Below are 288,358 nucleotides of genomic sequence, written 5' to 3' on the forward strand. Positions count from 1 at the left end.
GCAATTTAAACAGTTGCCCATCTAAGGCATGCTGCTTGGGGTTACTGAAGCCTGAACTTCCCTAAATATATTAAAAAGCAGGACTGGGCTTCAAATGGTAGCCTATGCAGAATATAAACCTATGCAGGACTGGTTTCCACAATGAGCACATTTGCTGTGCAGCATTAGTCGTGAACAGTCCATCCTTAAAACTTAACTTGGCTTTGGCTTCTAGAAAAATGAGCTGGAATTCGGAACTGTTTTAGTGTTCAGTAAGAATTTACTTTGATTTTCTCATGTTTTCAAAGCATATTTTTAAAAGTTGCATGCCCAGGATGAATGGCAGAGACAGGCAAATAGGGAATGAGGGAAAAAAGGATCAGAAGCAAAAAGAAAGAGGGGTTGGAGAGCTGCAGGGTGAAAATTGCAGGAGTGGGATTATGAAAGATTACTGTGCAGGAGCAGGAGCAGGATGTGGGGGAGCCAGAGAGAGTTGGCTTTCATCTGGTCACACAAGACAAAGGAGCTGCCAGTGACGAGCCCGGCTCCCCCTGCAGCCACGCTGGATGGTGGATTGGGTGTTTGGGGAATGACAGTGTGTGTGTGTGTGTGTGTGTGTGTGTGTGTGTGTGTGTGTGTGTGTGTGTGTGTGTGTGTGTGTGTGTGTGTGTGTGGGTAGGTAGCATGGGTTAAAAAAAGTGACAGGAGAAAGACACTAACTTTACAAAGATCAGACTTTTAATTTTTAAATTTGGCTTATTATAAAAGCTGATTTCCATCTGCTCCTGCAAAATAAATAAATAAATGAAAGCAGAAGTTTCTCAGCCTGAATGATGTGTGTAAACACAAAATGTCAGTGTTGTGTACTCTCACACGCATACAGACATAATGATGGAGTGAGAGGGGAGGTCTCCAGATGAGTGTTTGTAGTCTAACAGAAGTCTCTGTGCAGGCAGACAGTCTAATTACACCTCTGCACCACACCACGCTACTGTCTTACTGTAGGTTTAGCACAGATGAAGGCTTTCTTTGTGTGTGTGTGTGTGTGTGTGTGTGTGTGTGTGTGTGTGTGTAAGGAAAGAGTGACAAAGAGCACATCTTTTGTGCAACTGAACTTGTGTATATACGCTTTTGCACATGTGTGGGGTACGTGCCACTTCTCAGGTTCCAGCTCTTTCCTTTCAGGCGTGAACTGAAAGTATTACATGAGTTTGTGTGTGTGTGTGTGTGTGTGTGTGTGTGTGTGTGTGTGTGTGTGTGTGTGTGTGTGTGTGTGTGTGTGTGTGTGTGTGTGTGTGTGTGTGTGTGTGTGTGTGGGATTTACATACATGTTTATATATCAGTCACCAGCCTATCTGCCTTTGCCATCTCGCCCTCTCCCTCACACTCATTCACTCATTCAACCAGGTCTGAGAAAGAGACAGAGCGCTCCGCTGTCATCTGTCTATGTCTGCTGCTCAGCCATATCTAATGACCACTAACGGGCCATCTGGACTACCTCAACATACAGACCTTTACTCCCCTTTCAGCAGGCACACTGTTTACACACTCATACATTCACATACACATATGTACACACATCATTCTCTGTTTTACTCTCCACCTTTTGTTTATGTGCATATACACGCATGTACATATTCACTGCACGCACTTATACACAGGAACCACATACAAATTGGTTCAAATACAGAGTACAACACAACAAAATCATGCAAAGTTTGCTATACAAACAAACCCTACTGCATTCAGCCTGCCCTTTTATGCACATACTGCATGCCAGCTGTTAACAGCTTGTGTCATTATATCCAGAAAGATTTGTTGCTAATGACATCTCCAAAAGGTTTATGAAGAAAAAAAATACATGTTGGTTCAGCCACTCTCTTTCATCCACTGTCCACTCTGTGCTACCCCAGTCTCAGCCCTTTCGCTCAAGCCTGGAAGCTGCCTGATTAAGCTATTTTCGATCAGGATTCCGATCTTTACTTGCGCGTCTGTTACGCTCCTCTCTCTGCTCTGCCCAGGTAGCAACCTGGACATTCTTCCCGCACCCAGTCATGTACTCTGCCCTGCTCTTTCACGGCTCTGTATCCCATCCCACACACACCAGCCCACTTGTACATCAGTTACAGACCAAGGGCCTGTACTACAAAGCAAGTTAGTTATCAACTCAATACGTTAACCCAGGGATTCTCAATCTAGCTATGAGAGTGTTCATATGACAGAGATGGCATTTTCAGCATATAAAGAATCACAGAATTGGACAAAATCAGTCACAAATGCTGAGTGTGTAAGTTAACAGACATATCAATATCACAGCTCTATATATTGCACAGTATCATAAAAACACTGATAATCTGATGGATTTGAATTGTTTTTGCATTACATTCCTGTTTAGAGTTTGCGTAAGACAGTTTTTATTCTTTCAGCTGCAGGCCTGGTGGTGTTTAAAAGGTCTGAGAGCAAGAAAAGAACTGCAGACTATAAAAGCAGAAATGTAGGCTTGGTTTATGTGCAAATTTTACCTGAGGTCAACAAATAATAATAGGTGCCCCATTTTAGGATCATAATGCTTACAGAACAATTAGATTGTTGTAAAAAAAAAAAAAAAATGTTGGCAGCCACCTGGTAACCTGCTCCAGAGCAGGAGAACATATTAACTTAAAGTGAAAAGTACCCACCCACCCACCATCTGTACTGTGATGGCTTCTCTGTCTTGGGAGTGCTTATAGCTGTCTCTCAGGTATCCCTGAGTTAAGACTTTAATCTCAGTCAGAAACTAGAGCCACATACAGCGCTAATGGCCCATAATGGCTGACAAAAACGCATGGAACAACCTGCAGGGGCTCTCTGGCTTTTCACAATCTGCTAATTCCACCATCTCAGTGTCTCTCACCCTGGACCCATTCACCCTCCATTATTTCTCCCCGCCTTCCTTCCTTTGAGCCTCCCCCCTCGTTTCTTCTGCTTAGTGACATTCTCTCATTCCTCTTATCATATTCTCTCTCTGTTACTACAGTAGCTGATTCTTCTAACATACACAGGTGTGAGAATGTGTGTAAGAAAGCAACTCTGTGGGTGTATGTCAGTATATAATATAATGTGTCTATATACACAAATATGTTACCACAGGCGTATGTGTCCACAGTGAGTCAGTCAGTCACACTGAGCAGAGTGGCAGCAGCTCCACAGCCAAAGGCTTTTTGACAGCAACTCCCTTTGTTGGCCTTTCTCTTGACTTAAGAGCTTTTCACCTTCAGTAACCTGAACAGTTTATTATCCACAGCGGCCTTTCAGTGGCACAATGCAGGCGCGGCGAGTGCTGCGCAAGTAGCAAGAGGAGGAGAAGGCTTTGTGAGCCATGTTTGTTTGTTGCTGCTGTTAAATCAGCTTGACCTCCCTCGAAGAATGTCACGCTTGAGTCACAGTCACCCAGGAGGGTGTTGTCGTGGTCATCGGGATTTGTATGTTTGTGTGTTTTAGCCAGTCTCTAATCTCGCTATTGCGATGCAGGCTCGCATACAAATGTATAAACTTAAACCTACATAATGTAGTGTAGCCAAAAATGCCCCTTAACCCAGTTTGTAGTGCTTATTTCTCTTAGCGTTCAGTGTAAAACTATATTCAAGATTCAGTCAGCTTGATCCTTCCTATTTTGAATCTATTTTGGTGAAAGTCTTTTCTTAGTCAGCATGAGAAACCCTTACAGTTTTTGGCCTTAAAGAAATATTGTAGATATTTTGGGGAACGTGCACTTCTGTTAGACAAGCATAAATATTGAAGCTACCACCAAACTGGCAACTTCCAGTTGGCAACATCTCTAAAATTCACCAGTTAACTTATCATTTCTTATTAATTAACCAATTAACTGATGTTAGTCATTTAAAAAAAAAATAATAATCAACTATGCTGAAGATGATAGGTGTAACTATTAGATTTGCTGTAATTGGTTGGTGCATCTTGCTGTATAATTAGGAGTTACCGGCTGGTTACAGGTCGGTTTGCTAACCGCTCAAACAGGCTGCAAAAACTATAAAAGAAGCAGTCTGCACTGCTATCTAATGAAGAAAAATATCACAGCTTCTCTTAACCGTGGCTGTCATGCTGATAAACACATAAAGCTGTAAAAAGTTACTTAAATTATTGTGTAGCAGGAGTCTTGCTTAGCTAGCTACCTGCAGTTCATGCTAATAATGCTGAAAAGCCACCTGACCTGAAGAGTTAATGCAGGCTGGAGCTAAGCTATGCTCCTAAGTTCAAGACCAACAGAGCAATAATGCCACAAGAGATTAAAGCTAAAGTATTAAACTGTAGTTTTAAGTTTAGCTTTTAGCTTTATTCTTTCTTAGGACCCTGAACAAAAACAGTGACTGAAGAGAAAATGTCTGACCACAAGCTATTATTTCTATCTGCAGTCCCTGGGCAGGTACACACAATATAAGCTGACGGATACAAAATCCACATCCAAGATACAAGATATAAGTACAAAAATGTAATCAAATATACATTATACATATACAGCCTCTGTTTCAGAAACAAGCTATCCCACTATTAGCTTTGCTTGGATTTTTAAATATTGATGGTTACAATAAACCGTGACAGCTTTTCCTGGACTGATGATGTTCATTTGACAGCATTTGTTCACATCTGTTCCTGTTTGTTCCAGCTGCTGGAATTACCTTGACAAAACAGATTTACATTGTGCAGCTGACACATATTTTTTATATATTCCCATGTTGACCTAAATTAAGTATAAATAGTTCCAAAACACCTCAGCCTATGGAAAATTGTCCACTGCATTTATTACATTTGCAATTATTGCTTTTTAATAATTGTGGTTTAACTTTTCATATCCTGTTATTATAGCTGATTAAATCTGTAGCAAAACTAAAGTGTTTTTTGAGAAGATTTATGTGATGGATTAGTTTTCAGAGTTTCAGGAAGTGACTGCATCAGACTCTGTTTTAGAATAAAGAATAATGAGATTCTTTAAAATCTCCTTATCATTGTCCACACTGATACATTTTACACTTAATAACCTTAATAATAATAATAATTAATGCTTTTGGTAAATTCTGCCCTCCTCTTTCGGTAAATTAATCAGCTGGTCAAATTAGAAGTTCACAAACTGGTATTTGAATCAATTTTCTCACAGTTGTTTTTTAGTCAATTGATAGAAACCAGGTGAAAACATTTTTGAAAATAAATTATGTGCAAAAAAATAAAAAATAAAGCAGAGCCAATCTAATTAACATGCTATAAAGTTTATATAAAAACAGTAAAATACATTTCCAATACATTTCATGTCTTCAGAGTTTGACAGTTTGGGTGGTTTGCAGCCTTTGGTGCATCTTATGATTCATTGTTAACCATTTAATCAGCTACTGTTGTACCTGATATACTGACACATCATGTATCAAGTCTACATGACTCACTCCCACTTCCATGTAATTTTCCCAGTGTAATATTATCATGAAGGTATTGACTGAGTCATCTCACCACAGAAGCCACCAGTAACCAAACAAATGAGAGGCTCAAGGAGCCGAGCGACATGGGAGTTAGAGTGGCAGCCCTGGGCGAAATGTTAGGCACCATTGTGCTGGAAGAGACGTCGATTTGGAGAAAACAATGTGGGCAGTGCTTCCATAGACAAACAGGCGTCAAACTGTCACTCAGATATGGTGTCATCCAGATGCCTACCGGCTTCTACTGCTGAGTGATGCAATGTTGTGTGTGTGTGTGTGTATTTAAGTCAAAGATCATGCTGAAACTTTAGAACTTTCTAAAGTATCATGAGACAACAGAAACGTCAGCAGACTTTTGCACTAGCTGGAAGGAAGTGTCAATATTTCTACATTTTAGACTCTCCAGGTCAGTTGCACCATCTGCAATTGAGCCTCAACTTAACAAATTAACCATTTGAAAAACATTCATACATGCAAAGTAATATTTCTGTGTTATTCAGAATACAGTATGACAGCATTCCAAATTTTAGATGGGTCTTATAAACATTTGTATATTTCCTGTTAGGCCTTTTTCTGGATGTAGCATATTTTGCAGTGGGATTTATGTATATCCTCATTTGGGGTTTTTATAGCAGTTTGTAACACATGACCTCATCTGTCAGATCTCTGCATTGTGCACAAGCCAACTAGCCAAGAGAGACTGACCATGCTCCACCATAATTGGATTGTGGATGGTTGCATGTAAAAGTAACATCAGTGAAATTTTGGTTTATAAAACAGCTCTAAAAGAATACCATCTTTTTTAGAATAAAGGTGAAAAAGCACAATCCTCTGTACATGTGAAAGTTGTCACTGTCAAAGACTCCTACCATTGACAACAAATGAAAAAGAAGCCCTTACTGACTGAAGTTACACATTTATATTCATTTGTGTGTCAGTCTTTATCCCAATGGAGCTTTTGCTTAACAGCTGTCACCAGCACAGGCTATCTGAGGATGATCTTCTTGAAGCTACTCTAACATTTATCAAGACTTCAGCCTGCTGGTACATGCCCTCCCTGGAATCTTTCCGCTGCATTTGACCACTCGATAAGTTCAATTAGTCACTGTCTTCCAGCAAAACCAAGCCTAAACAGCGCCAGACCCCTCAGAGACAAGTGGCCTCCCTGGATTCCATCAAAGTCACCGACAATCTCCCATTTTTCTCCCCTTTGCAGGAAACTCTAGTAAGTCAGGGAAACGAGGTTCTAGGGTTTCATAAATTATGTTGGCTGTCCTGAAAGGGGAGTGTGGGATGTGTGAGTGCCTGTATCCATTCCCTGTGTGGAGCTGCACTCATTAGGAGGCCATATCAGAAGGTAGCAATCCCCCCCTTGACCAAAACGCCATGCTCTCCACCCGACCAATCACAGCATGACCCTGAGGAGAACTGGTTTTAATCAACATGGGTGTGTGTGTTTGTCTGCATGTGTGTGGGTGTGTAGGTTGTATTTTGAGTGTATTTATAGCCCAACTGTGTCCGCATCTTTCCCTTGCCTTCATTCATTCAACATATTTCTTTCTAATTGATGTAACATAGCTGTAAGTAACAGAGCATAATTTTAGAACAGGAATGTGCAGATAGAAAGACAGAGTGCCCTAACAGGCTAACATCCATCCAACTTTCCCTAACAGCTCTGGCTTGGCACAATATACCATTTCATTTCAATTCGAGATGGAAAAAACATTTGCGTGGGAAGCCATTCTCATGCCACAGCTTCACGTGCTGCTCTTTTTAAACTATTTATGACTAGATTCATGGACACAGACACACAAAAAAAAAGCTCCCTGTGTCTGGGCCTCCCATCCTGGTTTCTGTGTGGTAAAATCATGACAGGTCCCCACTCACTAAATACAGGAAGAAGGCGGAGAACTGAGGAAGGCACACTTACACGTGTTTCAGATCATCAAACAGATTTTAATAGACAGATAGACAAAGATAACTGAGTAAATAGAAAGTGCAGTTTTTAAATGATGATTTCCTTTATTAAAGGAAAAAGTTATCCAAGCCTACCTAGCCCTGTGTGAAAAAGTCATTGTCTCCTAAACCTAATAACTGGTTGTGCCACTCTTGGCAGCAAGACTGCAATCAGCTGTTTGTGATGCTGGCTATGAGTCTTTCACATCGCTGTGCAGGAATTTTGGCTCACTCATCTTTGCAGAATTCTTTTAATTCAGCCATATTGGAGGTTTTTGAACATAAACAGCCTGTTTAAGGTCATGTCAAAGCATCTCAATCAGATTTAAGTCCAAGCTTTGACTTGGCCACAAAAAAAACCCCTTCATACTCTGAAATCGCTCTATTTACTATATTTGATATTTACTGAGAACTAATTAAATATGTCAGATTTTCAAAAATGTTACTTATATCCTATTTACTTCATAATTAGAATTTGTATTCCAAAATACTATAGAACATGTTACAGAACCAAGTAATTTTCACAGATCTCAATCTCTGCTGATCTCAGTAAGTGTAACAAAGCTGCCTCCTTCCCTGTACAGAGGCTTGCACACATGGGTTTTCTGCTTTCTGCTGCAGTCTGCCATTAAAGCAAACTGATACATGGGAATCTACTGTAGCAAAAAAATTATTTAGTTTTTTTTTAATTGACAGCACATTGTGCTGTTGAAAACAGATTATTTCATATTGAATATTGAAGTTAAATAGCCCAGCAGGTCAGCTAGCACTAAGTGGAAGCTGGATCAGTTTCATTTAAAATGATATGTTGCAATATTCTTGTAAATTCTGTTCTGAACTTGTTTTGCTGATGTTCATGTTGTTTGGAGGGTTTTGCTGAGATTTTAGCAAACATACATTTATCGCTGATAGTGTCATGTTTCTGGCATGTGAGATTTATAGTTTTGCACTGGCATCTGTTTGTGTGGAAATTCAACCACTACAGAGGCTACTGCGATGATGTGATGTGTAGGTTGAATATAGTTTAATTTGATCTTTCTTTAATACTAGCTTTGATATTAGAATTCTCAGTGTGCTGCTAGAATTAAGACATTGTTCTCACAATTCTAAATATGATCTTTGAATACTGGCTTTGGGTTTAGAATTCTTAATGTATTGGTAGAATTCTGACTTTGTTCTCACAGTTCTATATCTTTGTCATTTTAGAAAACTGGTTGTGTCATCACAATTCTGATTTTAACCTCTGAATTCTTAGTTTAATTTTAGAACTCTAACTTTATGCTCAAAATGTTGACTGTCTCATTAGAATTTTCAATGTGTTGGTAGAATTCTTACTTTGTTCTGACAATTCTTAAAAGATTGGCTTGAAGAGGAAGGGGAAAGACAGTGGTGTTCACCACAAAGAGGAAGAAAGGCAAAAGAAGCACACACATAATGGCTAAAGTGGACAATTTTCATCATTTTTAACACACAGATTCACTTCACTATAAACAGGTTCTTTGTCTAATTTGACTTCTGTCTTCTCTGCAGCAAAGGCTAAGAAAAAAGACCAATAACAGCACAAACATAAAGCAGAGCATGCCACATCACCAGTTCTCCTGCATTTTTTTGACATTGCCCCAAATGACACAGTTACACGTTTTATGGAATTTATGATGAGACCACATTTGCCCCAGTGCAGAAATAATTCTTCAGCGGATGCAGATGAGCAGTATACAATCTACTACTACTAAGACTACTATCACTTATCTAAAAGAACACACATGTTGCAGCAGGAACGGGCGTCCATTTCTAAAGTTCTAATCTAACAAGCATTTTCATACGCCGCCTTCAAAATCAGCACTTCAGATAATGAAAGACATTGTGTCCATGCACTGTCTATAACTATTTAGTGCTGTCCTTGTTGCCCAGCACTACATAAATAGTGCTTCAGCAGAGATCATGATTTCAAACACTCCTGGAAAAAAAACGGACAACCAATGCACCATCATGTCATGACTTTTACTCTAGATTTTAAATTCTTTCTCATCTTTACTTATTTTAATCCATTGTTCCTCCCTCCTCTGCTCCCTTTTTCTGTCCTTCTTTCAATCTCTTTTTACCAAGCAGACTATATTCTTGGTTTGGGCTCCAGCATCTCCTCCTACCCTTCAATCTCGCACAGCCATAATTATGGCCACACCAAGCAGAGAGGCTTCTAAATCATTCAGGGATGGTTTGGCTCCCTGACTCCTTTATTTTTTCCCTTCTCTTTTTCTTAAATAAAGTGGGAGTGAGGACCCATTTGGTCTTGTCCTGAAGGCTAAATTATAACAGTGAAGATCGGCGTTCCTCGTTCGCTGCGTGGCCTTTTGATATTTTATCTTGCACTATTTCAAGCAGCTTATAAAAAAGCTGGGTCAAAAATGTCATGGGGGCAAAATGTGGGTTCCAGTTCTTAAACTCACTTTTCCAAGTTTCTGCCACTCAGTTTGAACTTCTAAATGTGTCTAAAAGGGAGAAGAAGGAAAAAAAAACTCTACTTTTTGACTTTTAAGACTTCACATTTTAACAATGAATCCTCAAGCATTCTGTGATGAGTGCTGGCTATAGTGCCCAGCTTGTGAAATCCTTAACCCTTTGAGTCCTCGGCTGTTTTTGCTTCAAGTTCAGTCGCTTCACAGACTCATGGCAGAGTCATTACTCTCTAATGTCTTTGCTATGTCAAATTTTTAAGTATAAATGTATTTTTAGTTTTTACCACCAGGGTTCCCATCATGTACTGGGGGTTGTAAGTAAAAAAATGTCATGTTGCAGTTAGTGTCTGGCCAACAGTGAGTCATTTCAAATACACCACAGAAAGTCATGATACATTTGCTATACTGATCATTACTTTGAACTTGAAGCAAGACAAGCTTTTTTTAATAGACCATTTTCACTGGAAAGAAAGCCGTGCTCGATCAAAGCAGGTTTGTATATGTACCTTTTTTTTATGATCTGTCTTTTTGACAAAACTGCATCCATGTCCTGTGTGGCCTTCAGTTCACTTTGACCTGATAACCACCAGAGAAGAAAGGCAGAGAGAAGGAGGAGGACCAGCAAAGCAAGAAAAGATAAAGAAAGGCAGGAGTGTGGTTGCAGAATAAAAACTAACATGAAAGACAGAGGAAAGACAAAGGTGGTGGTGGTGGGTGTGTGACATGAAACAAATCTTCCTTGTTTTCTGTCTGCTGTCCATCAGTTTGTGATCTTCAGTAAATACATATCACATAAGTTTATTTTCAAGAGAAAATCCCCCTGAAGGGGAAGGAAAACAAAGTTCAAACACTACTAATGTGATTATGGTGAGATCAGAGCGCAGATCCTTTCACTCCCTGTGCTTCAAAAACACAGAATCGCACCATGAACTCCACAAGCCGACCCTCACATATGACAGCCAAGCGGTAGACGCCGGGCTGTGTGAAATCCTAAAAGCACAGAACAGCTGGGGCAGCATGTGCTTTTCTGGATGAAGAACAAGATTCTTTGTACTAACAAAGGATATGGAACTCTTTTCAGACATAACTGCAACTTCTGTTAGACTTTGGACTTTAAACAACAATCTCTGCTATGTTCTAGAATCCACTGATTCCCAGCCACGGGTGCTCATGGGTGCTTTTGCTGTTGCCAAAGGGAAAAGATGAAAAGATTAGCTCAGGCAATTTGAATATAACAATAAAAAGTAGTATAAAATTATGAATAAAACTGCAGAAAATTGCATCCAAAAAGGAGTTGCAATAAAATAGAAAAATGATGGTTAAAAAGTGAATAAATCTAATACAAGTATGGAGTTAAAAAACAATTTAACATATCTTTAAACAATGACTCCACTATAAAATGCTTGCTGTAAACTTTACAGTACAGTATTATAACTATATTGTCATTATGATATTAATTTAATGAACATCTGTCCCTGAAATATGCTGCAGCAATTACCAATTACAGATGTGCTCATATATTCTCTTAACTTGGTCTAAATGCTAATAATCATTACTGCAGAGGTCCCCAACCCCCGGGCCCCGGACTGATACCGGGCCGCTGCAGCACTTTCACACGCCCGTGAGTGACTCTCTGCTCGCGGAGCAAAATTCTACATGCGGAACAAATTTCTACGGGAGTGAAGAAACAGACTTTTGACCATCCGGGGCGGAGCCCAAAGGATTCACAAGCCCTCACATGAATGGTCACTTTTAAGTCGATCACGCCCACAAGGCAAGAGCCTTAACTTTGATTGACAGTGAAATAAAAATATTTGCACAGATTGTGTTTTTGCACGCGCGTGACTTTTAACCTAAATATAATTCCATATTATGCTCTCTCTCCGTCGCTCGACAGCGCGGCTCTGCAGCCACTCTCCTGTGAAATCAAAGCTTGTATTGGTGCGACCGATCCCAGCCAACCAACAAGCTAGCAAAAATGAGTAGCAGAGAAAATCTTTTGAGGTGTATCTTATTTTGAAGGCATGTTTAAACGTTAACATGACGAACAGAGAGCATTGTAGCGTATTTATCCGCTACACCTTGAAGGCCGGTCCGTGGAAATATTTTCTAACAATAAACCGGTCCGTGGTTAAAAAAAGGTTGGGGACCACTGCATTACTGTATAAGAAATGTCCACCTTTCTCTATTTCTTCTACAGTGATCCAGCTATTCCATCATTAACCACATTAACGGCATTAACACAAAATATTCATTTGATAATGGCACCGGATGCAAAGTCAGTGGATTAACCAAAATGAACACAATTCATTGTGCGTAGAACAAAAATATATGGACCAAAGTCATCACAATTCATCCAACAACTGTGATTCCACATCAGTGAAGAAGTAATTAAAAGGATAAATTCATCCTTTGCTACTTTTGGCTGCTTCCTTATTTGCAAAGGGTCGCCACAGCGGCAGCTTTGCATGTACACCAGATCCCCGTTGATGCAACCCCAAAGGGATTTGTGTCTCCTCCAGGAACCAAACGGGATCTTTCATTTGTCAGGCAAATGTGTAAACCATTACATTATGGACCCATGGGGTAGTAATTAGATAGATGAATGGTTTAAATAGTAAACTAAATAGATAATGGATTGAACCTGTAATCATAAATGACAAATATTTAGCTGATTATGATCAATAAGAGAGTAAAGGAGAAGGAAAAGTTGCCAGTTTTAGTAAAATGCCTAAAAGAAGTTCAAGTAATGAATAAATTGCTGAAAATGTTCAACTCTATAGCTTACATTAATGAAATAAAAGCTCAGACAAAACTGACCTGATACTTTGATTACATGAAAAATATTAGTAACAATATCCAAATTTATGTAAGTGTAACATAAGTAAAATTTAGAAAGAAAGAAAGAAAGAGAAAGAAAAGGCTTACAGAGGTACTTCAAATGAAAAAGGCTGTAAAACATTACAGTATTAGCCCTTTCATTCATTCAATCATTCATTGTATAAAATATAGTGTATAAGTTTGTTCCATATCTAAGCCAACAACAAGAATAAGAATGGGGTTGTGACTCATGTTAAAGTTGAACAGGGTAAAAAATATTTAGTCAATACTATGAAATGAACCCAGTGGGTCATTGACATCAGGACAGATGTTTCTTGTTTCGTAAGTGTTTCAGAATATTACAGAAATATGAACATCAGAAAAACTGAGATTCCAAATGTTTTCAGTGGAGACGTCAGAAAATAGCAGCTGAAAAATGTCAATAATTGGCTTGTTTCTGATAAATAAATAAAAAACATGATGGCTGCTGACAATGAAGCCTCAAGACCATGCTTCACAGACTAACAGGTGATGTTGCGTGACCATGTCCATCTTTCATATACAGTCTATGGAAGGCATTGTAATTGTATAATTATGAATTGGAAGATTTGTAGTAAGGTTACTGTCTGAATTTTACTGAAAAGCAGCTTATTCAGAGATGGGACCTTGTCACTGCATTTCCATAATATGCTGACTGTAGATTTCATATAAAAAGCACAATGTCTCCATCCACACTCTTTCCTCATGTTTCTAATATTTGGCCTCCCAGCAGTATACGTAATATGTCTAGAATTTCCCCACCAGTGTTTTATGACAGTATATCATTTAATCTTGCATGTTAACCACAGGGACATGCTGCTGATCATATACCTCCTTTCTGCATTACACCACACACAGGCCAAAGCAACCCTGTACAATGACTCCCTTTTACGGCATCTGCCGGCTGCGCTCAGAGCATTAACATTGAAACGCCATCAAAGCTTCAGAGGGGTCTCTGAGGAGACGGGAGCTTTATGGTCCCTCTCCAGCTGCCGGCTCCTGCTTAGCTCCCTCACACCTCTGCGTGTCAAACAGGCTCCAGAGTCAACCCTGCAGCAAAAGATGGTGGTAGGTGGGAGCAATGGGAGGGGCGTTACATAGTTTCTATATTATATTAGTGTTCATTCATGACTTGGAATGGAGTAATTTGCCAAGAGCTGGCAAAAAACAGGTTAGCTAGCTTCCACTGACTCCCCTCACTCTCTGGATAGGAGGCAGGCTGTGTTTATGGCCTCTGTTAGTGATTTAACAGGATACATGACCTAGGGGAAACTGGAGTTTGGAAACAATGTGGGGCAACATGGGAAAAATCAAAATACAGCACAGTATGTTAGGTAAACACATCCTGCCCATGCTGTAGGTGGAATTTATTGACAGTCGTGTAATGGATATGCCTTTTAGGGGAGCACATGACAGGACTGTGGCAGGTACTCTGTGTAGTGTTCACTATGTTCATTATTGTGTGTAATTTCAACAGTAGTAGGCTGCATGTCAAAATTATAGGCTATGAATATTTTTAAGCATTATAATATAGGATCAAATCTCTTGAAAACTGACAAATATATATATGTATCAATTTTTTCTCCACAGGGAACCCCAAACAGCTGCTTCCCCATCAAATCACATCTGGACTCAGTCGTTGAAACATGCTCAATAGTCTTACTGTTCAAGCAGCACACTTTAACTACCCTGTCTGAGATAAATCAGAGCTTTATGAATGAACAAGTAAAAGCAAGTGTGTGTCTGTTTTGGGGTTTATTCTCAGTAGCACAGGTGCGCTGAAGGTTAAAGGCAGAGGAGAGGAAGATGCTGTCTGGATCAGCCCATTGTTGGTGATGATAGAAAGAGCAATGTAAGAGCTGAGTGTGCACAGCTGATGCACCACCTGCAGCCTGGAAACACTTATCATCTCCAATCTTGTCCCTGGAGGACAGACAGAGGAGGCACCTGACTCACCCAGACAGCCCAGCAAGAGGAGCCTCTCATCGAGGTTTACTGACCAAAAGGTGGTGATAGTGGGGGTGCTGGAAAATAATGGCTGATCCTGGACAGATGGAGCCACTTTGCCTCGGTAAAAGCTAGTGTCATGTCTGCTGCATGTCTACCTTGTCATTATCTGTCCCTGCATGCCCTAATTTCAGCCCCCATGACTCTCTGGGACACTTATATTGGCAACACAGAGAGGAGGGCTGGTGCCAATGAAACAGGCCCTGGGACCAACAGTGGTGGTGGTGACTCACACTGTAACAAGGAGGGATGAGCATGTAACCTAGCTGGACTTTCACATGCAAAGACGCAACTGGGAAATGTAAGCTTGCACGTAGCCAACATGCACGAGTAACCACCGCCTTCACTTCCAGTCCCACCAGCTGCCAGTCTGTAGATCCATAATTGCTGAGGATCACGCACCTAGTCTGGGGACCCGTGGGCCACTCAGGGCCTCTCTGGGACTGAAGCCTGCGTAACTGCTGTATCGAGGACAAATCCAAAGCTCAGCTGAGCCCAGCGCCCCACCAGGCACTTTACTTTTATGTCAAAGGGGCATGGACGGAGCCTACGGTGCGCTGTGCAATTATCAAGCATGATGGGACACGGAGAGCGGAGAACATCTGGCACTGGTGGACGGGGGCGGGATGCACCTCCAAGCCCTCCCCCTTCTTCTGCACAGGAGAGGCTTTCCTTTGATCTCCAGCTGGAGCCGTCTGCTGTGCCTCTTCAGATCAATCACACCGATGAGGGATTATCTTAGCCGTCACTATCGTCATACTGTACTGTACTGTCAGCCACGTTGTAGAGTAAAATGCGCATTAACGGCCTTCTGGGCCAGAGGTAAAAGCGGGCTGTGTGTTCACCTATTAACCCTGCTCCTGCTGTACACAGCTCAGCAGGTCCCCTTTCTACTCAGACCCATTTTCTCCTGCTGCAGTCAGCAGTCCTGCTGTCTGTCTCTATTTATCACTTTTCCCACTAGCAGACAGACAGGCGGACTCCCAGATACTGAGAACAGGGTTATAGTTTAACTTCAAAGTGCTCTGCACTGTAACCAATATTGAACATTTCTTACTGGGAGGATAATTCACTGTCCAAATGAAAACAAACCACTCTGTCATTACAACAAAGGGCATTTATGCTTTATAGGCTCTTACCATAATTAATTCAGATATAATAACACAACACACGGCGTGAGGTGTGTCAACGAGAGCATAACATTTACACAACACTTCACTGTCTGTTTACATGGCTGAACTCTAATGTCTTCAAATGATTAGAGCCGTGAAAGCGGGCCAAAAACATAACAAATGAAGGAGTTCTTTGCAGACATGTGTTCGCCAGTGAAAAACGCCATCTTGTCATGTTTAGGATGTTATGGAGCAGTGTGACATCATATTCCTGACTTGCGGGCACTCTGTCCTTTGTCCAATTAGGGATGTTGTGGAATAAGGTAATGGAAAACGGATGTGTCCTCTGCTAAAAAAAAAATTACAAAAAAAATAACAAAAAGGAAAGGCTTAATTGGAAAGTAAATCTTTGTGGCCTCTTTGAAAAGGGAGGTTTAAATTTCAGAACGCTATTGAATGAAACAAAACCATGACAAAACAAAAGGGAAATATTATGATGTCTAGCAAAGCTAGGAGAGCTAACATCACGAGTAGTGATGTCAGTCATGTCATATTGATGGAAAAGGGTTTTTTTTATATATATATTTTTTTTTTCTTTATTGTAACAAAAAAATTGATTTATGGCTATGTTGTGTGCAAATCAGCTAGTATTTTCCATATTCTGTCCTTCATTGCCCAATGCCCAAAATTAACAGTATTACAAACAGATGTTCCACAAAGATGTTTTAGAGCACTTGTTCACATGAACCCCTCTGGTTAAAGAATGGAGAAGGAAATAATATGCCTTTTATCTGCCACTGTTGGTGAAGGCAGACATTTTGGTTAACATGCAAGAGTGTTACTCTAAATTATCCTGTAGACAGTGGATTTGTGATAAATCGGTCAGTTTCCGTGTGATTATTTGGCACAGTGCATCATGGGGAAGTCACATCTCAAGACAAGCCATTTATATTTAGATACCAGTTCTTCCCAGTGCTACTGAGGTTTAGCAAATCTAAAAGGACAAGGCAACAAGTAGTAGACTAATTTTTTTTTTAATTAGGCTACACATTTTTACAGTTTGAGTATGTAAAGAATGCCCTCCAACAATTCTAAATAAAAAAATACCATTGTTCACTTTCATATTTTTTGTCAAAGCCACAGTGGGCCACTGGAGATGGAGAAAAGAGCTATCTGTGGCTCCAAAGCCATGCGTGAGCTACCACGGACAGCATGAAAGATGGACCCTGACATTACCTGTTGGTCACATTCTGAAGCCTCTAGATTAGCATTTTCACCATCGCCATCTTGGTTTCAGTAACCCAGATGTGACCAGGAGGATCAAGTCTTACTGCAAAACTGCTTCCTCATTGGCTAACAACTTGTCGATCACAAGGCATTAGCCAATAAGCTTACCACAGACAGTCATAGTTTGACCAAGATAGACTTATTTTATTATTCAATATGACCGTAAATGAGTGACTGAGTCCATAAACAGCAAAATCTTTACAGAAGTCAAGTCAGAAAGCTGTTTTCCTGGAGACTTCGACACATACTAATAACAGCTCTATGTACATAGGCTAAACATGATAAAGGCTGGTTGAGTTTATAAATGACTCAAATCAAATAGAGTCTGTATAGCACTGTTAACTGGTTCCTGTTAGCTATATGACCACAGAGAAACAGGCTTTGTGTGTTCACAGAGTTCTGCATCTTTTTTCTGAGGAGCATCTTTAGCATGAAAACACTACCCAAGTAACAGACTCACAAACACTAGTTTGTCAGTTTGACGTGGAACGTTAACCAAAGCACATGAATTTTAAAAAATTTAGATGCACCTCATGTTTTTCCATAATCATCAGCATGTTCAGAATCCTACAAGTGACAATGTTCCCAAGATTACAGATCGTGCACATGTTGTCATGTTGCGGTATTGCAGGGCTTCCATGAAACATGTAAATCAGGTCATTACACTGTTTGAACAGAAGAGGTTCATCCTAATAACACGTCTGCGGGGCTGCTGAAAGCACCAAGGTGAGCTTCAAGCCTGTATAACAGAGGAGAATGAGGAATGGCAAATGACCTGCAACAGGCCGACAGAAGCAGTTAAGCATCAGTTAGGAGAGATCCCCAGTTGCATCAAACCTTGTGGAGCTTGCTTTCAGTCCGACTTTGTATGTTCTTTAAACAGCTAAGAATCAACGTGCTTCTGCAGAGTTTGGAGACTATCATATCACGTTCTCCCTCCATATCTTGACATTGGCCTTATGTGCAATGAATACAGAATGCGGCCACATTTGTGTGATTTGAGTTTTAACATACTTCAACTTCTAATCTAAACCTTATGTAAATAAAGCCCTAAAGCCTGGGCCTCTTCAAAAAATACTTGTACAGCCTTTGATCAAGAGTCCCTTCACTGTAGCAATTGTCCAATAATGTTTCATTTTATGTTTTTTCTTCCAGTTTTCTTTTCTCAGGACAGACCTGAGACCTGGTGGCCTTCCAGAATCCTTACAAGGTTACACAGACATATTCTCAGTGATAGTGGCAGTGGCACCAGACCAAGAGATATCCTCAACATACTTCTGTTTTTCTCCCAAGGTTTTCTTAGTGAACAACTGCAAGCTTCCAGCAGATAACAGAGCCTCTGACTATGGAACATTTGTCCTCAGGCACTATCATGCAGACAGATAGAGAGACGGAGAAATATGGCTGGTGGTTGGATGTTATTTTTTCTACAAGGGAGTCTGGGGGGTCAGACATCCTTACACAGAAATGATGTATTTTTCACTGCTAGAAAGTCAGCAGTACTGTGCAGAGTCAGACTACAGAGATCAGCTGTACACTTGAATAATTTCATGTTTTCTTGAATTTTTTTTTTTAAATAAAGGAGATTTCTTCATATTTGCAGTTTTCAGAATCTTTAACTTTTTTTTTTTTCATTTCTTTGACAAATGTGCAGTTAGTTTTTAATTCAGAGGCAATGTAATCAACATTTCTCACACCTTTCCTGTGGATAACTGCTAAAAGCATATCACTATTTAATTTTTCTGTAACACTGTATACTGAAGACTTGTTTACTTTGTTGCAGAAAAATAAAAGCTTTCCAGTGTTACTGAATAATAAAGATGATGGGAAAGTCTGATAAATTTGTGTCTTTCCAAAAAATTACTCAGCTTGATAGCGTTTTTTTTGTCCAGGAGTTTGTGGCAGCCCCTCCACATTGGCTCAGCTTCCCCACACTCACCAGACCTCTGTCCATGCACATACTCCTACCAGACTTAGCTCAGCTCGCACAGCCTTGTCCCTCTGAACCCGAGAGGACTCAGCGCACACACAAAGAATTCATTGAAAAGCAAAAAGCGAGAGAAGACAGTTTCTCAGGAGAAGGACAATGGGCGTTCTCCTCCATTTAGCTCACCCTTTCATCCTTGGTTGTCCACAAGGGACGTAATTGTTTGGACACAATGCGATATGGGGCAAAGCTTTAGAAGACGCATCGCTTTTAATTAACTGTTGGTAATGATCTCATTATTAGGGAGAGTGTGTTCCCTCGGCCCAGCATTGCGCACAGAGGTGAGTCTGGGGTCACCGTTCTGAAGGTCCTCACACTAACTGACAAAACATGGAGGAATTTGTTATGCCGCCATAGTGCATCAACTCAGACACTGTCAAACTGGACTGGTGCACAGAAGCCAGGGGGAGCTGTGTTGCATCAGTTAAACAAACAGTCGCGGTTTGAGCTTTGAACTTATTTTATCCAGAAAGTTTCTTAAACTCATGAAAAGTTGAATGCAAGCTATACTATATATATCTGTTCTCTAAAGTCTGCATACAGATGAAGGATCAGTAGAGCCGTATTAGGACTGCACTCATGCAACGAATGCTTTTAACAAATAACTGATTGAAAATGCATTTTTTTTTGCGAAGAAATTCAATTTCACAATTTTGTTGTACTTTAGGTTTTTTGTTTGTCCACATGGCAAAATGTTCAGAATCTATGGAGCAAGGAAGGTGAGAAAGGAACAGATAGTGGGGAACATATATAAACAAAGAGCATCAAACGGGAGCAGGAGAAGTACTGAGATGCTTGAGCTTAAAGAGATGGCCATGAAAATTGCTAAAGCTGGTGACTGCCATGACTGTGCAATGCAAACAGGAAGCTTCCTGTCTGCAAGTCTGGAGGGTTTGAAGCAATGAGGCGATAAGAAACTAAAAAGAATTTGAGCTACATGTAACAAACAGGGAGGAACATTGTTTTGTATATGTTGCAGGTTTTACACTGACAGCAGTGAGGTGAAAAAATATCCTGTAGGTGAAAAATGCCAGTCCACTGCATACGTTTACAGTTAAATAAAAAAAAAGAAAGTAAAAAAAAAAAGAGCCAGTAGTTTGTAGAACCACCTTTAGCATCAATGACTTGAAGTAATCATTTTCTGTATGACTTTATCAGTGTCTCACGTCAGAATGAAGGAATTTTGGTCCACTCTTCTTCACAATGTTGTTTCAGTTCATTGAGGTTTGCAGGCATTCATTTGTGCACAGCTTTTCTTAAGGTTCTGCTGCAGTGGACTGGGCCATTCTTTTCTTTTTCAGCCAATCTTTTGTAGATTTTCTAATGTGCTTAGCATTATTTTCCTGTTGCATGACCCAGTTTCATCCAAGCTTTAGTTGTCAGACAGATGGTCTCATATTTGACTGTAGAATATTTTGGTATACAGTGAAGTTCATGGTCAACTCAGTGACTCAATGCCCAGGTCCTGTGGGATTAGCTGAAAACATCAGCCCTTAACATCCGTGCTTGACAGTTGGTATTAGGTGTTTGTACTGATGCTGTTTGTGGTTTTCACCAAACGTGGTGCTGTGCATTATGGACAAACAGCTCCACTTTGGTCTCATGTCCAAAAGACATTGTTCCAGAAGTCTTGTGGTTTTTTTCACATGCAACTTTGCAAACTTAAGCCATGCTGTCAAGTTCTTTTCAGAGAGAAGAGGTTTTCTTCTGGCAACCTTTCTAAACAAGTGATATTTGTTCAGTCTTTTTCTAATTGTACTGTTATGAACTTTAGCATTTTACATGCTAACTGAGGCCTGCAGAGTCTGAGCTGTAGCTCTTGTTTTTTTTTGTTTGTTTTTTTTTTTTAGTTTCTCTGAGAATTACACAAGCGAACCTTGAGGTGACTTTGAGGATATCCACTCCTGAGCAGACAGTGGCATTGTGTTAACATCCACCTGAATGGTCCAGACCAGCAAGACTGCCTTCTGCTTTTATAGAGGTGCTCCTAGCTGCTACTTACCCTCTTAATTCCTATGGAAGCAGTACGAATGCTTTTTACAGGACTGCAAAGAGGCCTGTGAAAACTTTCTTTTTCACATGAATGTTTCTATTAGTTGTTTTTTCCAAATATGCATTGAACTCTCTAGTGTGCTATTGTGATGTATGTGGCACATTCTAATGTCAAACAAGTACTGAGGAATTAAAGAAAGAAACATAAAGGTTGCAATTTCTTTCTTCTGCCACCCGACCACCTGGCAGTGCTAAGTAGAGGAGGTAAAGGGAGCAAGGACAAAGAGAGACAGATAGGAATTTTTTTAAAAAGTAGACTGCAGACGGAGGAGAAATGGGGGGATTTTTTTTTTCAAGGTCTTATCGCCAGACAGGAATGATCCTTAACCCTTCCTATCTGCCTGCTTCACACACGCTGACCTACCAGCATTGATGTGTGTGTTTGCACTCACATGACTGCCTGCATCCATGAACTTTGAAGAGAGAGAAGAAAAAAAGGGGATTTTTGTTGTGTATGTGTTTTGTGCTTATCTGATGATGAAATGCATGCTGTCCTCTGGTTTATTTTTGGGTGTCTTCCTCCAGGGTTTGTCCTTTTTCTGATATCTCTGCCTGTTTCACTGCAGGAAGCCTTATCTGCCATCACAGAGATCACACTGGTGGCTCTGTATGCTCCCAGCATATCATAATCCGAGCTTGGCTGCACAGAAGTGTTTGAGTTATGGGAACAGACCCCATTCAAGGGCGCTTGTTTCAGTTTCTAGAAGAGGAGCCACGCATAGACAAAAAAACCCAAAAAACTTAATGATAACATGCTTGATAAAGACCCAGCACAACATAAATGAAGGTTTGATGGGTGTGGTGAAGACACTGAATCAATGGGTGTGGTTGCTTTTTGCAGCAGCTCTAATTATGGGATAATAACATGTAACATTTGCCTGTTTGCATCTCTGCTTTGAAAATAAAGCTGACAAAGTGAGAATCTGCCATATTGTTACGTTGCACATTATACCAGGGTATGGCATGGGGCACAGTCACATGAAAAATGTAAGTTCCCCGCAGCTCTTGAAAGTTTAATGGAAGACCAAGCAAGCTTACTCTCACTGTTACTATTAATAACATTACTACTGTGTGGTGTAACATTCAAACTGATATGTTTAAATATCTCAATGTCTGTCTTCTCACTTAGTCAGTGACAGTGCATTTATACACTGCATGTTAACTATATGTTGTATATACAGTACTGTGCAATAGTCTTGAGCCACCCCTCATTTCTTTATATTTTGCTATGTTTAAACAGATGCAGTGATTTATTGAAACATGTCCAAACAAAATGAGTTTGTACAATCCTATTGAGCTTGACAGTCAATATTTGGTATGATCACCTTTATTCTTCAACACAGTCTGAACTCTCTTGGGAGCTTTCTTGTCATTTTTTTAAGCAGTCTTCGGGAACAGTTCTCCCAGGTTCTTGAATGTCATTTAAATTTCTTCTTTGGATGTTGGCTCCCTTTTGGTTCCTTCTCTGTCTAGATGATCCCACATGATTTCAGTAGTGTTCAGGTCTGGGCTCTGGGGAAGCCAATCCATGGCTGATAATGTTCTATTAAGTGTTTTTCTATCCAGCTAGGCTTTTAGTGCATCAGCAGAGCATTTGGGATCATTCTCATGTTGAAAAATAAAGATGGTATTGCATGGTGGATTTTCTCTATTCATAATTCCATCAGTTTTGACAAGAACACCACTCCCTGAATTGCAGCCACAGACCATGACAGGACCTTCACTGTGTTTTACAGATGGCTGCTGAACCTCTCTCCTGACCTCCTCCATACAGTATATACATACGACAATTTGAACCAGAATTTCATCCCTCCATCAGACCTGTTGCCACTGATTTTCAGTAATGTGGCATACATCAGCCTTTTCTCCCTGTTTCTTTTCTTTCAAGTTTTCAGCTATTAGCTCTTTGGAAATAACCTTGTGGTGCAAAAATACTATTTATGCCTGTCCAAAAAACAACTTTGAAAGACCTTCAGAAAGCTGGAGAATTCAATTCAATTCAATTTTATTGTATAGCCCCAAATCACAACAGTCACCTCAAGGCACTTTGTATTGTAGGTAAAGACCCTACAACAGTCAAAATGACCCCCTATGAGCAAGCACTTGGCAACAGTGGGAAGGAAAAAGCTTTTAGGACAGCCTGATAATAACAAATTGCAATAATCCAGCCCAGAAGTATTAAATGCATGAATTAGCTTTTCAGCATCACTCTGTTTCTAATTTTAGAAACATTGTGCAAACGCAAAAAAGCGGTCCTACATATTTGTTTAAAACTGTTGCTCGAGCCCACTTTAAAAAAATACATGACAATCTTGCTGAATGCCTCAAGACTTTGCACAGTACTCTACATGTGACTATGTAGATATAGTGTGGATTGGTGAAAGCTTGGTAGTTCCTGGGTCATCAGAAAGTGGAGCAGTATTTTTCTGGGGAATAGGGAACTATGCCCAGGAAATGCAAACGCTTGTTTACCAAGTGGCTTGATGGTTAAGGAACACACCACAAAACTGTAAACACTCATTTCCGTCTGAGGACCTTTATTTCTTTTATGGTTGCATATTAGTACAAAACAGACACTAAAAAGTTTCTAAAAAAAGAAAAAAAAGAATCCTTGGTTCTTATGCACACTGATTTTTATCATTTATTGTTAGATAATTAAAACTACTGAAGTAAAATCTTTACAGTCAGAAGTCAAACTGTGTTACATCCCACTCAAATGTGTAGTTATCATCATTTCACACACACCTATCTGTGTCACTAAGCTGTCTGGGGTGTTTAAAAGCACTTGTCAAAGCAGAATATATCTTTCATCCAGTGAATCTAGCAGCAGAGCAGTAAAGGGTACTGTAACAGATTTTAAATGTCTTGTTAAAGAAAGAACACCACTCGTGTATTCTCCTGAAATCCAGGGAGAAAAGTGGCCGGAGGAACTTGAGCAGTCCCTGCGGCAAATGCATTTGACAAATCTCATGTTTTATGTGTTCTTTCTGCGCTTCTTGGAGCTACAGAGCTAATTCAATTCAAGACTGAATTTTTCTTTAAGCCACTTTTATCGCCCATGTCTCGGTGTTCCTCGGTTACCCCATTTAGTCGAGCTGGTTGTGACGGGGGATGAATGCGTGCACTGTTTATTTTAATTCATTATTTGGAGGTTTGCCAAGGAGCCTATTAGAGCTAATAGACCATTCTGTGGTGCATTATAATATAAACAGAATGTTTTACACGCCCATAAAGACAAAATATGAACACTCTTATACTGAGGCTATAACTGAATCCATATACGCTACAGCAGCTCTAGACCCAGAGCAGGGGAGATGCTGGAAGGCACGCTCGGGCTTCTTACAAGCATCAAAGGAGGGGCGTTCCCTGGACTTTTTAAGACTAAACACAGGGAGAGCACGCAATATGGCATGTGTGTGTTTAGAGTACCTGAGGGCTGCAGACTGCACACTTGGACATTGTTTGTATGTCTGTGCTGTATGAGTAAATCAGTCTGTGGTCTGATGAGTCAGTCACTTCACTTCTAAGACCCCAGTACTTAACATAGTGTGGTGGGTATCCTTTGTCAAGCGGTGCACTACAGGAAGGAAAGAGAAAGACTTCCTGATAAGAGTGAGACAAACACTTCCAGTGACCACAGACCTCAACTGTCCTTCAGGCTTTACTTAATCCAGGCAATAACAGAAACCACAGCTGGAGGGACAGAGCAGGGCATTCCTGTTGACATCCCTTCAGCCAATTACATCTCATCACTTCAATCACTTTCCACTCCCATCCTGTCCAGTTTGCCTCCCTTCTGCAGGTGCTGCGTCTGAGTCACACTGCAGTCAATTCATGCAAACGGCTTGTGTGCATGTGGTTACTGACACAACACGCAAACCTGCTGCCATGTCCAAAACTTCCATCCTGGCGCATCTGTAAAGCCCATCCACACTGCTGAGGAGCAAAGCTCATGTCCTGTGTGTGGTTGAATTTGATTTTTTTTTAAAAATCATTTTCACGGCAAGAAATGGACCTCGTGCAAGGGATAGTTTTTTGTTTTTTTTTCACTTGTGCACACAAGCACACCCAAGCTGAGTTTATGCTAAGTTATAGCTGATAAACAAAGCTACAGTATATTTTAAAGTTTTTTATTTTCACCAAAACAGTCTAACAACCTGTGAGATTCATGAATGATGACACTATAACAGCCTGAGTCATATTTTAATCTTTTTGGATATATACCTACATATATCCATCCTCCTACATTTGTGTTTTCTTGCTGCATTGGTTGAAAAGATCAAAGATAAAAACTAGCTAGCAAACAGACTCAAAACCACATATTTTAGTGATCACAAGGAAGTTGCCATCCTATCCATCTGCCGCGACCAGTTGGGGCTGAGAGGAGAGACAGGACAAAAGACATGCTGTGGAAGAGAAACAGAGATTAATAATAGCTAATGATTAAATACAGAGTGAAGTATAAACAGAGTAAGAAATGTGAATAAAAAGAAACAGTGCATTATGGGAACCTCCCCAGCAGCCTAGGCCTATAGCAGCATAACTAAGGGGTGGTTCAGGGTCACCTGATCCAGCCCTAACTATAAGCTTTATCAAAAAGGAAAGTTTTAAGCCTAATCTTAAAAATAGAGAGGGTGTCTGTCACCACAAACAACGCTGAGAGGTCCAGTTTAGTGACACAGTAGCTCACATCGACACATTTGTCAAGCAAGATGGCACGCTTCTATCCTTAAGCCTTCATAAAATCCAGACAGATTAGTTATAAATAATTAAACCCCCATAGAGTTATTATGAATTGAAAATATCTACAGACACCAAAACACTTTTTCATAAACATGTTCAAGTCATAGCTGACAGTGGGCATTTTTTTAAAGATATTTTTTGGCTTTATTTGACAGTATTAGCAGCGGAGAGAGACAGGAAAGTGGGGAGGACACACTGCAAATGGCGACAGGTTGGGACTCAAACCTGTGCCGGCTGCACTGCCATGCAGTATATGTGATTGCCCACTCACGCCCTGAGCCACCCTGGTGCCAACACTGGGCATTTTAACAAAGGAATCTATATGGGGGCAGAGGGTTGACTCACCTCAATCTCAAGTGGCTAATAGAGGAATCGAAACTTGGAATTCAGTTTTTGGCACTTCTTTGCTGGCTTTGCTTTTGGCTTGGGAATTTGCCACTTGCCAATTGACTCACTTTTGGAGTCAGCCTCAAATGGCCAGTTTAGGAACAGCATTCCCATGGGCGTGATTTTTCAGCCATAGAACTAAACTTTTCCCTCTTTTTTTAACATTTCTCCCCATTGTTAAAATGGAATTTCAGGTTCACCACAAACGATAACCGACAGAACATGACAAAGACGAGGACACACAGAATAAACAAACAATGAGATATAAAATACATAATCCTGCAAACATTAAAATTAGATTAAATCCAAAGAGAAAGGCTGGATCAAAGTATGCTTTCGAGCTATGTGCTCGGCGACATGAGCAACCACAGCTAAACATATAACAGTTACAAAATAAACAGGAGAACAAAAAGAAGAAAACCATCCTCTGATGTCTGAACACACCCTCGGGTGATTACGTGTCTCCTCCAATCTCTTTATTCTTATTTTTCACAAACGTTGGCTTTGTGCTCTCTCATTTGCTGCCAGTTCTAATTAGCCATCAGTGCACCCGGAGCATTTGTCTGACTGCGCAAACCATACATACAGTACATGCCGTGTGCTTTGCGTGTTGTGATGCTTATATGGAGGCATTTGTACTTCTATGATTTTGATTAAATTTAAGGAACAGAGAGCTGGATGCAGTGATACGGACATAAAGTGAATGGTATTGTTTTTGTTGGATGGAAACCACATGGCACTGTGGGTACATTTTTTAAAGTTTTATTTTTTTTTTTTTTTTAGAAATGCAATGAAGTTCTGTTGTTCTTCATCTCACTCACACATGCAGATATGAGCATTATCTTGAAATGTGTGGCAGAGTGTGGTTTTGTTTGTGTGTGGGTCCTTCTTCTCCCCTAAACAGCAAGACAGAAAGATAAAGAATGGAGATTGTGTGTGTGTGTGTGTGTGTGGGTGTGGGTGTGTGTGCGCGCATGCGTGCCTTTGGTGCTAATGGCTTTGGCGTTAGTTGATGAAGGCCTCAGCCTAAACATCCCTCTGGGGGTTCTTAGTGGACAACATAAACACTGTTTACCTAATGAGGAGCTGGAAAGACCTTAACACCCCCCCACACACGCACACACACACACACACACACACACACACTATGCTGCACCTAAACAAGCACAGCCCCACCCCAAAAACACCACTCCCAGGTTCCAAATGAAGAAACGTGTAAGATTATTTAACCCACAATCACACACCTACGTTCACATTTCAGCCACCACCTCAGTAGCAGACTGTTTGTGCATAAACTGCTGTCTGTAGCTAATTGACCGGGTGCACTCTCCTCTAAACAGCCCTCCTCTTTCATTAAGCAAGCCTCCTGCAGGGAAGTCCACTGGACAGCGAGGTAAATATTTGCCTTCTATCTGTCAGTACTCCTCTGCTGACAAATGCATTTGTGCCTTATCCCGCTCTCCTCCTAGGTCCATTTTCTGTCATCCCTTTCTTCCTCTTCTTCTTTTTCTTCCCTTCTTCTGCAAACAGAGACTGAGAGCAAGGACCTGGGCAGCGCAAACAAAACACTGCAGGTCAACTTTAAAAGAGCTGCTTGTTAAGCTTTAACATATGTCACCCACACTGATCAACTGTCAGTGACACACACACACACTGGATGTTGTGAATGAATCAGCTGCACTATAAGGCATGTTATACTTGTCATGATGAAGACGTTGATGCTCACCACTTTCTCATTCCTGGGGTGCTGCTCTGTCAGAGTCTCTATTATAGCTCAACACTGCCAAGTTATCTTTTTTTAAATATGTAGAGTTACTGTTGTAGAGGGCTTTTTTTTTTTTTTACCCCAAACCTTGCCCTTTTGCTAAACCTAACCAAAAAAACAAAACAAAACAAAACAAAACATGAAACATAAAGGTCACAGTCCTCAAACACATGGCCACACCACCTTTCTGACTTCTTCCACAGCCTTTGTGGATCTCTAATGTGGAGTCATTATCTTTCTGCAGCCTGTATTTGCACAGCCAGCATCAAGGCACAAGATTCCTTGTGATAAACAGAAAGATGCAGGTGGCCTCTGAAAAAAAGAACTTTGATTATATCCCTGGATGAGAAGGCATGGAGATCCTTGGTCAAGACCCCTTAGAATCACATTTAGGCCCCGTTTACACAACACCAGTTTTGATGCGTTTCAGCCTTCCGTTTACACGGTAGCGTTTCAGAAACGATCTGCGTTTACACGGTGACACGTGAAACGATGAAAATGATCTAGTTCCCATGCCAGGCGTTGGTTTTTTTCTTTGCAAAGCTTGTTTATGCAAGGCGCGCATGCGTGGAGGGACACAGTAGGAAGCGCGGCAAATTGTTCATTACTTACAAAACGGCCAATGTGAGAGGTTTTGTGTGGACTGACGATGAGGTTAGATCGCTGCTGCACACAACGCTGAATTACAAAACAGTAAAAACACAAGAAAAACACAAGAAGCACTCGTGAATCCGCGAGTACTATTTATCAATTTGCACATGCGCGGAAAAATGTGGCCGTCGCAACCATAGTGCGCATGTGCGAGTCACCCGTTTTCAAATCACCCCAGTTTCAAGCGTTTACACAAGAACGCAAGCCGGTGCGTTTCTGAAAACACATCGTCTTCACTCCGTTGTCGTGTAGACGGAAGGGCGAAACGCATCAAAACGACGTTGTGTAACCGGGGCCTTAAGTACACTGGTAGCCGCTTAGCGCCTTTTTTAAAATGGGGTAAGCTGAACTATGATCTTTTCCTGAAGATATCCAAGTAGTTTTGGTTCCTTAATCCTAACTAAGTAGTGAGGGAAAACAAAACTAAGAGAATAAATTAGCTCCCACGTGATGCATGAATCATGGCCTCCCACATGGCGGTCTTGTCATTTATGCCAGTGTGACAACAAGTTGCCTCTTTATGCAGACTTAGTTCATCAAATAGGGATGTTTGCTCTCGGTGCCTGATGTTGCCTGACGTCGTTGCATCACAGCCAAAAAGCAGCCTCCAGGGCTGAAAAATTAAACTTATGTGAAAGTGTAAATAACCGCAGTTCCTCTAGTGGCCACTTTAGCCTGGCTCTAAAAATTAGTCCACCCAAGCAACTTTACAGGCTTGTATGAAAAACGTTTTTGACACCAGTTGGTGCCACTGAACTGGACCGTGTTGGTGCTGTTGGTGCTCTTCGGAGTATTCTAATGGAATTATGTCTACAGTTTATGAATACAGTGTAACTTGCTAGTCACCCCTCCTCCTCGCCCAAATATGGTAAGAGTCCAAAAAACAACATGGCAGTAGCCAGAACACGCCAGCTGTAGCATTTTCAAAACGGCGACTACTTCAGATGCCAAAAGACCCCAGAGAAACCAGTAAATATGGCAAAGTATTTCTTGTATTTGGAACAGACTAGGTTGGCTAAGCAGTCACCTCATTGTTTAAATGCACTTCAGCATGTGAAATAGTAAGTGAAAGCATCATCATTCAAAGGAACCTGTCTTCACTTCAGAAGTGCGTCCAGTTTGTTGCTAGTCCAGACTTCCAAGTCAGCACATGCTCATGGGCTTTTAGTATTTTGTTTTAAAGAGGAGATAACACAGTGAATGATATCTGAGCAGCGAGTGGAGTTGCCAGTAACCAGACAGGTCACATTCTCAGATTTCTCAAAGTGCAGAGTTATCAGAGTTATCTCTCAGAGTTATCAACTTAACGGCAAAAGTTACCGGCTGCAGGAGGCAAAATGCAACGCTAAAAAAAAAAAAAGACTGAATATTGGACAATATGATAATAAACACATATGCTCGTTGTCATTAACATATGCAAATGCTGCTCTGTGACTGCTTCAGTCACAACTGATAGTAGTATCAGCCTAATACAGTTACAATCAGTGAATGAGGCCAGAAAAGGATGTTATCACTGCTTTAAGTATTTTCACCTGTGTCATCTTCAATCCGTGTGGCTGGCCGTACAGAGAGAACCCATTGCTATTAATCCATGTTACACAGTTGTTAGTTTTCATTTAGTCATGAGGCGCTTGACTCTCTTTTAAAGTCACTGCATGTTAAAGCTTTTGAGCTGAGAGCAGCTTTAGACTATAATAGACTTAAACCCTATAACCATCGTGTTTGGCACCTTGGACTTTGACATCACCCTGTTCTGTTGGAATGGAAACAGTGAGCTTATGAGCACCAACGTCACTAAAGCTTCCTATGGGCTGAACAACTGCCATGCACAAGTCTGTCATTATTTAAATGCTATTAATGCTCTGACACATTACATGCCAGTGTGGCCTGGTAGGTGGGTTAATAGCAAAAACTGACATGTGATCAAACTAAAAGAGTGGGAGCTGCCAACTCTCTCAATGCACATAAGATTCCTCTCCGTTGATTCGGGCCAAGAAAGAGTTTCAAATCTCATAATATAAGTAATGACACTTCTTAAATCTTAAATGTGGCCACAACAAATTATAAAGTCCACAGTTTTTTTTTCTCCTTTAATGTTGTTCAAGCAGGGCAGGTTACCCTCAAGCTTGTGCTCATTTTACCATCTGCACTACATGCAAAGGTTCACCTCTGTCTCTATTTATGTAAACATCAGGGATCTATGTTTAGTGGCACGGCCATTATGAGCTGGCGCTGAAACAGAGCTCTAAGGATTAAATGAATGCAGAAACCAAGGGAAGATGAGAGGCTTCTGGAGGCTGGCACAGCTCAAATGACAGGGTGATAGGACTCACAAAAGCTGTCCCAGACACTCAGGAAGCTGGTGAGGGGTGGCAGTGGATAGACGTTTGTCCATAGTTGGTGTCTAATGATGTAAAAAACTGTCAGGTTTTTAATTCTCTCTCTGAAAAATTGTTGTGGGCCCTGTGTTTGGAAGACACACAAAAGGTGGACGCCTATGTAAAAAGGACCATGACTTCCTGTGTTGGAACTTTGTGATTCTTAGATATCGAGAAGAATTTCAGGCTGACTTTATATGCTTTATGTCAACTCTGCTATTAGTCTAAGTGCAAAATTGAGGTATATATGAATGTCTCTTAAAGTTACAGTGTGTAAAATATCACCACTAGATGTCAGTATAGTGCAGATTGCAGTCAAGTGAATTTTGTTTTTTTTAACCCTCCCAGTTCAATGTGCATAATCCTAGCTATGGTGGCTGCTGTTGGACAAACAACTGTCTATTTACTGTGAAGGAGGTAAAACTGAAAAACTTCATGAAAGGAGTCCGATAACGAGTTGATGAATCAGTGAAGCTCAGTTCTGACTGATGACAGTGATACTGAGCTGAGTTGTTGAGGATAACCTGAACTTTTCTGTCAGTAAGCGCCACTGTTTGTGCCGCTGTTGGCTGCTGTTAGCTGGCATTAGTGAAACTGTCCTCTAAGTGGATCTAACATTGTTGGACTCGAACACTTATGAAGTGAGAATGTAATCAAACTGTTTATCAGAGAGGACTGTAATTTTGAGGACACTCGAGCCTAACAGCTGGCATAATGTTAGCTAGCTGTTGTTGTCGTCATCTCATTGTCAGCTGTTTGGAGGGATGGGAGGGTCGCATGTCTAATCTACAGAAATACATAATTGCGACAATAAATAAAGAAGTTTATGCAGGTTTTTGTGCATCAGAGCCACGACTTCAGTTCAGGAGGTGAACCTTGAGGTGAATAGGAAGAGGATGAGGTTTTATGCAGTTGCCAGTCTCATTGTCTCTTTCCTTCATGTTTCACCTTCTCAGATGATGAAACATAGGTATGATCCTTCATATCCTGAGTTTGAAGGTGCAGGCATGAATTCAAATTTGCCACTATATTCAAGACTGTGGGGCAACATGGCAGTTTCCCCAAACCAGCGCTCTCTCCTATGTATTTTTAATGGATTAATTATAAGTTTATGAGAATGCATCAATTTGTTGGAAGATGTACTCACATACTAGTGACTGTATATTTATGAGTACAACATTCTTTTTTGTTCTATTAAATAAATTCACAAAATGACAGACTGCACCTTTAACAACAAGTCTCATTCAACCCAGAAACCACAACTGAACTGTAAAGACCCTCTGCGTTAAGTCGGCATGTCTCCATTGTCTCTCAGAGACGTCAGAAAGTCCCGATGAGCAGGGTGAAACTAGCTTTGGGGGTTAAATGACAGGTCTGGAGATGCTGGAATTACACAGTGTGTTACACAGTTTCTGGTCCAGGACAATTATTGCAGAAATTAACTGTCATTGTTCAAATCCCTTTATGTTTTCTAAGGTGTGGCAGGTGTGTAGAGCAAGCACTTCTTCTGGTATTTCTCAGTTCTATTTACAGTTATTCCTGACATGCCAATGATCACCATGTGCATTGCGTTCTCACAGCTGTGGGTTTGTGAGAAGGACAAATGCAGCCAAAACTTGAAACTAAGCACTGAAAACCAGCTGTTGCTCCCTCGGCTTCCCAGGTGTGTGTGTCTACTGAGAGTGTGTGTGAATGCAGGCCCGTCACCAGGTGCCTCTTCTTATGTCTTCAGTGCTGCTTACAAACACTAATTACCAAGATAAACCATTCCCAGGCCTGTGAGAAGTACGCATTATCAGGCAAGTGCCTTTGGCTGCCAGCATGGAAAACAATGCCAGCGAGAGAAATGTGTCGAAACAGAGGTGTCAGAAACTACAGCATGTTTGACTGGGCCTTTTACAAGCTCATAACAGAGAAGCACATACTGCAATGTTTCATGACAGTCAAAGGAGAAAGATGTCAGAGTAATGACATAAAGGAAACAGAAGGCAGGGTGAAAATCAGGTCTCAAACATTCACTCTATGCTGTCCATACAATACTTAAAGGATACTAATCCAGAGTTGATCCTACCATGACATTATCCATATTGTTGCAATAAATAATTGGATAGCTAGTGTGCTTGCAGCTTGTTTCAACGTCAGGAACTTTGTCAGTAGCCTGGGAACCATTTTCAGAAGTTTAGACATTGCAGTTATCTAGAAGAACCAGGATCCTCGTATAGCTCATGCTACTTTAAATTCTAACTTGTTCACTTTGCTGGAGTTTTTTTTTTTTAATGCTGAGTCTCATTCACCTCTCAGCCTCCAGTAGATAGATCTATGTGCATGTAAAGTGTATTCTGCATTCTCTGCTTACAGACCAGTGTTGCTGCTGAAATGTGGGACAAACTTGATGTTGGGACCAAAAAAAGTATTTTTTATAAAGGACGTTTTTTTTTTTTTTTTTTGGTATGAGATTTGTTTGGGCAGCAGTATCATGACAACTTTCCAACTTATATCGACAGCTTGTGAATGTATTGTGTCATTCCTCTTTTGGCTGATGCTAGCTGACATACTAGGTTATACACGGCTGCACCTTAAAAATTATGAATGAGGTATTTATGAATCCATTTTTTGGGAGGGATTGCTGACTCCACCCTGATTGACTTCATGCTGCAGTGTAGTGCTGAGAGAAAACTACACTGCAGACCAGTGCATCCCTTCCAGCATTCTCTATCAAGCTGAGCTCATGCAAAGAGCATATAGTTACACTCACTGGAAACTTTATTAGGTACACCTGGCTAGTACCAGGTCTGAGCCTTTTTGCCTTCAAAACTGCCCTAAGTCTTCATTGCATTGATTCAATGAGGTGCTGGAAACATGCCTCAAAGATTTTGCTCCATATTCACATGATATCATCACACAGTTGCTGCAGAATTATCAGGTGCACATCCATGATGTGAATCTCCTGTTTCACCACATACCAGTGGTAGAATCTTGTGACTGTGGAGGACATTTAAGTACAGTGAACTCACTGACCTGTTCAAGAAACCAGTTTAAGATTATTTGAGCTTTGGGACATGATGCGTTATCCTGCTAGAAGCAGCCATCAGAAGATGGGTACGCTGTGGTCATAAACGGATGGACATGGTCAGCAACAATACTCAGATTAGCTGTGGTGTTTAAACAATACTCAACTGGTACTAAAGAGTCCAAATGCGTCCATATTCCACAACAGAAACTGAGACTAATCAGACCAGATAATGGGTGACCTGGAGCCTCACTTTCCCATTCTTAGCTAACAAGAATGGCATTTACATGAGCAGGTTTTATAACTCCACAAACTCAATCCATAAGCTGCTTGGTTAGCTTGTGGACTGTTCCTCCTGTTCTCCCCCTCCTGACTGCTGGATGCCATTGAAACCTAACTAATGACTTGATTTAATTAAATCCTGTAATTTGGTGATAAATGAGGGGAAACACAGACGGGGCAGGCAAAATCTTGTGCCGCTCTGACGCCTCCCAAGTGACCTTTACAGCATTACCACAGAAAACTACAGACAATGTACGCCTTTCATTTAATGCCTGCATGTCAGTGCGGGTGTGTATCCCACAGACACACAGAATCTCTATACCATACCCACGCTTGCACTCATTGCGCTGAATCACCCACTATGCCAAATAGATCTCATAAAGTTGTGTGCAATTACACTTCGGTTTGGCGTCTGTGGTAACAAATCGGGTCGTGGAATTTCTTCAAATTTACCTAATGCACACAGAAGCACATACATGCTTCCCCCAGCATCTCGCTGTGTGGTGCGTCCTCTCCTGAAAACTCGTAAAGTTGCGGCTTTGTCGAAAAAACTCGTTATATTTTTGAGCCTCTCAGCACCTCTGCTAATGGTTGACATAAAATCACAACTGTTTCTGGCAGGGCAGAGGTAGAAGCTAGTAATATTAATGAGGCAAAGATGAAGAAAGGAGTGATGCTTTTTCATGGAGTTCCAGTTATATCATATCCAACTGTAACCCAAAGTGGATCCTTTTTTTGTTGGGCTGTTTTTAACATGTGTCTCTGTGTCAACAAGCCAGTGTTCACCGCACTACAAGACTTTTACTGGATTCTTTGAAGAGTCATTTTGGAGATGCGCGTCATGTCTGGAAAACACTGGCTTTTATCATTTGGAGAAGAAGAAGGAAAAAAAACATCCCTTCAGCTTTTTCAAGGCTCTCTTTCTCAGCAACAGGAAGTCTAGCAGCGTTTGAAACTCAAACCAAAACCAGTCCACCTCCCACCCCCCCATCTTTGATGAGCATAATTGGGAGTTGGTTCTGTGGAAATGAAAAGGTAGGGCCGGCTCAATGATGTATAATCATTGTGGGTAATAAAAATGGAGAAGCAAAAAAAAAGGCAGGAAGGGGGTGGGGGCGCATTAAAACAAAGAAAAGGAGCTTACAGGTGCTGGAAAAGACAAAAAGAAAACACAAAAGAGATGCATCTCTCCTAACAGGTTGGACTTGTGTATGTCTTTACTCTTTTTTTTGTTGTTGTTACTGCAAGAGCAGACGCGGGCAGAGGGAAGGCGAGGGCAAGCGGGTCTGTAACATCTACTAAACTGTAGCTGGTAGGCTGCTCGGGCTGTAATAGGATATCATAATGAGCCGGCCCTCCCGCTGGGCATTTCTTCCTGTCTCTGCCTGAGACAGTCTACCTGAAGTAAGCAGCTATCCCTCCTCTGCCTTCTTTTTTCTTTAAATGGGCTTCTTTCTTTTTTTTTTTTTTTTTTTTGGTTGCTTCTTCACCCACAGCAAATGACCAGCAGTGAATTATGAAAGACTGGTAATTATTTCTAATGGTTTTTGTTCTTGTGATCATGAAGTAATTACGGTGTCAAAATCGCACACAGATTACAGTACGATATTGACATAACAAGCCTAATTTTACAGTCATTATGACATAATTACTTTGATAATGATATCCACTTGAATTATGTTGTGTGTATTCAGCGATCAAAAAAAAAAGTGCAGCAGCTCTGACAAAGAGTTTTATTGTGATCATGAATTCATAGCTGTGTTTAGGGTGGGGTAGATGTTAACTGTTTTTGTTTTTGGTGTTGTTTTTGTTGTTTCGCTGCTTTTCGGAAACACTGGGGCTCAGAAGACTGTCCAACCTGTCATGGATGACACCTCCTTTCTGTAGAGAGGCGTTCAGGGGCGTGTTTGACTAGAGAGAATGTAATAAGGACTGCTTTATGAGAAGCAGGTACAGTTGTAGGAGCTGATTGGAGCTGGGATGTGTGCTGTAGCCTGCAGCAGTTAGGAGCTGGTTTGGTGGGGTTGTAAAGCTACCATGGAGACAGACATGCAGGGGAATGAGTTTCATTAGCGGAGCGCTCAGCGGGGGACTGTCAGTCACTCTGCTACTGGAGCAGAACTACAATGAATTACTAAATGTGATCGTGTCTAATGAACAGCATGCAACACAAGTCATCAAAATCTAATCAACAGTCATGGGGGGAAAAAAAAGCTCCAAAGAAAGTAACTAAATGTAGGAAATCACAAAATAGGATCATTTATATTGTATACTGTGTTTAGAGCTAATGTGAAGTTTGAAAGGCCCCTGAGACACTTAGACAAATAAAAAACTACTCAAGTGCATCAAAGAATACCAGATGGTCATGACAGATTTGCAGAAAAGGCTCCACCTGATGATGGAGCTCTCAAAGAAACTGAAAACAGTCCTCCCCAAGCACACACATACAAACACTACATATGCACGTGCAGCAGTATTATTTGTCATAGGTCAGTATTGCTGTCCCAGGTCTTTGCCCCAATCATCCCAGGACTGGACTGCTCATCGTCATCGTTCCCGGGTGCCTGTGGCCCTCACTTGGCTTGTGCGGGGATGACTGGCCTCTGGTGGGGTCAGCTGCCCGTCCTCGCTCGTTCTCTCGGACTCTTGCCCTTCAGCTGTGGAAACCCCAGCTGGGATTGGGCACACGGTTGTCATCAGGATGTGTGGTCTCAGGCCTTCAGTGCTCATGGGGGGGTTCGGGCGGTCTGGGTTTCCTGAGTCTATCTCTGGCTCCAGGGGTCGTTGTTGTAGCTTCTCAGCCTCTTTACTAAGTATGTTTCATGACAAACGCGCACACACGCACAAGCATGCACACACACAAAGAACAGAACAAGAGTATGTGTTTGTTGTATTCTGCTGTTTGTTATGGGTTTTTGTTTTGTTTTTGTTTTCTTTTTTGTGTGTGTGTTTTTGTATTTTTTTCCAGATGCAGAAATTAGTGACACACACACACACACACACAAACCTCTGTTTTCCACCTGTCTGCTCCGGTGTTGTTGGGCCATGCCATTTAAACTTGTAAATAAAGAAACAAATAAAGAAAATAAAATTTTAAAAAAACTAACAAGAGGAGAATACAATACAGCTCCTCTTGGCACAGCGATGGTGTTTGGCACAACAGAGCATGCAGACAATAATTTTGCTTGCTTTAGTTGCCGGACAAGACAGGTTTAGAAAGAAAGAAAGAAAGAAAGAAAGAAAGAAAGAAAGAAAGAAAGAAAGAAAGAAAGAAAGAAAGAAAGAAAGAAAGAAAGAAAGAAAGAAAGAAAGAAAGAAAGAAAGAAAGAAAGAAGAAAGAAAGAAAGAAAGAAAGAAAGAAAGAAAGAAAGAAAGAAAGAAAGAAAGAAAGAAAGAAAGAAAGAAAGAAAGAAACTGAACAAGCATGGCTTATTTGGAAGGGTTGCCAGAAGAATGCCTCTTCTTTCTGCAAAGAACATCGCAGTAAGATTTTAGGTTTGCAAAGTTGTATCTGAATGAAGCACAAGGCTTCTGAACAGTGACCAAAGTGGAGATGATTACTCATACTTCACAGAGCCAAACACAGCATATCAGCACAAACACCTTATACCAACTGTCAAGCACGGTGGTGGAGGGGTGATGATTTTGGCTTGTTTTGCAGCCACAGGCCCTGGACACCTTGTTGTCATTAAGTCGACCATAAACTCCTCTGTGTACCAAGGCCATCTGTACTACAGCTTAAACTGGGTTAAAACTGGGTTATGCAACAGAACAATGATCTCAGACGCAGCAGAATCTACAACAAAATGGCTGAAAAAGAAAAGAATGAAGGTGGTCCAATGGCCGAGGCAGAAGTGCTGCGGTGGAACATTACAAGAGCTGTACATAAACAAATGTCTGCAAACTTCAACAAACTGAAGTAACATAAAGAGGAGTGGGCCCCAATTCCTCCACAACGAGACAGACTGACAGAGTCATACAGAAAACAATTACTTCAGGTTATTGCTGCTAAAAGTGGTTCTACACACTGAAGAATTATGGAGTGTACTTAGTTTTCAACAGGACTGGTGCATAAAGGCCTGTAAAAAACAAGTTGAAAAGATATTACTGTCAAAGTGATAGATAAACATTGCCATCCCTGGCATCCTGTCAGTAGTGTGACTAGAAGCTTCATTTCACTGCCTAGAAAAACAGAAGACATACATATAAAATCCCATTATAAACTCTATTGGGCAGTAAAAATATTCCAACCAAAATACTTTTTTTCCAGTAATCATCTATAATCCTGTTGTATTTGGGAGTAAAAACGCAGTGTAGCTCACTCATGCCAGTCACATCCTCTACTCTTGAAGGGGTAATAACATCCCAAATGTGATTACACACTCACATATCATGTCGCTGAGGAGCTCCCCACAGGTCGTGAGAACTGTCCAATCCTGTCATGTCGGCATCTGACTCTCAATCTAATTATTTAAAGAGTGGCTGTGAGGGAGTTCATGCTGTCGATCCAGCCCAGACTCCCAGCTTCTTGGACCTCACTGGACTTCTCTTCATTGTGCAACTGCTGCACCGTTCAGAAGGAGAGTTCAGAAACCTCACCACAGCTAGGCCATGGGAACTGAGAGAAAATTGGAAATTGATCCAGAATGTGGTTATGAATTCATGTTTCATTTTAGGCAGCTTGAGGCTCTTATCCAGCATGAATGAATGCAGCAGGAGGAAAAACTCTTGGAGTAAGAGTGATGCGGCAGATGCTTATGAATGAGTGACAAATTGGTTCTGTAACCCATAATCCAACTGGGATTCAACAGCCTGGCGTTGAATTGTTACCTCTTTTAGACATATGCAACCGTTTTCATTACATCCTGACTTATGCAGAATGTGATAACAAGATTACTATTTTTGCAAAGCTGATCTAGTGTAACTGAACCTCAATATCAAGCAGATTTTCTGAATATGATCATCACTGGGGAGATCTTACTAGGTTATCTTGCCAGGATAGTTTGGGGTCTGTGGTCAGACCAAACAGTGCTTCACTCCTCAGCAGCGCAGAGGAGGAAGCCTGCCCATCAGCCTGTCAGCGCTAATCGCGCCTCATCTGGTTCCTGTTTGCAGATTTACAGGGCTGCCGCCATGTCCCAGTCAGCATGCTCATGCTTTTAACTCTCAGCTTGCATATTTATTTGCCCTGCACAAACACTTGCAGTTGTTAACTCAGGTTTTACTCCAGGACACTATGACAGACTGCAGTTAGTTTCTGCTTATACAACACCCCCTATGGCACTGTGGTATTCGCTGAGTTTAGATGAGATTAGTTGAAAGTTTAATGATGCTTGCGGTGTAGCCGGATTATTGCAGCTGCACATAATTTGAAACAGTCTGGATAAAGTAAGATATAAACAAGTGCAAAGCGCGGACAGAAGTCGGTATAATTTTAGCTTCATCCTGAAAAAAGCAGCAAATGTGCAGATTATGTCCGGCCAGTTTATCTGCAAAAAGCAAATCAGAAGAACAAGCGTCATAGTGTTTGAAATTCATGTAGCTGACATCACACACACCCTTGGTCATGAAAACAGGGAAACGGATGATGAAAAATTCCTGGACTCGGCTGTGAGAACGGAAAGCTCCTGCCAACAGCGGATACATCACACACACACACACAAAGACACTAATCTACTCATAAGGGCACACATACGCAGCAGACCTACCCAGAGAATGACTAAGTCTCTGAAAACACACAAGCACTACTCACTATTCTGACATGATCTAAGTATAACAAAGGAACTGGAAGTGTGGAGTTGCATTCAGCTGACATGAGGTGATGTTTACGTGTTTTTGCATTGAAATATACAGTAGACCGATCATCATTAAAAACCACCTGCCTAATATTGGTAACTCCCCCTGTTCTTTGACCCATTTGCACATGGACACGAAGCCCCTGGGGGTGTCTTGTGGTGTCTGGCATTAGGACTTTGGCAGCAGATCCTTCGGGTTCTGTGGGTTGCAGGGTGGAGCCCCCATGGTTCAGGCTTGTTCCGACGCATCTGGTCGATGCTTGATTGGATTCAGATCTGGAGAGTCTGGAGCCCAAGTTAAAGCCTTGGGCTGTACTTCACATGCCTTGAGCCATTCCTGCACAGTTTTGGAGGTGTGATGGGGCATATTATCCTCCTGGTTGAAGGCTGCTGTTTTCAGACATTCCTGCTGCTATTGGTGGTGATGTGCTTGGTCTCTAAGGATGCAATGATGTTCATATGTAGGATGTTGTCACTATTAAACTGATTTGTATCTTATGTCTTATTAATTAACATAAATTAGGGAGGTCAACTTTGACTGAGTGATCACCCGTTGATATAGTGAGATTATGGGTTCCTCTTGTCTTAGCTGGGCACAAAAGACCCACGTGGGTCAGTTTGTCTGTGATTTGGGGATGTTTTTAACCAGTCAAGTTCCTGTCCTCCTTTCGAAGGCAGGGATTGTGTTAATAAGGTTTAACATTATATTCCTAACTGGCTTTTATGTGACAATGTATCTTAGGCAATTTTTGCACAAAAATAATGCTGTCAGTAGTGGAACAGGCCGTTTATTATAAACTTAATGCATTACTTAAAGAAAAAAGGGCTTAATATGTAATACGTTTATTTATTTATTTATTTTGAGCAGACTGCTCACAAAGCTCTGCCTATACTCACTAATTTAATTTTACTCCTGTGTCACCGAAGCTGCCAGACTGTAGCTTCTCTCAACCCAACACATTGAAGTGTAGTTTTTATTTTTGTTTTTTCATTTAATATGGGCAGATTCTCCTATAACGCCATATTAAAAGCAGAAGCCGTTAACCAGGCTTCATGTTTTTTCCACTGTGCCAGACAGAGGCTCTAACACGGCACCCGCCTGTTAGTCAGCCAGCTCACAGTGTTTATAGACTTATTAACAAGAACATCAGTGATGGTGTCAGTCACTCACAGTTTCATAGAGAGGCAGTGACTGGCTCTGAGCAAGATGTGGGTTTGATGGGGTTTTTTTTGTTGTTGTTGTTGTTGTTGTTGTTGTTGATGTTGTTGTTGTTATTGCTCTTGTTTTACAGATGGAGTACTCTTGGTGGGACGGGTGGAAATTTGGCTTCAATCAGGTTTTGAGGAATATGCTTCCATGTAGCTCGTGTAATGTGCCATGTCACAAAACTCAAATCAGCTGAAACTGATTTTTGGAACGTGGCCTCCACACTCACCAGATCTCTGTCCAATAGATCACCTTTGGAACAAGAGATTCACATCATGGATGTGCAGCTGACAAATCTCCATTTTTTTAAACAGAATTTGGTTTTCCAATTTTCCAATAATGAATTATCTGGAAAATAAGTAGAACTCACATGGTATAGTGTGTATTAAATGCTTAAAGCAGCAGTATATACACATTAAACCTTAAAATATCAGATTTAGAATCATTTTGATGTTACACAAACTTGTGTTAGCTTTAGTGGCTCTTTGCTTCCCTTGCAATGTCCCTAACATGTCTTCTCACAGCCAAAAAGTTATTAACCAAGTATAAGAATTACTTTGGTAGTGTCATTATGCACATCATGCCAGAGATGAAAGGCCAAAGGAGTATACTGCCGGTGGAAGTTAAGAAGATTTTTTAAAAAAAGAAAAAAAAAAGCAACTACCACGAGTAAGAGTCAGATTAGGTCGGCGTGATTGACTTTTCAGAATAAAGGCTGCCGGACTGCACTGAGGTATCCTCCTTGTGGCTAACTTGCTGTACCTCGTGCTGACGCACCTGCTTGATGTTTCAGCAAAGCTGTCAACTTGATCTATGTTTAAACTGAGTCAGCCCATTTCAGAAGTCTAGCTGCTACCTACAGATATCTCAATAAAAATCAATTTGGTGTGGCAGGTATATTTTTTTCATTGTTTGTGACCAGGATTCAATACCATAAAGTTGGGAAGTTGAATTTTACAAGGTAAAATATTGTGTAAACTGACAAGTGTTTTTTGTTTGGTTTTTTTAGCACACAAGCTGAGCTTTAGCATTAGAGAGAGCAGTAAAAGAGTTGTTTTGTATTTAGATGATGATCTTTTGTGCTTGATTTATGAGCTGCTGGGACATAATGCTCAGAAGAATTCATGCACCAGAATCCTATAATTACTACTAGCAAGCACAAAGCATGCCGTTGATGCTGCGCTGGAAAAACTTAGTGTTTCATTAATAACTGGTACTGCTTGAAGTAAAGCAAGTAACTTTGGTTCTTGTTTTAAATTTGTCACTACCAAATCTCAGGTTCACACTCTCATTCTCTAATTCTGATATGAGAAAATGAGTTAAGTTGAGATGTTAAAGTTTCCATTAGAATTTCTTTTCTTTTTCCACAGAAATAGGAAGCACAAATGGATTGCCTGGACAGTGTGGTTGACTCTGAGCTGAGGCTAACCCACATCCCATCAAAGCCAACCTATACCAGGCCAGACTGGGCCTCCTGTCATCTAAATGGGACACGAGTTAAGCCAGTGCTTCCTGTTAGACTGAAGGGCTCTCAGGTTCCACCTCTGGTCTAAATTATGTCTGTCTGTCCCAGACTGCCATCCAAACTCCGTATTCTCCTCCTCCCACACCGCCATCATGCCCATGGCCACATCTTCCCCTCCACATCCTGTCACTGCTCCCCTGAAGGAAGCACTGGAAAGATTACCCTGCTCAAGCAGAGATGGGACACTACTGGCAATTCAGCTCAGTGGAAGTAAAATTACAGGAGTTCAAAATAGGCCTGTCCACTTCTATCCTAATATGATACTCGTATGCCTTATTAATACTGGAGCCATACCTTTGAACAATTTGAGAAAAAGAATGCAAAAACCATGCTCTCTTCACCCAAAGCTAATGGGTGAGCGCGTGAGGCAAATTTTCTGCTCTTTGTGTGATTTCAGCCATTGGACTAGTCTGTGCTCAGCTTCAAACCGCTACTAGATCAGCTGTAAGATGGCGACCTTGTATATTATCTTCACCTGGATTTTGCCCATTTGTTGGTTTCTGGTGGTAACTGAACCAACAAATTCTGTATACTGCGCAGTATCCTAAAGACATAGATGGATTATAGTTTTTATTCCATTAATTTAATGTTCAGATGTTTTTTGTTTTGTTTTTTTTTTCTTTTGGTCTGAGAGTAAAGAGTATATAGAAAACCACAGAACAATAAAATTGTTGTAAAATTTGAGTTTAAGAATCTATATTTACTGGGGAGACCCTGAACCATCGGTTAGTTATTCGTCATAGTGTCAGGCTGCTGGAGGCTTCCCATGATGCACTGAGCATTTCTTTTCCACTCATCTCTTTTCTACCTCCTTGTTTTCATACGCCACCGTTGCATTTAATATTTAATAATTACTAAACTTTGCCTCTCTCTCCTGCAGTGTATCTTTTGCTCTCTTTTCTTCCTCAAATGTGCACATTTTTCCTCAAATCTGCACTTTTTATCCATCTAAATGTTTTGGCATGAGTTGCACAGTTTAATCTGTCAAACATAAGCCTCAGTGTTCTGCGGATGGGTCAGTGTAACTAAGCTGCTTTAAAGAAACATGGAATATTAGCTTTTAATTAAAAATTTCCTTTCATTTTTTTGTAGCTTTCTGCTACAAAGAGCCTGCTGTAAAACCTGCAGAGAGTCTTCTGTATTTTCCAATGCGTCGTTTTTAAAAAAAAAAAATTGGCACACATGATGCAAAATGACAAACCTTTACATTCAAAGCAACATGTGTGGACAGCAAACAACCTCCGCCGTTGTAAAGGTTTGTAAAAGTCGTGTTTTACTTTGACTCTGGCCTCTAACTCTGGCTTCAGACTGCAGAGGTCTGCCCAGTGTTGAGGAGACAACCTTAATCTGCTTCTCACTCTTAACACTCCACAGATGAGGAACACCATTGTTGCCTTAACCACACAGGACACTGCAGACTCCTGGACTGAGCTGGGCTATTAGGAACATTTTGGTGCTGCTGGGCTGGAGCAGAGCAGAGCAGAGCTAAAAAGCAAAAAAAAAAAAAATTTCCTGTGCACCCCACAGGGGAATGAAAAGAGCAAAGAGGGGAAAGGAGCGGATTATCGCAAAGATCTTTAATGTTAAAAAGGTTAGAGTGGTCACACAACCTCCCACACTGAAAAAAGTGAGCAAATGAAAGCCAGAGCTCCTGCTTCCAGCTCACAGGTTATGGAATTACAGGGAGCTTCCATGGAAATATAATGTTATATTTAATTCAGCATGTCTCGGGGCAAATCAGAGGGCAAATAACATGAAATTTACATTAGCATGCAGGTATAAAAACAGTCCATAAGGAAAACAGTCGCAGTCGCATTTTTTTTTCAATACCCTAAAACTCTAAATAGCTTATATGTTCTTATGTGGCCTGAACTTATGAAACTGGTTAAAATTTGCTTCATTTGCCTCCGGGGCCGAGGGGCCCTGTTAGATATGATCTTCAGTGTGGCCATTCCGTGCACGGGGTGCATTTTAACAACAATGGCTCTTCTGAGAAAGCCTGTAAACATGTGCCTGGGACCTTGACCCCGGCAGTAAACAGTCTTTCCACCTGATGATGAATAGCAGAGCTGGGCAGGGCACAGAGGACAGGCCTGGTGCTCTTTTTCTTTCTCCCAGCTTCTGCTCCTACACTCCAACACACACACAGGCAGACTGTGAGGGAGCAAACTCAAGCTTACAGCTTTGGCCTTGTGGTTTACTGTTAAAAAGACTCCAAAGATTAATGATTCGATCCCATTAACAAGTGTTTATCAAGAGCTGACATCTCTGTGCCTTAGAGCTCCATTGTTTTCCAAAAATATGAAATAAAAAAATCCACAGTGCCCTTTAAAGAATCACTCCCAAGCAGATCGTGCTGTGGATGTGACTGAGAAACAGAGTTACGGTGCATACTCGTGTACTGACTTGTCAATCATAAGATAGGCCCAGCCTAAAGCATACCCTGCTTTATTCTCCATTTTGACTCCATGGGGGACAATACTTTACAAAATGATCATGTTGTATTCAGTTAAGTCTTGAACCTGTTGATTAACTCTTCAGGAAAATGTTTACAGAGGTCACTGATCACAGAGGAACTGTGGGTTATTTTCTTATAGACTTATGTGCAACCTGCTAAAACAAATGCATTTGTAAATCACTCCAGCACGGGCTTCACTTTTCACGCCCAGGAGCTACATTCATCTTTTATTTATACTCTGTGTGAGAAAAACATTGTTGCCTTAGGTGTTTTCATCAGCTTTAGCACATTCTTACTTCCAACCCGTCACATATGGATGGTTGGTCGGGATCCCCCTCGCTTCACCTTTTAAAGCAATAACTACACCTTTTATCAGAATGTTTCAATGTGCAGGGCAGCTGCTCACGTATTAGATTAGCATCTTGGTGGATGAGGAAGTATAAAATCCAACAAAGATCTCATACAGAAGCATAAGCCAGACTTTGCACTTTCACCCAGGAGACTGGAGATTATATCGTTTGTGCAACCATCAATTTCTAACATAGCTGATTTATTATTCTCTTTTTTGTTTTATTATTGTTGTTGCTCTTCCTCAGGAGTTGTGAGCAATCATCTGCATGTGACCTTTTTGTCTTATCTGTGTTGTTTTATTTATCTGTAACTCATTAGTGATGCTTAAAAAATTGATTTTTCTGTGTCGTCTGTGTAGATGGGTAGTCTGATCTCATAAAACCACACACATACACTCTTATTGGCTAGTGGAGTTTAGTGTTGTTGAGGCGCTGCTGACTGCAGGGAACCTCCTGATTCCCAGTTCGGTGGGGGATGGACAGAGGAAGCCCCCTGTTTGCTTAGCCTGACCTGTTCAGTGGCAATCTCCAGAGACAAGCCTACATCTAGACATATTTATGTTTAGAAATCAACTTTCCCTTCTGTCCTGAAGACAAGGAGGCACTCTGGGGTTCTTAGTAAAGAGCTGTCTGCATTTATTTAGGAAAGTTCTCTTTTGTTGCAAGCTTGCAAGTTCTGGTGAGATATCAGGTATCTCACAGGAGCTTAGTAAAATGGTTGCAGTAGCAGGGACGAGTGGCCTACGGGCAAAAACTGGAAACCGTCTTCAGCTGCAGAGGTGGACACTTTTCAGGGGCATCATGCTGGGAGCCTCAAACACTGAGGTTGGAATGAGGTCACTTAACACTAAAACCACTGGCCACACCAAACTTGCCTAGAAAAACAGCCACAGCACCACAGAGTAAAGAAACAACCTGTCCTGCCTCACCAGCCTCCCCTCTGGATGCCAGTCTGACCCTGGAGAGCTTTAGGTAGCTGCCTCGTGGCAGACACAGGGACAGACGGGCCAGATAAGCTGTTTATTTCCGCACGCTCAGGTTTCCAAACAGGACATAGATGTGTCCAATGGACTTGGTAAACTCTGTGGGTTGATGAGGGGCTCTTACTGTAGCAGTGACATGGGAACAATTAAAAGAGTGACATGCATTTATTCAGGTAGGTGCAGACTATTGATCATTTGTTATTTTTTTTAACTATTTTTTTTTTCTAAAACTGAAGCCTTTACACTTTCTTAGGGTACAAAGTACAACTCAAGCGAGTGAAATATTTTTATGTGAATTACAGTAAACTAACCCTCCTACCTCCTCCTCTCCCTCTCCTCCTGTTTAGGTACTTTCACTGCATTTGGATGGTTAAACTTGTATACCTGTAGGCTACTGAGAGTGTGATTATTATTAAACTTTTAAGAAAATACTTGTTTCACCAGTTATTCACAATAATGAGTGCCGACCCTTTTTTAAAAGTCCTGGAAAGGCCCCTGAGTGCACTGATGTCTAAAGTCGCCATCTTACATGATAAAAGTTCCAAATCAGAAGTCAATGTAAAAACATATATAAAATACACAAAGGTGCTGAGATGAGGGATTTTTTTTTTTTTTTTACCCAGAATAAAATTACAAATCTGGAAATATGTATGATTCGCTCCTTTAAAGGATTGCCTTTAAAATTTCAAAGCCCAAACCACTTCATCCTTGTTTATGCCAAAAATGTTACATTTCTACATCATATTTGGATACAAATTTTTTCAACACTGTAAATTTGTGTAACCCTTGGTTTGACTTATAGTGGAGATAAAAACAGTATCTTCCAGTTGAAACCAGATGAGTTTACATTCTGAGGTCCAAAACTTTCCAAAAAAGGAGAAACTTACAAACCAAGTGAAACAGAGCTTCTTGGATGAGTACATTATGGGGGAAGAAGACGAGGACATAAAACACATAATGTATGCGCTATAGAGTGCAGGTTACGGGCCTCATGTGCTGGATCACTGGCTAATAAGTATCCAGTTATTCCCTAAAGGAAGAAGGCTGGTCCGGATGGAGAGGTGGTGGTGATGTTTGTGTCTGTCACTTTGTAATTTACCACTGCAGTTTTCATGTGTTTATTTCCCATACATTTGGCTGCACTGATGTCTCATTCAGCTCTGCAGTATTAACTGAGCTGTCCTGATTTCTCATGCCTTATGTACACATTTTCCCAAAAAAACAAACATTCCCAAGAAAATGTCACAAAAGCGCGCCCGGAAGAGAACGATTACCAAGTGTTCCCCGCATACAGCAGCTCCTAAATGTCATATTTTACATGCCCCAACAGCCCCACACTCAACATGTGGTATTGTGTCAGTTTGCAAGCACTTAGACATAAACAAATAGATAAATTCATGTCATCGGGCTGATGGGATTTTAGCGCTCCACTGGCTTTTATCACTCACACACTCCTTTGGTGGTTTGAAGTGGTGGGTCTTCTCTGTCAAAATACACGCCAGAGAATTTTCTGCTCAACATGTTGGACAACTCAGCCCGACAACGCCAGAATAAACACTAGATGAAGCGGGAGTGGTAAAATATGTTTAGATACACAGTCAGCCTACAGTATTTTGGTCTGAAGGAGAATGACATTTATCAAACTGAGCTACAGTAGATCAGCTTCCCTGCGTGCCTTTAAAGGTGGTTAAAAGTGATTTAGGTGTTAAAGAAAAACAGCATGTGAACATGTTTCTGTTTAAAGCTGCACCTTTACAGGTAACAGAGCAGATAGGTGTGAAACCTACACCACTATCTTTGTCTAAACAAGGTACCTGCTTAGAAAAAATCCTTAAGAGGAACAAGGCCAAATGTTTGGGTTTTTTTTGTTTGTTTTTTTTGTTTTACTATTGAATATATGTCAGAGGTGAAATTAAACAAAATTAACGTCCTTTTGTTTTTCTCACAGGGAGGCCAACTGTGTCCATAAAACACAAGCTAATTGATTAAAGATCAATCGATGGCGCCTGCTTCCAAACAATATCTACAGATATTTTGGACCATAGTTAATCAGAACAGAACTTTATGGGTGTACTGGAAGCTGTACGTTCTAAACTGCTGCTAGAAATTTCCTGATGCTGCTTGTTTGATGTGTGAAAACTAAATGGCAGAATGGCAGAAATGCATGGTTTCATTTATAATCACAAAGCTAGTTTACCACACTAAAAAAAAAAATTAGGACACTGTTTATTGTCTTGGACTCTATCAAAAACTTTATTAAACTTCCTTGTATGTTACCATTTGGGGGTTACAGCGGCATGGGGCCACATTCATTCTAGACTATCTCACCAGCGCCCCTTGAAAAAAACAGGCAGTTCCAAGAGTGGGAGTTCTTCCCAATATTAGAAAATTAGCTTAGCTTAGCTTTGCTTAGCTTATACTAGCTAAAGGAAGGGAACAAAGGGAAACCATTTAACTAAAAGTCCAAAAGTAAGAACATCTGCTTACCACCATAAACTGAACTACTTAACAACTGTATCTTGTGTAGTTGCTGCTGATTGCCTATGTCAACAAGAAAGTCGCTGCACCCTGCCAGAAAATAGTCCAACATAAAGCCACTGATTCCTTAAAGGATTAAAGGTTTTGGCCTCGTGGAAATATGCAGAATGTACTCTATGAAAACTATCAAAGTAAATAATCAAAGTCAATTAAAGTCAGTCAAACAGTGACTGTTGGGTTAAACTTAAAAAAAAACAGCAGAATGCTTTTACCTAAAGATCTGACAGTCCTTTCTTTTTTGACACTTTTTCCATTGTGAACACAGGTACATATTTGCTGATACATGGAAGAAATAAATATTTGAATATAACTTCCTGTAGTCGGTATGGGATTAGAGTTTAATCTTTTATCTGTAGCACCAGCTTTAATGTACAAACTCTGGAAGAATCTATGTCACCAACCGCATGTTATTTTAGACCACTTCCTAAACTCTGATATTGGTTTTTAGCCCTGCTCACACAGAGTTGTTGTCAAAGAGACACAAGCTTCTCTGCTTTCAGGCCAGTAATCCCTGGGATCTACACTCACAATGAACACACATCACAGCCAGTCAGCTAGCATCAAATCCCAAGGCTATATGCTGCCAGCTCAAGGTGCACATCTCTGTTAGGCAGAGAAAGCTGGCCCGATGCCAAACCAGAAGGCTTTATGGGAGCCATTATTGTCGGTCCTCAGCATGCACGCAAGCTTTAGGAGGTCGCCACACCTCTGGCTGCCCTTCCTGCACCTGATTCCTGTTACCATGCTAGGTTTGTACTAGGTATTTCTCTAATACTCAAACCCACAAAGGTTTTAAAAATTTCCTCCCTGAGCAGCAAATCTCTAGTTGTATTTGAGCAGCCATATTTTGGAACATTTGCCTATCAAGCTATATTATTCTAAACATCATATTACAAGTTTGGACAGTACTTTCTTTTTCTTATGCATTCCAGAATCACAAGAACAAGATGAAAAGACAAATGAAACAGTGGCTTTCTGTGTCCTACGTTGTCATACATGCTAGTAAATGGTAGCTTTTTCATTTTACTTCACCATTGAAGTTTAGACTGGTACCATTTCACGAAGCTGCCGGCTGACCGGTGAGGCATTTGTGTCTCAAACTAGATACTCTGCTGCTCCTGTGTCTCTGACTTTTCTGTTCTTGTTATATTAAGGTTGTACTCTGAAGGGAGTAGCACACAGCTTTAATATCTACAGTACAGGTTTAATTTCATAAAACACTGATGACTTTCAGAAGAATGAGTTTTTGGCAAGTTCTTTTAAAATAATCACATCCATGGGGGCTGATGCTCCAAGCACCCACCTAGCCAAATTTATTGCTTCTTTAATCAGCACACAATTATTCCCATGTGCAAATGTGCTTTCCTTTCAAAACCAAGGACATTTCTGAGTGACTGGTATACATAAATGATGCTGTGTCTTTCGCAGTGAAAGAAGCGTTGTATTGTTCAGCCATCTGTCTTCAGGGGCCCTCAGCTGGCAGACAGGGGCCTGTGAGAGACCTCAGCTGAGCAAGAAAACAAGAAGGCACATTAAGTTTCTAAAAGAGCAGGCCGGCAACTGACTGATCGAGGACCAGTGTTTGCAGATATTCCTTTAAGTGTGTGCTCATTAGCCATTTTGTTTGTGATTTCTTCTTAGTCTTTGCTGGAAAACCCTCTTTTAGGAACATAAACCCTTGTTTTTTGTTGGTTTTCTCTTTTTTTTTTTTTTTTTGCTATTTGCAGACTGCGACATTTAACTTCAAGAAGCCCGCTCCATCCTATAAACATTCCCAACATTATTATTTTTCTTTTGGGGCAGATTTAAATCTAAATGTTAACAACACACTGGGGTAAATGTTTAGATGGGGTGGAGGAGGTAAATGAAGACATGCACTGAAGCTGTAGCTTTAACCACTGGAAGGAAATGAATTGGCTAAATATTTAGATCACATCTTATTCCAGCGGATGTCTGTCACCATGGAGGATGATTTGTCTCTGCGGTCATGCACATTTTTCAATTAAAATTTCCAATTTTTTTTATCTTATGGAATTGCAAGTTGTGTTTATTTTTTTTTTGGAATGTCTCTATTTGTTTGTGGTGGGGAAATGGTAAACAGCCTTCAAGTATCAGTGATATGATTTAGACCACAGCTACTTTGCACTGGAGCCTTTACAGAGTCTGCTTTAGTATTTTATAGAAACTTTACTGTTGCTTCTCTTAAGTATGAAGAACCTATTGTATGATGGTGTGTAAGGGGCGCAACTTCTGCTTGTTTTCATGTCAGATGTTTAGGTCATCATTAATCAACTGTTTTAAGCCAAATCAAAGAAAAAAACTGGAGCTGGATTTATCATGAATGCAGGGTTTTAGTGTATATAAACATTTTATGGGAACAATTTTGGGAAATCTTTAAAATTGTCTCCAAGCAGCCAATGATGCTTGAAGGCAATCCTGTGCTGAGGCAAAAAAAAAAAAATCGCCTATCAGTCATAACAACCATCTTCAAATATGTAACCCTGTCACTCCCCAAAAACACACAAAGTCATGTAATGAGTAATAGGGCATCAAGGAACATTGAGATAGAGAGAAAACGATAAATGCTTTATACAATAAAAGTCCACACACCCCTGTGCAATGTCAAATTTCAAATGGTTCAAAATTCTATAATCTCTGAGTAGTTACATGACGTCTGAGTTGGTATGCAGAGTATTTCCTCTTGTGAATAATCAATAACAAATGCATTACAAAGATTATTTTGAAAATATGAGCCAGTTTAGTAAACCTAAAAGGCAAGTCAACCCATGACTCAGCCAGATGGCCTGTCCAGCCATGCACTGAAGAATAATGATGGTTTGTTCCAACATGGCGCGTTTCTCATTAATGTGGATATTGTGGCTATAAAGACTCAACATTGCACTCTCCACCTCAACAAGTGCCCAGGCAGCTTTAAAAAACTGTACATGAATCATCTTACAAGTTTGTTTTTGAGTCTGAGTGAAAGTAAACAGAGAAATGAGTGTTTTTGAAGCAAATAAATCAGAATTATCCATAGACTGTATAAAAAGCTGCTGTCCTGGACTGGGGATATTGTTTGGCAGTGGAAAGAGCCCTTTGAGGAACTCCTAAACCTGGCCAATGCATCTTTTGTGAAGGATGCACAGCGAAGCACATTTTCAGAGGGTGCTGGACTCTGCCAGTGTTGCGACTTGTCTTCAGTCCTGTTCTCTATTTTCAATGATAGAATCTCAAGGCATAGCCAGGGTGAGGAGGGCATCTGCACTGGTAACCTCACAATAGCATCTCTCCTTTTTGCAGATAAGATGGGAAGCTCAGACATCCAGAGGGATCTCGGAGTAGAGCTGCTGCTCCTGCATGTTGAAAGGAGCCAGTCGAGGTGGTTTGGGCATCTGGTTAGGATGCCTCCTGGGCGCCTCCCCTTGGAGGTGTTCAAGGCACGTCCAACTGGAAAGAGACCCAGGGGTAGACCCAAAACCTGCTGGAAAGCTTATATTTCTCATCTGGCCTGATAACTCCTCAGGATCTCCCAGGAGGATGTGACTGGGGAGAAGGCTGTCTGGAACACCATGTTTTAGCCTACTGCCACTGCGACCCAGCTTTGGATAAGTAGAAGATAATGGAAGGATAATGGCTGAATAAAAAGCATCCATAGCCACCATGAGTCCACCCATCCTCTTGTTAAATTAGATGTCATTTCCATATCCAAATATTCTTTTTGTTACCAAAAGCAAACAACTGAGGCACAACTGAGAGTTAAAAACATTCCAGATTCTTTCATCTCCAATGAAATGATCAATGTGCCTGTTCCCGCAGGTGTTACAACCTGTCTAGCTTTATGTCCAGCATGCAGCACTCTGAAAAGACAAGAGCCTCATCCAGCGAGTCGTTGCATCATCACTTGGTTTGCCGACTCATTGTTTTAAAGCCTCAGCTTGAGCCCTGTGGCTGCTGCCTGCTTGGTGGACGTCGTGAGCAAAGGGCTGCGTCTTACTAAGAAACCAAAGACAGTGCATGCTCATATGACATCCCGAATAGTCAAACCTTAAAGTATACTCTGCTTTATCTTCTGCTTTACTCTATATGGGACTGATACTTAAAAAAAATGAACATAATGCTTGATAAAAGATGACTTAAACCTTGTCACCAAGGTCGTAAATTAAATGAACAGTAGGGTTATTTGCTGATACGCTTCATAAGAATTCAACTTTATTTATTTATTATTTTATTATTTTATTATTATTATTTTTGCAACTTTGTATTCACCCCCGCTACCCACTAGGAGAATGTAAGTTTAAGGCACCTTCATGATGGTTTCACTTTTACAGAGAAGGCACTACATCTATTTTAAATGCAGTCTAGGAATTTATCCTTTAAGGATATCAATGCACAGGTTGCCTGAGGGGTTAATGTTGGTACTACAGATTAAAATGCCATTAACAAAATTTGACACCTGTTTTTCTGAAAAATGTTCCTTAGATTACCGCAGCTGCTGTTGAATATATGACATCAACTAAGCAACCAATTGTGTGTGTTCCACCAGGGAATCAGGCAAGTAGCGGAACACAGTGACTGTGAGGACACGGAGCCAAGAAAACCAAGAAAAACACACAAGGGTTTGAAATGGGGCCTGTTACAACCCTGGGAGGCGTGCATCCATTGCCATGCTCAGGTGTTAACAGGTTCCATGTGTGTTTACACTTCATATATTGTTCCACATGCTGCTGCTGCCACAGTAGGCGCAAGGCTTTCCTGGACGTAGAGGCAGTGGTTCACAGATTTCAGATTGTTAACCCTGCAGCAGGAATGCTGCCCACATGAGGACAGAGAACATTCAAGAGTTGGGATTTGTCTTAACAAGGAAGGACGGTGAGTTTTTCCACTGGAAATCAGCAACAATGAAAATCCACCAGTGTAGTGGTGGTGGTGGCTGTCCTGGCGGTGGCGTTGGAGGCCAGCTTGAAGTCGTTTCAAGACAAATTGGGACTCTTTTGATGCAGGCCAGTCGGCCACCTCATTAAATTTGCATGTGAATACAAACAGCTTGACCACCTAGTGCTGCATAAAAAGGCTGATGCTAATGACCATGCCTGTGCCGCTCATATTGTGGAGGCCGGAGCTGCGTGTGTGGATGCTGGTTTGGTGTGCGTGCGTATAATTAATGCACAGTGCTGCCAGATGCACAAAAGGGGAGTCTACACGCTTACACGTTTTAAGACTTACTTGTGGTGATTTCCTCATCCTCCTGTAAGCCACCTGACACCCATGGGTGAGGCAGCAAAGTGGGATCACGCTAAAGAAAACAGCAGTCACATTAGGCAGGCCAGGCAGAGGACACTGTTATTATTACAAGGGTAATAGTCCTGGGGGAGGCCCTGAGCATGGGCTGAGCCTCGCTAATGCAAGCTGCTGTTAAGTGGTTAGCTGCTAATAGTGTTTTCCTGTCCTCCTAATGGAAAGAAACAAGGGTCAATGCTCAACACAGAGACACACACACTCTTCAGCCATGCGGCCCTCCACTCTCAAAATACTTACAGGATGTCTTAATTGCCATTGCCACGGTAACAGGGGGAAACCACAAGGGTGTGAACTTTTCAACCCGAGCGTCTCCTGTCATTCTCTGTGTGACGCACGTGGTCCACAATACGCAGGCTGTTGCAGCTCCTGTCCCGATCACTGCCACATTTGGACTTCTAGAAATGTAAATATTCAGCAAGAGTTTAGAAAGTCCTGACGAGCGAGCACGACAGAAACCTGACCTCAGACTCCAAACAAGCTGTCAGAATCGAGCTTTTACCATTTTTGCTCGTTTCAGTTTGCATCCACATTTTGCAAGAGTTCAGCAGAAAAGCAGCGCCCTTCTATAGCAGCTCAAATGCTTTGTGAAAGTGCTGCGGCACATGTGGGATCGTAGACCCTTCAGCAGACCTTTGACTCTGAAAGGGGAGGAGCGGAAAGTAATTAAATATACTCAACTGTTATAAATGACTGAATTTCCATTTTATGCTACTCAATGCTTCTGCTCCTCTGGATTTCAGAAAGAAATATTGCGCTCCTGCACAGGGATGTGCTCAACTAGTCAACTAGACGCTAACCTACAAGGCAACAAGGCCGCTCGCAGTCACGCTAGCCTCACTCAGCAAGTTTATATGTATGTGTGCGCAAAGTGCTACACATTTCAGTGACATTTGAAACATCTTTTGATTATTGAAGGATGTTAATCTTAAATACACATGGAATATTTGTACGGCCAGTGTTTACGGCCAGTCTATTATTTAGTATGTAGTCCATCTAAAATCCCTTTTCCTCAACTAGTATAAAGGCAGGTCACTTAAATTTTAAAAAGGGGAAAAATATTCTCATCCAGTTGTAACTGTAACACACTGTCACAGTTTTAGCTGAACTGGAATTTTTAGATGTTTTGTTTTGGGATGCTAAGTAGAGACCTCACACCTGGACAGGATCAAGCCTCTCTACTTGGCACTAATACTTGGTGCCTATTGGAACTTATTTAAAAAGCCATTTTAACTTCAATTTGAATTTCAGTGGGTATCAGGACACAAAAATAGTCAAATCTACCAACCACTTGAGAAGTCTGATGACTTTGATGAGGGTTCTTTGAGAGCTGCGTCTCGCTCTTAAAATGTTTCTGTTCCAAACTAAGAGCATAACTGAACAGCGTTTTGTAACTTGAGTGAACCAACCTTTTAACAGCAAAGAATAACTATTATTGTTAAAAAATAAATACAGTAGAAAAAAATCTCACAAAGCCAAAGATGAGCGTGCGTGAGTATATTTCTTTGTATTTTCTCATTTTCCATCCACTGCTTCTCTGCTGTTTCCTACTAAAGACACACAACTTGGCATTTTATAACAGCTGGATGTTGTAGTTTCAATGAAACATCGCAGAGAAAATAAAATTGGATTTTTATTAGGAACCACTTTCAGCTGCGAATTGATCCACCTTTGGTGCTCTGGTGTATCCTGCAGCAGGACAGAACATGTAGCACTGAGGCAGTGTTTTAATATTGCAATCACTCCTCACTGACACCCTAGTGAACACAGGAGAAACGTAGGTGAGGTTTTACTGGCATTAAATCGAGTATTAAAAAAATAACTTTACTGCTTCCTGTGTGACGTGCCGCTTGTGAGGGGGAGGTTATTTGAAGCCTGACCTCTGCTGAGGGTTCACGAATGACTGCGATAGATGTAGCAGCTCTACTGTAAAATAAGGCTAGCACATTCTCTCTCCCACACACGCACACACCTCTACATCCCGTATTTTAACAATATCTGGCATTTTGCATGTTATAGACAGTAGCCACAGCAGTGTGTCTGCAAAGTTCATGGATGGTACACTTTGAGGCTGAATAAACAGTAAAGACACGAGTGAATCGTCAAATAAATAAAAAGTCACTTTTAATGGAAGCTCTTCTTTCACACTCAGTCAAGCTTATAGTCTGATCACAGAGAGAGATGTTGGACATTCACCCAGAATAAGACGCACACTGGTCAGTTTTATCAGACAAAAATATATATATTTAGAATCTTTACATTAAGCTTGAATCATAAAACGTACACAGAGGAGTGCACACACCTACAGTCAAACACTGATTTTTTTTTAACTCCTCACACAAAGTCTTTTTTTGTACCCTGGTGTCAGTGTAGAATTGTTGTTAATCGATGATTTTTTTTTTTGTTTCTTTTTTTTTTACAAATGTGCAAATAAGACAGATTTGGAATCCTTCAGCGCTCAGTGTAAAGATAAAAAAAAAAAAGTCCAGGATCCTCAGGAGCAGTGACAGAGCTCTCACTCCACCTCAGCCCTGCCCTCTCAAGTTTAAATACAGCTCCTCGTTGCGTCGCCTTTCATTTTCAAGTAAAGTGCTCCTCTAGCAGAAACCACAAGGCATGAGATCAGTCTCGTATTTTTTCGCCACTGGTTTAAAAAAAAAACCCCAAACAAACAAACAAACAAAAAAAAAAACAAACACAAACCCAACAGTCCAATGGATGAAAAACATGGGAATGTCTTTTTAAAGTACAAAAGAGCTAAAGCCAACGATTGAGAGGAAGTCCTGGCTGCTTGTTGGAGAAGTGACAGTCATACAGTTCCCAGCAGGAAGTCATACAAACTCCAGCTTGCCGTGGCCGCTGTACATCCCCCAGTGCACCAGAGACAGGATCTTGTCGTTGCCTAGGTCGGCCTGCCTCATTTTGTCGCAGGTTAGGCAGCAGTTCTCATGGCCCGTCACCGGCACCATGCACTCCAGGTCCAGCTTGGCCACGTGTCCCTTCTTGGTGTGGTGGCCGTGGAAGCTGTAATGGAGCCGCGACAGCATCTGTTGCCGCTGGTCCTGCAGCCGCTTGTTCTCGCTGCGAAGCATTCGTAACGCCAGCATGATGAGCAGCACCAGGATGAGGCCGCCGGCGATTGGCACGGCGATCACGGCCGCCCGGAACCACACTTCTTTGGCTGAGGTCAGCTCCTGAACCCGGGTCACCAGGTTCCTGTTATTGCTGTCTGGCTGGTAGCGGCCATCTGCACACACGCACGGAAAAAAAAAAAGATCTGTTAAATGCATGCTCATATGGTTTCCACTGCTCCATAGAGCCTGGTCTTAAAGCAAGTGATTATGTTTGAACTGCTGTTTGGAGCTTAATGAGAAGGAGCTGCTCTGCTCGCCAGTCATGCCAGTAAAGTAACCGCAAAGAGGGAAAATAAGACTGACAGACAGACGCAAACGAAGAAGTGAGAAAGGCCAGCAGGGGCAAAAACAAATGAGTCACCTTGTCCTGAACCGAGAGCCAGAAATTAATTTGAGCTAATAAACTTTAGTCTGTTGTGCTCGGGTTCACGGAGGAGAGCTGCCTTCCTTCCTCTCTGTCTCTCCATGCACCTTTTCACAACTCTGTAAGCTGATGTTTCTGCCCAACATGCATATTCATTCTATGAGCCACATTCCTGCTCAGTGGGAAAATTACATGGTGCGCGCATTAAAAAAAAGAATATATCTGATCTCTTTCCAAGTGCTTAAAGGTAAACGGGCTGCTCCTTGCCTTCCCAGGCACAGAGCTGGAACCCATTACAAGTCAAACTAAAGTTCTATTAAGCTGAGGGTGAGGCAGGAGGGGCCGAGGGTGGTCTGAATGTCCATAAACATCAAGTGTTTGAAGAACCTTAGACTCAATGTATTGCTTCTGGAACTGGAAAGAGGAAAACATGGAGTATTTGCTGAAGAGGTATCATAAAATCCCTCCACAGAGAGCGACCATTTCTTAAAAAGCAGCTAGAGAGAAATTCAGATTTCAGTTTAAGTGTAAAAGCAAACACCCTGACAGCCAGGAGTTCAACTCCACTAGCCTGTCTCTGTTACCTGTCGAGTCCCTGGTGTGCGCCAGGTCGTGCAGGCCTCTGTAGTTGCACATGTCGTCATGGCAGCACTCCAGCATCGCGCCCCCGCTGAGGGCGTCCGCGGCCCGATGGCTGCTGCAGATGTCCGCGGCATTGGCGACGGGGTCTAAACACCCGTGGGTGAGGGGAGAGTTTGGGTTGAGCGGGTCCAGCACCTTCGTGAAGCAGGCGTTCAGTTCTGATTTGCACATGTATCCAGTGGCCACGCAGTGCGGGGCATCACAGTAACACCTGATCTCTCCTAGAAGTGAGAAAAGGGCAGCATTAGAGGAAACCTGTGCTGTATCAAACTGATACATTTTGCATTTTATTTTCTCACCTATTTTTTTTTTTTTTATTAAACCCATGTCTGCTTGCACGAAAGACTATTTTACACCAGCTGTGGTTCTACGTTTTCCTGTGGTGCGTACCCCCCCTTTACTTTGAAACCTTGCTCTGAAAGAATCTGCTAAGCCCTGCATTAAACAGCCAGGTAACTTTAAAGACCTCAAAGTACATTCCAGTTTAGTTTTTTGTTTTTTAGTTTTCTGTAGCTATCCACCAATCACACATTCATTTATGCACTTCCCTCTCAGCATTCTAAAACAGGAACCATGTAGCTTATAATTAGTGGTTTGTTCGCTAAAGTCAATTTTTGCAGCCTAAATGGAAGCTAGTAAAGAGAGGAAGAGGAGAGAAAGTTTTTTTTCTTTTTCTTTTTTTTTTTTGCCAAAGTTTGCATGCAAAGCTTCACTTGTGGTCAGGACTGCCTGGGGGTAGGGGTGTGGTGGGAGTAGGGGAGGTGGGGGTGAGGCAGGGTGCTCTGAGGTCCCATCTAAAGGAGCTTCCAGCAACCTTATCATTATGGCAACCTGCTCTTACGCAGGCCCACTCATTACTTCATCCAGGGCTCCTTCTTCAAAACAGAAATCTGGGCCAAGGATCTGCCCCAACAACAGAGAACTTTCAAACTTATATTTATGAACTTAGTCTGCCTTCATGCCCTTTGTTATTGTTATTATGACAAGTATAACAGCTATTACAGGACAACAAATGTGAAATGTCACTTCACATACTGTAGGATCACTTTATTTTTCATTTGGTGGGTGACTACTGCGCATGAAAATGATCAGTCAAAGCTCCACATATCAAGTCTCCCCCTTATATTTCCACGTGCTGGATTCAAAAACGAGCCTGAAACATAGAACCGAAGCCTGAACCTCTGTGACTGCACCAACCAGCAGCGCAGGAGCACATTCATCAGATCAGTGTTTTCCCTGTGAATGATTGGAGCGGTGGGGCCCGGGCAGGTCATTTGGAGAATATTTCATTAGAAAGGAGAGGCCCCTTTGTGGGCTGAAGGAGGAGGGAGGACTGAGGCTTTTCTAGCCCCGCTAAGTCTTGTATGAATGGCAGCTTCAACATTAGCCGAGTTATTCCAAGTGTAACCCAGCTGCTAAGAAGTTTATTGCATACCGAAGGATTAATAACAGTGTATCTAAGAGGCTGGGTGTTGTTAAAGACGGGGATTTAAGTGGGGGAAAGAAACAGCTATGAGACTACTACAGGGAAAAAGAGAAAATGCGGTGAGGGTAGTTTTTGTTGTTGCTCTTATTAGAGAGTTTGAAAGAAGGAAAGTATGTCTGAATAAAATCAAACTTTAAATTTAACATCCCCTCGTTGGTAAAATACAGCTTTTCTAACTGAGTTTTGTTTTTTTTGTTTTTTTGCAAACACTGGCGCCGTCGATTGAGCCTCGTTTTTATCGCTTCCAAACACTGTTCATCATCTTCTGAAGAAGCCAACAAAAACGGTCTGTCCACACAGCAAAGTCCTCACGTACCTTTGGTCAGAAGAACGGCCATGGCACAGAGTTCCAGTTGTAGCCAAATGGAAATGAAACTGGACTGGCGATCCATTTACACCAAATTACTGCACAGGAAGAGTCCTCATATATCCAGGAGCAGCAGCAGAGTCCGTTGGGCAGAGAGCGCCGGGACCGAAGAGATTTACGCGGAGCTACGGCGAGAGAAAAAGCATTCCTGCGCCAGAGCGCGACAGCTCAGGAGCCTGGCTGGAGCACCAAGGAACAAAAAAAATAAATAAATAAAGTAAGAGAGAAAAAAAATCACCCCAAAATGTCTCCTCTCCCGCATGGAGCCACGGAGACGCTCGCGAATACGTTTTAAACGCGGTCCGACATTACCGGAGCGCACAAAATACAGCAGCTTCTTCTTCAAGCGCAGGAAAGGAAGCCAGAAAAGAAATATACTCCGCTGAACAGAGTGAAGTTAACGCTGTCACCGTTGGTCTTCCTCTGCCTCTCTATTGCGGCCGGTCACACTGAAGCGTCTCTTTTGTATTCCGGGACCGAAACGGACACTAAACACCGACTTGCTCGCGGTAGCAAACACTGTAAGCGGCAGGCACGGCCGAGCAGCACAAATAGCTGTGGTCGGTCGGAGCTCCGCCCCCTCTGAGCTCATTGGCCAAGCTGCCGAGAACAAAGTTTATCATAGGACGTGGCAACGAAGCATCCGGTCGTTCTTTTAAAAATAAGGCAAGGAAAGGCATTAAGACTTCAAAGGATTTTAAAAAGGAAGATGGCAAAAGAGAAATTAAGGTAACATGAATAAATAATTATATGAAAACATAAAGCATGTTTTAGCATCTAGCTGTCTATTTAAAACTAATGGGCTTTCCTATTTATTACTACATTACTGAATAAATCAGTCGGTATAGTTATACACCGGTTAATGGTAGGATAATATTAATGTAAAATATTAATGTAACTGATGGTGACATTAATATTTTAAACCTTCAACAGTATGCATTTTCTAATGCAACCAACTTTTATAATGGAAAATGCAAAACGTGCGCAGCCTTTGCACAGACCGTTTCAGGAATTATATTTATACAATTTATTTGCTCGGTTTGTTCCAATCAGGTAGCGGCCAACTTCAGGGTTTTATTTTCTAGGCCACATCATCTTGATTCCGGTCTGACACTGCTTGTCACTCTCGAGATTGATCACTCCGAAGCTTTAATTCATCGTTCTCTATTTCTATAATATAATGGACGCCACTGGTCCGGGCAGCAGTCCCTCCAGCAGGTTAACAGCTGTCTCGCAGACAGTCACACTGTTGCCTGACAGCAATGCAGGTCTTGGATTATGATATGTCTTTTCAGCGGCATGGGTACAGCAGATGTATGATTTAATCCTCCTTTTTTTTTATTCTGCATGACATAAATTATCCAAAGTTATATAAAGAGAACTAAAAGAACCTACCTGAGCGCAGGTAAGTGCATTATAAAACCCAGCTGTCTGTGTGATGCGTGGACAGCAGCTACCTGCGGTGGCAGCCAGGTTGACGCCGCGCTGAGCCGCTCCCCTTCAGGCTATCGCACTTCTGCTGCTGCAGGAAGGAGCGGACAGTCACTCAGAGAAATTAGCAATCCAAAAAAGCACATGGCGCCACCGAGACGACACGCACACACACAATGCACGCACGCACGCACGCACACACATACACACGCAATTACCCTTTAACAACTGCCAATGCAAAACATAGGTGTGTGCGTAAGCTCTTGCATCCCCAGATGCCCTCTACAGTTAAGAGAGAGAAAAAAAGCCCAGAATATAATAATAATAACAACACGCATGTTTTAATTTATGTAATGAATCATTGAGAGCTCCGAGAGCGCAGAAATAAAACATCCGCAGGCTGTTTGCGGCCAACAGACAGCAGGAGGATCCCGCTTCAGGGAACACAGGAGAATACACACACACTGCTATTAAAGTAATTATCTGCAATTCCACAGAGGCGCCAGTCCACGGCTGGCGTTACATCATTTATCTGTACTGTGAAGTGTGTGAAATGAGTACAATGGGTCAAAGATAGTAGTTCAAAAAATTCTGGAGGCTTTATTCACATGAAGTTCTCATAAAGTTTCTGATGTTGTGCAGAAATGCAAGGGGACACCACCACCGTGTCTCTGACCACCTACTGTTAATATGAAAAATCTCTGGCTTACCATATTTTCATTTTCAGTTTAATATGGTCAGAAATGTTCCTTTAATAATAACCCGGCTGCTGGATTTTCCCCGCACAAAGCCTGTCTGTAGTTGTGGTTGACGGTTAAATATCACCCCCTGGTGGTCAAAGCTGCTAAGGACAATTTTATTTTACGAGCTCACGCTGCCCTGAAACACTGCGGCTCCATCATTGAGCACAGGGGCCACTGATTTACCAGTGAGTGCTGGATGTTTTTGGATGTGTGCTGCTGTTCTTTTAACTATTTCCTGTTGAGGCGGTCTACAAATCAATCCCTTAGACTCCCATGCTAAAGCACCCAGCTTAACAGCAGAAATAAACATGTTTAAGAAGAAGAAGAAGAAACAGCCTTTATTGTCCCACAGAGGGGAAATTTGGGTGTAACAGCAGCCGCAGTTATTATAAATATAAATAAAAATATAATAATTTACACTATTAAGAAAAGAATATATATATATATAAAATCAACAAACAAGATTAACCCTAATACTACTAATAATAACACTATATACAATGTACATGATGTGCCTGTGTGTTGAACCTTAACAGGCCGGACTATTTACAGTATATTATATATTATCCTACATTGTGTAGGTTATTGTGGTTTTTGTTGGGAGCAGTGATGGTTATAAAGTCTTACAGCTGCTGGGAGGAAGGATCTACGGTAACGCTCCTTTGTGCATTTAGGATGCAGCAGTCTGTCACTGAAGGAGCTCTCCAGCCCAGCAACAGTTTCATGCATGGGGTGGGAGACCTTGTCCATCAGTGATGTTATTTTGGTCAGAGTCCTTCTGTCTCCCACCACCTGCACTGAGTCGAGAGGACATCCTAGGACAGAGCTGGCTTTCCTGATGAGCTTGTCTATCCTCTTCCTCTCAGCTGTAGACAAGCTGCTGCTCCAACATACTGCTGCATAGAAGATGGCTGATGCCACCACAGAGTCATAGAAGGTCTTCAGGAGTGTCCCCTGCACTCCAAAAGACCTCAGCCTTCTCAGCAGGTAGAGTCTGCTCTGACCCTTCCTGTAGAGCGCATCAGTGTTATGAGTCCAGTCCAGTTTATTGTTTAGGTGAACACCCAGGTACTTATAAGAGTCCACTATCTCAATGTCCACTCCCTGGATGTTCACCGGTGTCCGTGTGGTGGGTCTGCGCCTGCGGAAATCCACCACCAGCTCCTTGGTTTTAGCGGCGTTGATCAGGAGGTGGTTCCGCTGGCACCAGTCCACAAAGTCCTGAGTCCACTGTCTGTACTCTGAGTCATCCTCACCTGTGATGAGGCCAACTATGGCAGAGTCGTCAGAGAACTTCTGCAGATGGCAGCGTGGGGAGTTGATGGAGAAGTCTGCAGTGTAGAGGGTGAAGAGGAACGGTGCCAGCACAGTTCCCTGTGGGGCCCCCGTACTGCAGACCAGCCTGTCAGAGACACAGCCCTGTGTCCTCACGTACTGTGGGCGGTCAGTGAGGTAGTCCAGTATCCACTCGGAGATGTGGTGGTCCACTCCTGACAGTTCCAGCTTGTCTCTCAGAAGTCCTGGCTGGATGGTGTTAAAAGCACTGGAGAAATCAAAGAACATGATCCTCACAGTGCTTTACAGTGCTTTACACAGTGCTTTACATGTTTACAGCTTGGTACAATAGTTCATTCTCCCCCTTTGTGACAACTGTATAGTGGGTGAATTTTTATATAACACACCCATTCTAAATTTTGTTAACACCAAATATTAAATATAAATAGTGTGGCAGCTTTTATTCACAGATAGGTCCTCTAGCTCTCTGCTTGACATCATCTCATCTACTTCAAGTTACTTTAATTGACCTCTTGACCATGCTTCTGGCATTAATGTCTTTTTTTCATGCAGTTAACCAACAAATAACACACAATGCTGTGCAGCATCCAAGGTGTTTGGGTTCCAGTTATGGTGAGTGGAGTTTTTGTGTTTTTGTATATTTTTTAGCAGTAATTAGCAGGTGTCTGTATTGCGTGACAGACCCATACCATCTATGGATGAATCTTGTTAATCAGTGACAGTGAGCCTAGCACTAGCACTCCACCTACTTGTTCAAATATTGCCATATTTGGCAGTAGGAAACCAATATGATGGTGATGGATAGAACGCCAAACTTCAAAACCAGGCTTCAAAACAATGAATGGGTTCTTTCTAGCTACATACATTTTTTTATATCCCTCATAATCCCAAATATATGAGGTCATCTGTGAAACACGGTGGAGGTAATGTCATGGCTTGGGCTCGCATGGCTTCCTCTGGGACGGGCTCATTAATCTTCATTGATGATGGCAGCAGTACAATGAACTCAGAAGTCTACACAAACATTGTGTCTGTCAATTTAAAGAAAGATCCAACCAAACTGATGGGGAGATCCTTCATCATGCAGCAAGAAAATGACCCAAAACACACACTGCCAACACTACAAAGGAGTGAATCAGGGGCAGGAAGGGGAAGGTTTTAGACCATCCTAGTGAGTCTCAAGACTTAAACCCTATAGAGCATTTTACCTGCTAAACAGGAGACTGAAGTGAGTACCCCCCCCCCCCCCCCCACACACACACACACACACACACACACACACTTTCAAGTGAAAGTGTGTGTGGTGAAAGCCTGGGAAAGAGGAATGCAAAAAGTTTTGTGATGTCAGTGGGTCACTGGCTTGATGCAGTTTTTGCAAGCAAAGGATTTGTAACGAAATATTAAGTCTTATTTACTTTAATCTATTTAAGTTTATCTGTTCCAATACTTTTGCTCACAAGAAAAATGGGTGGGTTCAGAGAAGACGTGCTATCTTCTGAACCGATTCAGATGTAAATGCCTGGAAATAACAGCTGAGATGTTGATCTTTTGTCTCATATTAATCTTTTAATACCAAACCCAACTGTTTTCAGTCTACAGCAGAAATAAAGGCATTAGTCTCACTGTTCCAATAGTTTTGGAGGGGAGTGTGTTTATGCATGTTCTTGGCTGGTCTTGTATTTTGCACCTGATATGCTTTTATTTTGTTAAAATAAATAAACAGAAGATAGATGGATGGATGGATGTTATATTGTGTCTCCATCACAAACTAAATTGAACTTGATGCGTGAGTGTAGATGTGGAGGTGTCAGAGGTGTCAGAGGTGAGCTGTGAGCGGTGTTGAAGTGAACCTGCCCCCAGTCACCACAGAGCAGCAGTAAGAAAACAAAACAGTGTGTCTTCTCCTGCAGAGAAGATGAGGTCAAAGAGATTTCAACACAGAAGGGAGAGGGGTGTTTCCCGTAAGTGGCCTTTTAAGGGTGTGATTGTGCCCCACAGGTCGCGTCTGCTTTCACACATTAGGAGAGACTTGTAGGTGTGACCTACTACAGACAGGAGGTGCTTTGGTTAATAAAAGCCCCACAGACAGAGGCAGGGGAGGACAATGGCTAACTGGAATCTAATTTGATTCTTAAAAAGTCTCACATTTAAACCGAGCTCCTAAAGCAATGACATTTGAGATTTTACTCAAATATCACTGCCTGAACCAACTGTTAAGGTCAGTGAAGACTTCCATCAGGACAGACAGCCCTCCTCTGACACCTCCTCAGGTGCTTCCTCTTCTCTCTTTGAAGTGAGCCATATCAATGTCTGTGAGGGATCACAGACAGACAGACTGTCTCCTTCCTCCATGATCTAGTTTACTCTGCTCAACATAATATTCTCTGCATCTGAGAGCCTCCTGAAAATACACACAGTGGAGAGAGATGCAGGGAAACTGCTCACAGAAACTCAGAGGATCTTCAGAGAAGGTCAGAGGATCTTCACTCAAAAGCACCCCGGGTGGGTTTGCAAGTTGATAATTTAATTTTGACCTGTTTAATCACATCATCCGTGCTTTAGCGTCCTGCAACATGGGGGAATTGGGGTACAATTTATATGCTCCCCTTCTTAATTTATGTGTAATAATAAGCAGTAGGTAATTAATGCAGGTGTGCAGAGCTGAATTGGTTTGCTTTATTAAAACAAGTTTAAAATACAGGCAGAATTTCATGTTAGTTAAAAACATCTACAGGGTGAGGCCAGAGAGGCCATGGGATAAAATTGCATTTAGAAGCATAAAAGTAGCATATGTAAATTAAAAAAAAAAAAAAAGTTCAGTGTAATTTGTTATCTTAGGCATGTGGCCTGAAATAAATAAATATATATATATATATATATATTATTTTTTTTCCTGTAAATCTGATTTATCATCTTTTGACCAAACAAGACTGAAATTAAAAGAAAAATGCCCCCCCATTTTTTTAAACAGTTCAAGGATGATAAATTATTTTAGATTTTATGCAAACACATATGAAATAAGATGTAGAAGATGAAACTCCATGTGAGTGTAATATATGTGAAGTGATGCTGTGTGTATGTGAATCACTGAAAATAATCTTAATGTTGATTTCTTTTTGACGCAGAAACAATGTTCCTATAAATAACACAAGCATTAGAAACTTCAAAGTATCTGATCAGTGTCAGAGTCATGGGTTAAGAAATAATATATATTTTTCTACACAAACTTTAGATGTTTAACAAAAATGCATCAGAAATTACAGAACAGGGCGGCATGGTGGTTAGCACTGCTGCCTCACAGCTAGAATGACATCTAGAAGGTCTGGGTTCAATTCCACCTTGGCCCAGGCCTCTCCTTGTGTCTGCGTGGGTTTCCTCCCACAGTCCAAGGACATGCAGTTACTGGGGTTAAGTTAATTGGTCATTCTAATTTGCCCATAGATGTGAATGGTTATCTGTCTTTCTGTGACAGGCTGGTGACCCGTACAGGGTATTGCCCTATGCCAGCTGGGATAGACTCCAGTGACCCTGAACAGGATAAGAGGATGAATTACAAAATAAGAGCTCAGAGCATTCATTTGTGCTTTTAACAGTGTGAGATGCTGGTTTTAACCTTTAAAGATGGGAAATGATAAAGCAGCTGCTGCCCTCTACAGGCAGCTTAGAGCATCACCACGAATGTCATCCTACGAAAGGCAAACTTTTCAGAGCTACGCAACACATTTGATTTAACATACATGGAAATATAGTTTATTAGGCAACCCCCCCCCCCCCCCCCCCCAAAAAAAAAAAGAAAAAAAAAAAAACAAATATTTGTACAATTCTGAAAACTTGAAGCACTGAAAATCAGCATGTGCTATGACCACATTTATTCATCCACACAGCCAGAACGCTCTGAGGCAACTTTCTTGTAATTTCTTTAAGTAGTCTTCAGGAATAATTCTCCAGTTACCTTGTAGGACATTCACAGCTCTTTTGTGTTTGTTGGCTCCCTTTTGGTTCCTTTCTCTGTCAAGATGATCCCACACTGCTGCAGTAATGTCCAGGCTCTGGGGAAACAATCCATGATTGATGGTGTTCCATTGTGTGTTTTTCTATCCAGGTATGATTTTACTGCATTGCCAGTGTGTTTGGGATCATTGTCATGCTAAAAAATGAAGCTGTTCCCAATTAGACCCTTTAAATGCATGTGGAATCAAAATCTGACAGTATTTTTCTGTGTTCATAATTTCATCAAATTTGACAAGATCCCAACACCACTGGCAGCCACAAATCATGAGAGCCTCCATTGTGTTTTACAGGTGGCTGCAGACACCTGTTGTACCTCTCTCCTGACCTCCTCCATACTGATTTGAACCAAAATTTAAAATTTGCAATCATCTCTCCATCAGACTGTTGCCACTGATTTTCAGTAATGTGGCATACCTCAGCCTTAAGGCCTGACACTTCTTGTCTTCCACTTGTCCGGTTTCCTCACATTTTTTTGTAGGAAACGCTGGACACCAAGAGAAAGTTTGGCTCCTTGCAAAGAAAATATAAAGAAACGAGGGGTGAGACTTATGCACAGTACTGTACGTTTTGTTCCAGCATTTCTTCCTGTATTTCGAAGCTGAATTCTAAAGCAGTATCTTAACATACTCAGAAATACAGTTTAGAAATATAGACTTAAATGAAATACAGAATAAACATGTTGGCAATAAAGAAAAGTTGAAATACATAAAAGTCTGAACAGAAATTGACTTACTGAACTATAGAAATAAATCAATTTTTAACTTCTGGATTATTATTAGCATGTCCAATTCAAACTCATTTGCTGAAGAGTTAAAATCCTGCTCCTGGACCGTCCAAGTTACATTTTCAAATTGTACAGCAGTAATTTCTGCTGTGTTTCAGACTAGCCTTCAACTTTTTACACGTGGTTACAACAGAATTAACAACAAAAAAACCTCACTGAAATTGGCCCGAGTCAGAGTAGAAACCATAACAGGAGATTCAGCTTTTAGCTGGATTGAAGCATCCTGCAGCCTCGCAGGACTGAGTTTATCATGCCTCCATCATGTTACACATTTGATCTGCTAACTGATCTTTCAGAGGGATGCTCTGCAAGAAAGCATGTCCACACATTTGATTGTGAATTTTTCCTTCTTACAATGAGAGAAAATCTTATTGCTGAGCTTCGGGTTGCAATCGACTGGTAGACTTGATCACGGACGCACTTCTAAGCGTCTGAGCTGCAGCACCAGGAGATTAACTTGCTCAGTCACTGACCAGTTGGACAAAGGCACAGCTTGTCCCAGTTCATGTAATGTTTGCTTAATGTTTCCAAACCAAACACATTCAAGTTAAATGACAAAAGTGAAGCTTGAGGGACCATCAAAAACCCAAGAACAACATGGCCCTGGAGAGGCATATTTTATTTCATTTGTCAATATACTTCAGGAAACAATATACAAAGCAATGATGTGGTCACCTTTACTGAATGTGTGGTGCAGTTCACTTATCAATAGATAGTTATGGTGGGAGAAATAAACAGGCCTTTGCAGCTCAGGACCCTGCTCTTCAACAGTAAGAAGCAAACAAACGACAGGGGAGGGGGGTGGGGGGGTGGGTGGGAACGTGCCAGAAAAACGAGTGTGTGCATGACATGCTTGTTGAAGATCATCTTCTTGTTGGGATCAAAGAAAACGGAGGGCTCAGCAGGTGAATGAGGCTTAAGACTTTCAACAAGGCACTAGCAAATGAACCAAACCTAACACTCCAAGAAAATAACCAGTGCTCACTTTAGTTTAACATGTTTATTACAATACATACATTTCACATTTGACCTCTTGTTACCCTGCGCTGACTCAAGAGGTGCTCCACATACACACCCACCTGCCTCTGACCCACTTGCAGCTGTAATACAACTCCTAAACTGGGTGCTGGTGAAAAAAAAAAGGTGTGGATATCATTGTGATTGTTGCTCTCATCCCTACAATTCTTTATAAATAAACCCTTTTTCCTCTGTTTTCTCAAAACGCCACTGCTATGTTAGCAACTGTACAAAGGAATGAACCAGTGATAACACCTGAACATGAGAAGATGGGGGAGGGGGAGGGGAGGGGGGGGGGGGGGGGGCAGGAAGGGAAACAGCTGAAACACAATGGGGAGGGTGGGAAAAAAAAAAAAAAAGATAACATGGAGGGTGTGATGTCTCAAGAGAAGGTGTGGCAGGGCCGAGGCCAGGGGAGGGGAGAGGGAATGGTCCAAAGCAGCATGCCATCATGTCTTTTTTTTTTTCTTTTTAAATCACTCACTCCATCACACCACCAGGCACTGTTTATTTTCAGACTGGGAAATGCAGGGCCACCAGAAAGCTGCAAAAAGAATCACTGAACCACTGAAAGCACAGATCTGCACAGAGGGGATGTTTGCCACGCCTGAGTACATGTTACAGTTCACCACGAGCGGGTGGAAGGAAGAGAATCTAGACAGAGTAGATTTGAAGAAAAAAACCCAAACTACATCAACGACAGCGTGTTATGTTTTATGCTAGGCTTCTGTGTAAATAAATGGCTTCAAACATCCTCCTCTGTTTCCATGCAGGTCACACACGCTCAGTGGTTCAGTGACCTACGAACTGACAAAATGAAGCTGTAAAGTCTGCAGACGAGTTAACATGAAGGAAAAGGCTAGCTAATGAACGTAGCCGCCTAGGCGTTGATTAGTCTGGATGTCAAAAGCTTTGATAGGCATGGCTTTCCATGGCTTCAATCTACAAAACATATTTACAACATAGATAATAACATCTACAAGAAATCTACATTCCCCCCACCCACCCACCCACCCAACCGCCACGCGTTTTTACAAAACAAAGTCTTGTAAAGTGCCCCCCTTCCCCTCATCCACCCACAACAGCTCTTCATCTCTCCCTCTTGGTTCTCCCAGCCCAACGGTCCAAAGCAAACCCAATTACAACTCCTGTGTGTGTATGTGGGTGTGTGTGTCTGTGTGTGTGTTAAGACTGGGCTCAAGAGGAACTGAACAACCCGCTCTCCCTCCAGCTTCTGACTATGTGCAATGGGTCCCCCCCCATCCCCCCAACACCTGCTCCCACTTGCAAACCAGAAGTTCTCAAACCATAAAAGAATTCTGATTCTTCAGCTTTTCAAGTTCTTTGATTTGCTGTCTCAGAAACAGTATCCTGTGGAGGGGGAAAGGTAGAGAATAAAGAATGAGTTGTCTGCAGGCTTAATTTACATCATCAACAGGTGCAAACTGCCTTATGTAAAACATGTATTCTCACCTCTGCTCACGCAATGTCGCTTGTATTTCACAGACTCTGACCAAAGACCGCAGGTTTTTGAGCTCGGTGCAGTTCTCAGACATGCAGATGCTGCCCATGGTGTGAGCTTCTTCACGTAGTCTTGATGCCTTTGAGATTATTTGTTACAGACAATTCATTTTAATGATGATTCCATGAAGATGCAGCCAAAACCTGTTGAAATGTGTGTGGCACAGACCTGCTTCTCTGCATGTTCGGCGGGCCATCCCTGCACGTGTTTGATAAGATTCTCATTAAAGTGGGCAGCCAAGGTGGGGGTGAAGGAGCAGGAGGGTCTGGTTGCTGAGGCGGCGGGTGGACCAGAAGCTGAGTTGGAGGCGTTGCTGCTGCTGGAGGCGACATGGTTGGGACCAGGGGAGGGACTCCTCTGACTGCTGCAATGAGCACAATGTCAGGGGAAAATGTAAGCACTGCTTATGAAGAAACTGAACCTTTTTCAGCAGAAATGTTAAGAAGCTGCCTCACTGGGACCCTCTGAGGTAAACTGTAGAATATGATAACAGAAAAGTCTATTAATAAGCAACTGCAGTGTCACAAAACATCATCATGTTTCCATTGTCTGGGCTATTGTTACAATCAATATCAACGTGGTAAGACGATGTAGAAGCTGGCATGATGCCGTATGTGAGCAGTGTGATATTTTCAAGACTCTGACACTTGAGATACACTTGTGAGCAGCATGCAGACAGCTGACTGGTGTCTGGCCAGATGCGTCTGTTTCTGTGCTGATTTGCTGCAGCCTGACAGTCAACTGTCCTGGAATGAGATTGTGTCCAGGCACATTGTTCTGCTTCATCAAAAGGTGCAAACACAATATAAACACAGCACTTTGACTAGAACAAGAAAACAGTCAACAGCCTGTAATTTGAACCTCATAATGCTAACACTAGTCCATTAATTAATCATCTTTTGGTGCAACCATCTGGTGTTTCCTTTCTGTGTACAGACTTAAACCATTTTCAGTGTTGCAGGATTTTCAATTACCGTATTTTCCGGAGTATAAGTCGCACTTTTTTTTCATAGTTTGGCTGGGGGTGCGACCTATACTCCGGAGCGACGTATATGTGACATTTATAACACATGAACCAAAATACTCCAGCCACTTGACATCTCCGTGAACCGGAGCTTTAAGGCAGTCTTGCGTAACCTGTGGGCGCAGTGGATGATGGATGGAGAGCACAGCTTAACGGCAACTGGGAGAATGCGCCACCCAACTTTCCTGGAAGTCATTGGATGGATCAAGAAAACATGGGCTTCAGTGACAACCAAACCATCCTGTTGGGATTCAGAAAGGCTGGAATTGGAACTGCAGCTGACGATGAGTCTGACTAACGCGACACAGAAGAGGAAGCGGCGCTTCGTCTACGGAGTGTACGGAATTGTTTAGAAGTGACACCGAGGATGAAGAATTCAATGGATTGATGGTTTGGTTAACTTGTTAGTATGTTCTTTATGCTATGGTTATCTGAATAACTTAATGTTACGTTAACATACCAAACACGTGTTCGTTGTGCGTCATGTAGCTGAATGTGTTACGTTAGCATAACGTAGGCGTAACCGTGTTCGCCCTGTTCTTTAATCCATTATTTTAAATTGCCGTTCAAGATGGAATTTCTGCTCTGGGTCTCGGATTCTATGGTTAGGGAAAAATCAAACCCCCTCTCTCACAAAATCACAGGTAATATCAGATGGAAACAGTGTAACAAGCTGACAGTCAAAATCAGAAGGTCCTGTAAACCAGGAGGTTTTGGAGGAAACCACTTATTTAATGGTCTGCCTTAATGAACATAAATGTTATTTTCTTTTAAAGAAAAGCAAAATAATTGTGTAAGCTACCAATTAAAGTTTTCTTAAAAAAGAAAACTGAAATCGCAGATCAGGCTTCACGTCTCCAGCTGAATGTGTGCTGCCTCAAAATGCATCTGATTTTAGCAAGATTAAGTTTGGAAATAAAATGGAAGGAAATCACACAACCTTCACTACAGGTGCTTATCTTCAGTTCTCATTTCTTCACTGAAACCTCTGATCAAATGACTGGAGTTTACACTAAATCCACAGCTCTAAAAGATTCTGACTTTTGTGATTAGAGTTTTTAAAATATCTATGCGAGTCTGCAACTACAAGAGATGAGCGCAGCAGAACAATCACATTTAAACTTGTTCACACCAACACCAAATAAATCTTCACAGCAGTAATGACCACCTCTACTCAAATTAACCACACACTGGTTCCCCTCTTGGGAACTGTTGCACAAAATAAATTAAGACAGCCGAGTGAATCAAGGAGCAACTCACTGTATCATCAACGACCAGCAGATGGCGTAACAACACTAACAATGTTCAGCTTTTGTGAATGGACATACTTTGGTTGATAAAGTATTTCTACTGTCTGGTAGCAGCTGTAGATCAGTGCCCATAGACTGACTTAAATATTTTAACCAATTCTGCAGTCAAGAAACAACAAACCAAGCTTTATATTCACACACTCACATCCAGACCCACAAAAAGCACACTTCTTTCTGTCAAATTTCACCTGCTCATCATTCCCCTTATAATTATACTTAATCCAAAAAATAAATAAAACAAGTTCTTGTTCTGACACTAACCCTTGGCGCTGCAGAGTGCGTGGGGAAGCTGTGGTAGCATCAAAACTGTGCTGCTTATCGCTGGAGAGGGGCTGCTGGGATGTGGGCTGGGAGTGAGATGCCTGCTTTGCTGATGGCGTGCTCACCTAAAACACAATAAGTAAGACAGAATGTGTCAAGGCAGCTCCTATTATTTCACTGGAACTACTGCTACACAAAGTGCCAAGTCTGTCTCATACGAGATGTATGAAATAGACTGACAATGTGAATCATCACTGTAGATGAATATTTTAATAAATTCAACAGACATTCCCCTGAAAGCACTTCATGTTCATGACTGCAAACTTTTATTTTGAGAATATCTAATATTCACTTAGACAAACGTTTTTGCTACCTACCTAATCTATATGTATTTTGTATCTTACTTTTGGCTGTGGGATGACAGGCTGCGTGCTGAGGAGGGGCTTTAGAGGACCAGCGTTGGTCTGTGGTGTGCTGATCCTCGGAGAGACATAGGACCTTGGTGATGAGGCGTCTGATGTTAATGACATTGGTGACTGGTTTGATTGCTGAGCTGCTAGATATAAACAAAAGATAGACAGTTTCAGGGATCAAAACAACTTCAAATACAACTTCTACGTAACTCACAGGAAACACACAGGAAGCTGATTTGAGTCATTACACAACACACATAAGAGACATAAGCACACAGTGGTGGTACAGAACTATGTACGGGTTTCATTTACCTTGGCTGGAGAGTTGAGCAGCTTGAGAGAGGATAGTAGTGATATTGAAAGCTGACGGTCCAGCAGTAAGGATCTTATGGAGCATCGACTGTAATGAAGCTTGTGTGACAGCAGCTGTGAGAACTACAGAGAAAAGCAAATGGACACATGGTTAGTAGAGTCCTACTACAAGTATAGCTGCTGCACTGCAATCACTTAAACTCATAAGTGTCTCCTATGAATGTGACTTTGCTTTAACATGATACAGTGACACAAGCTAAAAATAGAACTGCACGATGGTTTGGGTAATAACAGTTAACAATTTAAGACAGAACAGCTGATCATTTTTCTTTTCAGGGAACTAAACTGGTATAGAAATTAGAATCCAAAGCAGAGTCCATCAGTTGTGCATTTACAGGAATGTTTTGGGTGGAGGAGAGAATAGAACTGTGGTGACAGCAACGATCAGTTATTCAGCACAAGTGATCCTGTTTATTAACTGAGAGCAATTCTATGCTCTGCAATATGACATATTTAATGAGTGAAACCCACATGTGAGGTGATAAATCCAAGGAATTATGGACAGTTGGCCCTTCTCATTCATTAATTTTTTGTGTCTTAAAATATATATACACCTCTCAAAAAAATGTAAAGGAACACTTTTAATCTGAGTATACCATCAAGTCAATTAAACTTCTGTGATATTGATCTGGTCAGTTAAGCAGCAGAGGGGGTTGTTAATCAGTTTCAGCTGCTTTGGTGTTAATGAAATTAACAACAGGCACATTAGAGTTGCAACAATGAGACAACCCCCAAAATAGGACTGGTTTTTACAGGTGGAGGACACTGACATTTTCCCCCCTCCTCATTTTTTGACTGTTTTTTCACTAGTTTTGCATTTGGCTAAGGTCATTGTCACTACTGGTAGCATGAGGTGATACCTGGACCCTACAGAGTCCAACTCCTCCAGGATGGCACATCAATATATGCACATCATTAATATCTCTACATGACCTTTATTTACCTTTGTAAATATGAAAATACATATGAGTGCCCAATTGCCTCTATATACATATCTGATATACAAAACATCTCTACCTCTCTATTTTGTAAAGCACTTTAAGTGGCTGTTTAAAAAACAGCTCAGTTGCAGAGGTACTGTACTGCTGCTCTGATGGGCTGGATCACATATTCAAAAACCAGTAAGGAAGCTTGATGTTCCCATTACTATGTCAGGGTTTACACCATGAGCTGGTACCACAAGAACTCTCATTCATAAGGCTGCTGAGGAAGGCTTGTGTCAGCATACTCCCAACATAAGGATGGAAAACCTTTCCATTACCGTCAACCTCAATTGGATGTGTCTATCAAATTCAAGCAGGATGACTTCTAGTGGCCTCTAGCAGCCATCCAGTACATTGCAACACCTTACAGAAAAATCTGTGCGGTCATTCCCATTTTTACAATTACTGCATCTCATCCCACTATGACAGCTGAATTTTTCCTTTGTGTGAGACTTGATCAGATGACATGTTCTTTTCTAGCATACCCTGGCTGTGAGGCATTCTTCATCAAGACAGCAGCTATGCAAACAGCATAGCACTATGACAATGTCAAGTTAGTACTCTACTCAGACTAACAAGACAGATTATGTCAAAGCCTCTGACACAAAGCTGTCAGACCAGAAGGTGATAACAGTACAGTTTATAATTTCAGTGTCTCCCTGTAGCCATCAATCACTGTCTCTGCTGCTAGCTTGTCATCAAGACAAGTTGAATGTGTCATGTGGATCTTAAATCTCTGTTTTCTCTTACCTTCATTGATTTTTGCCATGTCCACACTGGCATTGTTTAGCTGCAGGGCAGTCTGAAGTGCTGGCAGAAGCTGCCGAAGCAGATTGGGGTCCTGGAGGAGTGGAGGAGCTGGGGATTGAAGGACTGGGGACACGGGCACCGTAGATGCCGACGATCCAGGGGGGCCCGATGAGGGATTCAAGCTCCCAGAGCCTGATGATGACTGAGACTGGGTGGCAAGTGCTGCTGCAGGCTTCTCCACCTGGGCTGACTCTGTAGAGAAAAATGATAAAGATGCTGTCTCAAAAAAGAAGTCATAATTTCAAGTTCATGGTCCGAGTTAAAATGTGAAATCTTGTGCTAAAAACACAGCATTCATTTGAAATAGGCCTGCCCAGCAACATTCATTCAGTTTCTAGTACAGGGTGATCTGCACAGGGTGAATGCAAGTAAGCCTCTACTATTGCTTCCTTTCAACGTTTATAACATTTGAGCAAGTGAGATGCCTGGTCAAATAGTGTGCATGTAAATGCTGCATGTATATCTTGTGCTTCTGTTTGTGATCTAAGAGTACTTTAAACCACCATGTTGTGGCATTTGATTAGGCTTTATATTTTCTGCTAACAGATTGTCTTTTACTGGAACCCTGAGCCCTAAGCCTACAACTCAGAGCCCTGTACATGACTTTCACAGTAAGACTGTCCATTAAGGGGAGCAATAATATGAACAAAATGAAACCCTTTTGATCCACATATATACACTGCTCAAAAAAATAAAGGGAACACTTAACACAATATAACTCCAAGTAAATCAAACTTCTGTGAATTCAAACTGTCCACTTAGGAAGCAACACTGATTGACAATCAATTTCACATGCTGTTGTGCAATTGGAATAGACAACAGGTGGAAATTATTGGCAATTAGCAAGACGCACTCAATAAAGGAGTGATTCTGCAGGTGGGGACCACAGACCACTTCTCAGTACATATGCTTTCTGGCTGATGTTTTGGTCACTTTTGAATGTTGGTGGTGCTTTCACACTCGTGGTAGCATGAGACGGACTCTATAACCCACACAAGTGGCTCAGGTAGTGCAGCTCATCCAGGGTGGCACATCAATGCGAGCTGTGGCAAGAAGGTTTGCTGTGTCTGTCAGCATAGTGTCCAGAGGCGCTACCAGGAGACAGGCCAGTACACCAGGAGACGTGGAGGAGGCCGTAGGAGGGCAACAACCAAGCTACCTCTGACCTTGTGCAAGGAGGAACAGGAGGAGCACTGCCAGAGCCCTGCAAAATGACCTCCAGCAGGCCACAAATGTGCATGTGTCTGCACAAACGGTTAGAAACCGACTCCATGAGGATGGTATGAGGGCCCGACGTCCACAGATGGGGGTTGTGCTCACAGCCCAACACCGTGCAGGATGCTTGGCATTTGCCAGAGAACACCAGGATTGGCAAATTCGCCACTGGTGCCCTGTGCTCTTCACAGATGAAAGCAGGTTCACACTGAGCACGTGACAGACTGGAGATACCGTGGAGAGTAATCTGCTGCCTGCAACATCCTTCAGCATGACCAGTTTGGCAGTGGGTCAGTAATAGTGTGGGGTGGCATTTCTTTGGAGGGCCGCACAGCCCTCCATGTGCTCGCCAGAGGTAGCATGACTGCCATTAGGTACCGAGATGAGATCCTCAAACCCCTTGTGAGACCACATGCTGGTGCGGTTGGCCCTGGGTTCCTCCTAATGCAGGACAATGCTAGACCTCATGTGGCTGGAGTGTGTCAGCAGTTCCTGCAAGATGAAGGCATTGAAGCTATGGACTGGCCCGCCCGTTCCCCAGACCTGAATCTGATTGAGCACATCTGGGACATCATGTCTCGCTCCATCCACCACAGACTGTCCAAGAGTTGGCAGATGCTTTAGTCCAGGTCTGGCAGGAGATCCCTCAGGAGACCATCCGCCACCTCATCAGGAGCATGCCCAGGCATTGTAGGGAGGTCATACAGGCACGTGGAGGCCACACACAATACTGAGCCTCATTTTGACTTGTTTTAAAGACATTACATCAAAATTGGATCAGCCTGTAGTGTGTTTTTCCACTTTAATTTTGTGTGTGACTCCAAATCCAGGCCTCCATTGGTTAATAAATTCGATTTCCATTGATGATTTTTTTATGTGATTTTGTTGTCACCACATTCAACTTTGTACAGAACAAAGTATTCAATGAGATTATTTCATTAATTCAGATCTAGGATGTGTTATTTGAGTGTTCCCTTTATTTTTTTGAGCAGTGTATATTTATTTTGCTCTTGCAGGAAGAATTCAGAATTGATTTTTTTGTTGATTTAGTTGTTAATATTAAACATGGCACAAAAAAAGTGAAAAGTTAACGTTTAATGGCTGCAAATGTAGAAAAATTATCTTTTTTTTTTAAGAGTCACCTCGTAACTGTTAAATGTTTTTGAAAGTAGAATACTGTGGAGACTAACACCAGCTTTTGTTTTATTTTAATAAATCCTAAGACGAGTGCAGAAATGTCAACCTTGACTGATAAATGTGATTGTGAAAGCTCCAATTTTTGCATTATTGGTAGCGTATACAGCTGAAGACATCTGACACATTTGTTACAGGCAGTAGCTAGAAGCACCATAATTACTGCCTTAGTTACTTGCTTAAGTTCGAGGCTTGTCAACCACACAAAAAAGTGTACACCTGCCTTCATATTAAAATGTACCACTATGCAACAACTGCAAGCAGAAAAAAGAAAAAGGAATGATGATTTTACGGACACAGGGATTTATGTGGTCATGTTATGTCAATTCAATGCATAATCATGCATGACAGTATTTGATGATTTTGTGTCTTCACATTAGGGCTTTTGTGGAAGATAATTTTTGATATTTTATTTTGCCAACTTAGTCTGCATCCTTGATAAAGAAGTTCAATATGTTAACTTTAATTACCTTGTAAAGCTAAACTACTGAAAAGCACTAAAAGGTGGTTTCTCTTTCATGTTTTGTTTTAAGAAAGAGTCAAGAGTGGCACACAGACATCCACAGACTGGAGACTTATGTATGACTAGTGAGCATAGTGGAGCCCGTTTCTGTGTCTGACAAATATCAGAGCTTACAACCTATCCTGAAGCAATGTTAGGTAAGCTTAATGCCACATGTTCTTCACCCTGATGATTTAATAGTGTATGTTATGGCTGCCCGTTTGTTCATTTAGAAGCTGCAAAGCATCTTTCACGTGCTTTATTTAGGTCCCACAACTTAACAATTTTGTCCAGTTTAAGACAAAAATTCCCAACAGATAATTTTGTGTAATGAGCAAGTGCATGCTCACAGCGCTTTAAATATATTGGCAATTACTGTCTGCTGGAATGACTGTGGACGGTTGGAAAATGTTAACATATTGCGCAACCCAAAGTGTATGTTGTGCTTCTGTGAATCAGAAGGATTTAATGAAGACATCTGTCAGGTATGTCACGTATTCATCAACAGTCTGTTAAAGAGGAAGCGGCATAAGGAGTGGTTAATAGATATTCAGAAATGGGTTATTTATGATAAATGACATTATTCAGCAGCAGCACACATCTGCTTCACTAAAATGCTCATTTACTCATCAGAAGATTACTACTAACAAAAGTTCACCGTTTTGCCTGGAACTACCTTATCGCAGCCTTGCTTGAATTCCTATTACAATAATACAAGAGATCTACCCAAGGAAATCTTTTATCATTACTCAAAACATACAGTATCAAGATCAGTCCACCCAAACAACTATTTCCATCTACACACAGACATGTTTTGTTGTGTCATTGAGAAAGCAGTCAATATTGAACAACAGCAAACACAGGGACAATAGGCAGACTCAGTAACAGATTGTGGGGATTTTTAAAGAATATAAAATCTCACATGTTGAATAAGTGTGTAAAACACCTCTTTAAAACTTTATACTACGTTTTATTCATATCGGCATTTCACATTTAAAGTTAGCAAAGGACAACACAGTGATGCAGTGAGTAGGACTGTGGCCTCACAGGAAGGAGGTCCTGGGTTTGAATTCACTGGCTGGCTAGGGCCTCTCTGTGTGGAGTTTGGATGTTCTCCCTGTGACTGCGTGGGTTTTCTCCAATTGGTGTTAACTGTTGATTCTAAATTGGCTGCAGGTGTGAATGTGAGCAATAATGGTTCTCTCTCTCCCTCTGTGTTAACCCTGTAAGAGACTGGTGACCTGTCTTGCACCCTTCCTCTCTCTTAAGGACAGTGTTGATAGGCTCCAGCCTGTCCATGACCCTGAACTGAATAAGCGGTTAAGAAATGGAATGGATGATTAGTGTGCAAAAGTGACATTTTTTGGGGGGCTCAATAGTGACTCCCAAAACACAACCTCAGACAAAAATAAAACTTCAATGTTGTTAGGTTTGGGTCTCTCTGTGACTCAGCAAAAGTGTTTATAAGATGCATAACTCTCTAACACCACTGTAGTCTACAGATGTGACTGTAGTTGCAGCATCTCAGGAGTGAGTTCCCTTCTCACTCCCTGTTCTTTCAGTGCTCAAATACATAGTCATCAGGAATGTCAGAGACTAGCTGACTACTTGTTTTAGTACTGTCCCTAGTACTTCAGTATTGCCCTTGCTATTCGGCAACAGAAATTATAGTCTGTTAAACTAAACATATTTTATTAATGTCCAACACTTGTTTTCTGGGTCTAACATGTTATACAGCCACTAACTGTGGCTGCAGTCCCAGCAGATGGCAGCACCAGTTTATCTATGATGAGAAGTTGTGAACATAGAAGTTGTAAAGTCAGATGGATTACAGCTGCATTAACCAGTGTGATTCTGCAGTGGGAAATAAACAGTTTGATGCACATTGTGTCAGAATGAACTGGAATACAACCACTCGAACAATGCAATGTATCACATTCAGCACAAGCGAGTGAACGCCAACCCGCAACAAAAGAAGGCTGCTGGTGATAGCACAGTTAGCGACACTGAAACTATGCTATTCCCAGTACTGTGTGTGCACGGCATAAAATGCATTTACAATAGCATTTAAAATATGTATCAATTATTGAAGAATGTGATTATTAGAATGTAGTTCTAATGAACAATGTTTAACCTCTCATTGTGATTTCATTCCAAACTAACTGACTGTAACAAAGTCAACCCAACTTGGCTGAACAGATGTCAAAAATAATAACTAATTGGATAAACTGAGATATGTCCCCCCAACTTAACTTCACAACAATTATTAATGGACTTGAACTTAATTAGTTTTAGATCACTACCATAGTACACAGCTTAAAACCACAGCAGCACTGTTTAGTCATTTGCAGTCTCAGTTTGGTAAAAATTCCTTAGCACTGATCTGCCAAAGATGGACTCATCACTACTCATCACTGATGAACCAGTAACAATCTTTAAATGCATTTTATTTAGATTTGTTGAAGGACCGTTATGGAACTGGATAAATCTCTCCCAATCCAAGCAAAAGAAACACAACATAAAAAAAATATGTACACAAAGCAGTTGTGCTGTAGCATGATCATACATAGCAGACCGATTAAAAAAATGTGTTTTGATAGTGTATGGAGTACTTACTAGGGCCAGTAAAGCCTGGGGCTGCCGATGCTTGCATCGCCTCCCTTCTGTAGTCCCTGTCCTTGGGGAAACTGTTGACAACAGCAGTCTTTGTTGCCTCTTTTTGCCTCTGTTCTCTATAAAACACAACACCGACTAATTGCTGCAATCTTTATGTGACAATATTGTGACAAAGTTCCAGCCTTTAAAATGAAATACTTTTAGCTACAGGGATCTTAGCTACCTCTCCAGCCATTCTTTGGGCTTCTCCCACTGGGACACTTCTGTCCTGCAGTTGTAATAGTATTTCTTTCCAGAGGAACTGATGTGCTCTGACCAGTCGTCACCAGGTTCATAAGGCTGAGAAAAGAAATATTCAGGAACACAAGGCCAACGAGACAGAATGCAATTTTGCGTGCATGTGTGTCTGTGCTGGGAGGGTCTGATGCAAGAGCTTGTAATGCAATCTGAAATGTACAAGAGATTTTGGGATGAAAGCAGAAAGCCTAGGAAGGCTGTTTGCAGAGAAGCTTTGTAAGTGGGAGGGAAGGCTTATTCTAGAGACAGCTTTGATTGTTATGGCATCAGACTGAAACTGTTCGCTTTTTAAAACATTGCTGTATTGTCACAAAGTTTTGCGCTTCATTTCCAGTATTTAGAAATAACTTTACAATGTAATCCTGCATTTCCATCATGCGTTATTATGCCACTGTTAGCATCAATACTGTGAGGTAAATGTACACAGAAGAACACAAACCTAAAACTTATACTGTTTTTATTTAAAGTTATTTCCGCTCTTTTTGTAATAAGTGTAAGTGAATTGTGCTTTAAGAATGTCAGAGTGGAACTTGCATTAAATGCAAATACAACAAACTTACTTTCAAACCCGTGAAACTACAAATTAGCAGGTACTACTGCCAGGAAACAATTACATCTATTGCACAGGATAAACAGTGTTTAGTCCATTACAGCCTCCTGTGCTAAGGAAGAGCAGTACTTACTGTGTCTGAAGTCTTGCTGGGGTTAGAATGTGAGTTGGAGCTATGAAGGGAACTGTGGTTGTGAGAATTTTCCTGTGGAGAATAACTGGTCCCTGCAGTGAAACACAAGCAGAGGGAGAGATCCATGAGTAACAAAAAACAATCAATCAATCAAAACAATAAAATGCCTAGCTCACTGACATAACTGTGAATGCCTGGATGAAGCTGGTGTCCTGAAGCAGAGCATTGTGGTAAGCACCAACATTCTCTCAACTAACTTGACTTTCAGTTTGTACTATTTAAATTCCATTAATATAATAGTGTTTTAATGGTTTTATTTATTGCACCTACCTGGTCTAGCAAATAATCCTAAATTTAAAAATCTCAGTATTAAACTGCCTACTTAACAAATCTACCAACATTATAACAGGTAACAAAACAAGTATCGCACAGACTGTAACAGTGTACATATTTTCATTTCTACCCAGCTATTATTAGATGTTACAAGAGTGTGCATTTTGGGATAATGTGCCCTAACATTTTTAAACTGCTTTGTATGTTAGTGAGGCAGACCACAGCGTGTGTGACAGACAGGCTTCTGGTGATTACTGTTTTTTGCACATACAGCACAAGGAGTGAAGGACTCAGTGAGCATCACTCTGCACAGACTACGGTCTTTAGCAGTCTGTGCACATACAGGTACTGCCACAATGTGCTATGTCCAGTAATGCAAAATAAATGTTTCAGCTTGTAAACGTCACCAGATTCTAAACCGTCTCATTTAATAAAGCATTTTACTATAAAATCATAGGAGCATCAGGGTTCTAGCCAGTGGTTGATCGCCTGGCACTACGCCATGCTGATGTCGATTTGCGCCAGGCTGAGAATTTCATCAATTCGCAACCTATCAAGCAGGTGCGCACCCCGCATACCACCCTGTTGCCTGAGTGCCAGCAAGCTGGCACCGCATTTAGCGTTAGCGAGCTACTCATTAGCAAGCCAACGCTAAATCGCAAAAAAACAAAACAAAAACAAAACACACACACACACACACACACACACACACACACACACACACACACACACACACACACACACACACACACACACACACACACACACACACACACACACACGTGTGCCAGACTGAAATTTTTTCTAGCTAGAACACTGAACATCTTAGGTTTCCCACTCAAGAAATAATTTGAGCATATTTCCAGGATATGGTCTGAGACAAGGATGGTCAAACAGATTAGACCCAGATTAATAAGATTGTGCAGGTGTCTTCCTCATATAGGATATATGAGGAAGTCGCCTGCACAATCTCCAGTACTGAAGATAATGTATATAATTAGAATCATCACAGAATACCACCAGGGAAGTGTGTTTGATCCCTCAAAAATCTATTCTGCCTCAGGACTATGATTCCACACTTGGGATGCGTATCTTCAGGATTTTTTTCAATTGTTTTTTTTGGGGTTTTTTTTTTTTTTTTGCAATTTTGCCTCTGTAAACAACAATGGATTTTAAATCAAAGAATCAAGATGTGACTGAAGTACAGACTTTCAAGCTTTAAGAGGTTTAACAAAAGTATTGCTTTAACTGTTTAGGAATCATACCGATACTTCCTCAATTTCACAGTCTCAAAAGTACTGACTGACAAGCAGTTGGTATCTTTTCACTGAACCCCTCAGTATGAGGTCCAAAGAGATGTGGATGCAAGTGAACAAGTCCATCGTTAGCAGGGTTCTAGCAAGAAAAAATTCACAGGCAGGTGCTAATGGACCAGGGGGGTGTTGGGTTGTGTTCCCTACCAAATGACCACTTGCTAGAGCTAACGGCTGCACTGCTAGCCGGTTGCAATCCATTCTGGTAGCTAACAGCGGAAATTCTCAGCCCAGTGCAACAGTACCTCAGCAAGACGCAGTGCCGGGCGATCAGGTGTTACCTAGAAACCTGAATTAGGCTGAAAAACCAAAATAAACCTATTAAATAGCAGGACCCTGAGATGCTGCCTCCTTGTTGGCCACTCCATAAGCTCTCCTTCCACTGAAGCACCCCAATTTTAAACTTAAATCGTCTAATGGTGCGGTGCTAAAACCCAAAGCTAAAGGTGTCCAGAGCTGTTAAAGACAGACTCATTTTAACAAGACCCATCACTAGTGGGGATATCCTCTGTGATTAATGAAAATATTAAATAAATATAGAAATCAGGATAAATTATGCAGGGTTTTAGCCTCATATATTATCATAGCATTAGCAGCCTGAAATCCTCCATGTCGTTTACTCTCCACTTCAGCTAACTACAGCCAAAGTGTACAAAGGGTACTAAACATCCAGGAATATGAATATTGTGTTGCATATATTTGAAGTGTAAAGAACACATGGCTCTACTCCTTGTGGTTTTGGAGTCTATTCAATTCAATTACAATTCAATTCCATTTTATTTATATAGCACCAAATCACAACAAATAGTTGCCTCAAGGCACATGTGTGAGGTTTTGCCTTTCCCGTTTTTAGACCAGAAAGGCAAAACCTCACAGATGGATGGATGGATGGATGGATGGATGGCATGACAATAACCTCCTGCCTTATTTTGCATGAGAGCATGAAAACTTAACTTGAGCCACAAGGAATCTTGCAATAAATGGTATGGCACCCAGAGAACCTGGATTTAAACATCATGGTCTCAGCCACAGTGAGCCACAGTCTCTTCATGATTACACGAAGAGAGTGAGAACATTCAGACAGCCTAAATATTCACCCAAGAACTGAGGCAGATTCAAAGACTCACCTGGCAAGTACCTTGAAAAACTGCAAAATTTTACTGAGAAGTGGAGCTGTTTACAAGCAGTGTGTGTGTGTGTTAGGTTTCTTTGGTTTGCTGCACATGAATGAAGTTTGGTGATAAAATAAAATTCATGGAATTATTTCTTAAGTTTACTTTTTAACTGCACCATATTCACACAGTATGTGCTAATTTGTGGCCAGTTGGAAACTACAAATACCTTTTTCTTTTGAATTGCACTGACCATCAAGAACTATGTAGCCTGATCTCTGAGTCAGTCAAAGTCAAATGTTAGAAATGGAAATTCTAACACTATGGTGTGCGATTCTATTTTTGGATCCACTTAACGTTGTAAAGGTGGGTTAACGTATCCCAGTTAACGCTGCTCAAAAACCCACCTTGCTTTGCGAAATTATCAAACTTTCCATGAAAATGTTTTCTCCAGCATTTATACTTCCGAATTCTGGATCTGATAAAGATGCAGACTGTTACCTCCTTAAAACACAGTTTGAAATAATTTGGCAATGAGAACAAAAAAGGGCATTTTTCTGCCCCTTTCCACATCCAGCATATATCATTTCAGGGCTATATGTATTTCAAGAAAACCTTACATAGAGCTTTCAAGTTTGTACAAACATGAAGAGTTTAAAGGTTGTTCAAACTCAATCTACTGATAACTAGATGTAATCTACTGTTGTGGGAGCACTTCTTTTGCTCTCGTGAATTAAAAAAAAACAAGAGAAACCTTTTCACTTGTGTGAAAATGGGTTTCAAACAGGGTTAAAAATTCAACAGGGAAATCTCAACAACAACAAGCTTTCACAACAAATTTCCCACTACATCCCCCAAATAATCACCAAATTCTGAATGCTATTCATTCTCACACATTATGTATGTGCCTTGGGCTCCCTCCGGATGAGCTGGAGGATGTAGCTGGGGAGAGGGAAGCCTGGGCTTCTCTGCTTAGGCTCCTGCCCCCGCGACCCGGCCCCAAATAAGCGGAAGAGAATGGACAGATGGATGGACATTATGTATTACTGTAGATTAGGCTGCAATTATTTTTAAAAAGACTAATTGTACTAATACTTCTACACACAGATACAGTTTCAATTTATTATATGTTATATGTAATACGTGCACACATTTCACTAAACTGACACAGGTGCAGGAAAAACAAGTCAACAAGCAGATAATCGACGCAAACACTAATGCTAGCTGTGAAAACAAAAAACCTTCAGGTAACAAGGGGTTAAACATTAACCAACTAATGCTGCCATGTAGATGAGTCTTCACCAACATGAAATGATTCAGGATAAACTTAAAATTCCTAAATTCATGTAGTGTTTAGAGTGTTTCAGCATGTAACTGTGGGCCTGCCAGTCTAAACTGGCAACAATTTACTTAAATGGATTGAAAGCAATCATGAAGCTTTCGTGGCCCTTACAGTCACTAATCTTCTCCTTACCCATCTATTCTCCACTCCTCTCCAACCACCACCACCACACACACTGTCTTTCATCCAAACTGCATTCAATCACTCACAGACCAGAAGGATAAACTCGTGTTTGCAAATACTTAATTTAAATTAGGGCTGGACGACAAAACGATAAAAATAAGTATCGCGAAATAAGTTTCCTCCATATAAATATCAGACATGGTCAAAATAAAGTCAATTAAACTCATTCTGTCCATGTTTTGACAGATACCACACAAGGCCAATGACAACAGCACCGAGCCGAACCAATCACTGCTGGAACAGTTAGTGCCATGCTAGGTCAGGTTGACATGCACAGCACAGAGCGTAGGAGGAGCAGCCAGCAGCAGTACATGTATGTTTGGTCTACTGCAGCTGTTTACACCAGTATGTTAGGAGTGTGAATGAGAAAGATATAAAAGACAAAATAACAAATTAACAAAAACTCGAGTGATGTTACTGAACACGACACGGCCCAAGACTCAAACTCTTGAAAAGAAGGGTCCGAGGAATTCGATAGTGTGCAGATATTTAGGCTATTTAAAGTTCAACGAAGCAGAAAGACTGCAAACTGTGTCGAAAGCATGTTTCTGCAAAACCAGGTGACACCACACATTGTTTTTTAACCATATGAAGCAGTGCCATTCTTGCACAGTGCACCGTTGACCTGCACAATGCCAAACATTTTCTCCTGTACCATACCTTACAACAGAAAATGAGGAGACAGTGATATCACAAATGCAACAGTCTACTTTATTGCAGAAGACATTATGCCAGTAAGCACAGTTCAAAATGTTGGATAAAATGTTGGATGTAAACTGACCCTCGTTACCAAATCCTGTGCCACAAACTTTTCTCTCACACGGCACTTCCCCAGCTACACAGAGTGCAGAGAGATGGTTAAACAGCAAACAGCAACAACATTAACATGAACCTTATATTCACCTTGATTACTGTTCCAATAATTTTCAAGATAGAGTCCTTAAAGGTCCTAAATCCCTGCTACAAGTGTGTTGGGCCGAAACACTTTGCATTCTGGTGCATCTTTAAGCCATAATTTGAACCTTTCTGCATCAGTTTATTCTGAAACTGTCTTCATGCTCGCAAGCATGCATCTTTATTTTGCAATTATAATCAGAAACATCTGAACTATGTTACTGAGGCTGACTGAGAACAAGGAAAGTTAAGATTAATAGAAAACTAAACTCAGAAAACAGCAGTTCACAACTTGCTTGATTTTCAGAATTTTTAAGGAAAAAAATGTCCTAAATTTAGATCATTCTCTCTCTCTCTTTTTTTTTAAACTTCTGGCTCAGATTCGGGGGTTGCATGGGCTAGGGTTGGGTAACGAACTCAGTACTTGTAAGGGTATTGACTGAATTACATTGATACTATTGAGTCCCGATTCACACTAAATCAATCGGTGCCAAATTTCAATATCAAAGCACATCTGGTTTAGAGGAAGAACGAGAGTGAGACCATGTAATATCACTCCCACCAAGACCAACAAACACATAGGGCACCTCCACGCACACAATGCTTTCTGCCACATTTAAAGCACAAAACGTAAAGCTGGCCATGCCAACACATCTAATCTGATGAAACACCTCGTCAAACATAAACAGCCTGAAAGCTAAAGTCTCCACAGGACTTGCAGCTAAAGTCTGTCACTATGATGAAACTTTTAGTGGGACACTGTCAGCTTGTTCGACATCTTCTGCAGATAATTACGTAGTTGGATAAGTTGTTGTCATAGAAACAGGGCTTTTTCACTGTGTTGGCTGATTTTTTTAACTTTGCATTTTTAAACTGGCTGCATTTTAAGTTCTTATCGTGCTATTTACGAGAACCAAACACATTATGTAACCATGACTTATAGAAGTCTAAGGCTACATTCATACTGCAGGACTTAATGCTCAATTCCAATTTTTTGTGAAATTCGATGTTTTGGTTTTTTTTTGCATGGTCTTTCACATTTCCAAATATATGTGACTTGTATGTGATCTCCTGTGTGAACTGAAAACGAACCTAAAAGTGTCCCGCATGCGCAGTCGAGGACACAATAACGTCAAAAGCAGTGAGCGTGCTCAGTATTTGCGGAAGTAAGTTTGTTTTTTCTTCCCACTTTCATGTAGCAGGATGCAGAATGGTGACCTTTGTCGAGTATCAATAACGTGCAGGTCAGATGAATGTGACCTGGCCGTACAGACACAGTTCACATTTGAAAAGATCAGATACGCATCAGATTTAGGACCACATATCCAAGTGGCCTGGGTCGCATTTGTAAAAATCATATCTGTGTTGTTCATACGGTCATGAAAAGATCAGATACAGGTCGCATAAGGGCAAAAAAAACAAAAAAAAAACCAAACAAATCAGATTTGGGTCACTTCAGGCTGCAGTGTGAACGTGGCCTAACATCATTTTTTCAATACTGTAGTTTCCATATACAGTGACACCAACATCACAGACATCCGACAGTAAACCAAGGCAGCTAGTGTGGTGTGTAAAGTGTAAAGGAATAACAAAATATTTCAATTGAGAACTATGGACTGATTTTGTAAGAGAAATTTTGAAATTTATTATTTTTTTAAAAAGTACAGCAATGAAAGAAGGTACCACTGCGTGCCTGTTTTTTATTGAGGGGACAAATGCATGTGTTCTAAATACTGTGGCAGGGGCTGGAGTGACCACCTGCAAAACTGCCCAGCTGAATATAGTGAACATCTGTTGCAAACTGATTGTATTGTTAGTTCAGCACAACAAAAAGTGCTAAATCAGTATCTTAAAATTGTGCTTAAAAATATTGGAAATCACAGATGAGCAATCCTCCCAAACACTACTTTAAAACAGCCAGCATCTTTCCTCTGCTTAAAAAACTCCTCCTTAGACTGCACTGTTTTAGATAATTACAGGCCAGTTTCTAAAACTGCTGTTTATTTCTAAAATCCTGGAGAAAGCTGTTGATCATCAGCTCCTTGAGCTAGTTGAAGGAAACAATATCTTTGATAAATTCCAATCTGGCTATTGACAAAACCATAGCACTGAAACAGTTTTATTAAAATTGACTAATGATATTCTTATGCACTCGGATAAAGGTGAGGGTTCCATTTTAGTCCTCTTAGACTTATCCGCAGCCTTTTAAACCAGAGGCGATCATACTTTTGACACCCAAACTTTGGAACAGCCTTCCTCGCCCTATAAGGTCAGCTGATTCTCTGATTTGTTTTAAAAGATGGCTGAAAACACATTTTTATAGGTCAGATTTCCCTTGCTCTTTTCCCCTTTAATTTGGGCCATAGTTTGAAGCTATTTGCATATATGGAAGTGTGTCTGCTGGAATGAATGTCTGACCATATAGTTGATTCCAATCTCATTGTACATTCTGTATAATGACAAGAACCAAACACATTATGACACAGAATAGAACAGAATGCCTTTGTATTCTATTCTGTGTCCTTATGTTCATAACATGTATACTTATGTGTGACTTTTATTCAAATAGCTAAGCACTTTGTAACTGTGCTCTATACAACTAAAGTTATTATAAAAATGTAACTATGATACTGTTGCACACCAAGGAGTTTATTTCCTAAAAAGACAAAACAAAACAAACAAAAACCAAAGAAAAAAATCAAATCACCAACAACAACCAGACCAATGCCTTCCTTCTGTTTGATGATGATGAACCAATGCCTGTACACACAGTCATTTCGGCACTTCTGTTTGTGCCGATCCCTACATGAAACTATAGGTAAGCAATCTATATTTAATATGAATCTAATGATTGTGTTAATATAGTTTTATTGAATTTATTGAAAAGAAAAAAAAATAAAAAAATCACTGAAGATCCCTGAGATCATCCTTCAACACCAGAACCTATTAGCCGTCTCTGCTCAGGTTGGAAAGTCCAAAGTTGTGAAAATGCGTGAGCGTTACCAACACGACACAACAACATAGAAATCAATGCCAGCCAAAAGTTACTTGTGTGATGGTCACACAAGTAACTGACAAAGCTGCTCTCCTTAAAGGAAAGGGCCTGGGCTATAACAAGAAAATCTTTTCTCCTCAGATTTGAGCTTCTCACATTACTTACTTAACTGTGAACGCTGTCAATCAAATACACGAGAAAAAAAATAGTAATAAAATGTTTTACAAACTAACCAGGAACCAAAATAAAAATAGCTTTAAATACCCTACACTGTCAAAGCAATTATGACAGAACAGGTGGCATTTTCTGTGTACTTGTTTATCTGTAAGCTTGACTCACAGATTCACTTCTCAGAGGAAAAAAAAAAGTAATTGCTTCAAAGTAATAGCAAACAAATGTAACAGCATTACGCTTTAGAATTCCACCTAAAAAAAAACATGGACTTAAGGGAGGTATAATAATTCCATAACAAACAGCAATAAAACCCTGCAAGATATTTAAATTGCTTTGCTGAGGAATATTCTCAACAAACAGCAGGTATGAGACACCACTTGGACATGAAGCGCACAAGGACATCGTTAGTTAGTAATTAGTTACACTGGCCTGAGGAAACTGTAAAAATTGAGTATTGCTTAAGCATAAATGTATATAAAAGAGAAAAAGAAAGCAATTCAAATATGGAATATAAACATTTCTAATTCTGTCACCGCAAAAGGCTAAACAATTTAACTATTAAATAAGTCAAAATAAATACAGAAAGTCCAGTCACCCCTTCACAGCCCTCTGTGGCACAACTTCACAACGAACACTGGTCGGGAGAGTCACATTTCTTTCAGTTTACTTAAAAGGTATTATTAAGCATCCTGATTTTAAAATAGAGTCTCTCAGTGGACAGCTCCCAACAATGTAGCAAGCTCTCCAAGAAACCAAAGGAATATGAAAAAAGTATTTTTGTTTGGGTTTTTTTTTTGCCTATTTAATTGACGTTGTTTAATTTCATTGTGTTGTCATTTATGATCACACTAGTTTCTCCCCTTTCCTCTTTGTTTCACCGTGTGTCTTTTTCACTATGTTTTCAGAATGTTTTTTCACTTCAGACCAGAACAGTGGGAAACAAGGATGAGGACAAGCATTTTCTCCAATTGACAACACCTCTTAATCTATATAAAACCACAGGGAAGGATCACTGTCTAATTTATTTTAGAAACCTTTGGGGAAAGAAGAGAGTAAGAGCAAAGCTGGCAGAGAAAAGCCAGAGAGAAAACAAAGGCTCTCTGATGTTGTACTTGTTAAACAAATGCATGTGTACTTGCAGGAAAAAAGATGTCCAGAGCTGATCTTAAGGGTTCTCATCAGGACTCATCCAGGTAGTTTGTATGATTGTACAAGCTGAAGTGAAGCCACTCAATCTGATCCTTTATTTACAGGTCTTTAACTACATGAACTGCTCAGTTACAGCACTGCTTTTCTTCTCATACCAATTGTCTATTTACTTTATTACCAAATATATGTGCCATCACTCACTTCAGAGCAGTGTGATAGTGTCTACCTCATTCTGCAGACATTTACTGTCATGCTAGTTTATCTCATCATTTTTCTCTTCTGTTACCAAACTTTTGTCAGTTACTAAAGCTGATGACAAGCTGTTACCCTGCAAGGAAAACTTCCCCACAAATGTTAGTTTGCCCAACAACAGGTACCAGACATATGCTAACCATCCATTCTCTTCCGCTTATTCTTTTCAGGGTCGCAGGGGGGCCGAAGCCTAACCCAGCTATACAGGTCACCAGCCTGTTGCAGGGTTAACACAGAGAGACAGACAACCATTCATGCTCACATCCACACCTATGGGCAATTTAGGATCACAATTAACTGTTCATGAATCTAACTCCATGATCAAGTTTGCTGATGACATCACAGCGATCGGCCTCTTCAGCAACAATGATGAGACATCCTACAGGGAGGAAGTGGAGCATCTGGCCATGTGGTGTGCTAACAATAACCTGCTCCTTAATACCAGTAAAACAAAGGAACTTATTGTAGATTTCAGGAGGGAGAAAAGTGACAAACCTGACCCCATCTATATCACGGGGACGGCTGTTGAACCTGTCGCCAGTTTCAAGTTCCTGGGAATACACATAACAGAAAATCTGTCCTGGACCACAAACACTTCTAGCCTGGTCAAGAAGGCTCACCAGCGCCTCTTTTTCTTGAGGACATTAAGGAGACAACATCTGTCTTCTACCATCCTTATGAACTTTTATCGCTGTGCAATAGAAAGTATCCTGACCAGCTGTATTACAATCTGGTATGGAAACTGCACTGTCGCAGACCGTAAGACTCTACAGCGAGTAGTGAAAACGGCCCAGAAGATCACGTCCTGAACTTCCATCAGTGGAGGACGTCCAGACGAAGTGTTGTCTGCGGAGTGCTCGCAGTATTCTTAAAGACCCCCATCACCCTGCTCATAGACTTTTTGTCACTCTGCCCTCTGGCAGGTGCTTTAGGAGCCTACGGACCAGGACAACCAGACTGAGGAACAGCTTTTTCCCCAGAGCTGTCTCCCTACTGAACTCTGTCCACCATTAACACTCACTTATGTCCTGGACATTGACTGCACTACATTCATTTACATCACTTGTTACATGGTACATCACTGTATAATTGTATATTATCATAGTTTTACTCATTCAGCACATCTTGTATATATATGCACACATAAATACATCTATCTCATATTGAGATTTAAATGATAAATTATTCCATACATATGTATAGCACCTTATCTTTTATATTTCAACAGTATATTATGTCCATAATAATTCTATCTGTATAGTATGTCTATAATACCTCTAATATATTCACATTAATATACTCACGTGCATATTCACTATATTCTATTACTGTTTAACTACTGTTTATTGCACTACTGGTTAGATGCTAAACTACATTTTGTTGCCTTGTACTGTACATGTGTAATGACAATAAAGTTGAATCTAATCTAATCTAATCTAACCTAACCCCAGTAATTGCATGTCTTTGGACTGTGGGAGGAAACCGGAGAACCAGGAGAAAACCCACGCAGACACGGGGAGAACATGCAAAGTCCACACAGAAAGGCCCAGGCCAAGGTGGATTCGAAGCCAGGACCTCGTTCCTGTGAGGCCACAGTCCTAATCGCTGCATCACTGTGTTGTTCTTCGCTAACTTTAAATTTGAAATGCAACAGTGCTAACCACTGTGACGCCGTGCTATCCATATGCTAACATACCCTAAATATTCCTGATGGCAAGGAAGCTAGGCCTGACTACAATACTATTCCATCTTTTCTACAGTTCAGCTTGACTCAACTTTGTTTAGTTTATTATCCATAACAATTGAGTGCTGCCTCAGCAAGGTGACTCAAAAGTCCTGCGACGTCATTTGTATGCGACACCAACAAACAGTTGCTCCATCTAGCTTCCCCTGGATTCTGTCTTCAGCCACAAGCACAAAAACATCTGTGTTGGTTGGTGTGTAGCCATTTCCCTCATTGCAGAGTTTCAAAAACAGCAGGTTTGATTCTTGTGAAGGAATTGCTCTCATGACTCATATATTGACCTTACTGACCTTATTTACTTTGTTTCTACTCCACTCTGCATTTAATCATTAATTATTATTAATCTCTGTCTCTCTTCCACAGCATGTCTTTCTCTCCTCTCAGCCCAACCGGTGGCGGCAGATGACTGCCCCTCCCTGAGCCTGGTTCTGCTGGAGGTTTCTTCCTGTTAAAAGGGAGTTTTTCCTTCTCACTGTCACCAAGTGCTGCTCATAGGGGGTCATTTTGACTGTTGGGCTTTCTTTGTATTATTGTAGGGTCTTTACCCACAATACAAAGCGCAATGAGGCAACTGTTTGTTGTGATTTGGCGCTATATAACTAAAATTGAACTGAATTGAGCGCCTGGCCAATCAATGGCATGCATTCTGTGGATGCTCAACTCAGCTCTCCTGGAGCCAGGGCTGAGTAGGTACTAAAAGTACCTAGTACCAGGTACTACCACCTAATGGAAAATAGGGCTGGGTCATATCATATCATTCACGATAATACCGGTAAAAAATTCTTGCCCGGGAAAATAAATTATATCATGATATGCTAATTTCATGGCGTAAGTACGTCACTCCACCACGCAGCAGATTACGCTCATGTGGGTCAGGTAGTGTTGCACACTTAGTGACTTTTTTTTTTTAAATTATACAACAGTACAACAGAAAGAACAGCAATTGCAAAAAATGCAAAATGTGAAAAACTACAGAATCAGTCTTCTGTTTTTTTGGGCAAACTTTGTGACAAATTCATTCGGGAAGCAGAAACATGCGTCCCGAGCCAGAGTATTCCAGCCAAGGTCTAGTGTGTTCCGCTCATTCAACCGGGCGTGGTTAAATGAGCGGAACGTATTGGCGAAGGCACGTTTGTGGATAGTTAGCTAGCACTGGCTGTGTGGGCACAGTGCTATTCAGGTCCGCAACGGTAGGGCCTGGCGCTGAAACGGCCAGAGGAAGGACCTGCTTTGGGTCTGGGGATGTGGCTAGAGTGGGACTAGCATCAGGGGTCAGCAGTCTGTCTGCTGATCGGACAGAAGAGGAGACGGAGCAGGTAACCCACTCAGGGGGAGATATTTCAGCATGGGCAGCAGCGGGAGCTGTTGGGGATACTCCAGGGCTAGACTTACTGATAGACGCGATACATGCTCATGGTAAAAAGAAGTAAAAATAATAACATGGAAACTAGAGTGTGACCCAGATTAAGGAAAAGCACGAAACGAGAGGGTTCAGCCCTGAATCAGAGTGTGAGAAAGTCAAAGAGTGGAAAATAAAAACTATTGTAGGCGTAGCTTGATGGGAGGACCTTTCGCTGCCCGCAGGTGGTATGGGAGGTTTTGATTGGGTGAGCAAGATTCAGATTTGGGTGGGCTGAGCCCACCCTTGTCCTATGCTACTGCCGGCCCCGGTGACGTCGGAGAGCTTTGAAACCTGAAATCCTTCGCTGTTGCCGTGTTTTGTGTACATACAGCCTTCGTACTGTAACTGTTCCTACGCTTTGGCGTCGCCCGGACCCCCAAAAGTACCTGGCTGTTGGGTTATACCGTAAGTCACGTGACCTTAATAATGGAAGCGAGTCTTTTTCATGTGTTCGTGATGCAGCCGGCGGATATGTAGACCCTGCATTGAGCAGGTGGGCTCATTGCTGTGATATGTCAGTGCATATGTCTATTGATTTACTGAGCTAGCTACAACCCTGCTGACTGAAGGATGGAATTTTATTCATTCAGTCTGTTTACACGTTTTGTTTTTTGAGTACTAGATGTACAGGAGTACACACAGGAGGAAGCACTTTGGTGAAGTCTACTTTTTAAAGAATAAGTCAGCCTTTTGCTATTTTTCTGTTTACATTTTAATAGAGCTGTGAGTGTTCTGTTATGGAGGAAAAAGGCATTAACTTATTTGAGGAGCATTATTATTTAAATATGCCAATAGTTTATTTTTGAGCAATTTCTCATGTACATCTACAGCTGAATGTTTTTTTTTAAAAAAATTGCCAATGTGACATTTGGGACATGTAGCTTTGACTCAGAAGTGCCTTTTTGTTTATAATTTTTGGGAAGGAAAAAATATATCGTATATAAATCGTTATCGCCATTCAGCTTGAAAATATCATATTATTTTTGGTATATATCGCCCAGCCCTAATGGAAAACCCTAAAAACCAAGTCGAGTTGACCTGAGTAGATACTAGTGGAAAAGTGGCATAACATATCTGCTTCTGAGCTACAGTTAAACCACCCAACAAACACAGGATAGGCTTCAAAGGCAAGTGGAGTAACGCTTGAACAAGTGTCCAAATTTTTCTCTAAAGAATACAACAAAACTAAAAAACAGAAACTATGCTAAACACAATGCAAAAAAAAAGCTGTACTTGAACAATCCTTAACATTATTCTGCCAAAATACACAGATGCTAATGTGTGATAGTAAGAAGCTGTTCCCTCTCTCTCTAGTAAGCAAAGCCTTACAGCGTTGTCTGGGTCACTCTGATCTGTTAAAAATGATAAAAGTCACTGGTGGTAGACAATGAACACCAAAGATTAAACATTGCTAATTGACTTTAAACAACAATGAGTGACTTAACATGACAAAGTTCAACTTGCCTACTGTCAGCACAACATAACCGTGAAAAACTGAGGTGTCCTTGACTCACTGCAGTCTTTTCTTAAACATCTAAAAAAAAAAAAAACAATCACTTCTTGAAATATGACTGAAATGCAACTAGAAGGCAGAAAAACGGAAACAACACGACTGGAGACGTTTTTTAAAATGTTTTTGTATTTTCCAAATGTTGCCGCTATTTAACAGCCATCTGGAAATCCCGGTGACACTGCATCGTATTGTAGGAATACCGGAACATGTCAAACAGTTTGCTTACCAATGCCTCCAATCGGTCTGGGTTTGGGTTATAAAGCTGGGAGGCACTTGACAAGCCCGAGTGATCTCAGAGCACATCGCACGCTGGTATTTGTGATGCCACTTTTGGTGTGCGCTGACATTTCAAGGACGACAACAGCAAACATTAATATTTGCCACCCTCTCTCTGATCCATGGCTTCCAGTTTTTGTCAGAAGGACTTTTTGATTTATGACCCCTGTAAATGCTTAAAACATAAATATATTTTAACAAATGTAAACACTTTTAATAAGAATGAAGAAGCTTTTTATTCACGTCCCATCTATCTCATCCCTGTTAGGCTGAGGCACAGTTTCTTCATATAACAGGGGGCTGTCATACGTTGGCAATGCAACCTAGAAATTAATCTGCTGTATATTTTACAGTGCACTGTAAAGAGCATAGATTAATTTGATTATTTATTCATTAAACATATGTATATAGAAAATGCAGTGCTTTTCATAGATGTTGGAGTTTTGTGACACAGACCATCTAATAAGGACTTTTGTTTAATCAATGCAATCCTTATTATGTTTTGTCACTGATTGTGGGGGGAAAAATAAAAATATCACAAACCTGCAATGTTTACACTGACATTTGCCTTTTCTTAAGAAGTTATTAACACCACAGTTTCATTATAACTACATGATGGCAGCAGGAATGTAATAAGAACTGATACTTTATTACCAAGTTAAGGAGGAAATTTCGACCATACTTTTCCATGGTACTGCATACAGTAGACAAGTAAATCTGGAATGGCAGCAACAGGTCTGCTGTGACTTAAGCTGTGCAAAGAAATAATTTGTGTTGGAATTGCACAGTCAGCGACAAGCCAGTATGGAAATGGATTCATACCACATATCAAATAAAAGGAAAAAACTAAGACACACAGTACAAGGTAAACTAGCTGTTAATTTTATATCAACATGTCAAAGTGTTCCAATGCTGAAATGTTGCAATTGTTGTGGAAGTATGTGATCAGTGTCTGTGAGCAAGATTAGAGCCTATCCCAGCACAGAGTGGGAGAAAAGTGAACACACCCTGCACAGGCTGCAAGTCCATCCCAGATGACCCTTCACACTCACATCTGCACCAACAGTTCGTTTGGAATCACCAAATCAATCAATCAAACATGCATGACTCTGCAGTGGGAGGAAACTGAGTACCCACATTTGAAATAAATTAATTTCACTGATTGATTGATTGATTGATATATATATCTATATCTATCTATATATATATATCTATATAGATATATATATCTATATATAGATATATATATATATATATAGATATATCTATATATAGATATATATATATATATATATATATATATAGATATATATATAGATCTATATATATATATATATCTATATATATAGATATATATATAGATATATATATGGTCAGCGGTAGTTGTAGAGACTATTAGATTTCAGCTACAAAGACATTACTTGTCTGTAGACAGACAGAGGTGACTTCTTCAGGTCAAGGGTAGCCTGACGTGTTTCATCAATTTGTTACTGTGGAAGAACTAACAGCCATAGATAACAGTGAAAATGGAAACACAAAGTTCACTGATGTCCAGCTAAGATCAAGCCTTAACTCAATTTCGAAACACCTTTTCAGACATGAGATATGTAGGGCTGCAATGATTCCTCGAGTAACTCAAATAATTCGATTATAAAAAATCCTCAAAGCAAATTTGTTGCTTCAATACTTTGTTTAAACTCTGCAGCGCTCAGGTGTCTCGTTTCACCCACATTAACAGCATTAAAGTTCTCCATCGGCGGTGTCGTTGTCTTCTTCTTGTGGGTTTAATGGAGGTGGGCAAACCAGCTTAGAGCTACATTACCACCACCTACTGGAGTGTGGATCAGGAATTAGAAAAAAAACAAAACAAAACCTCCGATTCTAAAAAGTTCTCCGTCACTGCAACGGATTCCCTTTTCCACACCCCCACCGCTCTCTGTCGTGTTTGTGTGTTGTGCTTGCTGTGCTGAGAATTTCAGCTGTTATTTTTTTCTCTAACTCAGCTCCCAGAATGGATCACTATAACCATAGACATATTACTAGCGAGTGCCGCTTTTAGCATTAGCGATTGTTCATTACCGGAAGGACCCCTTCCCTGTCAAAATATTTTTTATACTTTAATCCCTGGTTAGTGACTAAAAACAGACCTGCAGCAGAAACATATTTAAGAGAATGCTTGTGAATACAAAGAATTACAACATTAAGCTCTTGCAGCCCCCAGTTTTTCAACAAAAGCACTGATAACACAACAGCAGCAGGCAACTCTTTTACGTGCAGTCTGTCTACGCAAATGCAAAGAGTCGGAGCCATTATAGAGACAGTGACAGTGAGGTGGAACAAAAGTAAACGTTTTTTCTAGTGTCCAAAAGAAGCTTTTTTTCCCCCTGTAACCACCATTCAACCTTTACTGATACACAGCTGGAGGTCCTTCATCAACCACCTGATCAGCAAGTGAAGAAAAGAGAACTTTGTAGCTGCTCCATCCACCGCTGTTTGTTTCACACAGCGAAAAACTGCAGTACAGAAGTACGATTGCTCGAATAATCGATAGAATACTCTATTACTAAAATAATCGATAGTTGCCGCCCTAGAGATATGTAATATCAGTCTGTTAAAATTATGGCACTCTGTCATTCAGACATGTTCACTTTTACACTGATGTTGCCACTTCTTCATACATTTCCATCACACTGACAGAACAACTAATGCTTATTTTATGCTTGAGTGGGGGAAGCACAAAGGCAGTCCAAGAGTGTTTGTTGCTGATGGGAGGCAGTGTGCAAAATATGTGGTACAATCGATCTGTGGGCTAATCTTGCTCCACTCTTGCTTATGGTGGTGTTGCGTCGTCAGCCAGCCGCGAAGAGCAGAGTTATAACTGAAGTGAAATTGGGTGTTAAAAACAATGAAAAGTGTCCACTGTTGCCAATGTCTGTACTGTTTATGCTGTATTTTTGATCTTTGATGATTTTTTTTTTTTTGCATTTCTCCTGTCTCTGGTGAACTCCACAGTTGCTCCCTTCCCTATTACAGCCCACCTGTCAAACCAATCAGCGTGTCTGACTGATGCATAGATCATCCACATCCAATGATGTGCAGTTGGGATTTTGGAAGCCTGCACAGGAGCATGTTTGCAGCAGGTGAAAACCCCTCAGTTCACTTTCCAAACAGAAACGTGCACACAGGCAGCCACATTTGCAGGACCATAAATTATACTTAAAAGTACTTGTGAAGAGAACAAAACATTACGCAGGCTACTATGAGTGATATGACAGTACATCAAATTATATCTAAAGCATGATGTTTTCTTGATAAGCGGGACTGCATTTTAATCGTTGTCTATTTTATTAGTTACGGGGTCATGTCGTGAATGTAGTTATAATATACTATTTCCAACAAATACTAAACTATAGTTTCTAAAATGTTGTGTTTCTCAGGCCCCGTTAGCTACAGCACTGCAGCTTTCAATCTACAGCTCTAACACAGCCACTTGTCTGAAGTGCAGATCACAGTGTAAGATCCTGATTGATCCCGTCTCCATGTCAGAGTTATTAGAAGTAATTAATGTGGGCAACAGTAATTTTGGAGAAGCTTGTCCGATTATGAAAGCATGTAAATAACTCAGAAGAAAAACTTCTATAAACAGCTGGAAGCAACAAAATAATTTCAGCTCCTGTTAACATTCTGTTATAACTCAAAAATATAATCCAGTGCCTGACATTCATATTTCAAAAATGCTTCCTACCAGGATATTTAAACAATCTGGTGGAGACTAGAGCAGCCAACTAGTAAGCAACTAGTAAGGTTGATGGTTTGAGTCCCTGTTTAGACACAGACATCTCTCAAACAACTGTTTTTGGACCTGATTTCTGACATGAGCAAAATAAACAAAACCCTGAATAAACTTATATTTAGAAGATTAACGTTTTCTGACCCATATGTAGTTGCATTAGGATGTTTTTTACAGGCTGAAGAGCAGAATTAACTACACATTTAGTCTCTGTAAGAGGAACACAAGGCACAGTCACATTCTCTCTAAAGCCCCAGAACAAAAGCTGTCTTGCTTGTTCTGTGCACAAAAATACAAATACTGCTATAAATCAATGCCATCATGAAGTAGCAGTAAGAGCAAGATGAAAATAATTCATGTATAAAGTTATTATCTACTAGAACAAATTGTTTTAAGTAAATACTACACAATACAATATCTAATTTACATATAAATATAGGTTTCTCTTCAGGGGAAAAATAAAAGTGCTTATTAGATATGAAGATTGTTAAGATTTTTAAGCTGGTCATTCAACATACATCAATGTACTCAAGAATATTGTAAGAATTCACCATATTGCACATCTGCCTTAAAAGTTAATACTCCCTGTCAGTTCCCCTCAGCAGGTCAGAAAAACTGCAAATGAGGGAAAATCATACAGAAGTAATGACCGTTTCTATTCCCCAACTGAAACCTCAAACACATCAGTAAGATCTATCGGCACATTAAATGTGTCAGCTCAACCATGCAACGTAGAGAGGATCACATCTAACCAAACACAAAAGCTGCTACAACACAAAAACAGGAACCACAACCAAAATTATGACTTTACAGCACAGAATTATAAAAAACAACAAAAAAAACAACAACATACTGTCCATCTTCATGAGTCAGAACACGTTATACGTATCCATCTTTTTCAAAAAAAAAAAAAAAGAACCAAAAAAACAAAAAAACCTGCAGCTGGACCATGTGTTGTCGGCTTGTTATCTTGCTTTGAGTTAACTAAACACCTCATGTTGCTTCTTTGGTCTGCTGCTTTCCCTTAGTAATGTTAGCGTTATCCCATTGAGGAGCCCAAGGATTCAAGTTGTTAACATCAACTTCACTGGGAAAGCATTTTGTCCTCCAGGTGTCAACTTTCCCTTTTCTGAGTGGGTTCCTTCCCAGGTGCAGATTTAAATGTTTTAGCTAGCAGTCCTTGTCTGCATGCCTTCAATTTCACATCTTTGAAGCCTGTGATTGCTAGTGACTTTCTGAAGACAGGGAGCCTGTAGTCTTACAGAGAGAAAAAGAGAACGCACACCAGGTGTTGTTCAGGTTGGATGTCGGTCCAGCTCTGCAGTGCTCCTGGCTAGTCATTCTGCACCGGTGCAAACACTGGATTGAACATTATTAGACTGCTGTATTTGTGTATTTTCTCACATCAAAAGTGCTGGATATGCAGGAATCCAATAAATTATGTGCAGCACCTGCAATGCTGCACTGAAATTTAGGCTTTGTAGTCACTAACAGTGAACCTTGTTAATCTAATCTGTCACTAATTTTGTCTTCATCACAGTAGACTTTTTGATGAAACTGCATTTTATAAACATTTTAAATATATACAATTGTTGTGCGAAGTGAATGATGGAAAAACTCAACACACATGACAGGTGTCTGATGAGTCTGGAGGGGCATCGATGCACCTCCTACACCTAAAGACATGCAAAATAGACCTTTTACACTGTATGAAATGTGGCCAATGCCTGAAGTTCAGACTAGTCTGAAAGAGACGAGCACAATACTCATCTCGTGAGAGTCTATCCATCACATGACTGCATCCATCTGAACTTGTGGTGTATTGAAAGTGATACAGAATGTTACTAGTGTTTAAGCATTAGTAGGACTTAATAGAAAAGTGGCCAGGGTGCCATTCACATGAAGCTGACACTCAGATTCAGAGAGGACAGCATGTCTGAAAGGGGCTCAAAACATCACAATATCAATCTGTGCACAGATCCAACTGCTTGGCTGCCAGTTACTCAAAATTTAAATAAAAAATGTGAGGAACATTTAGGTTTTCTGTGTTTACGTGCCCTTGGAAATAATTTTTCCCCTATACCTTAAAGTCCACTTTGAGAAAATTGCACTGACATAATCTTGTTAAAATTAGCAACTGACCCAGGCTAGGTCAAAGCAACTAAAGCACTTACTCCCTTCACAAGATGCATCCTTCAGGATTTGAATGTTTGTGCAGTGTATGGTCTTATGTTTTGTTCCACCACACTGGATTGCAACTGTACTTGCAGAACATCTACCTTTGTGGTTGGAAATCAAAATAACCATTCAATCAAATGCAAACTTACACTATCCGGTTAAAAATAAATACACTGTGATTGCTACCTGTGGACTTATTTTATACCTGTTTGTTCAAAAACTACACAGCCAAATTGCCCACTGCTTCATAATATAGATAAGCATAAGACTTGACAGCAGCACAGTTTCAATATTGAAGCTGTAGAAACAGTACCTTACTAGAAGAAAGAGCAGCACCCCCACTTCTTCTGGCTTATATAAAATTACTTGCTGCAGTAATTAAAAGCGAGCAGTTTTATTCCTTTCTAAACTAATTTCATCCCCCAAAAACCGCTCTCACCTCCGTCCCTGTCTCTGGCCCGGTGTGTGTGGACAGCCTTTGCTCTGCTGTGCCCTGTAGTGTCGATGTGCTTGTTTTCAGGGCTGTCAGACCTCCTGAGCATCTTGCAAGGAGGGGTGACGTCTGAAGAGTCTCGCATCTTCTCGTGCCGGTGGTCCCCTCCTGGATGGCTCTTGGATGAGTATTTGAGAGTCTGTAAACAGAAATCAAACACCTCACTGTAAAGCTTATGCATAAAATTATTTTATGCTTTCATTGTCATCAGAAGGGCTCTAAACACAGTGCTCAGCTCTTTAAAGCTCTATAAAGTCCAAGTACTCATAGTTTCAATGTTTCAGAATTTAATTAGCGCGGGCAAATACATATTTATGAACTGAGAGCAGCTATTATTTAATAGCCATATTAATTCTGCTTGAATTTGTGTTTATAACGACGTATTCATGTATACTAATACATGTTCAATGACGAAGTAAACAACATTTTATCTGACAGCCGACTATTAGCCTGCGTTCCTACTTGGTTATTATAATTTCAAATTAAGTATTGAATACACTGGTTTGCTGTTTAAATATCAAATACTTTGATGTTTAAAGAGCTTATCTGGCTATATCCTTAAAATGACAGATTGCGGTCAGGCCCTAATCGGACTGGCTAGCAAGCGAGCTAACAGTAACAAGCTATCATTAGCTTTCAGTTGTAATAAAACTCGCCTGTATCTTTTCCCAAACCGCAGACTTCGACGAATACATTTACTCTGTCGTGTCTTTACTTGAAATGTTTACGTTAAGAGACATTTACAGGGCTTAAACTGGGGCTTCAAGCAAGCCCGTCTACTTTTTGTGTTATTTTCCGCACTGGCTGGGGCCTGTGTGCTCTCCAGAAGCCTGCACCAGAGTGTCCATTTTAATCTTATTTGCTGCTAGCAAGCTAGCAGGCTACGCTCGGCTAACAAGTACCTGATAGGGCTGAGAATCTCTTCGGTCGCACCTGCAAAGAAAAAGAAAACAGCTGTGAATTTGAAGCTTCACATGTCAACGCTCAGAAATGCGCGAAAAGCCTCGCAACGGGTGGACGACATAAGTTTCCAGACAGTTATTTTGGTTTCAGTAAAAATGGCGGATTGTCAAAGCGTAGCTATGAGGAAAAGGAAAAAAATCTGAATAAGTAAGGTTAAAAGGAGGTGTTTACCCATCGCCGAGTCTCGGTTGTTTCCTTGCATACATTACCATCAATGCCGTGTTAGTGTGATTGGAGTGGGATGTGAAAGACTGATAACTGCACTGTGTTTTCTTGTTGATTCAGCCGACCTAAAATCGCCAATTACTTCAGCCTAGCTTCTGGGTATTGCAATGCTATCGGCTGCACGGGTGTAAAGAGCGCCCTCACTCAGTCCATCTCCCACTCAGGCTCACAGCCGCGTCTGTGTCAGCCGAGGAGACGCAGCAGACAGGCTGAGCTGCGCGTAGGGTTGCCAGATAGGACACATCCACCACCACCAGCACGCCTTCATGAAGTCCGAAAATGTTCGCCTAATCATGCTAATAACATTATGAACACGAGTTTTGTTGCTTTTTGGCATGTTTTAAGCTGCTACTATTACTTTTATTTTCATATTAGCGAATTTGGGTGTTTAAAACTTACACAAAAATGCATCAATGGAGCATCAAAACCCTCTTAGGTGCCGGCGTGACTAGTATTTGGAAAATGACGCGTATGTAGAAAATATACATTAACGACTACTTGTGCAGACCTGGCAACCCGACTGTAATCGTTGCAACTACACACACCCCTTTCTATGGCAATATTCTGGACACAAAGCGACTGGAGACCCCCTCACCCCAAAACATGTCAAGACGTTCATTGTTATTGTTGTATTAAATAAATTATTATTTTCTACCCACATTTTTAAAAACATTTTGAATAAACGATAGTAAATAAGCGCTATGGCTATGACGTTTACAGAGCCAAGATAGAGTGATTTGTTCTCTCCTGACATCTAGTGGTTGTACTTTGACATCGCAGGCAATATTTGTCAACATATCAGCTCTGCGCTACCTATCATGCCTATAACACCTGTGTTACGGTATAACACAAAAAGATGACGAGATTTTGAAGGACAGACATTACACTGTCAGATTGACAAATGAAATAAAGACCATTTTTTTTAGTATTAAACTGTACTATTCTGTTTTTAGTCGAATTTTTTATAAGGTCTGCCCATGCCATAAACGTATGACGGGGTAAAGTAATTAAAAAAAATACATAAAATCCAAAAGGAATCGTTAAGAAGTGTTACGCGAAGCCGTTTACTAACACAGTGAGGCTTTGAACAGGCTGTACCAATGTTTCAGAGTGAGTGACCGTCACAAGGGGGCTGCAGGACTCTATTGTTCCCAGACAATGCAGCCCACATCATATCCCCGGCCCGAGGACAAAAGAAGCTGCAGTTAAGCATTTTGGCACACAGCGCAATTTAATGTGGGGACAAGAGGCCGCAAACAGGGCGTGCTTCTGTTGTTGGCACGTTTCTGGAACCTGTTCACACACACGTATACGTATGCCCGGTATTACATAAGATTATGTTTCTATCTCAGAGTATCAGCTATTTTAAAAGGACATTTATTTATTTATGCTAAGAATAAGGCGGAATCAGATCACATCCGATCACTCCTTCACCGGACAACTTGTTGCTTTATATCTTAAAATGACCGGTAGGGGGAGCGATCACACCATTTTTATGGCGCTGGTGTGGAAGGTACAAAACTCACCTGAATAACAGGATAAAATGCTTTCTGTTTGTAATTTTATAGCTCGAGTTTTCTTTATTCCAAATATTAAACAATAACATCTGAATAAAATACTGTTTCACTGAGGTCCAGGAAAAAAAAACTGACAAAAAAGAAAAAGCAAGACAAAGCAGCGAAATAAAAAAGTTCAAGGCAAAAAACCCGGAAAAGTGTGGCATGTGCTACTTGTTGATTAGGTGGTGTGGGTAATACAAAGTGACTCACTCCTAATGATTAAACTGACACAAATTATTATGTTTTTTTGGACACACTTTTGAAAATTGCAGTTTCATATGAATGTGTGCCTCCTTTCTACTGAGAGGTAAATTTACAACCGAGGCGTTTGCACATGATGGACAACGAAAATAAGCCAATTAAAATAGAGAAATGAACCACTGAGCACGCCTCTATAAGACATTAACCAATGAGCGATCAGATCGGACCGCCCGGGCGGTGAAAGCCCCCGCGCGGTTACAGATCTCAGAGCAGCTTTGTGTTGTCACGCGTCGTACCGCTAACGCTGTGTCTAAATATACAAACCGCCTTCAAGTCAGCGCCTTGACAGAGCACTTTACGAGTCTTGGAGAGTGGCACCGTCAGCCGAGGCGTAACGTTTTGAAAGCTCAGCACGCACAGTGGAGAGCGGGGATGAGTTAAGGGGATTATAAAGGAATGAAAATACGGTTTTGAAAGCGGAAAACAGAACGAGTGAAAAGTTTTGCTTCCGAAAGAACCGGTGGAGTAGCTACACTGTGGCCATTCAACTCCGACCTCCGAGTGAGTAGAACCCTCACGTTATTTATCCTCACAGTTGTCAGAACAATGAAAACAAACTAACACATTCTCTGGGATTTAAAATAATGATAATATTTGTTAAAAATGCTACCGAAAATATTGCAGTGGTTTGAAAGGAAATACTCAAGTATTAAGACTGTAGGTAAAGAGGGCTCGGCTTGTAACAGTGTAATAGAAGAGGAGTCGGTGTGTCTGCGAATACCTACAGCGAACTTCAGCTAAATAAAAGTAGCCTTCTGGGACTCGAACCGCATTTTTACATAGTGAAACTGATTTATTCAATAGGAATGCTAACCGAGACCCCCGACCTCTACCCCCGCCTTTCAGTGCTAAATGAAATTTCACCTGACGGCTTTTCTTGCTTCCGCGGGGAAGTGAATGCAGCTTTATTGCGGGGCCCACAAAGTGTTTAGAAATTACAACAATAAGCTGCAGTTAGTGACAGGAACGTGCACACCTATGGCGGAACCTATCGTCACGACACAACAAAAGTAGTTAAGCCTTGTAAACTACACTCAAACGAAGCATAATAACAGCATTTCATAGTGGCACAACTCTCAACTTACACACACACACACGCACACACACACACACACATTGTAAAGCACAGCTCTGCCCCCCCTCCAGGAAATACAGTGTGCCTTGTAGCGTGGACAGAGGGAATACAGGGCCCTTGTGCCCTGCAAAGTCAAGTACGGTGACTCGGAGCTTGACACTGGCTGACAGCGCCAAGCCTCTGACTGGGCAACTCAGCACTGGACAAGCTGCCTCCCAGCCGGGCCACTGGTTTTGCATACTTTGAATGTGCATGTCATGATCAGGCAGGTGCGTGTGAGTGTGTGTGTCTTTATCTCACACGATTCCTTCATAACCTTATTGCTCTGCCTTGATATGAAATAGCGCACACCCTTGTGTATCTTTAATCCTGGAAGCAGATATGGGTATCATGTAGAAGAGGAAGTGCAGCAATGTTTAAAAAAGCTGCATTTCAGTGGCAAACATGGAATTCCATTTAAGGTTTTTCCTAGTTTTAATTATTTAATTATTAATAAACTGCTTGCTGCCAGGCAAAGTGTCTGCACCATGCCCTGTCATTCATTAGTGATTTTGTCGGTATCCTTAACACATTTTTTTGGTGCTTTGGCTGTGAGTGAAAAGGAAAAAGTAAGAGGATGACCTTCTTTTCCTCATGGTTCACTGCCACCAAGGGGACTTTCTGAGGAGCTGACATTCCTCTGTGTGGTTTTATCTACAGTTTTGGTCACCTATTGTGCTCTCACTGGGAATAACCCAGTTCTTTTTTTCTTTTTTTTAAAAAAAAAAAATTTTTGCCTAGAACAAGGTAGGAGGCCTTTAGTCTGCATTCCAGAATGGGCAGGGAGAGTCACTTAGGAGACTCTGATTTTAAGTATTTTAGTGAATTTCATTACTCCAGCCTGTACAACAGCCGAGCATCATGACAAGGGGTTTCAAGGGGTGCAAATGTGTCCCACCTGGAAAATGTTTTGACTGGGGTGGCCTGTCTGAATGCCTGTTGACAGATAATTTTTCTTTTTTTTTTTGTGCACACGGTTCTGGAGTGTGGTGTGTGTGGGAGCAGCAGAGGTCAGGGTGGGGTCGAAGGCTGCGACTCAGACGAGGCTCAGTGTAGGAGAGTTTGCCCCTTGTTGGTTGTCTGAACAGGTGTCTCCGAGCTGCAGCTCTGCATAGCTCACATTCCCAGGGTTTTGTTCCTGGCGTGGATGGACACTGAACTGGGGGAGGGAGGTGTGGGAACTAAGAATGCTATGCGTATAAGGCTCAACTCCCAGAATTCACCCTGGCAACCTGCTGCCAGAGACAAACGCTTCCTGTCACTGCCACAGCCTGGTCTGTGTTGATGAGAAACCTGTCAGTGGCCCAATGCGCTGCCCACAGCCAGAGACAAAGCTGAAATTTGGTTCGGAGCAGCTTGTCAGCAGGGAGGCTATTTTCTTGGGGCTTAAGGGTGGATGGGATACAGTGGTTTAAGACTCTTAATCCAAGTATTAGTTTGGATTACTATCAGCGCACTCAGAGTCTTGAGAAATTGCCTTGTCTGAAGACAGTGCGTTGGACCGCTTTACATGTGTTATGAAGGATGACCCTCTAGGCCTCCTGTAAGGGATGCTTCAGGAGAATGGGGTATTGGGTTTGCTGTTAAAGCTGCAGGTTTTAAGTATCTTGGGGTCTTGTTCATGAGTGAGGAAAGAGTGGAGCAGAAGACTGACAGATTGGTTTGGCTTCTCTATCATCAAGTCTGATGTTGTGTTGAGAAAGCTGAGTCTAGAGGCAAAGCTGTCAACTTGACTAGTTAGTTTAAAAGCCCAGCTTTATCTATGGCCATGAGTTGAGGGTGGCAACTGAACATTTTTCTCTGTTGCAATATCTCCCTCTGTATAATCTGTGAATCCCTGAGCTTCTGTACTCATGCATCATTAAAATGAGGGTAAAAACTGCAGAAATTGAGAGGTGCACAACCAGCTAAAGACATCAAAATGCAGCATGCACCAGCAGATGTGACATCACTGAGTATATATATATATAAATATATATGTTTATTAATTGCTGTTTTCTTGTCACCCATATTCTTAATTTGAGAACTGATTCAAGGTATATGGAGAAGCAGTAGGCAGGGTTCTTCTAATTGTGACTGTTTTGGATATAGCATACAGTTCTTCTGGTACTGAAGTAAAGCAAAGGACTAAAGAATCCAGAGAATGATAAGATAGCCTGTTGTGTTGTTGTGGACTCTTTTCAAAGTGATTCTGTTTCAGCAGTACTAGCTTGCTGTGAGTTTGCTGCCTCTTCATCAAGCGTTGTGTTCTCCCTGCTCAGGTCTCTGAACGCTGCCTCCTGACATATTGAGGTGAACCTACTTTACAGCCAGCCATTGCTAAACTTGGCATCATATGAAATATGAATACAAGCATGTTGTTGCACTAGCTTAATCCATTTATACAGTGCAAAGCCAGACTGATCAAAATATTTTTACATTGCTCATGTAGATTTGTCAAGGGTCTTAAATATCATATTTTCCATGATCGCACATGTTGCAACCCCTGTTGTAAAATTGACATCTGTGAAGTGATAAGATTATTAAAGCGAGCTTCCGGGAACTAGATGAACAATTCTGACATCAGTAGAAGCGATCCTCGCTGACTCAGTGTGTCCTGGTTTTTTACTACATCACTGCAAGCAGCGCATATACTGAGAACAGGCTATCCAATGACACATCAATCTCTCCATCCATTCACCCCATCTACTCTTTCATTACATCATTCATCCATTCATCTATTTGTCCCTCAGTCCCGCTGTCTATCTGTAATGGCCATCTTTCTCTAATCTCTGAGTCTGCAGTGGACTTGCGTGCTTTCTGCTGCTCTGCTGATCCCAGATGGACACATTAAAGTGATGTGCTCTGCAGGGTCCCTGGCAGAGGTCACAGTTGATGAGCATTAGTGATGCTGTGTTCTTATTCGCCTGCCTACCCTGCAGAGGTGTAGGGTTTCTCTCAGTACCACCTAAGCCTCCGCTGTGCTGCGGTGGAATGAGCGCACCTAGCAGATGCCAGCTATCAGACACCGACGGTCAACTGCGTCACATTCCAGCTTGCGTACATGAAACGCTGCACTCACTGTGCAGGCATACTGCCCTCCTGAATCACTGTGGACCATTTTTTGATGGAGAAAGTAGAGAGACTGAATTAATGACAGCAGCCAGTGAAACAAGTCAGACCCTGAACCCTCAGGGAGAAGGTCAAGACATGTATTATTGTACAAAGGTCTAAACATAACTGGTGGGGAAGTGGTTCTTTGTTATGGGATGCTGTTTTCTTCTAGTTTTGGAGCATGCACAATTAAGAGAAGCAGTACACTAGTTACATTACTTCCTGGCTTCATCTGTTTGCTAATTTGATTTGCATTTAAGGTCTTTGAGCTAACAGGTATGTGTACTATAAGGCATTACTGCAGAAATTCTACATGCATCCAGTGCTTTATCATATTCTTGTAGATTAGATGGTTGTAGGTGTTGTTTAAAAGTTAATTTCAAATAGCTCACGTGAAGGCATACTGTATGTCTGTAAGAGCTTGTAACCAATTTGTCTACAGTCAGTGAAGGCTATAGCCTTACATAGAGAGGAAGAGGGTACACTTGATTGACGTCAGGCTTATTTGTCAAACAGTGTTTTATTGATGAGGGTTTTCCATGCATGGCCCTGCCTAGTGTTACTATGCCTGTTCCGCTTATGGCAGCCCTGTGAATAATTCAGTATACTCAGAGCAAATAGAACTAAAACAGCCTAAACTGTGCACTTGTTTGGGGCTTAGCACAACAAATGCGGAGGATTTCTGTAAATTTAGTTGTGTTTGTATTCTCTTTGCATGTGAACCTAATGACTTTTCTGGATCCAAATATGAAAACAGATGCAATCAGTTTTAAGTAATGACTGTTAGTGTCTTTTTTTTTTTGCTATTTGACCTTAAGTCTTCAAGTTTACACCATTGGCATCACAGGATCTTTTTCAGCTGTCAGTGATGAGTATCCACTGCTGTATTAATGGCCCACGTGGCTGCAGTATTCATGTAGCCTGTGTTGATATTTAAGAGTGTTTTGAGAGCCTAGTTACCAAACACTCACTCTGTGACCCATGATTTCCTTCCTTGCCTTTATCTCTGACAGCAATGGTAACTTGTCGGGAACTTGAGCATTTGATATAATTTCTGTAAGGATAATGAAAAGCCATTTATGATGAAACACACACAACATGCTGATGCTGTAAGAGCCTAAAATAACAGAAGTAAGCACAACTTGTTCTCCAACAAACTGCCATTTTTTTTTTAGATGTTCCATGGTCAAGGGTCCTATAGCGCAAGGTCACAAAACAACTCCTAAGTGAAGTCAGTGTATTTCTTTTCTTCTGCTAATTTTGCTTTCTGGTAAGGGATCCAACTTTCACCACAACTCCTCCTGTTTTCTTAGCTGCTGTTGATTTAGATCAAACAGTGTAAGGTGAGATGGGTTGCAGAGCAGCTTGCAGACTTGCAGCAGTTGTGGGCAGGCTAAAATAACAGTTTAAACAGTGTGCCATATATAGGTTTACCAGTTGGCTGTTTAGAAGAGCATGCGCTAATGCTATTGTTGATGTAGTGGATGCATTTAATTAAAACATGTTTCATTTCCAGGTGTCACTTAAGATGTCGTTCCCCTCCTTGACCTTGCTGCATTGTAAGCATTGATATGATGAGTGGCAGGAGGCTTAGTAATTTGGTATGCTGGCTCTCTGTGACTGTGGGTGGCATCTTGCACAGACCTCCAGAATGGTGCTGATTAGGCTAAGGGTTTTTTTCTCTCCTGCTGCCTGTTTTCTGTCAGTTGGTAGGGACTCTTTCCAGAAAGCCATGCTGGTTTTCACGGGTAAATCCCCCCTTTGTGTGTGGGGTGTCTCGAGTAGTGTCAGCTGCAGTGCTCCACACTTGTTGCTGTAGTCTCCTGCCACCTCCTTCTGGCCACAGAGGTGGCAATCTCAACCACACTCCATTACATGTAAATCTTTGGAGGCCTGTGCGTGTGTGTGTGAATGTATGCTTTTGTCTCTGAACTGGCAAGCATGTTCTCAGGCTTCTGTGTGTGTGTTTGTGTGTGCATGTACTGACAGGCACTCATTCATTCATCTTTAGCCCACTAGGCCCATTCTGTGGCTACTCCCTTGTTGCTCATTGAGTGCAATTTGGGCAATTTAACTGTGAATACCCCTTCACAGCCATCTAATAGGACCATTAACTATGCAATCTTCACTCTTTGATGGCCCACATGATAAAGGCTATTCAATCTAGATGATGGCAGACAAAGGGATTGGATTATAAGCTATTTAAACCAACAGGGAAGTACTCTCGGCTCTGTTAGTCACTTTTTGTTTGCCCATTATGCTGGATGAGACAAGGTTTGGTGAGTCCTGGAGGGGAAAAATAAACCAAATTCTTTCTTCAAATAAGGATTACACAAGAGAAATAGAAAATAGGAAAACACTGCATCTTATACACAGCACAGCAGAACTACAGAAATGATCAAAGTAATGTATTTAGTACTGAACTTTTGTGACTACAACTGTTACTGCTATAGTGTTGTAATGAGCATGATGGTCTGGTATGAACTGCAGCTTTCTGCTTGTGCAGCATGTTTCTGTTGTTTTCTACAGTGTTGTTTGGTAAATTCTGCACATGTCCGGTCATATCTAAGAACCTTTATTTGCTAATATATTGTTGTTTCATATTGTCGTTTGCTAGGTGCCTGCTTATGTAAATTAGTTTTGCCACATTGCACCTAAACTGCCTTCACATGGCACGGATGATTCAAACCAAGCACGAATGGCTGCAATAGTCTGAACCCAACATTGCCACGGTTGAAATGAGGTATTTGCCTTTTTTTTGGAGAACCATCCTAAAATTTAAACAGCTGTAAGCACTCTGCCGCCTGTCACACAGAACCCTCATATCAAAGCACTTCTCTGCTAACTTAGCTCACCACTAATTGCTAAGTAACCTTTGGGCTGAGTTTTTTCTTTTGGCTTTGGTGAAATTAAAGTGTGATATTTATAGTTTGCCTTGGATTGTCAGTTGATAACAGAAGGCATGAGGTGTGGTGTTCATGGGGCACCATTTGTAGGAGCAGTTTGCTTTCTCTGCAGAGATGCAGGCTGCACCGTAATGCAGTTGGTAGTCTATTTAGATTTGAATAGAGTTTGAATAAATCTGCAAGGGTTTGGGTCACAGTGTTTCTTTATGATAATACAACTTGTTCAAAGAGCTTTTCTGACTGATATTATACTACATAACCTGAGGCCTCTTCAGCTTGTTTTAAGTGTTTCTTTCTGTTCAGTAGTGCACTGTAGAAGTACTGTATTGTCAGATGAAGGTAGCTAGCATGACACATGCGTTCATTCCCTTTGCCTCCATTGCCTTTTCAGACACTATACAATAAATAGTCTTGGCATCTTCTTCAGCTTGTTGGCGCCATGTTAGCATTAGTGAACTTTTCTACCTGAAGGCATACAAAGTCTCAGTGTTTTAGCTTTTGCTTTAGTTTCTAGGCACAGTTTTGTTTAGTTTTTTCATCCTAGTAGTTAGCTACCATTTCTCACTCATAAATGTTCTTGTCCTTCCTGTTATTAATTACAGGCTTTAATAATTTCCTCCATTCGATGACTGTCCACAGGGTGTCCTTTGTCATGGACTTTTTAGAAAATATTTTTAAGATATAGAATTTGTCTCTGTGATGAGAAATGAGTGCAAACAAAGTATTGATATAATAAATTCATACTGTGTTCATTACTATCTGGGCAGTTATTAATTGTAATAATATATGACTAATGCAAAATCCCATCGCACAGCTGGACTAACATGTGGTGCACCAGTGTGCCTTGATGTGCCATTTGTGAGCTTCTGGTACAACACATGAAACACAAATTACTATTAAAGGCATGTGATAAATACATGTGATTCTTTAAAAAAAAAATTAAAAAATTGAAGGTGTCTTACTGACACAGGACAGAATAACTACCCAGGTACTGCCAGTTTCTCCTTCAAACCCAACCTTTTAACAGTTGATCATTATAATGGCTCTTTCTCTGTCAATCCAGTTTCCTCTCTTATTTCCGGGGTCGTTGGCACCAGACAAACACAAAGCAGCTCTTTATTTGTCTGTTTTCAAGTTGCCTCTTCAGCTAATCTGACTGACCATCAGCAGCAGCTTCTGTCACAGACAAGGAAAGACAGAGAAAAAAATCCTGAGAGACAGCGAAAAAGGGGTTGGGGTAGAGTGTGGAGGGGTGGCATGAAGGGTGATGACTGGACCAGTGAACAGAGAAGTATTGTGTGCCAGTGAGCCACTGTAGAACAGCTTACTTTTATTTATCATAGGGAAACCTATACCAACAGAGGGATAATAACCCATATATATCTAAAGAGCTGCATTGGTTTCCAGTTAGATTTACTGTGTACTAGCCATTACAGGGGAATAAATGGATTTACAGTAGATATTTTGGTCTCTTGTTAAAGTGTCATCAAATTCAAGGGCAGTGTGGAGGAAAAGATTTTTCCTTCAGAAAGTGAATTTTGTAATGCAGTTTTTCTTTTAGGTTTTGAAAAGTAAATATGAAGCTGTAACTTAGTGTGTGCTGAATTTCCTTAACTGGATCATTTCCTATGAGCTCCTGACAGTGCTGGAGTGAAAACTGTATTAAGGGAATAGAAAACAACAGCTGTATAGTGAACTTCATTAAGTATCTAATTTAGAAAACTGATTTTTTCCCAAACTTTAGATAGGGCTGATTTTTCAAAGCTTCAACAGGGCTGCTGGCATTTAGACTGCAGAGCAAAGTCAGTAAACACTAAGGAGTGTCTAAGCAACTGTGACAGTAATGCTTTGTTGCTTATGTGCAACTGTGTGTATGCATCTCTGAGTGTATTGTGCACACTTGGGTATATTTGCTCATGTGTCAAAGGTCACTCATCAGTTTGCTCTTTTCTTGTCAGTCACATCTGTGACAGCAGTGTGTACTCTGTTTATTGCACTCTTGTCTTGAACAAGAATTGCTCAATAAAACATGAGAAATTCAAGCTGCAGACACCATGGAGGCCCTTTGCCACCAACATTAAGCTTTTGACTTTCACTATTGGTTCACACACATCCCTAACAGTTGTTTTAAAGCTGGTAAAACCTTGGGAAATGTGATTTGGACACATGCCAGCGTGAATAAACACAGAACACAGAAAATAAGGATTATCACTGGTGGCATTCAGCATCCCACTTCCTCACTGAAAGTGTCAGTTTTCTTATACTTTTAAATTAAAAAAACTACAGTTTCAACTAGATACAGTGAAGGTTTTGCATTGTTCACCATCTAGACAACTTCTCTCAGCACTGAGAGAACAGTAAAGATAGTGGCCAGGTACTCCTCCACTAATCCACTATCTGGAGTTTTTCAGCCAAAGGATGAGGTTATTTCCAAGAAAAACTTTATCTAGACACATTCATCACATGTCAGAGTTTTGCAGTGATTGGTACTCCCATTCGCACTTGGAGATTGGAAATATGTGGTCAAGTGGTTTGAATATGCTGGATCCAATGTAAAGTTTCAAGGTTTTTCTTTCTTTTGTCTGTGCCAGCTGATACCAACTTTAGTTAGAAAATGGTTTTATTTTTTGTTCAACATCTGCAGAGTTCATGAACCGGGTAGTTTCCCTCCCGATTTGTGCAGTGACTTGTTTCCCAGTAAGGATCAAAATGTGGTTTTACTAATTTAAGGTTTGTGTGTCAAATGAGGTCAGGAAAAGCAGTGATACAGCAGCACAGTTCAACAAGTTTTACTTGCATTTATGAACAGAGTAACCACTGATATCTAACAAGTTGGTGGTACAGTCGTGTTTGTTGACGTTCACAAGAAGAATCAACATGCAGATAGAACATACAATGGGGGAAACAGTTATTTGATCCCCTGCTGAATTTGTAAGTTTGCTCACTTACAAAGAAATTAACAGTTTCTAATTATTATAGTATTTTCATTTTAATGGAGAGACAGAATATCAGCAAAAAAATCCAGAAAAAAAACTTTACATAAAAGTCATAAATTGATTTGCACACCATTGAGTGAATCAAGTATTTGATCACCAAGCAAAACATGACTTAGTACTTGGTGGAGAAACCCTTTTTGGCAAGCACAGCAGTAAGACAATTCTTGTAGTTGGTCATCGGGTTTGACACATGGGATTTTGTCTCACCCCTCTTTACAAAAACTCTCTATATCCTTTAGGTTCTTGGCTGCCACTTGGCAACCCAAAGTGTCATCTCCCTGAGGTCTGGAGACCGGCTAGACCACTCCACGACCTTAATTTGCTTCTTCTTTAGCCACTCCTTTGTTGCCTTGGCGGTATGTTTTTGGGTCATTGACATGCTGGAAGACCCATCCACGACCCATTTTTAGTGTTGTGTCTGAGGAAAGGAGGTTTTATGGTACATGGCCCCATCCATTAATGTTTCCACCTCCGTACTTGACTGTGTGGATGGTGTTCTTTGGGTCACACTCAGCATTATTGTTCCTTCAAACTCGGCAGGTCAAGTTGATGCCAAGAATTTGATTTTTGGTTTCATTTGACCACAGCACTTTCCCTCAAGCCTTTTCTGAATCATTTAGATGTCCACAGGCAAACTTTAGATGGGCCTGTACATGTGCCTTCTTGAGCAGTGGGACCTTGCGGGCACTGCATGATTTTGGTTTTGCCCATGGCGGCGGGGAGCTTGGAATGGAAGAAATTGACTCCCATATCAACTTTGATGTCCAGACTATTTTTTTTTTGAGCCACAGTGAGTGTCTCAGGTTAAACAATATTCAGAACATCCATTGTCTCGGCCTGAGCTTTGCTTTTGCTATTATTTATTTGAAACTATTGTTATTCCTGTGGGAACACTTTGGAAAGCTGTGCCTTTTCTGGCTTCCTCCTCTATTTTTTAAATTTCTTCAGTTGGTCTTTCTCCTGCTTTCTTGCTTTATCTGTGCAGGCTTCTCTCTTACAGCATCATAATCGCTTTCTCCACTTCATCTTTTGGTAAATGTGTTTTCCTATACAGAGAAATGGTATGCAGATTGAACAAGCCTGTTGGTTTTTAATGATTCTGATGTACTCATGTAAGTATGGTGGTAAGTTTGCCCAGTGAGCTTGTTTTATGAATCTTGTGGTAACTTAATTTTTAAATAGGGTAAAAACATTTCTATGCGGGGAAACATGCAACCTTAATACGCACACCAGTGAGGGGGGATGATAAGTCACAGGTAAACTCAGCCAAGACAATAACAAGCGCAGAAAAAGAACAGAGGGAAATGAAAACACATAGGAACACAGCCCTTCAAAATAAAACAAGAAGTAGCTAATTGAGGGACCAATTAAGTAACTAAATTACAGTTTTCCTTTTTAATGAAAAAATAAAACACTCAGAAATGATAAGTAAAACAAGAACTAAGGAGTACACCAAAAATACAAGAACTAACTTACAAAAACACAAAGGAAGACAAAAACTAAGGATTATAACAGAGACCATGTTTAATTACTAAGGCCAAGACAAGCTGAGCTTCCTCAACAGGCGGGATAAATGTTTACACGTTCAGTTCTCCTTAACCCCCTAACCTTGTAACTTAATCTGACAGCTAGAAATTACCTACAGCTAAAATAATTCTTTCTAAGCTCATGCCGAAACAGGCTTATAACAAGCTGAAACCTTGTATAAACCTTTTTAAATGTTTCAGAAACCTTTTTTATTTAAAAATTCTCGACTAAGGAACCGCACAGCTCCAATTTCAGTAATCATAGCAGCAGGACGATGAGAGCCAGGCTGCAATAGAAACTGATACCATTTTGCTAGAGTGGAGGAGGAAGTGCCGGCTGTACGTCATTGTGTGTGTGGAATGTGTAGGAGTGTGGGGATGAGAGCACTTCAGAGAGTGGGATGAAGAGGGTGGGGAGGCAGGGGAAATTAATGGAGATGTGTGTGTTGAATTCTCTGTGTAGGTGATTATCAGGGTGCTGACAGGTGCTGCTTAGCCACTTAGAAAGGCTGTCATAGACAAAAGAGATCATTATTGTCTCAGCTCAGACAGCTCACTACTGTCTGATAGATGTGACAGAACAATGAAGGAAGCTGCAACTGATTACATCTTACAGGAACACTGAATATACGGTCTGAATCTTTAATTAAAGCACATTAAAGATGTGCTGTAACTAAGTTTAAGGATCTAATTCTTTCATTATTATGCTCTTCAGTGTCATGTGCCAACACAGTGCAGAGCAGCTACCAAAACTCTGCTCCCAGTGAGGTAGATTATCTCATCAATAGTTTTACATCCTCACTGCGTATGACTTTGGATACTGTGGCTCCTCAGAAGTGCCTGACTCCATGGTATAATTCACAAATGTGCAGCTTAAATCAGAGGGAATGGCATCTCACTAAATTAGAAGATGCTCATTTAGCCTGGAAAAAGAGTTTGTTGCTCTATTTAAAAAAAGCCCTCCGTAAAGCTAGGACATCTTACTATTCATGATTAATTGAAGAAAATAAGAACAACCCCAGGTTTCTTTTCAGCACTGTAGCCAGGCTGCTAAAGAGTCAGAGCTCTGTAGAGCCGAGTATTCCTTTCGCTTTAACTAGCAGTGACTTAATGGATTTCTTTACAAATAAAATTTAGATATTAGAGAAAAAATTATTCATAACCATCTCAAATTAATTAATGATGAATAGTAATATGTCCTAGTAGCATGTTTGGCTGCTTTCAGCACAGCTGGTATTTGTTTAGCCTCTCCCTCTCTCTGTGTGGAGTTTGCATGTTCTCCCCTTGCTTGCATGGGTTTCCTCCGAGTACCCCGGTTTCCTCCCACAGTCCAAAGACATGCACTTACTGGGCTTAGATCAATTGACTATGCTAAATTGCCCATAGGTGTGAATGAAAGCGTGAATGTGAGTGTGAAAGGTTGTTAGTCTCTCTGTGTTAGCCCTGCGACAGGCTGGCGACCTGTACAGGGTGTACCCTACCTCTCGCCCTATGTCAGCTGGGATAGGCTCCAGCCCCCCCCACCCGCGACCCTGAATAGGATAAGCGGGAGTGAATGGATGGATGTACCACAGGCCTTCAAGGTGGCTGTAATTAAACCATTACTTAAAAAGCCATCACTGACCCAGCTGCCTTAGCTAATTATAGGCCAATCTCCAACCTTCCTTTTCTCTCAAAGATTCTTGAAAGAGTAGTTGTAAAACAGCTAACTGATCATCTGCAGAGGAACGGTTTATTTGAAGAGTTTCAGTCAGGTTTCAGAATTCATCACAGTACAGAAACAGCATTAGTGAAGGTTACAAATGATCTTCTTACAGTGGACTCATCTCTGTTCTTGTCCTGTTGGACCTCAGTGCAGCTTTTGATACTGTTGACCATAGCAATTTATTACAGAGATTAGCACATGCTATGGGTATTAAAGGTACTGCAGTGCAGTGGTTTGAATCATATTTATCTAATAGACTCCAATTTGTTCATGTAAATGGGGAGTCTTCTTCACACACTAAGGTTAATTATGGAGTTCCACAGGGTTCTGTGCTAGGACCAATTCTATTTACATTGTACATGCTTCCCTTAGGCAGTATTATTAGAAAACATTGCATAAATTTTCATTGTTATGCAGATGATACTCAACTTTATCTATCCATGAAGCCAGATGATGCACATCAATTAGTTAAACCGCAGGAATGTCTTAAAGACATAAACACCTGGATGACGTCTAATTTCCTGCTTCTAAATTCAGATAAAACTGAAGTTCTTGTGCTTGGCACAAATCTTAGAAACATGGTGTCGACCCAGATACTTACTCTGGATGGCATTACTTTGGCCTCCAGTAACACTGTGAGAAATCTTGGAGTCATTTTTGACCAGGATATGTCCTTCAATGCACATAAACAAATATGTTGGGCTGCCTTTTTGCATTTGCGCAATATTTCTAAAATTAGAAACATCCTTTCTCAGACTGATGCTGAAAAGCTAATTCATGCATTTATTATTTCTAGGGTGGACTATTGTAATTCATTATTATCAGGCTGTCCTAGCTCCATGAAAGGCCTTCAGCTGATCCATAATGCTGCAGCTAGAGTACTGACAGGGACTAGAATGAGAGAGCAGATTTCTCCCATATTGGCTTTTCTTCATTGGCTCCCTGTTAAATCTAGAATAGAATTTAAAATCCTTCTCCTCACATACAAGGTCTTGAATAATCAGACCCCATCTTATTTTAAAGACCTCATAGTACCATATCACCCCAGTGGAGCACTTCACTGTCAGACTGCTGGCCTACTTGTGGTTCCTAGGATACTTAAGAGTAGAATGGGAGGCAGAGCCTTCAGCTTTCAGGCGCCTCTTCTGTGGAACCAGCTTCCAGCTTGGATTCGGGAGACAGACACCCTCTCTATTTTAAGATTAGGCTTAAAACTTTCCTTTATGATATAGTTTATAGTTAGGGCTGGATCAGGTGACTCTGAACCATCCCTTAGTTATGCTGCTCTAGGCCTGGGGTGGTGGTGGTGGTTGATAGGTTCAGATCATTTTAATAACTCAGAGAACAAACACACAACTCTTTTGAACTTGCGCAAGGAGGAGAGATCCGTTCCTTGAACTCAGCTCGCGGCTGAGCGGAAGTTATCTGTCCCGGGGAACTGCTTCCTGCGCAGCGCTTTTATTCGGATTTTCACAATAAGATCACGTGGGTTGCATCAAACACAGTTTACAGCATGTAATAAACAACATTCTTGGCTTTTTCCTTACATGGTCGTAAGCATACTGTGACATGTGCGCATGTAACATGGCGTATACGAGACACGTATCCTATATGTGTTCTCTGCAGGCTGAGAGCAGCCTGCAGGTAACTACAACTTCCTTTGTAAGAAATACCACCACGTGTTCCCATTTCAAACATAAAAACAACAGTATCATATGTACATAGAACAACTTATAGAAAATATACAAAGAGAAGATATGATAATTTATAATAAACAGAATGGAATTTATACCATAACTCCAACAGTGGTGGTGTTGTGTGTGTGTGTGTGGGGGGGGTTCCCATAATGCACTGTTTCTTTTCATTCACGTTATTTACTCCGTTTATACTTCACTCTGTATTTAATCATTAATTATTATTAATCTCTGGCTCTCTTCCACAGCATGTTTTTGTCCTGTCTCTCTCCCCTCAGCCCAACCGGTCGTAGCAGATGACTGCCCCTCCCTGAGCCTGGTTCTGCTGGAGGTTTCTTCCCGTTAAAAGGGCATTTTTCCTTCCCACTCTTGCCAAATGCTTGCTCATAGGGGGTAGTTTTGACTGTTAAGTTTTTTCTGTATTATTGCTGGGTCTTTACCTACAATACAAAGCGCCTTGAAAGCGACTGTTTGTTGTGATTTGGCGCTATATAAATAAAATTGAATTGAATTGAATTGAATCAGTGAGACAAAGTGTCCTGAACACCCTTTTCAGCATGATGTTAGAGTTTACTCTGAATTATTGTTTTAAATGAGGTGAGTCATGTTTGGAGTTGGGGGCACCGCTCTGATAATCAATTGAGGCATTGTTCTTAATCACCCACTCCCTGCTTCATGCCTCTGCTTTCCTTTTCAGCAACCAAAGCCAAAATGATATGCTTGCCAGGAAAAAAAAAAGAGAGGCCATACGCGCCACTGTTTTCATTTATCAGTCTAATATTTTTCACGTACTGCATAGTGGGAATGTCAAGGAATGTGTTAATTGGTGGAGACCTTCTGACTCTCTTCCCTGGCTTCAGTTCCTGCATTGTCCTGGTCCGTTTCCCCCGTGAAATACCCCTGTTTATCTTTTTACTTAATCCTCACAATGACTTTGAGTCTAACTCTTAATTGCATGTAAGAACTTGCATGATGTTGGTTTTGTTCTCATTTTTAGGAGTTCTGAAGTACCAGCAGCAAGCCGTTCATTGCAATCCGTGGCTTAGGTTGAAATATACAGCAGTGTCTGGTTTCCATTCCACAGATTAAAAGCTCTTGGTTATCTGGAGTGATGCAAAAAAAGAGGACATAGTTTCTAAAAATATGTTTTATTTGGCACTCCTCAGCCCCCTTTAACTATCTTATTGCTTCCAAAAAAAGTTTATTCTAAATCTGCACTGGCAAATGTATTAAGGTGATTCAATATCAACTGATGCATCATGTCTCATCTTGAGTCAAATTGATCAAATGTGTATTGGAGCCAAATAGTTGTTGAGATCATGCCCTGGCAGGCTCTGGCGGGCCCCCCAAGCAGCTTGTGCTGATGTTTATCTAATCAAGAATCACAATTGCAGAAATATGTGCGTAGATTTGGACACATACATACAAAGTCACTACCATTATTGCTTTAACCAGTAAACCTAAAGTTTACTGGTTAAAGTTTCTAAAGTTCCAAAGGAGCAAGGACTTACTGCAGAGATATGCTCATCAATTGCTTTAACTGGATGGAGATTTACCTGAAAGTGCTGTTCTTCATCATAGGACACATTTGCATTTCACATCACTTTATACATGAACTGCAAATTAATTTATGAAAACAGTGTTTTCCAACACATTGATTGAACTTGGATGGGCCTGCCAAGTAAAATGACAAAGCATTTTAGTTGGGCATTTTTTTTTCTCCATCTGAGAGAACATTGCATCTGCGAGCAGTTTACTGCTAGATACGCTTATTTTGGCAGCTAGTCTCATTCCATAACTACCGACTAGCTTGCAGACCATGACGTTATACTGTCTGCGCTCATTTATCTGCAAAAAGCATCTTGTCTCATTGTAAGATGTATCTCAACTCCACCCTCTTGGACTAAAGCTGGTAGTCCAAGGATGGTAGTGCTTCGTCTGTTCTGAAGAACCGCTGTCGCCAGCTACAGTCTAAGACGTCTCTACAAGCAAAATGTAAATCTGTAGAAAACTCCAACAAAGCATGTGTGATCACAGCAAAAATCTGTAATGGTCTCTATCAAGCTGAGAGATCAGAGTAAAGAAGATGTAGTGAGCCAGAAAGGTTGACACCCCCAAGCACTCACCCCCATATGCCCCATGCACACATGCTGTATTAAACTGCAGGTTGACCTGTGTGTGTTGGAAGGTCCTGATTGCTGACACTCCATTATGGCTGCTGTCACTCTGCCAAGGGATGGCTATGATGACACTTCCATTCTAACAGCCTGTGTTTGTGTATGTGGGACACCGCCTTGCAGTGGAAAAAGCTGCATTTGCAGTCTCCAAGGTTAGGCTGTCTGCCTGTAGATATTTTATGACACTGCACAATTGATTCTATAGATCCGTCCCATCTGCTCATATCTGACATCTTAGTGATTTATGATATTAGCTTGAAAACATGATTTGCTGAAAGGATTGGGCTCACCCCATGACACACAGAGTACAGTCCCTTTTTTCTTTTTCCTGGTTATACTAAGCCCGAGATGCTTGTTGCTCTGGTGGTACTACCCTGATCGTGGCAGCCTGGCTGACAGTTGCTTTGCTGCCCCCAGAGGAGCAGCTTTGGTTTAATATAGAATTTTCTGCCAGCAAAGCTTTCCACGCATCATCTCACCACCTGTGTCTATCTGCTCCATCAGACTTTTTCCGTCTGGTGTGAAATAAAGCAGAGATAACCACAGCAGGGTTACTACCATTTTTGATATGTCATGTTTTTTGGCATGATACTTATGTTGACATGGCTGTTTATCCACTGTTTAGTGACAACCTGATAAAATCTTAATGGACTGAAATTGTAGGCTTTGTTGTCTCTAGGATAACTACATCTGTCACAGACTCTGGATTGTGCTACACCTGTGAGCCTTTTCAATTTAAATGAATTACAAATGGACATAAAAGGCTAGGATTTGCAGTATATTAAACCATTTTAATCTTGTTAAAACAAACTTGTTGTTGTTGGGATGAGAGAAGAGATTTTACATCCAGCTCACTCGGGGTGTACTCGCTACTGTGCCTGGATGCTAACATTCTTATGAAACCATTAGAGGAAACATTTTAACAAAATCCACCCACACCAGCAACTTCTCCTGTCACATGTCACACTGATTGAGTGATGTCCCATTCTTAATCCATAGAGTTTAATATGATGGCAGCCCACCCTTTGCAGCTATAATAGCTTCAACTCTTCTGGGAAGGCTTTCTACAAGGTTTAGGAGTGTTTATGGGAATTTTTGACCATTCTTCTAGAATCACATTTGTGAGGTCAGAAACTGATGTTGGACGAGAAGTCCTGGTTCACAGTTTCTGCTGTAATTCATTCCAGAAGTGTTCTGTTGGGTTGAGGTCAGGACTCTGTGCAGGGCAGTCAAGTTCTTCCACACTAAAAATGTCTATGTCTTTATGGACCTGGCTTTGTGCACTGGTGTGCAGGCATGTTGGAACAGAAGGGGCCATCCCCAAACTGTTCCCACAAAGTTGGGAGTGTGAAATTGTCCAAAATATCTTGGTATGCTGAAGCATTAAGAGTTCCTTTCACTGGAACTAAGAGGCTGAGCCTAACTGCTGGGAAACAACCCCACACCATAATCCCCCCTTCAACAAACTTTACACTTGACAGTGCAGTCAGACAAGTACCGTTCTCCTGGCAACTGCCAAACCCAGACTCATCCATCAGATGGGGGATTTGTGACTCCTGAGAACACATCTCCACTGCTCTAGTGTCCCATGGAGGTTTGCTTTACACCACTATATCTGACGCTTTGCATTGTGCTTCATGATGTAAAGCATGCAGCTGCTCAGCCATGGAAAGCCATTCCATGAAGCTCTCTACATGCTGTTCTTGAGCTAATCTGAGTGCCAAGTTTGGAGGTCTGTAGTGATTGACTCTGCAGAAAGTTGGCGACCTCTACACTCTATGCATCTCAGCATCTGCTGACCCCGCTCTGTGATTTTATGTGGCCAACCACTTTAAGGCTGAGTTGCTGTTGTTCCCAATCGCTTTTACTTATTTTATAATACCACTATCAATTGACTGTGGAATATTTAGTAGCGAGGAAATTTCACAACTGGACTTGTTGCACAGGTGCCATCCTATCACGGTGCCACGCTGGAATTCACTGAGCTCCTGAGAGCGACCCATTCTTTCACAAATGTTTGTAGAAGCAGTCTGCATGCCTAGGTGCTTGATTTTATACACCTGTGGCCATTGGAAGGGACTGGAACACCTGAATTCAATGATTTGGACACATGAGTGAATATGTTTGGCAATATAGTCTATTTTATTCCAACTACACCAATGGCTTTTATTCATCTGTCTGCAGTAGTTTTTAATTTTAGCATAAACTGTGTCTAGTGAGTTGATACAACCAAGAAGCTCAGATGGAGACCATGCTTTCTCATTCTCTCTGTCTCTCTCTCTCTCCCTCTCACATTCACTCACTTTTACTCTCAGTTGGCTTGGTGTGACACTTGTTTGGAAGCTTTCACTGCACTTACATTACTAACTCCATTAATAGTATTTCACTTCACCTTGTCAGCTCTCCTCCACACGCAATGTGCATTTGCAGTAAAAAGAGGAGGTGCACTCAGAGCAAAGCAAGACCAGAGAGGAGGAAAGGGGAAACCCTATGATCCTCATATAAATACCAATTCAGTAGATTTAGCAAATTTAGCTTATTGGATGCATTTATTTGCTACATTTGACTTTGTAAAGTTTTGAAAATAAACGTTTAAGTTGATGCTGAACAACCTCAAACACTAAGGGATGATTCTTGTTCTTTTCCTCATAGTGAAGATTACAGTTTATTCATTTAATCGCGGTTTGGGACCGGTCCTTAACAATCAACCCTGAGACTGCAGCCTTAACTAGGTTTTGAGTCATCATGACTAAGCGGCAACATTTTTGCTAATATAAGATTAAACGGTTTAACTTCACGCATTATTAGAGGAAAACATTTGATAGGTGAGGCACTCAAACATGATTCACGTTTCAGGAGTGTTTAGTCTGCACAGGGTCTGCACAGTGGTGCTTGTGTGAGCTGGAACATGACCTTGCCGCATCCGGTGCGTATTGTAGAGGCTCTACTTTACAATGTAAAGCACCTTGAGGTGATTGTTGTTCTGAATTGGCACTATATAAATAAAAATGACACCACCTGAAATGAATTTTCTGGCTTCTATGCTGCTGGTTTCACTTAGACCTAAACAGCACTTTCTGTGCCATTGCTGTGAATTGATTAAGTACAGCATTACCCCCCCAACCCTGAAGACTCAGTTAAATAGTGAAAGTAACTAGATAGTAAGTATGGTTACCCAATCATTTAAATTGATGAATATAGCAGATTTTTTTTTAATCACCATACTTTATTTGTTGTTGTATCATTCAGCTTTGAGAGCCTTGGTCTACCAAGTGTAGGAAGTGTCCAGATTGTGGGATACCCTGTTAGAAAGGCACTGGTATGCACTTTTTGTTAAATGGTCAACGTGAGGGCAAAGTGTTTCAGTATGCAGCCTGCACATCTAAATGAATCAACAGCTCTTCTTGCTTACCAGCGATGCTCCGGTTCTCTCAGTAGACTGGTTTTCCCAGGTTGTCTTTCATCATGCATTCTCATGGTGAATTGATAATGATGTTGTTAGACACAGGTGCACACACGCTTAACAGATGTTCTCGTGTGCCACTGTTCACTGTGGGAACAGTGTAGGGTTTCACCTGATGAGGCAATGAAACACACAGCAGAGCTTAGCTGATCAAGCCATGCTTCATTGCAAACAGTCACCATATTCAATCTTGCTGTATTCTCAAAGTCGGATAGTAGGATTTTATAGTACTTTGTATAATATGGTGTCCTTGATTATTGCCAGATTACTTCACTGAAAGTTGAATGTGCTGTACATTCCTGCCAGCGGTTTTCTTGAAAGAGATGTCAGGTTTTTCCAGTTTTCCTCTTTTAAGATGGAACAGCATCTGCCAAGTGATTGTCTTTGCTGTGAATGGTTCTGTACACTGCATGTGCTGTAGCCTCCTATGCATTATTAGGCTTAGTGTGGGCTCAGCTGTTTCTTCATGATCAGGATTAGGTCTGGGTCATCTTGAGGCCTTGCTTCATTACTCTGAAAGGGCTCATAGAGGGGGTGAGCAGACAAGTGAGAAACAGGAGGCACTGGTGGTAACAACTACATCTCAGGGTGACAGAGAAGAGAAAGGTGTGTTTTCTGACTTTTAACCCTGTGTTTGTGAGAAAACGCATTGGGATAACTCAAGGCTGGTTTCGATTGAGGCCGGATTTATTTGTCTCCTTGCAATTCCAGTGGCATTTAAAAATTAGGTTATTATTTCACTGTTGCCAGGAAGCAAAACGTTTGACTATTTTGATGTATGCAGGATAATAAGATATCGAGAACAACAAGCATAATTGAAAAAGTGCTTGCTTCCTAATGCAGGGACTTTCCCTGTACTTTCTCATAAACAATGTAAGGATAGCACAAATGATGTGCTGACATACAAACATGAAATTCTGTTTTTTAGAAGTGTAGAAAGGGGTCAGATTACATACTGTTATCTGACTGGAACTGAATTCTGGTGGACTCAGTTATGGTGGGTGTGCACCAGCAAGACACAGAAACATTCATGTTAATATACATTTAGTTTAGTGCTTGTCACACTCCTGATGCATTATGTGGGGAAAATAAAAAGAGTTTGATAATGCAGTGATTGATATAAACTGTATCATGTGGATGTGAGCTTTCTTCTTCTGAAGTGGAGCATGGCAGAAAAAGGTTTAAGAGTCACTGGTTTATTTGGTCTAAACTAGGTGTGAATGTGACCTCACCGCCCAACCAGAAAGTTAACAAAATTAACCCATTACAAAATCTGTTTACAAGTGGCAAGTGAGTTCATATAACTGTTGACGAAATTACTATGGTTTATGGTTGCACACTATTACATTTAAATGAATGGCTGCAAAGGGCACGCTAACTCTCTCTCTCTCTCTCTACAGGGGTTTTCCTAAGCTCTTGAGTTGTAAACATTGTTGAAGTTGTAATTAAGAGGGAGAAATCAGTCTGGGAACTTTCTCTGGAAGCTCAGGTACACCCTACCTTTTCAAATGAATTCCCAGAAGCTGTTAATGTTGAATGAATGAGGCATTGGTTGCAGTACTTTTGAAGTTCATGTTTCAAATTTGTGCAGTTTTAGAACAAATCCACTACTTTTGGTCACACCATTAAAATTTTAACCGTGCAGCTTTAAATGTTAATGTGACCTGGCCTTAGTCATCTGGTCTTATGAGGCCTTTGCTTTCAGTTACAACACTGACTCATACTTCTGACTAAAATGCAACAGAATTGTTAAAACATCAGTTCACAGTTCCTGCCTCCTCTGGACAGCTAAGCTGCTGCAAACAGTGTATTTTTATCTGCTCTGAGAAACATTCCTCACCAAATGCTTCACAGTGGCAGTGCTGGCCCTGTTTTGTCTCCCTGAGCCAGTGCTGGCGTTTAAGAAAACTTTCTTACTGCTTTTTATTACTACTGACCTGACATCCTTTAAACCTCGAATAACTTCTGTGTGACACGGAGGAGTGGAATTTAGGCTTTGGCAGCATTGAGGTTTCTCAGTGGTTTGGACTTCCCTTGGCAGTTAGGAACTGTGTGGATAGTAGGGCTGTCACCCCGGCTGATTTACACCTGTGTTTGTGTCATGGAGCAGGCAAGACCATAACCAAACGATGGAGGCTCATCGGAGGACGTGGCTCCAGTGGGTGGCATGGTGCCCCCCTACATAGATTTTTTTAAAAAGTTGAGATAATAACAGCTTTTAGTAAAAATTGCTGTTAGCGTGTGATTAAAATGCATTTCTTCCTGTTTTAAGGATTCTGTTCATTGTTTTTGTTTTGTGACTGTAAGCCAGTAATGTGGTCACATGGTTACATTCTTTCCCATCCCCTCTGATGTATTTTGATTATTTTTTCTTGAATAGCTTTGTTTGCTTGCAGTAAAGCAGTGCTCTGATTACACTTCGTAATTCAAACACTTCTCTTTCCTAATCAAGCGAGAAGGAATCAAGTCTCTGTCCTGATGTGAGTGGACATTAGGTCATGTGCTTTTCACTCTGGGGCCCAGTTTATGACCAAAATCTTGCTACAGCACCAGCTGGGTGGCATCTAGTAATGTTTGTTTTCTATCATAAGCAGCTTAGCCTCCAGATTATCAGTCGCTACAAGTGATGCTTCGCAGGAAGGATTGCTTCAGTTGTATATCTTCTGAGCCAAAACATGAAAGTCCAGTTAGTTTTTCCCTTGGCATGCCAGCTTCTATTCTTGCCTTCAACTTCACAGCACCTGTGATAATGTGAGAGGTGGGCGTGGCTCCTTTGGCCGTATTAATGAGGTAGATAACTAGTGAAAGCACAACAGGATAAGAGAAAGTCTCAGTGGTGTTTAAACATGGCAGCTGATCAACATTATGCTGGTGAATCACAAGATCAGAGCCATCAAAAAAGTTGGTTTTAGTGTAATCATGTTTTATAAAAGAATGAAATGTTTGTTAACACTTTAATAAGGAATCGCTTCACACAAACATTTAGCATCAGGACAGCATATGCTATATTGCTGCATCTTCAAGAGAATGACACCAGAGTCTCATGACAAACTGGAGTTACTAAACCAGCCCAAAATGGAAAAATGATCCTGTTACAGTTGCATTTTGAGTCTGCAAAGCTCAGGATATTTTTGTACTCTCAAGTTAAAAGGCAGCATTTCCAAAAATCCCCCTCTCTGGGGATTAATGAAGAAAAAGCCCTATTTTTAGATTGAGCTTTCACAGTTTCATGGGAGTTTTGTAATCTACAAGCAGAAGCAGGTAAATGTCTACCTGCGCAGAGGGACTCATGGTTTATGACTTTCACCTTGAGTTGCCAGTGTTAAGAGCTCATCTCTCAAACCATCACTTAAGTGTTTATCTTTCATCTCAGGATGGCAGTAGTATTTGTTACTGCAGTGACATAACCTTACCAGCACTGGCTCTGGCTGCCATCAGCTGCAGTTTTAATCCATCCATCTGTCTACTAAGATCACAAACTGTCTTGGATTTTACTCCAGCCATACACGCTTAAACATTGCATACAGTTTTTAGACTTCAGACTCATTCCTTCTGTTTTTTCCTGCTGGAACTACTGAGTGTGTTGAGCTCTCAGTGCTTCTAAAATTTGGTTGACATACAATTTAATACAGCGCATGAACTCCTCACATGAGAACATTAGTGCTCGTTGCCAAACTGCATGTATGTTTATCTATATATCTGAATTTTTTACAAAAGCTATATGTAAGATGTCACAAATACAGAATGTATAAAAATGTTTACAGATAATTTAAATGTAGGCCACTTGGCATGCAATGTAGTTTCTCAGTCAGAAGTAGCAGCTTTTGGTTTGCAAAACTGTTTTGATCAAACATCAAAAATCTGTATTGGTTTAGGTGTACGCTATATTTAAAACTATATTTTCATCACTTTACCTGCTGTCAGAGACCTCTTTTTGATAAGGAAGTAAAGTAGCTGCCCTCCACCAGACTACATTGATTAAAAACAGTAATTTTATCTCAGAAACAATGAGGCTGGGCAGTCCTGATCCCCGAGTATCCCCATAAGGGACCAGTCCAATCCAACTGCTGACCAAAAACCTGCCTCAGCACGGCTTGGAAACTCCTGTCATAGCAGCTAAGATGAGCAGGCACAATTGGCAGAGATACCAGAGGAACAAAATACCAGTTACTGGTAGACACTGGTAGGACCCTAAGAGCCTTCATCAGGAACTCAGTGAGAATGTGGAGAACAAGACTAGAGGCCAACGTCAAGACAATTGCACAAGTCACCATCAAGTGTGGGATTTACCAAGGAGATTCTCTGCCCCCACTACTCTATTGCAGTGTGCAATATCAAAGTGCAATACCACATCATCTGTTAGACATTTTATGTCTTCCTTTTGTCTTCGTTGTTTTCTTGCATCTTTGTTTATTATTTATTTATTCATTTGCTTGTTTATTTCTGACTACTGTTGTGCTTGTTTGTGAGCCTATAATGTAAAACTGTGAATGGAACTTTAATTTCCCTGACAGAATCCTCCCAAAGGGATTAATAAATCAGAGATCAGCTGTACATTGGGTTTTGTGCAGCCTTACAGTACCAGTACCAGTATGGCTGTAAATGTATCCGTAGTGATAGTACTGACTCATGTAAAACGTGGCTTTGCTCTGAAGTTGCCTTTGTCATGACCAGTTCCATGCATCAAGGCTAGAACTTTTCCACTAATGCTCACTGATATTATGAGAGATTATTTTTAGCGGCAGTGATGGGTAAGAGCTATTTTTTGGCCAAAATGGGGCAAACAGCATTAGATTGCAGTTAGGGGCGTGGCATTCAGCTGGACTGATGGGGATGAGTGATGAGTGAATTCTACACTTTTTCATTTATCTAACTTTATCTGCCTGCCATTCTTTTACATTCCCCTCACTGTTCCTCTCTTTTGTTGCGCTCTACATATATTAATTATGCATTTGTTAATGGCCTCGCTTCCACTTTCCACTGCTGCTCTGCTATCTCATCCTGTAAACACTCACAGCAGGTGGGCTGCATGTGTGAACACACAGGAAATGGGTACAAACCTGACTTTACCCTACTGGCCTCTCTGGGGGCTGTATTCCTGCTATCTTATCTGTTTCATCCCATCTGTCTGTCTGTCCATCTGTCAAACCGTATGTCTCTCTCTCTCTCTCTCTTTCTTCCTATCTGTGTGTCTCCCTCAACCCCCCCCCCCCCCCCACCCCCCCCCCCCCCCCCCCCCCCCCCCCCCCCCTGCCAGTGCACTCCAGGTAGAGCACTTCAGTCCAGTAATATCTGGTGAGGATGTAGGTTACCCAGCAACACTGGCATTTGGAAGGACATACAGATTAGAGAGGCTTATGGCTACCTGCTGTTCTTTCTTTGTGCCTCTCACTGTAGGTGCATTTTTAGTTGCTCATTTAATGAATGTCTGTGGAAATTGAAATTTCATAGTACATGTATGTGTGGGTGGGTCTGTGTGTGCGTGTGTCTGTGAAGAAGATTCAGGCATTAGCCTCTCCCTAACTATAAATAAATACAATTTCATTCAGGGACTTTGAGTCCTGCGAGGCTTAAGTAAAGTACTCAAATCAGTGATATTTTCTGATTTAATAAAGTGTGTTTTACTCCTCTGTTCTCTTTTCTGCGCCACCATATCCCCTCCAGCCATCCTCTGTCTTGCTGTTCTCCGTGTGACGTCTAGGATCAATATAATTGGTCAATAACAGGTTTAACCTTGTACACAGTAGATGTGTGTGTGTGAGAGAGAAAGCGAAATGTGTCATTGGCAACTGATAGTGACCGTGGCCTCCTCTCCCTGTTAATGGGTCAGAGACAGACAAAGAGCTGCTGTGTCTGCATGGGAACCAGAGGGGAGTGATGGGAGGAGGACAAAGAGGTGGAGGGGGAGGAGGTATTAAGACAAGGAAATAGCTGACAGTACACTGGAGCATGTGAAACAGATGGATATTTTCATTTTTAATGAGTGCATTATGTGTTAATTACTGTTAATTACCCACCGGGACCTGATGTGCACCTCATGAGAAATGTAACTACACGTTGGGTCAGCGCAGCCCACAACGATTGTGATTGGCCTGTTCAGCATGTTTGATTCCTCCCGTGCATTTCCAGCTACTTTTACGCTGCAGTTTTGAATTTATCAGTGAGAGAAGGACAATCATTGTCTCAATATAAGGAATAATAATCAATATAAAGACTCACAAATGTCAGCAAATTCCTGGAGGGAGGTTGTTGAATCGGAATGGACGTGAGGGAATGAACAAAGAAGTGGGAAAACTAGAGCAACAAATATGTTTGCACCTGAAAAAACTGGCCACAAAGAGCGAGGACCCAGGAGGGACAAAGTCCCGGCATTTTATTAGTTTCTGTCGGCTAGCACCACCAAAAAGCACAGGGACATGACTGCGCGTAATTAACACATTTAAAGATTTGCTACATGGAGGTATCTGCACCAGCCGGCAACACGACCAATCTGTTCAACCACCTGAAGTTCAAACACAGCAGCCCTGCCAGTTTAACCAGTATAACAGTATTTGATACTTTATTTATATATTATATTTTGTATATAATTATTTTGTGCCAAAAATAATTTGTGCCTTAAGTAACACATTATTCTTATTTTAGCTGCCTCAAGGGGCTTTATAATGTAAGGTGATGTTGCTAAATTACACTGTGTAACTGTAAAGTGGGAGGATATTGTTGTCATGAAGTCTGTCTGTCCGTGCGTCTGGTTGTCTGTCCATGAGGTTTTTACTGTACCTGTTTACCTACTTCTGGTCTATAGACTCCAAAACCACAAGGAGTTGAGCTATGAGATTTGGCATATCTGTTCTTTACTCTTCAAAGATGTGCAACGTGATATTTTCATATTCCTGGATGTTTAGAACCCTTTATACACTTTGGCTGTATTTATCTGAAGAGGAGCGTAAAAAACATGGAGGATATCAGGCTTCCAAATTAGGGCAAAATAGTTTTGCTGAAAGTAATAGATGTCTGCTGAAGGGTTCTCTGTTATGAACTGGGGTTGTAATGTTATCCAGACTTCCAAATTAGTTTTATATTTTCATTACTGGCAGGAGGATATCTCCATCGGTGATAGGTCTTGTGTATTGAAACACTGCAATGTTTTTTCTCAAAATGCATTGTGATCTAATTTATTAATAGATGTTATAAGTTTCTATCTTTGTGTGCCAGCTTAACTAAATAAGCATCAAGAACAAAACAGTCTCCTCTCTGGCCCCTCCTTGACATTAGGAATAATGGGGCCCTGCCTGGTAGGCAGTGGATGAGATTACTGATGCCTGTACTTACTGGCACCCTGAGGCACATCTGAGGTCATGAGGTCATGATGGGGACAAAGACAAATGCGCGCGCGCACGCACGCACGCACACACACACACACACACACACACACACACACACACACACACACACACACACACACACACACACACACACACACACACACACACACACAAGCTGTCTGCTATTCTCCAAGGTAGTTTTTCGTCATCAGTGTTGGAGCACTGAAGAGTTTTTGTGAGCTGACTATGCCATCTAGTGGTTATTTGTTATCATCACATTCTGAAAACAATTTACACTGGTCATTTTTAGAGTGACGGTGTTGATGGAAGTGTAAGTGAATGATAGAAGAATAGCCAAGGAAATATGATTTGATTGGTATGTTTCTATAGTATACTAATAAACATGTCTACGTGTGCTAACACAAACAGTTGTGAATGAAAACTACTTCCAGTTTCTCAGAATGTCATGGAAAAATCCTTTTTTTATGCCAGGGTCACACTGGGTAACACCCTTTCTGTCTGTTTACTATTGAATTGTAGTGTGAAGTGAAAGAGGGTGGAGCACAGTCAACCCTTAGGCAGGAGGAACTCGAGTTTCAGGTCTGTCTAGGTGAGCTGACACACCTGGTGGGTGTCTTCCTGTATGGGAAGCTCTAGTGCTTTTGTGCACGTCAGAGTGTCTGCTGCTGTGTATGTTTCTTTTGCAGGAAGAAGGTGATCTGGTAAGTCCCTACAGAGCTTTTGGTCATTTGTCTTGGTTTGTTATTAAGTCTTGTACATGTTTGCCATCTTAGAACAGATTTTGGCTGGTTTACTTCAACCTGTTTTTGCACTGGACGTGTATTAATTCTCAGCTCATGGGGGTTTCTGTGGTCAAAGGAATTTTGTGTCGATAAAGTGGCTTTGAGACTTTGTTTCTTCTTTTACATTTATGTCACTTTCTACATAATACAGTTAATACTGATTGATAAAGTAACCCTGTTATTATGGGCTTTCATTAAGTAGAAATTCCACAAGAAGTGTGAAAATTTGGAGTCCAGTTGCAAAACCTTTACCAGGCATTCACTGTAGTATTCTAGAGGAAATATGCAGAACAGTAGAGACTCATATGTTGATTTTTTTGGCATTCTCATACTACATACTCACCATATTAGTGTAAATACACACACACACACGCACTCACGTGTGCGTGTGTTGAGGCGGCTGATATCTAGGCTGTCTGGAAAGACAGGTTGACCTTAACCCTGTGTGTGTGTGTGTGTGTGTGTGTGTGTGTGTGTGTGTGCATGTGTGTGTGTGTGTGTGGCCGAGTGCTGATCCCACCTGATCCCGAGAGATGAGAGCTCACTTTTCCCATTTTCCCATTAACCTCTCACACTGGATAAAGCCTCCCTTGCTGATACGAACTGTACTTCAACTTGGGTTTACATTGATATTCCACATTTGCTCCCCTAATCTGTTTCCATATGCTCTTTAGATGCATACAGTTCTTCTATTACTGCTTCTTCTCCTCCTCCTCCACAGCAGTCAGTCATTCCAGGAACACATAGCATGCCAGGTACCGCCAAGTCTTATTTTAAGCAGCCCCAATCCCTCATAAAGCTTACGGCTATTAAAGAGAAGACGCATGGCACACTCCAGAAAACACAACCTTGTCCCGCCAACGCCACGCGCCTCACGCTTAATAGGAATCGACGTGGTGACACTTTGGCAGCGCTGCAGCGAGGCAGGAGAAAGACATTATTCAACAATGTGTTTTTCCACAGAAGAACCAGAAAAAGGCCAAGGGCTGCCATCAGGAGGATTTTTGAATTTCTTTCTTTCCATTTCAAAATGTCATGTGGATGAAAATTCCCAATGACCACGCTTTAATACACTGCAATCATGCACAGCCCATTGCAATGGAGTTCCACTGTGTGTAAATGAATGTTCGCCTTTACCACAGCTGGTAACACTGCAATTATGCTCTTACAACTGTGTCATGTACGCTTGTGTGCATGCGCCTGTAACTCTATCTACTTCTGTCTGTCTGACTTTGCACTTTGTGGTTGCTACAAGCCAGTATGATGTAGAGTAGCTGAAATACAAATTGATTTCTTTCTTCACAGCCACCCCGAAAACAACACCCCAAACTGAAGCTCGCCAATGGGGCTTGAAGTAAAACAAATGTAGCTTTCCATAAAAAAGTACAGCTTTATTATTCCTTTTAAACCCACAATGTTGTACATATCTCATCTTCAGTCTCTTAAGCTGTAACAGAGCCTCCCTCTTTTTAAACATCATCACAGGATAAATATTTGGAAACCTCTTTGATGGACTGGAAGATTGTGTGCTGTCTGCTGATCTTTGTGGGAACGCACAAGAGCATGCAAACATGATGTGACCTTCAACATGCAGCTGTTGATTAAACTACAAATTTAATAACTCAGCAAGTCTGTGGGCTTGGATGCTGCAAGGGAGCGGAACTATCAGTGGTAGGCAGTGTATTAAGATGTAAAGGACTCCTAGATGTAAGATGTAAAGGCGGGACTCCTAGACTGGATGTAGATGATAGTTGGAGGTAGATACAATATGTTGCTGCTTCATTTATACATTCAGGTAGCTCCTTTTTTGCACCGAAAGATTAGGAATAGAAGGAAAAGACATTAAATACAGATTGATTGGGTTTGCTGTTAGTCCTCAGCTGCCAGAGCTGTGGAGGTAGTAGAGCCAAGAAGGTTTAATCCCATTTGGAAATATTGCCAAAATCAGTAATTGACTAGATTGTGATACTCTTCCTGTGCCTTTGTTTTCTCATCCTGGATGTGCTTGTGACTAGATATCCTCCATCTTGATTGCTGTTTGTTGCATTGCAAAGTTACATAATCAAAATGTGTTTCTCATGAGTCACGGACAGTTTTGGAGCATTAGAACCAAGTTGACAGACGGAGCATTAGTCCTCTTTTTACTAGGTGGATCACATGTTTTTTATCTTTTGGGTTTTTTTTTGCTAAGACTTATGAGGACAATTAAATGAAAACAAAAATAAATTTTCTGATTGCTCAAGGTTGGATTTATGGTTATGACTGAGGGTTGGGGTCACTGATGATTGCGTTAAACTCAAAGAGCTAAGAGTTTTATCCCTTGATAAATTTTGAAAAGATTCAGTAGGATTGAGTATCAAAGCTGAAAGCTAACATTAAATATTTTCATCAGATTTGTGATCCATAGACAGATTAATTTTATTCATATACCACAAGATGAATTTCTTAAATCTAAATTTAAAGGGTTCTGTAGAAAAAATGAACTTATATTCCATTATGTATTTAGGATGAGAGAATGGAAGCTGCAGCAGTGCTTGTAAAATAGAGGTATTTTGAGTAAAAAAAAAACAAAAATCAAAAGTAATTATCACTCAAATCATGTGAAAAACTAAAGACAAGTAAGTTTTTTGGTTTTGTTAAGATCAGAGGGATTCATGAAAACAAAAGCAGCAGCACACTGGACAGTAAACACTGATCTCTTTCATATGACCAAAGATCATTTCAAGCCTAAGGCGACAATGTTGAAACTGACAGAGCGGTATTGGTAAAATGAGCACGTGTTGCAAAGGCTGCTGAATAGATTTTGTCATATCACTAAGGACCAGCGTAGATAAACCCATCAGGTTGAAGCTAATCAACAGACACTGGAGCTGCTGGATAGCTTGGGAGCTAACTGCTCCATTGAGGTGTAACCAGAGCAGGTGTGACAGGGCTGGTTTTGGATGGTGGTTAGCCATGCTGTGGAGATGAGTGTCATTCATGGTGGCCCAGTAAAATCCAGTGCCAGTAGCTGGCCTGCCTGTGACTTGATGTGGGAAGAACATCCCAATGAGTGCCTGGGGAGGTTTCAGTGGCACTAAATGGCAAAGTTGACCTCTCCTGTGTCCTTTTGTTGCTCTTCCTGTCAGGCCCAGATGGAGACATCATGAATGCAGAACCATTCCTCCCAGTGAACCCCGTGAAAGCTTTCAGAGTATGACGATTTTCTCCTTGTTTCTTTACCTGACGAGGTTCTTGTTGTCTTCTTGATATTTGCTTTGAGCAGCAATCTTCCACTATCCTATTTCTAGAAAAAGAAGAGAAGGACCAAAAGATTAAATAATAAAACTGACTTGTAGTTTTAAACCTGAAACAGACGTTTTACGTCTTGATAGGCACTTAGAGGTGGCAGGCATTAAAGTGTTTTTCTCTGTCAGTCATTTACCTCCTGACTGTTTCTCTCTCTAACTTCATCAACATCCAGCTGAGAGTCTACTCCTTTCCGTTCTTCCTCCTATCCATCCAACACCCCGTGTTTTCTCTTTAAATATCAGATGGACCTAAGGTTTCACACACTGAACAAAGCAAAGCATGTGCAGGCAGTCTCCTGACTTACACACATACAGGTGTTTTGTTGATAAGAGGTGCTTCAGGTTGTGTCCCAGCTGGGTTTTCGGTCCGAATACTCCCTGCAGTTACAAAGGTTCCCACTAGATGGTGGCAGAACCACTTGAAGATGTCAAGCTTTATGGATACAGGGAGGAACAGCTCATTGCAATTAAGCATACACTATATTGCCAGAAGTATTCACTCACCCATCTAAATCATTGAATTCAGGTGTTCCAGTCACTTCCATGGCCACAGGTGTATAAACCAAGCGCCTAGGCATGCAGACTGCTTCTACAAACATTTGTGAAAGAATGGGTCGCTCTCAGGAGCTCAGTGACTTCCAGCGTGGTACCGTGATAGGATGCCACCCGTGCAGTGCTAAATATTACTAAATATATTATATATATATTACTAAATATTCCATAGTCAGCTGTTAGTGGTATTATAACCAAGTGGAAGTGATTGGGAACAACAGCAACTCAGCCATGAAGTGGTAGGCCACGTAAAATCACAGAGTGGGGTCAGTGGATGCTGAGCTGCAAAGTGCACAGAGGTCGCCAACTTTCTCAGTCAGTCGCTACAGATCTCCAAACTTCACGTGGCCTTCAGATTAGCTCAAGAACAGTGCTTAGAGAGCTTCATGGAATGAGTTTCCATGGCCGAGCAGCTGCATCCAAGCCTCACATCACCAAGAGCAATGCAAAGTGTCGGATGCAGTGGTGTAAAGCAAAGTGGAGACATGTTCTCTGGAGTGACGAATCACACTTCTCTGTCTGGCAAATTGATAGATGAGTCTGGGTTTGGCAGTTGCCAGGAGAATGGTACTTGTCTGACTGAATTGTGCCAAGTGTAAAGTTTGGTGGGGGATGGGTGGTGGTTGATGGTGTGGGGTTGTTTTTCAGGAGTGAGTTTGGTGTGGAGAAACTTGACTGGCCTTCATTAGAGCACAGACTGTGAGCCAGGCCTTCTCGCAACCTCACAAATGTGCTTCTGGAAGAATGGTCAAAATTTCCATAAAAACACTCCTAAACCTTGTGTAAAGCCTTCCAAGAAGAGTTGAAGCTGTTATAGCTGCAAAGGGTGGGCTGACATATTAAACTCTATGGATTAAGAATGGTATGTCACTCAAGTTCATATGTGTGTGAAGGAAGACAAATGAATAATTTTGGCAATATAGGGTAGCTTGACTGTTGTCCACGTGGTAAGGTGTCACTTTACTCCCCCCAAGACACAGTTACTCTAACAGTGGAGAATTCTTTTTAAAGCCTATATTATGATCCTTTTGGGCCTTGTAAAAAGTCCCAGGTGTTCCAGCTCTGCGACATATTTCCTGGCCTTCAGAAAACTTGATGAAAGATGAATCCTTCCTCAGATCAGGGACTATGTGGTCATTCTCCAGTAGAAACAACAAAAGGTGAAAGACTGATCTTACAAGGCAGCATACATTAAAACTATTCATCACCCTTTCCCCCCAACCACCACCATTCCTTCATCCCTTGTCATTCCAGTCACAAAGTTTATGACAAAACTCTGCTGTAGCCCTCTCTCTGAAACACAACTGAGTTAGCATGGGTCACTGCGCTTGGCATGAGCTCAGTGTCTGTTAGGTTTGGTTCCCTGTTCAAAATTGGCCTGCTGGAGAGATTTTGTGGTCACAGCTTGAAGCACCATTGCTCTTCCCTGCTGGTCCTCGTAATCTGTTTTATTGAAGTATACAAAAGGGTTTCAGCACGTGTTTTAAGCAGGGTTTTTTTGTGTGTACCAAACCATTGTGCAATGCTCATGCATTGCACAATGGTTCGGCACAAACACTGTGAACTGTCAAATCTGCCGTGACATAGTAGCAGGATTTTGAATTTGTCTCCCAGATCTCCTCATGTTAGAAAATTGATTCTTTCTTAAGTGCTGCTTGATGGATGCGTCATATTTCGTACATCTCAATCCAGAAGAAAATACCCCCTTTTCTGATATGCTCTTGCTTAGTTGCTCTCTCAGGCATCTTCCGGACTATATTGTCTAGATGTTTTTCCCACAAGGCTCCACCTGGGGTCTGCTAGGCCCCGAGGTGAGTTCATGCTGTAGTATGTCAGACAGGCATGGTACTATTTTGCTAAATGGGCTGATGTCTTGGTTTTTGTTTCGACTTTTGCATGTTTTTGTACACAGCTGTCACTGTGGGAGCTGAGTGGGAAATTCATTTACAGAAAATGTTTTTGTAATAAAGTTCCAGTTCACTGTTTGGACACAAAGCTTTTCAAACTTAAAGTGTGTGAGGCTGACACTAACTAGCCATTGATGGAGCCAGTGAGCTGAAATGGTGCAGCTATCTTAGTTTCAAGTGGTTCAAGTGAGTCAAATCCTGCACACTGTGACTCAGTGTCACCAAGGAGCCAACACTTATCAACACGAGTGTGATACATAATGTAGCTTACGTCATTACTTGAGTTTAATTTGAGCATTTTGAGACCAATGTTAAAAGGACCAAAAGGAACTACAGTTTGATTGGGCCACAGCACATGGGAGCTGACATGTAATGACTGCATGCTGTAAAGAGCCTAATTGTTTTCCATTCTCCCATTTTTCAGTTAAACCATTTGTGCTGGATGCAAAAATTCTAGCTGGACTCAGGGACTTTGTGCAAATTTCTTGAGGTCACTTTAGAAAAAGTGACCTCATGGACATGTTCAGAGCCACTGCTGGTACTGCTAAGGTTTGGCAAATTCTGACACGATATGTGTTTGCAACATTATCAATGGTACATTATCAATGGTCGCATAGAAAAATATATGTTTTTGCTGCTATGGTAGATATTCATGTCCATGGTTACAGATGCCAATGCCATTTCTTAACACACACTCAAACATATACATCCATTCTGCCACTTAACAAGTAGGCTCAAAAATCTTGTTCTCTTGCAGGGATCTATGGCATAAAGCCTGTCCTCAGATTCAGCTGCTCCGTGGAGATTGCTGTTGAGGAGCTCCTTAACTTTGACGCCCCACTGCCATTTTCCACAGCCTGAGGGGAAGCGGGAAGCAGCCGGCAGGAGACATGCCTGCCCTGGCCACCGGAGCCGGCCACGAGCCAGGTAAAAGACCCTTGGGCCAGGAACACAATCAGCAACACCACTACCACCAGTAAAATGCACGCCTAGAATGTGTCTTCTAGAAGAAATTGCAAAAGGACTTATTTGATTCATGCTATTATGTTTCTCAACAGTGCAGTATGAATACAAGTCTAACCCCAGCTGATTGAATGAATATGAATATATCTTTATTTAAATGTCAGTATAGCCTGGTGGTGTGCCCACCACTTTAAGGGGAGCCCAAATTTAAGTTTAAGGTAGAAAAGAATTACTCTTCATGTGCTTCAGGGTACTTTTTCTTGACTCGAGTGGACCAAGTAAAACTGTGGTTGGAAAATAAACCAAAGTCTATTTTCACTCCATTTTGTGTCCAGCTAAATAAAACGCATACCGCTGTGAATTTACAGTTTAACAACACAGAGCAAAATGATGTTAAAATACATAAAGACTTTTAACAGAGTTACCGAAGGCCTCGTTGTTCTGGAAATTTGTACGGGCAGAGTAGAAAACCAGACCATCAATTACGATTATAGTCATTTTGGGCAATTATTGGCAAGGGTTCAGGTTTCCAAATAAACCACGTAAAGATTCCTCCGGCCCATCTCTTCTGCTTTCCCCCTTTGATGGTCCTGCGAAGTTGTGTGTGCAGGTGAAACCTAATGAACTTTATGGATGAATGTTGTGTTACTGATCTCCAGGTTGGGTGAAGTCACAAATACTTGTGGTTAGCCTGGCACAGGGAGTACCTGGCGTTCTACCAGTGTTTGCACAGAATACCGGTAGTATTACTCCTGGTATCATAATAAAGCTGCTGATTTAGGAGCTGAAGATCTGTGAGGATGATAGAAAAATCTGTCGAATTTATGCTGTGGAAGGAAAAGCAAACATTTCATTGATGTCCATTTTTTAGATCAGTTATGACTTAAGAATACAGTATTAAAATGTAATAAGGAAGCAACATGTTAAAAAATATGAAGCAGTGACTACTGGTGTAGAATAAAATTTCTCCACTGAATAACTTCTCCTCCTGCTGAGGCTTTCTTAGAAGATTCTACTAATTCCTTCTTATTACTATGTTATGTCACTGTGTAAATATGTAATTAACTCATCTGTAAGGCATGTGAGAGAATAGTGAAAATCGCCCTAATTAAACCACAAAAATAATGAAACTCTGCAAAGATCTGCATGATGAGTGTGAAACTGAGCATAAAAGAGAAGAGTTGAGATGCTGAGACAAACTAAAGTGTAGGCCAGTTAGGGCATGGGGAGGAAGGTGTGCTCAGGTATAGCATAAGGCAACTGTGCTTTATGTGAATGCATCGCTGGCAGGGTATTGGACCACCACAGCCTCCCACCACTGGAAGGATGAACACTGTTCTTCAGAAAATATTGCCATATTGTCTGTTTTTATGATGATGGTGGAGAGCACTGTCTAAAATGTCAGTCCAGCATCTCCTAGAGCTGCTGAAATGCTTGACTTTTTGTAAAAATTACATAAAGAGCTGAATGATGAGCAGGTGACTTAAAAATACAGGAACATGATAGTTACAGCAATGACCTGATAAAGACTAATGGAGAAACTGCATGCTTAATATACAGAGAGAGGGATAACAAGGCACAGGAGATCAATAATGAGAGGTTTGGGGTAGTGGGTTCAAAGATGGGAAGTAAAAGTGAAAACCACAAGAGGAACTAATGTTCAAAATGAAAGAGGCAGCAAATGAAAGAGAGCAGAGAATAAACACAGACAGTAACTGACAACATTCAAATAAGGAGGAGCATTATCCATACTGGGGAGATGTAAGGTTAGCCTGACCTGACCCTAAAATCAGACTTAAGACAAACCATGAAGAAACCAGTTATTTCCACTCCTTGCTTGCTTGGCCAAAAGCCAAGCATTTGTTTGTATAAAGATTAATATAAAGTTGATGACTTGAAAAATACTAACCCTTAAAATATTTAAGCATCTGTAAATTGCAGATACATTAGATTAGAAATGTTTATATTTCAACTTGTATTTTCCTTAATATGTATACAGCACCCATCCTTGTATGTCTACAGTGTTATGTTATAGACATCTGCCAGCTCTGGCTTAGTAGCATTCCACACATTTCAGAGGGAGATGTCAGCCAGTGTTTTCAATCAGTCATTTTCAGCTCCACTCACGTCTGTGGTGAGTTTGTTTTTTTTCCCCTCTCTTTCCTGTCTTTTGCCCCGTCCTCTGATGAAAGACATTCTCAGAGAGGTAGCCAAACCGCTTGTCTTTGTTTTGATGGCTTTGCCATGAATGTGTTTAGAGTTTCACATGATCAGTGTTAGTTAAAAGTTGTGTTGCGTGGTTGTATTTGTGGAGTATAATCTGGGGGGCCTTTTCTGGAGAATTAGTAAAGGGATCTTTGATGCACATAATCCAGCTTGACTGGATTCTGTATGGATCTGACCTAGTTTAGTGGATCACAGCCATGCTGAGGACCAGGAGTGAGCAGCAAACAAGTATCTGCTACCACTCTCCATCATCTGCACTCCGAGTCTCTGTTGTGTTTGGATGTAACCCCACTCACTCACTGGTTTTGTGCTCTCTCCTTCTTGAGTGCTCCACCTGCTCTCTGCTTAATCTTGAAATGATCAGCTCCCCAGTCTGGTTCTCTTTAAACTGAATTTGAAATATTCTTTCCTTTTCAAAGCTGGGATACTAAAACCCTGACAGGCCTTGTGGATTTCAGCATGTGTTGTTCTGAGGTGATTCAGATTCAGCTATGGGTCTGCTGTTCCATGAAGCCTGCATCACACTGTAACCAACAAACCCAAACCTTGCACATGCGATGGTGATGACCTGTGAGCCACAAAAAAATCTGCTGTCATTTGCACTGATGACATCACTTGGTCTGCTGTCAAGCCTGTTCCTTTCACTTACTTCAGATTCAGTTCTTTAAAGGGTTATTTCAGAACAGTTTAGTTCTACTTCCAGAAAACATCTTGACAACTTACCCATCAGAAGATCTACACAGACAATTAATCCTGAACACGCCTTCTTTCTGTGTAGCAAACACACAGTCCAGAAACAGGCAGTGAAGATGTGTGCACGGAAAGTCTCCCGAGGCATGTGTGCCATCTGTTTTAGTAAAAGTTTTATATTAAAATTTTCAACTAATCAAAACAAAGTGGGATCTTAGTTGCCTGACATGGTGTTTTTGGAGTTGTTTCTAATCAGGGACAGAAGTGTTCCTCAAACAACAGGAAAGGCAGTAACAAAAGCAGGAAGTAGAGACCAGGGGGAAATGCTTTATTGCCTTTATGTTTTCTTTTGTTTCCAGTGACAAGCAAACATCGTCTGTTAGACAGCTTGTAGAACTTTCAACCGCGTGGTTTTTATTTTTGTATGCGAAAGAGCATCTATTGATTACAAAGACATCTAATCTGTGTGTGATACATCCCTCCTAAGGACACTAGTATAGGACTCTGTGTTTTTTTACATATGCATCTGTTCTCTGTCTGACTCTGTGTGTGTTTGGGTGCGTACACGTGTACAGCACTTGTCTTTTGATGTTACAGACATTAGGGTCCATGCCTGTGTGTTTTTGTGTGTGACTGTGCAGGCATCCACTCATACCTCCCACTGCCACGCTGACACTCTGCTTCCTCTTCCCCTTTCCTTCTGCAGGTCTGTATGAGTTGCTGGCGGCCCTGCCATCCCAGCTGCAGCCACATGTCAAGTGCTCTGAGGACAACACCTTCCTTCAGGATATGTTTGGAGAGAGAAGCCTCCACTCGCTTGTTAAGGTAAAACAAAGAAAAACATCTCTTTTGTTTATACTTAAGTTTTGCTTAGTAGTTTCATATTTTTTTGTTTAATAACTATGGTACCATTGCTTCAACTAGCTGGTTATTTCTAACAGTGTTTTTTTTGGAAATCATGTGTCCTTTAGTCCATATACTGATGAACTCATATTTCATTTAACTGTGGGGAAGGGGTCTGTGGTTTGGTTACTGCCTGTTAAACCAGATAACTACAGAGACTGGGGAGAAGACTGGGGAGAAGATGAGCACACTTGATATCTTTACATGCTAGCAGACAGACTGAAGTATTGAATGTAACACATTCTGTCTGTCTGCCATAATCATATATTCACTTGGAATCTCTGAAATCTCAGGTTGATCTCTTTCTCTACCTTCTGCTATTGAAAAAGGAACTTGAGTCCCCCCCACCCCCCTGAGATGGAGGTTTTGTACTGTAACTCACCATTCCAGTCTCTAATATTCAGTAAATATATGTAATAACTGCTCCACTTCTGTCTCTAACTGAGAGATTTAACTGAGACGTGAGCCAGCCTGTCATCTACTGAGCCAAATGTACAGACAGGGAAACTTTGAAACACACAGAAGTACAGAACAACCATCTCATCTTACTCAGAGACCAGCAGTCAGCATTCATGTATATATGGCTAATGTCAGGGGCACACCATTAATAAAACCTTAATTGTCCTCGTCCTAAAACTCCACCACCAAATCTCCACAGATTCCACCTTCATCTTGAGTTTGTATCTCCTCCACAGGCTTATGGAAGGTTGTGGAGGAGATACTTGGGAAAGGCTAAACAGCAGAGAGAAAACACACACCACATTAATCTGACAGGCTCCCCAACTCAGGACACTAATATGGAAACACTTATGCCTCACCTGGGTAATTATAACTAGTTACTGGTCACTCTGTTTGGAAGGAGAGAGAAGGTCCAGAGGAGGAGGTGTCAGAGATGGAAAGAATTAGACAATTCAGACCAACAGGAAGACTTAAACCAGACATGTGCTCTTTCTGTCTCTCCTCACCTGTACTCACCAGACATTCGGGACATCTCACATCCCTCCTAATCCGATTATGTTACAGAGATGGAAGAAATATTGTCTAATATCTTTCAGCAGTGCTCGAGGCTCACAAGTTAGCCTCATTTTGCACTTTTCATCGGTTCAGCATCAGAATTGACATGAAACGCGAGTGCTTGGGTGTGTGGCTAGCAGAACTAAAATGCTACAGACAGTCTGACTCTTTAATTAAAGGGGGTTACTCAAGTGTCCTTTCTATAAATTTCACTACACTCACTGTTTTACTGCCAAGTTTCAGCTCCGCAAAAAGCCACAGGAAATATAATACGATATTTAATTTCCACCTGCATCAGGTGGGGCTTTCCTTTAAGACCAAGTTTCTGTCAGCAGACCTTAAGATGGGCTTTGAGATTCCTCATTTTGTGGTCGGTCATTTCCCATAAATTCTGCTTCTGTTACTTGCTAATACACTTGGCCCTTGCTCCTTCGTTAAACAGCAATATCGATGTGGGTTTCATCTACTTTTGATTAATGAGCCAATTTTTGACCAAATTCCCTGAGTACCAGACAGAATGAATAACTGGATTAAGCTTTAGATCCCTCCAAGTTTTATGGCCCACTCTGTAATGTCTGTACAAAATCAGCTGCTTGCATTATCTGTTTCTGACCAGGCAAAACCAGCACACCAGTGAATAATCTGTTGAAGGGTACCCTGCAGTGTCTAAGTAAACAAGTAGGTGGGAATAGCATGCTATTTAACGATCAGGGTGGTTGTCAGAGGAAAAAAAAGCATGGGCTCCTACGTATTGATAGGAATAGAGATTTCTACTCTGCTTTATTCTAGTTCTCCACTCTCTACTCCAATGCAACAGTGCACATGGTGGAGGCACCACCTCGTGGCTTGGTAACTATTTACTGCTGTGATAGCCCTCTAAGACTTATTTAAGCCCCATACCCTCTATAAATAAGACCTGGCTTATCTTGATTGGCTGCAGAAGGTAGACCTATAAACCTATACCGTATCACAGTTCCACTCATACTGCAAGTTGCTTTGGAGTGAAGGGAGCTTCAGTAAATCAAAACAATCTCTTCATATTCATGTAATACTTACATTTTTCAGCTCAGTGTATGCTTTCATTTAAAAGTTGTGGCTTTGGCATGGTAGTGATTGTTCATTTATAAAACAAAAAAAAAAAACTTTTATGATTCCACTTGTCATTTGTTGCTAGAAAATATTCTCATGACACAAGCCAGGTGCTTGTTTGCAGCTTGAAAGCCTCACTTGACTCCAAAATATATCCCCTTACTTGCACCGTTTGACTCTGTATGTAGGTGTAGGCTACCTTCCAAATATTTTCATTAAAGTTCAATGGTCGACTGCAGCCTGTAGTTACCAGATCATGCACAGTGTCCACAAACAAGCACTCTGAAAGGAGCTAAAAGGGGCTAGATAATGATAGATGGAGCCAAATGCAAGGTTATGATAAGGACAGGGGAAGGAAGAAGGAAACACACTGGAGGGACAATTAAAACAAGGAGAGAGCTACAGGTCCACCAATCCCAATTCTATCATTCAAATGTCTGTATTGTAATCAAGGAAAATCTCTGGAGTGATCCCACATCCATTATTCCAGGTCACTTTGGTTGACCCCAAATTTGTATTACTTTGGAAAAAAAATGTCTCAAAGTGAAACCAGAAGGTCTAGATGATACAAAGCCAATCTTAATAGGACATGGAGCAAAGGAGCAAGACACAAAATATGGAAAATGAGGTTCATGGTGCCATATAGTGTATTTATGGCTCCCTCATGGTCCAAGAACTGCCTGAAGATATCATGGGCTCACCTGGAGCTTTTAAAGATAGTCTGGGCAAATTTATATGTTGAATTGACAGCCTCTCTTGTACTCAAATCAGTCTGATTTAGTAAGAAAGATGCATTTGTCTTGCCTTTATGCCCTCAGTCATTCGTGCTTCTTTACCCAATAGCGGCTATAATATGTCACAGGACTTGCTTGATTAATGTATACCACTTTCCTTTGTTTTTTTGCTGGTGTGTTTTTGTAGGCTGCAAATTCAAAAGCTGAAAAACAGACAGAAAATGTGCAGGACTTCAGGTTTTTCTCAAGATGTTCTCTGTATGTACATGAGTGTTACTTTGTCCTTCACTGTACTGGCATTAAAGAATCACGGGACTCTCTGCCTCCGTTTCCAAGAGCTCCATTTGGAAATGTATCCCTAGGGGACATTGTTAAATTTGGTTTAGCAGTGGAAATTAACCAGAGACCTTCAGCATCATTGCAGAACCTCAATGCACCTCCATCTATAAAGGGCTCGGTCACTTGCACCCTCCCTTTCTTTTCTTTTTTTTGTGCCAGACTTGCTGGAAAATCTCTGCATTAGTGTTCCACTCTATCTCCACAATTGGGGATTGAATTAGTCATAGTTCTTCCCGCTGTTGAATGCACTGTGATCAGGAAAGAATTTAAAGCTTGAAATACTTAACGTATTTTGAAAGGTCTCCAGTGTGTGTAACCCTGTCTCTTAACATTGATCCTCAGCAGCGGCTCTTGTCTGAAAAAGATGAAGATTGATGTTATGTATTTGTTCCATTCTTGTTGTAATTTTTTCATATCAGTTCCACATTAATGTTTTTCCTCCAACATTAACAACTTGGGCTAAGTTGTGTTTGCTTCTGCAAATACCCCTCGGGATTTGCAGAAGCAAACACAACTTAGCCCAAGGATTCAGCAGAGACAAGACACACACTAATTCTTTGGTAGCATTTTTTTTTTTTTTGGATGCTCTGAATAAAGGTGTTTTTTCTTCAATCTTTTGCCAGTCTCTGCTTCTTTCTTAAGGCATTTTGAGCATTTTCATTCTTACTCATTTGGCTTGTTTAATATAGAAATGGTACTTCATTTCTCAAAAGAGAAGATATCAATTCCAACAGGCCACTTTTCCCTTTTGCCAGCATTGCTGCTGCCTCACCACGGGGACAGAGAATGCACTATGCAAAAAGCTGGGTAATGACTTTAAAAGACATGACTGCGTCATGGACAGGCACTTGGAAGGTGTCCTGAACTGTAAATAAAAGCATTTGAATCTTGCATTTACTCACCAGGCAGAGGAGAAATTCCACAGTAACTAAGTAAGTTGAGGTGGCGGAGCAGCAACTACCTAAACAGATGTCACAAGAACTATGGTATGTTGGAAGCACCGAAGACACTGGCAACCTCACTCATTCATTTCATCTGTTTTCTTACAAAGATGATGAGGACAGATGAAGTAACCCGAGCTGCCTGCCCGTCCTTTTATGGCCTTCTACTGTAGAAGAACAGACAGAAGATTCTGAACGTGGGGTGGAGTTATTGGGACATCAGATTAAACAGATGAGGATGAAAATTTCCAGGAATGGCCTTCGAATGGTGGTCTTAAACTTGATAGCACACAACATGAAACATATTGACAGCAGCTTAATTCAGCACCATGTTAGTAACACCCCAAGCATGTGCTAATTTTTTTTTTGTCTTCCTTCTTATCACTGCACTCTTTTAAGTGCCTCCACTACATTGCTCGCCCTTTCTTCAACCATTTGTCTAAATTTATGTCTCAGCTGTTTTATTCTAAGGTCTTTAAATTTTTTGTACTACAGCATTCAACAGATTACCTCCACGACACGCCTAATGCTCCATGTTTTATTACCGAGTAACGGGGTGGCTGTAGCTCAGTAGGTAGAGCAGGTCACCTACTGATCGGAAGGTCAGCGGTTCGATTCCTGGCTACTCCAGGCTACATGCCAATGTATCCTTGGGCAAGATGCTTAACCCCAAGTTGCTCTCCGACCGTCCTGTCGGAGTATGAATGTGTGTGAATGTTAGTTAATTAAAAGCACTTAGCTTAGTAGAAACATGGACGTGCTTGTATGCATGGGTAAATATAAAACGTGTTGTGTAAGCGCTTTGAGTGCTCTGACAAGGTTCCAGTCCCCACAAGGAGCAAAAGCGCTATATAAGAGCTAGTCCATTTACCATAATGTCGGCTTTATGCAGGGATTTGAACCTCTAAGCTGACCTTGAAACATGACTGCTCTGCTGGCCAAGACAGAGTCCTAACAGGCTGTGATTTATCTCAGGAGACTGTGGAATAAGTCTAGCTGAAATGGCTGTAGCTGTTTAAGGCCAAGATTGAAACTGGAATGCTGATGGGCAGAGACAATGTAAAGACATTTCACACGTTGTTGCGTTTCATTCTTTTCACTGGAAAGTTATAAAAGTGCATTTTGATTGCTGACATTTGGTGTTTGGGTAATGTTTGTGAATGACATCATGTTTTGGATTTTGGGACTATTGAAGACAGATGACAGCTTGAAGAGACTCAAATCAACTCATCTACACATGCTGCTCATATTGTTGCTAATCAGATCTTCTCCCAGTGCCAAAAATACTGAGGACAAATCCCATCCTGTGATTGTGTCACAACATTCAACTGACTCTGACTAGCATTCCTCAGTATCTGCAGTGCTGCTACTGTCTAGCTTTAAAAACATCATTTGTATTGTGAGGAGTAAAAACTATGTCTAACATTCCTAAAACAGATGTTTTAATTGCACACAGCATCTGTAGCTGTTCAGCGTGACAGCAAACAAACTGCTTTTCTTGTCTTCTTCTGTCCTGCTGAGTGATTCTCTGTCACACATTGTCATTGCTCCATCTGTCTGTGTTTGTGTGTGTGTGTGTGTCTGTGTGTGTGCGTGTGTGTGTGTGTGTCTGTGAGTGTGTGTGTGCACGCTTCCACATGTGTGGATTTGGCCCTTTAGATGTAGAACTGGCCCCGGAGTGTCTCTGTCACTCTCTCCCCAGCCAGAGACTCCCTGTTCCACCATCCTCCTGGAATGCTTTCTAGGACATCCAGCTGGAAGCTCCAGGCCCGGGGCCCAGCTATCAGTCAGACCCATGCCTCAGCTTGCCTTCACCATGCTGGGCCTGAGGAAGGAGAGATTCAGGAGTGGCTGCAGGGAGGATAGCTGTCCCTGTCTGTTCTCTGATGGGACCTGACAGCAGCCTGTAGGCTGTCAATGCATTCCTGTGCAGCTGGTCTTAAATCACAAATGGGAGATCTGTAGTCTTTTGTGTGTGTGTGTGTGTGTGTGTGTGTGTGTGTGTGTGCGCGTAGGCTGGAGCACAAGTGTGCAACTGTGCCTTTGACGACACGTGCGTGGGCGCGAACGTGTGCTCTGTGTGTATATAAATTATTCCATCTCTGCTGCACATATCAGGTTTTCAGTGATGAAGAGGTTTTGCGTGTGTAAATGAGTAAAAATGAACACACGAGTCGGGCTTACTTTCCATTTTAGTAACTCTCCAGAGATGCAGCTTTGTCTCTCAACACTGTGCAGTTGCAGCGCTGAGGCTGATAAGGAAATGTTTAGCCAATTTCACCAGACTGTTGAAATGATTTGGAATCATCACGGGGCCACTGGGGCATATCGAATGCATGGTGGAAAACTGGATTGTTTATACAGTGGCTAAGCTAACTGAAATACTTAGAAGGGTGAGGGGGTGAAAGAGCTTTGTGTGTGCTTTTGGTATTTAAGGGTGTGATTGCTGGTTTCATCTATGTGGGTATGTACAAGATGGTGCTGATGGAGACTGTACATGTTTTCTTATATGTACGTTTGGAAATATGCACTTGCCTACTTTCCTTACATATGTGCTCACACACATGTTCACTGCTTTCCTTTCTCTGTCCCTTGTTAATGAACACAATCTGTCCTTTCAGATCCATGAACGGCTGCAGCACTATGAGGAGAGCAAACCCGTCCCCATCCTGGAAAGAGCTGCAGCTCTGGCATGTGAAGTAAGTATTTTTTTTTAAAAACAAGCTTTGAATTCATTGATCTCTTTTTTGACTGGGTGACAAATAGATTAAAGCAACACAAAAAGTAAAATCTGCCTAATGCATGAATGCCTGAGATGCACAGATCATGAATTTCTGGGCCAATAATAATACTGGTGTTTAAAATAAAAAATTTTCTATATGTTTATCTTAATTTTATTATTTCCCCCTTTGTGCTGAAAAAAAATCATTATGAATCCATTATAAAATAGCCAGTCTTCATACGGTTTTTGTGCAAAATCTCTGTGACACAGTAAAGAAATATTAGCTACTGACAGAGTATTCAGCCTTCCAAACTATATTCCTTGTATTTTTATTTTTTGATCATACTGCTGAATGTCCATATCACTTGTAGTGTTGGTTTGAATTGATACGCGGTTATTCCACCCCTTCTAAAGAGCCCGCAGCCATACATCATCTTAATTAGTACTGAGTCAAAGGAAAGACGAGAAAAAGAGGGGCTGAAACTCTTGCAGTCATTTGGGGAAAAGACCAAGGAGGGCAGAGCCCAAAGTGTCCTCACGACACGTCTGTCATGACAGAAAGGCCATCATGTGGTCCAGAGTGGTTTTTCTGACCTATGGGCCACAAGTATCATTGGAGGAGTCAAAACTTTTCATCCTGGAGAGTTCACACACACTAGTAGAAGTGTCAGAAGTCCCAAACCACCCCAGAACCTTAACCAAGCCAGAATGGTTGAGTCAAAATCTATAGTATTCTCAAACAAAATTTTTTAGCTCTTTTTCCTTCTGCTTGTTTGTTCTACTGTGCCGTTAGTACTGAAAAAGGACACCGCTAACTAGATAACACCAGAAGAAGAATTCCAGCACATCCAAAAATCCTAAAAACAGAAAAGAAGGATCACTTATCTTTCTCTTTCCTAAGTGTTGCCTCTGCCTCCCCAGGCAGTGGCAAGAGTCCATAGATAGACCCCCAACTTTCATCATCTCAACATCTTCCTTACAGATTTTCTTTCTCATTCTTTTTGTCAAATTACAGACTTTCACATTTATGCTTCCTGGTAAATGCCCCGCAAATCATCTCCCAGGGATTATCAGGTATCGGGGTAAAGCCCAGAGACGCTGTATCAAAGCATCTCATAGCACACCGCAATCCCGAGTCTCCCTTCCTTGACTCAACCCGGAACGTTTAGGTATATTTTTAAAGCAGATTGTTTTTCACCCATGTCACCGCTCCAGATGAACACTATTGAAGTGGTGGCTGAGGACTCAAGTGCAAGGGGAGAGATCTACAGTTAGATGAAATTCATTTCAGGCTTGGGTTTTGGTTAATGGAGGCTTAATTTATTGGCTAACATAAAATGACACTTCAACCCCCGTCTGGCCCCGGCCGCACTGTCTAGATCTCCCAGCAGGTGACTGCCACCGCTCAGGTGAAAGCAGCATGGCCAATGCTGCCTGAAACATGATCAATACTGGCCTCTGGGAAGAGGTGCTGTATTACATGCATATAAAGACATGTCAGTTAGTGACTGCACACACTCTTTTATGAAGATGCACAGACACAATCACAACTGCACACACAGTCTTTCTCAAGCCCTCATCAGAACTGAAATAGAAGCACTTTTGCCTTATTATGGAATGTAAAAAAAAGTCACTTTACATTGATGAAAAAGGGCAAAATCAGCCTCACATATGTATGTTCCAATCTGTCGATCCGATAAAACTATCAGTGTTAAGAAAGCTAGATGCACCACATCAGCAATAATGCCAGCCCGTAGTTCAAGTGATGCCCACTGATCTAGACCAGAGACTGGATGGTTGTGGTGACTGACTCAAATCCTTCTCCGCCTTTTCATCTTCTGGCCAGCTTCCCAACATCTTTATACCCATGCTGCTGTTACTTGGAAAGACCACTGGGTGCCATCAGAGAGCACTGGTCTGCAGTTGATTCATTTTATTCCTTTCTGCTGAGTTATGGGACAAGCAGCTTTAACAGGACAAAACTGAGAACTGGAAATATACAGTCTCTGACTTTTTTTCCTCACTCACTTGAATCAGTTTGGAGATGAGATGACAGATGGTATGTACCCCCACTATCTGTCTAGGTTTTCTTCACTCATCCAAATCACTGAATTCAGGTGTTCCAGTCACTTCCATGACCACAGGTGTATAAACCAAGAACCTAGGCATGCAGACTGCTTCTAGAAACATTTGTGAAAGAATGGGTCGCTCTCAGGAGCTCAGTGAATCCAGCGTGGTACTATGATAGGATGCTACCTGTGCAACAAGTCCAGTTGTGAAATTTCCTTGCTACATTTGATGCCCACTTGTTTGGTGTGAATTCACAGGACTGTTATCTGCTTTGTTCTCATATTGGTGCAATCAGTCATACATGGTTTTCATAAGAAACTTGGAGATTGCATTGGATGTTTGCATTCTCACATGGACCTTGATTTGCTCACTCACATCCTGAGTGATGTCAGGAGATTTTAGAACTATAATTAGACTTATTGATAAGCCCGAGGCAGCTATGGCTGATTTATTCCTGAAGCTGCAGGAAAAAAATCACACTTTTAAAAAAGTGTAATAAGAGCTGCATTGTTAAAGCTTAATACAACATGATACAAATAGAAGACCAACTTATCTTAGAGAAGGCATTTCTAATACTTTTACTTTCTGTCAATGCATGGCACAGTCTCCTATTCATTATTGACCCAGGGCAAACCTTCCAACTATTGAACTATTAATTACAAACCTGCACCAGTGGTATTAATATTGCAGATTTCCGTTGTTGTCTTGTCAAAGTACAAATCCAGCAAAACATTAATGTTCACATCTTTAATGTTCACATGCCCTCCTTAAAAAGAGAAACATGTTTAATACCCTGAATGCATTTGTGTGAACACTATATTCTTTCCTTTTTTCAGGTGTCTGATGAGCTGGAAGGGAAGTCGGCCAGTGGGGATATCAAAGAGCTTCTAAAACTGCTGGCAAAACCACATGTAAAGGTGAGTCTGGCTTCTGCTCTTCATGACTTAATTTGCTTATTTTGTTCCAAGTAGATTTTAAACAAACTAAAAACACATACTGTCTTTGTGGGGGGAAGGCTGCATTATTGCATCCAAAAAACAGCAAAGTATTAGGCAATTCTGGATCTGGATCTTTGCTGTGTGCACAGCAGCCACATTAAAGTGTTACAATCATCGTGCTGTACACAAAATAACATGCCTGTTAGATCCAGACCTTGTCTTTTCTTGGCTGCCGTAGCTGACCTTGTTAGCCAGAGGCAGACAGCTACAAAATAAATGTACACATTTTATTTTTTAAAGCATAACTGGGGCCATCTATCAGGGCCTCCAGGTGTCTCAGCCAGACAGAGCTGCCTTCACGACGGCAGGATAGAAGTAGAGTTGGACAGGCTCCTTTTTAATGCGCTGTCATCATGCTTGTTTGGGCTCTGCCAGAAACAACAGCTCTCTAGTTCTCACGCACCATAACACACACACGCACGGAGGGGCAGTAATAGTAGAAGTGTATGCATCTAAAGAGCATATGGACACAGATTAGGGGAGCAAATGTGGAACCCAAGATGAAGAAGAGTTCATATCAGCAAGGGCTTCATCCAGTGTGAGAGGTTAACGGGAAAATGGGAAAAGTGAGCTCTCATTTCTAGGGCTCAGGTGGGATTTTTTTGACAGCTCAGACAGAATCAGCACTCAGCCACGTGTTGCTCATAAGTCTCCAGCCTTTCAACATAAAATGCATCTGCTTATGTGTAAGTATACACACACTCTATACAGATATAAATCTGTGTTTAGGTCAACCTGTCTTTCCAGAGTGTCTAGACATGTGAAGTCATTCTCCCCTTTCAGTTGCCTTAACACAGAGACACACACACACACACACACACACACACACACACACACACACACACACACACACACACACACACACACACACACACACACACACACACACACACACACAAGTGTGTTTTGCTATCTTTGTGGGGAATTTCCATTGACTTCCATTCATTTCTACAGCCTAAACCTTACCTTTACCCTTTTCCTAACCCTAACCATCACATACCTAACCCTAACCCTAACCTAAACTCAATTCATACCTTAGCCCTAACTCTGACCCCTGACCCAAAAACAGGGTTTCCCCTTGTGGGGCCAAGGTTCCAGTCCCCACAAGGAGCAATTGGTCCCCACAACGTAGTATATGTCAGGAAAATTGTCCCCAAAAGGTATTATAAACATACGCACACACACACACACACACACACAGTACATCCAAATATTCAATTCCTATCAGTGTCAAACAGCAGGCATTCCAGAGATGGTGGTTCCCAAAAGTGGATTTTTTTGCCAATTATGTTTGATCTAAACCAACTGAAACTCTTAACACACACAATGGCTGCTGCAATATTCCAGCCCTTTCTGCAACCTGGGTTGCAACCTGGGTTGCAGAAAGGTTTCGTGGGTCATTTTTGTAATGATCACAAATAGCATTTGCTCATTAGTTATGAATACTGAGGGCTATGTCATTATCAGTGACAACACCAACTCTAGCTCTGGATCCTAACTTTATGATTTGGAGAAAAGCAAAAAGGACTTTTTATGGAAAAAAAATGAAATAGCTGTTGATGCATGTTAGTTAGAGTGATTACTTTCTTTCTCCAAGTCTTTGGAGTACAATTTTAACATTGTAGTCAAAAGAAGATTGTTATATTCATCTGCAGTAACTTGTATATCTGGTGGCATGACTCTGATTGGGACCATGCCACCTTTTCATTTTCATACTTGGAAAATCAGGGGTGGAAAGCTTCAGCAAGACCCAAACACAGAACGAAGCAGGCATATATGACACTGGTTGATCAGAAAGAAGGAGCTAGCTTGTCCTCTGCTCAAGTTTGCGGGCCATGGTACAGTGTGCATATGTAAAGAGAAATATGAAAATAACAGCTGTGCATACACAAGAGGATAACCTTGAAGCATTAATGGGCTGATCACTGGGTGTGTCTACTGATGGAACAAAGTTGAAACTTTAAACTAGGGAAGGGCAGCATAGTACTTTTCAGCTTGGTTGAGGTATTAAAAAAAAGTGCCAGATGGGAAAGCCCATTCATTCACAAAAAAATGACAACTTTAAACCTCTAATGTAACATCCCAACTACCCTTTATGGCTTTTTGTTTCAAAAGGGAAACAGTGGTACATCTGCAGTGGCAAATCCTATTTCCAACTTTAGCTTTATCTCCTCAGGAAGAGTCTCATCAGTATTTATTTGTTTTCTCTGTTCACTTGCTGTCACTCTTTTCTCCCACCACCACCAAACAGCTTCAGCTTCAGTGCAGAACGAGATCAGCCAGACAATTAAACACTAAACAATGGAAAAAATAATCTGCTACTGCTTCCTCTATTGCTGGTCAGTGCATTTTGGCAGACATTTTAGCAGCACAAGCCAAGTGAGACAACCTGGACAGGAGTGGAATTTTATTACTGAACTAGGATTATAACCAGCTATTTCTAAAGTTATTAAATAGTTTGAAAAATGAATGTCTTAGTGGGATCATTGAAACATTCGCTCTTTATGTCTGCTCGTGAAAGTGTGAAATATCTGAGGCAGCTGAGAACTTCATTACTTTGAGCCTGCCGCCGAATATTGGAGAACATTGCTTTTGAGTCTTCACCACCTTACCCTGGAATGTGCTGGTTTTGCGGTGGCCACATTGCCCTCCCTCCCTTCCACTTACAGCTCCTGCTGAGCAGTGGTGCAGGGCCAGGCCTGGTTGCCTTTAATCAGAGAGATGTATGGAGGGAGAGCACGGGCCTAATGGCAGTTAACGCTTGTACATCTACAAGCTCTGGCCGTGAATGCTTTCAAATCCATCACCCAGCACTTGAGGGAGACAACCCAATTCATATTCATCCTCCCTGCAGTCTGCATTTTCTCTATGCTACCCAAAGTAGGAAGTGATAGATTGAACTCTTAATAGCATGCATTGCCATACTTTATTTAGCTAATTGGACTGGGGTAAAGTTGAGGCCTTTATAGCTTGACCAATAACCCTTGTGTGTTAGTTTTTCCTCCCATCAATCCAATTTTCTCCTTCTTCTAGAGCCTCCTGTCTGTCCATGACACGGTGGCCCAAAAGAAGTACGACCCTGATCTACCTCCACTGCCTGAAGACATCGATGACAATGAGGATTCTGTGAAAATTATAAGACTGGTCAAGAACAAAGAGCCTCTCGTAAGTAACTTTAACAGCTTGTAATAAATGATTGTGGCCTAGGGATAACGGCATTCACCATGTGCTGCTGCATCTGATCGGGTTGCTTGTTGCTCTCTGTCTTTCTTTTAATATCAGCTTTTATTCTCGGTGCACAATTATGCTGCTCTTCAAATCCTGTTATCTAGGCTTTACTTGCTAATTCCTGTATTTCCAGCTACTTCTCTCAATTAAATCCACACCACAAGTCAAGCCAATATCATACATGCTTTTGAGGTGGGAATCCAACCCACAACCTTGAAGTTGTAAGCACACCGAAACCGACCACAATTATGCTGCTCTTGGGCATGAGTATTTTCAGTCAGTCTAGGCTCTGTGTCTGCAGACGGCTTCCTCTTCTATCCTGGTCAGTGTTGCTCTCTCATTGTGACATGCCTCTCATGTCCATGCTCTTTAGACATTGTCTCAAACATCAGCAACCACCCATCTGTCTCAGCCTCGGGCCCCAAATCGCTTGGACATTTTGTCTGGTATTCTCATTTTCACTCCACCCCTTAACATCCTGGGTGTCTGTATTGCATGATGGCTGCCTTCCCCATGGCTTGTCAGCTGGTTGAACACATTTGAGATTGGGCTTCTGTAACCCCACCAAACCCAGTTGGCACTGGTCTTGGTTGCATCATCTAAGTTGGCCTGGAGCTTGGCTCCAGGCCGGCACACTCCTCTCACCACACCCCGGAGGACACACCTAAGCCATTTTTGGGTTCCTGCCTGTTGCATGTTCTCTGGAGCTGCTGTACGTAATAATGTGGCTTGGAGGAATTCTCACTTTTCCCCTCTCACAACACACATTGTCAAGGACGCTTCCTGCTCCAGCCTCTCCCGAGCCCGATGTTGGATTGCATTCCCTGAAACCATGAATTGATTTACACCCGCCCCGGTCAGTTTAATCATCTAGGGGGTGTTATTCCTTTATGCAGCTTGATTTTTTTATTGTAAGGGATTTGGTTCCTTCAAACATCTGAAACACACAATTATAATATGTGATATTGCGTATTATTTCACAATAGGCCAGGCGTGCGGTGCTTTTCAAATTCTTTATTCTATATTTAGTGTTCACTCGAGCAAAATGCAAAAGGAGAACATAGCATTACAGGGGATGATGAATACAAAAATCAGAAGAACAGGAATTTATATTAAATGTGCTTTAAAAACATATAGATGTTAATAACTGCTGTATGTGTGACAATGCTCGTGCAAAGCTTCGTTGAGATTGGCCCACCCGTTAAGGAGGATATGTGGTACATACCGACATGTACATATATAAAGCTATGATCATTATAGTAAGAATATTGTGATTAGTGGAGTGAAATGTAGCTTTCATTAATTGCTATTGTTTCTTAGAATGTGATGACACATTTTAGTGAAACTGTAAAAAGTCTTCTCTTTCTTTGTGTTATACTCCCTGCTCTCCTGCTGCTCTCCCAAATGGGCTGATTTATCAGCTCATGTGTCAGGCCAATGAAATAATTGGGTTCGGAGAGCAGCATAAACATTTGTGCACATACAGACACATCAGCTCAACCGTGTCTTTTCATTGAAAGAATGTGTTATTTTGGATAAGGTTTCAGCTGTTTAGGTGGGGGTATAAATTAGAGCATTGAAAGGGTTGTGTCAGAGCTCAATATGCGGCAGAGTAGCCGATATACTTGGAAAGTTTGCCTCCAGCAAACAAGGACTCGAGTGCAGACTGACTAACAGGAAAGCTGTAGACAAAAGTTGGAGGAAGCAGAATGCACTGCTGTTCTACAATATTTGTCTCCTAGCCAAAAAACAGAGTTTCACCTTCACGCTTGACTCTTACTCTACTACAGCTGACTGGTATAGCCACCCTATCACTGCAAATGCTGTGTCAGTCAGTCTGTCAGTCTCCCACACCACTCATGAACAGTCCACTTGGTGCAACAACTGCATTAGCTAGCTAAGCTGAAGATTATGAGCAGAAAATATCTTAAAATACAAATTTTCCCAGTGCTTTAATTAACCTAGTTAGGGGCAAGTTTAGGGTTTGCAAAAAACCTAAAGATGGTGAAGAAGAACATAGCCTTGCTAGCCAGCTTGCTCAATAATAGAAAAAAAAGAAGAAAAAAGTTTAATGTCAAGTGACTTGAGAGTAACAGTAACACTGGTGGTTAAAGCTCCTGCCTGTCAGTGCTCACAAAGCAAAGTATATTCTTTCTTTTTTTTAAATTTTCACATGAATAAAGTAATTTGGACAGAGTACTTTGAATTTAATGTTCATTTTGAAGTAATACATTACCTGGAATGACTACACTTCCATTGAAAGCTTGGTTTGGTATATCTTAATCTCTCATCAGATCCCTTTCCTATATTTTGTTTTGATTCATTCCTCCCTCCAGTCAGCTTGTCAGATCTGACTCTGGTCTTCCACTTACCCCCAATTCTATTTTGCTCATGTTGCCTCTGGAGTGTTTTGGCTTCTCTCAGTTTCTCCTATCAGTTGGAGCACATTTGGCTAACGTACCATTTCTGAGTTCAAACTGGGGCTGGCCAGATTATAAAGTGAGGCTCCCCACTCCCCCAGCTCTCTTACTGTTGCCTTTGCTAACCTATGTGGGTCCAGTATGTTGGAGGGCAGTGTTGGACACCAGGTACTGTCAGTGCTGTCCCCTCTCAATGACCTGCCCCGCTGATCTCTCTCCTACTGAACACTCTTGAGTTTTTTTAATTAGCCCAATTATTCTGTTAGGTGTGCAAGACCCTACCACTGTCTTATCCTTATTTTGTTCCCTTATTCCATTGGTAAACGCACACCAAAGGCCTTGAGGAAACCATTATCTATAGCAAAACCATTAGGTATGAGTAGGTTGTGAAAACAACCAAGATGACATGCTAATGATCATTAAAGTGGCACAAAGCAGAGGCTCCTTTGGTCTTTGAGGAGCTTTTTAAATAACTCCATCAATGGTAGGAGTCCAAACTGCTTTGGATGTGTCAGAGTAAGGCAAACAGAAATATGACACAAACCTGAGTGGTGTGATGAGCTGCACTCTAGTCACTGACGCGGGCAGCAGTGGGTTAGGACAGCTGAAATAAAGCAAAGCAGCTGGATGAGGTGAGGAAAGCTCGAGCTCTATTTCATTTTTACCAGAAATAAAAACAGTCTTTGTGGATGATGGGAATAACAGCTAAGAAAGGGTGGAAGGATGAGTTGCAGCCAGGACAAACCATGTGTTGACTAGACGACACATCCTCCATCTGGTTCAGGTCGTCGGGCCCAAGCAAAGATGACGGCACACAATGGGTTGCAGTTTGCTATCTTATTCCATCCTAAATCCCAGGCAGGCTGGTGCCTGAATGGTGTTTGTGGGAAGGTCATGACAGGTTGGCACCCACTGAGTCTATTGTTTTATTGTACAAGGGAAAAAGGCATTTTGAGTTTACTGGTAAATGCATCACCAGTGAACACTGTCATTTCAAATAAGGAAGCTGAAACTCTATACTCTGTGTGTCGTTTTGGCTAAGCACCAAGCTCATAAACGAGGGCAGGGGATGCATGCATGTGTGCGTTTGTGGGTGTGTTGTGGCTCTTCTACCTTGTAGCTTTTCCCCTCTCATCTATCCTTTCAAATCCTTCAGTGTATCATTGTCTAAGCTTCATCTTAATATTACTAATAGTGTTATGTCCTAACCTAGCCTTAGTGGCCTACCATACCTTTGTTTTCCCATCAGCTAAGTACACAGAGATGTAAAATACAAAGGCCACAGAGGAAGAGCTCCAATATTTTGAAGAAAATATATTAAATTAAGCTAATGCTGTTCCGTGCACCAAAATGTACATAAAATACATAAAAGACCATCCATCTCTATTAATGAGGCACTGTAGATTTGTTCCAATAAAAGGCAAATATTGAATATCCCTTGCCCCTGATGAAAACATAGTTTATGATGTTAACCAGAGCAGTACAAATACAGTTCAGTTAATTTTTAATGCCTCTTACTGTTTCATAGGGAGCAACAATAAGGCGTGATGAGCACACAGGAGCCACCATTGTGGCCCGGATCATGAGGGGAGGAGCAGCCGACAGAAGTGGTTAGTTCCAGCTCTTTTTCTCCTTTTATAGTTGTTTGTCTGTGTGTGCGTATGTTTGGTAAAGCATTTGTATATGAGTCTGTAGTGTGGAATCAGCTGTACCAGTTTTATACAGGAGCAGAAACACAAACGATCTCTGAACCGGAATTTAGCACTTCTGTTCTTCACCAGACATTGAATGAAGCTGCTTTGCAAAAATGAACATGAACAACAACTATACTGTGAAGTTCAGTCTGTCCACATGTTTTCCATTTGATTCTGTATTCATTGGCCTCAGGCTTGATATGCACAGAATTTAGTAGCTTGCTTACATTAGGGCATTAAAATAATGGAATATCAGAATGATTGTAGATTTATAAAGTGTGTGTTTATGTTGCAGGGTTGATTCATGTTGGGGATGAACTGAAGGAGGTCAATGGAATCCCTGTGGATGACAAGAAACCGGAGGAAATCATTCGTATTCTGGTAAGTCTCATCTTTCTGTGCATGCATGCGAGACTGTCCAACAAATTTCAGGGTGTTTCAGCTCCACTCCCTCGGTGAAAATAGCAGCCCTAGTTTGTGATGGCAGAAACTTGTTCTAACTCATCTAGGACCCAGGGCCTCCCATCGCTGTGCTGACAACCAAACACTGGCCTTTCTCTACAAATCTTTTCTGGCCCTTAGACCACATGCATCGAGCCACACGGTCTCCCTGGATGAGGCCGATGCTGTGTAGTTCCACCAAGCAGCCTTTGCCGCAGGCCTTAAATGTGCTCCGTCATGAGGCTGGAGTCTGCCAGAGGGGACGAGTAAAGAGCATAGACGGAGTCTCTTAAACTCTGGAGGCCTTCTCAGACACAAAAGCCTCAACACTTCTCCTTTTACACCCCCACCCTACAGTTTCTGGTTCTGCCAAGCACAGTCATACTATCCTACTAACCCTTCTTTTGTTGAAAAATCAAACAGTGGTTCATATTATGTGACTTTCACTGGATTAGGTGCCTTGTAAAATGTTTGCAAGGATAGATGACTGTTGTTCCTGCCATTCCTCCATTGAAGTTACTCTAACTTCTGTTTCTCCACTGTCTAGGCCCAGTCACAAGGAGCCATTACCTTCAAAGTTGTTCCTGGTGCAAAGGAAGAGGTGCCTATCAAGGAGCCACAGGTAGGTCCTGTCTTGGCTCAGTTGTTAGGTTTGTCCACTTGTTAAGTGATTTAGACTCTTTCAATAAAAAACAAGACAAAAGGTCTCTGCGTAAACATAATTTCATGACATGGCACAAACTTTAAATTAACAGGACACCTTCGTCATTTTTTCTCTGACAAGAATACACAATTCCCTTCCCTCCTGTTTCCACTTGTATTGGGATGTCTTAAGAACGATAACACACCATGACAGCACTTCATTTGGACAGAAGACACAGTGAGGTGCTTTAGGTTGCAGCTTGCTGCCCACAACAAGTAAAGTTGTAGAGATTTTTCCACTATGAGGTCCAACTTGCTTTGTGTTGAGGTGTGTTCAACACTCAGTGCCCAAGAAAAAAAAAACTTTAAAGAAAGAAAATAATTTTTTTTCTCTGTATAGCAGAAGTGATATAGTGATTAGTCCATCATAAATGTTTATTGATGCCACTGAGAGACTATTTTGGCCAGGAGTCGTAGGTTTTACCTTCTCATTGCTGTGGCCTTTGTAGAATAATTGCCCTGAGCTTTGGTGAAGCACCTTTAGCCATGATAACAAAGTTTTAGAAAGGAAATGTCATTTACACTGAACTTATTCCTGTTGTGTCATCAAATCCACCTCTTTGTTTTCTTGCCTTTCCCTCCTGATGAATGTTCAGATGTTTGTGAAGTCACTCTTTGACTACGACCCAAAGGAGGACAAAGCCATCCCATGTAAGGAAGCTGGTTTGGCCTTCAAGAAGGGCTCCATCCTTCAGATCATGAGTCAAGATGATGCAACCTGGTGGCAGGCCAAACACGAGGGTGACACTAATCCTCGTGCAGGCTTAATACCATCCAAACAGTTCCAGGAGAGGTAAGAAGCACCTGCCTGCTTGCAAGGCCGACCTGACTGTCTTCAGTGCTGTCACTGTCACAGATGTTCCATCCTTTCTCTTTTCTCTCCCTCTTTACTCCATATATTCTTCTTTCACTCTGCCAAAATAATCTGGATTTCCACACAATGTCTAGCCCAAAATGAGTAATGACAGAAAATAATAGCACTGGTACCAATCCACTTTGGACAGCAAGTGGATGGAAAATAACACGAGTGTTACACATCAAGTGTAACAAAGAACTCAGGAGGCCAGGGCAGTTTCTTGCAAGCATCTATGAGCACCTGAGGAGGAGAAAAAATACAAAGAGAGAGAGTGAAGGGCAAAGGAATCAAAAGAACATTCAGATTTATCCATCCAGTTTCATCAGTGGCAAGATGTTCTGTCCTTCACCTCCTCACTCTTTGGTGTCCCTACTTTTCTTTCACCAGCTGACAGAGTGAAACTGAGGATATTGCAGAGTGGGTTTTCTGTAGCATAGCAGAGTAATTATTACTCACCAAGTGGTCATGAAAACTGATGGGGTTTTTTTCTCATTCTTTCTTTTTTTCTCTCTTTTTTTATCCATCTTTCTGCTTCCAGGAGACTTGCATTGCAGCATCCTGTTATGACTCTCCCATCCTTGAGGAGCTCTACTAGACGATCATGTAAGGATTTATTATTTGCTAACAAACCAGAACAAGCCAGTGCTCTTACAGGTGGGTGGCATGAGGAGAAGGGATGACAAAAGTGAGAGAGGCTGGACAGGACAGTTCATGGAGTTCACTTGTTAAACAGACTAAGGCCCCGTTTCCATGACACCATTTCAAAATGAAAACAATGTAGTTTTGATGCATTTCGGCTTCCCGTTTACACGAGAACAGAGTTAAAATGATACTTTTTCTGGAGAAAAAGTAGAAGAAACGCACCTCCCTGGAGACGGCCTCCAGAGAGGTGCGTTTCTGACGGCCTGTGTCTCCGTGTAAACCGACAAATACGATGCTTTTTGGAAACGGGGGCACTCGCACATGCGCACTATGGTTGATGGGGGCACTAGCACTATGGTTGCAACCATAGTAAGCAAGTATTGTTTTCACTCCATTCTCGTGTAAACAGGAGGCTGAAACATATAAAAAAAGGCACTGTTTCCACTGGAAACATTGTGTAATCAGGGCCTGTATGGCTCAATCAGCTCATTCTTCTGCTTTGAAGCCTTCTGTGTAGTTGCTTCACGTTTGTCATCCACGGGAAATGTTTTGTCTGGATTTACCTTCCTTTTCATTTGTCTTCCTGCTCGTTACACGTTTCACTCTCCAAATTTCTGGTCAGTCTTGCTTCTTTCTGTCCACTACTGCCTTTTTATGTGTTGATGTGGCCTAATTCATGCTGGAGCTTTAATGTGAAGGAGGAGAAATCCTCCCTGAGCCTTTACACGTTCCATCAAAAATGCCAGCCAGTTTACCCATCTCAAAGAGCCTAATTATTGATTGATGGTTTAAAACTAGACCTACAGATGTCATAAACCTCTATGGAAATGCCAACAAGGGAACTGTTTACCCTGCCTGGGATAGGGTTACAGGGGCCCCACCCTGGAGCCAGGCCTGGGGAGGGAGCTCGAAGGAGAGCGTCTGGTGGCTGGGCATTAAGCCTGTGGTGCCTGGCCGGGCACAGCCCAAAGAGAAAACATGGGCCCACCCTCCTGTAGGGCCACCACCCGCAGGAGGCGTCGGGTGCATTGTGTGTGAGGCAGTGGCCAAGGGTGGAGGCCCTGGTGGACCGATCCCCAGCTATCGAGACTGGCTATGAGGACATGGAATGCCACCTCCCTGGTGGGGAAGGAGCCTGAGCTAGTGCGTGAGCCTAGATATAGTTGGGCTCACCTCAACACATATCTCCCCGGCTTCCTGCCTGTATGTCTGAGTTTTCATCACTAGACGAGAGGATTGCTTCTGCGCCTTCGGGCTGGGGAACAGGTCCTGACTCCTGTTTGTGCTTATGTGCCCAATGACAGTTCAGAGTACTCACCCTTTTTTGGAGTCGCTGGGTGGGGTGCTCGACGGTGCTCCATCCGGTGACTCCATTGTCCTGCTGGGAGACTTCAACGCTCATGCGGGCAATGACAGTGAGACCTGGAGGGGGGTGATTGGGAGGAATGGCCTGCTCAATCTGAACCTGAATGGCGTCTTGTTATTGGACTTCTGTGCAAACCACAGTTTGTCCATAATGAACACCATGTTCGAACATAAGGATGTCCATAAGTGCACGTGGCACCAGGACACCCTAGATCGCAGGTCGATGATCGATTTTGTAGTTGTGTCACCAAATCTGCAGCCATATGTTCTGGACACTTGGGTGAAGAGAGGAGCTGAGCTGTCAACTGATCACTACCTGGTGGTGAGTTGGATCAGGTGGCGGGGGAAGATGCTGAGCAGACCTGGCGCACCTAAATTTGTTGTGAGGGTCCACTGGGAACACCTGAGAGAAGCCCCAGTCCATGAGATCTTCAACTCCCACCTCTGGCAGAACTTCGACAGCATTCCGAGGGAGGCTGAGGACATTGAGTCCAACTAGACCATGTTCCACACCTCCACTGTTGAGGCTGCTGCTCAGAGCTGTGGCTGCAAGGTGGTTGGTGCCTGTCGTGGTGGTAACCCCCAAACTAGATGGTGGTCACCAGAGGTGAAGGGAGCCATTAAGCTCAAGGAGTCTTATGGGGCTTGGTTGGCCTGTGGGACTCCAGAGGCAGCTGACGGGTACCGGCAGGCCAAGCGGAACGCAGCTCGGGCGGTGGCCGAAGTAAAAACTCGGGTGTGGCAGGAGTTCGGTGAGGCCGTGGAAAAAGACTTTCGGACAGCATCGAAGCGATTCTGGCAAACCGTCAGGCGACTCAGGAGGGGAAAGCGGTGCTCTACTCACATGGTTTATAGTGCGGGTGGAGTACTGCTGACTTCAGCTGAGGCTATAGTCAGGCAGTGGAAGGAATACTGTCCTACTTCGAACTGACATGCCTTCTGTAATGGAAACAGAGTCTGGGGATGAGGGGGATGACTTGCCCATCACTGGGGGTGACGTCACTGAGGTGGTTAAACACCTTCTTGGTGGCTGGGCCCCTGGGGTAGATGAGATTCATTTCCTGAAGGCTCTGGATGTTGTAGGGCTGTCTTGGTTGACACGCCTCTGCAACATCACATGGAGATCAGGGGCGGTGCCACTGGATTGGCAGACCGAGGTGGTGGTCCCCATCTTTAAGACTGGAGACCGGAGGGTGTGCTCCAGCTTTCGGGGGATCACACTTCTTAGCCTCCCCGGTAAGGTCTATGCCAGGGTGCTGGAAAGGAGGGTTCGTCCGCTAGTCGAACGCTGGATTCATAAGAACAATGCGGTTTTCATCCTGGTCGTGGAACGCTGGACCAGCTCTTCATCCTCTCAAAGATATTCAAGTGTGCGTGGAGTTTGCCCATCCAGTCTACGTGTGCTTTGTGGACTTGGAGAAGGCATTCGACCGCCTCCCTTGGGGTATCCTCTGAGAGGTCCTGCGGGAGTATGGGGTGTCTGGCCCACAACAATGGGCCATTCAGTCCCCGTATAACTGCAGCTAGAGCTTGGTCTGTATAACTGGCAATAAGTTGGACTCATTTCCTGTGGGTGTTGGACAGGGCTTGTTTTTGTCACCGATTCTGTTCATAATTTTTATGGACAGAATTTCTAGGCATAGCCATGTGGCGGAAGGCTTCTGCCTTGTTGGCCTCAGAATCTCGTCTCTGTTCTTTGCAGATGATGCAGTCCTGTTGGCTTCATCAGGTGGTGGCCTCCAGCTCGCAGTGGAACAGTTCGCAGCCGAGTGTGAAGTGGCTGGCATGAGAATCAGCATCTCTAAGTCTGAGGCCATGGTCCTCAGCCGGAAAAGGGTGGAGTGCCCTCTTTGGCTCAGAGACGAGTTCCTACCCCAGGTGGAGGAGTTTAAGTATCTTGGGGTCCTGTTCACGAGTGACAGGAGAAGGGAACAACAGATTGACAGATGGATCGGGGCTGTGTCTGCAGTGATGTGGATGCTGCACCGGTCTGTCGTGGTGAAGAGGGAGCTGAGCGTAAAAGCAAAGCTTTCAATTTACTGGATTATCTACATTCCTACCCTCACCTATGGTCACGAGCTTTGGGCAGTGACCGAAAGAATAAGATCGTGAATAGAACCGGTAGAAATGAGCTGCCTCTGAAGGGAAAACCCAGTGGTAGACCCAGGACATGCTGGAGAGATTATATCTCTCAGCTGGCCTGGGAATGCTTTGGAGTCCATCCGGATGAGCTAGGGGAGATGGGTGGGGAGAGGGAAGTCTGGGCTTCTCTGCTTAGGCTGCTGCCCACAGTGCCCGGGGCAAAAAAAGACTCAGGTTTATAGAAGTCTATGGGGAAATGATGGTCTAGCATTGTTAATTTATGACATTGTCCTGAGTTTATAGTCTTAATCATTTATTTCAAGTCTGACTGAGTACAACATGACCATCATTTTGTAAATTATGATCTGATTAGAGTAAAAAGAAGGATACAACAAGGTATGCATTAGGGTGGGCCTATTTATTGACTTGTAATACCACCTGAGCAGCTGAACCATTTCGACATGGCACCTGAGATTGGTCTTAAGTGGTTCTGAACCACCTGTGTTCACTTTTTCCTTCCATTTAATTTTTTAGCTTAAATGCTTACAGACAGGAGAGTAGATTTAGAAGAGATATGGAGGAGTACGCATATTATTCTCAAAGGTTAGGGCCAGATAACCCAGTTGAGACAACCCTTGAGGTTTTATAGATCAAATTGCTATTCTTTTCCCTTTACATTAAAGCACCCAGTGCTTTGGTTCATTATCAGTATGACTGCTGACTTGCAACATTTCAGGATATATAAAGTCAACTTCATAATGTAACCTAGCTCAGCTTTGTCTTTTGTTCACATCTTTATCCTGTCTTTGGGTAATCAGCTCTACACTTCATGGCCAAAGATGAATTACGAAGCTCTCATTTTGTGTCATCTGGAAAATTCCACTGGTCTTACATTGGTTGTTTGAAACCTAAAGAGATACAATGAGAAAAAAGAGAAAGTGACAGCGTCCAGTTCAAGGAGAAGGCCATCTGCATGGTTGCTGGCTGTGAAGGTGACATCAGTATCTCGGGGTCATTTACAGGGCACTGAATGAAGGCTATTATTTTGCTTCTTCTTCTCACAAGGGAGATAGCTGAATGATTTTCTAATAGCTGTGCAGCAATGCTGGGTGTAATGCAAATAGGTCCAAACCTGAGAGTCATCCAAATAGCAAAGTTAAAACACAAGTTCATGTGAACTGGTAGTACTTGGCTGCTTGGCTTGCAAATTGGATAATCACCTACACTCTTAGGGTGATGATGATAAGGGTAATAAGGACGGTTTTGATGGTGTCCTGTTATTCAGCAACACAGGGAAATGAACACAGTGCTGTAAGGTGAGCCTCATACTGTGGTAGATGGTGTTATGTATGTTTTGATTTAACCTTGCTTGGCCAAAATGGGAGGATGAGAAGGGGAGGAAGCATCTCTAAATGCCTCCAAATGTTCACAGCAGACCCTGTCCCTGCAGCCTTTTTCAAACCATCATTTTATAGCTTCTTGCAGGGTACACATGAACATCAGGAGTAAATTCAAAAGCTACCTTAAATTTACAGAAGACATTTCACTGTGGAACACACACACCTTTAAAATTGCTTGGTAAAAAAAGTACTCAGTTTAATATTTGGGTACAGGGGACTTTATCAATATTACACAGTGTTTTGCAGGCTTATGAATCTAAATATATATATTTTTTCTGTAAAGTCACAGTGACTACACAACAGAGGGGTACCCCAGACTGTGTCTCACTAGGTAACAATGGATGTACATATATACATGTTTTCTATCAAAATAGAAGCAGTAGAAAGTGAATGTTTGTTCTCAATCCTGAACTCAAGGTCCATTTACTGGTATTTTTTTAACTTCTAACCAGCAGAATGCCTCAGTAGTTATTATTTCCTTGCATCTGCTTTCCTCATGCTTTTGTGAGGTTTCTATAACAGTTCTGTTTACTCCCATTGTCAAAAAAATAAAAAACATGTCAGAAAATTATATTTTAAATCTCAAGATTTCTGTTTTCTGGTTAAATAAATAAATGTTTCAAAAATCACAGCTCAGCTGTCATCACCTAAATAGAAAGAACGTTAAGGTTAATTCATTTATGTTATGTCAGCTGAGAATACCTGATGAAGAGTTTTTCAGAACAACCAAGTGGCTCTTGAGCTGGGATTTTTTTTTTTTTTTTTTTGTCAAATTAGAGTGACTAGTACTTTATCTTATTATTTTAACTATAGATAGTTAAAACAGTGGTAACCTTAGAGTAATTACTGTGTGATTAGTGTGTAATTACTGTGAGTCAATGTGTAGTGGTCAAGCTCAGCATTTTTCACAAATATAACAAAATTTAATAGAATTATGAGCTATTTCAGTTTCGTGAGAAATGACTGAACTGAACCTGCACAAGATGTTAATGGGTGTGGTGACTCAGCCTTAAAATGTTTTTTTAATATTTTCTCTGTTGTCTTTTGCTCTGCTTTTCTAAGATGATGTGGCAATAGACTTTGGTAGGTTTCTTCTTATATTCTTACCTCATCCCTCAGCTCATATTTTTTTTCCTAATCTATAATTTCCTCTACCTTTAACTAATTTTCATTCCTTGCTTCTCTTACACTCAAAGCTGAAGAGACTGAAGGTATTACTTTTCTGGCATTTCCCATTGAATAGGACTTTACTAACAACCCATCTGTGATTGGTTCCCCTTCATAATATTTGTTTGTGAGAGGTTTGCCTCTCAGGTCATCTTCACTTCCCTCCTGTCTCCATTTGACCAATCAAAACTATGTGCCATTAAAGAGTAACGTCAGATTTCATGGTCACTTTACTCTCTTAAATTTTATTGGCTTTAGCATTTTACAAAGCCTCATCTTTCCTCAACTCATTTTCATAAGTGTGGACATCATTTTGGAGACTCATCCTGTCACAAGTAATATTTGCTGGATTCAGTCACAGCACAAAATGATTCACTGTCTTCAGAAAATCATCCAAAGCCACTGCCAGTGATGTAGTGGACTGTAAGGCTAAATTGGGCTTATGCCAGTTAACAGAGATCATCAACATTTTTGAGTATCCTTAGACTTGTAAAGTAGAAAAGAGCATTCTTGTTTATTTTGTTGCTACATACCCAAGAGTCTCACTGGATGGAGGTTATATTAAACCTCTGCTCTTATTTACCTCTACATCAGTGGCTATCACACTGGGCAAAAAGCACATAATTAAAAAAACATTAAAAAGTACCCCAACTAACATGGACCCAAAAAACTAATTGAACACTCTTTTCTTAACTGTACCTGTGTGTTTTTCTTGTGTATTCTCGTTGATGTGCCCTTTACCTTTCTTGTATTTAGTGGGGTAGCTCTCATTTCTTATCATTCTCTTTAACATGATCTTGTGGTTCTCTTTTGGCTTCTTTTTTTCTCCTTCTCATCACCAGAGGATGCTGATTATAGTAGCAGATTCCACATAGGTGAGGCATTGTCTTCTCTTTTCTTCTTGTCTTCTCTTCCATCCAGATGTGGCCATTTCATTGTTACATTAAAGGTGAAGACAGTGGCCAGGTGTTTCAGTTGTGTTTCCTCTCCATGAATCCTTCAAATATCATCTTTTAAGCCATATTATATCAAACTTGTTACATGGGACACAGCAATTGTTCCACAAAGAAATAGGTCTTTGACCTGTTCTTCTAACTCAGAGTGTTTTGTGGTACAACTCATTTTACTTGGACTCCCATATAAAAACACAAAGAGTAGTTCAGTACGTTCTGACTATACTGTGTTATTTCTGCTCTCTTGCTGACAGCATGAGTTCACTGGCAGATCATGTCATGGATTTGCAGTATGTAGTAGTTATCCTGTTCTGCCTCTGCTGTGGGTCTCAAGACTTCTTTGAGAGGTTCTGGATGGAGTTGGGTTAAAAGGAAGGCTTGTTTGCCTCGCTGTATTCTGGAGGTCCGGCCGAAGGTCGGTCTTGTTGATGTGGTTCCAGTCAAACTTAATGACAATTACCATGGCCCACTTTGGTTCTGCAACCCGTTCCAGAGAGCTGCTTTCAATTCTCTGTCTCATACAGAAATCATGTTTTTATTGCCACTGTAATTTTTTTTTTAACAAATCATAAGGTATTGTCCCTCTGGAGAACCACAGACCATCTTAGCTGGCTCATATGGAAATGTGTCTATCCATTTCTCTCTCCATTTGTCTTTATTTCTTTCTGTTTATATCAGATTCTGAGGTGAACTGGCCTGAGAACTCTCCTTGCACACTGTGCCAGTTAGAATCCAGATTTCACAGGTGATCCAGAGCACATGCAAGATTATAAATACTAAGTTTGAGCCATGTCTGCCAAGCTCAAAGCAGAAAAAAAAAGTGCGTTATAATAACATCTTGTCTATGAGAATACTTGTTGGATGTGGTTGTATGATTTAAAGTTGGCCTGTTCCCTAAAAGTTTGAAATCTTAGAACCTAAAGATGCTTTTGCAATGCTACTGAGGTTGCATGGGGAAATAAAACAGGAGTGGGAGGGGGCCGGCATTTGTTGTCCGTAGTTTTTGGTTTGCGTTCCCTCCATGCTGTAAGGTGCATTGCCGGAGTGATTCTTGAACACTTCTTGGGGGTGAGCAGGTTCCTGATTTTACAGTAACAGCAAACAGTACAGTACAGCAAACTCCACAAAAGTTTTGATACTCATACCTTGGTAGGTACAGTGATATTTCACATTGCAGAATTCACATTGAACAAATCCAGACAGAAAAACAGAAGGAACGATGGATGGCAGGCACAAGGCTGTAAAGCAGTTCAAGCTAAACAGACAGGGGCTGGGATATCCATCACTATCAAATTACAAAAGCTATGGAAAAAATTGAGAAGTGTTAAAAACTGAAAAAAAAAAAAGCCCCATTTCCAAAATGAGATGAGGATGTTTCATGTTTTAGCAGCCACACTCCCCTTCCTTCTTATCACTGGTAGAATAATAATGGCTGAGAGTGTGGAAAGCATCCTTCCGCTGCATAGTTCCCAACCACGCAGCCTCCTGAATCCCCTTTAACCAGCAGTAATGAGGATAATACAGAGAGAGCTGGTAATACTTTCCACATTTGGTGCCAACGGACCCCGCACTAAGGGTCACCAAAACCTGCATTGCGCCAGCACAAACTGGGTTTTGGTGTTTCCAAAAAAAAAAAAAAAGGAAGCACTGTTTGTATTTACAAACGGAGTATGGTGACAAGATCACAAATAAGAGGTGGTAACTCAGAGTTCTTTTTACCAAGCTGAACTTAGAAATGACCTGGAACCTCCAACCTAAAGACGTCTGGCAAAACCAGCGGCAACAAAACTTCTTCCGGTTATTTAATTTTTGTTTTGATCTCTCAATTTTCTTCTCAACATACTGTGGCTTCTATAGCAGGAATTTCACAGCCTGCGCAATGGGGTGCAAAGCATAGCAAAGTTTTATTACACTCAAATAAACACAGAAATTTGAAATTAATTAAACTGTTATTATTTCAGTACCATGGACAGTGACCTCTAACATATGACTGTTTTTAGTGGGGGACCTACACAAATTCAGCTGCATGCAGTTATGTGAGATAAATCACACACACACACACACACACACACAAGGCTTCCCCATGAAATATACAAATCTGTTTTTTGTTCTTTTTTATTGTTTGTTTGTTTGTTTGTTTTTAACTAAACAAATCCAGAAAAGTTGTGGTGGTACTGTTAAAAGTACCAGATTATAGAAACAAACTTTTTCAATCAGGCATTTCTGGTTTGTTTCATCCCTTGAATGAATGTAAGTTGTCTAAATATAAGAATGCTGCAGAACATGATGTCAAAATATTGTCGCTAACTGCCGTACATGGGAGCCTGTTTCCATCAACTCTCTCTCCCAGACTTCCAACGTAGGCTTACATTTAATACACACATTTCACCTTCCTCTCACCCTATGACAGCTGGGATAGGCTCCAGTCCCCCCGAGACCCTGAAAAGGATGAGCGGAAGAGGATGGATGAATGTTCACCTACACCTCTCCTGTTAATAAATTACCCACAGCAGAATAAATTGCTCTAAATTATGAAACTCTTGGCATACTGGGCATGAAATGAAGTGACTGTGTTCATAAAACACACTGCAACTTTTGTAAATTACCCACAAAACTAACCCCACCTATCAACGCTATTTGGGGATTGAGTTCACATGCTTTTTTTTGCGCTGTTTAGTCAATCTGGCCCTGTAGCCATTTCTTTTACAGTGGCGGGGTTGTGTGTATGTATGTATCTGTGTGTGCATGTGCTTCATCCCAGCTTGTGTTTACACTGTTAAATATGCTCACCTTTTTTCCTTCATTTTCTTATGTTTCTGTTTTACAGAAAGGGAATCAAAGTGCTTCTGTGCGCACAAAAGAACAAATAAAAGATAATAGTGTGTATTTGTGTGTGTGTGTGTGTGTGTGTGTGTGTGTGTGTGTGTGTGTGTGTGTGTGTGTGTGTGTGTGTGTGTGTGTGTGTGTGTGTGTGTGTGTGTTTTCAGTTTTCAGTTGTAGTTCTGGCAGTTCACCCAGTCACAGCCTGGTGCACACCATTAGGAGGTGTGTGTGTGTGTGCGTGAGTGTGGAAACACACAAGGACACTCCCACTTCTAAACTCTACTTCCTTTGAAATTCAAAACAGAACAACAATTGTGCCATATGTATCATGCATTGTTTTCTGTTTCTGTTCCTGTTAGTAACTTGATGCTTGGATCATCCTGTGAAGCTTTCCATGACAAATGAGCAGGCTTCCTTCATTTAACCAAAAGCCGACTTGTTCCAAAATTTTGAATCACTTTCATGTCCATCCTCTCTGTGTAATATGGTCTTCATTGGTAATGGGATAGTTGTTGTTTGGATTTAAATTAATTTAGTGAGTGTGTCAGTGAGTGCTAGAGGGGAGGGATTCCAAATCTGGAGGCTAATAAAGAGTAAAATTTAGGAAGTTTTTAAGTCTGATGGTATTGAATGACTACAGGAGAAATGGCACAGACAACATAAGCCACAACTTGCCCGCAGTGGAACAAAGTCTGACCGAAATGTTCAGAGTAACACTGTATATGCACTCCTTAATATACATACACACTTATGCAAAAACACTGTTATTCTGCTTCGATGACTTACAGCGTGTTTCATTTGTAACTCAGCATAGGTCTGCAGCTCCATCCCTTATTAAGGAGCTGTTTGGAAAAGAACAAACTGAGAGAAGAATGCAGACTCTTTGTATTTGCTGCTTGTCTGCACAGCCCTGCAGTGGTTTGAAAATGTTGTGGAAAGCATTAAGGAGGCAGGTTTCAGGGGTTGTCCCAACTCCCAATTCCTCTTTCAGTCCATAATTTTCATGCTGGCTTAATTTTGCTCCAGTGTATTGCATCATATCTTAGAGTTCAATAAATACTAATTAAAAACTGAAATAATGGAAGAGAAGGGCGGTAACAGTGAATGGCAACAAGTAGCACTAAGACATTTGACATTCTATCTTCAGGAGGTTTCTTCTTTAGGTCCAAATGATATCTTATGATAAATATGAAACAGTCCTCAAATTAGGGGTAAATGTCTCCTTTGTCATAGATCAAGGCGTGCACACGCTTGGATCAGTGTGTTAAGAAATCTTTGTGACAGAAGTTAGAGGACACGGTGCGCCATCAACAAATCAGAGATGACAACACTGTAAAGCAGCACACATGGAGCAACTGTTCCTTTGCAGCCAACCAAAGAGCTCTAAATGACAGATAAATAGGCCTGGTACACATACAGAAATGCAGTTTGAATAAATTGCACATCAAAAACTTGATTTTATGTGAGCAGTCATTAACCAGCTCACAGTAAATTCACATTCTGTTGCAGTTAATTTTTTTGCCACCTGCACCGAAATCTGGCTTTAGAAGGCAGAAGATCCCACAAATCTAAGGATGACTCCTGCCTGTCTTGATTGACAGCAGTAATGTTTTGTACACAGTAACTGTAAAAAAAAAAAACAAGAAAATCTCACCAACAGATATGTCCATGCACATAAGAAGAAAATTAAAATCCACCATATGTCACCAGGGGAAAATGTGAGTAAAGTGTTTGAGTGTGCTATCCAGGGAGACTGTTTGGCCGAGGGTTTCGCTGTACTTCTTTCACCTACAGCAAAGATAGCTGTCATAAAATTGAGCTGCACAGTACAGTATGAGGTCTTGGACATTGAACTGTGAGGAGGTGTTTGCCAAGACCCTGAAACAACCATAAATTGAACTGCAGAGTATGTGTATGTGTACATACAGTTGCATTAGATTTTACACACCCTCATAGACACACAACTGACAGAGACTTTCTTTTTTCATATTGATTAATCTGTTTCTTTCTGTCTCTTCTGTTGGTTCATGCTGACCTGCAGCTGGGTTCAGGAGAAGCTTTCGTCTCAGCAGGAGAGACAGAAAGACGAACAAGTCCATGTACGAGTCTAAGAAGAGTGAAATGTACGACATGGCGGATGTGCCCACGTATGAGGAGGTCGTCCCGTACCGCAGGCAGAATGGAAGCAAATACAGGCTGGTGGTCCTAGTCGGTGAGTAGAGAAAAGTTAATCAAAAAATACAACTGTTCTCAAACTCTGATGTCACTGCTTACCTCACACACTGTTACTGTTAAACTTGGAGGCCATAGATTTAATGAAACTCCTCACCTCCCAGCTCAGTGTGGCATAAAAATCACAGAAACGACTGTGACTCAGTGTTGTTGCTCTAGAAGCCCAGGTGGCATCCATCCCACTTTGGATGGAGCAGCTCTCATTTCTAGAAATCTGGCTGAATTTATTAAACCCCCCAAAATGTGACTAGCCAGGGTTGAGACCGGGAGTCTTACACACCTCTCTGCATCTTCTCTCCTCCTGATATCCCCATCCATTTTCGTCCGCTTTTCTGGGGCCGGGTTGTGGGGGCAGCAGCCTAAGCAGAGAAGCCCAGACCTCCTTCTCCACAGCCACCTCCTCCAGCTCATTCGTGGGGACCCCAAGGCATTCCCAGGCCAGCTGAGAAATATAATCTCTCCAGTGTGTCCTGGGTCTGCCTCCCAGTAGGACATGTCTGGAACATCTCACCCAAGAGGCGCTCAGGAGGCATCCTAGTCCTGAACCACCTCAACCGGCTCCTTTCAGTGTGGAGGAGCAGTGGCTCTACTCTGAGCCCCTCCCAACTTACAAGTGGTAGAAGGCTTCCACCTTGGTGGCCTCAGAATCTCATCTTTGCTTTTTGTGGATGATGTGATTCTGTTGGCTTTATTAGGTGGTGGCCTCTAATTCACACTGGAGCGGTCTGCAGCTGAGTGTGAAATCAAAACCTCTAAGTCTGAGGCCATGGTCCTCAGCTGGAAAAGGGTGGAGTGCGAACTCCAGGTCAGGGACGAGTTACTCCCTCAAGTGGAGAAGTTTAAGTATCTCGAAGTCTTGTTAAAAGGTGATGGTAGAAGGGAGCAGGCGATTGACAGATGGATTGGGGCTGCGGCTGCAGTGAAGCAGACGCTGCACTGGTCCATTACAGTAAAGATAGAGCTGAGCATAAAAAAGAAGCTGTCGATTTACTGGTTGACCTACGGTCACAAGAACGAGATCACAGATATAAGCAGCGGAAATTAGCTTCCTCCAAAGGCTGGCTGGCCTCTCCCTTAGAGATAGGGTGAACAGTGCAGCCAACCGGGAAGGGCTCAGAGTCGAGCCACTGCTCATCCAAGGAGCCAGTTGAGGTGGTTTGGGCATCTGACTAGGATGCCTCCTGGGCACCTATTGGGTGAGGTGTTGAGGTCAGTGTAATACAGTACCAGTCAAAAGTTTGGACACGTGTGTACTTTAGTAAAAGTACAGTCTGCATTATTGTAGGAATTGCAGACAATACACGTCCCTTGATGCCTGACTTGGCTTCAGCTCTGCACTTTTTCTACTCTCCAGCACAGCACTTTCTCCCCATATTATTTTTATATCATACATTATTTTTATTATAACACCCCTCTTCTGTTAAAGCTTTTCAGGAATGCCTGAAGGCATTTCTTCATTACTGTGAATGCAGATATACGCAGTGCCCATTAATGAATCACCTGTTGGCTCCCTCTGCTGCTTGAGTCTAAGATTTGTCTCAATGACAAATCAAGATGCTTATCTAGGCTTTTCAAATGAGACAGCCAATGAAAATATATTTTTAAATACTGCATGCATAGTTCGACCAAACCACTGATGGTTTTGAAAGAAATTTGATTTAACCTGACAAAATGTTGGGTTGATTTCCACGTTTCCCTGTAACTTGACACACTGAACTTACAGTAAGACTTTGATGAATTGAAAGCTTTTAGTTTGGGGTTTCAGCTCCAACTTATGTCAAATGTGCTGGTATTTATGTGGTATCCAAATATATAAAATTGGAACTCTATATTAAGACTTTCCCCTGTTGTAAATTTGCATTGTAAATGATGTGTGGTTTGTAAATTGCACCAATGTCATCCTTTAAATGTGGAAATAGTAAAGCCAGTGTGGTAATATTGCTCGCCCTTTATGTGAGGGAGGCTGGGAGATCTGAGGCTGGGTTGAGGCTCTGGGGCCCAGAGCTGGGCCTCATTGGGCCTGTCCTCAGCCTTTCTGCACAAACTTCAGAGATGTGCTCACCATTTGGCCTGGAAGTGATTAAGTTCACATTACTAAAGGCAGCTTCTTTAATGAGTATGGTAATGCAGTCTGACACTTTTACTGGCATAGCAATCTGCAAGGACAGAGTGAGACAGACAAAGGGGGAAAAAACACATAAACACAATATAAATACTGCAGCTGAGTCCAGAACATTAAAGCAAGTTATGCTTTTTTTTTTTTTATTGCAGAGCTCAGATTTATAATGTTGCTGTTGTTGGGCATTGTTAAAAGCAAACCATGCACAAATCGTATTTGAGTACAGACTGTAGAACAGGACCACGGGGCACTGCTTCAGCTTGTAAGTCCTCATGAGCCTGTTATACCCCCTTTTTTATCTACACATACAATTTCAGAAAAAGTCATACAAAAAACAAAATAGTCTTATTGTCAGTAATCAACTGAAAAAAATTACCTACAAATATTAGTCTCCAAAAAAATTGTAGTTTATTTTACTGAAACAATTTTTTCACACTGTGGGGCGCAAATTTTCACTCCAGTCACAATTACATACACCAAACTTTCCAGGTTATTTCCTGTGTCCATTTTAATAGTTTTTACTGAGGAGCCTGTTCATACATCACTCGGTCTTTCTGTCAGTTGACAGTATTTTCTGACTTATGGAATAATAAAGAGAGAAACCTTTAATCATTCTATGTCAACATAATTTTGTAAGAATTTGAACTTTTTTCATCCAATGTTCTGATTTTTGTTTAGTAAATGTATGCAAATTGGCCAATATTAAATCATAATAATGGCATATTTAAGTGTCCAATTCTCAGACAGCATGTAATGCAAAAAAATAAAAAATTAATGGTAATGTAAATAATCAGCTTGGGGACTTTGGCTGTGCTGTGTCTTTCATTACTGTTTCAATGTTTGTTTGTTTTTTAAATTCCCACGCCTGTCTGCCTGTCCACCATACTTTCAAACTCTGTCATCATCAATTCACTATCCTCTCTTCCTCTGTTCCTCAGCAATGGCATGAAAGAATAACCAGAAATGTCTTTTTACAAAAAAATAAAAGTGACTGTAGAGCCTTTGGATAAAAATGGTTATTACTTCATTATTTGATCCTATTAGACAATAAATATTCTCCACATTAGTGTTTGAGTTCTTGCTTTAAGGTCAAAAAAATGTGTTTTCTCAGGTGACTGTAACCACTAAATATGCAAAAACACAAAACAAAATAAAAATTGGAATCTTTTCACTGTGATCATTTGTAAATGACATGAATTTAGTTCAGATTATGGTTCCGCAGGTTTTAGGTCACATTTTGACTTGTGAGAAAAAAAAAACTGTAATAAAAACTACGTTTATTTATGCATAGGACCCACAGGTGTCGGCTTGAGTGAACTCAAGAAGAAACTGTTGATCTCTGACCCTCAGCACTTCAGTGTGACCATCCCACGTGAGTTCACTTCACTCTTCTGACTAAAGCCGGTCAAACATTAGCTGATCATCTGTAGATTCCACTTGTTTTCCACTCTTTCCTCTCTGCATGCTTCTTTGTTATCTCTGTGTGTGTGTGAATGTGTGTTATACATCCAGTCCACCATAAAACTTTTACCAATGGATTTGAAGTGGAATGAAGACACTGTCTGGCTTCCACTGTATGGCACAGGTCCTGGCACTCATTGAGAGGAAAGGGAATCGGAAAGGCTCTCATGTTTTAAATGCTTGATTGCTGCCAATGGACACGTGGATGTGTTTAACACTTTCTGTTGTTTTGGATTAAGCCTGAAAGTGTCACCCCTTTTTGTTAATTTGAAAACCGGAGCTTTGGAGACCACCGCCTTGTGGCCCTGTCTTTTTCCTCTCTCTCTGTTTCTCTGCTTGTCCCTGTAAAATATAAACCAGCCGTCAAAGAAACACAAGGAGCCTTGAAATAAGCTGTTAGAGAACATTTTGATTCCAGTCCAAGCTTACAGATATTTGACTGGCAAATGATCAGATTCACATTCTTTTGTTGCATTGTAATTGTTTTCTGTACCACAAAACAGATGCCAAAATAATGCAGAGTGGATAGTTTTGGTGTAACTACTGAAAGGCTGTTTGTCACTGTGCCATAAGTATAATGTTATCTTATGACAAAGCTGATTTTCCTACTGTTGTGTCATCTGGAGCTGCTGACAGAAAGCCACTGATCTTCTTCGGTGTCTTTTCTGGATCTCTGTCTTTCTTAAACAAGCGACACACTGATTAAATCACACCGCTGGTTTTCCATGAGTCCTGTAGATCAGACTGGACCGTGTAAAGGAAAGGCCCCAATCCACTTCCAGCGTACAGCCTCGACACATGCACAGCTCAGAGGAGAGCAAAGCACAGCTTGGCAGCTTTGGTTGAAGGTGATAAAAGTTTAGTGGTTTGTTCTGGAGCTGATCAGTGTGTCTGCTTATGTCCGCCCCTTGACCCTTACAAATACACCAGCTCACATTCCCTGAACGTGCCGCCCCCATCACCCACTTTACAGCAAAGCTTTGTGGTTTATGATCCAGTAAATGCAGAAACTTGATGTTAATGAGAGCTCCTCAAGTCATTTACCTTAAAGCTGCTAGCGCTGGCAGCTAATGCTATCAGCTTCTGTTCCTACAGGCCCTGCAGCCACTTTACAAGAGACAAAGTTAATAATAAGACATTTAAACTCAGCTGAATGTCAGTTAAGTGTCTGAGTTTGGTACTGTAGCACCACAGGTTGTGTAATTTACAGATATTACACAACACAGTGGATAAAGGTTGTGTTCCAGACTTCCAGCATTGTGAACAAGTGGCTCAGTTCAGATGGTCTCTGCCCCAGCAGACAGTCTGGGTTTGAGGTAATCGCTCCTGCTCTCTCTATCTTCATCCTGTTTCATGCAGACACCAGTCGAGCCAAAAAGAACCAGGAGACTGATGGCGTGGATTACCACTTCATCTCCAAGCAGCTCTTTGAGACGGACATCCACAACAGCAAGTAGGCAAAACTGATGAATTAAAACACAACACACATATAGACTTTATACAGCAGAGATGGTCTACAGCTGTTCACATCTATCACAAGATTTCAACCAATTTGAACAGGAGTAGGAGATTTCCAATGTCACCAAAGCTGTTCTGGCAGCACATTTTGGCCCTTAACAAGACTTTATGTGGGTTTTAATTTGCTGTCTGTTTGTGCATCCATTGTGTCAGTTATTTTTAACATATATTTTTTTAACGCATAAAGAAAATTATCACTCATAATAAGTAGAAAAAAAAAAGTTTACATCCACAGGTACAATAGATCAAATCTGCCTCTGTCCAGAATAAATGTACATTTTTCCATATTATCTTTCAAAAAATTCACATCATGTTTCATCACCTCATGGGATTCATTACAGTTTATTCAAGTGCATGAAACAGAGCATATGACAAATATTTTACTAACAAAATTTTAAAATAGGGGAAAAGTCCCTGCTTTGGATATACTGCTGTGTCTAGGTTATACTGATGTACATCTCTATTTCAAACATACATTCTTTCCTGTTTACTACAATGGAGAAAACCATTATTAATTGTTGTTCTTGTTCTTCTCAAAACGCTCTTCTCAGAAATCATTATGTTTGGGATAATCATGGAAAACTAATTATAAGATGAATAAAGTTGCTGTTTTTCAGTGACTTAAAAAAGGGAATTCTCTTATGAGGATATAGAAAACTTTAAAAACACAAACTTGCATATCTAAGAAAGTGGAGTGCTGTATAAACCACTTTTAAAAAGTCACATTTAGCTCATTTAGAGCTCCATATTTATTTTCTTGAACAAAATATGGAGTTTAAAATAATGCAGTCGCTCGCTGAGGTGAAATGCTCGAGAATTAAGGCGGGGGAAGGTTTTGGCATTGAGGGGCTTTGTGGGCTTTTGGAACAAACAGGTGTTACTGATTGAAAGGGTAGCACAGAGATTATATAAAAACATGCTCGGCCAAAGCGTCTGGTTTTCTAAGTTCTGCTAAAGAATGCTATCTTCAGATCTGTCAGTGGTTGAAAGAGTAATCCCCCTGTCTCGGTGGATTTGTAGGGTTTTCATATATCATTATTTCTGAGATGAAGCTCTGGAGTGTGCTGACACAGACGAGCAGATTAGAGCAAGATTCTAATGTTTCTCCCGCGGGACATTAGTCGTGCATTAGATCCAAATCCCTCCAGTGAAAAAAATTAGTTTTCTTGCATGATAATCTTCTCATCTCCCCTCTTTTCATGTCTCAGGTTCATTGAGTATGGTGAGTACAAAGGGAATTACTACGGGACAAGTCTGGACTCGGTACGCTCGGTCCTCTCAAAGAAAAAAGTGTGTCTATTGGATGTCCAGCCTCATGTGAGTGACACACACCCTTCTTCTGCTGTACTCTCTCACCATTCCTGTGCTGTATTTGTAGCTCTTTTCGCACCAATCAATCTGAAGCAGCTCTCCCTCTACAGTCGCTCACCTGCTGCCTGCGCTGTTTGTTGAGTTACCAAAGTGGCTTTCTAAAGAGGTCATTTTCAGGGGAACAGCTCATTTCCTATATTTTTGAGGATTTACTCTTTGGCTTATGTGACTTGGGTGGTGGCAATCAGAGCCTGCTCCACTGGCCAGCCTGACACCATATTGTCCATCCTCTGCTCCAGCAGCCCTTCTCTGTTTGTTTTTGCTCAGTAGATACACACATGCACGCATGCACGCACGCACGCACGCAAGCACAAATAAGGCATTACATACTGTAGGTTAGTCTGGCACATTCTGGGTACATTTAGCTACGTTTTTTTTTTGTGGTTTGGCATTCTTTTGTGGCCTTGTGTGTGCCCCAGTAGTTATCGTGAACCTCCACAGTAAGGCCATTTCTCAAACATGACTCAAAGATCAGATCAGTAGCAGTGTCAAAGCATCTTATTGCACCCATGATGACTTACTGTGACTGATGAAAGCTACACTTCCCATCAGTTCCTCTGGTGCCTCTTCCATTAGGTTTTTATCCATCTTGTTATCAGTTGTGGGTTTGGTCCCACTGCCTATTAGCATAGCGAGAAGCACAGAACAAGGTGCCAGAACCAGAGGAGGCCTGACACCACCACTAATCAAATCGGGCCTCTCTCCTACTTCTGTGGGACCACAGTGGTGATGTTATTTCAGAAAATTGACACGTCAAAGAAGAGACGAGAAGATGAGGCAGATGTGGAAATATATATATATCCTCCACTATCTAATGGAATAAAGTAATCTTTATCTCCCAGACTGGTGTTTATGAATCCTTTTTAGATCTCAAATTTGAGCAAAAACAGTAAACATGATTATGAAGTACTACATCTGCTCAGAATCATGGAAAATAGATCTGTTTTCATTATTCTCCCCCTCATTTAATCAATCACTTGTTCATTCAGTAGACATCAATAAGTTGGAGAAAAATGTATCACAAATTTAAGAGTTAATGCCAAACAGCCAAACAGGGATGTGTTTGATTTATAATGAGAAGAATTAAAGAAAAGGTTCTGTCCTTCATGTTTGAGGAGCTGTAACCAGCGACTGTTTCTGTTTAAAAAAAGGAAGAAAAAAAGAAAAGTCAGTCCACAATTTTTTATAGGATTATATTTTTTATTTTTCTGTCTGTTAATTATCTCAGCCAGTCTGTACAATCTGTCACACGTGTTGTGATCATGCACTTGTAAAATGTTCAATAAATTACTTTGCATTGCAGTTTTAGTCTTCATTTGCTGCCAAATGGTAACATCCATCTTTCCTTCTTTTTTTCCCCCTGCATCCGTTTTTTTTTCTCCTTTCAGCTATTAAAGCATCTGCGGACAGCGGAGTTTAAACCTTTTGTTGTGTTTGTGAAGCCTCCGACGCTCGAGAAGCTGAGAGAGACGAGAAAGAACACCAAAATCATATCAGGCAAAGATGACAAGGACACCAGCAAAACATTCACGGTAAGCGAGACCGAGTTTTTTTTTCACACAGAGTCCCTATCAGACATTGATCATCAAAATTTCTCTTCAATTTCAAATGTTCTGGTTGAGCAATATAGCAGTTAAACCTTCCTAAAGTTGTCAAATCAAGCATAGCATTACTTCAGGCAGGACGTGTAGGGGTCCTGAGAACAATAAGCTTTAGTTGTCAGAAGCAATCTGATCGTGGACAGTCCATTGCAGTCGCTATTATTACTCAATGTCCCTTTATTAGCTTCTGTTATTCTCTCAAGTAATACAAATATACCTCAATAAAACTGTGTGACAGGGGCCTAAATTTCAGCCAAGTAACAAACAAAGTTTCTGTGTAAATGTTCGTGCACGCTGACAGAACCTAAGCTATCTCACATTTGGTATTAAAGAAAGGGAAGCTATTGTTGCGCAAGTCGTCTCAGACATTTTCAGTCCACCGCCAGCTGTATTTTTCTTCACAAGAGACAGGTCTGCTTTAATGATAAAGGCCGACGAACAGTCGTCTCATTGTTTCAGTTGAGCTGGCTGAAATTGTGAAATAGCGAAATTCCAGCTGTAATGTGGTTAGTGCAGAAACTGGCACCCAATCTAAAACAACCACAGGAATTTCAAAGTGATTTGAAGAAACCTGTTTGCATGTCGACACTAATTTAAATAGCAAAGACAGGTGGGTTTTATTGGAACAATGAAGCAGGTGTCCTGCTGAGGACGCGGCCGATGTGGTGGTTTTAAAAGGATACCCAAGACTGATGAGTGCTGCTTTGTGCCACTGACGTGCTGAAGAGATTCATAGTCCCATAAGGAGACATTTTGAACTCTGTAAAATCAACAAATAAAATAAAGAAAATAATTATAATTCAGAAAGAAGGAATCAATTTAAATATGTAACAAGGAGAAGCATCAAACTGTGAGTCGTTTCATATTGTGCAAAAAAAGGGCAATTTATCTATGCTGGAACAAAGTACTTAAACAGGCACAGGATGCTGCAACCTAATGGGGATAAATGAGTCCTGTGTGGGCTTCAGCTCAAACTGCCCTCTGAGGAGAGTGTCTTAGCAGTCTGTGCATATTTATAATTGTCTGTTTGGCAAAAAGGTTCATTTCTCCATATCCATATCTGTCCTGAAATCTAAGGCTGAGTGTTCCCAGTAAAAACATAAAGTTAAATCAGTGCAGCCACTTTAGCCTTACTGTTGTACTGAGGGCAGAATCAGCCAGGACCCACACAGCTAAAACCAGAAAGTCTCCGAGGGCCACCACAGAGAGATACCTGGGCTCTTTCAGAATGCTCCATCTATTAATATAGGAGCCCCTGGTAGGCAGTATTTGCTGTACTTCACGGTTAGCACGTGGTTTTTTTCTTTACACTGCACAGCTGATTTGCATATTGACTTGGAAAACTCTACATGCCCTTAAGGACCTCTGTGGAAGCCTCCATGTTAGCAGGCAAGTATTTTATGCAGCTTCCTGACAATTTGACGTCAACACCAAATCAAGTCAGATCCAGGACCGAACCCACAACTCTGAACTATATCATTATCGCTTCCAGACATATGCCTTCAAAAACAAAAAATTGCAGACTGAAAACCCAACCTGTACCACGTCCATTTTTGTCAGTTTTTACTTCAGTGTGAGCTCCAGTAGACTTGGTGAGCTGTGCAGGAAGTTCATACGGCCTGGGCTCAGCGCTGTCCACAAGCTGTCATTTCCCCAGCATGCATATAAAATCCAGACTGGCAGTGATGTATGTTTTACATGTCTGTCTTTTGTTAAATGATGGTTATGGTTTGTCATCGGCTTATTTTGAGGAAATGTGTTTACAATATGTGAATTCATCTCCCTTCTTGTTTTCTATGGCAAGTGTTGTTTTGTCTCTGCAGCAGATAGAAATGTGACTTTTAGGGTCTGTGCCTGTATCTGTTTGGTGTTTTTAACTTCATTCTTTTTTGTCTCGCTCCTTCTTTCTCAGGAGGAAGACTTTCAGGAGATGCTGAGCACAGCCCAGACGATGGAGACTCAATATGGCCATCTCTTTGAGAAGGTTATAGTCAACGATGACCTCAGTGTTGCCTTCAGTGAACTGCAGTTGGCACTAAAAAAAGTGGAGACGGAGACACACTGGATTCCAGTCAACTGGACTCACTCCTGAGACCAATACTGACTGTAAAAGGAGAAAAGGGAAGGGCTTTGACAAAAATATGCAGGTTTTCTGTCTTTTTTTTTTGTATCTGCCATGGCCGGTATTGGTGGGTAAAACTGGAATAAAACAAAACAGCACCTGGGTACTGTGTCACCATACCTGAGCTGCATTGAGTTAGAAATAAGCTTTTGCCTGGGATCAGGTTGGATTTAGCCCTCAGCTGCGGTCTGGAAGTGGATCCTCCAGGTCTGACCAGATCTGACAGGGTTGCGGCTAAAGGCTTTTTTCCAGAATCTAGGCCTTGATCAGCCTCTCAGTCTGGGTCACACAACCATGGCCACAACTTGGAGCTCCTTGGTCCAAACCAGAATGTGGAACGAGCTTGGACCATCATAGCACCAGCAGTCCTGCCAGCACATCAGTAATCCAGCCAACCAGGAATCCTTCTTTAGTGCTTTTATAACATTAGACCATTAGAAACCAAAGGGATTGATGTAGTTCTTCTTCGTGGACAACGTATGTTCATATGTCTCTAAAAGAGCACAGCACTGGGGAAAAGGGAGAAAAGAAAACATGCTTGCCTTCTGTCTTACTCGACTTCTGTGCTTCTAAATGCTTCCATGACTGTTACTCCAAGCAAAACACTGTCAGGTACACTCTCAAGAAAGGGCAAGTATAATTTTATCTAAAAGAAATTAATATATTTTCTAATATCTTCTAGTAGTTTTTTAAAAAATGAATTTTATATACATGTCTTTGCCTGATCTCAGCTGTAGCCTCTGGACAGCTTCTTTCACTATAGGCATCTCTTCTTTCAGTGAAGTATTTTGAGTTCTTCACATCAGTCTAGTTTATCTCCTTCAGAGCACATACAGTTACAGTATGTTATTTAGGTGTTGTAATATCCATTCAGGAGTGTTTTGAAAAATCACCCTTCATGTGAAGGTACCCAGTATAACAGCTTCTGCCAGGTTTAAGTCCCAAAACTGGACAGCCTTGGCTGTCAGGTGGAAGAAAATGTACAGCTGTTTTATTAGGGTGGAGTCCTTATTTTTTATTCATGTAAAAATAGCTTCAGCAAGGCTGCTAAAAGTGATTCCAAGCACTCTTCCAGGACTTTAACTTAAGAAGCCGCTTCTGACCTTATGTCCATTAGTTTACTGTTAATTTGAGTCACCCACGCCAGGCCTTCCTTACTCATTTTTTGCCCAGTACTTTTCTTTGTAAGCTTTTATATAGATGAACCTAACTTTAACTTCTGGGATATCGTTTTGCAATACAGCTAGCCACTTAATCTGGCTCTGTTGTCATAATAATAATCACGGAGAAAAATCCATATTTATTTATTTATACTTTGTCTCAAGGCATTTTAGGTGCTAATTCTCTAAGGTCCTGCTCCCTAAAACTTTCTTCTGGCTGGTTGCCCCTCATGCTTATGCAAACAAAACCGCTCATAATCATTGCCTCCTGAGATGACACCCCCCCAGAAACAACCAGGGGGAAGAGCTAGCCTAGGTCTGCTAGATGTAATGATATCGCTCCTTGTTTTTAACAACAGTTTGTTTGTAAAACATTTTTAAATTCACAGCAGGCTAGTCTTTTAAATTTCTTATGGTTTGTGCTGGCTCAGCTAATTGCCTCCAATCTCTCGCTGCATACTTAACATGAAACACTAAGAAGAGTAACACTCTTCCAAAGTCACTGTTAAAAAAAAGCAATAAGCATATTATCCAAACTGTCTAAATGATTCCTTCGACTCTGTCTTTTCTTTACTCTAATAATCCTCTCATACACTGCTGAATGTCTAGCTCAGGTTGTATTTTCCAAATTGTGTTTATTTTTGCCCTTTTCACCTACTGTGATATATACAACCTTGATTTATGTCCTTTTTTACAAGGTTACACATAAGTGTTTAAACTGTTCAGATGTAATACAATTTAATATGTCTTTAACACCCCGTCTGCTTTAATTTGTCCTTATTTTTTTTGTTTATTTCTTCACTCTTTTCATATCTCACCCCCTGCTGCCCATCTTATAGTCAGATTTGTACTCTCCAGAAAATACTTTTTAATGTCTTCCTGTAAACAATATACTGTTTACGAGGCACATTGTATGAATTTGCAATTTTCTTCATAACTGCTGCATTTTTTTTATTAAAAAAATACAACTAAACTTTTCATTCCATGGTCTCCAAATTAATTCATACATGTTTTTAACCGGGCAAAGAGGCTGTTTCAGGGATTTACCTCCAAATTTAGACAGTTTTCCACTTGATATAGTTGTGCAGATATTAGGAGTTGAATGTACTGAGTATTTATAAGCGCAATAGTCAAACCTCAGACAAATTTATGTGAAAGTTATGTTGGAAATAAAGTATTTTGGTGTTATAATTTTTATATCTGTTTGAGGAGGCTACAGTCTGCCATTTTAATTCATTTAATGATGTGCCCATTCAAATTGTGGAAATACAGTTTTACTTGTTACCTGGATATGTTCATCTAGTGACTCACTGGAGGATTCAGCAGGCCTCTTCTTGGTGATGTTCCAAAGAAATCCCTCACAGATCCAAATCAGGACTCTGACTCTCAGTGACTCTCCCCAGACTGTCGAGACATTTGTCAGTAACAAATGATGAGCTCCTTGGTGTCGAGTCATCGAACTTAGTAACAGGCATACTGTGTTGCTGCAGCCCCTGACTGATTTAAGGTAACAAATCTGCCTCTTCCTCTTTAATCATTTTTCTCTGATATTGAGAAGTGAGCTGCCATGTGAGTAAAGGCCAAGCAATGCCTTCCCCAGGTCCTGCATGAACAGACGCTCACCAATATAAACAGACTGTCTCTTTCTCAGTCATTCATTGTTTAAGAGAATACCTGAGGATTTATAGTAAGTAGAGTTTTGCTTTTACCGCAGATCTCTGAGATTGATGTTGCCCTGTAACACTGCAGAAAGATCTCATGAATTGTTTAATGCACTTATTTTTATGTCCATAAATAAACCCATTAACTGAGCTCACTGTGTAGCAAATGAGAGCCAGAGAAGAAGAAGAAGAAAGAGAAACTTTGCCAATGTCAGAAAGCCCATCCTGTCCAGAGCCCAGTGAGTTACAGAGATTCCTTCCTTAAAATAAACATGGCTCAATACAATTTATCCTCCTTTGTAGCATGATAAACTGTACACCATGAGCATCAGAAGAAGGAAAATGACTCCTGCAGAGATTCTCAATCTTTTTCCTGAATGACCCCTTCTCTCTGAGTCTCATTTTTCTCTGTCGTTCCACTATCCTCCCTGTGCCCAGTCTTTTATGCTGACTCAATCCGTGGCTTTACCATAGGAGCCACCCTGGGATGTTGCTCTGTTTTCCTCACCCCAGAGTTAATGCCCTTTACCACTGGGGTGAAAACTGGGGCAAAAGCAGGGTCAAGTAGCCAAGGATGTTAGAGCTGTCCACCTGTATGTTCTTAAACTTTTGCCGTGGCCTTCCCAGAGCTTTATTGGCCTCTGTTAAAGCAGTTTTAATTACACTGATTCTGAATTGTCACCTAAAAGTTTGAGACCTTTTGGGATCAGGATCTACCTAAAATCTAATGTCCCATGAAAAGGGCATGCATCAAAGAGACCACAAGGGAGGTCCTCCCAGCAGTGAGCCGGAGCCTGCGTATCCTGTGTTAGCAGGTGCTGCGGGCAGGGGCTGGAGCATCACACTGTACTGTGTGCCTCACTGAACTCTTTCTGTACCAACGCCCTGTACCAGTAATAAAGAAGCGCTTTAGTTTCAAAGAATGGGTTTGACGATTTTTGACTGAACCGGCTTGCCGTTGCGTTTACCCGTGTCATGGCAACATGAAGGGGCGGGGCAGTTAATACCAGAGCGGCACCGTTTCCATGGACACACATGTAGATGACTAGCTACCAGTGAAAGTTTTGCAAAGCAAGTTAAAATACACGGTGAGTTTGTACTTAAACAAGATAGCCATAACTTCATGACAGATAGTGGAAGAAAGCTGCTTTATGTTTAATTAATGAGGAATAGCTGAGTGTGGTTACAGTTGTTACAGCTAATATTAGCTGAAGACCGTCAGCTTTTCTAATTACGGGACTCTGTAGCATTACCACACCGTAGTCACTTCCAGAAAAGGTGCCGTTGTTCTTCGTGCGTCTGGACTTATTTAACACCTTTAATTCGCCTCCTGACAGGGGTTATTACACTGTCCTGTAATTAGTTTCTATGAATCTGTTTGTCGAATATGGTTTTCTATAAGTTTGTTCTGTCATCAGTGTAAACAATGCTGATTGATTTTCTTTCAATTAGTGCATCAGTTAAATTACTTATTGCTTTTGTTTTGTAATGTGTAATGTGAAATGGTCTTTTTTATGAAAGTCCACATGGGCCTCCAACCCCAGAAGCCAAGAATCATGCTGAACCCTTAAAAGCAACAGTGTTTCAGATGGTTATATTGTTAATGTTAAGTTTCAGAGGATTCCAGACACTGCAATGGGAATATCATTGACCAGGTTTGCCCAGTGGACCACAGCCAGCTCCAGTACTGGCAAACTGGAGTTCACACCAATGAATGAGTCCTTGTTGAAAGAAATCCTGCACTTTGTGGAGCACTTTAGCTCCCAACACCCACAGGAAGCTGAACATGTGTTTGAGGAGCCACTCCAGTGGAGTACCATTTTAGTGGCATCTGATTTCAAAACAGACTACAACATCAGGTTGGTAAATAAGAAACGGACTAGTTCTTATATAGCACATTTCTACTCTGTCTGACCACTCAAAGTGCTTATACAACATGTTTACATTTACCCCATTCATACAAGCACTTCCAACTAAGATAAGTGCTTTTATTATCTAGCATTCCCACACATTCACACTCAATCGCTTGCATCAGAGAGCAATTTGGTGTTCAGTATCTTACCCAAGGCTGGAGCAGCCAGGGATCGTACCGGAAACCTTCCGATCAGTAGGTGACCTGCTCTACATCCTGAGCTGGTCTAATCACGAGCCAGGTAGCTGGCTGGCCACAGCGCTCAGTATTACATGCCTGTGTAGGATATGCTGTCACCATGGTATCCACATCGATTTTACCTGAGAAATACTCAAAGCTGTGGTCTGTAATTAGTTTCAGCTTCAGTAAGGTTGAGAATTTCAAGGTTCAGAATTTCCACTTTATTTCATCAGATTTTCTGTTCTCCTTTTAGTGTGCACTTTCCTTTGTGTCTCATAGCATGTAACAAAGACTCTGACCTTCATTAAGTGATTTTCTCATTTTTATTCCCACTCAGTGACTCAGATGTTCAGTCCCATGAAAAAGATAGTGAAGGGCATCCACTGTTGCAGCTCTCTCCTCCGACCGTTTATGTACGCAGCTTCAGCCAGCTTTCTAAACTGCTTCATCTGGCAGATGATAAGAAGCTGGCGGAGGTTCGGGCATGTCTAGAAGGTAAATTTGGGTCTAATTTGCATCCCAAGCAGTCCAACCACCAGCATTCCTCCATAACCCACAGACTTAATTTGTTTGTCCTTGTTATTTTCTACAGCCCTCCAATTATGCTGCCACTGGTAATTCTTTACAGATATGTATTCACTTTAGGGCCACTGCCAACAAGAGATACGGTTCATTCAAGGCCAGCTGTTTTGATAGTTCAGAATGACTCCAACTCATTGGATTTGAATCACTAAACCTCACCTCTTGTGTTGTTCAGAAAACAGAGAGCCCATGGTTAAAATTCTTGGTAGGAGCATCGCCTCTGCCCTGGAGAGAGAAACTCTTGCTGATGTAGTAAGTCTGGCAGACAAAATGAAGGAGGAGGGCCCAGCCAAGGACTCAGAGGTCAAGGTCAAGCTGTTTCTATTGTTCCAAAATGTGGACAAACAGATCGTTGACAAGCTTCTTAAAGAGATATCAGAGTGGGTGCTTCTCTTTTATTCAGTCAGTCCTCCACAATATTTCCATTTAAACAGGCTCAGCCAAATTTGAAGCAGCTTATCTGATTGATTGGACTTGGAAGCATGTTCAAAAAAAGAACCACTAATGAATTAGGTGTGTTTTTTGTTTTCTTGTGTATTCACAAAAGACCAGACATGCTGAACTGCAAAGCAGTGAAGAATGAAGTGGAGCTATTCAAACTGTTCTGCAGCAAAGGGGATGAAGGGCTGTTGAAGTCGCTGCAATACACATCAGGTTTGAATTTGCTCCACATTTTAGTGGGATACAAGGAGAGCAGTCCCTATTAACACTAATGCTGGAAACTCCAAAAACAGTGTTCTGCCACCACCAAGGACATGGGAGTCATTACATCTGTCAGATTCCAGTTTACCAAGTCATTTTTTTAGCTTGTGCTTTTTGCTTCATTGCACTGCATTTATTATGCCCATAAAAGTATTTAACAGCATGCGCATACCAACTGATGAATGCAGGCTATGTCCTCGTTTTCACTGGTTAAATTGACACCCTCTACGATTAGGCGAAAGGCAATGCCCATCTCGCCTACTGTATTCAAGATGGTGTGGCAACACGGCGGCTTCCACAAGCTGGCGCCCACTTCTATGTATTTTTAATGGATTAAATCAAAGTTTATGAGAATTAATTAATTTACTGGAAGTGGTAAATACATACTAATTAATGTATATTTATGGGTACAGTATTCTATTTCAAAAAAACAACGGAGTGTACCTTTATGCATTTCTAAGGGTATTAAGTTGCTTTTCTTGTTTTTGTACTTTTTTTTTTAGACTTTGAATTTTCAAATGGCTGTCGTGCCCCTCCATGGAGACAGGTTAAAGGTGAGATTTGCTACCTTGTGGCTGAGCCTTGTGACACTGAGACCCTCTACATCACCTGCAGCACTGATGGACTTTTCCTCAATGGGGTAAGTCTAGGAATCAAAGGCACTGTGATCTACATCATGATCTTCTATATTTCTCTCTAAAGATTATCTAAAGCATAATCACATGCCAACTTATTCTGCTATTGTGAAGGCAGATCTTGGCATGCTTTGCATTCATTTGTAAAACAGGATTTTGCACGTTGCAGCACCTTTCACTCTGCCAGTGACTTAGCTGACAAGCCTTACAATCCCTCTTACTGTTTTTTCACCTGGAAATGGAAGTAAGTCCAACCTGAAACTGAATGGGTGACATTGATTCAAATGAAACCTCAAAGAGGAGCTGTGTCTTAAACCATTTACATGGTTTTGCACTTCCTCTGAGGCTGCCTGCAGATACTTGGAGCTTTCTAACCTCAGCTATTCCAGGTGACATTATAATGGTGGTTTTTAGAATTAATGAAGCTGTTTTTCACTTTTTCACAGGGCATAAAACAGGACGGGGAGGAGAATGGATACGAGCGAACAAGTGACACTTACAAAGACCTGGCAACACTTCTGATGAGCAGATCTCCACATTTTGCTGAGAACATAAACAAGGAGGTATAGTGGAATACAGACAATTAACATCAAGACATTAAGGCTTTTTTAGGTGTGAAGTCTAGCTCTCAAAGCAAAAATATGTGAGTGCTTAAATGTCTATTTGTCTTATGAACAAGCTCCTTCTCTAATCCGGTGTTTCTCAAACTCTGGAGTGCAGGGTCATGACAGGTGGGGCATGAACAACCTGGGAGAAAAGTCATGTGGAACAAATGTTGAACATCGGATTAATTCTCACGGCAGAACAAGGAAACGTTAGCACAGCTACTAGCGAAACTCTTCACCGTCACCAGCAAAGTGGGAACAGTTTGAGAACCACTGCTCTAATCCTTTGATTTGATCGCTGGTGTTGTGTGACTCATATTCGTAAACAGAGTAGGAATTGTGTAATCAGCATCTGTGGTCTTCCACGCTAGTGAGCTAGTGTGTGGTTGTCACCGTGTTGAAAAATTTCATCAGAATTGAAAGAAACAGCAAAGTGAGCTGGGGCAGGTTATTGGCCGGTAGTTGGATGGGACCAATTCCTTCTGGGAATCCTTTGGGATCGGGACTGTCCACCCTTTGGTCAGCCATTCCCTGCGTGTCTCATCCATTAGCAGCTGGTTCCTTTGTGCTGCCAGATACTCATGGAGTGCAGTTAGTTCCTTTAACCAGCAGGCTTGGATCATGTCAGAGTCTGGTGCTGTCTAGCTCGTCATAGTTGAGACTCTTTCTTGGATGTCTGCCGTTGTGATGGCTACTGAAGCCTGTTTAAGGAAGTTGCTGTGGTCTGCTCTTAGATCCACTGGCCGCTGAGCATTGTTGTTGTGTGTCCCATTCTTCTCCCATATGCTCTTCCAGTATTGCGTTGTCTCCAGCCTTGGTGGGGGGGCTGTTCTCATATTGTCTCATATTGTTCAGTGGAGAACATCTGGTTTATTCTCCTGGTTTCTGTGCCTCTGGTATAGCTTTTCAAGTGGTTAGCCAAGACTGCGAGTCTTTGCTTGGCAGTTTCTAAGACCTCAGGTATGGACAGCTTGTTGTACTTCTTAGGCACCCCTTTCTTCACTGCGCATCACACATCAGTTAGTCTCAAATAATGAGAAGAGACAAATGATTGCAAAGAGTGGGTTGAAAAAAATGGCACATTGCTTCACAAAAATGAAAGAACTGAAAGAAGTGCAAATGAGAATAATCAGAATGTTGATTCTTATCTGAAAAAGCATAAATGGGAGAAATTTACAACCAGATTACAAAGCAATCAAATTTTGCTCATTTTGTTGCAAATTGAAAGAGGTATTTTTACTCACTCTTCAGCATCTGGCTTTCCCCCTTTGCTGGCAGCATTCTACATTCCAAGAACTGTCAGCAAAAAAGGAAAAGACTGTGCATGAGCAAATACAGGTTCTGCTGTACAAGATAAGCCACAGGAGGACATATGAACCAAGTCCACGATGGAGGAATCTTGGTATCTTGACTACATGTGGGTATGTAATAATTCCTCATGTAAGAAATGTCCAGAATTTTTATGATTTTTACATTTAAGGAAAAACCCTTTCTGCTTAATTACAGACACAAAATTTGGGGAAAGTGAGGAAAAAATATCTATCACATGTGGTCTTTGATTGATAAATAGATCACTGTACACATTTAAAGAGAAACTGGCTCAAGATAAAAAGGATCTCAATAGCTAAAAAAAATCTGCTAAGCCCTGTCCTGAATGGTTAAATAATGATTATGTTAGAAAAATAACAATGTTGAAAACAGAAGCAGGGGTAATAACTCTTATTTCACATCATTACAGTAAAACAGAGGAAAATAAAACCCGTAAGAGCTCTGAAGTTGAGAAGAAAAGTCTGACACAAGGAACTAAGAGCAAGATGAAAGCAGAATTATCTGCATCTTCTTCACCTGGACAACAGTCCTTCCAGAAACTGTAAGTTAGTTCACTTTTTTTCAGAAACTATAAGGGTTGCTTCTTGCTCTGCAGCCGGGGTACATTAAACACAGTAGAGGTTAGAAGTGCAGGGGATCTGATAGTATGTGTAATTAAAGTCAAACAGGCTAGAGGTTACTTTGAAAACACAGGTGACAGTACAAGTAACTAGAAAACTTTTCATGATATTCCATCCTTTTGTTTTTCTATATATTGTCTATCCCAAACCTTTGATGTTGGAATCAAAAGCTGCTCTTTTGTGTTTTAGGAAGACCTCAGCAGGAGTCCTTCCAGTGGACCTTTTCAGTGAGAGTTCCACTGAGAGTGATGAGGAAGAGGAGCAGCCATATCGCCATCCAGAGACTGCCACAGACCTGCCCTCTGAATACTGGCAAATCCAGAAGCTAGTGAAGTACCTCAAGGTATGAGAACATTACTCTGCACACCAGTCTTTCCTTCCTCTCATGGATTTCATCCAAAAATAGTGAACTGAATTGAGAGGCCACAACTGACAGAAAAAAGGAAAAAGAGGACAGAATGATAACGACCAAGTAAAACTTTTATAGAAAACACTGCCGTAGAGTTCAACCTCTGGTGAGTATTTTTAGCTTCGCTAAACAGAATATAATGGAAGGAAATTCCCACTCTAAAAGCAGGCTGTTACTCCTTTCCAAAAAGGCTTTTTTTTTGTATTTTCAGTAGGCGTGTGGCATGAGCTTTAATGTTGTGTGTGCGTTACTACTTCAGCAAGAAGCAACAACACCGTAACCGACATGTCCCAACTTTCTATCTGTCTGGAAACCACACAGCACAGTTATTTATGGGGTTTGTCCAGTAGTCATTTTATAATATCATTACCATCAGACACTGAAGCTTACCATGAGCCAAGTTAAATATCTGTTTTATTTTAGGAGGAGATCTTTTTTCCCCTTCTCCCTCGCACTATAGACAGCCATTTGTACTCTAGGAAGTTTAACACTTTAATAAAGCGACACATGGATGTTCTGTGTTGTGTTTTGATAATATTTACATAGGAATATTTGCCTAGGGCTCCGATGTATTTGTTTTTGTACCCGTAGAACTGGAGACCTGTGTCTATACTATGGTAACATGTTTGTATGTGTATATGTGGTGTAGATATTCTGAAACACCCTGACATGGAAAACAGCTTAAATTTACACTCCTTAGTTCAGCCTGTTATTCATTAGTCATAGAGAACATGCATCCTAATGTGTTTATGCTTATGTAAAGGCTGTATATGATAGGATGGGAATTCTGCAAATTATGATATACACACAGCTTATGGAAAAAAAAACCTTATGGAGTAAACAATGTTAAACAGATAGACATGCAAAATTTGATAAGTGATTTAATAAGTTTTTTCCATGTTTAAATAAAAACAATTGGAGGGAGATGCCAAGAAAGTCGGCAGCCATAATTATACAAAAGCTGATAAAAAGAAAAATTATTCACAATATTACATCTGCATTATTGACACAATATCACACTTAAAATTTTAAATGTCTTGGTTAAATATCACCCATAATGGAGCTCTTTCAGTAGGGTGACTGTTTTACCTGCAGGAGTCATCATCCATCCACAGCAAGGACATTATGTGGATTTATGCACATAAGAGTCTAAGAGAATAAAACAAGTAATGCATATTAGTGTATTTGGATCCTAAATGTAAGGGAAAACAAAAAAATAAATAAAATTAAGCTCTACAACTGCAGTGCATGGCATATGACCACACATGCTCTATTATAAGTCTATATTTATTTATTTTCTTTTTTAGTGAACACACTGAAGTTAAGTGGCAATAAAATCTAATCACTTCCATTTCCTCGCCCATATGTGTTGAGGGGCTTGAGTTTAAAGCAAAGAACAGACTTTCCTCCCTCAAACTACTTCTTGACTGAGTAGTGTTGTAGTTACTTGCTGGTCTAAACTGATATGTGTGTATATATCAACTGTCAAATTTTTTAAACCATAATTTAAAATGAGTTTCAGGGTTTCAGTGTTAATGTTGTCCTTTTTGTCTGAGAGGCCGTGCCTAATGGTTTAGGGCCTTGGCACTGAGGCCAGAGCACAGTGCTCTGTTAGCAGATGATTTCTTCCCATCAGTGTTTACCACCACAATACTAAACACATACAGTACACAGCTGTGGCATAAGCAAAACAGCCCCAGCAGGAGTATCACTATGAAGAGACACAACACAGTGAGAGGGAGAGGGAGGAGTAGTGTGGAGGAATGAAGGAAGGCTTTCCATCCTCCTTTTTTCTCCTTTTTTCCCCCTTCTTGGTTATCTTCTTAATGTTCAATTTTTCCTCCTTTCTCAAATTTTGATGTCCCATTTTCATTCATCCGTGTTTGCCATTGTTATTATTTCAGGAAGGTGACCAGACAGCCACTGTGCTCACCCTTTGCGCCATGATGGACTTCAACTTGATGCAGGAGTCATGCCAACTGGCCATCCAGGACACTGGTGGCCTCAAAATCCTCCTTAACTTGCTGGATACAGATAAAGACAAATGCAAAGTGAGTATCTGTGCCAAAGCTGGACCTGCAGGGCCTGCAGGCATGAACAGAGACAGCCGTGTGCACCAGTCTGTGTTTTAGTTTCAGAAATATGAGTGCTGTGTAGAAAGTGTGCCTTTAAAGAAACAGGGTAGCAGTTATCCCATAGCGTGTCCAATGAGACTTGTGTGCTACTTTTAGTAGTAAATGAATGTTTGGCTACTACAGACCTGTAGACCCAACAATTTCTAATTAGTCATACTTAATATTAATGGATGTTCTTGTGATTAGACTGGATCTCTAAAAATCCTGAGAAAGATCAGCCACAACTCACAAATTCGTCAGACTATTGTTGACATGGGAGGCGTGCAGACCATTGTGAAAATTCTGGACTCACCAGTCAAGGACCTCAAGGCCTTAGCTGCCGAGACCATCGCTAACGTGGCCAAGTTCCGAAGAGCAAGAAGAGATGTCAGGTTAAATGATGGTATCAATAAACTGGTGAGTATAAGCACAGAAAAATATAAATTCAGAATACTTTGACATCGCTCAAGCTTTATAATCCCAGTGTGACGTGCAGCAGGAAAAAACAACCCTGCAGAATTGAAGCTGATTTTTCTGTACTGGTAATGAAAAACAGTGGCAAATTTTCCTTATAAACACATCAGCTCATTTGTGATTTAGTACAAACATTTTTGTGCAAACCACAGACACCTTGGAAACTTTGAGAAAAATTGTATTTTATGAAATGTTGTCTTGAAGCACAGCATTATGTGGCCTTTTCACACAGTAGAGCAGATGCCCAGTAGTGGTCATCCATTTTTTGAAAACTTCAGAGTGGGTGCTGGGTGACAGATAGAATGTCTCCTACATCCTCTGACCTGCATTCATGCTTGTTGACAGAGGGACCTGTGATTAAAGCCACCGTGCCTTGTATATTTTCCTCAGCCCCAAATCGGATGTTCTCATGTGCAAGTCGCTCACAGAGGCAGATTAATTTCACGCTATGCTACAAGACCACCTTTGAACTGTGCAGTGTGTAATAGCTTTGCCTGCTCTGTCTCACTGGCCAGGAACTATGGATTAGAACACAGGATGATGGCCGTAAACGGTCACACTGGGCTTTTCAGGCCTAACATCAACATCTATCCCCACAGTTTTCCACTTCTAGCATCTCTGGTGTTTTCATCCTCTCAGACCCAGTGGTAATAGAACTTTAATTACATCCTTAATCATGGCCAAAAATTTGCTATTTCCATCTGGAACCATCTATTATTACCCAAAGTTTAGTTCTTGAATTTATGTCAGGCTCACTGAGTTTGTGTATGCATATTTTCTGACTGAATACACACTGTGTGCATTTAGCCACATGTAAGTTTGGGTCATCTCTCATCAGGTAAAGCTGCTGGACTGCCTCCCGAATTTAGCCAACCTGACTGCCAGCCAGGAGAAGGATGTAGAGGTGGCCTGCTGTGGGGCTTTAGCGCTGTGGAGCTGCAGCAGGAGCACCAAGAACAAGGAGGCCATTCGTAAAGCTGGAGGCATCCCTCTGCTGGGACGCATGCTCAAGTCTCCACTACAGAAAATGCTTATCCCTGTGGTTGGGACCCTGCAAGAATGTGCATCAGAGGTGAGGGAGGGCTAGGACTGACAACAAGTTGATAAATAAGAGTCTGTACAATCTATTAAAACATCTTTTAAAACTGTGAAAACTTGTTTTTTACTGTAAATGAATTTACCGAAAGACCAGAACCAACGATGAGCTGATCCTATTGACATGAAGCTTAGTGTGTCTTATTCCTTTATACTCCACAGCTGCAGTGCCCCAGTGTCTCCCAGTATTTAGTTCTAGTTTATCTCCTACTGCTATGTTTAGTTGTTGGATTTGTCAGCTAGATAGTGAGAAACTGGGGAATCCCAGATTTATAGGTAAAAAGTCAGTTTATTTATAGTAACATCAGTTCCAGGCAGCAGCCTTATTGATTAGCCTGTGACACCAACTTCTGATTGGCTGAGCATTGTCTAAAATACTGGTCAGTACACACTATGACTCATCATTGAGAAATATTAAAGCCATACCTGCTGCTCAACACTATTGCTCAAATGTAAACAACATAGTTACCTTATGATTATAGTGATGCTATACATAATGCATTGATATCAGCAGATTATGTAGAATGAGTGCATTGTGTAGTCATATTCTTGTACACACGAGTATGACGTGAATACTTGGAAATATGCACAATATGTTAGATAAATAGAAATACATTATGTTATATACACCCTTGTACAAGAGTGCAGTATGTACTTCCTTTAATTTGTTTACCATGGAAATTGTTTTTGTGTCTGTTCTAGGACGTGGTTATCAAAACATATTTACAGAAATGTTAAAGATAATTACAGAATATCAATCTCTTACAGCATGTTTAATATTGATTTGATTTAACGAGTATTGTTAATGTTGAAAACATAATTTTGCCGAAATATGTGTTATATCTATACTAGAATAGAATAGAATAGAATAGAATAGAATAGAATAGAATGCCTTTATTGTCATTATACAGGATGTACAATGAGATTGGAGGGCCACTCCTGTTCAGTGCCATGTAACAGAAAATCAAACTCTCTAAAATAAAAATATTATAAAAATATTATAATCTACTATGATCAATATAATCAAGAGATATACAGAAATAAACAATGTGTAAAATATACAAAAAATAGAATGTATAAAAATATATACATACATTGGTGCATCTGTACATTGTAAGAAAAGTAAATATGTGTATACATATAATAATGAAGATGATGAATATTGCACTTGGTGAATGAATATTGCACTAGTGAATGAATACTGGATATTACACAATATAGGAATGTCAGATATTGTTCAGTATGAATAATATAATATTGCACAGTTACAGTGGGTGAGTGTGTGAGTTCAGGGTGGTGATTGCTCTGGCGAAGAAACTGTTCTTGAGTCTGTTTGTTCTGGCTTTGATGCACCTGTAGCGCCTGCCAGAGGGCAGCAGGTCAAACAGGTCAAAGCCAGGGTGTGAGCTGTCCTTGATGATGTTCCTGGCTCTGCTGATGCAGCGGGAGGTGTAGATGTCCATCAGGGAGGGGAGAGGGCAGCCAACGATTCTTTGTGCTGTCTTGACTACCCTCTGAAGCCTGACCCTGTCTGCCTCAGTGCAGCTGCCGTACCATACTGTGATACAGTACGTCAGCAGGCTAGCCCGGGGTGGTTAAAAGTATTTGGATAAAAGTTTAAGGCAAGGGCCTCAAATTAGGGCAGAATAGTTTTGCAGAAGGTAATAAGATCCCTGCTGAAGGGTTTTCTAATATAAAATGGGGCTGTAATGTTATCCTGACTTCTACATTTACTTCATATTTTCATTAATGATGGGCCTTGTTTTAATATGTCATTAATGCTGCAAATATAAGTTAATTGAAAAGTGTTCCCAGTGTGTGCTGGCTGTTTCGAGTTTCCACATCAGTCACTTAAGGTGCCTTTTGGTGGCAAATTGGCTTTTAAATTATTGTGATATCATCATTATGTTATTACACCATTCTTCTGTCAAAGGCTGCACATCTAACAGTCTACACAGTGAAGAGAAAACAACCAGTGATGTAAGATTAACAAACATTTTTTAGAGTGGCAGGGGGCTTGACTGAGCTGAGACAATGATAATGAAAGTTAAGGTACAGTTATTCATGGAGGCGTGATCTGTTTATTCATGTATTACTACAGGAGAGCTACAGGACTGACATTCAGACTTTAGGCATGATCAAGGACTTGGTCAGAAACCTACGCAGTGACAACGATGAGCTACAAATGCACTGCGCCAGTGCAATCTTTAAGGTACCTGATTTTCTTGTCTGTGTGTTGGTCCATGGGACAAAAAAGGATGTGCACTAAAATAATTCTAACGCGTCTCTTTTGCTCTGCAGTGTGCAGAGGACAAGCAAACTCGTGACCTGGTGCGCAAGTACCAAGGTCTGCAGCCACTGGTCTCATTGCTGCACAAAGCACACAACAAGCAGCTTCTAGCTGCTGCCACCGGAGCTATTTGGAAGTGTTCCATCAGCCAGGAGAATGTGACTAAGTATGCACACCTATAGAACACACAGTACTCACAGTACCCTCAGAAGGCACAGTACTACCACTCATTAGCACACTTGGATTTTAAAACATAGCGTACTTGAGATACAGAGCACGTTGCAGCCATAGCTTTTTGGATATATGACTGTTTGTAATTAGCTGTAACAGATTAGTATGACGATAGTATGACGCTATGTGGATACAGAACACAACAAATAATTTTTATGATTTAAATAAAGTACTGTATGAAGCTGAAGGCTTTTTCCTGAGGAGCGATTGTGTGAAAATGCCTTTCTTCTTATGTGTAGCTCAGTTTTCAGTGGAATTCTAAAAATAACAAGAAAAAGGGCTCAATAGCACTCACAAGGCTCTTTCTTCACTTCATATATCATAACTGACACAATGATATCCTACATTTAAAGTCTAGGTTAAGTCCTCCCAACTGGAACTGGAGTGTCTGCTGCCACATTGAGTTAAACGTGAATACCTTCTCCTGAACCAAAACGATGACAATAAGATCGTTTTAAAGCAAGATGGACAGATCAGTATCTCTTTAACACATGGAGGTTTAAATTTAATGATAGAAGCATGATTGCTATAGAGAGAAGTTTTCATGGAATAAAAATCAAGCTTTCAGCAGATATTTTAGTCATATTTTTTTAAAATGCTTTAAAAACAACTACAATTAGGAACCAGGCTAACTGCAGCTTGGTGATAAAACAGCTTAACTGGCCATGAGTAATGTGGCAGCTTAATACACTTGCTGCCAGTACAGGCTCTCTGCCATACTTAATGACTTGTCACACTGTTGCTATGTAAAACAGTTATCCTGCTACTGATAACAATAATAATAATAATAGAAGTAATTATAATGATGCCATTAATCACATGTAAAGCACATTTAGTGACACTTCATTTACACACACTAAAAAACACTTTGGTTGCCCTCACTCTAAATTTAACATGTCACAAAGGTATCTTAGTGAGAGTATCAACAGGCCATAATATGAATAGAGTTCTGTCATTTTGTGGTTTCGTTTCTGTGTGTGTTGTGCTATATTTTGTTTTTTTGGATGATATACTCAGTTGGATATGAATGAAGGTGAAATTGGCCACCTATTTGGGAGGAAACCAGCATGATGCACAACAAATGTTTTTAATGCCCACTTGAATGTGTAAGTGGATCTGTTTTTTCGTACTCTCTCAGGCGTATTTGAATCACTTAAAATGTCTAGGTCAGGCAAAAGCTTGGAATGAAGCAACTGAGCCATTACTGTCAAAAAGGAAAGGCTGTTAATGGTAACAGGGTTTTAGGGGCATGGGCTCATTTCAGAATCAATCACAGGCTGAGTGGTGCACTGAAATGAAAATCATTTTGGAATATGTTTTTCTACAGCAATAATGAGAGGCAGTCTGTTTTCTTCTCTTTTCTTTCATTAAGTTCATGGTCAAATGAAACAGATCCTGCGGCCCACTGCAAACAACTGTGACTGATAATTTGCATGGTCTGGATAGATAGACCAGACCTTTATAGACCTATCGTGGGGCGAGGTAGGTGCCCAAGTAGGCCTAAGTGTACTTGCCAGAGCAGTAATACTTGGGGTCAAGATTGTGGGGTTCACTGCACAGAAGCTCCACTGTGGTTCTGTGTCTTCAGACAGGCTTTCCTAAGCTTCCAGTTGTGTGGAGTCCAGTGTTTGCAGCAGAAGCCGCTTCAGGCAGCTTTGTGTAATGTTGCTCTTGCCATCATGTAATTACTTCAGCTGGGACTGGGTTAAGAAAAATAAACACAACCATGTGTTCATTTATCAAAAGTCATGTCTGTGATTTCAAGATAATTCTACTGTAGTCAAGTGCAGATGACACTTCAGCAATGGCATAGGAAAACCATTGTTTTTTGTTATGGTGAATTTCATTGAAGTTGGCTTTGGCAGCTCCTCTGTTCATTAGCTGTGTTTTCAGTTGCAGGAATAGGCTGCCTGTCAGTGGACCCTGACCAAAACCAAATGACCTTGGCCATCTACGTACGCTAGCTTCCAGGGCATGATGCCAGCAACTGTAACTGTGAATAAAAACAGTCGTTTACTGTACCACACTATAGTGCTGGCAAACAAGTAAAAAAGAAGGAGGAGCAGAGAGGAGGTGGTTTGCAATGTGCCTTGCAGATGCATGACCACTAAGGTCAGGTTAAAGTAGTTTAAATAGCATGCCCTGAATGGAGTTTTAGAGCAATATTGGCCAGAGAAACATGGGGACTGTACAGGGGAAACAAAAAGGGATCAAAAAAGATAACTAAATATTACATAACCAAGAAGATGAACTAGAATATAAACAAAGACTATAAACAGAGGTGATATTAAATGACAAGAGAAAATAGCAACCTAACTAATATTATAAAAGAGCCAAACTTAAACACAAGAGATTCTCAAACCCAAAAGGAATCACAAAACCCACAGAGAACCCAAAACCCTGAGTACAAGACCCAGGAACCATGGCAGAGGTGTCTGCTGATGTTGGGTATAAGTTTGACTTTGTGGTCTAGCACTGTGTTTGTTTCTTATTAGCTTGGGTGTTTCAAAGAAAAAGCAGAGCTATTATCATAATCTTGGTGTGGGTGGCGTCTGTTCCAAAAACACCTTAATCTTAGCTATAACTCAAGAACAATGTGACGTAGGATGTTCACATTCACACCATAGATGCGTGTACTCACAAGAGCACTGCTGAGCAGGTGCCAACGCAAGTTTTTGTGGAACAGACAACACTGATGCCACGACTAATTACTAGAGTTAAAAAAAAAAAAAGATTATTTAAAAAAGTGTTTTAAGCACATTGGCAAAATGCTGAGCTCTAAAAAGACTTTCATCGTGAAATAAGTTGGTAAGATTGCAGAAAAGACTGAACTGCTTTGTTCATCAATGTACATTGGTGATGTTAGAAGGTGGTAAAGAACTATAGAACATTGTACTGAAATTGATACTGAATAATCAACAGACATGTAACATTTTTATAACATGCATGGGCTGTATAAAGTAACATGATAGCTCTAGAGGTGCCGACCATTAATCTTGTTACTTATTTATCCCCCTTTTTAAAATTTGAAATTCCACAAAAACTTTAACGTTGGCCATAACGTTTCCCCTGAGTCCATAACAGCCGAGTGTTGGCACCCACTCAGTGTTAACTCTTGTTGGAAAAGCCATGGCTGTGGTTCTAGGGATAGTGATAGTTGTCAATGTGTTGGTCAAACTACCTCACACTGTGGCCCAGACTATTGAACGGATTAACAGATGTATTAAGAAATGTATTTTTCCCCTGACTTTCCGTTTGTGAATGTTTTCACTTCATTCAACGCTAAATGTTGGCACAGTTATTTACAATTGATGGACTAGCACAACCTAGTAAACACTTATAGTTGTTTTGCATTCAGGTTAATATAATTAATTACAAAACTCTATGAAGTGAGACAACTGTTTTCTCTTCTTTCCTCAAAGGTTTCAGGAGTACAAAGCCTTGGAGATCTTGGTTAGTCTGCTAACTGATCAACCTGAAGAAGTCTTGGTCAATGTAGTCGGAGCCCTGGGAGAATTTGCTCAGATACCTGCTAACAAGACTGCCATCCGTAAATTTCAAGGCATCAAGCCGTTAATTAGCCTGCTCACGAGCCCAAACCAGGTATGTAGATTTGTCTTCGTATTAAGGGTGATGCCATATTTAAAACACGATCCTGTACTAATTCATACATGTGTTTTGTGTAATCCAACCAGGCACTGCTTGTGAATGTAACCAAAGCAGTGGGTGCCTGTGCTACAGACAAGGATAACATGGTGTAAGTCTGCCTCTTTCTGTGTACATCCTACCAGCTAACATGGTCTTTGATATTTGCAGTACAGTTTATACAAGACAAACAGCCTCATGCAAGGCAGACAAACTCCAAACATACATATTCTGAGCCTTGTATTGATGTCATATGTTTTTTAACAAAAGAATGTTCAATTCAATTCAGTTCAATTTTATTTATATAGCGCCAAATCACAACAGTCACCTCAAGGTGCTTTGTATTGTGGGTAAAGACCCTACAATAATACAGAGAAAACCCCAGACAACCCCCTATGAGCAAGCACTTGGCGACAGTGGGAAGGAAAAACTCCCTTTTAACAGGAAGAAACCTCCAGCAGAACCAGGCTCAGGGAGGGGCAGTCATCTGTCGCGACGGATTAGGCTGAGGGAAGAGAGACAGGACAAAAGACATGCTATGGAAGAGAGCCAGAGATTAAAAATAATTAATGATTAAAAGCAGAGTGAAGTATAACAAAGTAAACTAGAAGCACTCAGAGAGCGCAAACCTCCACCAAGGCCATAGGGTCACTGACGCTGTAATACGTGTATCTAAATACTGTGAAATAATCTTTCATCTTTCCCAGACAACAATAACCCCCTATCCCGCAATAGTGAAGAATCCTTAAAAAAATTCCTGTATACAGATCGTGATCCGGATCACCGCCAAAATTTAATCACTTCTTCCTCTTGTCATTTCCAACCACTCCACAAAATTTAATCGAAATCTGTTCATAACTTTTGGAGTAATCCTGCTGACAAACAAACAGACAGACAAACAAACCAACGTGACCGAAAACATAACCTCCTTGGCGGAGGTAATAATAAGATGAATGGAAAGAAATTATGCATTATGGGAGCCCACCCAGCAACCTAGGCCTATAGCAGCATAACTAAGGGGTGGTTCAGGGTCACCTGATCCAGCCCTAACTATAAGCTTGATCAAAATGGAAAGTTTTAAGCCTAATCTTAAAAATAGAGAGGGTGTCTGTCTCCTGAATCCGAGCTGGAAGCTGGTTCCACAGAAGAGGGGCCTGAAAGCTGAAGGCTCTGCCTCCCATTCTACTCTTAAGTATCCTAGGAACCACAAGTAAGCCAGCAGTCTGACAGCGAAGTGCTCTGTTGGGGGTGATATGGGACTATAAGGTCTTTGAGATAAAATGGGCTCTGATTATTCAAGTCCTTGTATGTGAGGAGAAGGATTTTAAATTCTATTCTAGATTTAACAGGGAGCCAATGAAGAGAAGCCAATATGGGAGAAATCTGCTCTCTCTTTCTAGTCCCTGTCAGTACTCTAGCTGCAGCATTATGGATCAGCTGAAGGCTTTTCAGGGAGCTTTTAGGACAGCCTGATAATAATGAATTACAATAGTCCAGCCTAGAAGTAATAAATGCATGAATTAGCTTTTCAGCATCAGTCTAGGAAAGGATGTTTCTAATTTTAGAAATATTGTGCAAATGCAAAAAAAGCGATCCTACATATTTGTTTAACATGTGCATTGAAGGACAAATCCTGGTCAAAAATGACCAAGATTTCTCACAGTGTTACTGGAGGCCAAAGTAATGCCTTCCAGACTAAGTATCTGGGTCACCATGTTTCTCAGGTTTGTAGGGCTGAGTACAATAACCTCATGTAGTGTAATATAAACTTCACTCAGACTCAATGAAATATAGAGCGACCTGTCTCTGGCTCTGTTTAATTTTGAAAGTGCTCCTCTTTTTGGCTCTTGTTTAAATACAAGCCACCAATGTAAAGTGTAAGTTTGTCTCAGGTCCTATTTATAAATCCATGCATGAAGCACTACACATAGATGTATGTGAGTTAAGCTCAGTGGAGGGGTTTCAGGCCCTGGAAAAGAACCTTGAAACACTGAAGGCAAGTTGCGATGAAAAGCCACTGCTGAAATCGATTGATGCTTTGATCCCGTTTGGCTGTTTTTGTACTGAGCCTGGTGCTGGCCAGGCTGATACAGCCGGAGCTCTGAGAAACCAACATGATTAAGAAGATATACTCATATATCTTTCAAGCATGAAGTTAACCTTAATGAAAGATCTAAATAAAATCACAATCTAACACTTTTTTAAGGTTTTCTATGTTTGTTCATTCTTTTCTTCCATTCCCTTGTTTCTCTCAACACTTTAATGCCTTTCTCTTTCTTCAGAATCATTGACCAGCTTGATGGAATCCGTCTGCTGTGGTCGCTGCTAAAAAACCCCAGTGCAGATGTTCAATCTAGTGCTGCATGGGCTCTTTGTGCATGCATTGAGAATGCAGAGGTACGGTAAAGTGCATGTTTCATTTAGTTCTATGGGACTTAAAGCACATTGGTCTTCTGCCTCTGTCCTCTTTCTGTAAAATTGAAGCACGTCACAGGCACATACTTAGACTGTAAATCAAAGAGTTCTGCAGTGTTCGTGTCGTTTCGGAATAAAGGGTTTTATCTCTCACAGAACAGAAGCGAGCTTATATCACCACACTTGTTTCTGGGAGGTTAGCAGGGGCAGAGCTGTGTCAGAGGAGGCTTACATGAACCTTGGGCTAATATGAAGTAGAGAGGCTTCCTTGGCACACAGCGATTGGTGAATTGGGAAGCAGGCAGGGAGAAAGACTGAGTAATATCCTGTGGCATGGCTTCTGATTTCCCAACTGAAAGTCTTCTCTCAACATGCTGCTAGTTCCAGAAGCACACAGTCCACTACATGGTTATGAATGTTGCTCATATAAGTTTAGATATAACTACGTACAGAACAACATTATATTGATTTTTAACCATGGCATGTTTTGTAAAATGAAAGCATATAAGCTTATGATGGATGTAGCTGTATACAGACGCAGATACCTGCTAAACAGTCACAAACTTAAACAGCAATTACCTATGTTCCATGTTTGTAGGAGTCCAGTTTAGTAATTCAAAGTTAGCTCAGGTAAAACATGTATATAATTTTATTTATGTAGCACCAAATCACAACAGCAGTTAATTCAAGGCGCTTTGTACTGTAAAGTAAATAATACAGAGAAATACAATAATACAGAGAAAACCCCAGACAACCCCCAATGAGCAAGAACTTGGTGACAGTGGGGAGGAAAAACTCCCTTTTAACAAGAAGAAACCTCTGGCAGAAACCAGGCTCAGGGAGGGGCAGCCACCTGCCGCAACCAGTTGGGGGTGAGGGGAGGGAGACAAGATGAAAGACTGTGGAAGAGAGCAATATTCAGATTCAGAGTACTTTATTGATATTCAAAGATGCATTGCAAAATAAAATTATGTTGCATCAGATCACAGTAAACACAGTAAGTAAAAACACCATTAAATGAATAGTATATATAAAAAGATTAAGATGCTGATCGTTGCTATTGCACTGTATAAGCTTTATCAAAAAGGTAAGTTTTAAGCCTAATCTAAAAAATCGAGACGGTGTCTGTTTCCCAAATCCAAACTGGGAGCTGTTTCCTCAGAAGAGGGGCCTGGAAGCTGAGGACTCCCAATCTATTTTTACATACCCTAGGAACCACAAGTAAGCCTGCATTCTGGGAGCAAAGTAGTTTTTTAGGATAATGAGGTACTATTCAGCCTTTAAGATAAGATGAGGTGTGATTTTTCATGACCTTGTATGTTAGGAGAAGGATTTTAAATTCAAGTCTGGATTTAACAGGGAGCCGATGAAGGGAAGCCAATATGGGAGAAATATGCTCTCTCTTTCTAGTCCCTGTCAGTACTCTAGCTGCAGCATTTTGGATCAGCTGAAGGCTTTTCAGGGAGCTTTTAGGACAGCCTGAATTACAATAGTCCAGCCTAGAAGTAATATAGTAAATGCATAAATTAGCTTTTGAGCATCACTCTGAGAAAGGATGTTTTTAATTTTAGAGACATTACGTAAATGCAAAAAGAAGTCCTACATATTTGTATAATATGTGTATTGAAGGACATATCGTGGTCAAAAATAACTTCAAGATGCCTCACAGTGTTACTGGAGGCCAAGGTAATGCCATCCAGAGTAAGTATCTTAGACACCACGTTTCTAAGGTTTGTGGAGCCGAACACAAGAACTTCAGTTTTATCTGAATTTAGAAGCAGGAAATTAGAGGTCATCCAGGCCTTTATGTTTTTAAGACGTTCCTGCAGTTTAACTAATTGATGTGTGTCATCATGTAAATTGAACTGGTCCCAGCACAGAACCCTGTGGAACTCCATAATTAACTTTAGTGAGTGAAGAAGACTCCCCATTTACATGAACAAATTGGAGTCTATTAGATATGATTCAAACCACTGCAGCACAGTACATTTAATACCTATGACATGCCCTAATCTCTGTAATAAAATATTATGGTCAACAATATCATGCGTCTGGCTTTGTTAGTACTTATTTTACTTTGTTTTGTCTGCACTTTTCAAATGTCCCAGCCTTCCTCTCTTCTTGCCTCATTTGTCCCTCTGCATCATCTTCTGTGCTTGTTTTCACAGCATGCCAGCTAATTCAGATTTTTTTGAACTATAGGATGCAGGGGAAACGGCACGCTCACTCATTGGTGGATTTCAACTGCTTGTTAAAATGTTGAGCTCAACAAACAAGGAAGTTCTGGCAAGTATTTGTGCCGTCATCTGCAAAATAGCCAAAGACGATGCAAATCTGGCAATCCTCACTGATTACGGGGTCGTCCCATTGCTGGCCAAGCTGACTAACACAGTAAGAACACCTCATTGCTGGACACAAACAGGGCTTTACAATTCATGAACATTGCTATTATTGTCAAAATACATATACCATCTTTACACTGAGTTTAGTTTCTCCTTCCACTCTCACTGCTGTATAAAACCAGCTAATGAGCGGTGCATTAGAAGATATTGGCAGGGCTCTCTTGCAGAGCTGCTTGTTCTGCACATTGTAGAAACTGCTCTCCGGGATCCAAGAGCATCTTGTTTTTCTTTCCAGACTGATGACAGGCTCCGTCGCCATCTTGCCGATGCCATCGCTGAATGCTGTTGCTGGGGCAACAATAGGGCGTTGTTCGTTGAGGCTGGAGCCGTGGCCCCATTTGTGCGTTACCTTAAGTCAAAAGATGGCTTTGTCCAACGGAGCACAGCCATGGCCCTGTATCAGCTGTCGAGGGACCCCAACAACTGCATTACCATGCATGAGACAGGAGTAGTTAAGGTCAGTTACAGTACTGTTAATATTTTTTAGTAGATAAAAAAAACATAGTCATTGTAGTTTATTTGGTTTCTTTGAGTATAAATCTGGCATTGAGGAAAACCTACTTTGCTCTCCCACTGCCCTTGTTTACTGATGTGTGAAAAACACTTGAGTAATAAACTCCAAAAACCTATGACTATTTTCAGAGCCTTTGACTGATGGAGAAGAAACAAAGTGGGAAACATGACTCCACTTTCTAGCCATCATGATTCAGAAAATCAAACAGCTCAGTGTGTGCTGACTTCCATTTCTTCAATAGACCCTAGATGCCATTACAGCACAAGTAAAAGGGCTGTAGCCTGGGCAGAGGTGGCAAAAGTACAGACATTCTTTATTAAAGTAGAAGTACACATAGTCTGTAAGCTGTTGTGTTGAAAAAAAAATATTCTTTACTATTCTTTATTCTTTAAATATTCTTTTACTCAATCAACTTCTTGACTCAAGTAAACGTGAAAAGGTACAGACTCTGAAATGTACTGAGAGTAAGAAATTAAAAGTAGCCCTTTGGAGGACATTTCTACCAGCTATTTTTGTTCAAAGCTAACTGAACCTTTTGCTATATTAATATAATAATAAAATACTATTACATGAGAATACAAATGTTATTCCAATCTAAATTCTAATTCTAATGAATTAGCCTCCACACTGAAAGAGAAAAGTGAGTACAGTCAGTCACAAACTTACAGAAGCATGTGCACATGCAGCTGTAACCTCTCTGCTGAGGCATCGTTTGGAAGTGGGATACACACACATACACATGCACACTGGGGGAAAATATGCCAGTGCCATTGGAGGCAGTCATAGCACAGCCACTGCTTTGCAGTCACCAGTGGTCAGTGGTAGTTTGCAGAGATTCCTGCTGACATGGAAATATTAGGAGGAAATTATTTATCTGGGCCCTGGATGTATTTTTTTTTTCTTTAAAGTTACATTACTCCACTGGATGTTTTTCCAAAGATATGATAGTCCACTGGATGTGGTTCACTTAATCCTTTTCTAGTGTTTGAATTCACTTTTGAGAAACACTTTTTAGGAAATGGGATTTGTTTGGAATATATTCCTGCTGCTGGCTGTAAGCTCTGTCCTGTATATTCCCACAGCCACTGATCCACATGATGGGCTCCACTGCCGAGGAGGTTCAGGAAGCTGCTGCTGCCTGTGTGCGCAACATCCGACTACTGTTCATGGCTAACAGGAACGCTGAGTTATTCACTTAAATACTGATCATATATGATCATACTGATCATAGCTATATTCTCTCCCAGACAGTTTTGCAAGAAAATAAAATAATATATAAAAATCAACACAAGGCAAGATAAAAAGATAATATGTTTGCTCTCCCTTAAGTCCAACTACTGTTATTTCACTTCTCCCACTTTCTGATCACATCTTCTCTGCTCATAACTTCTGTACAGTCCCTTATTAGTACAGTACTGTTTATGTTAACACAGCTGTTATCTTCTTGTGGTTCACTGAAACTGTTCACCATTAATCATTCAAATGTACTTTATCTGAGAAGTTTCAAATAAAATGCTTTCTTGACTGTGTATTTGTTTGCCTTCTTGTTTTCATTTTGGCAGGGAACTCTGACCCTGAGCTCCTAGATTATATGACTGTCTTTACTTGGAACTTATGGCAATAAAAAAATAAATGTGACTTTCTCATGTTTCTTCTTTTTCCAAATGTACCATACGTCATTGAGTAAAATCCTTTGAAGCTACCTTCTCTGCAGTAAGTGAGCCAAAAGAGCCCATGAAGTCTGAACACCCACATCCGCTTGGTTTTGTATACTTCTGTACTATCCATGCACAAAAACACAAAACCCTGCAATGAAGTACTTGGATAAACAGTCGGTCATTTCATTTCTATCAGATGTTTTTCTTTTAGGCCAACAACTCATTCCAGCACTCTCCTGTAACCAAAAAGAAGTAAACCTGTTTGTGCAATGTGTCATGTGAGGCTCAGAAGGACTCTGAATTCAGACTCTGTGCATGCAGTTAAAAATAGTTCAATCAATCAATCTTTATTTCGAATATGAGCGTTAATACACATAAAAAAAAACAAAACAAATGAAGTCCACATGCAATCAGTGGAGTAAGCAAATGCTTGTTAATTCCTACCCCTAACTAGTTCATTTACAAAGTTAAATAGGAATATGTAAGGGTGACTGAGGGGAAAACTTGAGTTTTCTACTAACTGGGTTGGTCAATCGGAATTCTGTGGAGGGAGGAGATGGTGGGTTAGCCAGGCTCTGGAAAGTTTTGGCACAAGTCCAGGCAGGCGGGTTCCAAGCGTGAGTGAGCGGTGGTGGAGAGAGCAGATTTCAACCTAGGAGAGCCTGATAATCACTACGGAAGTGAAGATGATTTGGCAGAAATCTGCTGCTTGTCCGGCCTTCAAAAACTCTCAACTTGATTGTGCTGATTCGGAACAGATGTGAGAAGGGCAGGGAGCAGGGTATAGGAAGTATGGCTTCAATGTGTTGTCTGCAAAAACTGATCTCACAGAGATTGCGCTTCTGGCAATCCAGGGGTATACATTTTCCATACATTTGCTCTGAGTGAGGCACAGCGTTGTTAGATCAAACTAGCAACCTTAAAATGCAGATCTCAGAACATTTCCTTACCTGGATGATCGATCATGCATGAGTGGAGAACAGTTCAGAGTCAGTTTGATATTGATGTATTTCATTTTTGTTCTCACATGTTTACACTGACTTTCTCACCACTGATCAGGTTAGCTGGTTGGAAACTCTTGCACAAATAGACTATTTTAAAGGATATAGGGACAGGGAACCTCTGGCCTTTTTTTAATATCAATGATACATTAGTTCAAAATACAGTCATGGAATGTGGAATCTGTTCTCAGTTATTTTTGTAGCCTTAATAAAGGCCACATCATTAAAGTACTGTAAATTCATTAATTTCACTGTTCATACATACAGCCCTAACTATAAGCTTTATCAAAAAGGAAAGTTTTAAGTCTAATCTTATCAGTAGAGAATGTCTGTCTGCCGAATCCAAACTAGGAGCTGGTTCCACATTAGAGGAACTTGATAGCTGAAGGCTCTGCCTCCCATTCTACTTAGAAAACTCCAGGAATCACGAGTGAACCTGCAGTACGGGAACACTCTGTTAGGATAATAAGGCACCATAAAGTCTTTAAGATAAGATCGGACTTATAGGGCTTAAGATGGGGGTCAATTCAAGGCCTTCCATGTGAAGAGAAGGGAGCCAATGAAGAGAAGTCAGTATGGGAGAAATATATTCTCTCTTTCTGGTCTCTGTCAGTACTCAGGCTTTTTTTTTTTTTTTAAATATGATGCTGTAATGTTCAGTGGGCTTTTTGGCTTTGTGTTCACAGAAGCTTTTGCCTGAACTAAAGCTTCTGATCTTGCACTAAACTGGAAAAGAGAGGATCCTGATAGCCAGCAGGCACTTATATTTATTTGCAAACAAAGGATAGTAAAGATGCTCAAAAATGCCAAGTTCATCACACAGCAGACAGTGATGAATTGGCGTGTGCTCACAGCCAGGCCAGGTTTCCCCTTGCTGGATCACAAACCAACCTGAGAGCTCCGTATTGCACCCTACCAAAAATTATATTATCCCAGAGTTTTCATCAGACGCTTTTCAACAAGCTATCCCAACTCATTATAGAACATCCTATTTAAATCTGAAACTGATTGCACAAGTTAAGACATGAACACAAAGTATAAAACCATAGTAGACACTGGCAGCTTGAATTTCTTCACAGAATTATCAGTAATATTTGTAAAAGTGGTCAATTAGTCCAATGCTCAGAAGTGCATTTTTCTGATGTGGAATGGTGTCAGATCTCTAAGATGTGGCCTCCTCTTCTATTTGACCTCTAAACTCCAATGTGTTTGTTCCATTTTAATTCTGACATTAATAAATATCCTTTCCCTCTGCCTGATGCATAAATAACCCCTGTTCCAGTCTAGCTCTCTGCTGTCAGTTTGCCCAAGCACTCCCAAATACTTCAGAGCTTTGCAACTGTCTGCTCACAGAGAAAAATACCTGGAAACTCAACAACCAAAGATAGCAGCAGCAGAATTATGTAATTTGAGAGCTCAATCCCAGTGACTTTTAATGGCACTTGACTGTTTTCCCTGGACATGTAGATGCTTCAGCACACTGATTGGTGGTCACAAATAATGAAGAATAGACAACAAAGAAAACAGACACTGGTGTAGTTTAGGAACACCAGCCTGAGATGAAACACAGCTGTGTATAGGGATCACCTGCAGAGTCCCCAGCCAGGTGGCAGGGATCCCCCTACCTGTGCTCCTACCTGCTGAATTGATTTGCACGCCCACACTCGGATGACAGGCAACAGTCATAAAGAGAGGTGTTGGGAGTAAAAGCAGAGGCTTTGGAGAGGATGGATTAAGAATAACGAGATGCCAGTAACAAACTTCCAAACTTTCCCAGTGAAGTCTGTGCTGAGCCACAAGTTTACACAACAGTGGCAAGTTTGACTTCTCATCTGTTGTGAACATAAGTTCACATCAGAATAACTACCTTGGATAAACCCCAAAGGAACACACAGCTGAGAACCTCAGAATCTATGACTCATGAGCCCATAATGTGACAGGTTTATAATGGAAGTCAATGAGAGGGTGCATCGGGAGTAATCAGCAGTGGCACGGCTATATACAGTAAAATTTTGTTTTCTCTTTTTTTCTGTGTTATCAAAGAAAGCCTTGAATTGTATTTTTGTGCCAAATCTAATGGAATAATAGGATTATTGCACTGTAAAGTGTCTGCAGCAGACAGTGGATTTAACTCAGTCTACATAGTGCAGGAGCTAAAGGGAAAAAAGCCCAATGAATGACTTTGCTGCACTATTTGGAGCTTTTATGCTGTAAGAAAAGTCTGGCATTTTGCACATCCTATATGACCTGACACTGGTGCTGCATTTTTTTTTTTACAAATCAGCACATGACACATGGCATAAAATCTGCTGGACTCAAGTTAGCAGAGGCTTCAATGTTAACTCTGATTTAGAGGTTTTAAGATCAGGAGTCCTTTTGTGCTTTCACTGTTTTTGCACTTAGGAGTGCAGAGAATCTATACTCAGTTCCACCCAATAATCATTATAATTATAGGCTAAACAAATGACTTATTAATGACTCATTAATTAGAGTAAAGAATTGCAGTAAAATCTTCCAAACAGAAGGGCTAAATACCAGCCATAAAAGGGTTCTCACAAGCTGACAACTCTGAGTAACATTTAGACAGTCTACTTTTTGCAGCGTGATTCCCCTCCTTCCAGGCATATGCCATCCACAGTATGTTCGCAGTCTCAGGCTGTGTACTAGGAAACATGAGCAGGGTGAGATATTCAGAGTCCCGGGCAGCGCGGCGCAGGCCGCTCGATAAAGCGGAGGAGGAGACGGCGGTCCGTGCGGTTTGAGCTCAGGATCTCAGGAGGGGAACATGTGAGCAGGGAATGGGTGACTGGAAACAGGATTATTGCTCTACACAGCAGAGAGACGCAGGAGGGACCCGGGACAGGTAACTGAGCGCTGACAGTGATTAACTGTAGCAGGAATGGAGTGATTTCCGCGGGTTTGACAGGTTTTAACCGAGTTATTCAGAGTTGGGACCAAGGATGTAGTGGTGATAAACCCGCTCAAAAACGTGTTTACTTTGAATGAACTTGACCGAGTTTGCGGCTCTTTATTCTCGCTTTGAAAACATGTAGAAACCTAAATACAATATATGATACAGACAGAGATTCGGAATTAAATATACCAGCAGGGTGGTTTTCGTTTATTTCAGTGCTGTTTCTGTGCGTGTTTTGCACCAGGTTGATGGTGAAAGCTCCACATCAAGGTGCGTCTTTTGTCATGACAGATTCAATAATCGATTAGAAAAATTCCAAATTGAAGCCGAAAGGAGGAAAAAACGAAATGTCACATTTTTTGGAAGCCTACAGGTTTGTTTGTATTACATGAAAAAGCGCGGGGGGTGGGGTGGAAGAACCAAACAAAACAAACCATTCAGGGGTTCTTGACGTGCGGCCGCAGAGCAGAGGAGGATGCTTGAACAAGAATTCCACTTGGACACATTTTACAAACTCAAATTTAGTGTTTGCACGCCTGCAGTGCAAGTTCCCTGTTACTCCCTGGAAATAAAGAGCATTAAATTGAACAGAGTGGAATTTTGTCACAGAAAATTCAGATAAGGGCTTTTAATGCAGCGCTGCATTAAAATTAAATTTGTTTGACCAATTTATTCATAATTAATCTGTTTTTTGTTTTGTCAGTTTTTGTTTTGTCAGTTTTTTGTCAGTTTCCTGACATTTGTGTTCCGGAGGTTCACGCATACCTTTGCACATCAGTGGATAATTTGCATAATGAGTCTGCACAAGTACTTCTGTTGTTTTGTTCAGATAAAGTTTGAATGACGCGTCGCAACAGCACTGTTACGCACGGGCTACCTTAGGTAAAGTCGATCTTCAGGTTTTTCATGTCGTGTAAATGCGTGAAGGTATGAAACTTGCATTTATCACAGTTTGTTTTTTTTTCCCCAAGTACGAGAATTAAGTGTTTTCTTATGATCCTCGTGGCCAAAGGTCAAGTTTGTTTATTTCCTTGAGGTATTTATGAGGATTCTTGTTTGTTTTTTGTTTTTTTTGTTTTGTTTTGTTTTGTTTGTTTGTTTTTTGGTTTTGTTTTGTTTTTGTTTTTTAAAATATGCACATTTGCTCCACAGGAGAGACACGGGGACACTGTGACAAATCCGAGGATTTCCTCCCCCCCCTTTTCTCAATTTTTACGCGTCAGAGAAAAAACGGTGGATTGTCTGGCCAAAGATGAACACCATCGTCTTTAACAAGCTAAGCGGCCAGGTTCTGTTTGAGGAGAAAGCGAAGGAGGTGGAAATGAGCAGCAGAAATTACCTAGAAGTGATCGACGGGCAGCATCCAGACCTCCTCTCCAGCAACCAGACCATCAGAGACAACCAGGCGATCAGACACAGGCGGAGCGGGTATGAGGAGCGTTCCGTTATGTTTAACGCTGCTGGTCAGCATGTGCGGAGTTGGTTTAACTGGAGTTTCCCTCTGGGGTTTTACTGATGAGGAATACTTCGATTTCACGGTTATTTCTCTCAGCACGAGCTAACAGAGCAGAGAGTGAACAACAATGCTGGTTTTGTTATCAGAGCACTGCGGTTATCGCTCCAGTTTGTGCGCAGAATTAAAAACAGCAGACGAAACACCAGAGCCAGACTTTTGGGTTCAGTGCCTGTGAAAATAAATATTTAATCCATGTGTGTGCATGATCCCTGTTGAGCTGTAATACAAATGCATTCATTAACATTTGGGTTTGATAAAGTAGCTCCTGCAGCAGTGCGTAATTGCGCATTTATAGACAAACATCTGAAATTTACGCCGGTCTAAATAATCCTCAGTTTTGGTCGTTTATAGATTTACAACTCCAGCGTATTATGCTCTACATCTCAGCACTGAAAGAAAAATGTGATCATCCAATTTGACTTTTTTCATGTGAGATAAAGGGAGAAGTGGAGCACAGCACCATACTGACATCTACAGGTTCATAAAACCTGGAGCTACGGGTGAGACTGAGTCCTCCACAGCTCAGAACAACCAGCAGACTCAGAGAAAGACTTTTTTAGTATTCCTTTAAGGGCGCTCAGGATAATGAATTCATAGCAAATTCACATATTGTGATATTTCATCTTGTGTAATTTTACTGCAGTATTCTTTTACGAGTTACTGTTGCAGCTGTACTCACCACCGAGTTGCTGAATTGAGCCTCGAGAGAATATATCTGCGATCTTCTAAGCCACATAGTATATTCCCTACTTTGATTTTCTGTAAGTGAAAACCAGAAGTATAATTTCAGCTTTTTGTCTGTCCCCTGTGTGATGGCTTGGCTGAAGCCGTGGCCTCAGCTACATTGTTCTTGATCCACAGCATGGCTGGCAGGATGGGGGCCCAATTGCAGACTTGGGAGACAAGCGTAAACTCCAAAAAGGGCAGCCTTTTTTTTTTTTTAACCAAACTCAAAAAAGAACATAAACAGGGCTTTTATGAGGTGAATAATCCAAGGAACAAGGAATCTACAGGCCACGAGAACAAGAAAACACAGTACCAATGAGGGATGACTTGGGTGAGGGGAAACTGCTTGGAACAGGGAACAAAATTAAACATATTAAACATACTTAAAGGAGAAAAGAAATAAGCAACAATATAAACACAATGCAAATCAGGAATCACATAGGATCTCCAAATAAACAAAACCTGAAAGTCCAAAAACTCAAAACTCTGGGAACAACCCCAGGACTGTGACACTTCTGCTGGGTGTGAAAAGTTAATCTGGCAGATCTGTGTGCCTGAGCAGAATGTTTTTGTTTGTTTCATTGCAATGTGTTGGCGGTTTGTGGGACACGCAATGAAAAATAAACTGCCAGTGGCTATTCACTCTCTCCCCCTCTCTGACTCAGTCTCTCGTCCTTTTTCTCTGTCTCTACGTCTCTTTAACATCGCTCAGCTTAATTGCAGTGCTTTTGGTGAGAAAATTGCATACTCTATAGAGTGTTCACTTTATGTGTCATGACTAACAAAGTCAGACAACATACCACTCTGCTTAGGACTCCACTTGCAGGTTGCATAACACTGTTTGTTCATTTCAATAAACAGCACGATCCTGATTCGCTTTCATTGTTTTAAAACCAGATTTGAGCACAGTTTTCAAAAGTTTTGAATCTATACTGTTTTCCAACATTTTATTCAAATATAACAAACTTTGTGTTAACTCACAAATGCACAGTGGGCACATCCTCTGTCTTACTCATGAAAAGGAAGACTAAATCTGGCAGGTTATGTGTAAAAAAAGATAAAAGGCTCAAAACATAATTACATTTTTTTTATGAAAAAAAAAATGCAGTCAGAATCCAAATAATAAATGCACACTGTACCTGGTTTGTTAACAGGGGTCGTCCCAGTGGCGGTAAAGTCCGACACAAACGTCAGGCCCTGCAGGACATGGCACGGCCGCTCAAGCAGTGGCTGTACAAGCACAGAGACAACCCCTACCCCACCAAGACGGAGAAAATCCTCCTGGCACTCGGCTCCCAAATGACCCTGGTCCAGGTGAGTTTTTAATTTGCATTTAAAGTATGTGGAATGTGTTTTTTCATCTTGATCTGTGTATCTCACAGCACCACCGCAGCACTGAATATTGCTGAAATTGTTGAATGGTGTTAAATGTTCCCGAATGGCACTGATGCAGAAAAGATGCATGCTGGGACCTGACACAGCATGCATCTCTCTGGAGCAGTATCTTTGGAGCGTCTGGGATATTTCTTAAATCTCAGTCTTATAGAGCTGCTCTGCAACCCGACTCTGGATCTGTCTTTTGCTTCGGTCTCTCTTGGTTTTTCTGAATGAGACTGATGGCAGGCAGAGAGCAGACATTTTCTTAGAGGATAGACTTTGTTTTTCTATGGATGTGGAAGAGTTTGAAATCCAAACAATAACATATATTTTTATTTGCCGTGCATTCCCACTTCCTTCTTATTTCTCTTGCTCTCTCTCAGGTATCCAACTGGTTCGCCAATGCCAGGAGGCGACTGAAGAACGCAGTGAGGCAGCCTGACCTGAGCTGGGCCCTCAGGATCAAGCTCTACAACAAATATGTTCAGGGCAACGCAGAGAGGCTGAGCGTGAGCAGTGATGACAGCTGCTCCGAAGGTATGCTTTAACCCTCTCCCACCATGGCCACTTGCCAAAAAAATGCCACCTGTAACCAACCTAAAAATAACCACCTGTTACTTACTAACACACCTAATTCTGATCTTGAATATTGTTGATCAGTTTTTTGGGGTCTTCACCTTACAGTATAACACACCTTCAGGCGACTGTTGTATTGATTTGGTGCTATATAAACCAAATTGAATGGAATGGAATGACAAATTTTAACATATAATATTTTCAGTAAGGAAATAGATTCAGCTGATAGTGATCATGCTGACAGGTAGAAAAAAAGAGGACTATATAAATGAAATGTGTCTTTTGAAAATCTTAATTTTCTGGAATATCTTAATAAATATACACACATGTTACATGAACTTAAAAAGTGCACCAAAAAAATATTTGGCCCCTTCTTGATTAATTAATTTTTTTATTAATATTTGTGATGCTTACATGTTTCAGATCATCAAACAAAATTTTATATTAGACAAAAGTAACCTGAGTAAATACAAAACAAAGTTTTTAAATAATGATTTAATTTTTTAAGGGAAAAAAGCTATCCAAACCTGTTAACCTGTAATTGCCCTCTAAACCTAAGAACTGGTTGTGACCTCTGACCTCATAATTTGAAACTTTGGCCATGAGCATCCACCACATGTAAGATTATTCCTCTTTAATGAATTAATAGTACAGATAAAAAAGAGAAAGAGAAGAGTACAAGAATATATTCCTGCAGTCCATCTAAATGAGTATTTTTATTTTTATCATGGTGCAGATGGAGACGCTCCTCAGAGGACACAGAGCAGCCCCGAGGAGCTCAACAAGCCCATGTACCAGAGTGTGATCAAGAAGGAGGGCTCCTCCATGGTGGGGATGGCCATGGGTATGGGTATGGGCATGGGCGCAGGGCTGCGTTCAGCAGCTGAAGCTGCTTCACTGGCCGAGGACTACGTGTCTCCACCCAAGTACAAGAGCAGCCTGCTGCACCGCTACCTGAACGACTCGCTGCGCCACATCGTGGTGGCCAATGCCGTCATGAAACCACACTTGAAGGGGAAGCATTCCGGTTCCTTCAGCTCCAACGAGTATGATGATGAGCTGCTCTCGCCGTCCTCCTCTGAGGCTGAGGCGAACATTGTTTATCGGGCTGGTAAGGAGCCACATTTCTTGCATTCTTTCCCTTTAAGAGTCTCCCTCGCACATATGGCATCCTTCACTTTTGTTCTTTTTCTGTCCCCTCCATCTGCACATTTTGTTTTAATTCCTGCAGCTGGTGCCTGCCTCCCTGCTTGTGTCAACAGTATATTACACGTTGTCACCGTACACTATAAACCCCGATAAGTTGAATCTACTTAAAAAAACCAAGGTAACTCGTTGCCTTAAATTTTTTAAGTAATGAAACAGTTCATTTAACTCAGCCTATTAAGTAAACACTACTCCATATCCAATTGAACTAAATTGTATGTTCTAATTGACCAAACTTATCTTTTATAGTTCATGAAAAAATAAAATGTCTTTTGATCAGTCAATTCCCCCTATCCTTTTCATGGTTGTGTGGGGGTGGTGGGGGCTGGAGCCTATCCCAGCTGACAAGGCAGTAAGATGCAGGGTACACCCCGTACAGGTCACCAGCCTGTTGCAGGGCTGACACAGACAACCATTCACACCTGTGGGCAATTTAGAGAGACCAATTAATCTAACCCCACTTCTTCAGATTGTGGGATTCACACAGACACAGGCAGAACATACAAACTCCACACAGCAAGAGTCCCAGGCTAACGTGGAATTGAACCCAGACTATCAGATAGCTATTCTAGCTGTGAGGCAGCTAACCACCACGTCACCGTGCTGCCCAGTAACACAGATATTTTTTACAGCGTTGAACTGTGTCTGTTAGTTCAAGTATCTCGGGGTCTTGTTCACGAGTGATGGGAGAAGGGAACGGGAGATTGACAGGCGGATCGGGGCTGCTTCTGCAGTGATGCGGACGCTGCACCGGTCCGTCGTGGTGAAGAGGGAGCTTAGCGTAAAAGCGAAGCTCTCGATTTACCGGTCGATCTACGTTCCTACCCTCACCTATGGTCACGAGCTTTGGGTAGTGACCGAAAGAATAAGATCGCGAATACAAGCGGCAGAAATGAGTTTCCTTCGAAGGGTGGCTGGCCTCTCCCTTAGAGATAAGGTGAGGAGTGCGGCCATCCGGGAGGGGCTCAGAGTAGAGCCGCTGCTCCTCCACATCGAAAGGAGCCAGTTGAGGTGGCTCGGGCATCTGATTAGGATGCCTCCTGGCCGCCTCCTGGGTGAGGTGTTCTGGGCATGTCCCACCGGGAAGAGGCCCCGTGGTAGACCCAGGACACGCTGGAGAGATTATGTATCTCGGCTGGCCTGGGAACGCCTTGGGGTCCCTCCGGATGAGCTGGAGGAGGTGGCTGGGGAGAGGGAAGCCGGGGCTTCTCTGCTTAGGCTTCTGCCCCCGCGACCCGGCCCCGGATAAGCGGAAGAAAATGGATGGATGGATGGAAACATGATAAAACTCAGCCCTGCTGAATGCTGGTACATTAACATTTACAAATAACATTTGTCCATGGAACAATAAAAAAACTATACGAGAGAGCGTTGTGATCAAAAACCAAACAAAAACACCTAAATGTCTTCTACTCCAAACAGTGAGAGGCCGGGGTCAAGCCGGAATTGAACCCAGACCTTCCAGATGGCATTCTACCTGTGAGGAGCACTGCTAACCATCATGCCACCATGCTGCTGTGCATTAATCCAGTCTGTTAAAACTGGTATAAACTAGATTTTTAGCAGTTGCAAAACTTGATGATATTAAGTTGTTTGAACTCAAACACATGATTACAATAAGATAGACCATCAAAAAGTACAGTCTACTCAGCATTAACAAGTAATGTTCACATTCTAGGCAATTGTAAGTAATATGAACTCAATATTTTTAAGTGGAATCAAAATCTGGGTTTACAGTGTATGCGCTTCAACTTTCTTTTCACATGACGTTCAGTTTGCTGAATGAGATTCTCGTGACCACTGAGACGTAGAATAGAAGGGCCTTGAACCTTAAGAAGTGTTCTATTAAATTAAAGCAATAACCAGTGTGTGCACAACACACTACACACTCACAGATGCATTCATGTCTCCACAGCACAGGCACCAGTGTGCTGTCAGTTCACACACACTTAAGCACACACGTGTCTTTCACCCACCCACAGCCAGATCTTCTGACCTTGAGGCCAGACACAACAGGGCCATGTGGAGCATGCTCACATTCAGACGACTGTTTGCGATGCCTTTGATCGTGACATGAGGTCCTGCTGAGAGAGCAAGGCAAACAGGCTGTGCGTTTGTGTCAGCCTGCGTGTGAGAGAGAGAGAAATATCTTTAAGTGTAAACTCCTTTCCGTTTCCACCACAGGCAACATCACCGTAAAGGGTCAGCTCTAGTTTACATCACTGCCACTGCTGCTAATGTCTTTAGAGTTCAGTTTACGTGATTTCTAACGACTGTTACTGTTTCATAGGGAGCAACAATAAGGCATGATGAGCACACAGTAGCCACCATTGTGGTCCGGTTCATGAGGGGAGGAGTGGCCAACAGAAGTGGTTAGTTCCAGCTTTTTTTCTCCTTTTGTAGTTGTTTGTCTGTGTGTGCGTATGTTTGGTAAAGCATTTGTATATGAGTCTGTAGTGTGTAATCAGCTGTACCAGTTTTATACAGGAGCAGAAACACAAACGATCTCTGAACCTGAATTTAGCACTTCTGTTCTTCACCAGACATTGAATGAAGCTGCTTTGCAAAAATGAACATGAACAACAACTATACTGTGAAGTTCAGTCTGTCCACATGTTTTAGATTTGATTCTGTATTCATTGGCCTCAGGCTTGATATGCACAGAATTTAGTAGCTCACTTGCATTACGACATTAAAATAATGGAATGATTGTATGGAATGATTGTAGATTTATAAAGTATCTGTTTATATGTATGTCAGGGTTTACATAGGTCAATGAAATCCTTGTGGATGACAAGAAACTGGAAAAAATCATTTGTATTCTGGTAAGTCTCATCTTTGTGTGCATGCATGCGAGACTGTCCAACAAATTTCAGGGTGTTTCAGCTCCACTCTCTCAGTGAAAATAGCAGCCCTAGTTTGTGATGGCAGAAACTTGTTCTAACTCATCCAGGACCCAGGGCCTCCCATCGCTGTGCTGACAACCAAACATTGGCCTTTCTCTACAAATCTTTTCTGGCCCTTAGACCACATGCATTGAGCCACACGGTCTCCCTGGATGAGGCCGATGCTGTGTAGTTCCTCCAAGCAGCCTTTGCCGCAGGCCTTAAATGTGCTCCGTCATGAGGCTGGAGTCTGCCAGAGGGGACGAGTAAAAAGCATAGACGGAGTCTCTTAAACTCTGGAGGCCTTCTCAGACACAAAAGCCTCAACACTTCTCCTTTTACACCCCCACCCTACAGTCTCTGGTTCTGCCAAGCACAGTCATACTATCCTACTAACCCTTCTTTTGTTGAAAAATCAAACAGTGGTTCATATTATGTGACTTTCACTGGATTGGGTGCCTTGTAAAATGTTTGCAAGGATAGATGACTGCTGTTCCTGCCATTCCTCCACTGAAATTGCTCTAACTTCTGTTTCTCCACTATCTAGGCCCAGTCACAAGGAGCCATTACCTTCAAAGTTGTCCCTGGTGCAAAGGAAGAGGTGCCTATCAAGGAGCCACAGGTAGGTCCTGTCTTGGCTCAGTTGTTAGGTTTGTCCACTTGTTAAGTGATTTTGACTCTTTCAAAACAAAAGGTCTCTGCGTAAACATAATTTCACAACATGGCACAAACTTTAAATTAACAGGACACCTTCGTCATTTTTTCTCTGACAAGAATACACAATTCCCTTCCCTCCTGTTTCCACTTGTATTGAGATGTCTTAAGAACGATAACACACCATGACAGCACTTCATTTGGACAGAAGACACAGCGAGGTGCTTTAGGTTGCAGCTTTGTGCTGAGGTGTGTATGACACAAAGAGAGAGAGTGAAGAGCAAAGGAATCAAAAGAACATTCAGATTTATCCATCCAGTTTTGTCAGTGGCAAGATGTTCTATCCTTCACCTCTTCACTCTTTGTTGTCCCTTCTTTTCTTTCACCAGCTGACAGAATGAAACTGGAGGATATTGCAGAGTGGGTTTTCTGTAGCATAGCAGAGTGATTATTACTCCCCAAAAGAAAACTGATTCTCATCTGATTTCTCATTCTTTCTTTTCTTCTATTTCTTTACCCATCTTTCTTCCAGTAGATTTGTAGTACACCACCCCTTACGACTCTTCCATCCTTCTACTACACCTCTAGATGATCGTTCAAACATATATTATTTGCTAACAAATCAGAACAGGCCAGTGCTCTTACAGGTGGGTGGGATGAGGAAAAGGGATGACAAAAGTGAGGAAAGCTCCAGGACAGTTCCTGGAGTTCACTTCAATTTAATTTATATAGCACCAAATCACAACAAACAGTCGCATCAAGGCACATTATATTGTAAGGTAAAGACCCTTCTGTGTAGTTGCTTCACGCTTGTCATCAGGGGAAGTGTTTTGTCTGGATTTACCTTCCTTTTCATTTTTCTTCCTGCTCGCTTTATGCTTCACTCTTTGAATTTCTGACCATTCTCTCTTCTCTGTCCTGTACTGCCTCTTTCTGTGTTTATGTGGTCTAATTCATGCTGGAGCTTTAAGGTGAAGGAGTAGAAGGTTTGCCCTCTGGAAAGTTTAGGACAGAGTTGTGTTTTACAGCATAACTTTGGATCAATCAGCCAGCTCTTATAAAGCTCAGACAGATAGTGTCTGAGGATAAACCATAGAATTGGGTTTATACACACCAACTGAACTGAATTGCCAGCAATGGTCCCAATTTTCCACAGATTGCATATCTGTTTGCACCTTTTATGGTCAGTAAAATGGAATCTTAACAGCACTTAAAAAGCAACAAAGCAGTCGAATCAAAATACAAAACAAAATAAGACTGTCATTACTACATCGACAAAAAATTCTGTGCTATCAAATGACTGTTCCCACCAGTTTCGTGCCATCCAGCAGAGAGAAATGTAGCCATGAGTAGTTTGGAGATAGCAGTTTAGTTGCAGCCTTAGCTCTGAAAGACGCCCACCCACGAGCCCCATCTGCTTTTTATGCCACAATCATTTACAGGACTTTTCGCCTGACTGAAAAACTCAGTAAAGACATTCCCTGACATGCAGTCTTAAAATGACAAAGGCATGAGTTACAATTTACAAACAACTGCCAAACAGCAATTTGATTTGTATATGGTGAGCTAGAGTGTACCAACAGAAGGCTAGCCAACTGGCAACCTTAGTGCATGTGAGAAACTAACTGTGTGTGCCTGCCTGTGGGGTGTAGGACAAATCCATGCTGCCATTTTCTGTTGGGGGTTAAGCAAAACCTGTGAACCAGACACTCAACACATCTTCCAATTGTTTTACTTAATTTATGCAGAGGTAAGTACTTCTTCCTGCAAATGTAAGTCTTCCTGGCACAGCTTTCTTACTGAAGTAATAACTGACCAGGACGGCCTTAAACCTGCATTTTTTTCTAATTTCCAGCAAGGGGTGACTCCTGTGGTTGCAAAAAGAAGGTATGCATTAGAGTAGTTTTAGGGTAGTTTTAAAGTCAGATCCACTGACTCACTCGTCCAGTTTAAAAACACCTAGAATGATGATGGCCAAGATATTCAGATTGAGGTTTTACAGTGGGACTTCATAAACAAGTGAGTAGCCACATCATCATCATCTATACTACTTCACTTCACTTAATGTTATTGCGCTTTCTAATTTTCTCACACTTGCTAGCCCTGTGATCTCTACTTTATACCTTCTAGATAAACCATTCCTGTCCTCGCTTTGTCTCCTTGCCTTGTACATATTTAGCTATTCCTAACCATGTAACCATATATTTAAGCCTAATAAAAGTACATTGGTTCTCCTGTGCAATATGCAACTTTTCTCCTTCCTTTCATCCTGCCTTTTCCAGCCATACAAAACCTCAGCAAGATACACTACACTTGTACTTGGCTTTATAAGCCTGCTTTGGTCTCACAATGACCCCATTGAACCAAAACCTAGTTCTTGTTGGCCATAGTTTTCACTGTAGATTACCACTTTGAGATGGACATGTCCATTTGACTACTTGTTTCCTTCAGCATGGCAGTGAGCCTTTAATGTAATGTGACTCTTTCTATATGAAACTCTGAAATAACCAACAGAACAACACTGACCACCTCTAAACTTAGGTTCTCTTACCTCCGATTCAAGCCTACGGGTGAATTATAGATGTTGTCATTTCCTGTTCAACTGCATACTGGCATACATGGTAGTGGGTAGCAAAAAATAGCCTGCTAAAAAGTTTTAGACTGACAGTGCTGCACTGTTCCCTTACTATTTCATTTTAATGGCCCAGTTCCTCTTATGAGTTATGGGATTTGTAACCTCCCAGCTATATGCACAGAGGGCAGGTGTAAAATGTACTCTGCTATGCTCCTGCTGTTAGTGAATGGTGATGGTGATTGAAGAACTGGTCCTTTTCCCTCTCTCACTTGTTCCAGACCAGAAGCTCCATCAGCTAGGACACTAATGGTTTTGGCTGTGGCGAGTGTTGCTTAACCATGTCCATTTACGCTCAACATTTGCAAGGTATAAATAATCTCTTTTCTCACTGTTTCTCTTGTTGCTTTCATTGTTGCATTCTTTGGTTATGAAACTGATGTTTAAAGTGGTTGTCCCTTTTTGTTTTACCTCTCAGCTCCCTTCCATCAATACTTGGATCTCCTTCCGCCTTCCAAATAGCAAAGATAAAACACAAGTTCGTGTGAACTGGTAGTGGACTCAGCTGCCTGACTTGTAAATTTGATAATTACTTACACTCTTGGGGTGATGAAGATGAGGGTAATAACAAGGATGGTTTTGATGGCCTGTTATTCAGCAATTGTCTGTGATTGAATTGGACTCCAACTGCAATGTCCAACTTAGCATCACTACCAGATTTATTTGGAAGAGAAAATGAAGAAAAACAGTGAAGTTATTACTCAACTTGTCCAATGTAAACATCTGTGACAGTTCACTGACTGACTTCTTGATAAACTTGGACCAGTTACAGCAGTTGTGTCCACATGCTGTCTGTTGGGTTTACTGTCAAATAAATAAGTGTATTTAATCTGGCTAAACTCTTGTTTACAGCTTGTCTGATTGTCTGAGCCTTCGAGCTCTTTTCATGTCGTCAAACCTGATTTATCCTTTAACAGTACGTCCACTCACCTTTCTGGTTTTCCTCTGTTCCAACAATACCCTCATCTCACCCCTTCTGCCATCCTCTGTAGTGAACCTTTAGTCTGTGAGCAACATGAGCTATACCTCTTTAATGTTTTTTTTCCTGACATATCCCATTTACTAATAGCAAGCAACCCATCTGTGACTGGTTCCTCTTCATAATATTTGTGTGTAATGACAGTTTTGCCTCTCACCTCATCTCTCCATCCCTCCTGTCTCCATTTAACCCATGAAAGCTATTCGTCATTAAAGAGTAACATCAGATGTCATGGTCAGTTCTTGACTCCAGCAGCCCAGAACGAGGTTTAAATGAATTGAGAGAACCTCGGGAGAAGCAGAAGAAAAATAGTGAGTTATAATAACATCTTCTCTGTGAGAGTACTTGCTGCATGTCTTTTCAGCCTGTTGGATGTGGTTGTATGATTTAAAGTCTTGTCCCTAAAAGTCTGAAATCTTAGAACTTAAAGATGCTTTTGCAGTACTACTGAGGTTGCATGGGGAAATAAAGGAGTAGTGGCAAGGGGTCAGCAGTTTCTGTCCTTAGTCCTTCTAGTAAACATTGGTTAGATTATTTCCACTGAAGATTTTAGGTTTTGACACTTGTACCTGTCTTCTATAATACACATGAGTCAGTAAAGTGATATTTCACATTGCAGAGTTCACACTGGACATCCAGAGAGACAGACAGAAGGAAGGATGGATGGCAGGCAGAAGGCTCTGAAGCAGTCCAAGCTTAACAAACTGAGGCTGGGATATTCATCAGCACCTCACAATCAAATTATGAAAGCTATGGAAAAACATTGAGAAGTGTTATAAACTGAAAATAAAAGCCCCATTTCCAAAATGAGATGAGTTCATCAGGGTACTGTGTGAGCCAGTACATTGGAATTAATGAGTTTTTCCATCAGTCTGTGTCCAAGTGCAGAACAGGCTCACTTCATAAGAATTAAATGATGTGCAATTTAATGAATGACCAACATCTGGATACAATCAGAGCAGGTATATGCACTGGCCAGACAGCTGTGCTTTTATCATTCTAAATACATACACACAGTATATACATGTCAGTCTGGATTGTCCTACTTTTCACTTGCTGTCTTTTCCTTGAAACCTTGAACCATTTGGAAACCAGCTTAATGATCAGCTTAATGTGGGCCACCAATATTAAGCATAATTAGCAAGCAGTGTGTTTATGTAATGTTAAATGATTGGCCAGTGTGGGTTTTTGCATTTAAACTTCCAGAACTTTCTGCTTGCTTTAAATAGGATATCACAGTATCTCCCACTAGCTCAGATTATAACAAGTAATAAGATTAGTTATCATAACTATGCAGATGACACACAGCTCTATATCACGTTATCACCAGGTGACTCAGAACCGATCCAAGCACTGAACAGATGCTTAGAACAAATCAATGTGTGGATGTGCCAAAACCTTCTCCAGCTGAACAAAAACAAAACTGAAGTTATTATCTTTGGACCTAAAGAGTCAGCACGCAGCTTCAGCTACTACACTTAGAAACCTGTGAACAGGCCCGAAATCTGGGTGTAATAATGGACTCAGACCTGAACCTTCAGAGACACATAAAAACAGTTACAAAGTCGGCTGTCTACCAGCTGAAGAACATTTCTAGAATTAAAGGACTAATGTCTCAACAAGATCTAGAGAAACTCATCCATGCACTTATCTTTAGCTGCATTGATTATTGCAACAGTATCTTCACAGGTCTGCCAAAAAAATCAATCAGACAGCTGCAGCTAATCCAAAGTGCTGCTGCTCGTGTTTTTACTAAGACTAGAAAAAAAGAGCATTTAAGACTTACCATCGTCGTATCAACTTTCCAGAACACTCAGGTCTTCTGGTTCCAGTCTACTTTGTATCCCCAGAACCAGAACCAAACATGGAGAAGCAGCTTTCAGGTTTTATGCACCTTTAATCTGGAACAAACTCCCAGAAAACTTAAAAACAGCCGAAACACTAAATTCCTTTAAATCAAGGCTGAAAACCCCACCTGTTTAGAGCTGCCTTTGATTAGTAGTCCGCAAACGAATCCAGGTGAAAGCAGCTCTAAACAAAACATCTTATTACACATTGACCATCTCCATATGATTATCATGTGTATCTGCTTGATGGTTTAATGATTTTGTGTGATGATTCTGTTTTGATGACTTATTGTAATTGATTGATTGATGTTTTATGTTCTTATGATGTAAAGCACTTTGAACTGCCTTACCACTGAAATGTGCTATACACGTAAATTTTTACTTTATTTTAACACTAAACTCTCACTGTTTATTGTAATGATGTCAACCTTGTGGATATCGGTTTCAGTTTGATGTCTTTACAGGAGAAATGCATATGAGCTTTGTATGTTTTCCAATGTGTGGCAGAGAGTAATATTCACTGGGTGAGGGTGGGGTGGAGTTGATGGTGCTGAAAGATTAACCACAGGAGAAATGGCACAGACAACATAAGCCACAACTTGCCTGCAGTGGAACAAAGTCTGACCGAAATGTTCGGTGTAACACTGTATGTACACTCCTTAATATACATACACACTTATGCAAAAACACTGTTATTCTGCTTTGATGACTTACAGCATGTTTCATTTGTAACTCAGCATAGGTCTGCAGCTCCATCCCTTATTAAGGAGCTGGTTGGAAAAGAACAAACTGAGAGAAGAATGCAGACTCTTTGTATTTGCTGCTTGTCTGCACAGCCCCGCAGTGGTTTGAAAATGTTGTGGAAAGCATTAAGAAGGCAGGTTTCAGCTGTTGCCTCAACTCCCAATTTCTCTGTGGGGTGGCTGTAGCTCAGTAGGTAGAGCAGGTTAACTGCTGATTGGAAGGTCAGCAGTTCGATTCCTGGCTACTCCAGGCTATATGCCAATGTATCTTTGGGCAAGATACTTAACCCCAAGTTGCTCTCTGACGCAACTGTCGGAGTGTGAATGTTAGATAATTAAAGCACTTAGCTTAGTTAATATTGGAAGTGCTTGTATGCATGGGTAAATGTAAAACGTGCTGTATAAGTGCTTTGAGTGCTCAGACTGAGTAGAAACATGCTATATAAGAACTAGTCCATTTACCATCTTTCAGTCCATAATTTTCATGCTGCCTTAATTTTGCTCCAGTGTATTGCATCATATCTTATAGTTCAATAAATACTGATTAAAAACTGAAATAATGGAAGAGAAGGGCGGTAACAGTGAATGGCAACAAGCAGCACTAAGACATTGACATCCTATCTTCAGGAGGTTTCTTCTTTAGGTCCAAATGATATCTTGTGATAAATATGAAATCACAGCCCTTAAATTAGGGGTAAATGTCTCCTTTTAATACTGTCGTAGATCATCAGATCAAGGCGTGCACATGCTTGGATCAGTGTGTTAAGAAATCTTTGTGACAGAAGTTAGAGGACACGGTGCACCATCAACAAATCAGAGATGACAACTGCTGTAAAGCAGCCTGCACACATGGGGCAACTGTTCCTTTGCAGCCAACCAAAGAGCTCTAAATGACAGATAAATAGGCCTGGTACACATACAGAAATGCAGTTTGAATAAATTGCACATCAAAAACTTGATAGTTATGTGAGCAGTCATTAACCAGCTCACAGTAAATTCACATTCTGTTGCAGTGAATTTTTTTGCCAGCTGTGCCAAAATCTGGCTTTAAAAGGCAGAAGATCCCACAAATCTAAGGATGACTCCTGCCTGTCTTGATTGAAAGCAGTAATGTTTTATACACAGTAACTGTAAAAAAGCAAGAAAATCTTACCAAGAGATATGTCCATGCACATAAGAAGAAACTTAAAATCCACCATATGTCACCAGGGGAAAATGTGAGTAAAGTGTTTGAGTGTGCTATCCAGGGAGACTGTTTGGCCGAGGGTTTCGCTGTACTTCTTTCACCTACAGCAAAGATAGCTGTCATAAAATTGAGCTGCACAGTACAGTATGAGGTCTTGGACATTGAACTGTGTGGAGGTGAAACAACCATAAATCAAAGCATACAGTATGTGTATGTGTATATACAGTTGCGTTGGATTTTACACACCCTCATAGACACACTGCTGACAAAGACTTTTCTTTTTTCATACTGATTAATCTGTTTCTATCTTTCTCCTGTTTCATAAGATAAGATAGGATAAGATAGTGTTTATTCGTCACATGCACAGTTATACACAGTACAATGCACAGTGAAATGTATTTTGTACCTGCAACCATATATATACACACACATATAAATAAGAAGAATAAAAATAAAAATAAGTAATTCACACTATACACTATACTCTATATACTATACACTATACACACTTTTACGTGGAATTATAGATTATAAATTATAATATTTACATTGTGCAATGATAGTCCAGTTAGGGCTCAGAGTTGAGCAGACGGATGGCTTGTGGGTAAAAACTCTTCTTCAACCTTTCAGTCTTAGCCCTCATGCTGACCTCATATTAATCACTCACATTTAGTGCTTTCATTTACTGCACCTCGTTCTCACTGTCCTTTCAGTTTTTCGACCCAATGGAAATGTTAACACTTGCCTGGAGGAGCAGGTGTTGCAAAGTCCTCCAAAGAGCTTCATAACACGTCAAGTTCTTGAAATAAAGCTGAAGTGTAAGTTTAATAAGGAAGATCTGTAAACACTTATCTACCTGCTTGCCTGGGTGTTCAGCTACTAGTCTGTTCTTTACATCACTTCAACTTTCAAACGTTCATATCATTGCTCTAGCCCAGTCATTTTCTTGCTCACCTTCTACGAACCAATTAGCCTCCATTCTTCATGCTTAATACTCAGTTCTCTGTCATTTTGCCTTGCAGACACTCATTCATGCAACCTACCTCGTTCCCATCTCCACCTCACCCCGGTCACTCAGCGCCCCATCCTAGCCTCCATCATCATCTTCATCACCACCAGCTTTTAGGCTCCTGGGAGTCCTGTCCTAATTCCTGTCACCGCTGGGATTTCATTCTGCTATGTTGGGCCATTGGAATCTAATCGAAATGGCTTAATTGAATTCTGTATCTCACTAAATCTTGTTCAGTTCTTCCAAATGATCTCTCCTTACTGAAATGAATTTAGCGGTTTCTCATTTTGTATTTGTGGTTGGGAGACAAGTGCTGCCAGTGAATAGTGGAACAATATCCTAAGCCAAGTGCAACAGTTAAAACTGCAGTTTTCTTCAGGTGCAATAATTTTTTCCACATTTTCCCTTTTTTAAGTCTACTTGTAACAAAAAATGACAGGAATGTCCCAGACACAGATGGAACAAAACATTCTCTAAATTTTCAGCGTGATTTCCATGATGTTTCCATTCATCGAGGTGAGCGCTGCATTTAAGGAATGAGAACTCTAACATATGTTTAGGTCTTCAGCTTCTCATTTTAAGCACTGTATTCCAACAGCAATTTTTTTTTTACAAGTTCGTGAGGTTAATATAGAAATGAAAACCTCTGGCAATAAGATCACTGCTTTTCTTTGCTACACACGCTCTTTCCAGAGTTGTATTTCCAGCCTGATTGACCAGGCCTTGGTTCACTTAAAGGTGCCACACAGAGCATGGACTTTATCAGGTATGTTGCTAAATAAGCATTTTCCTGCCAGCATGTCATAGCCTTACACAGAGGATGCTGACCCTCAACCACCTGTCATGCTAATGTAAGCTTTTTTAATTTGGAGGACATCCTTTGGACAGTATCACACACAATGAAACAGAGGGCCAAGGTGAGATCTGCTTTATGTTTCTCATCCTGCCTCTCTACTTCTTCTACCCAAGATCGTTTGATTTTTCTAATTACAAACTTTTTCTCGCCAAAGTGTTTCTCTCTAACTGCTCTCGCCTTGCCTTTCTGTTTAGTAGTAAGACTGTACTTGTCAACATAAATTCAATGTGTGTGTTTAACAGACACTCTCACTGTGAGGGGCTCACTGTGAGAGTGTCTGCTCCTTGTGTTATATAATAAAGCTAATTTTATAGTTAAAAAAACACGCAGTGTCGAGCCATTGATTTGATTAATTGACTTTTTTATTTTGAACATGTGAATATAAATAATCACTAAAAGACATTGTAAACAGAAAATAAAGTTGCCCCGACTATATATACCACACAATTTACATACTTGCAAAGGGGTAGGATGAAGTTTACACTAATTTAATCCTATCCCCACTTTAATAATTTACAAATCAATGTTCCTTGATATAACGTGGAATCAGAGGGGACGAGCTGAAACAGAGGCTGGATAAGCTGTGCCAGGTAGACTGGATAAGGAGGCAGAGAAAAAGGAAGGCGAAGGAAAGGAGAGACTTTTTCAAGGATCCCTTCAAGTATGCCGGCCAGCTACTGGAGGAGAAGCAAGGAAGAGCTGGAGCAGTCAAAGAGACACTATTTGGCTTACCTGGGAATGTGCCACGTCCGGAACCAACAAGCATCCCTTTTGACACCACCCCACTGAGATTGAGTGAGGTCACAGAAGTCATCAGAAAGGCCAGATCATCCTCAGCACCAGGACCAAATGGACTCCCCTACAAGCTGCATAAGAACTGCAAGTAACAAAAATCCTGTGGAACCTCATAAGAGTTGCATCGAAAAAACAATCCATCCCAGCTGAATCTTGGAGCAAATACAGCGTGCAAAAAGGGAGAAGGGAAACCTACATGTAGTGTGGCTCGACTTGGCTGATAGGTATGGCTCAGTGACACACAAGCTGATTGATTTTGCGTTAGAATTCTTCCACATAACAACTTGCATCATCAGCATCATAGTCAAGTATTTCAGCAACTTCCAAAATTGTTTTACCTCCTGTGGCTCACAACAGGATGGCAACAACTGGAAGTTGGCATTGCCATGGGTTTTTCAATATCACCAATCCTCTTTGTGGCTGCCTTCGAGATAATCCTCATTGGTGCCAGGCAAATGGCCAGAGGCATGGGATTAGCCAAGCCAAGCCAACTTTATTTATATAGCACTTAAAAACAGCAGGTGCTGACCAAAGTGCTTACCATTAAGAACACAATAAAAAATACAAAACCCATTAAAAACAATTTAAAACATATATAAAATGCTGAATAAAATAAATAAATAAAAGTCAATAAAAATGTACTCTCAGACTGTGGTCAATGAAAAGAGGTGGGTTTTAAGAATTATCCTGCAGACAGCCCTGAAGGCTCTGGAGAGTATCAATCAGGGAAGGGCTGAGGGATGACAACACAGTGTTCATGGTTGGAAGAGAGAAAATCCAGTTGCAGCAGAGCAACCCATTCAAAATATCAGGAGACACCACATATTAGCTCTCAGACAGACAGATGGAGAGGGTGGTACAGAAACAGCTGATCAATGGACTGGCAAAGATCAACAAGAGCCAGCTTCCAGGGAAATTGAAAGTGTGGTGCTACAAGTTCACGCTGTACCAGTTGTTAATATGGTCACTGAAAGTCAGCAAAGTTACATCGTCACTGGTCAGCAGGATGGACGCATCTCCAACACCTACATGAGGAGGTGGTTGGGCCTTCCATGTTACTTCTCAGACACAAGTCTCTTTGTTAAGAACATGCTGCAACTGCCATTGAATCCCATTACCATCAAATATAGGCAGGAAAAGACCCAACTCGCAATCGAGTTAAGGGAGTCCAGAAACATGCTGATCAACGAGGCAGAAGTAACACAGAAGTAGTCATCCACACAGGGCGCATGTGGAAGGTGCAAGCAGAGGTAGATCAAACCATCAGCAGATTGCAGCACATAGGTCCAGGGAACAGTCCAAAACAATCAGGCAGGGCTGGGCTGGGGATAACCTGTCCAGTTCTGGTCTAGAGCTACATGAGAGCAGAGAAAGACCATGGTTGTGGAGGAAGTTACATGGGTTGGAACAAGAGCGGTACCTTTTATTAAGGCAGTTTCCCACTTTAGATGTAAGATGGGCAGACATCTGGAGAACCATACAAGGACAACTCTGCTTACTAACAAGGGTAGCATACGACACCTTCCCCTGTCCTTGAAACCTCTCCCTGTGGTTTGGAAATGAGGCTAAATGTGTTCTCTGCAGCAAAGAGAACAGAGCAGACAAGTGGGCATCTTCCATGCTAACTCTGGCACCCTGCTAAAGACCAAAGCATTTGCAAAGAGCTTTTTGGTGTATACCTCTTTGTGACCAGTTTCATGCTAGCAACTCCTAGCATCCTGCAGCAACAACTCACGGAACTGGATGAAGAATATATTCTTCCCTACTGACCGATGGTTAGTAGGGAAGACTATGTAACTAGGGCTTTAAATGACTAGCTAATACCTAACAGCTAGCTAATGAGTATAAATTCAAGATTTGTTATTTATTTCCCAATTTGGTCCAAGTCTGCACTTTTTCCACTCTCCAGCACAGCACCTTCTCCCCATATTATTTTTATATCAAACACCACTCTTCTGTTAAAGCTTGTCAGGAATGCCTGGAGGCATTTCTTCATTACTGCAAATGCAAATATACACAGTGCCCACTAATGAATGACCTGCCAGCCACCTCTGTTAAATGAGTCTAAGATTTGTCTCAAAGACAAATCAAGATGCTTATTTAGGCTTTTGTACATTTCAAATGAGACAGCCAATGAAAATATATTTTTAAATACTGCATGAATGACCACTCTGCTGAAAGAGATTGAATTATTTAACCTGACAAAATGTTGTGTTGATTTTCACGTTTCTCTGTAACTTGACACACTGAGTAAGATTTTGATTTTGATTTTGATGAACTGAAAGTTTTTAGTTTGGAGTTTTAGCTTCAACATATGTCAAATATACTGGTGTTTATGTGGTATCCAAATATATAAAATTGGAACTCTATATTAAGACTTTGCCCTGTTATAAATCTGTATTGTAAACGATGTGTGATTTGGAAATTGCACCAATGTCATCCATTAAATGTGGAAGTAGTAAAACCAGTGTGGTAATATTGCTCGCCCTTGATGTGAGGCAGACTGGGAGATTTAAGGCTGGGTTGAGGCTCTGAGGCCCAGAGCTGGGCCTCATTGGGACTGTCCTCAGCCTTTCTGCACAAACATCCAACATGTGCTTCCTATTTGGCCTGGAAGTGATTAAGTTCACGTTACTAAAGGCATTTTCCCTGTGGTAATTTAGCCTGGCACTTTTACTGGTACAATAATCTCCAAGGACAGAGAGAGACGGGTGGAGGGAGAGAAAACATATAAACACAATGTAAATACTGCAGCTTACTGGGGGTTTATGCCTCAGCTGGAATTCTATGCTATAGCTCTGTCATAACTGCAAAACCCCTCTGAAACCCTGTGACATAACCTAGAGTATAACCTGACATGCACCTCCCTAGAAATGTAACTATATGTCACTTTGATGCAGCCCACAATTCTTCTGATTGGCCTGTTCAGTATTGTTGATTCCTCCTATGTATTTCTGACTACTTTTTAAATGCTGGCAACAACATTGGCCACATATGTAACTTATGTTTTAGGCTCTACAAAGGTTCACCGCACAAGTCAAAAATCATGCCTTATGTTGTTTTTTTTGAATGCATGACTCTGTTGGTCCCCTGTGCCAATTCCACCCAGATTATGGCAAACAAGCTTGTGTGGAGGTGTGTGTCCTGCTGGGCAGACTGTCTGCACCCGTGTGATAGGGCTCATAAAAGGCCATTTTTTACCATGCTCTGCCACCTTCAGTACCTACAACAACATTGGTCCTCAGCCTTGTTCCAATAGCAGTGGGAAATTCCTCCTGTGCTCAAGATATAAATTCAAAATGAACTCTACTTTCTTCTTTAATAAATCACCCAAACTCACAGCCCTCAGCCTCTCTTACTGAAAACCTCCTTCTCCCCTGCTAAGACTGATTGCTGTCTCTGCCTGGTCATGTGCTTGTTTATGCAAGACAATAACCACAGAATGCCTCGCACTGTCCTTCTAAAGAAGGTTGGGGTATGTTTCTGTCTCTCTTTTTTTGGCCTTTTGAATTCACAGTAGAGCACACTGAGGAACCAGCTTTTATCACTTACAGCAGGCACACAATAGGGCTCAAAACCATGTGTTACTGGGTGCAGGAGAGGGCAGGTGTTGGGTGTGAATCTGTCTGTATGTGAAGGCTGTCAATGTTTGTAGATTATACATTAAAGAGCCTTGTTGTCCACACCTATTTATCAGATTTTGGGTCACCCTAAAACTTTGCTGTTTCACACAGCATGAAATGTGGCACAGACAGTACAAGAGGAAACAGGAGCACCGGGGATGTGAATGAAAGTTTGGGTGATGTGGGACAGTACAGCATAACACTTTTATTACCTTCACTTTAAAGGTCAACACGGGATTCTGTGTTTTGCCCAAGGATACTTCAACTTGTGGACTGAAGGAGCTGGTGATCAATCCACTGATCTTCTGATTAGTAGACATCCTGCTTCTACTGCCTTAGCTACAACGATGATGATGTTATCACCCTTTCTATGTCTGCAAACACTAAAGGAAAGAATGTGGCTTTTTTTAATGAACAGGCCAACTTTGAGATGTTCAGCCATTCTGCTCTCAAAGTGTGTTCTCTTTCAGACTAGCAGAAAAATGTTCAGAAAATACACATTCAGGTGTTAATGGTACTAAACTTTGTCTAATGGCATTTATAAGACAGTGTGCATATTTAATAAGATACTATTTTATTTATCCACACATACATTTTAGAAAAATGAATAAAAAAAATAATTTTCTTATTAGCTTTAATTAAATGGGTAGGCTTTTCTATTAAAATGACCTGCAAGTACTAGTTTCCAAAGCAATTTTACTCAAACTACTGTTTTGTCATACTGTGGGCCACAAATTTCCACTTCCGTAACAATTCCAAACTTTCCAGGCTTACTCCTGTGTCTATTTTGAAGTTTTTTTTTACTATTGGCTGTGTGACAATTTTTTGTCACTTCATCATTTGATCTGATTACACATTTATTGAAAATATTTTCTTCATTTGTGTTTGAGTCTTGAGTTAAAGCCAGAAGTGTGGTTTCTTGAGGTGTAACCACCACATCCTAATTCTAAATTCAGTCATAAGTCCTTGAATTCGTGTAAATGTTTGTCTGTTTTGAAAATGGATTTGAAGTGGAATGAAGACACTGTTTGGTTTCCTTGGCAGGTTACACAGGTTTATATGTGAGTCAGATGGCCTGCAGTGTTGTGGGTTTAAGGTGCTGACTGCTGTGAACTGTGGTGTCCTCAACTCCCACCTCCTCTCCCTTTGTTTCACCCTAAAGAAACGTTGAACATTTGTGTGTGAAAACTGAAGTTCTTGCCTTTCTTTCTTCTTTCCTGTACTTAATCTTGAATTGAGGATAAGACAATAAATAATGTCACTGCTGCGGTTCTTCCTATAAACTTCGAGATGCTCAGAAAAAAAAGCAAATAATATATAGATTAGCTGCCTCATTCTCTTCTCTGAATCCAGTTAATCCTAAGCAATCTCTTTCTATACGTCTTTCCACTGAAACAAACACATTGGAAACATTTTCAGAGAAATGTAAGTACAATCAGAGCACTCCAGGGCACTCAGCTACAAATTAAAATAATCACTTTAGGTGAAAGATGTTTCATTTACTTGTTCCACTTTGGTTTGCTTGTACTGTTTGAGCAATGCAGGTCAGAGACATAAACACATACATACAGAGGGAGATGTTTGGCAGTAACACCCAGAGCTGCTCTCAGGCAGCACGGCTGCTCCTGTTGAAGCTCGGCCGGCTGTTTCTCCTCCCGTGTAATTGTCAGTTTTTCACAGACTGCCTGACAAGCTCCAAATGATGGAGGAAACTGTGTGAATAAATGTCATTCCACTGCTTCAGCAACTGGCACCGAGCTACCCGCTATCCTTTGTTTCACAGTTTATTTCTCACTTTCTTTCTGTCTTTTTCCTCTACTACCTCCGCCCTTTTTTCCGCCCTTTTTTTGCCCTTTTTAAGAACTTAACAACAGCTTTCCATAATTCTGAACACCATCCAACTATTCTGCGAACGACTGGACTACACTTTGCCAGAACTTTCTTTTTTTTTAAAGCGATGTCCCAAAGCCAGCAAGTTGGGACAAATAAATCTTTTTGATTTATACCTTTAAGCAGGGCAAAGGCGCTATTAATTGCGTAATTACCATCTGGGGCTTGGAGAGAAACTGTGACATAAGTTTAAGGAAATGTGAGGACCGCTGCTATTAATTGCAATGTTTGTTACACGCAGTGTGGCATAATGGATGTGTCCCAGTCGAAGTCTGACACTTGAAATGTCCCTGGTATTAAAATCCCATTGGCGTGGCCTTTTTTTTCCACACAGCCTGTTAATTGTTCTCAAATGTGACCTGTGATGCTGTTGTTTAATAGAGCCCAGACAGTCTGATTCAGAGCCATACAGAAAACGTATGGCACAGGTCCTGGCTGTATCTCGTCTCGCTTCTTTTAAATGCTTGATTGCTGCCAATGGACACGTGGATGTGTTTAACACTTGCTGTTGTTTTGGATTAAGCCTGAAAGTGTCACCCCTTTTTGTTAATTTGAAAACCGGAGCTTTGGAGACGACTGCCTTGTGGCCCTGTCTTTTTCCTCTCTCTCTGTTTCTCTGCTTGTCCCTGTAAAATATAAACCAGCCGTCGAAGAAACACAAGGAGCCTTGCAATAATACTTTGATTCCAGTCCAAGCTTACAGATATTTTCCGTGACTGGCAAATGATCAGATTCACATTCTTTTGTTGCATTGCAATTGTTTTCTGCACCACAAAACAGATGCCAAAATAATGCAGAGTGGATAGTTTTGGTGTAACTACTGAAAGGCTGTTTGTCACTGTACCATAAGTATAATGTTATCTTATGACAAAGCTGATTTTCCTACTGTTGTGTCATCTGGAGCTGCTGACAGAAAGCCACTGATCTTCTTCGGTGTCTTTTCTACCGATTTCTAACTGTCTTTCTTAAACAAGTGACACACTGCTTAAATCACACCGCTGGTTTTCCATGAGTCCTGTAGATCAGACTGGACCTTGTAAAGGAAAGGCCCTGTTCCACTACCAGGGTACAGCCTCGACCATGTGCAGCTCAGAGGAGAGCAAAGCACAGCTTGGCAGATTTGGTTGAAGGTGATAAAAGTTTAGTGGTTTGTTTTGGAGCTGATCAGAGTGTCTGCTGGGTGTAAACCTCTTCCCTCTGACCCTGCTGCAAAGAGCAAGTGTAAGCCCACCCCTTTGATCCTTACAAATCCACCAACTCACGTTCACTCACCGTGGGACCCCCACTGCCCATTTTACAGTAAGGCTTTATGGTTTATGGCCCAGTACATGTTGAGACTTGATGTTGATGAAAGCTCCTCAAGTCAGTTACCTTACAGGTGCTAGTGCTGGCAGCTAACAGCTTTGTTCCTACAGACCCTGCAGCCACATAACCAGGAGAATGAAGGTAGGGATTACCAATTCATCTCCAAGCGACTCTTTCAGATAGACATCCAAAAAGGCAAAGCTGATGAATTCAAATTCAACCCACATTTAGACTTCATACAGCAGAGATTGACTAAATTTACATCTAGCCCAAGATTTTAATGCATTTGAACAGGAGTAGGAGATTTCCACTGTCACTGAAGCTGTTCTGGCAGCACATTTTTGCCTAACACCTTACCAAGACTTTAGTAGTAAGAACCTTTAGGTTCTCTGTCCTCAGTCATGCATTTGGGTCCTGCTTTGCCCTCCACATAGCCCTAACTATGACAGAAGGACACAACCATATAATGGACCGAACGGCTTCAAATCCCTTGGAAGAGTTAAAGCAGGACATTATTTATACAGTGGTTCTGTGTAAGCAATGGCTCGCAGGGCCCTGTCAGGAAATTAAAGAAGTAGTAGCACTCATGTTACAAGGTTTGGTTTCCCTGGCTATTGGACTCTTTTGCCACTGATTAAGGACTTTGTTGCAGAAACCATCTGCCTAGATTCACCTGGTGCTACTCCCAACTCTTCCAGCCTTCCTAAGAAAAGGAAGCACCACTCTCTGTGCCTCTCACTACAGCCCCAACAGCAGCTACCCAGCCCACACGCCTCATTGCTGCAACAGCAGCAGCAACAGCTCTACACACAAGCCTCATCTTCATTGCAGCAACAGCTTCACACACAAACCTCATCGCAGCACCTGCCTGCTTCTGTTGTTGCCAGGCACCAGCCAGAGACTGTAGCCCCTCTTGGAGTGCTCCAGAGACTGTAGCTCCATGTGGGGCTTCCTTGGAGACTGAGCACTCTGCACCTGTTTCAGTTCCCAGGGTGAGGGTGGCTAAGGCCCAGTCTGTTCCTGCACCCATTCTTCATCCCGGGGTGGTGGTGGCTGGAATATGGCATGTCCCTGCACCGATACTTGTTCCTTGGGTGTAGGTGGTCAAGGACCAGAGTCATCTGATCACTCAAATCAGAGTCAGACTCTTCAAAGTCACCTGAATCATTTAAGTCTACAAAGTCATCCAAGTCTTCAGAGTCTTCTTCTGTGCCTTCAGAGTCACTGGAGCAACCTGTGCAGCTGGAATGGTCTGTGCAGTTGGGCCCTGGCCAAAGACTATTGTTTTGCCCACGTCTGCTGACTGCTGTGTGAGCCTACTGAGGGATTCCATCACCGTCACTGGCGTCGGCCACTTGCCAAGAGACCAGCGATGCCTCATTGCCATGGCTGGCCTCCAGAACTACTTTGTCTCCACCGCTGGGCATGCTGCCGCCCCCCTGAACTGTTTAGTGTCTGTTGCTGTCCTCCCAGCCTGTCTCCTGCGTTGCTCCGCTTTGGCTATTGGAATCCTGGTCAGCCTCGTGAACTGCCGAGGGCTGCAACTCCCAGACCTTGTCACATGCCCTGGGCAGCCCCCACAACTGCTTGGTCTGCCGTGCTTCTACCCATGGCCGGGAAGACCCCCAGAACTGTTTTTTGTTTGGACTATGGTGCTCCTTATTTTTCATTGTTCTGTTTCAGTTTTGTTGTAGTTTTCTGGGTCATGTTCTTAGTTATGGTTTATTTGTATCCTCAGGCCTTAGTTCAATTTTCTGAGTTTTGTACTTGGTTAGAGTTGATTTGTATTTTATTCGTGGTTTCCCTGTGTCAAGTCTACATTTCTGTCATGTTACTCATTTCCTATTTTATTTAGCTAGTCTCTTATCTTGTGGAAATTGTGTTTAGTTTTGCATCCCATTGTCTAGTTAGTTTGATTACATTCACCTGTGTCTACCACCTTGTCTATGGCTTCCCTTCTGCTGTGTGCTCTGTTTGTTCTGAGTTTCATCTTAAAACATAAAAATTTGCTCCATGCTTGCTCAGTTTAAATTGATTTGTTTACCCTTGTGTGTACCAGCAAATTAAGCTGTATTTTGTGTTTATTCTCTGTCCTCCAAGTCCTGCATTTGGGTCCTGCTTTGACCCCCACACAGTCCTAACTATGACATGTACAGCTCCTTGCCCTTTCAGATCACACTCCCCACTTTCTTCTGATTGGCTTTCTCTCACAAACGGAAGTTCTGAAGGTGCATGTGTGTGAGGCTACTATTGTAGTAGCTAGATCTGTGTTCTTGAGATGACCATACCAGGAATTTGCAAGCTTACTGACATCATATAGAGCTAAAAGGGGAAAAATAGTGTATGTACTACTACTATTGTAGTAGTACATACACTATATTGGCACCCATCCAAATCATTGAATTCAGGTGTTCCAATCTTGACCACAAGTTTCTATACCAAGCACCTAGGCATGCAGACTGTTTCTACAAACATTTGTGAAAGAATGGGTCGCTCTCAGGAGCTCAATGAATTCCAGCGTGGTACTGTGATAGGATGGCACCTGTGCAACAAGTCCAGTGGTGAAATTTCCTCACTACTAAATATTCCACAGTCAGCTGTTTGTGGTATTATAACAAAGCGGAAGACACTGGGAATGACAGCAGCTTGGCCACATAAATTGACAGAGCAGGGGCAGCTGAGGCACACTGAGGCATTTTCTGCAGTCAATCGCTACAGACCTCCAAACTTCATGTGGCCTTCAGATTAGCTCAAGAACAGAGAGCTTCATGGAATGGGTTTCCATGGCTGAGCAGCCTCATCCAAGCCTTACATCACGAAGCTCAATGCAAAGCATCAGATGCAGTGGTGTAAAGCACACCGCCACTGGACTCTAGAGCAGTGCAAACGTGTTGTCTGGAGTGACTATTCACGCTTCTCAATCTGGCAATCTGATAGATGAGTCTGGGTTTCATGGTTGCCAGGAGAACAGCACTTGTCTTATTACATTGTGCTAAGTGTAAAGTTTGGTGGAGGGAGGAACAGTTTGGGGATGGACCCTTCCTGTTGACTGCACAATGCGCTCCTGGAAGAATGGTCAAAAATTCACATAAACACTTCTAAACCTTGTGTAAAGCCTTCCCAGAAAAGTTGAAGCTGTTAAAGGTGCAAAGGGTGGGCAGACATCATCTTAAACCCTATGGATTAAGAATAGGATGTCACTCACGTTCATATGCTTGTGAAAGCAGATGAGAAAATACTTTTGGCAATATAGTGTATGTGACAGAATTAAGTAAAAGTATCACTGGTCCACTGATCCAATTGCAATAGTTATGCATATCTTAATTACATGCCACAGTCATTACAATGTTTGATGTGGTTTTTGCATTCCAAAGTGTTTGTAAAGAACTTTGTGTTTGAAATATGTGAGAGCTGAGTTCTTTCGTCCTAATGCAAACAGCAGTCCTGCTCTGTGTGTGCTCTTAACCACTAGAGGCAGAGGAACAATGAGTGCTGCCACATCCTCCCTGCCATCATCTGTGTGTCTCTGTAACTGAGTGTGAGCTGGTGTTGACAGGTCCAGGTCCTGTGCTGATAACAGATCTGCAGACAGTGATTGATGTCTCTCTGCTGGTCTCACATGAGCTGGAGAAAGAAAGAAAAAAAATACAAAACAAGACAGCAGGGTGCACATGCAAAACATTTATGCACACAAACGCACACGTACAGGATATATGACAGAGGGACGCCTGTGGTGGTGAATGCATACAAAGTGAAAGGGGAAAGGGGGTTGTATATTTAGGCCATGTTGGAAGGGTGAGTGACAGAGCTGTAATGTGGGGTAGATGCATGGGACATTCCACACTGAAATGCAGCAGAAACATTGCATAGCAATAAGAGGCCCTCTGCGTTGGGGCCCACAACAACATGTGTTTAGCTTGAACAACTTTCCCAAGGGAAGCCCTGTTCTGTTTTAAAATGGCAGCCATTCATCCTCTCAATATAGCCAAACCTCCACTGGCATGCTTTAAAGTAATCTATATGCCTCTACCCTCTGATGACAAACAGCACAGAATACTGCAAGGTGTGAGCTGTTAAATGAATTTCCATAACCATATATGAGGTTTTTAGAGATCTGAGCTTCCCTTTAAAAAAAAAAAAAGTGGAGCATAACTTTCTTGCATGGGAAATTACCATGAAACGTTCTTTTTACATGGCATCAGACACACAGAGGCACTCATTCTGTCCGGCACTGGTTAAGAGCAGACTGCAAGCATACGTCCTATTAGCTCCAAATTCTTTCCACTTTGTTACTCTCATCTCTCTTTTTTCCCCTCCTTGTTTCCAGCTAAAAATACTCTGGTGGCTGATTGGTGTGAAAGCAAGAAGTTTATCTGGTGGAAAAGTGTTTGCTTGCACGCAGTCGCTCTCTGAGCTGAAATCCTCGACAATTAAGGTGGGGGATGTTTTGTCATTGAGGGGCTTTGTGAACTTTTGGAACAGGTTGAAACTGATCAAAAGGGTAGCACAGAAATTATATAAAAACATGCTCGGCCAAAGTGTCTGGTTTTCTAAGTTCTACTACAGATGCTATCTTCAGATCTGTCAACATAATCTTCCTGTCTTGTTGGATTTGTAGGGTTTTTATATATCATTATTTCTGAGATGAATCCCTGGAGTGTGCTGACACAGACGAGCAGATTAGAGCAAGATTCTAATGTTTCTTGCACGAGACGTTGGTCTTGCATTAGATCCAGATCCCTCCAAAAAAAAAAATGATTAAAAAAAAAAGTGTTTTCTTTTTATAATCTTCTCATCTCCCCTCTTTTCATGTCTCAGGTTCATTGAGTATGGCGAGTACAAAGGAAATTACTATGGCACAAGTCTGGACTCAATGTACTTGGTCCTCTCATAGAACAAAGTGTGCCTATTGGATGTCCAGCCTCATGTGAGTGACATAAACCCTTCCTTTGCTTTCCATTCTTTCTCACCATCACTGCACTTTATTCTTACCTCTTTTGGCACGTACTGATCACAAGAATGAACATGATTCCCTTCCCACAAGGAGTAGAGCTATGAAATTTGGCATTTATGTCCTTTACTCGTCAAAGATGTGCAACATGATATTTATATTTCTGGATATTTAGTACCCTTTGTACACACTGGCTGTATTTATCTGAAGAGGACAGTAAACAACCATGCAGCCTCTTTCTCATGCCTGATTGGCTTAGTCTAATTGTGTGATCATATTTCACTCTGTGAGTGGCTACACCTACTTGACCATTATTCACTGAAACCCGCTCCTGCACCATGCCTTCCTATTCTCCCACCTTGTAACAGTCATTCAGATGTTGAGTTGTTATTACATCGTTCTGGGAAACACGGGGACATGTCAGAAGCTTTTGGCATCTTTTTTTATCACGATGGCACAGGCCTAACATCGACTTGTGACAATCACAGATGAATCCATCAGCATGTTCCCACTGCCTAAAAGCCGTGGCTTGGACTCTGAACCCATGCACTCTACACACCTTTTGGCATGTTGTCATCCATCTTTTGGATAATTAGGTATGAAGAAGAGTGTGTGTCTCTAACCCTTGGGAGATCCTTTAAAAAACTTTCATTCGTGATCCTAAGGAAAAAAATGTGTCCTCTTCCTAAAAACGTTGTAAAAATATTATAAAGTAATATTTTTTTTCACTTTAAATGATCTAGGCTTTTAGAACTACTTCAGCCTGACACATAGATACCAAATATTATATACTTTTTGAAAATTTTAACCCTTTATAGGCCAATTTACTTACACAGTGCCACTGTGTTTTTATGGGCAAAAAAAAAAAAACTAAAATAATTTCCATAAAATGTATTTTGGGGACTATTGGATTATTATGTTTATTAGTCCCTGAGATGAGTCACTGATTGGCAGCAACATTCTTTTTCATGCATTTTTTGTTTTTCTACAGTATCAGGTTTTGTGAAAAACTTACACTCGTGATCGTAAGGACAAATACTGTCCTCTACCCAAAAACTGTTGTAAAAAATTATAAACTAACATTTTTTTCCACTTTAAATGATCCAATCTTTTAAAACTACTTCAGCTTGAAATAAATATATCAAATATTACATGTATTTTTGGTTATTTTAATCCTTCAAAGGCCAGTATTCTCACATACGCCACTGTTTTTTATTAAAAATCCAAACAACTAAAATAATTTACATAAAATACATTTTACGGAGGAGAGGAACATGGCGGTGCAAAGGTTAGCACTGTTGGCACACACCGAGAAGGTAAGAAGGTCCTGGGTTCAAATCCACCTTCTGCCTGGGGCCTTACTGGGTGGAGTTTTCATGTTATCCACATGTATGTGTGGGTTCTCTTAGAGGACTCCAGCTTCCTACCACAGTCCAAAGACATGCAATTTGTAGGGATAAGTCATTTGGTGATTCTGAATTGCCCACTGATGTGAACGGTTGTCTGTCTCTCTGTCTTGGCCCTGTGACATGCTGGTGACCTGTGCAGGGTGTACCCTCCTTCTCGCCCTATGGCAGCTGGGATAGGCTCCAGACCCTCTGTGATGCAGAATTGGATAAGTGGAAGCAAATGAATGGAATATTTGATTTTTATTAGGCCATGAGATGGTAAATGATTGGCAGCAATATGTTTTTTTTTTCATGCATTTTTTTGTTTTTCCTGCAGTGACCAAAAAAAAAAAAAAAAATCATACTTGAGGATCTGAGGACAAAACAAAGTCACCTTCTCAAAAACTGCTGTAAAAATGTAAAATTCCCATATTTGCATGTAAAATTCACGCTGCTTCTTACTTCTACATTTACTGATGGGGGAGGGGCCTGCAGCAGCACCTTGTATACACACACACACACTATACAGATATAAATCTGTGTTTAGGTCAATCTGTCTTTCCAGAGTGTCTAGACATGTGAAATCATTCTGCCCTTTCAGTTGCCTCAACACACACACACACACACACACACACACACACACACACACACACACACACACACACACACACACACACACACACACACACACACACACACAGACAAAGACACATGCACAAACCCATCCACATCAATCCACCTTCTGATGTGTGGGCAAACTGATGCCCCCCCCCAGTCAGCTCTGACCCAAGGATGCAGCCAGCCCGGCCCCAGAGCCAGCAACCAATCCCTGCCTTCAGGTTGCAGGAAATAGGGGTGTAGACAGACCCGTCTGCTCCTTCCGCCTCCCCACACATCCTTGTAAGAGGTTATATATTGGGTGCATGTGTTGGTGTATGTGAGTGTAGGAGGTGTAAAGGATCAGTGTGAAAACTAGATTGTTATTAACATTGACTTGACAGTTGGGGCGTAAGCACCCAACTTCTGTCAACAGTGGGAATAGGGGAAAAGCAGACTGGAGCACCACCATGCCCAAGGTCAGCACCCACCATTCTTCTGCCTCCTCCCACCTGTCAGCATGAATACAGTAACAAAGAGAGAAAATAAAAGAAAGACTAACAAGAGGAGCCTACAGTAGAACTCCTCTTGGCACAGTAAAGGTGTTTGGCACAACAGAGCATGCAGAAAATAATTTTGCTTGCTTAAGCTGCCGGACAAGACAGGTTAAAAAAAAAGGTGGGGGGGGGGGGGGGGGGGGGGGGGGGGGGCAGAGGATGTGCTCCAGCTATTGGGGATCACACTCCTCAGCCTCCCTGGGAAGGTCTATGCAAGGTAGCTGAAAAGGAGAGTTTGTCCATTAATCGAGCCTCTGATTCAAAAGGAACAATGTGGTTCTCGTCCTGGTTGCGGAATACTGGACCAGCTCTTTGTCCTCTCAAGGATATTCAAATGTGCATGAGAGTTTGCCCATCCAGTCTACATATGCCCTGTGGACCTGGAGAAGGAAGGCTGCCCTCTGAAACCAATTCTGTTCAAAATTTTCAAGGACAGATTTTCTAGGCATAGCTGAGCGGTGTAAGACTTCCACCTCGGTGGCCTCAGAATCTCATTTTTGCTTTTTGCAGATGATGTTGTCCTGTTGGCTTCATCAGGTGGTGGCTATCAGATCACATTGGAGCAGTTCACAGCCAAGTGTGAAGTGGCAGGTATGAGAATTAGCACTTCTAAGTCTGAGGCCATGGTCGTTAGCCAGAAAAGGGTGGAGTGCCCACTCAGGGTCAGGGACAAGTTGCTGCCCCAAGTGGAGGAGTTTAAGTGTCTTGGGGTCTCATTCGCTTCACCAGTCTGTCGTGTTAAAGAGAGAGCTGAGCATAAAAGCAAAGCTGTCGATTTACCAGTTGAGCTACTGTACATCCCCACCCTCACCTATGGTCACAATCTCTGGGTAGTGACCAAAAGAACGAGATCGCAAATACAAGTGGCAGAAATAAGCTTCCTCCAAAGAGTGGCTGGCCTTCCCTTTACAGATAGGGTGAGGAGTGCAATCTATCCGGGAAGTGCTCAGAGTAGAGCCACTACTCCTCCACATTGAAAGGAGCCAGTTGAGCTAGTTCGAGGATCTGACTATGCTTCTGGGCACCTTTTTGGGTGAGGCACTCTGGGCATGTCCTACCGGGAAGAGGCCCCAGGACCAGGGTTATTATAGCTGATGAAAACGAACGAAATAACGAAAACTGAAATTGAAAAAAACCTTTTTGTTTTGATAAAGGAAAAAAATGATAACTAACTAAAATTGTATTGTGAGTTTACAAAACTAACTAAAACTAACTGAAATTATAAATAAAATGAGCTTTGTTTTCGTGTTTGTCATTTTATTTAAAAGCCTTGTGGGTTGACATAAAATAATTTTTTCTGCTCTAGCAGTTTAAGCTCGGTGCATCATCGGGTAACTGTGTGCGTGCGTTAGCGTGCATATGTGCGTGTGTGCGCTCACCGCACTGGTCCGCAAAGTAATGGCAGCGGTCTGCCGAGAAAGCAGCAGAGTCTCATATGTGGTTTCTTTGAGTATGACAGCACAGATAGAACCGAGTGTCTTATTGTGGATGATGAAAAAATATGCGGAAAACCACCAACATCAAAGTCCACATGAGAAACACACAACAGCTACAGAAACCACTGTGAACCTACGACGTAATCTAACGTGCACCTCTGGAGAAATGTGACTACTTGTCGGGTCCACGTAGCCCACAACGTTGTGTTTAATCTCTTCAGTCCTTGTGCGTTTCTGGCTACTTTTCACATTTATCAGTCAGAGAATAACACTCAAAGCATCAATATAAGGACCCACAAATGTCAGCAAATTCCTGGAGGGAGACTGCTGAAACTATTGGAATGGACGTGAGGGAATGAAGAAAGTGAAACGACAGAGGGACAAATATGTTTGCAGCCAAAAAACTGAGCACAAAGAGCCAGGACCAAAAAAGAGTCCCAGCCAGCACCATACCAGCACGATCACAAAGTAATTAACACACATAATCCAGCTACACAAGCATAAATGCGGACATGAGGTCGGCCACTTCTGTAGGTTATGTACAGAAGACTCAAAGACCCTGCAAGTCTAATTAGCGAGCATCTAATCAATCTAGCTCCAAAACAGAGCCAGCTTCATGTGGTGGATAACATCAGGATGCAGCTGGATTTGAGCTCTGATTCCTTCAAAGAGTTCAGTTTGTTTTTGTCAAACATTCGCTGTTGATGTTATACACCACATGTAGGTGTTGTTAATCTACTGTACTGATGCTGAACTTTATTGTAGTTGATTGTGTTTTGGAGTTTGTTTTTCTTTATGTTTCTCCCTGCTGATGTTCACGTGTGTCCTTAATATTACACACATTTAGCACTCAGTGCTGCTGCATTGTGAACAGTTGGTTGTTGAATACATTTCATTAAACGGTATCTTTTGTCGAGTTTTTATTACACAACAGTCACTCTTGCACCTTGATATTTACACCTGACAAAGTATGAAAAACTAAATCTGAGCTAAAACTAAGCATTAAACCAAAAATAAAAACAAGGAAAAACCCCTCTGAAAACTAACAAAAACTAACTGAATTAAAGAAAAAAAAAGTAAAAATGAACTAAAACTAAACTATCATGTAAAATCTAAAACTATAATAACCCTGCCCAGGACACGCTGGAGAGATTATATCTCTTGACTGGAGGAGGTGACTGGGGAGAGGGAAGTCTGGGTTTCTCTGCTTAGGCTGCTGTCCCCACAACCTGGCCCCGAATAAGCGGAAGAAAATGGATGGATGCATAATTCATATTGCATACTCTGTCTGGTACCTTTTATAATGCATTGTATATTGCATTGTATATGTATAATATGTACTCTGTGTGGAATCTTAATGTTGTTATCAGTGCTCGGGATTAGAGTTGGCTGAACCTCGTTTGTGCATAACACCTTTTCACATAATCATGTTTAACTCTGTGACCAGAGCATGAACTCTGTATCGACACATGATATAGTCACATTGCTTTTAACACTATACATCACTACACACACTACATGTTGCCCTTGGTTGTAAATATGTCACAACAGTAATTACCTCTGGCTATAAATATGTAATAAATATGCCATGCTGGTCATAAATATATGACAGCAATAATTACCTTAGATCATAAATGTGGCAGGATGATCATAAATACATCAGAATTGTAATAACTGCTGACCATAATTATGTCATAATACTAATTGCCTCTGACAGTGTATGTTGGCATTGACTGTAAATATATAAGGATAACTGTCTCATATGCCTTGTAGTTAATGATTGATTCTGCAAGTGTGACATGAAAAATTATAACCTTCTAGGGTATTTATGAAAATTGTTCATGAAAAAGTTCACTGACAGCTCACAAAAATGATATAATTCAAGTATTATATTTCCCAAAGGAGGCAAACAATTTTGTATACTCACATACTGCACAAGGTAACAACACATATGAGCACATCTAAGTATAAATTAAAAAAAGTTTTGGACACATAGTTAATTGGTGCATAGAATTAAAGTTAGACACAAGTAAACGCAAGTACTGAAGGATAGAGAGAAGAGCCAGAGGCTCCCCTCTCTGTCTAAGAGGGTTCTAGAAGAGTCCTCTATCAGAGGTTTGGCCTTTGTTAGCCTGTGTTTTCTGTCAGCCTCTGACCTGCATGCGCTTAAGACAAACACCCTAGGGGCATTTCTGCTTTGGGCTTGCAATTTTATGGATGTTCAATAAACAGCTTGGCAATGAACTTTGCTCTTCCCTGGTGATTTTTCGGGTGTTTTTGTTCCCAATAAGATTTGAAAACCTGAATTGAGATCTGATCAGCCATTCAAAGTTTAATAATCGACTACAGATTTTTGACCCGACAAGATGTCAGGTTTTCTAGCTTTCCTCTTTTAACATGGAGGTGTAACTGCCATGTGATTGTCTTTACTGTGAATGGTTTGGTACACTGCACATGCTGTAGTCTCCTGTGTATTACTAGGCTTAGTGACTTTTTAGCCAAATTTAGATGAAAAAGAATGTCTTCTAAAAAGTCGTCATATGCAGATTTAGCTCAGCAAGCAATGACCATGGACTTCTGGTTCTTGGGTGGTTATCTGACTGGAACTAAACTCTAGTGGACTCAGTTATATTAGGTCTGCACCATGTATCTAAATATTTTATAATAATAATGAAATGTTTCATTTAGTTGTCTAAGGAATTTATTCACACAGACATTTTGCATCAGGACAGGATATGCTATATTACTGTGTCTTCAAGAGAATGACACCAGTCATAATAAACTGGAGTGATTGAACCAGTCCAAAATAGGAAATTATCCCATTATAGTTGCATTTAAGGCTGTAAAGCTCATGATATTTTGCAGTATACTTTTAAGTTAAAAGACAGCATTTCCAAAAGTCCCCTCTGTGGATTAATGAAATAAAAGCCCTATTTTTAGAGCAGTTACAGTACATGGCTGTTTTGTAATCTACAAACATTTGCAGATGAATGCGTGCCTGCTATCAGGGATAAGTAGTTCATGACTCTCTCCTGGAATCACTTAAAAATGCATCTTTTTATCCACTGAGGATGATGGCAGTAATATTTGTTACTGCAGTGACATAACCTTTCTGGTTGTTACATATGTGGCAGAAGGGCCGAAATGCAGGACTCTTAAGGTAAAATTCTATAAACAAAAAAACCCCAAACTTTATTTAGGTGGTGGAACTGAATTCCGTAAAAATCCAAATAGAGAATTCATAGGAGAGTTCAAAATCTTCCTGAGCTCCAGAAGCACAAATTAACAGGCAAAACAAACAGCCTAAGAGGAACACCAAACAGGCTTGAGACACAGACAACCTGACAAAGGTCAGACTACGACTACAAAGCAATGAGGACAAAGTGGCGTCACCTGGGGAACTACACACAGCTGAACAAGATCAGATAATGAGACATGGGGAAGTAAATAAAAACAGTGTCTGAGAAAGATACAATTACACAATGCTGCAGGACGTTTCTGAAATGTCTCTGTGTAAACGCGTCACTTTTCAGAAACGACAACGGCAATACGACATCGTTTCCACTGGAAACATTGTCGTGTAAATGGGGCCTCAGTTTCAATTTAAATTTCAGTTTGGTTAGCAGAAGCATTTGCCTGCAACAATTAATCATATTTGATGGCAAAGTCACCAAAAAGTCAGTGAGCTTATATGTCGGCAATCCTTTGGCCAGCCAAGACCAAACTCCACAGTACTCATTTGGACCCCTCCTTGAAGAAACACATGAAATCTGGTGTCCTTACACCTTTGGAGGGACACTCTAATTAACAAAAGTGTGTTTTACCATACAGCTTGCTAGCAGATCGTAACATCTCTTCCATGCTGTTCTCACAACTTGCATCCTAGGAAGTGTTACATTTTGCTGGTTGGCCTCATCATTGCTACTTGCAGCTAGATTTATTATTAAACTTTTTTCCTCTCCAATGGCACCCGCTAGAAGCGTCTGGTCAAAAGTTGTCTAATTTGGCACACTTCCTCTCATTATAATTTTCACCAAGTTACGTGCCACTACCTTGAGCACTAGTGCAACCATTAGGGCAAAGTTGGACTTGTGTTTGCGACTGTAACTCATGACTGTGAGGAAGGGTGTGCTTCCTGGCGATTGTAATTGTGCTGGATCACAAAGGTAGAGCCCGCAGCAGGTGATCGATCAGAATCACACGGAGGTCGTCACTGGATTTTAGGTTGGACTTTATTTTCCACCGCTGGTGCGGTTACAGCTGTATCTTTCTTTACACTGGTATGTTGGTTTGTGTGTTTGTGTGTGTGTGTGTGTGTGTGTGTGTGTGTGTGTGTGTGTGTGTGGTTCTGAAACAAGAAACCCAAAAACATGTTGAAACATCTAAAGGTTACATTGAAACAAAACACACATTACTACTTCTTACAATCTTATAATCTAAACATAACTGTCACACATGAATCTGTATTGACACTGCTTCAAAGAACAAACACTACTCCATAGGCTTAATACCAGTATTCACAATGAACAGTGTATGCATTTCCTACAGGAATGAAACAGCACCCTCTGCTGGTCTATAAAGAAAAGACAAACATGGCTGCTTACAGCTGCGCCGGGGAGTTACGTCTGCCTGACTAATTACCCTAATTAACGCGCGAACCTGCGTGTCTGATGTTTACATGGGGTACAGAGAGCACTGAACTGGAGCTAACATAACTAGCGTGAACATGACAGAAACCCAGGGCTAACAGTTTAGCAACATAAAGCCGTCAAGTACAGGTAACTTTGCACTTAGTTAGCGCTAACAAAAATGCAGTTCTTACTTGCAATAGACGCACACAGTCCAATAACAGCTGCAACGATATAGTCCGTGCTATTACTCCAGGCGGTTAGTAGCAGACTCCGAGAGGCTCCGGTGCAGTGTGTTGCGTGCGTACAGCCTGACTCCTGATTGCGTAACACTCTGGGTGGAGTGAGGGGAGGTGAGTTAGGCAACACCTTAGGTGCAGGGCAGCCACAAGAGGGCCTTTTTCACAGCCGCCCCCAGATTTCTGGAAGAAATCTGTACACCCGAAAAAGGCACCTTCACGTGTCTGGAGTTGCGAGGGGTCGTGCTTAGTCTGGGAGAGCTGGGAGTTGGATGAGTCGTGTAACAGCAGCTGGCTATGGCGCCAACGTTTACTACTTAGACACTCCGGCACAGGGTACCTGTGGGAGTGAGGCATCCGGCCGTCCAATCAGTAAGGTGTTAGGAGTAACGGGGTCAGGGTTGGCAATGTCTGCTGATATGTATCCCAAAGGTTTAGAATTAAGGATCCCCTCTACCTCCACTAGTAGAGTCCTTAGTACCTCCTCCGTTACTGACTGGGCTCCCAATGTTGCTTGTAGAGCTTGTTTCACCGAGCGTATCTCACCCCCCCAAAGTGGGGGGCATTTAGTGGGTTAAACCTCCACTGGATCTGTTGAGGGGCAAGCTGGGTCTGGAGGTCTGTGCAAGGGCAGCGAAGGCTTCGTGGAGTTCATATTCACTCCCTCTAAAGTTAGTCCCTTGGTCCGAGAGCAGCTCAAATGGCTTACCTCTTCTGGCTATGAACCGTCTCAGTGCCATGAGGAAGGAATCTGTGTCTAGACTGGAGAGAAGATCAATATGTACTGCTCTGGTGGTCATACATTTGAACAGAACCTCCCAGCGCTTCTCACTTCTTCTGCCAAGTTTTACCAGATATGGCCCAAAGCAGTCCACACCGGTGGAGTAAAAGGGAGGCTGGTACAGGCGGAGTCTGGAGGGTGGCAGATCTGCCATCCTGGGGACTTGTGGCTTGCCACGCCATTCTTGGCATCCAATACAACAGGGTGAACAGTGTCTGGCGTGAGCTGATTGCTGTGGCGTAGATGTCCACGACCCAGATGAGTTGGTCAATGGGGTCAAACTCAGGGGTCAAGGTGAAAAGGCAGCTGTTCCTGCCAACTGGTTTCCCTGCTTGCAGCTGGGAGTAATCAGCTGGGAAACAGTCAAGTTGCACCTGTTGTAGCAGTGATTGCTCGGCTTGGCGGTAATCCTCGGCAGTGACTTTATCCGGAGCCGCCCCATGTAGGTTCTCGATAGTAGCAGCTATTGGATCGCTGAAAGTGGAGAACTGAGTGGCATCAGGACAGGGCTTGGATAGGGTGGTGAGACCACAGAAGGGTGGTTTCCTAAGCTCCTCACTCTCCTCCGTTCCCGTTTGGAGCTGGGGCGTTTGTGGCCATAGGTCTGGGCTATTCCACAGGAAAGCTGGACCATGGGCCCAGCAGCTTTCAGGGGTCAAGGTGGAGAGAGGCTTTTCCCGTGTTATGTCATCCGCTGGGTTGGTTGCAGATTCCGCATACCTCCAGGTGTCACCTGCTGTGAGGTCCTGAATCTCGGCCACGCGTGTGCCAACGAACACCTTGTATCTACATGACTCCGACTGGAGCCACATGAGCACTGTGGTCGAGTCAGTCCAGAGCACAACTCGCTGGATCTGGAGTGTGAGCTCAGCTTTAAGAAGCTGGGCAACTTGTGCTCCTGCCAGGGCGGCACATAGCTCTAGGCATAGTATTGACTGCTGCTTTTTTGGTGCAACTCTGGACCTTGCAGTAATGAATGCTACCTGCACTTCACCACAGGAACTCTCAGACCTGAGGTAGGCTACAGAGCCATAGGCCTGCTCTGAGGCGTCAGAAAACACACGAATCTCTCGTTGGCAGGCTGGGATGTCTAATTCAGGACTGGTATAGCACCTTGGGAGAGCTATGCTTTGTAGGTGTGGCAGCTCATTCTCCCACCTTTTCCAGATGGTGAGCAGGTGCTCGGGTAGTGCTGGGTCATCCCAGTCTCACTTCTTCTCCCACAAGTGCTGTATGATTACTTTGGCCCTTGTGGTGTAAGGCACGAGAAACCCAAGGGGGTCGTACTGACTTGCCAACACTCAGTAGATGGAGCGCATGGTAACATTGCTGGTCATGGCCAGGGCCGCTTGACATTTGAAGGACAGGGTGTCCTGCTGACAGTTCCACTGTAAGCCTAAGGCTGATTCATTTTGGCCTGGGTAACCTTGAGCTATCCACCTTTCGGCGCTTACTGATCTCACTTCCGCAGGAAGGTGATGGGTGGATGGGTACTGGCCCACTGGCGCAGCTCAAAGCCGCTGTTGGCTAGGAGAGTTTGCAGCTGGCTGATGATCGACTTGGCTTGGTGAAGTGAGGCCACACTTTGTAGGCAGTTGTCCACATAGAAGTGTCTCAGCACTGAGTCCCTCACCGCGTCACCTGGTTGCGTGTGATCCATCACATATTTCTGCAGGGCGTAGGTAGTGCAGCAGGGGCTACAGGTCATGCCAAAGGGAAGTATGGTCCATTGGTAGACCGTGGGTTGCTCATCACGCTTGAGATCTCTCCATAGAAGCGGAGGAGTGGCTGATCTTCTGAAAGGAGTCTGACCTGGTGAAACATCCCCTTTATATCACTGCTGAAGGCCACACAATGCTCATGGAAATGTAGGAGAACGGAGAGTAGGGTGGGGCTGAGGGTTGGACCAGGAAGCAGCAGTCTATTCAGGTCAACACCCCGGAACTGGAAAGAGCAGTTGAAGACCACTCTGTGTTTGCCATTGTGCTCGACAAGGTGATGGGGGATATACCAACTGGTTGAGGTCAGATCCATGTCAGATGGTAGTTTAGCTACATAGCCCGCCTGCTCGAGTCTCTGCACTTCTGCATTGTAGACTCTGGGGTCTTCGCCAACCGCCTCTCAGTACTTCTGAGCTGGGGCAGCACCGCCTCCTTAGGTGCACACAGATCTGGAAAGTTCTTTACACGGAGTAGAGGAGTGGCATAGCGATGGATGCCATTCACCTCTACCCTCACAGTCCGCTCTTCCAAACAGTCGAGGGCCTCCTGGTCCTGTCGTGATCTCATACTGGCCTTCTCGCTTCGCCAGGGCAGCACGTCCAGCTGCCACAGTCTCTCGACATGGTGCTGAATGTCGGCGGGGGGGGCTCGGCAGCTGGTGAAGAGGCAACATTTTTCAATGAGATATGCCTTGATGTTATGGGTCGGCCCTTGCAGTGTCCATCCAAGACGCGTGTGGACAGCAACTGGTGCCCCCGGTGGCCCCAAAATTACCGACTCCACTGGGGTCACTAAGTGGGGATAGTCTGAGTCGATTAACAGTAGGGGGATGATGTCCTTGAATGATGGAATGGGCAGGCCTCTTAAGTGTCTGTACTTGCGCTGCAGGGCTTTAACCGGATAGCTGTGTTGACCTAGCCCAAGCTCTGGTGAAGTGAAGGCTCCCTTTATGTGGTATACCTGGTTCGGACAACTTGCGGGGGAAATGGAGAATGAGACCGCTGCCCCTTGGAGCACCTGTCTTACTGTCAGCAGGGGTAGGTCCTCAGGCTTGTCCTCAGGTTTGTCCAATGTTCACCAGTATTGATCAACTTCAGGCCAAGCCTCACAAAAGTTATTGGATGGATTTTTGATTTTCCAAAGCACTTGCCTGTCAGAGCCAATCAAAATCAGTGGCCAAACAGGAACTGAGCTCCTATCTTGGCAACACTTGAACTTATCAAAACCAAACTGGTAGGTAGACTTGAGGTCCTTTCATTGGCCCCATCATTTCTGCTTGAAGCTATATATTTTTTCATGTTTCTGTCTTTTATGGTAAGCACATTGAGTATACGTGCCATGAAATGTGCAATATCAATTAAAATCACATTGGCATTGGCCATTTATTAATAGACATAATTTTCTGTCTTTGTGTGTAAACATCAAGAACAAAATAGTCTCCTCTGTGGCCCCTCCTTGTCTTAGGTATAATGGGGCCCTGTGTGGCAGGCAGTGGATGAGATTACTGATGCCTGGGCACAAAAATACACACACAGAAGAAACAATGTAAGTGTAAGCTGACTGCTCTTCTCCAAAGTAGTTTTTGGCCTCAGTTTTGGAGCAGTGAAAATTTTTAGTGAGCTTATTGTTCCATCTAGTGGTCATTTGTTACCATCAAGAAGTCTGTTGTTTACTTACTTACTGTTTACCTTATCTGGACATTTTTGAAGTTACAATGTTATAGGTGTATGAAAGAAGAATAGCCAAGGAAATATGATTTGATTGCTATGTTTCTACAGTATACTAATAAACATGTCTAGGTATGTTAACACAAACAGTTGTGAATCAAAACTACTTCCAGTTTTTCAGAAAGTCATGGAAAAATCCTTTTTTTTGTGCCAGGGTCACACTGGGTAACACGCTGTCTGTTTACCATTGAGTTGTAGCTTGAAGTAAAAGAAGGTGGAGCACAGGCAGGAAGAACTCAAGTTCCAGGTCTGTCCAGGTGAGCTGCATGTCAGTGTTTGCTGCTGTGTATGTTTCTGTTGCAGGAAGCAGGTGATCTGGTAAGTCCCTACAGAGCTTTTGGTTATTTCTTCTTGGTTTGTTATTAAGTCTTGTACATGTTTGCCATCTGTTAGAACAGAATTTGGCTGGTTTACTTCAACCTGTTTTTGCATTGGACGTGTATTAATTCTCAGCTCATGGGGGTTTCTGTGGTCAAAGGAATTTTATGTAGATAAAGTGACTTTGAGACTCTGTTTCTTCTTTTACATTTATGTCACTTTCTGCATAATACAGTTAATACTGATTGATAAGATAAACCTGTTATTATGGGCTTTCATTAAGTAGAAATTCCACAGTGAGAATTTGGAGTCCAGTTGCAAAACCTCTACCAGGCATTCACTGTAGTATTCTAGAGGAAATATGCAGAACAGTAAAGACTCAAATGTTGATTTTCTCATACGTTGATTTTCTTGGCATACACAGAGTCATACTCACCATATTAGTGTATCCTGATTTTGAAATACTTCTTTCCATTTGTCTTGTAAATTAGACGACTCTCTTGGTGTGTTTGCGTGCGTGCATGCGTGCGTGCATGCATGCGTGCGCGCGTGTGTGTGTGTGTGTGTGTGTGTGTGTGTGTGTGTGTGTGCTGAGGCAACTGAAAGGGGAGAATGACTTCACATGTCTAGACACTCTGGAAAGACAGATTGACCTAAACACAGATTTATATCTGTATAGTGTGTGTGTATACATACACATAAGCAGATGCATTTTATGTGGAAAGGCTGGAGACTTATGAGCAACACGTGGCTGAGTGCTGATTCTGTCTGAGCTGTCAAAAAAATCCCACCTGAGTCCTAGAAATGAGAGCTCACTTTTCCCATTTTCCCATTAACCTCTCACACTGGATGAAGCCCTTGCTGATATGAACTCTTCTTCATCTTGGGTTCCACATTTGCTCCCCTAATCTGTTTCCATATGCTCTTTAGATGCATACAGTTCTTCTATTACTGCTTCTTCTCCTCCTCCTCCACAGCAGTCAGTCATTCCAGGAACACATAGCATGCCAGGTACCGCCAAGTCTTATTTTAAGCAGCCCCAATCCCTCATAAAGCTTACGGCTATTAAAGAGAAGACGCATGGCACACTCCAGAAAACACAACCTTGTCCCGCCAACGCCACGCGCCTCACGCTTAATAGGAATCGACGTGGTGACACTTTGGCAGCGCTGCAGCGAGGCAGGAGAAAGACATTATTCAACAATGTGTTTTTCCACAGAAGAACCAGAAAAAGGCCAAGGGCTGCCATCAGGAGGATTTTTGAATTTCTTTCTTTCCATTTCAAAATGTCGTGGATGAAAATTCCCAACGACCACGCTTTAATACACTGCAATTATGCACAGCCCATTGCAATGGAGTTCCACTGTGTGTAAATGAATGTTTGCCTTTACCACAGCTGGTAACACTGCAATTATGCTCTTACAACTGTGTCATGTACGCTTGTGTGCATGCGCCTGTAACTCTATCTACTTCTGTCTGTCTGACTTTGCACTTTGTGGTTGCTACAAGCCAGTATGATGTAGAGTAGCTGAAATACAAATTGATTTCTTTCTTCACAGCCACCCCGAAAACAACACCCCAAACTGAAGCTCGCCAATGGGGCTTGAAGTAAAACAAATGTAGTTTTCCATAAAAAAGTACAGCTTTATTATTCCTTTTAAAACCACAATGTTGTACATATCTCATCTTCAGTCTCTTAAGCTGTAACAAAGCCTCCCTTTTTTTAAACATCATCTTAGGATAAATCTTTGATGGACTGGAAGATTGTGTGCTGTCTGCTGACCTTTGTGGGAACACACAAGAGCATGCAAACATGATGTGACCTTCAACATGCAGCTGTTGATTAAACTACAAATTTAATAACTCAGCAAGTCTGTGGGCTTGGATGCTGCAAGGGAGCGGAACTATCAGTGGTAGGCAGTGGATTAAGATGTAAAGGCGGGACTCCTAGACTGGATGTAGATGATAGTTGGAGGTAGATGCAGTGTGTTGCTGCTTCATTTATACATTCAGATAGCTCCTTTTTGCACAGAAATATTAGTAATAGAAGGAAAAGACATTAAATACAGATTGATTGGGTTTGCTGTTAGTCCTCAGCTGCCAGAGCTGTGGAGATAGTCAAGCCAAGAGGGTATAACCCCATTGACAAAATCAGTAATTACAAAGTTTAAAGTTCCTGGACTAAATTGTAAATGATTTACTAGACTGTAATATTCTACCTGTGCCTTTCTTTTCTGATACATTCCGTTTTGATTGTAGTTTGTTGCACTGCAAAAGTGACATTATCAAAATGTGTTTCTAGTGAGGTATGGAAAGTTTTGAGCTTTAGAATCAAGTTGACAGAAGGAGCATTATTCCTCGCATTACTGGTTGGATCAGGCCTTTCGGGTGAAACAGTCTGGAAAATCTTTTCTCCCTTCCAGCTCATGGCCCACTATTTTGCAAGAAACAGAAGACTTAGTTTTGTGGAGGAAAGCAAAAACCTTAACCCCTAACCTTTTAACATTTACCATGTGAGTACATCATAGTTGCTAACCCTAACCCCATATTTTAGAAAAGCAAGAGTTTTTTTTTTTTTTTTTAATGTGAAGAGTTTTTATTAAACAATTATTTTCGGTATTCCCTGATTCCAAAGACTTATGAGGAAATTTTAAAGGAAACAAAAATTTTACATTTCTGATTGCCTAGGGCTGGATTTAGGAATATGGATTAGAGTTGGGGGTCATTTATGAGGGAATGGAAGTTGCAGCAGTGCTTGTAAAAAAAAGAAAAAAAAAGAAAAAACTCAGTAAAAAACTTTACTGAAAGTAAAGTACTTTTTTTTTTGGTTTTGATCAGATCAGAGGGATTCATGAAGACAAAAGCAGCAGCACACTGGACAGTAAACACTGATCTCTTTCATATGACCAAAGATCATTTCAAGCCTAAGGCGACACAATGTTGAAACTGACAGAGCGGTATTGGTAAAATGAGCACGTGTTGCAAAGGCTGCTGAATAGATTTTGTCATATCACTAAGGACCAGTGTAGATAAACCCATCAGGTTGAAGCTAATCAACAGACACTGGAGCTGCTGAATAGCTTGGGAGCTAACTGCTCCGTTGAGGTGTAACCAGAGCAGGTGTGACAGGGCTGGTTTTGGATGGTGGTCAGCCATGCTGTGGAGATGAGTGTCATTCATGGTGGCCCAGTAAAATCCAGTGCCAGTAGCTGGCCTGTCTACTTGATGTGGGAAGAACAGGACAGCCAGAAAAGCCCAACATCCCAATGACTGCCTGGGGAGGTTTCAGTGGCGCTAAATGGCAAAGTTGACCTCTCCCGTGTCCTTTTGTTGCTCTTCCTGTCAGGCCCATATGGAGACATCATGAATGCAGAACCATTCCTCCCAGTGAACCCCATGAAAGCTTTCAGAGGATGATGTTTTTCTCCTTGTTTCTTTACCTGATGAGGTTCTTGTTGGCTTCTGGCCAGTTGCTTTAAACAGCGATCTTCCACTGCCTCCAAGAGAAATACGAGAAGAACCTAAAGATTAAATAATAAAACTGATTTATAGTTTTAAACTTGAAACAGACTTTTTACTTCTTGATAGGCACTTAGAGGTGGCAGGCATTAGAGTGTTTTTCTCTGTCAGTCATTTACCTCCTGACTGTTTCTCTCTCTAACTTCATCAACATCCAGCTGAGAGTCAGACGGCTCCACTGGTGCTCCCCTCAAGCTGGACAGCCAGGCTTGTTTTTGAAAAGAGAAGAAAAATAACAGTCTTCTACACCTTTCCATCCTTCCTCTTATCCATCCATCACCACGTGGTGTTTTCTCTTTAAATATCCGTTGGACCTAAGGTTTCACACACCGAACAAGGCAAAGCATGTGCAGGCAGTCTCCTGAATTACAGGTTTTCAGAGTGAATACTCCCTGTAGTTGCAAAAGTTCCCACTAGATGGTGGCAGAACCATTTGAAGATGTCATGCCTTAAGCATGGCTTGACTGTTGTCCACATGGTAAGGTGTCACTTTACTCCCCCCATGACCATCTGATTTTTTTGTGATCTGAACAGATACAGTGAGAGCACTCCAACAGTGGAGATTTTTTTTTTTTTAAAGTCTGTCTATTATGATCCTTTTGGGTGCTGTAAAAAGTCCCAGGTGCTCCAGTTCTTCAACATGGTTCCTGGCCTTCAGAAAACTTCATGAATGGAAAGATGAATCCTTCCTCAGATCAGGGACTATGTGGTCATTCCCCTTTAAATGCAACAAAAGGTGAAAGACTGATATTACAGCACAGCATGCATTAAAACTATTCATGACCCTTTCCCCCCAACCACCACCACCTCCATTCCTCCATCCCTTGTTTTTCATAAAGTCTGTCATTCCAATCACAAAGTTTATGACAAAACCGTGCTGTAGCCCTCTCTCTGAAACACTGAACTGATTTAGCATGGGTCAGTGCACTTGGCATGAGCTCAATGGCTGTTAGGTTTGGTTCCCTGTTCAAAATTGGCCTGCTGGAGAGATTTTGTGGTCACGGCTCGAAGCGCCATTGCTCCTTCCTGCTGGTCCTCTTAACCTGTTTTATTGAAGTTTACAAAGGGTTTAACAGAAGTGAACTCTGGTTTCAGCAGGATTTTTTGTTCGTACTTAACCATTGTGCAAAGCTCATGCAAATGTCTATCAAATCTGCTGTGACATAGTAGCAGGATTTTGAATTTGTCTCCCAGATCTCCTGACATTGGAAAATCGATCCTTTCTTAAGTGCTGCTTGATGGATGCACCATATTTTTTACATCTCAATCCAGAAGAAAAATACCCCCTTTTCTGATATGCTCTTGCTTAGTTGCTCTCTCAGGCATCTTCTGGACTGTATTGTCTAGATGCTTTTTCCACAAGGCTCCACCTGGGGTCTGCTAGGCCCTGAGGTGAGTTCACGCCGCAGTATGTCAGACAGGCGTGGTACTATTTTGCTACGTGGGCTGATGTCTTGGCAGGTTTTTTGCCTCGACCTCTGCATGTGTTTGTACACAGCTGTCACTGTGGGAGCTGAGTGGGAAATTCATTTACAGAATTTTTTTTTTAAGAAAGTTCCGGTTCACTATTTGGACAGAAAGCTTTTTAAACTTAAAGTGTGTGAGGCTGACACCAACTAGCCATTTATGGAGCCAGTGAGCTGGAGTGGCACAGGTGTCTTGGATTCCCCTGTCTATGGTCAAGTGGTTCTGAGTCAAATCCTGCACACTGTGACTCAGTGTCACCAAGGAGCCAACACTTATCAACATGAGAGACATACATAATATAGCTTATGTCATTGCTTGAGTTTAATTTGAGCATTTTCTTCCAGTAAAGACAAATGTTAAAGGACCCAAAGGAACTACAGTTTGATTGGGCCACAGCACATGGGAGCTGACATGTAATGGATGAGTAGGCTGCATGCTGTAAAGAGCCTAATTGTTTTCCAGTTTCCCATTTTTCAGTTAAACCGTTTGTGCTGGATGCAAAACTCTAGCTGGACTCAGGGACTTTGTACAAATTTCTTGAGGTCTTTGGAAAAAAAAATCTGTGGATCCCTCACAGGATGTAACAGACAAATGGACGTGTTCAAGCTGAAACTCCAATAAGTTGTTGTTTTATAGGCATGGCTGTTTTTTTGGTTATTTCTAACCTTTTCTAAGTCTCACTGGGCATTTTTTTTCTTCAAAGCTTAATTAAAGTCATTCTTGACTCTAATATCCATTCTATATGTTGTTTCAGTGACCATTAAACATGATTATTGTTTTATATAATCAAGTTAGGGTTCAGACTAGGGATGTGAGCAACTTGTCAACCAGATACTTAGATGTTACTTGCCTTCCAAGTCAGTGCTGGAAAAACTATTCACTGAACATATTATTTTTATATTAATATAGTAGTCATTACCATTCTGCCCCTCTCTCTCTGGCTCTCTCTGTGAATGGAAGCTGGAAACATGCAAATCAGAAATTAAACAGCCGTGATAACCAGATGCCTGTACTATCAAGCTGGATTTTGTTTTATCCAGTTAACTTCAGGGTTAACTCTGGGTTTTCCCTACTAAGCAGGTGGATCACTTCTTACAGAGTCTTAAGCTGACATTTGGTTTTTATGTTTTTGTATTCATTCTTTACTTTTAGCCTGCTAAACACCACCAAGACTGGAGCAGAAAGAATAAAAACTAAAACTCTTTTCAACATTATTTTAATGAACTACACCATCAGATTCTCCTGTCTCTTAATTATAGTATTGTCAGAAATTTAATGAACTATAACATAACAGTATTTTCAGTGTCCAAAAAGGACTGGATTGATTATAATGTGGAACACAGAATATAATAACGCAGAGTCATGAAGATACTTGCAAAACATATCATTTCTATATTGGAAATCCTGTCATCTACAGCCCACTTACCAATATAAGCAAAGATATTAGACATTAAAAAAACACATAGAAACATCGGCAATCACTTTTTAGCAGATGATCAAATTTATTAATATACTGACCCTTTTCCAGTATTACTGACCACAGTGCTTAAAGCACTCACTTTTAGTACTACTCTACAGTACTTTTCTTCTCACACATACTGCTGTGCTGCTTTCAGTCTGTATTGTGTGTTTAACCTCTTCATATTTTTCCCATATTGTAGTTTTATCTTCCTGCCCCACCAACAAGTCTTCTGAGAGGGGCAACCAATCAGAAGAAAGTTCGCTTAGGGAGAACCCTAACCCATACATAGAATGAACAGAAGGAAAAATAAGGATTAGTTTGAAAACTGGATCATGCAAAGCTACTTCAGTATGGTCCAGGAATAAAGACATAGAGCTGGAAATGAGCAGAAAATGTTACTACTTCTACTATGTGACTTGTTTTCCTTGTGTTGTGATTCAGGAGTATATTCTAATCTGTTGTATGCTTATGCACATGGTTCATCTGCTGCAGGGGAAGATTTTGATGAACCACAGACATTTTTACTGGTGCTCTCCATCCCCTTTATTCCTGTTCCTGCTCTATCTGGCTTTCCAGTTGATTGCCATTATTTACGAAGTGTTTTCCATGCCTGTTAGATATTTCACAGGTCTGTTGTATTTGCTTGCTTATTTTCCCCTCAGCAGACAAAGTTTCCCTCATTTCCACTGGATGCTGAATAAAGTGTTAGCTCTCTGTATGTGTGTGCATGTATATATACACAGCATGGATAAAGGAAAGGTGTTTTTGGCTCATGTACCAAGCAGGATCTACAGCAGCTTAGGAAAAAGTTTTGGGTTGTAAACCCCCAAGTTAACTGTGAAGGCACTGTCAGTGCACACAGAGTGAGTCATTCACTGGCTCGCCTACATAGAAAAATATATGTTTTTGCTTTTATGGTAGATATTCATGTCCATGGTTACAGATACCAGTGCAATTCCTCAGCACATACTCAAACATATACATCCATTCTGCCACTTGACAGGTAGGCTCAAAAATCTTGTTCTCTTGCAGGGATCTATGGCATAAAGCCTGTCCTCAGATTCAGCTGTTCCATGAAGATTGCTGTTGAGGAGCTCCTTAACTTTGACGCCCCACTGCCATTTTCCACAGCCTGAGGGGAAGCAGGAAGCAGCCGACAGGAGACATGCCTGCCCTGGCCACTGGAGCCGGCCATGAGCCAGGTAACAGACCCTCAGGCCAGGAACACAATCAGCAACACCACTACCACCAGTAAAATGCACTGCTAGAATGTGTCTTCTAGAAGAAATTGCAAAAGGACTTATTTGATTCATGCTATTATGTTGCTCCACAGTGCAGTATGAATACAAGTCTGATCCCAGCTGATTGAATGAATATGAATATGTCTTTATTTAAATGTCAGTATAGCCTGGTGGTGTGCCCACCACTTTAAGGGGAGCCCAAATTTAATTTCAAGGTAGAAAAGAATTACTCTTCATGTGCTTCAGGGTACTTTTTCTGGCCCATGGACCATGTAAAACTGTGGTTGGAAAATAAACCAAAGTCTATTTTCACTCCATTTTGTGTCCAGCTAAATAAAAAGCATACCGCTGTGAATTTACAGTTTAACAACACAGAGCAAAATGATGTTAAAATACATACACCACGCTTTTGTCTCCCAGTTGTGTTGAGTGCATGTGTGTGAATGAGGAGTGTGTCAGGCTTGTCATCACCAAGACAGCTGGCAGAAATCATCACGTCTCCCCTTAGGAACGTTGTCCTCCTCTCAGACTGGCTTAATGGGTGGCTACATCACTGCGCACACACACACAGAGGCCTCGACCCAACAAGCTCTGAACAGCAAAAGGACAAAAGGAGGAGAGACATTAAGTCTTATGCTAATGGATAAAGAGCCTGTGCGTTTCTGTGTCCAGACTTTTAACAGAGTTACCGAAGGCCTCGTTGTTCTGGAAATTTGTACGGGCAAAGTAGAAAGCCAGACCGTCAATTATGATTATAGTCATTTTGGGCAATTACCGGCAAGGGTTCAGGTTTCCAAATAAACCACGTAAAGATTCCTCCGGCCCATCTCTTCTGCTTCCCCCCTTTGATGGTCCTGTGAAGTTGTGTGTGCAGGTGAAACCTAATGAACATTATGGATGAATGTTGTGTTACTGGTCTCCAGGTTGGGTGAAGTCACAAATGCTTGTGGTTAGCCTGGCACAGGGAGTACCCGGCGTTCTACCAGTGTTTGCACAGAATACCGGTAGAATTACTCCTGGTATCATAATAAAGCTGCTGATTTAGGAGCTGAAGCTCTGTGAGTATGATAGAAAAATCTGTCGAATTTATGGTGTGTAAAGAAAAGCAAACATTTCCTTGATGTCCATTTTTAGATCAGTTATGACTTAAGACTATAGTATTAAAATGTAATAAGGAAGCAATATGTTAAAAAATATGAAGCAGTGACTACTGGTGTAGAATAAAATTTCTCCACTGAATAACTTCTTCTTCTCCTGCTGCTGAGGCTTTCTTAGAAGATTCTACTAATTCCTTCTCATTACTATGTTCCAGTGAAATTTAATCTATTTCAATACATTCTGCACTTCCAGCTGGAGGATCAATGGCAATATATTATTTAATTTCTTTTCCGTAATGCAGTTTTAGATTTTTCATGTCATGGTTTTAAAGGCTGCTCCAGTTACGTAATGTTGCTGAAAGAAAAATTCAAGGACTACACAAATCCGTAAATGGAGGTGATTGTTTTTCGAAGTTTTCTTGAATCTTCTCTTCAAAGCATCTACAATGGTTCTTTTAAATGGATAGATTTTTTATAGTGTTCCAAGAAACGTGAAGCTAGAGACCAACTAGTTCATTGGTTTCCAGGGGCCAGAGGAGGTGACATTGAAGGAACCCTGAAACTGCTAGCTAAACACAGATTTGTTAAAATTATAATTCACATTGGCATTAATGACACCAGTTGCATCAATCAGAGGTCACCAAAATTAATATTGAGTTGATGTGTAACGTTGCCAAAACAGTGTTGGACTCCATAGTTTTCTCTAGTCCCTTCCCCAATCGGGCCAATAATGATATGTTTACCTGCATGTTCTCCTTAAAAAGAAAATGACTTGGGCTGCACAGATGATTGGGAAACTTTCTTGGGAAAATCTGGTCTTGTTAGGAGAGACAGCATCCATCACATTTGGGATGCAGAGTTGTGTATAAACACATGCTGAAAAGAGGTGAGTGAAGAGGAAAACTCAGTGTATCATGGAAAGCCCCCAGTAGCCTTTTCCTATTGCAGCATAACTAAGAGAGGATTCAGGGTCACCTGTTCCAGCCCTAACTGGAAACAGTACTAGTGAAGTGTGACCCATGAAACATGAAGGGCACCGAGCTGACAGAGCGCATGTGCACAAAAGCCCACTTTGCAATCAATGCACCACTGACACTGTACACACACTACTTTAATAGGAGTAGGCATGCATTCAGTTCACGAGGATTCAATTTTAATATATAAATACACAATCATCACAAATAAAAGCTATATTTAAGAGAAGTTAAATGCTTTAAAAAAAAGAAACAAGTAATGCTGCACATCAATAGTTTGCCCAGCACTCAGACAGGATTTTCACTGCGGGGAATAAAAGCAAAAAAACAAAACAAAACAAGAAACCCTGATGGTTTACACCTCAAATGCACGGCTAACTACACTGCAACCAAAAGTAGCAGAACGTAGCATTAAAAAGTAGCATTTAACTGAAAGGTTAAAACCATTTAAAACCAGATAATGGTCAATATAATGGCTTCGGCTTGACCAGCCGAAATCCACGTTGGCAAAGCAGCAACTTTGTGATCTGCAAAACAAAGGCAAGGCAAAAGGGGGTTAAACAAATTACCTCAGAGGGATTATCCCTCCTACAGTACTACACCCCTGCTTTTAGTTACCTGCCTCCAATTTAAGTTCGCACCCTGACAGGATGAAAGGAGTCAGCAGGCTTCACCTTGACCGTCAGTCGGAAGGGAAGCAAAATGTTCTCCTACAAATTGAACATAACCCTTATGACTGAGCTCCACATTAACCTGAAAAAGGAACAGTTTCCCCATGGACTACCTTGGTCAAAAAGGCAACTAGGGCATCCAAATCAATCAGTATCCAGGAAGATCAGGGTTAAACACCAAAGGATGCCAGGGAATTCCATACACATGCACCAAAGCTCCAGGTTCAAACAAACAGCTGCCAAAATGACCTGCACCTGCTCTTATGAAGGGGAAAACTCTTCCTACAAGGGGCGGCACATGGACCCAGGTTCCACCATTCACAGAAGGTTACTAATGATCTTCTTATGGCCTCTGACAGTGAACTCATCTCTGTGCATGTCCTGCTATATCACAATGTTTTACTAAAGAGATTAGACCATTAAACATACTACGCTGCAGAGGTTTGGATCATATTTATCTCATAGACTTCAATTTGTTCATGTAAATGGGGAGTCTTCTTCACACACTAAGGTTAGTTACGGAGTTCCACAGGGTTCTGTGCTGGGTCCAGTTCTATTTCCATTATACATACTTCCCTTAAGCAGTATTATCAGAAGGCATAGCATATGTTTTCATTGCTATGCAGATGATAAACAGTTTTATCTATCCATGAAGCCAGAGGACACACACCAATTAGTTAAACTACAAGAATTCCTTATCCTTTTTGAAAAACTTATAGTTAGAGCTGGATCAGGTGACCCTAAACCATCCCTTAGTTATGCTGCAATAGGCTTAGGGTACTGGGGGACTCCTATGATGCATGGAGTGTTTCTTTTCATTCACCTCTTTTACTCTGTTTATACCCCACTCTGCATTTAATCATTTGTTATTATTAATCTCTGGCTCTCTTCCGCAGCATGTCTTTTGTCCTGTCCCCTCAGCCCCAACTGGCAGATGACCGCCCCTCCCTGAGCCTGGTTCTGCTGGAGGTTTCTTCTTGTTAAAAAGGGAGTTTTTCCTTCCCACTGTTGCCAAATGCTTACTCATAAGGGGTCATTTTGACTGTTAGCTTTTCTCTTTAATTATTGTAGGGTCTTTACCTACAATATAAAGCGCCTTGAGGCGACTGTTTGTTGTTGATTTGGCTCTATATAAATAAAATTGAATTGAATTGAACTGAATAAAGACTAGGGGAGAAACTGCATGCTAAATATACAGGGAGAGGGATAACAAGGCACAGGAAAACAATAATGAGAAGTTTGGGGTAGTGGGTTCAAAGATGGGAAGTAAAAGTGAAAACCACAAGAGGAACTAATGTTCAAAATGAAAGAGGCAGCAAATGAAAGAGAGCAGAGAATAAACACAACCAGTAACACACAGAGGGGGCACAGAGAAAAGGAAGTGACATTCAACAACACAACGGCTGAGACAAACAAAGCATTACAAAACAGAATTATTCAGAGGCAAGAGAACTAAATCTCGATTGTGCAGAGCTTTAGGAAGAAATATAGAATGTGGTACTTTTGGTTACACTGTGTCTAAGAGGCTTTATTATCACACATATTTAGGAACTTTTAAAAAGTAGCATTCTTTTTTTTTTTTTTTTTACTTCCACAAACATAAATACTGACAACATTTAAATAAGGAGGAAGATTATCCATACTGGGATAGCCTGACCAGACCCTAAAATTAGATTTAAGACAAACCATTAAGTAACCAGTTATCTACATTTTCCACTCCTATGATTGCTCACCAAAAAGCCAAGCAGTTGTTTCTATAACAGTTAATATAATGTTAATGACTTGAAAAATAGTAACCCCTAAAAATGCAAGCATCTTTGTAAACTGTAAATTGCAGATACATTGGAAATTTTTCTGAATATGTATGCAGCACCCATCCTTGTATGTCTGCAGTGTTACGTGAAAGACATCTGCCAGCTCTGGCTTAGTAGCATTCCACACATTTCAGAGGGAGACTGACAGGTAATAGTGACAAATAACAGAGAGACTTAACAAGTTGTTTGAGATTTTTCATGCAAAGCCATCAGTCTGCAGCTTCAGCTGTCACCCTGCTCCCACTCTGACTCTCAAAACATGTCAAATTGATCACCAAAACACTGATCACATAGCTGACAAATGTTCGCGCTCTTCATTAAACACACTGTAACAGAGTGTGCTGTCTTGCAGTCCAACAGTTTGAGGATGTGTGGAAAAAAAATCCATGGCTCTGATTCAAACAGCAAAGGCTCAAAACCCCCAAAATGATATTACAGAATGAAGGTGAAAATATGAATATATGGTATTCAATGTGTTGATAGTCAGAACTGTCATTCCTTTATCTATGATGAGACCATGTTTGGATTTTATGTGTGAAGTCGTTACATAGCTGATACAGTTGATACCTGCCAAAACATGAAGGTATCAGGACTTCAGCAGACAAGCGTACAGTCCACAAAGACAAACAGTACCTCCTCCGCATGTGGCAGCTGCCAGTAATTACAGTTGTTACAGCTTTTGCCAGCACATTAGCTTCCTTTCTTTAGCCTCACCACACACACTCACCACACACATGTACTGTGCTCCGACTTTAACACAGTGGGAAAAATATTATCATTAGAGCAACTATTCTTTAGTGGCAGATCTCCTATTTCATCACCACATTTGGGTGGGAGAATATTTAAGAATCTGTGTGTGTGTGTAGATTTTATTAAAATACTCATTATTGGAGTATTTGGAGAGCAAACACATGGGCAGACGAATGGGGGGCACATGTAAGATCATACCATCCCTCACTCTCTTTTCTTTCTCCGTGTCTCAGCCCAAATAAACAACAGGTCTCTGTATGAATTGAAAGTCTAATAAATGAAACCAAATAGTTAGAAAATAAACTTGAACAACAATAAAATGTTGGAAAGCTGGACTTAAATTGGAGCTGAGGGGAGTGCTGTAGAGGGTGTCCTGGTGATTAGGTTATGGTCCACTTTTGGTTTCTCATGAATTCTGAGGAAGCAGATTTATGACAGAGCATTTGATGTCACCCCTGTGCTTTAAGGTGCTGTAATGCAACATCTACTAGCTGCTGTTCTTTAGGTCATGTACACAAATTAGTACTCATCCTACCTAGGCACCCAAGAAGTTATCAGCTCCATATTTTTTATTCTTGGACTCGCAGAAAAGAGTCACACCTGACAAAAGTCACAACTCAAAATAAACCTAATATATAATAATAATCCTTTTTTTTTTTTTTTATAATAGTGGTAATTTCTATTGCTCCTCAGTTCAAACACTTCCTGGAACAAATCAGCTTTGAATCAGTTTCTCTTCCTGGAAGGCCATCCTCTCTCTAAGCCTGCTTTCTTCTGATTGGCTGCGCTCACATACAGAAGAACAGCAGGTGGGTGGGGCTCCTGTGCTCACAGACAATATCAATGATAAAGAAACTAAGAAAAAGCGTAAATGGGTTTTGTTTAAATTGAGCTTTTAATTGCGCAAAGTCTCCACGTGGACATTCAGCCACCAAGTCAAACCTCTGATTATTAACCTGAACACTGTAACCACCCCCCTTCAACAAAGCTATGCAGCTGCTCTCCAGGTCTTTTCAGTCTGCCAGACAGCTGCTGTTTTCTCCTCCTGTTCGGCTGTGATGGAGTTTGGACGTATGCTCAGTCGGGGAGAGATAACTGTTACGCCTCCGCTCAGTTTGGCTCGGCTCTTCTCGGTTTATTTCAGCTCCCACTCAGGGATTTTTTAGACACACAAACCCAGCTCACTCCTCTGTCTGCTGCACACTATTAATCTCCCTACTGAACTTCATTTGCTGGGAGGTTAAGTTTCATGATTTTACACTGTGTGGGTGTTTTATTCTGTCTACCCTCAAAGCATCACAGACGTCCGTTCAACCTCAATGACAAAGTCAATTGAACTTCAATTTTGACAGTGACAAGTTCCCAGTTTTTGGACAGCATTGGCAAAGTTTGGCATTCATGTCATAATGAAAATTAGGAGAATTTAATATAACCAGGCCCATAAACAGGCACTTCCACCCAGTAAAGAGTTCTTTGGAGTACAGTACAGTAATGCCAGTGCTGGATCTTTCTCTGTGCTCTCTGATCAGAGACCCCGAGGCACACAGCATCTGGTTAGTGCCATTCAGAGGTCAGTGAGCCTCCTGCAGTGAGAGTGGGTGTTTGCTCCATGTAGCCCCATTTCCTCTCTGCTTCTGGTGTAGTGTGATTGCAGCTTTCTGGTGGAGTGATCTAGCTGTTGGTGAAAGGTAGAAAAGGGTGATTCTGGTGATTTAAGGCTGGAGACATCAGAATGAACAACTAGCCTTAAATCTTCCTCAGACAGTAGTGGGCCAAATCTCGTTATCTCTAGTTCTGTATGTTTCAGATGTGTGTAACGCATGGTCTCTTGGTATTGTGGTATATCCAGAATAACCCAACAGATAAAGTGTTTGGAAAGCCAGTAGCCACTTTAATGTTGACGTGTATATCATCCATGTACATCTGTAGAAATGAAATAGGATCAACATCCTTTAGATGCAGTGACATTAGAAACAACTTTTTGATGTGACAGTCCTTTTTCTCCCTCACCTCCTAACTGGTTGTGGCAGATAGCTGTCCCTCTCTGGTTTTACCTGTTGAAAAAGAGTTTTCTCTCCCCACTCTCGCCAAGTATTTGTTCATAGGGGATTGTCCAGGCATGGGAGCTCTTACTCTAATATTGTAGGATCTTTACCTTACAATATAAAGAACCTTAAAATGACTTCTGTGAAATATACAGTGCATGGCAAATTTATTACATCACTTGTCATAAAAACAAGAGAACACACAAAATTTAGAAATTTGTCAAAAACGTGTTTAAAATGAAAAAGTACATTCTTATTTATTAGGCAAATGACAAAGCATCCCCATTTTTTCTGCTTTATTTTTTGGTAAAACAATAAATTTGCAAATGCATGGATAGCAGTAAGAATATTATTTTAACATTAAAAATATCATTTCGATTAAAGAGCTTGCATGAACTGGTGGATAGACCATTACAGAAACATAAAAAATGATTTGCTAATTACCAACAATGTTAGTTTAGAGCAGCTGTGACATAAACCTTACACTGGGTCTAAAAAAAATTGTTAAGCACTGTTTAAATGTTTAAATGCACTGCAATGAAATTGAACATCATTGTATAGTGATGCCAAAAAACCCTTTAATCTTTATTTTCCAGTTAAAAAATGTCAGTTTAGACTCCTGCTGTTCTGTTCTTTTTTTTTTTTTTTTTTTTTAATCAAAGTCAACTGGAAAAGAATTTTGTCAGTCAGTTATGTTTGGTTAATTTTTTTTAATTTTAATTCACTTGTCATTTAAGAAAATATAAGAAATGTTGATTATTGATTCAATTACATGCTAAAAACTGTGGCAATTATTATTGCCCTTATTTAGTCTGCTTAATTTATTGAATAAGACAGTCATGAGCAAATTTCTAATATTGCTGCTGATAATTCAACCCCTGTGTACCATTGCCATCTCTGCATAATGGCCCTTAAAGCACACACCCGAGACCAGCCCAAAAACTTGCGCACACACTCTGGAGCAGGCACTTCTAAAGAATCTGTTGCCCTTTTATTAACCTTATTACAGTTAACAATGTTATTCCAAGCTGTACCTGCATGTTGTATCAAGGTTTATGGCCCCCGCAGAGCATTTAAAGGTAAGGGTGGGTCAACCATCCACAGCTGTGGAGGAGGTGGGCGATGCTCACATGAAAGGCTACATATGGAAATCTTCCGATGGGACAACGCTTTTACCAGATACGCTAATAACTCTTTGGCTGTATGTTTCTGTGCTCGCAACAAATGCGTGATTCCAGTCATCTTATTCTCTCTCACCTGTTAGAGAAGGTGAAGGCTGGATGATGATACTGAGTAATGAGACACAGATACTGTTGTTGTGAAGCCCTCTGTGAGCTCACTGTATTACTGTTTCCACATACTCTTTATGTAGAACAAATGCATATGAAAAACTCAAATCTCTAAATAATATCAGTGATATGATAAGAATCAAAGAAAAGAAAAGTCAAACTTAAAAAGTAAAATTTTCCATCCTCATGTCAGGAATTCTGAGCATCTGGTCCCTAGTCGGTTTTTAACTTGTGGGAGACATTAGGGAGGCTTGGGGGAGGACTTTGCCTGTGCTGAGCGGGGTGAGGGATCCTCTGAGAGCTTCCAGCCATTTGTCGTGGTCGATGGCCAGTAGCCGGCATGGTGCCGCAGTGATACAGTACCGAAACACAAGGATTTGTTGCCACTGGAAGAGCTCCCTTTTTCCAGTTACATCAGAACTAAAATTTCCACATCATTTTACCAAGAAAAAAATAAAAACGCAGTCAAAGGAAGCAGATGTAAAAGAAAGAGAAGGAGCGAGCACGGCTGAGAGAGAGAGGAATGATGACTTTTATTTGTTTGAATACGAAGAATTCTTTTTCTTTTTCTTGAGGTAGAATGAGATCCTTCCAAAGTACACAGGGTACTAAATTGGTCATTGGCGGGTAGGACATGCTCTCTTGCATTACAAAGAACCTGAAAACAGCTTTACAGACCATGTGCTCTGTTTGACAACCAGGCCACGGGATGTTGAGTAATAGCTTTGGAACTGGACTCTGAGACAGAGAAAGATTTAGAAAGTAAATTTAAAGCATGAATTTTCATGTGCTGCTGTTAATGAATGAACAAACTGAGGTGCTTCAGGTGCTGCTGGCCTGTCTGTCTCGTATCCCTGGAAGCTTGAAATCAGGAGCCGGTCACTGCTTTGGACAGAACATGCAGCCTTGTGCCAGAAAATGTGCTGCTGTTCCATCGCCACAGTAAGCAGAGGTGGCAGGTCATTTGGATCTGACTGGCTTGTTGTAGATTCTGCCTTTTGTCTACCATGTTAGAGAGCATCTGAACTTAGCCGGCTTAGACTTGGCCAAACAGCAGCCTTTCATCGCTGTCTGGGGAAAGAGAAGCTCTCGAGGACCACTTCCACATTGAACCTTCCCACAGATTTCAGGACCTTCTATCACGGTATCCAACAAACACTGAACTGCCAGTGTATTCTCCAGCCTCCGCATTTTATGTATCTTTCTTTATCCACAATTCTGTCGCCAGGTTTTCTGTCTGCCTAAGTATTCTTCTCCATCCCTCTACTGTGTCTGTCTTTCCTTGCCTTATATATCATTTGCCGATTTTTGGAATGTGTGGTACAAAGGCAATTTAACCACTCAGACTTGGGCAAGATGCCCGGTTCCCTCTGTGTTATTTCATTCTAGCCCTTTTGCAGGAAGATTCTGCTCAAGCCTAACTTATCTTCAATGTGACTGTTAAAACTGCTGTAGCTGAAAATGCTACTGACTCTTCAGGTGATTAATGGATCCTGCAGACTGTATGCAATCAGTTATGTTGATTAGGCTTGTCCTTTTGTCCTGAGCTCTGCTTTCCACATGCTGACAGCCCTTTTTAGTGTAAAGGTGTGACGAAGCATGGATGGATTTGGTGTTTACTCCATGAGATGAAACAAAGTAAATCCTTTTGGAGAAGTTTGACCTGTCCTATCTCTGAAATACAACACTGATAACATCCTGCAACCTAGATTTTTTTTTTTCTCCCCTTGAATCAAGCATTCGCTCTGCGAGAGCCATAGATTGTTTGTAGGCCCTGAAATGACCTATATCCAGAGTTCAGCCCACTGGAGTGAAACAGTCAGTATATGATTGGAGTGATGCTTGATTGCACCTCCTACTTGGTGAAGTGATTTTTCCATACTTAGGATATCTTGCAAAAGTCACTCACTTTTTTCACTTCGAAATCGTGGACGCATTCAAAAAGCGTGACACTGAAATATCTCTGAAGATGATATCGCAGGGCTCTTCCCCTGACCTTTTTAATGCGGAAAACGGTTTGCTCATTAGTTCTGGTAATGGGAGGCTTGTGGGCCTGTGAGGATCACAAACTCCTGCTGTTAAATTTCAGGGCTAGCCTTGTATATTACCTCTCCCAGTGCTCCTCCTCAGTTTACCACTGTCATCCAAAGTAGAAGGCTGCCGGACACATCGTAAGTTATGATTAAAGATCACAGTGTCTGCTTAGCTGCTATATTTTGTAATGCTATATAATTTTACATGTCATAGGTGATGTCACATGGCCACTTGATCTTAACAGGAATTGCTGCTGCTTCTATTCTGTGCTCCTGCCACAGAGCAAAAGCTGCTTCGGGGGCAGTGGGCTGATGACATATTCCGTCTGATGGCTGTGAACAAAGACCCCTAAACGCTTCTCCTTTTGTTTGGCACCTGACTCGGTTTATATATGGCCTCCCACCTACTGTCTGTCTAGAGTTTCTCCCTTTGGATGAAAACTTGTTTGCATAAGTTCAGGAATCCTCATCATCACTGTAATTCTTATTTCTTCCTGTTGCAGTAAGCCATCTTTGTCTTGAGTGGGATTAATCTTCATCTGTCTGCACAGACATTTTAATCAGGTTATTTATATCAATTTGTATCTCAGATGTGTTCCTTCAATGATTCTTGCTTCAGTTCATTTTTTTAGGCTTCTGCACATACAACAACCATGGCTGGAGATGCGATGCTTTCAGGCTGTCAGTCCATCTGTCTGTTTGTCCCACACTTGAGATAAAATTAAACAGCGACTCATCAACATAGCTAGGGGAGTTTCTTCAAGTGTGGCTCAAATGTGCCCTTGGAATTGAGTATGAACAATTTCAATTGATTGTAAGGTACAGCAGGGCAGTATTGTGGACATCAGTGTGCTAAAAAAAAAAATTGTGTTCTCAAAAAATGGTAATGGTAAATGGACTAGCTCTTATATAGCGCTTTTCTACTCAGTATGAGCACTCAAAGCGCTATTACAACATGTTTACATTCACCCATGCACTCCCATTCATACAAGCACTTCCATGTTTGCTAAGCTAAGTGCTTTTTTAGTTAACTATCATTCACACACATTCATACTCCGACGTGACGGTCAGAGAGCAACTTGGGATTAAGTATCTTGCCCAAGGATACATTGGCATGTACCCTGGAGTAGCCAGGAATCGAACCGCTGACCTTCTGATCAGTAGGTGACCTGCTCTACCTACTGAGCTACAGCCACCCCAGCTGTCACTGTGAGGAAATGTAACAGTTACCTGCCTGACAGTTAAAAACCTATAGGTCAGCAGAAAAATAATAACATAAAGCACTGCTCTTTAGACAGCCTAATTTCACCTTAGAAAATAAACAGCATCCCTAAACAAAAGACTGATTACTGACCACTCCCTCCATCACAGGCATGATTTAGCAGAAAAAAAGTGTCCAGCTGCATCCCTCAACATATGTGTACTAGAAAAGCTTTCTGGTTTATTTATTTTTAAAAATTTATTTTTTTATATAAAGAAAAAAAAAAAGCTTTCTGGTTTTTAAAGTGTAAGAAATAAGTGATTGTTTTTGGAATTGTCTTATTTCATGGGTGCATTTTTCCTGTGCAGACGTCAGCTGTATGCTGGCCCTCACCCATCAAAACTTAGAGAACCCCTGGGCTTGTTGGTCACCCACCGGTAGCTCTGCAGCCTTGGCGTGATCACTTCTAGTGGTTGGTATAGATTTTTTTTGAGTGGGTAGGTCACGTCACGATTTTTTAACCCAAGCCAACATTTCAGGTATCAGCGTTCATAAAGCAATGGGTTAAATTCATCTTTAATATAGGGTCTAGAGTGCTTCCATGCTGAAGATGAGGCATCTGCATTTGAGAAGCTTCTTTGCAGCAGCATCCCTGTTTAAAGTGTTATCTAGTGTCAAGTCTACTGCTTTGCCAGCAAAGCTGTCAGAATCAGATTTATTGGCCAGTCATAAGAAAACTTTTATTAAATTCAAAGTAGTCAGTCTGTATATTGTAAAACTGTTGACAAACGTGGACATAAACCGCAACTTAATCATTTGGCAGAGGCAAAGTACAGGGAGGTGGTAATTCTAATCTCTTTGCTCTCTCTTTCTTCCTTTGCTATGCTTGAGGCAACCTTTTCTTCTCTCTTAACAGGAGAATAAGAAGGTAAATCAAGCCATGAGTGAATTAGTCTACACAGTCTGCAGCTGCTTCTCTTGCTGCCACCATTTTCTGCCCTCAGACATGTTCACAAGGCAATGTCTGAAATACTGACCTGCTGAAAAAGCTCCCACATGTTGTCACAACGCTCTTCCACCAGCAGTTTAGTGAACCCCGCGAACATTGTGCTCTCTATGTTCCTTGACAGATATATGAGGGGGGGGTCAATAACTCATTCAGCACCTGGGAAAAAGTGCAGCTGGAGGAAATGGAGTCAAAACCCAGCGTTCATTTCCTGCGTTCGAACAAGTTCATTTTCAGCAGACATGCAGACAGTTTGTCTTTCTGTATGTACATCGGTTCAAAGCAGGGAGTGGGCTCCCTCAGCATCCATGCTGTGCAGTCAAAAAAAAAAAAGTTCCACACAGACTGATAAATTTGTCTCCCAGCAGTCCATGTGCCCCTACTGTGGTGTGTGTAAGCAAACAGTGCTGAAGTTACAATGTTATTGCAAGAGTCATATTTTACTCACTTTGTAGTGGTAGATTAGTCCCTGTAATTTCCTCATCATGCACTGCTCTTGAAAAACCCAGAGGTTGTCGACCTATGTGACTGGCAATTTGATGTGTATCATGTTTAATGCATTTCATTGTCTGGGTTTTTTTTTTCCTTGTGTTTAACATAAAGGAGATCTGTAAAAAAAAAAAAAAACACACTGTTATTTTCTATGACCGCTGTGGAGGTGTGGGCGTGAGAGGGGAAGTGCTGTTTGGCAGTCAAAGTGGTCACTTCCTCCATATGGAGCACTTTGGAGGCACTGACTTCTCTGATTTCTCTGAAGATCATTTCGGTCATCCTGCGCAACATCATGCTGGACTCGGGGACCTCTGGGCTGGGCAGGTCTAGCACTGGCCACAACAGAACCTCGTGGTACACTGCGAGACATTGCCAGGTCCACTACACACAGCCGCTGCACGAGAGGGTCCAGAACTGTTGGGCCAAAACAAATGAAACGAGGCCAGACCAGCCGTACGAGAAGCAAGTCAGGCCTCCTTTCAGTGGTGAAAAGTTGGCTCGGTCTTCTTCTTTCCCCTTCTCCTGGTTTGATTCTCACCGTCTGAGCTGGGCACTGTTTACATGTACATGATCTGTACATATGTTCATGCATCTGGCCCAAGATTTATCTCTCTGTCTACTTTTTATAGTGTCCACACACAGTGATTTGACCATGTCTGTGGTTGTTTTCTTGGCTCGTTCCTCCCCCGTCTCTCTTTCCTCCTCCTTGCTTGTCCACCCATACATTTTTATATTTAATTTCAGTTTTGCAGAGTCCTTGTTTAGCTCTTGGCTCCTCTACTGCTCTTTCTGTTTTTTTTTTTTTTTTTAGGGTCACAGGGTTCGGCCTGACACACTGACCGCATAAGGTGAGTACAGTCAGAGCTTCTCTTCTTATCGTTGCCTCCATTTTTTTTGACCTGACCTCATTTGATGTGTTTCCTGTCATGTACCACTGGCACTAGCACCACACAAGCTGTTGAGGTTTTCTCAGCATGGATAAGGAGGAATTGTTGTCAATAGGAATAAAGAATTGAATCACTGAGAGTGTGGACAGGAGGGGAGAATTTACACCGGGGCAAGAAAAAACATTATTTCGGACTCTCACTCTCTTCCCTTCCGTCCTACCAAGATTCTCAGCACTGCCAATACTAATGATATTACCATATCTCTTCCCCCCACCCTCTGCCCTTTCTATACCCATCACCTCATCCCATGTCTCCTTAAATCCTTTTTTGAATATGTGAGATTTTCTGTGGGGAGTTCTGAGTTATAAATGATTGAGGGGGCCAGCTGCCCTCAGGCAGCTTATGTTATCTACAAAGCAAACTTTCTGGTGATGAGGACACCAGAACTAGGAATTGGATGGTCATATACTAAGGATAATATCATACATCATAATGCTTTAATAAGATGTGCACATATGTTGTGTGTAAAACTTCTCTTGTTCGCTCCTTTTTCCACTTTGGTATACCTTTTTCTGCATCAGAGAAACAGTGAGGTATGAGGTGCTAACACTGCACAGAAATCATGTTGGGGACTGGAGAACAGGGCAGGATATCATATTGATGTATCCTATACATCTACTTAATGATCTCAGAGACTCAGAGCCCTAATCACCTCTAAATAGAAAGCAGGGAGCTCAGAGTGGCAGATGACAGTCTGTCTATCTAGGTGCACAGCAGCAGCAGCAGCAGCAGCAGCAGCAGCAGCAGAAGAGCATAACATGAGCTCTCCCACCAAACATTCAGAGCTGCCAGCACACACTAACTCTAACCCAGTCAGAAACCAGTTCAGTCAGTCGCTCAACCAGCCATTGACATCAACCATTGTTTTCAATCAATCATTTTCAGCTCTGAATTACTCTGCTCGCATCTGTGGTGAGTTTCTTTTTTTTCCCCTCTCCTTCCTGTCTTTTGCCCTGTCCTCTGATGAAAGACATTCTCAGAGAGGTAGCCAAGCCGCTTGTCTTTGTTTTGACGTTTCGATGGCTCTGCCGTGAATGTGTTTAGAGTTTCTTCACATGATCAGTGTTAGTTCAAAGGCTTTCAAGTGCCGTGTGGTTGTATTTGTGGAGTTTGAATCTGGGGGGCCTTTTCTGGAGAATTAGTAAAGGGGTCTTTGATGCATATAACCCAGCTTGACTGGATTCTGTATGGGCCTGACCTTTAATGCATCCCCTAGTTTAGTGGATCACAGCCATCCTGAGGACCAGGAGTGAGCAGCAAACAAGTATCTGCTACCACTCTCCATCAGCTGCACTCCAAGTCTCTGTTGTGTTTGGATGTAACCCCACTCACTCACTGGTTTTTTGCTCTCTCCTTCTTGAGTGCTCCACCTCCTCTCTGCTTAATCTTGAAATGATCAGCTCCCCAGTCTGGTTCTCTTTAAACTGAATTTGAAATATTCTTTCCTTTTCAAAGCTGGGATACTAAAACCCTGACAGGCCTTGTGGATTTCAGCATGTGTTGTTCTGAGGTGATTCAGATTCAGCTATGGGTCTGCTGTTCCATGAAGCCTGCATCACACTGTAACCAACAAACCCAAACCTTGCACATGCGATGGTGATGACCTGTGAGCCACAAAAAAATCTGCTGTCCTTTGCACTGATGACATCACTTGGTCTGCTGTCAAGCCTGTTCCTTTCACTTACTTCAGATTCAGTTCTTCAAAGGGTTATTTCAGAACAGTTTAGTTCTACTTCCAGAAAACAACTTGACAACTTACTCATCAGAAGATCTACACAGACAATTAATCCTGAGAATGCCTTCTTTCTGTTTAGCAAACACACATGAGCTTTAGTCCAGAAAACTGAGTGTTTACAGGCAGCAAAGATGTGTGCACGGAAAGCCTCCCGAGGCATGTGTGCCATCTGTTTTAATACAAAAAAAAGAAGTTTTATATTAAACTTTTCAACTAATCAAAACAAAGTGGGATCTTAGTTGCCTGACATGGTGTTTTTGGAGTTGTTTCTAATCAGGGACAGAAGTGTTCCTCAAACAACAGGAAAGGCTGGGAGAAAAGCAGGAAGTAGAGACCAGGGGGAAATGCTTTATTGCCTTTATGTTTTCTTTTGTTTCCAGTGACAAGCAAACATCGTCTGTAAGACAGCTCGTAGAGCTTGTGTTTTTTTTTTATGCGTGTTTGAATCAGTTAGTCTGGAAGAAAAAAGAAAGAGCATCCATAGATTACAAAGAGATCTAATATATATGTATATAATATATATAATATATATGTTCTTCCTGAAGACACTAGTATAGGACTTACCACGTGCTAATAATCTAATTTGCAGAAACATCAAGAGTTTATTTCAAATGAAGTTTAATGCATCCATCTCAGCTTTAGACTTCCTGTAAGGTTTTTCAGGTGGATCTGTTAAGCAGGGCATCCATCCATCCATCCATCCATCCATCCATCCATCCTTTTTGAAAGGTTGTTGACCTTTCTCTCTCACCTATAAGCCTCTTGAGCTCACATGAAAAAACACACTTGCACCTTTGTTTAATCCAGCTTTATTCACCCTTCTTCCTTCCTTCCTTGCAGTCTCAGTGATACATTGCAGAGTTTATTGCCATTTGAACAGTCTACCCTCCCAGATCTTCTAACTCCCTCCTCTACCAGCGGGAAGGGGTCTGTGGTTTGGTTACTGCCTGTTAAACTAGATAGCTGCAGAGATTGGGGAGAAGATGAGCACACTTGATATGCTATCAGACAGACTGAAGTAATGAATATAACACATTCTGTCTGTCTGCCATAATCTAATATTCACTTGGAAATCTCTGAAATCTGTGGTTGATCTCTTTCTCCACTTTCTGCTATTGAAAAAGGAACTTGATTTTTTTCCCCAGATGGCATTTTTGTACTGTAAATCAGCCTTGCAGTCTCTCATATTCAGTAAATATATGTAATAGCTGCTCCACCTCTGTCTCTAACTGACAGATTTAACTGAGAATGCTTTATTGCTCAATTACCTCTCTAATTGTTACAGCCACATTTGACTGTATCCTTTATACATGGTCTCCATTTTGAAAGAATA

General features: G+C 41.4%; 5 protein-coding genes across 22 annotated transcripts; 3 read left to right on the forward strand and 2 right to left on the reverse strand.

Annotated features, from left to right (window-relative positions):
• Positions 1-56,631: 56,631 nt before the first annotated feature.
• On the reverse strand, positions 56,632-61,051 carry bambia (BMP and activin membrane-bound inhibitor (Xenopus laevis) homolog a). The gene is made up of 3 exons (XM_030755978.1): positions 60,467-61,051; positions 58,607-58,885; positions 56,632-57,771 (listed from the first exon to the last, which is right to left on the reverse strand). The coding sequence occupies exons 1-3, from the start codon at positions 60,540-60,542 to the stop codon at positions 57,356-57,358; spliced, it is 771 nt and encodes a 256-aa protein (XP_030611838.1). The 5' UTR covers positions 60,543-61,051; the 3' UTR covers positions 56,632-57,355.
• An 8,345-nt stretch (positions 61,052-69,396) lies between these two features.
• Positions 69,397-105,542, reverse strand: waca (WW domain containing adaptor with coiled-coil a). Of its 4 annotated transcripts, none has more exons than XM_030756963.1 (13): positions 105,279-105,542; positions 105,047-105,077; positions 104,091-104,283; positions 83,002-83,093; positions 82,245-82,360; positions 82,022-82,137; positions 76,435-76,686; positions 74,642-74,764; positions 74,321-74,469; positions 73,917-74,041; positions 71,490-71,685; positions 71,281-71,400; positions 69,397-69,545 (listed from the first exon to the last, which is right to left on the reverse strand). In XM_030756963.1, the coding sequence occupies exons 1-13, from the start codon at positions 105,317-105,319 to the stop codon at positions 69,423-69,425; spliced, it is 1,677 nt and encodes a 558-aa protein (XP_030612823.1). In that variant the 5' UTR covers positions 105,320-105,542; the 3' UTR covers positions 69,397-69,422. The 4 variants fall into 4 exon arrangements, with proteins under 4 accessions (XP_030612823.1, XP_030612822.1, XP_030612825.1 ...); XM_030756962.1 differs by having other exon boundaries at positions 74,321-74,472; XM_030756965.1 differs by lacking the exon at positions 69,397-69,545 and adding an exon at positions 70,825-71,170 and having other exon boundaries at positions 71,273-71,400; positions 105,279-105,540.
• A 1,851-nt stretch (positions 105,543-107,393) lies between these two features.
• On the forward strand, positions 107,394-190,700 carry mpp7a (MAGUK p55 scaffold protein 7a). Of its 3 annotated transcripts, XM_030756466.1 has the most exons (23): positions 107,394-107,653; positions 129,227-129,315; positions 142,458-142,627; positions 144,741-144,797; positions 146,286-146,404; positions 153,221-153,298; positions 156,228-156,308; positions 159,423-159,554; positions 163,566-163,647; positions 164,027-164,112; positions 164,720-164,794; positions 165,471-165,667; positions 166,269-166,333; positions 171,503-171,550; positions 172,282-172,302; positions 172,416-172,430; positions 173,229-173,261; positions 178,204-178,374; positions 181,805-181,885; positions 183,334-183,427; positions 184,701-184,809; positions 186,252-186,395; positions 188,377-190,700. In XM_030756466.1, exons 3-23 carry the CDS (start codon positions 142,591-142,593, stop codon positions 188,554-188,556), a joined length of 1,905 nt encoding a protein of 634 aa, XP_030612326.1. In that variant the 5' UTR covers positions 107,394-107,653; positions 129,227-129,315; positions 142,458-142,590; the 3' UTR covers positions 188,557-190,700. The 3 variants fall into 3 exon arrangements, with proteins under 3 accessions (XP_030612326.1, XP_030612327.1, XP_030612328.1); XM_030756467.1 differs by lacking the exon at positions 144,741-144,797 and having other exon boundaries at positions 107,395-107,653; XM_030756468.1 differs by lacking the exons at positions 144,741-144,797; positions 171,503-171,550; positions 172,282-172,302; positions 172,416-172,430; positions 173,229-173,261 and having other exon boundaries at positions 107,397-107,653.
• Positions 190,701-192,383: 1,683 nt separating this feature from the next.
• On the forward strand, positions 192,384-215,084 carry odad2 (outer dynein arm docking complex subunit 2). Of its 6 annotated transcripts, none has more exons than XM_030756464.1 (21): positions 192,384-192,495; positions 193,063-193,266; positions 193,837-193,994; positions 194,257-194,461; positions 194,629-194,735; positions 195,287-195,423; positions 195,865-195,981; positions 197,275-197,444; positions 197,762-197,893; positions 198,162-198,315; positions 200,286-200,432; positions 200,703-200,912; positions 201,808-202,041; positions 204,166-204,276; positions 204,366-204,520; positions 208,008-208,188; positions 208,281-208,342; positions 210,513-210,627; positions 212,848-213,036; positions 213,283-213,504; positions 214,644-214,760. In XM_030756464.1, exons 2-21 carry the CDS (start codon positions 193,118-193,120, stop codon positions 214,758-214,760), a joined length of 3,072 nt encoding a protein of 1,023 aa, XP_030612324.1. In that variant the 5' UTR covers positions 192,384-192,495; positions 193,063-193,117. The 6 variants fall into 6 exon arrangements, with proteins under 6 accessions (XP_030612324.1, XP_030612320.1, XP_030612323.1 ...); XM_030756460.1 differs by having other exon boundaries at positions 192,386-192,495; positions 193,019-193,266; positions 214,644-215,084; XM_030756463.1 differs by having other exon boundaries at positions 192,386-192,495; positions 193,019-193,266; positions 197,302-197,444.
• A 3,891-nt stretch (positions 215,085-218,975) lies between these two features.
• On the forward strand, positions 218,976-233,931 carry mkxa (mohawk homeobox a). Of its 8 annotated transcripts, XM_030756474.1 has the most exons (12): positions 218,976-219,083; positions 220,287-220,562; positions 222,531-222,690; positions 223,137-223,290; positions 224,066-224,440; positions 226,826-226,907; positions 227,968-228,042; positions 229,727-229,824; positions 229,930-229,961; positions 230,928-231,015; positions 231,125-231,996; positions 232,305-233,931. In XM_030756474.1, exons 2-6 carry the CDS (start codon positions 220,387-220,389, stop codon positions 226,843-226,845), a joined length of 885 nt encoding a protein of 294 aa, XP_030612334.1. In that variant the 5' UTR covers positions 218,976-219,083; positions 220,287-220,386; the 3' UTR covers positions 226,846-226,907; positions 227,968-228,042; positions 229,727-229,824; positions 229,930-229,961; positions 230,928-231,015; positions 231,125-231,996; positions 232,305-233,931. The 8 variants fall into 8 exon arrangements, with proteins under 8 accessions (XP_030612334.1, XP_030612330.1, XP_030612332.1 ...); XM_030756470.1 differs by adding an exon at positions 227,296-227,360 and having other exon boundaries at positions 229,727-231,015; XM_030756472.1 differs by having other exon boundaries at positions 229,727-231,015; positions 231,125-231,222; positions 231,885-231,996.
• Positions 233,932-288,358: the final 54,427 nt, after the last annotated feature.

Source organism: Archocentrus centrarchus, chromosome 20 (assembly GCF_007364275.1).
Source record: "Archocentrus centrarchus isolate MPI-CPG fArcCen1 chromosome 20, fArcCen1, whole genome shotgun sequence".
NCBI classification, from domain to species: domain Eukaryota; kingdom Metazoa; phylum Chordata; class Actinopteri; order Cichliformes; family Cichlidae; genus Archocentrus; species Archocentrus centrarchus.

What these genes read in the sequence shown, in the direction of transcription:
- waca (XM_030756962.1), bottom strand. Translation starts at nt 105,319, where the DNA reads ATGGTAATGTATGCAAGGAAACAACCGAGACTCGGCGATGG. An exon ending in GAGATTCTCAGCCCTATCAG is followed by an intron (nt 104,284 to 105,046) that starts GTACTTGTTAGC and finishes TTCTGTTTACAG; the next exon opens with ACTCTCAAATACTCATCCAA. An exon ending in CCGAACATGCAGAGAAGCAG is followed by an intron (nt 71,401 to 71,489) that starts GTCTGTGCCACA and finishes ATAATCTCAAAG; the next exon opens with GCATCAAGACTACGTGAAGA.
- mpp7a (XM_030756466.1), top strand. Translation starts at nt 142,591, where the DNA reads ATGCCTGCCCTGGCCACCGGAGCCGGCCACGAGCCAG. An exon ending in GAGCTCTACTAGACGATCAT is followed by an intron (nt 166,334 to 171,502) that starts GTAAGGATTTAT and finishes TTTTCTGTAAAG; the next exon opens with TCACAGTGACTACACAACAG. An exon ending in TATTGGATGTCCAGCCTCAT is followed by an intron (nt 184,810 to 186,251) that starts GTGAGTGACACA and finishes TTCTCCTTTCAG; the next exon opens with CTATTAAAGCATCTGCGGAC.
- odad2 (XM_030756460.1), top strand. Translation starts at nt 193,043, where the DNA reads ATGGGAATATCATTGACCAGGTTTGCCCAGTGGACCACAGCCAGCTCC. An exon ending in ATGGACTTTTCCTCAATGGG is followed by an intron (nt 195,424 to 195,864) that starts GTAAGTCTAGGA and finishes ACTTTTTCACAG; the next exon opens with GGCATAAAACAGGACGGGGA. An exon ending in CAACAGTCCTTCCAGAAACT is followed by an intron (nt 197,894 to 198,161) that starts GTAAGTTAGTTC and finishes TTTGTGTTTTAG; the next exon opens with GAAGACCTCAGCAGGAGTCC.
- bambia (XM_030755978.1), bottom strand. Translation starts at nt 60,542, where the DNA reads ATGGATCGCCAGTCCAGTTTCATTTCCATTTGGCTACAACTGGAACTC. An exon ending in GGCCGTTCTTCTGACCAAAG is followed by an intron (nt 58,886 to 60,466) that starts GTACGTGAGGAC and finishes TCTCACTTCTAG; the next exon opens with GAGAGATCAGGTGTTACTGT. An exon ending in GCACACCAGGGACTCGACAG is followed by an intron (nt 57,772 to 58,606) that starts GTAACAGAGACA and finishes GCGTGTGTGCAG; the next exon opens with ATGGCCGCTACCAGCCAGAC.
- mkxa (XM_030756470.1), top strand. Translation starts at nt 220,387, where the DNA reads ATGAACACCATCGTCTTTAACAAGCTAAGCGGCCAGGTTCTGTTTGAG. An exon ending in CCCAAATGACCCTGGTCCAG is followed by an intron (nt 222,691 to 223,136) that starts GTGAGTTTTTAA and finishes GCTCTCTCTCAG; the next exon opens with GTATCCAACTGGTTCGCCAA. An exon ending in TGATGACAGCTGCTCCGAAG is followed by an intron (nt 223,291 to 224,065) that starts GTATGCTTTAAC and finishes ATCATGGTGCAG; the next exon opens with ATGGAGACGCTCCTCAGAGG.